This window comes from Myodes glareolus, chromosome 9 (genome assembly GCF_982192425.1).
Source record: "Myodes glareolus chromosome 9, mMyoGla1.1, whole genome shotgun sequence".
NCBI lineage: Eukaryota > Metazoa > Chordata > Mammalia > Rodentia > Cricetidae > Myodes > Myodes glareolus.
In genome coordinates, this window is record NC_142034.1 from 4,068,830 (window position 1) to 4,278,405 (window position 209,576).

The following is a 209,576-nucleotide window of genomic DNA, read 5'->3' on the forward strand; positions in this document are numbered from 1 at the left end:
CAATGTGAGTTTGGATGATAGTGAAGACTGTGGGGAGTGAAGGGCAGGGCTGTCACGTGGGTTTCCAGAGCCTGGGTTGGGTACTGACTGTGGCATGGAGCTAAGTCATTTGGGAACTCAGAAAACTGTGAGTTGTCTTGAGTCAGCTCCCAGTTTCAAATGGATTGGCTCTGTCCTGGGACTCCTTGACCTTGGCATTACGGTGAGGTGAACACCTAGGACTTACTGGATAGTGAGAGAGGCTGTGGTCAGCTTGCGTAGAGACCTCGCTGGAGCTCTATAGGAGAGACCAGAGACTAGAGGCCAGGTCCTGTCTCTTCCCGGACAGTGGATGGACCACGGATCTATGAGGTCCTGTGTCTTCCGGGGCAGTGGATGGACCACGGATCTATGAGGTCCTGTGTCTTCCAGGGCAGTGGATGGACCACGGATCTATCATATCACCTAAGTCTGAACATTTATATTAGTCAGAGCTTTTTCCAAAAGTGTTCTGGGCATTCACCTACCCTCACCCTGCCAGACAGTGGGGACTGCAGGAGAGAAGTCCCAAGTCCATGACAAAGGAGGAAGAGGAGAAGGAAAAAGAGGAGGTGAGGAAGAATGGGAATAGAGAGGTGAGAGGAGGGAGGGAGGGGGTGTAGCTCCCTTCCAGGAGAACAAGCAAGAAAAGTCGCCTTTTAACCTGATGTCGGATGTCACAGTCCTACCTCACTGCCTTCTGTTGGGCAAGGTGGTTACAGAAGCCAGCCTGATCCAATGGGTAGGGCTGCAGATCCCATGGTGGGCGGAAAGCCCAGGTCTCAGTGTTGGAAGAGCCCAGGGAAGGGGCATAGCCACCAGTGCCCAACGAACCAGTGTGCTGCTCTGGTCAGAAAGTAAACCAAAAACTAAGGCCAGCAGAGGAAACGGGGTCACTGCTGGAGCACAACTCAGCTCACCCTAAAGGGTCCGAGTTGGTAGATTCCAGAAAAGAACAGGAGCCATATATAGTGGTGTGTCTTTGTGATTCCAGCTATGTATAAGACTAAGGCAGGAGGACAGCTTGAACCCAAGAGTTCAAGGCCATTCTGGCGCAAGGCTATCCTGGGCAGCACAGACTGCTTCACCTGGGGCCCGGCAGAAGAGAGGCTCGGCTGCTGGGGGACCGTGATAGGGGGTTGGCCAGAGGAGGCCAGATAGACCCAGTGAAACAAGCTTGTCACCATCCATTGCCCAACACACACAGCCATCCTCCTTCATTTGTCAAAGTTAACCTTCAAAAATCCCCCCACCCCTCCATGGAGCACTGGCTCAGAGTGCTCCTCACCCCCACCCCTCCATGGAGCACTGATGCAGAGTGCTCCTCACCCCCACCCCTCCTTGGAACACTGGCACAGAGTGCTCCCCACCCCCACCCCTCTGTGGAGCACTGAGCACTCCTCACCCCCACCCCTCCATGGAGTACTGATGCAGAGCGCTCCTCACCCCCATCCCTCCTTAGAATACTGGCACAGAGTGCTCCCCACCCTCACCCCTCCTTGGAGCACTAGCACAGAGCGCTCCTCACCCCCACCCCACCCCTGTGGAGCACTGATGCAGAGTGCTCCTCACCCCCACCCCTCCATGGAGCAGTGGCGCATAGCACTTTACTGAGCAGGACTGAAGAAAACCTCAGAAAATATCAGCGCGTTCTAGAAATGCGCCAGTCTGCTCTCCAGACAGAGGCTGCCCTGGTCACAGCACATGCAGCCTGGGGTTCTGAGCACGAACACAGAAGCAGCTCTCAGACTCCAGCTGTTTCAGCATCTCACCTGTCTGTCGGCGTGGAATCCCAGATCCTCCTGCCTGGATCAGCCTCGTGCACCACGTTGCCCAGACTTCGTCTGCACTCTGGTTCTGTTCAGAGCTGGTTCCTCAGAATGGGCGACAGGGGTCTTCAAATCTGGTCTGCAAATTGCTCCAGATGTGAGCGGGCAAGCGGTTTAGACAGATGCGTAGTCAGCTTTTCCCTAGGCCATCTCCCCAGTCTAGACAAACACAGAGCCAGAGACTGTTTGTAAGAAATTGAGTTTAACCCTGCCTGGCAATGGCTTTTTTTCTACCTGGGTAAAAATTGCTATTAGGTTGGGCATGGTGGCTCAAACCTATAATCCTAGCACTCGGGAGGCAGAGGCAGAGGCAGAGGCAGGAAGGGCTCTATGAGTGTGAAGCCAGCCTGATTTTACATAGTGAGTTCCAGGACAACCAGGACGACACAGTGACCCTGTCTCCAAAAAAACAAAACAAAACAAAAAATAAAAACAAACAACAAACGTTTGTAAAAGTGACTTGACAGGTTTCTGGCCAATCAGGCTATGTGTTTGGAAGGGTCTTCTGTGACACAAATGAGTGTGCAAAATGAGTCCACAGTGCAAGCAGCAAGGCAGTCCTCTCTAAGCAGGGACATCGTTTGGGAGGGGCGTAAAGGAGATGATGCCCAGACCAACAATGTCTTCTCGTTCTCAGGGGCTGTCCCTGACACAATCACTGTCAAGACACACAATGCTGTTTGCCTAGAACCTAGGTGCTGTGTGCATATGTGTGCATGCATGACTGTGCATAGTTATATGTACTTGCAAATACACGCATGTCTGTAGGTGCACATATGTTCACGTGGTATGTGGGAGCCTGAAGCCCACATTATTTTTTGAGACATGATCTCTCACTGGCCTAGAAATCAACCAAGTTGGTTAGGCTGGCTGGCCAGGGAGCCCCAGGGACCCACGTGTGTCCACTCACCCTGTCCTGAGATTACAGGACACGCCACCACATCACCTTTTTCATATGGGCTCTAGGGACCATGCTTGTCCAGCTGGTATTTACTCACTGATCCACTTTCCTAGCCTGGGACTTGGGATCTTCTCTGTATGGAAGCTGGGCAGCCCTTGGTCTCTGGGAAGGACCGGGGTCCTGGAGGCTCACTTTGGGGGTCAGTTACTTCACCAAAAATCTGAAGCTAGCATTAAGGAATAACAGGAGGTCTGGAGGGGGGAATCATCTTCCAGGAGGGAGAGTGGGTCATAGATACCACATCTGTCACGACAGGTGGGCAGCTTGAGGCTCCTGACCCTGGGAAGACCAGCTGTCCGATGGCACAGCTGTCCAGTCTCACACAGTGAGAACAGCTCTGCCCTGGGCCCCTTCCAGGACTCGCCCTGGTGTTCGCTTGCCTTTGGAGGGCATGGCCTCTGCTAGGGACTTGCAGCAAACACTTGGTAGCAGTCAGGTGCCAGGCAGTGAAGAGTGGTTTCCTGAAGCCAGTGCAGATGGCAGCCAGCTGCTGGCCTGATGCCGTCCTCTGCACAGCTGCAGGGCTAAGATGGGGATGGACAGAGGTTGTGGGCTGCATTAGCAGGAGGAGAGGAGGCCCTGCCTTGGCCTTGAGGGCTGCCTGGCCCCCTTCACAGTTCTCCATTGCATCAGTGCCTGAGGAGGAAGGAAGAGCTAGCCCACAGCCCGTAGGAATCCTGAGGTGCCCCATGAGGGACTCCAGGCACTCCACTGGAGCAGGGGAGCGCCTGGCAGGAGCTGCTGAAGCTGGGGTGCTGCAGCTCCATCCAAGTGAGCATCATTCACCCTGTAGGGACACCAAAGGTGGGGGCAGATAGGTCTCACAAATGACATTTAGGGACAGTGACATCCTCTGAGAGACACTGACAAAGTGACTCCATGTCTTCAGAACCTGGCGGAGCCCTCAGAACAGCCTGGAGAGGACTGGGGGACTCTAACATGTCCATATGGGAACTGTTGTGCACAATATATTACTCCATAAGGAGAGGCAAACCATGCAAGGGACCCACGGGGGCAAGTTGGGAACTGGGTACCGCCAGCTCAATTTTCTGCAAACCTAAAACTGCTTTTAAAAATTAGTCTGCTTGTCAGAAAATAAATAATTTAAAATGCACTTTGATCTCGCCTTTGGGAGGCTGAGGCAGGAAGTTCAAGATTCCAAGACCACCATGGGCTACATAGTGAGAAGCCAGCCTGTTTCAAAACACCAAGATAAATTCTCTGCTAGTGAAGTCGGAGATTTGGTTCAATGGTTAAGAACATTGGCTGCTCTTGCAGAGGACCTGGGTTCACTTCCCAGCACTCACATGGTGGCTGACAATCATCTGTATCTACGGTTCCAGATGTCCCAGTGTCCTCTTTCGATCTCTGTGAATACCAGGCACACATGTGGTACAGATACATACATGCCTACAGGCAAAGACCAAAAAACCAGCCCTACATATACATAAAGTAAAATTTCTCATCTGGGTGTGGTGGTGACGGCACACATTATTAACTCAAGCCTTCGGGAAGTCGAGGCGGTCGGAGGATGCGGCGTTCCAAGCCTTCGGGAAGTCGAGGCGGACGGAGGATGTGGTGTTCCAAGCCTTTGGGAAGGAGAGGGGGAGGATGCGGAGTTCCAAGCCAGGCTGTGCCACCTGGGAGGCAAAAAGACAGAAAGATGATGTAACAAGCACCGAGTGAAGCCATTGCCTTCCGAACTCTGCAGAACTCTGCCTCTCCCTTCCTTTCCCTTCCTCTTCTTATCTCTCTTTGGAATCCACATTGCTCGCTTGCCCCAAGCCTTCACATCCTGCCCCGGTGACTCCCAAATCATCTCTCTCTGTCTTTTGACCACAGCCATTCCCCCTCCACCCTCCGGATACCTTAACTTCCCGTTTGTAGTCTTCCAGCAAAGCCCTGCCTGAGTGTGAGGAGCGGGAGGGTTCTGTGTTCTGTAGACTGGATGTTATGTAGCCCAGGCTGGCTATGTAGCCGAGGATGACCATGAACTCCTGGTCCTCCTGCCTATGCCTTCCAAGTGCTAGAATCATAAGCAGGCGACACCACATGACCCCAGACACGGTTCTTTTTTTTCCTTCTTTTTTATTGTTTTTATTGAGCTAAACATTTTTCTCTGCTCCCTCTCTTTCTCCCCCTCCCCTCTCACCCTCTCCCATGACCCCCATACTTCCAATTTACTCAGGTGATCTTGTCTTTTTCACCTTCCTGTGTAGATCCATGTATGTTTCTCTTGGGTCCCTCTTTGTTGCCTAGTTTCTCTGGAATCGTGGACTATAGGTTGATTTTTCTTTGCTTTATGTCTAAAAGCCACTTATGAGTGAGTACATATTATATTTGTCTTTCTGGGTCTGAGTTACCTCACTCAATATGGTTTTTTCTAGATCCACCCATTTGCCTGCAATTTTCCAGATGTCATTATTTTTTTACCGCTGAGTATTCTACTATGTAAATCTGCCTCATTTTCTTTATCCATTCTTTGGTCGAGGGGCATCTAGGCTGTTTCCAGGTTCTGGGTGTAATGAATACTACTGCTATGGACATAGTTGAACCCTTCAGACACTGTTCTTTCCCCCCTCCTGTGATACCTCCCTCCCCAGTGATCCAGAGAATGGCCCCCAAGCCCACTGCTCACTCTTCTGGGGGCGGGACTAGTGTAAGCCACAGTAAAGGCTCCTGTGTTTTCTTGTCCTGGGGAGCCGGTCGTGATGGTGTCTATCGGAAAGATTGTTGTTACTTTGCACAACTCTTTGACTCTTGGGTTCTGAGGAACCGGCTTAGGGGTGGGAAAGACAAGAGCTGGATACAAAAGTCCAGGTGCCTAGGAGAGGGCAGAGCTGAGCACATGGGACACTGTGATGCCACAGGCAGTTTCTGAAAGCCATTGCGTTGAAACTTTGTCTTGTCCCACATCCTGTACTTAGCGCCTGTGTTGTCCTCTTCCACCTCACCTCAAGCCCTGACAAGCACTGGGATTGCTCCTGGGATTCTCTGGCAGAGCTGGGAAAAGTGGGTATCTACCCTTGGGCACCAGCTCTCATGTCCCCTGCCGCCACCTCACCTCCCCATCAGCTTCTAAGAAGAGGTTTGTAGGAGCCGCTCCTACAAAGTCAGCTAGGGTTCCTGGATCGGGGGTCGTTAAGGCTAAGGAAATGACAGATGAAAGAAGCTGAGACAGAAAACACAGGATAGAATCGGGAGGTCTGTTTGGTCATGCCAAAACAACCGAACTGCCCAGAGTTTATTTCAGAATTTGCTTATATGCATAAGCAAAGGCAGGACAAAGCACAGCACAGTCAGTCAGTCAGTATCTAACCACAAGGACATTCCTGTCCCTGAGCGAGCAGCCTCCTCTCCAACACACGCTTGCTGCTCGGGAGCAGCCTCGCTTTCTATCTTGATGTTCCTGAGGTTTGGTGTCAGCAGTATTCTTTCTAGGAGATAAGGTGTTCTTTTTCACGGGCACAATGCTCTTTCCCATGGGCTAACTCAGAAGAAGTCTCTCACAGCCCTCAAGGTTATTGGAAGAAGCAGGGCAGGCAAGCTTGACCTCAAATGACTTTTAAGTCAGAATGAACTCCAGATGGAAACTGAGACACACGTGGGCTCCCACAGAGGGCTCTGCCCATCAGTCTCCCTATCCATGCCCATCAGCTCTCCGTTCACCAGGCCCCTCCACCATGCCCATCCACCATACCCATCAGCCTGTGCTTGCATCAATGCTCCCTCCTCCCTGCTTTAGGTGAGCTGTCTGTCATTCTTCCAGGGACAGCTTCCTGTCTCTGAATTTCAAACAACTCAACTTTCAAAACCCTAATCCACATTCCTTTCTTTCCTCACTATTATTATTATTATTATTATTATTATTATTATTATTATTATTATTTTCTTTTTTAATGTATACAATATTCTGTCTGCGTGTATGCCTGCAGGCCAGAAGAGGGCACCAGACCGCATTATAGATGGTTGTGAGCTACCATATGGTTGCTGGGAATTGAACTCAGGACCTTTGGAAGAGCAGGCAATGCTCTTAACCGCTGAGCCATCTCTCCAGCCCCCATTATTGGTTTTTTGAGATAGGGTTTCTCTGTAGCTTTGGAGTCTGTCCTGGAACTAGCTCTTGTAGACCAGGCTGGTCTCAAACTCACAGAGATCCGTCTGCCTCTGCCTCCAGAGTGCTGGGATTAAAGGCGTGCGCCATCACTGCTCAGCTTATTTCCTCTTTATTTTCCTTTGAACTTGCTGTGTAGCTAAGGATGACCTTGGATTTCTGATCTTCCCGCCTCTACCCCCAAGTGCCAGAATTACAAACCTGCACCACCGTGCCCTGCTTATGCAGTGCTGGGTATGGGATCCAGGACCGTGTACACTGGGCAAACACTCTGCCAAGAAGGTGGCATCCCTACCCCTTTTCTTTTTTATTTTTTATTTTTTAAATATTTATTTATTTATTATGTATACAATATTCTGTCTGTGTGTATGTCTGTAGGCCAGAAGAGAGCACCAGACCTCATTACAGATGGTTGTGAGCCACCATGTGGTTGCTGGGAATTGAACTCAGGACCTTTGGAAGAGCAGGCAATGCTCTTAACCACTGAGCCGTCTCTCCAGCCCCCCCTTTTCTTTTTTAATAGCGATACTAAGATACGGTTCACATATGCATAGTTCATCCATTTAAAGTATATGATTCTGTGGGTTTTTTGTGTTACTGGGAAGGTTAGATGTGTGTGTGTGTGTGTGTGTGTGTGTTGTCTGTCTGTCTGTATGTATGTGCACCACATGTGTGCAGTGCTGACAAAGGCCAGAAGACACTCGATTCCTTGGCCTTTTTTTTTTTAACAGATGGTTTTATGGCACCATGTTGGTGTCAGTAGCAGAACCCAAGTCCTCGGAGAAAACACCAGTGCCTAACCACTGAACCACCGCTCCAGCCCCTGGTTCTCACACACTGCCAATCAACATGAGGACACTTTTATCACCTATAAAGGACCTGTCCGTTCTTTAGCTCTCAACCCTGTGTCCCCATCCCTCCCAACCCCAGCTCTCAGCAACCGCTGTGAGGTTCCCTGTGTGGATTCTTTCGGTCGGCATCATGTTCTTTTCTTCTCTGCGTGCATGTTGTTAGGGATGAAATCCAGAGTCTTGCATGTGCACAAGCTATGTCCGTAGTCCTTGCTTATTTTGAGATAGGGTCTTGATAAGTAAGGAAAACTGGCCTCAAAGTTATAATTCTCCTTCCTCAGCCTCTGGAGTACTGGAAATAGGAGGTGAGACAACATACCTGGCTTGGCGTACTTTTCTGAGGTTCATTCATGGAGCGTATACATCAGTACTCATTCTCTCACGGCCGAAAAAACGTCCACTGGATAGATAAACCCATCCATTCTAAGTTGGAAGAACATTTTAAAAAGATTCATTTATTTTTATTTTTCTGCATATAAGTGTTTTGTCAGCATGCTTATCTATATACCATGTGAATACAATGCCAGAAGAGGGTGCATGCCCTGTAACCGAAGTTATATATAATTGTGCACCCCTGTGTGGTGCTGGGAACTGAAACCAGGTCCTTCGCAAGAGCAGCCAATGCTCTTACCCACTGACCCATCTCTGCAGCCCTGAGATGGACATCTTGATTGTCTGGTTTTTGTTTGTTTGTTTGTTTTAAGACTAAGTGTCATTATAGAGCCCTGGCTGGCCTGGAACTTGCTCTGTAGACCAGGCTGGCCTCAGACTCAAAGAGATCTACCAGCCTCTGCCTTGTGAGTGCTGGGATTGGAGGTCTGGCCATAAGGAACATTTTCGACAGGGAAACTCCAGGTAGCGATGATGCCCTGTCCGTGCTCCTACATCCCAGAACGGCACTCACAGCAGTGGCTGCCACGTTGAGGCTCCTCAGGGCAGCAGACTGAAGCCTTGCAGCCCTGAGGAGAGCGGGAGGCTTGGTGCTTCCACTGTGTGTCAGTTTTGAGGTTTCTAAGAGCACACATCGTTTCCTGTTAGCTCTGTCTGTCTTATAAGTGTATCTCCCAGCTACTGCTCCAGGGCCTGCCTGCCTGCCTGCTGCCATGGTTCCCTTCATGATGGTCATGGGCTTGACCCCTAAACTCTGCTTCTGTAAGTTGCCTCGGCCATGGTGATTATCACAGCAAGAGAAAAGTAACTAAGGCGGGCATGCGGGGTGGGGCGTGAAGGGTCGGTAGGAGTCTGACAGAGAGTAGATTAGAGATGGAGAAAGTTGGTCAATAAGCCTGGGCCCAGGAAGAAGGAATGGGATGTGGACAGGCTGGGCCTGTCTCACACACAGAGCTCTGTGTTTGTCCTCTGCCAACCAGGCCAAGGGTTACAGTTGTATCCCGGAGTCTCTGGGCCCTTGGGAAAAGCCAAGCCTCCGTTCCCCTCCCACAGGGTGTTGTTTTCCTTCTCAGCTCACAGAGAACCTGAAAGTGGTATTTTCTCTGGCAGCCCCTATGAGAGCAACAGCCCAGGCTGTTACACGTCTTCTGGGTGACACTCCAGCCTGGGGCAGCTGCTGGCTAGACTTGGATTCTTCCCCTCTCCACCAGGGCTGGGGAGATCAGAAGCCTTGGGGAGTGGGGCTGTGTAAGACCTTCAGGGAACAGACCTCTCTCAAGCTTCAGGCAAAGGGCTATCAGTTCAGAAAATATGGTGTGCCCTCTGGGGCCCAACTTTGAGAGCTTCTTCCATTCTGGGAGAGTCCAAGCGGGCTAGGGTCTCCTAGGCGGTCAGGCTGTCATGGCCGACTGTCTTCCTTTCCACCCAGGAGCTTCCTGACGGGGGGGTGGGGGTGGGACATGGCTATCTCTCTAGAATCCTCTTCCACTCCACTCATACAGATGTATTCCCCAGACCCCAGGACTCTGTACGCCTGGCAGAGATGTGGCCACAGCCATGCAGCCAGGTATGCGACAGTCAGCTGGCCCTACCAGATCCTCGGCTGCACTCAGGTGGAAAACAGGCCCTGCAGAGGAAACAACCGCAAGGAAGGATTTGAACTACGGGTGTTGCTGGAGTCCTGTGGCCCTGGAACGGGAGGAGGGACACGACAGGGGTACAGGGCCATGGATGTGCAGGAAAGCACTTAGGGAGAATGCAGGTGGGGAGGAGCCATGTTAGGTAGGCTGTAAGGGGAGCTCAGATTCACACACATACACAATTTTTTTAAATGAAACTATGATATCTGGTATTTGCCACAGAAGAACCTCCTTTGGGTGGATCCCAAGGATACAAGACTGGCCTCTGTGATCCTCTGTGGTGATCAACCGAGAGATATGTGGTCTAGTTGCGTGGTCCCTCAGGTGGGGATAGCGAGCTGGGCTTTGCCGCTGCCGGCTGCCAACTGCACCCCACCCCCTGCTGTTGACTCCCAGGTTCTATAGAAACCCCCAGCTCTGAGTAATGAAGGCGCCCGCCTCGCAGAGGGAACATGTGTTTCCAATCTTTCTGCTCCGCAGTGAGTCACCACCGACAGCTGCTGCCGGCTCCCTCCACCACCGCTCATCTCAGACCCTGCTGACCGCTGGCTCCACCCCCATCCCCTCCCCACAGCCAGCCTGGCTCCTGGGCCCTGATTTTCCATATCCAGTATGCTAGCCCTCCAAACGCGCCTACTCCACTATCTAGACCAGCACACTGGTTCTCCAAGTGTGCCTACCCCGCTATCTGGACCAGCATACTGGCCCCCCAAGGGTGCCTGGCCCCCCAAGGATGCCTACCCTGCTACCTGGAGGACTTTGACTCAATCCCAGGTCTCTTCTGACCCATTATTTCTCCCAGGCAACAGCTCTATGAGGCTCTTGGCACCACTAGTGCATGGTACCCATTGTACTCCTCTCTCTCTCTCTCTCTCTCTCTCTCTCTCTCTCTCTCTCTCTCTGTGTGTGTGTGTGTGTGTGTGTGTGTGTGTGTGTGTGTGTGTTCATACACAAGCACATGTAGGCCAGAGGTCAACATTGGGATGTCTTCCTCAACCCTCCCCACCTTATTTTTGGACGCATGGTCTCCCACTGAACCTGGAGCTGTTGATTCAGGTAGACTGGCTGACCAGAAAGCCTGAGATATACTTGTGTCTGCTTCCCCAGTGCAGGGGTTGCAGGTTCAAAGCCTGAGATAGACTTGTGTCTGCTTCCCCAGTGCAGGGGTTGCAGGTACGGCCACCAGGCTCTGCTTTTCCATGCGATCCAAATTCACCTACCAAACTCGTTACCCACTGAGCCATCTTCCAAGCCCATGTCTTTTTATTTCCTAATAAGCAGTGATGTGTGCTGCAAGAGAGGACAGATTCCTTTATCCCACCCACAGCCCCAGCTCCTGAACAGCATTGGCACATGACTTGTGCCCAAGACATACTTTTAATGAAGACTCTCTGATCCACAGCCTTAAAGGATTCGAGTCAGAAACGGCATGGTGGGCACATATTTGTGATCCCTGCCCTCTGGAGACAGGTGGATCTCAGTGAGTTCAAGGCCAGCCTGGTTTGCATGGTGAGTTCCAAGCTAGCCAGGAACCCTGACTCAACAAAACAAATAAAAGAAATATGCAGTCTGTAGGGAAGACAGATCCAAAACAGTTCACCGACGGATAAGTCACAAGCGGCCTGAAGTAGGGTCAACGTGGTGGGCCACGGAACACCTCAACAAGGCCACTTTCTGTCACCATGCAGTCCCGGACTGGCACCTCTCTGCAAGGGGATCAGTCTATATCACGTTCAGCTAGCCAGGATTCTGCGGGGAGAGGCGTGAGACCCGTGCAGGGTTCACAGAGAAATGATATCTAATGGGGCAGGGCACAGGCACTAAGAGTGACCAGGAGGCACGCTCCTACTTCTGCAGGGAACCAGCTGGAATCACATGGTAAGATTCCATGGCTTACTCGTGAGCATCCTCAGTGACATTAGCTCTGTAGCCAGCAGAGAAGGGATCGAGGACACAGGTGACTAGCTACCACTGGGAACACTAGCTTTGTTCCCAGGCCATAGTATACCAGAACAGAACCATATGGCAGGGTCATTTAGTACAGTCACTGGGCCCATTTCTATCCAGGAAGTTCCAGGCACCAATAAACAGCCACTGTCCTGAACTTGGTCCCTTGTGCCTTTGATGCTGAACAGCCCTTCGTAACTGAGGAAGAGTTGAGCAGGCCAAGGCAAAACCAAGGAGCCAGGAGCCAGACTTCAGACAGCAGAGGAAATAGCATAAGGGCACCATGCCTCCTTTTCCAAGAAACCCCACTCCGTCTTCCCTTCCCCATCTATTTACTAGGAGCCTGCTCCCCCAGAGGGAACAGGACTGACTTTGAATCTAGGGGTGATAGCCCTGTGCACACCTGGCTGAGGAGTGATGTCAGGGAGAAGCTAAAGTATCTCTAGAGAAGCAAGAAGAGAGGAGGGAGGGAGGGAAGACCAGTCAGGAGCCAGAGAGGAAAAAGAGGACCAGGGAGAAGGGAGGGGTGAGTTCTCTACACAGACCTAATCACCGCCTGGCCCTGGCGATTTACTGCAGCACTCAGCATTGGCCTGCAGCCTGCCATAGAGCCCAGCCTCCCTTCTGTTTGGATTAGGCAATGACATCATGGCCAAAGGCTGTCACTCCCCAACACCAAAGGAAGCAGGGGATGGTGGCGGGGAAACCTGAGCCTCTGAGCCTCCCATCCCTGACCAGCAGGCCAGGGAACCCGAAGCCACCATTCCCAAGCAACCCCTGCTGAGCTGGGCAGCAAGTTCTGGGTCTCTGACCCCTCCCTGCTAGCTGAGATTGCTTCCTGGGGAAAGGCAGCCGAGAGGGGCACAGGGTTTTCATCACAAACCGCTCATGAGTAAAAGCACATGACCACATGCCCAGGGCCAAGCGGAAATAGCCTGGGCATGAGGGAATGAGAGCAGCGAGTCCTGGGGCGTCCACTCCTCGCCTCATCTACATTCCTGAGTGCTTCGCTGAAGTGGTCTAGAGGGTCCCCCAGAGCCCAGGCAGAGGGGAGCCAGAAGAGAGGGGAGGGAAGCCAGACACTCTTAAGAATCCAAAGCTACAGGAGTCTGCTCTCTTTTCTGGGGAGAGGGCAGGGATCCCTGGCTTTGCCTTCGTTTTAGGCTGGAAGCCCTGAAAACCTGAGAGGAGAGACCTGACCCTGCAAGGTCCCTGTGAAGCCAGCCGGCACAGGCTGAAGCTGCCACACCAGCCTTCCTCTGTCTGGGATGCTGACCCAACCAGCACAGAGCTATGTGGCAATGCTTTGGGGCCAGTCATCAACAGGGCTTCCTGTTCCCCTCCAGGACACCCTCCCTCCCTCTCTCCATTCTGCCCTCCCTTCCTGTCTGGAGTCCTTGTACCCACATGGGTGGGGGCAGGACTGTTGCTGGGGGCTGGGAAGTTGTGCCTCACACAAGGCTGCCCACATGGGCACCAACATTCCCCGGGTTGGCTAACGTGGACACGGAATGCTGGGCTTATGGGTTCGTGAGATGCCTGCCTGGAAAAGGGAAGAAGAGTAGAGAGACAGGCAACCGGGTTGTGGGAGATGCCAAGTTGTCACTTTAAAGATGTATGGGACAGGGTACGAGGAAAGCTGAAGGTACCTGTGGCCCAGAGCAAACAACACCCAAAAGTAGGTGTTTGATGAGCTGTGTCCACGGTCTTTCCCAATGCCCTAGAGAGGAGAGCTCTATGGTTTGGGAAGGGGTGTCCTGTCACTGCTGGCTGGCATCTCCACCTGATTTCCAGAGATAGACAGAAAGCCCCTCCCACCCCCAGCTCCTGATAACCAGGACACCTCGGTGTGCATCTATTCAGATTAGCAACATTCAGGGTCACACAAATGAAACGTTAGAGAAACTATCTTATGGCGCCCAGCTTTGTATGTCAATCACTATATCTCTTACCTCCCCTCTGTCCCTGACCGGCGTGGATAGTGTAGAGCAGGACCCCCACCTGGGGCTCAGGGTCCCTAGATTGTTCCGAAGTGGTTATTTCTTCCACAAAACAGAAGCCTACTCTTCAGGATTCTGCTCCTCACTTTACGTGGGGCCAAAATTTGTAGCCATTTCTTTTTTTCAATCGATCAATCAATCATCAATCAATCAGTCGGTCCATCGGCCAATTGTGTGTGTGTGTGTGTGTGTGTGTGTGTGTGTGTGTGTTCCAGCATGCATGGGACAGTATTTATGTGAAGGCCAGAGGGTCTCAGCTTCTACCCTCTCGAGGCAGAGTCTCTCATTTACTAAGCCACTGTGTCCCTGGAGCCTCAACACGCCAATCATTAGGGGCCAGTCTCCAAATGGAGAGCATGAAGAAAGAAAGGAGACTTCCGTGGAAATGCCCTTGCGTGCATCCAGCACGCAACTGTTGGGTTGAGGCAGGGCTGCAGTCTGTCTGCAGGTCCAGGCGGTGTTAACTCACCATCTTGTCAGCCTTGGAATGTCCTGAGTAAACAGCCCCACCAAAAGGGTGGACCCCACCTGCCTGATGCGGCCAAGACTCTGATGCCCGGTTGGGTGGGGAGGAACATGGTGGAGCTGATGGGAATCCCAGGTCACATTAGTACAGCCTCCTCCCAGAGAACCAGACCCGTGAACCCATGCCCATCTCCCCAGCAGCCTCCCTCTTCCAGCTCACAGAAGTCCTGCCCAAGAAGACCCCTCCCCCACAACTGCTTCTACAGCTTCCTGTTGTTGGCTCAGGAACTACTTCCTTGGCATGTGTGGCCAGTTTGGATGCCCAGCGTCTGAGAAGAGCGTCTGGCTCTCCAGGAACCTGACGGAAAGAGGGGTGGGGGGACGCTTCCTCTCTGCTCAAGCTGTCACTGAGGAGAGAACACCACGTGCAGGGTGGATCCCGAGATGGAGTGTTTCCCATCCAGGGCAGGCTCATCCTGAGTACCAGGGTGCCTGTTCCACCCTGAGGCACGCTGATGCTGTTTACCTGGGAGAAATGAGGGAGGTGCCCTTGGCGCTTCCTCCTGGCCTGGACAGTGTTTCCTGGGTCCACCCAACACATGTTTGCTGGGTGTGCTCAGATGTGGGAGGGATGAGCAGACAGTTCCACATGGCTCCAGGCCCCAGCTCTGGGCTGGGAGTCTCTTTCAAGTGTGATTGTTCCTAGTGTGTGATCCACTGGCCTGGAAGACCTCGCCACAGATTTCCTGCTTGTTGGCCTGACTGGAACTGCCACCTCCCATCTGTCAGGAGAGAGCCCAGGACACTAAGGGTGGGGATAATTTGGAAAGTATCTGCCAAGCATTCACTGTGCTCCAGAACTGCATTAACGGGGTATGGCGGCATACACCTGAATCCTGACACTCGGGAAAGGATCGGAAGTTCAAGGCCACCCTCATCTATGTAGCAAGTTTGAGACCAGCCTGGGATACCAGAGAACTGAGACTCAATCTCTTCTCCCTACCTCCCCAAAAGAGAGAGATGGAGAAGGCTGGGGTTGATGGTGACAGTAGGGAGTGACAAGGCCCAGTGTGCTCTTACCTCACATTCTTGCCCCATCCCCGTAGAGGAGAGCTGGGGTGGGCTGGGGCAGCAATCCTTTCTCCATGGTTGCTCTGCATTGTTGAGCTCGCTAGCCAAGGAACATGAGCACACCAGAAGCCCCGTGCAAGGGCTAATCCTGCCTCCAGAAGGCTCCTGATCTAATCTAGGCCTCTTGACTGGGGCTAGGCGGGTTCTCATTGCAGAGGAGAAAGAAGGTGGGCAGGGTGTGAGGCTGGGCAGTCAGTGCTCTGTGGGTACCAGGCAGAATGAGGGCAGAAGCGGGAGGTAAGTTGGAATCTAGACCTGGTCATCAGGGCATCTGCTCTATGATGTAGGTCTCAGGTGCCTCCTGGTAATGTGGCTACTTAGAGTCAGCCACCCCAGCTTTACAGCCTTGAATTCGCAGTCATGCAATGCATGTTTTATTTGTTTCTTTGTTGGTTTTTGTTTTAACTTTTCTTTTTCTGTTTTGTTTTGTTTTGTTTTACTAGACAGGGTTTCTCTGTGTAACAGCCCTGACTGTCCTAGAACTCACTCTTGTAGACCAGGCTGGCCTCTAACTCACAGAGATCTGCCTGCCTCTGCCTCCTGAGTACTGGGATTAAAGGTGTGCGCCACTACCACCTGTCTTGTTTTAACTTTTTAAGATTGATTCGTTCTACTGTGTATGTACCAGTGTTTTTGCCTGCATATGTATGTGTGTGTGGATGTGTGTGGATGTGTGTGGATGTGTGTGTGTATGTGTGTGTTTGTGTGGATGTGGATGTGTGTGTGTGTGGATGTGTGTGGATGTGTGTGGATGTGTGTATGTGTGTGTATGTGTGTAAGTGTATATGTGTGGATGTGTGTGTATGTGTATGTATGTGTGTGTATGTGTGTGTATATGTGTGTGTATGTGTGTATGTGTGTGTATGTGCGTATGTGTGTATGTGTGTATGTGTGTGTGTGTATGTGTGTGTATATGTGTGTGTATGTGTGTGTATGTGTGTGTGTGCATCATGTGCATGCCTGAGGCCTTCAGAGGTCAGAAGAAGCAATGGGAGGCTCTGGGATTAAAGGTTTGGAGAGTTGTTTGTAAGCCTCACCATCTGGGTGCTGGGAACCAAACCCAAGTCCTTTGCAAGAGCAACAAAAAGCTCTTAACTACTCAGCTGTCTCTCCAGCCCCTGGTTTCCAGGATTTTGTTGTTGCTTTTCCAAAGATGGGGGCCTCGCTGTAACTGAGACTGGCACTTCTCCTGACCTGAATTCTGGGATTACATGTGTGTGCCGCCACGTCCCTCTAGGAGGGCAGAGGGTTTTACTTGTTTGTTTGGTGGGGATTGGTATCCTTAAACTCACTAAGTAATGAAGATAACTTGATATTCCGTTCCCCTGTCCCAGCCCATCCGGTTGACATCACAGTTGTGTATTGTGTACCCATACACCATGTTAGGGAGGTTTTCTATTATCATCAGTTTGTAGATAAGCCTAGGAAATCGGCGGAGAAGGCACATAATGTAGTTACCGTTATCAGTTCGCAGGCTCCTGCCCTGCCTGCCTGTCCTTCCAGAAGAAGCGTGCTGTCTTGTCCTGTTTCTCAGAACCCTCCCACGTCACCCAGGACATACTCATCCTCTTGCTCCCACCCTCCCTGTGCACATTCTCTCTCAGCCCTCTGACCCGGCTCCAGGCTCCACTCTCCTTTCTCAGCCTCTTCGGGTACTTCACTGGCTCCAGAGAGGCCAGCACAGTCCAGCCTCAGTGCCTGAGGAACTATCTAGCAGGCCAAAATAGGACCGGGGGACTCTGTTAGTCCACCTCCCCACATCAGAGGAGAGGCGAAGAAGTAGGGGTGTACTCATTTGATAAGTTTGCCTGGCATTCACCAAGCCCCACCACTGCACTAATGGGGTGCGGTGAGGCTTCCATCACCTGTAGGAACAGTGCTCAGAGAAATGAAAGAAGGAAGGGGGCAAGAGGAAAGCTAGATCCAGAGACAGGGAAAGGTTTGACTCATAGGGTCCTATTTGGAGAAGACAGCAACCGAGAGGAGTATGGACATGGGGTGTTTTCTTGCACCGGAAATAAATATATATACATATACTGTACCCATAGGTCGACTTGTGACTGAGAAAGCCAGTACCTGACTGGGGGTGGGACTCAAGTGGTAGAGCACTTGCCTAGCATGCATGAGGTCCAGCTTCTATGCCTAGCACAGCCAAAAATTAAAAAAAAATACAGATCTGGATATGGTGGTACATTCCTTTAGTTCCAGCATTTGAGGCAAAGACAGGTAGATCTCTGTGGGTTCAAGACCAGTCTGGTCTACATAGTGAATTCTAGGACACCCAGGGTTATAGAGAGAGATCCTGTCTCAAAAAAATAAAACTAAGAATATTTTCAAATGCTTATTTATTTATTTATTTTGTATAGGTAGTTTTATCTGCATGTATATCTTTAGCCCCATAAACAGAAGTTAAGAGAAAGTCAGCACCTTGCACATGGATGGAGATGGTGGTGCAGGAGAGTGGCTACAGATAGGAGACGTCACTGGATAGACCCCCAGTTGTAGCCTAGGTCCCTGTATCCTCCCCTGCCCGCCAAGCAATGGCCCTGGTCCTTTCTCATGACCCCTTCAATCTGTACATCTCAGGTATTTCCACACTTGATCACTGCTTATGCTGTGTCTGAAACTCTAAGAGACGGACTCCAAAGTTACCCAGCCCTTAAGTTCTCTTAGAAACTGTTGCAGACTTACAAAATCCACGGCGTTTTTTTTCCTCATTTGCAATAACAACGAAAGACTGAAAGAAAGAGGCTACAGGCAGCTGTCATGCAATAACTTTCTGAATCAACTGTATTCTGTCGTCCCTCCCCGTGTGTGTGTGTGTGTGCGTGCTCTCAGGAGTGGACAGATAGCAGAAGTCAACTTCAGGTGTTTTGCTCAGGGGCCATCTGCCTGTTGCTTAGTGTGTGTGTGTGTGTGTGTGAACGTCAAGTGAACGTCAAGTGAACGTCATGCGCTTGTGAGCGGGGCAGATGAGATTGGAAGAGGGCGTTGGACTCCCTGGAACTAGAGTTACAGGCAGTGTGAGTCACCTGATGTGGGTACTGGGAACTGACTCAGGGTCCAGAAGAACATCAAGCACCCTTCAGTGCTGTCCAGCCCTATTGGCCGTGTTTTCTTGTTTGTTTGTTTGTTTGTTTGTTTTTGAGATAGGGTCTCTCATGGAGACCTCAGATTGAGAGGTTAGGCTGGCTGCCAAGAGTCGCAAGAACTCTCCTGCTTCTACCTCCCCAGTGCTGGGATTGCAATCATATGCCACAAAGACGGGCTTTTACGTGGGCTCTGGGAGTTGAACTCAGGTCCTCACTCTTATACAGCAAGCACTTCACTGACTACTCCATCTCCCCGGTCCCTCAATCCTACTTTTAAAAAGTCAGCCCCAGGCATCTCCTGATGGATGACACCACTCTATTTTAGGTTAGCAACAGTCAAAAAATGGCTTTGGATTTGTCAAGGTGCTAAAAATAGCCACCCTGTCTGACATCTGTCTGAATTGTCTGTCTCTGAAGCAAAAACGACTTTTCCATTCTTTTCATGTTTCCCAGCATTCACATATTACAGTGGGAAATTATACTTTTTCTTTTTAACTATGTGTGCGTGAGTTCAGGTGCCCTTGGAGGCCGAAGCTGGAGTTGCAGGCGGTTGTGGTCTACCCAGGCTGGGTGCTGGGAATCGAACTCCAGTACTTTGGGAGCACAGCCAGCAGCTCAATTGCTGAGCTGCCTTTCCAGCCTCCTTTATTCCTGTCCCCCGCCCACCCCAGGTTTGAGACGGGGTCTTCTTATGTAGTACAGGCCGGCGCTGACCTCAGACTCAAGTCAAGTCTCCTTTCTCAGCCTCTCAAGCGTTGGCATGAGAGGTGTGTGTCGCTATGCCTGGCTGCCGTTGCTCTTTGATTGTGCCGTTTTCCTCCATTTTTGTCTACCTTGATGATGAACATCTGAAGGCAAAGGTGAGGATAGTCCCCGTGCAGCAGGTAGGGCCGGGCCACCCTTACCTGTTCTCTTTCAGCCTTGAGCTCTTGGTCTCTCCTAGAACAGGGACATGCTTTGGCATAACTCCTTACACGCGGCATCTCCAGGCAAAAGTAACTCCGCAACGCTTGCTGGCCCCTAGGCCCACTTCAAGCGTCCATTGCTGCTCTACAATCTGGCCAGTTATATCCTCTTTTGTCCATCATAACCGCACCCCAGACTCCCTTTAACAACTAGCCAAGGACGCTTGAAATCCTAAGGCCTCCAAGAGCTCCACTCTTTCCCATGGAAGGGGGCCAAGGGGAGTGACACTGGCCCCTTGTGGAAAGAGAAGTGAAGAACTTGGAGCCAGGCTGGAGGCAAAGGTTGGGTCGGAGGTCATGAGGAGTGGAGGGCGACCTGGTGGTCTTCAGGGACAAGGCCTGAGCTCCACCCAGAGTCAGGGCCCATCAGGCAAAACACACCTCACAGCCGGCCTTTTGGGGAACCGGGGCTACGTGGGTGCGGCCCCAGCAGGCAGTCAGGTACGCAGAGCGCGTGGCCCTGTGGCGCAGCGTGCCAGGTGGTGCGGGAAGCCCACAGCCGTGCCAGGCTGGGCACAACAAAAGCCGGGGTTCTGGGGAGGGCTGGGCGGCGCGGGAGGAGGGCTGTTGGGAGCGCCCGGCCTGCACTGGCCGCCAGCCACCGAGAGGAGGAGCAGAGGATCCTCGGAGCGCAATAAAACGGCGGCTCGGCCCGAGCCCGCAGCAAACACAGCCATAGAAGGCAGCGGAGGAGCCGAGCCGGGCTGCGCTCGCTCGCCGCCCCCCAGCCTCTTTCTTCTCCGCCGGGTGCACTGCCCCGCGCCCTCCCCTCGCCGCTTTCCCCCTAGACAAAGAGGACAGAAAGTTTGCGCGGGGGAGCGGACCAGGTGAGGAGGGGCGTGCCCGGCCCCCCAGCCCGCGCCACAGCAGCCGGACACAGGCCCCCAACGCGCCATGGGCGCCGCGGCCCGCAGCCTTCGGCTGGCGCTCGGCCTCCTGCTGCTGGCCACGCTGCTGCGCCGGGCCGACGCCTGCAGCTGCTCCCCGGTGCACCCGCAACAGGCGTTTTGCAATGCAGACGTAGGTAAGCGGCTGTACCCGGTTCGCGCGGCCCACCTCCCTGCCGGTGCAGCTGGCTGGGGCTCCCTCTGCCATCCCGCAACTGAACGCCCCAAGCGCACTTTCTCCCTCCTCCGTTCCCCCGTTTCTCTTTCTTTCTCTCTCTGAGCTGGGAGAGATGCTTGGCGACCTCAAAATTCCACCGAAATTCCGCAGCAGCTCCGGCCCCAGGAAAGGGAGCCAGGGAACGCTTGGGTGTTGGCAGGCGGCCTCCCTGGGATGCCAATGCTGGGGGCGGGGAGTAGGGGACACGCGGGGGTGCGGTGGCTAAAGGACTGGAAACCCCGGGAAGAAACTTCCACAGGTGAGGGGTTGGCTGTGTGAGGAGGGCTTCTCTGCAGCCATTGGGGAGTTTTTGCGTTTAGCAGGGCAGAATGGAATCCCCCTGCGCAGATCCCGTGAGCTCAGAGGGACTGAGGAAAGCTGCTGGAGTCCACTTCCCTGCTGCCTGTCCCCGGGAAGGCCCCACCAACAGGGCCAAGCAGGGTCCAGAGCCTGAGTATTTTTGCTGCTGTTGACTCTCCCCACCCCCGAGAATGTACACACACACACACACACACACACACACACACACACACACGGGGACTGGGGAGTGACTTATTATTATGATTATGAGAGTCATGGGATCGTATGGCTGCTTAGATTGCCCAGCATATATGTTACCCTCAGGACTCCTTGACCCAAAGAGTGGGTGCTAGTTGGCCAGGTAGGAGGTACATACATAGTTATGTGGTCCTGGAAAAACTGGTAACAGTGGGAGGCTCCACTTGGAGTTGACCCCCAAGGCCTCTCCAGCACTGGGCAAACTCCCGTATCCAGCAGGTGAGGTTCTGGTGCCTCTTCCACCTTCCCTGCAGGTTTGACTTTTATGTTCCAGTTGTCTGAGTATCCTGTACCCCTCTCCCACATAGACTGAAGCCAGTGCCTGTTTCTCCAGGTGTCAGAAATGCCCTCTTGATGCCCTTTTCTGTGGCTCCTTGCCCCACCCTGGTTAGCTCTTTGGAGGGTGTTGAGCTGATCCTATCTATGGGGCTACTTAACTCAGCCTACCTGGACGTAGGGCGTGAGGTGTATTTGTGGAGTGGTTTGCAAATACAATCTGATTTGAGGGAAATGGGATCTTTTGTCCACTTGAGCTTTGACGAGCAGCAACATTTTGTGTTGAGGGAGTCCTTTCCAATGAGAGAATCATTAGTGTGTTTCCTCAGGGCCATCCTTTGGGGGTACGGTTGTGTAAGGTCCCTTTGTAGAGAACTCACTTCTGATCAGCAAGTTGCAGGGAACTCAGAGAAAAGCAGCAGGCAGGACTCGGAGGCCTAGTTCACAGGGGCCTGGTAGGAAAGAACTGACCCGGGATGCCCACACTGCTAGCTGCAAGTCGAGGGACGCTTAGAAAGACTCTTCCATCTTAGCCCAGACAAGGTAGCACCAGGCTGGGAGCTGCGCTAGTCCCGTCTGGATCAGAGGTCTGAGGACTCCGTGCCTAGAGGCCCCTTCCTGCCTGCACATTGCTCTCCTCTGCCTAAATTTCCTAGCATTGCTGTCCAAAGTGTTGCATCTAAGTCACCGTGAAGGCAAGACTTTGAACTCATCCCAGCACAGTGGCTCAATCCCATAGCGGAGCTATGTCTCCTGCGGCTGTTGTGACAGATGACCACAAATGGGTACTCCCAAAGCAATGGAACTGACTGTCTCGTGATCCAGGAGTTCCAAAGCCTAAAATCCAGATGCTGGCAGGGCTGGTGGCCCAGGCCTCCCACCCAGTTTGGAGGGTGGCACTCCGATATTCCTTAGTGGTTTTGGGGGGATAATGGATGAGTCCCTTTCTCTTCTTGTCTACATACGGCTATGCCCCCTCTTACAAGGACACAAGCCAGGACACAAACCACTGGATTCAGTGTTTGTTTCAACCCATTTTGACTTGATTACATCAGCAGAGACATCCCAAGAGGGTTATATTCATGGGTCTGGTGGTTATGGACTTGTAGGAGGGACACTGTTAACTCAGCACAACCAGGATGTGTTAGCCCTACCCACCCCTCTCAGGATTGACCAGCATGAACCGAAAAGTGGCTGACACCGTAGGGTAGGGAACTGCAGTGAACCCACCCCGCCAGTATTGGCCTGCTGCATGGTTCTGTCCTCCTGGAAGTGATATAGATTTGTGACTTGCTCAGAGGGGCATCCAGGTCTGGCTGACGTCAGAACTGCCCATAGCTCTCTCTTGCGTTCCCAAGCTGATACGAAAGATCTGGCTCAGACTTGGGCTGCTGTTGTTTTGAAAGCATCTCAGATTTTGGACACCCAGAACCGTGACCCAGGACCCTGAAAAGGGTGCACATAGAGGGTTAATAAAAGCTAGCATTTCCAGTGGCTGCTGTGTGCACAGAGCCGAGCTGCCTGGCTCAGAGTCTGACCCAGAACGGATTCCTGGGAGGGATCTCTCTGTCAGTGGCAGGTCTGGAGCTATGGTGGACATAGAGAATTGTAACAATTCTTATGGAAGGAATAAGAGAAGGCTGGCCCACTCTTGGAAGGCCCCTATCTCTGCGCTTTTGGGTCAGGACGCATAGGAAACGTGTCTGCATCCTGGTGCTGCTCAGGAGCACTACTGGTCTGATTCTCTCACCTCCTACCGCAAGTCATGGAACCTGAACTGACGGAATCTGCTGAGCTACTTGGCAGACTCCGACTGCACTGACTGCTTTCTGGAATCAAGGGCATTCAGGAATGGGGGTGGGGAATCTACCCCCTCTGCTCAGGTAGTGAGGCCTGAAGCCATAGTCAAGACCTAAAGGGCCACCAGGTATGGTGGGCGATCAGGGTGAGGACATAGTGGCTTTCTGTGGGGCCTGTGTTTGTTTGTGTACATGGTGATGGAGACCAGAAAGGTAGGAGTGGCCACCCCAGAAAGCATGTAACACGCACACAGTAAGGACTCTGTCTTTGTTGACTCGTGTAAAAGCAAAGCAAGGCACCGCCAGGCACTGTGAGTTTCGCAGAACTTTGGCGGATGGTGGCTTTCTGCAGAAACTGCTGGTAGCAGGCTCTCTCTGGGCCCCCAGGCATATAGTTCTCATACTGGACTTGTCTGTCTCAATGAACAAGTCCAGAGTGGCTGTCTCTGCGCTATGGGAATGTAAGGGAGAAATGAGCCACTGGGAAGAGGAAGCTCTAACACCAGGGCAGGGGACAGTAGAGGTGGGTCTAAAGGTTAGCAGGCACACACAGACCCTTGCCAAATGCCAGCAGGTGGCCAGTGGAAGGTGTAGAGAAAGTCAGACTTTGTGCAGTTCATGAAAATGATTAACTTAAGTGATGAACTTGCCAAATTCAGGGGTAAGCACATAGCAACTTGAAATGTATTGCAAGTTACAAAGGGGAAGGATGCTGATGGCTGCTGAGGAGGGGGCTGTGGGAACACTTTGACTGGTATCCTGGATGGAGAGCTTCTGCTGGGGAGGGTCTGGGATCTGAGTCCTTGGCAACTCCCAGGCTTGAAGCTATAGAGGAATGACATGTCAATCAAGCAAGGAGGTGTAGACCCTCCCACACCACATAGCTGAGCTCTGTGAAAGCCTGGGACCTGCTCAGGCCTCTGAAATTCCAATCTCCTGGTGTGATGGTCAAGTGCTCCTGCACTGGCCTGCAGATGGACTGGGTCTCAGCCTTCCTCCTCCTCACCTTCCTTTGGCCTCCAGGTGGCTTTTAGCATGAACTCTAAATGGCTCTTTAGATAGGAGGAGCAGCTGCCTGGATCTGGTGGGGGACCTTAGCCTAAGGCCTAAGGCTGTGAACCTCTTGCATTGAAACACATTTGAGAGATGTGTTTCATGACTCCAGGAATCTCAAGGGGAGAGAGAGAGAGAGAGAGAGAGAGAGAGAGAGAGAGAGAGAGAGAGAGAGAGAGAGAGAGAAAGGCAAGGGGAGAAACAAAAGGAAGGAGAAAGGAGGTATGGGCAATCTGGCAGATGGAGGAGGAGGGATCATGCAGGAGTCCTTCCCCAGCCCCAAAGCTAGGCTCAAACGCTTGCAATACATCAATGCATGCTCCCCTGCCCCTGGTGCACGCTCACATGCTACTAGCATGCACACACACAACCCCAGGAGCAGGCAGCTCGCTCATGGCTAGGATGGTATTTCTCCAGAGGGAGGAAATGAGACGTGGGGCATAGGCAAGGCAATGTAGAGAACACAGACCAGGAAAGGATGCTCCAGGCACGGCTAAGTGCACCTTGGTGGTGTCAATTGGAGCATCCTTGGTGGATGGGCTGGGTTGAGATGAGAGAATGGTAGGTGCACAGTGGCTTAGGAAGCGGCAGGAAGTGGCTGGTGGAGATAGGGGTCATGTGCTGTCACTCTGACTGGTCACATGGTGCCTTCTATCCAACCTTGGACCCATAGCAAGTCCCTGAGGACACACAGGTTGTAGATTGGTGGCCAGAATCATGAACACCTGAAACCTTGAGGCCTGGCTGTGGTCACTGGGATTTTTAAGATTGTCCAGGAATTCTACTGGTGTTCTGCCCATGCTGGTGCCAAGTGGGGTCCCCAAGGCAATGTGACAACAGCAGAGGTTAGGGATGGAGTGGTTAGAGTCCTGTTAATTCTGATACAATGTCTAATGGCGACCTATCTGATACAATGTCTAATGGTGACCTATCCAATGCGAGTGCTTGGCCAGGGTCTTAGTTTGGTTGCCAGGTCTGAATAAGAACAGTGAAGCCTATGAGTGTCCCCAGGTGTGGTGGAGGGCAATTCAGCAGATGAGATGCCTAAGATGCCAGGAGGAGAGCTGGTCAAAGAATAGGGAAGATGGTAGATTTCTGGACCAAGCATGACCAATAGGCTCAGTGTGTCAGGAGAGGCTGTGATGTAGAGCCAGCAACTGCAGTCCTCAGCTGCTTGGAACACATTCAGCTGAACACCCCACCCCCCAGCCTCAGCTGGCTGGGATCCATACAACCTGCTGTCCCCGCCTGCTGGGGCTCTGTCATTGCTCAGATGTGCGGGAGTGGAAGGGGACTCTCACACAGTGAGCTGCTCCCTGATGGGCTGTGTCAGATGGGCATGTCAAAGCTTTGGGGTCCCTCAAAAAGCAGATTGGGAGCATATTCTATCATGCGAATTGAGGGGTAGCTTTTTTTGAGGCAGGGTTTCTACATGCAGCCCAGGCTGTCCTGGAACTCAACTCTGTAGACCAGGCTGGTCTCCAACTCAGAGATCCTCCTGCCTCTGCCTCCTGAGTGCTGGGACCAAAGGCGTGCACCACCACCGCCCTGTGAGGGGTAGCTTTATGAAGAGGGGTCTGTATATGTGGATGTCTTGGAGAAGAAGCCCTTCCTTGGTAATTACAATTCCTTTTCTGCTTAGATCTTGATCAGTGCTGGCCAATAAGTACTCCTGGGTTCCGAGGATGATCTCAATCCAGTGTGTGGAGAGAGTGGTGTGGCTATGTGACTTAGACATCAGTGGGCCCATGTGGCTGTGTGGATGTGTAGCTTAGAAACCCATGGGCTCAGTGTGATTGTGTGGCTTAGACACTTGAGCCTCCACACCCACGTGGCTATGTGACTTAGTGACTTAGAAACCCACCCCCTCCTCCTCGTGGCTATGTGGCTATGACTTAGACACCTGCTTCTCTTGTGGTTTATTCCTCTAAGCAGGTACAATTGAGTAGTCACATTGGGTTGCTGACCACACACAAATCTCTGGGCAGGTGCTCAGGGAATTTTCAAAGGGTTAGTCAGTCACAGGACTGTCTTGAGGAAAGTGGAGACTGGAATATAGCACCTCAGTGATCTTGCTCATTGCCTTATTCCTGATGGGAATCTGTTGAATGAAGGGATTAGAATGGAGCCCTGGGCAATCCTGAGGTGTGAATCTTATCAGCCAGATAACCCTCTAGGTCCAGGGACCAAACAGAGACGGAGTGGCCTGGGGCAGTTGAGGGAGCAGAAAGAGCTAGCGTGGTTGAGCTGGCTGAGAAAGTGGACACTAGGGGAAAGGTTACTGAGCCTGTGTGAAGCCGCAGAGCCTGGGGTCCAGTCAGTGGAACCTGGGGAGGCTTGGTTAGACACTAAGCGAGGCAGGAACCTGTGGGGACAGTCTAGTGAGCCAGGGGGCAGTGCCAACACCTGCGCTTGGGGTAACTCTATGGGTGAAAGGAACCTTGTGACTGAACACCCACCCCCTAGAGTGGGCAGGCAGGTGTTTCCTAGCATGGTCAGATGGTCAGGCGGACAGGGCTTTGAGAGTTCTGTTGGGCTGTGGGCCTGGATGAGGAAGTGCCCAGTCAGCTCTTTAGCAGACTGTGGAAAATGTAGGGGGAAGGGGGCTGTGGAGAGAACAGGAAATGGGGGAGGAGCCAGTAAGGGCGGGGCGCCTGCGTTTACAGCAAAATGTGGCCAGAGGCTGGTTCTGCCCAGAGTGAGGGCCAGGGACCAGCTCCATGACCTTGGACTTGAGTCCCCACCTCTAGTCCAGTCTCTGAAAAGGAGACAGTAACTCACTTGCGCCTCTCTTAGGTTGTGGGTGACGGAAAGGAAGACAGCGGCTAACGGGTTCCAGAGCAGAGTCTGCTGGTAGTGGCAGCCAGGCCGTTAACACTGAGCTGGACCTGCCTCTCAGTCCTCATTACCCCACAGGCAAAACTCAGGGCTGAGCTGCAGGTATCACACAGTAGAGAGAACAAAGAAGAAACCTGATGTCTAGTGGGGAACAGGTGGCGGCCAGGGTCCTGGGAGGGAAGACAGGTGACAGCAAGGATGGCAACATGTGCTGGAAGAACCATCCCCCACCCCTGCTTCCCGATATTCGTCCTCTTCATTGGCTTTGTCACCCCACTTTTGCATAGGATAAAATCCAAGGTCCAGGGCTGGCAAAATGGCTCGGTGATAAAGGACCTGCCACACAAACCTGGCAACCTGAGTTCAAGCCCTGGGATCCATGTAAAGGTAGAAGGAGTGAACTAACTCCATGAAGTTGTCCTCTGACCTCTATATGTGTACCACATGCAGTCACACACGCACACACACACGCATGCGCACAGCAAAATCCCCAAGACCCAGGCTGATAAAGGAGGGGGTTTATGGCCCTGTGGGTAGGAGACAACTGGATAGGAAACAGTTCAAGAGGAGTGTTTCTAGGTTGGCACCAGTCTGTACCTACATTGACTTGGGAGTGGGTGGAGTGCCGAGTGGCAGACGATTTCACGAGGCTTGCCTGTCTGTCGGCAGAGACGTGGATATGAGTTTGGTGGTTTGCTGTGGAGCAGATTCATATCTATGGTCCAGAAACAGGTCCAGAATGGGTCAGTTCTACAAGCCCAGGTGCAGCCTTTGTATGGAACATGGTCACTCAGTTCTCGCCCAGTGTGATGTATATGTACATGCCCGGGATCCATTTTAGCAATAGTATGGAGTGGACATCCAGGTCACAAAGTCAAAGAGTTTTGCCACCTGACCTGGACCAGCAGAACCTTCTTCAGCGATGGGGTCCTAAGTGGGAGGGACAGGAAATGAGAAGATAAAGAACTCAGAAAGCTGGGCTTGGGAGTTCTTATGCCAAGCAAGTTTCTTATGAAGTCCAGCATCTTAGATACTGTGTGGGGTGTGTGGGGGAATGGGACAGAGTCAGCAGAAAGCTCTTATACAATGAGCCGCAACAAGAAGCTAATCAAGCAATGTTGCACAGTGGAACACGTGACTTTATGGATGGCGTACACGGCGGCCTTGGGACTGATAAGTCCAGTCTCAGGATGGTTGAGTTCTCAGGATCCGATGGAGTTCCCCCAGGGCCCTGGCCCCGGGCTCTCACTAGTTCGACCAAGTGTATTCCTGGTTTTAGACAGGGAACCTTCTCAGTGCAGCAGGGCCTCAGGGCAAGTCTTGGGTCAGCCCAGGCCTCCACAGCCACCACCCAGGCTAAGGGTAGGGCCCCACCATCAGACAAGTGGGCAGCTGGCTTCTATCCTTGTTTTCAGAGGCAGCTACTGAATTGATGAATTTGCTGACAGTCCCCTGGCTTTTTTTTTCTTAAAAGTGTGTGTGTGTGTGTGTGTGTGTGTGTGTGTACACATATGTACTCTGTAGTCAGAGGACAACTCTCACGAGGTTGAGCACTCCTTCCACCATGGATTGTCTTCTAGGCATTGCCTTGAGACCTCTGCATTTCTCTGTCTCTGACAAGGGCTCTGTTTGTCAGCACCATTCATTATTAAGGTATGATTCAAGCAGTGTACAGATCACCCCATTAAAGTGTGTGGTTCATGGAAGCTGGAAAGGTGGCTCAGGGGTTAAGAGTGCATACTGCTCTTCCAGAGAACCTGAGTTTGGCTCCCAGCACCCATGGTGAGTGACTGAAAACTGCCTGTGACTCTGACTTGGGGGACCCTATACCGCCTTCTGGCCGCTGTGTGTCCCGCTCTCACACGCACATACGCACGTACACACACATCATGAGTGTTTAAAGCATGTGGTTGAGTGGATCCTAAGGCCCTTCCAAGATGACTTCTGTCGACTTCCCAGCACCCAGAGCAAAGGTCACCTCATCTGAGCCTTCCAGGGTAGCCTCAGGCTGTGTCTTTTCCCAGAGGAACTGGTCCTTCCCTGTGACAGTCACACTGCACCAGGACACCTGGTGCAGTCTCATTGGTGACACAGTCCCACAGAAGACAGCTGACATCCTGACTCTTTCCTGGCCTCTTTCTATGGTTGGCAAAATTACTCCCGTGCTGGACAGACCTCCCATTTTAAATAAAGTTTTATAGAGCATTGTCTATGACTATATTATACAGTGGAGGTTGGATGAGTAAGACGGAGATTATTTAGACCCTCAGAGCCTGAGTCCTCAACAGTCTGTCCTTTGTAGAAAATTCTTTTTTCTCCTTGGCCTCAGTGATACGGGTGCAGGTTTCTGGTTTGTGTGGTGTGGTATTCATCAGGTTACCTGCTCTGTAATTTCCAGAACAAGCAGGATGGCTTGAGAAAGGATGAGAAAGGATTCTCCAAGCTGACCCCGAAGCTGCAGTTGAGTTCCCCCAGCCTGCTCTGGACTCCTAGGAGAGGGGAGAGGTGGGAGGGTGGCTTCATAACAAAAGCCTGGTTCTCTGTGCAGATTTTCCTGTGGATATAGAGCCCCAGAGTGTGTGTTCGTCAGTGTGTCTTGAGGATCCGCATGTGACTTGAGACATCATTTGCCCCCTTCCTGACCTGCGGCTGCAGGTGGTTCTGACTTTCCTGACACCCTGCTGGGGTCTAACCACCTTCTGCAGAGATAGCGGAGCTTGTGTGGCAGAAGCAGCCTTCGCCAGGCTCCTCTCGTTATAACAGAGACCTGGCTGGGACGCTGACCAGCTGGTTCTTAACCAAGGAAGAGGGAGGTATCTGGAGAGGCCCTGACTTTAGAGCCGCTCGGCTGGTCGAGTACCTCCCTGTCTAACAAACCCTGAGAGTATAGTAGAGAAGGCCTTGACGGGTCACGTTCGGAAAGATGTCCTGATGGGCTCCCCAGATGTCAGCCCCACGGGCCCCTTCCAGGAGTCTCACCTCCCGGGAAACCTGTGGTCTCTGCTCAGGGGCTACGGGGACAAAGGTGCCAGAAGAGGCAGTCTCCCCTTCAAGCTGTGGATGGGAGCACACAGTGACTCCTTTTCCTTCGGGGACCCTTGAACCCAGCTTGGCTTCTCTCCACTCTACCCTTGGAAGATGGAGCAGGAATGTCTAAGAGTTTTCCAAGGTCACCAGGACTGTGGCAGGGCCAGCAGTCCCTAGAGACTCAAGCAGGAGCAGGCTCCCGGCTTTGGATACAAGGGTGCTGTTCCTTAGGGGAGGGGAGCAGGAGGCTGGGTGTCCTTGTGGAGGCTTGGTGACAAAGATGTTGTGTCTCAACGTACGCCTTCTGGAGTCTCCCATGGGCGTGCTGGCAGAGCAATCAGGATTATAAAAATAAGCCTGTATCCAGGAATTTTTTTTTTTTTTTGAGAATTGGTAACAGACACCAGTAAGCATTTGGTCACAAGTTTATTCAGTCTTGCTTGTCTGGGGAAAAGGTCAGCACCCGGATGTGTAGCACCTGGGGTCACTAGTCAGTGTAGCGCCAGGTGTCCTGCGGGTAGCAGATGATGCTAGTCCTTCACTTGCTGTGTGGTGCGAGGTGAACTCGGGACCTCCTCCGTGAGCCACTCTAACACTGAGTGTGCCTCCCCCAGCCTGGCATGGTAGATATTTTAAATTAAAATGTAAAAGTGAGGACATGTGAGGGAATCAGATTCCTGTTTGCAAGTGCATTTTTTCAATTTCCTAAAATGGACTTGATTATACACGGTTTTTTTTTTTTTCTTTTAAAGTTCGTACTTGCTATGATTGCCTAATAACAGGCAGTCAACCTGGCACTCTCTATACCTGACTGTCCTGGCCAGTGTGACCTGTGTTGTTTAGCAGAGTGGATATTTGGGGGTTTCTGTTGGTGATGTTTTTTGTAGGTGCTGGCCAGTTACCTTCATGGGGTCCACCTATTGTCTGGACCTCCTCAGCACAGGGATTGCCAGCATGTGTCTCCACCTCCACCTCACCCCTCCCCACCCTAAGCCTTTTCCATTCTGCTGGAGCTCAAACATAGGTCCTCCTACTGTCCCAGCAAGCGCTCTCTCCAACTCCCAGCCTGCCTACTGGGTTCATGCAGAGCCTGGGGCTTGTGTCAGGAGAGTACAGGTGCAGCAGGGCTGGATGTGGCAGCATCACTGTCATTCCCAGCCAGACCTAGAGAGAGTAGGAATGGGAACCGGAAGCCGAGAGCAGTTTGGGGCAAAAGAACCACCTATCAGGAACCACCAGCACATTCTATGTCCAGCCCCTTTTCTTTGGCTGAAGATGTGAGATGAGGGGCAAGGAGAAAGAGACATAAAAGCCAATCCCAGGGCTGTATCCATGAGTTCCCCAGAGAAACAGATTCAACCAGGAGAGAAGGCCCAGGGTTTGATACGGGAATGGGCTCCCACCGTGATAGACTGTGAGCCACCATTGCAGGCCAGAAAGCAGGGATGTGGTTTTTATCTGTGTTCAAAGACTGAAGAATGGAGGTGGATGGAGTGAGCCTGGAGTGCAAAGGGCAGGGAGCCAGGAGCCCTCGTGGCTGTAGACAGCAGATGAGTGTCCACGAGCAGAGAAAGAATGCTCCCTTCTTCTGGGTTCTCAAACTTGCTCGGGGTAGCCCAGGAAGCCTGGTTCAAAGCTAATAGTGTCCAGAAATGGCTCTAGATTCAAAGCTAATCGTGTCCAGAAATGGCTCTAGATCCAAAGCTAATCGTGTCCAGAAATGGCTCTAGATTAACCAGCTTGCTGAGTGTCCCTTAGCTCGGTCAAGTTGTCATAGAAAATAAACCATCACCAGGGTGTGAGAAAGGCTTTGGTGGTCAGTGGCCTCTCCCAGAGCTTGTCCAACCCAGTCAAAGCCCTGGGTTCCAGGATCAGCTGTCCTGATCCTATGCTCTCCGAGAGTCCCACACCTCAGCTCACTTTTCCTCGATGGAGGAAACGCTTGACTCTTTATCAAAGCCACATTCCGCAAACTTAACCGCAGTTTAGTGGTCCCGTTTTTAGAGAATGTTCCAGCTCTAGAAACATAGTCAAGCATGTCAGACTTTGAGTTCTGTAGGGTTATGAGTGACAGAGGGGGCCGAAGCTAAGATTCTTCCTTCACCTGCCTCAGTCAGAGTCCCCAGAGCTGTTAGGAAGTAACCCATATGCCCTCTGACCAAGTCCAGCCAGCTGCTATCTCTACAGAAGGTGGTGTAGGAAGAATTTGTCCTTGGGACCTAGAAGTCTGTCGCCTTAGTGTTCTGACAGCTAGGGTGGAGGGAGAGGTCTGATGTTGTCAGCCTGGGGGAGGGAGGGTGTCCTCCATGCTGCTGTGGCTGTGACCTGAGAGTTTCTGTATTGCTTGGCCTCTGTTTGTCAAAACCTCTTTAAACAGGCACCTTCAAAAAGCTCACGACCCCTGCCGCTTTAGACAAATCTGTGATTGCTTTTCTCCCATGAACCTTTGTCCTCTCACTGGTCTGTCTCTATCCCTGAGCTCACCCCCTGCGGATGATGTCACAGCACAACAGCTCTGCTGTCCCCATGGCAACAGCCTCCCATAGTTAACCAGCCAGGGCAGATACTAGGCTGCTGACAGAGGTGGGGAGAGGTGATTCCAGCTAACCTGGGCCAGCGACCCCTAAGACCCCACGTGGACCACCTTAGGACAAAATTGTAAGATTGTGACGTCTGCCCCTTCTCCTCTGGGAGGGGGTTTCTTGGCCCCATGCCCAGGCCAAGTTCTGATGTAGGTTTAAGGGTCCCCGTCTTAGAAGGATGACTAGGTGCTGAGAGTAGGGGCTGGAGCTTGGGGAGACTCTATAGCTGCCTTAAGGAGTGGGAGGGACGTCATGACGGAGCAAGAGTGGCAGCCAGTGTGGGCGCCCCTGACATGGCTAGGGACTTGGAAAGCAGGTAGTGAGCACCACCCCTATATTTAGTAAGGCACCAGCTGGATCAGCTGTAAGTGCCCCTGTTGGTTGGTGGATGCCCAAACTCTGAGGTCGGAGGTCAGCTTTGCGACAAGGTTTGTCTTTGGAAATATAAGCTTGTCCTTTATCCCCTTAGCTGGCTGTCCATCTTTCTTAGCCTGGTAGAGCCCTCCCGGTCCCGGTGGGGCTTGAGGAGACGGTAAAATGTTGGTATGTAGCCACGCCCCTAGGATTTGGAGAAAAACCTGCTATGATCTTAGGCAGGGCTTATGTTTCACCAGGCCCTCGCCTAGCAGAGTTGCTGGCTCTGCTACTCTACCCGACCCAGCAACTTTATGAATGACCCCTCTAGACCTTAGCTGGATGAGGAAGTGTCAGAAACAGGGTACAGGACAGCACGCTCTGAGGCATAGAAGTTGAACTCAAAGAAATGGAGTTAAACACATTTCTGATGTTTATTTCACTTGGGCTTGGCTTGGATGCTCCAGTGATGGGTGTCTCACTGCCTACCCAATGATTTCAAGACAGTCCTTTGGAAGGTGTTTCCTTTTGCCCGACCAACCCTTGCCTCCCTGTAATGTGTCCTCGGTGGTCTGGCTTGGTCATCTGGAGACACAGACGGTAAGTACCAACCTATCCCTACATGACTGGCTGTGCATCTAGGTGGTCCTCACAGTGATGGGAGAGGCTGCCATCACACACTTCACAGATGAGGGACTGAGGCAGCGGCATTCAGATCCTTTCCTGGGGCACATAGCATGCCACCCAGACTCCTCCATGCTCCTCAGGCCTACAAAGGCCTCTGGCTTTTCTCATTGTCCTTCTGAGTTCCTTGTTGGCGTGCCCTTTTTCCATCCTAATCCAGAACACTCTGGGAGAAAGTTTTCCACATCTGGTTCTTCCTTGCTCTTCCAACACTTCATCCAGCTGTTCTTTCTCAACTCCTGTTTCTCTGTGTAGCCCTGGCTGTCCTGGAGCTCACTGTAGACCAGGCTGGCCATCCTCCTGTGTCTGCCTCCCGAGTGCTGGGATTAAAGGCGTGTGCCACCAGACCCAACTCACACTTTTGATTTGTTGGTTGCTTTTGATTTGTTGTTGGGTTCTGTACGTGCCAGAGGCTCATACCAGGTGTCTTCCCTGCTGGCTCTCTACCATAGACTCTGAGACAGAGTCTCTCACTGAGCCTGGAGCTCACCAGTTTGGATACACTGGCTGATCTGTGAGCTCCAGGGGATCTACCTACCGGTTTCTGCCTCCCCTACACTGCTTGCAGGCATGAGCTGCCATGCCCAGCTACTTTACATGGGTGCCAGAGACCCACACTCAGGTCCTCATGTTGAGACAGCAAGAGCTTTACTGACTGAGCCATCTCCTCAGTCCCTCTTGTGCCTTTAATTAATTATCTTGTGACCTTGTCACTGTCCATTCACTGATACTCCCCATCCCTTTAAAGTCACAGACCCACGACTGCCCGTCAGTTTCCTGTACCTTGACCATTGTCTTCATCTTAGATGCTGGCTAAGCTCCCTTAGGTCCAGGTGCCATTCTCAATGACACAGACCATCTCTTCTGCTGCTGAGGCATCCTGGCTGTGCAGACAGAGTGCAACAGTACTATCACCACAATGTCCCTCTGTCCCTCTGTGTCCAAGGCTGTCCGGGGCTGTCTAGGCTGTCCAGAACAGGGTTAGATTCTCCTCTGGCTGCAGGTAGACATCATACTGGTGCTTTGGGTGTTTATGTGGCTCCAGCCACAGGCAATTCTTTGGTCTCCCAAGCCTCCCAACTGATTGCTGAATTTGGTGAGATTTGGATGTATTCCTGTTCCATTTTGTCATGTCATATTTGGCTAGGAATACACTGTTGAAAAATACTATCATCTGGGCCTGGTGGCACAAGGTCTATAATCTTGGCCTTGGAAAGGCTGAGGTAGGAGGGTCTCAAGTTACAGACTAGCCTATAGTGAGACCCAGTCTCAACAGAGCCACACAAGAACCATCTAAGATGGAGCCTGGCAACTGATTTTCTTACTTGTGGATCATTGCCACCCCTTGAGTGTTGTGTTTTAGGATGTGTGAGCTTAGAGTCAAAAGCTTGGGTCCCTGGCACCAGCTAGGGCCACTGGTCCCTGTACTCCTCACTGCTTTTATGTCAGACTCAATTGCTAGATTTTATTCCTGTGGTGCCAGGCTTCTGTAAAAGAGGTGGGGGTGGGGAGCACCTGGAGAGATGGCTCTGCAATTGGGAACACTGACTGCTCTTCTAGAGGACCCAGTTCAACTCCTAACACCCACATGATAGCTCACAACTGTCTGTAACTCAAGTTCCAGGGGATCTGACATCTTCATACAGACACGCTTGCAGGCAAAACACCAATGCACATAAAATAAAATTAAAATAAGAAAAAGAGGTAAGAGGAAAGTCATAGCTAGCACTGATAGTGCTACAGCCACACAATATTAACTTACTAAGCCCACTTTACACTTGTTGTCCCTTAATTTAAGATAACCGTGTTCTGCATATCTTAAGAGCCCTTGGGTGTCCGCCATGTTGTCCCAAAGAACCAAAGGAAACACAGAACGTTGCTTTGTCAAGAGGGAGCTGTGTGTGCTGTGTGCCAGTCACTCATGCGATACAGCAGTGTCAGACAGCATGCATGGGATTGCAGAGCTGAGCTGTGCAGAGCTGTTCCTGCTCGCTGATGACACTAATCTCTAACGGTCTCTATGTTTCCAGAAAATTCTGATGTCCGAATCCTGAGTGTGCAGATTGTTGAGAGCTATTGTTGTGGGGTGTCCCAGGCAGGGGAATTGCAGGAATCTCCAGATACAGATGGAGAATCTGGGGGCGGGCACGTCTATCTCATGAAGAACCCACATGGGCACAGTTAAGGTGCTGGGCAGCAGTGGGCACTGGGGTTGGAGCTGGCAGGATAGCATGAACGGATCCTGTTGCTGTCCTACAGGCTAGGGTAGAGCCTGTTGCTGTCCTACAGGCTAGGATAGAGCCTGTTGGCCATGGATGGTATTTGGAGACTTACTGGCCAGGACAACAGGGGGCCAGTGTAGGCTGCAGTAGGGTGCAGGCAGAGAGGTGGATGGGAGATAGGAAGGCTTGCAAGAAGTCCTAGGAGCTCACCTGCTGTTGGGCGAGGGAGAGAGCCAGCTGTTGAAAGGCAACAGGTGGAACATCTGGTGAACTCAGAGGCACTGCTGTGTCCCGTGGAAACACCCAGAAAACACACACGCTTGCCTCAGGCCTCAGCAGCAGCCAGGAAACAAACAAAACTCAGACAAGATTAAGTCCCAGCTCTGACTCCTGCTCCTGCAGGCTAGGAGTCTGGATCAGGGTCTGTCTGCTGAGATTTGAGACCTTGGTGCCTGCTGGGTAGAGGCTTGCTGGCCTTAGGCAAGCTACTCAACCTCTCTGAGCCTCAGCTACCCCATGCCCATGATGCATGTCCAGACAGATGAGGAGATATGTGTGAGGCCTGGGAGTGACAAAAAGTCGCCCTGCTCTACAACCAGCTGGCTTTGTGGTTACCGCTGCAACAACCCAGCTGACTCCACTTGACCCTGTCTCCCCAAGCATCACCTGGCCTGGCTAAGTTTCTCTAAAAGGGCACACGCTTCCAGGGTCACCCTGATATCACTAGATGTCAGTCTAGCCCTTGGCTGTTGTTGACCTGTGTCAACTACATTGGATGGGTTTATCCTATGGCCACTGTGTACCTGGCCGTAGAAGGGCACTGCAGCATTGTCAGGAAAAAAAACCCAGAAAGTAGAGGGCCCGGTGGCCACTATTTAGCTGTGTTACTCTTCTCGTGGATGTGGAGGCGGCAGACCTGGGCATCCACATGGTGTGGGCACTATGATAATTCTCCTTCATAGTGAGACAGAACCTACACAGGTCAGCTGCAGGACCCCATATCCTGCTACTGGGACCCCGTCTGGCTGTGTGAGCCCATCTTATGGTTCCTCATGTGGCTTCTGATTGTTACTTTGGTTCCTGGTTTCACTGGGGCAGGCATGGGGCATTTCTCTACCCAACTGCTCAAAGGCATTTGGGTTCTCTTCCAAGAAACCTGGTGCTGACCCCACTTGGCTCAGGTGTGTGCTGGTGGGGGCTGTGGATGACACGGGGGACTTGCTGATGAGAACTACAGGTGACCAGGTGCTTCCCCATGGCCCTCTCAGGCTCATCAAGGACCCTCCAGGAATCCAAAGGGAGCCCTATCCTCTGGTAACAATATAGGAGGGGCCCAGGAAAGATCACACAAAGACACTGGGGATGTGGTTGACAGTTGTTATGGGGACATGGATTCCTCAACTATAGAGCTAACTATAATTTTTCAAAGCTTATCCCAAAGATTTCTCCATGAGGATGAGGGTCACTGACTGGGTTGGACGCACCTCTGGTTGACAGAGACATGGCAGGTCTTGGTGGTTGTCTGTTAAAAAAGGACTAAGTAACTCCAGGCTCAGAAATAGACTTCATGCCTTCTGTGGGCTTGGTGCCATCAGAAAAATAGTTACAGCAACACAGACCCTCCCCACCCCTCCCAACACCCTTTTGGCTATGCCCCGGTGGGTGAAGCTTGGGTTTGGGTATGAGACGCCCATCTACACCCAGCTGCTCTGGGATCTGAGTCATTCAGCCTTTCTGAGCTTCCGTTTCTCCTAGTTAAAGACTTAGCTGTGGTAATTCCAGGTTACTCAACAGACCTAGAGAAATAGAGAAACTGCCAGACTGTTGACAATGTGCCTCGCCCCATTTTACACACCCACCACCAGGGTGCAGGCTTCCAGTTTCCCTGGCTCCTGATCATAGCCATCTTTGAGGGCAGGAAGCAGTAACAGCCTGCTTTTCTCTGGCGCCTGTGGCTCTTGGCCATCTTTTCATGCGCTGTCTTAGCCGAGCATCTGTCTTCTTGGGTGAAGTGCCTTTCTGCATCTTTCTCTTCCAGAAACATTGTTTTTAATTACATCGTGGCAGGGGGTGGGGGTGGGATGGGGAATGGGGGGGGATGGGAGAGAGGGGGTGAGGAGGAGGGGTAAGGTGGTGAGATTTACATGTGATCCATGGAGGCCATAGGCGTTAGATCCTTGGAGCTAGAGTTCCTGACTCTTGTGAGCCACCCCAGCATGAGCGCTGGGAGCTGAACCCAAACCATCTCTCCAGCTCTACTTGTATCTTTTAAAGACACCATTTTTGTGTGTTTATGATGGGCACACGCGCATGCCTGCGCGCATATGCAGAGGTGAGAGGACAACTTCCCGCGGTCGGCTCTCTCCCTCACGGGACCCTGGGGATTGAATACAAGTTGTCGGGCTTACGCAGCAAGCTCTTTTTCCTGCAGAGCCATCTTTCTGCAGTCACTTTTACAGTTAGGCTGTCTGCTTCCGGACTGGTCAAGTGTTGCGGACTGGAGTCTCCTAGTGGGTCTGTGCGTCTGGAAAACCTTGATCTGCAGAAGGTGTTTTGATCATGGCATCTCAAAGCCCGTTGCTTTCCTTCTCATGGCCTTCATCTATCAATTTCTTCTTTCGCTACTTTGTTTTTCCTGTTACATCTAAGAAATCTTTGTCTAAGCCCAGGGCCACCCAGGGCCACGAATATGTATACTTCTGTTCTTCTAAACATTTATAATTTTTGACCTGGCATTACATCTATACAGGATTGACTGTGAGTTAAATTTTGTATGTGATGTGAGGAAAAGGTCCCTGTCCTTTGAGTGTGGGCACCCAACTGTCAGAGAGCCATTTCCACATTGGCTCCTGAGCTGAGGGTCACGGCTTCTTTTCGTTTTCTCCTTTTGTCCACCATGGTGGTCAGCAGACTGGTGGGTGTGGTATCAGCTGCTGTTTTAAGAAAGCGCTTCTCATTGCCTGATCTGGAGCAAGGAGCTCTCACAAGGACATATATGTCCATGTCAGTGATCATGTGACCAGCCATGACTGGCCAAAGGCCCTGGGGTCTACCTGGTCAGAGTGATTCTGTTAGCCTCTTTCCTGCTGTCTATTCCGGCCTCAATGTTCCTCTTGCTCCCTGCCTCAGCTTCCCCATCTGTGAACCATGGATGATAATAGCTCTTTACCTCCCAGGGCTACTAGACCAAAAAAAAAATTGTGATCTATGCTATGTGTGGTGGTATATGCCTATAAGCTCAGTATGTGGGGGTGGGGTGAGACCAGAAGATTACAAGTTCTAGGCCAACCTGGACTATATAGGGAGATCCCTACCTCAAAAAATGAACCCTGCATGATAGCTGCCCAATGCTCAGAGGAGCTGTTTGCTGTGACTGACATCAGCTTACGTTGATCAAACTGCTTCTACGGGGACGAAAAGAAAGGGCAGTCAGGGGCTCTTCTCCATGCAGACCATAGTGTCCGAGAGGCCACAGGACTCTGTCTTCTTGGGAAGCACAGCTTCTCTAGAAAGGTCTGGCAAAGCATGGCCCTTCAGATGCCACAAGAACACACAATGGTCCTCAGATAACCTCACAGTAGCAAGCCCAGTATTGGGATACAATGTAACATACATTTCTCCTCTCTGTCTGGTTTGTATTAGATCCATGTAGCAAGCAAGCATTCACCCACACACATGCCTGCATAATGTACCCCTCTTCTCAATGACATGCACGTAGATAAATGTGACTGCATCTCTGGTTTGTACTGGATCCAAATAACAAGCATGCATGTATATACACGCCCCTTCTTGCACACCCCTGCTCTTGGGCATAGAGGTGGGTAACACAGATGTATGAGCACATGTCCTTAGACACAGGTCCCTGCACACATCCTGCCTGCAACTCCTCCCTCTCCTGCCCCTTCATTTTCACTTATAAGCAGCTCTCTCACGACAGGCTAGGCTCCATGGCCATAGCCCCCATCCATCCTTCTCAGGTCTGTCCTCACCTGCCCCTTTTTGCAAATCCGCCCCCCACCCCCAACACCTGAGTCCTAACTTTGCCTCCTGGGGTGGAGGGCTGTCAGACTCTGTGCTGCTGTTACTTTTTTTGTCAGGAGGCCACCCTGTGCCTTTTAGGATGTTTAGTGATGTCCCTGGCTTGTCCCCAGTCAGACTGGTTGTGCCTCCTTCCTCCAGTTGTGATGACCGAAACTCATCTCCGAACACTGCAGATGGCATCTGCAGCCATAGTCTTAGGAAACACAGATGCCCCCACAGGCTCTTATCCAGGCTGTTCAGGCTAGAACGGGTGCTAGTGGGCAGGGGCAGAGGAGAGATCTGCTGGGCGTGTTTTCGAGCGTATCTTGCATTGAGAATCCCTTGCGCACTTGTCTCCAGGGCCTTGCACACTTTTCTCCAGCTGTCCAGAGCGTCCTGTGCCCTCCTGGCCTTGTAGACTTGCTGTGACTCTCTCGTCGTTTCTGCGGGTGCCCAGGACCCCGCAGCCTCTTCTCCTTGGCTACAGCCACCTTTGCCTGCAAGTATGTCTGCAAAATTCACAGAAATGGAGAGAGACGTGGAGCAAGCCGCCGAGCTGAACCCCTCTTCTGATGAGGAAGCCTTAGTTCTGAGGCAGAAGCCTGAATTGATGCAAGTCCGAGACAAGGGTGACGTCACTCTGCAGCAGTGGAAAACGCGGCAGCTGCAGCGCCTGGCTGAGGAGTTGAAGGCAGAGTGGCAGGAGGCCCGGCTGCAGCAGGTTAGAGACATGGAACGCCTCTATTTAGCCCGTCTGTTGGATGAAGCAACAGGGCGGGCCTCGGGAAACAACTTCAGCTTGGACGAGCACAGCCAAAGAGGAGCAGCAAAACACATGAGGGCTAAGGAGAGAAACAGAGCAGCCTTCCGAGAGGAGAGGGGCCACCGGGAAGAGCACCCCAGGCAACACCCTAGGTCCCGGAAAAAAGCAGCATGCTCAGAGAGACGGGGTTCTACCAAAGCCCGGGTCCCAAACCCCTGTGAGAAGGGTAAAGGGAAACGGGTGTCTTCGAGTAAGAGCAGTGGTGGCTACCAGCCCTTGGGCCCTCGGGTGAGCAGAAGGGCAGACCTGGCAAAGCTCAACCCACTTTTGAGTGGGCCTGGGGAAACTGAGTGCGTGGAGGAAGTACCCCAGGAGGGGAGGCGGCCGATGAAAAGGGGGTCTTCACGCTTTACTCAGAACGTGAATCACAACTCTACAGATGAGAGTCTGCAGGACAAAACAGCTAACTTAGAAAAACCCTTGCCCCTCAGCTCCACCTTCAGACAGGAGGCCACAACCCAGGGGGCGAGCAGGTACAGCGATAAGAATCAGTGGCACAAAGAGCTTGAGTCTGCCTTCGAGGAATTGTTTAACACCAATCGGAAGCTGAAGAGACATCTGAATTTGCACCTGGGACAGAGGCTCAATATAGACCAGGATCCAGATGAGCAGCAGAGCTGCTCAGAAATTCAGGGTGAGAGCAGCGACATCCAGAGAGGGGAGAGTGCAGAGGAGGCAGAAACGACTGCTGAGGGGTGTGGAAGCCCATCAGACATGGAGGCCCCTGAAATGTGGTCCAAGACCAATTTGAAACAGTTGCTAAGTGAGGCCGAGTACCCCAGGTACCAGCCCATGGCAAAGCACGTATTAAAGCCTGAAAGCCTGACACCTGTTCCCGAGGCAGGAACATCTAGCGAACAAGATGACTCATTCTCAGAGAGCCCAGAGTCAGGATGGCTCAAGTCAGCCACAGCAGAGGAAGAAAGCCTTAAGCCTTACCTGCAGAAACAGGACAGCTCTATAGCAAGCTGGTTGGCTATGAGGCAAAAGCAGAAGGCAGAGTTGGAGCACAGAAGGCAAAAGACATTGTTGGAGCTGACAGAACACCCCAACATGAGCTTGGAAATCCATTACAAGGCTGAACTAGAGGAAGAACGCAGGGAACGCAGAAGGATGCGTTTGGCTCTCCTCAAGTCTTATTCCACTGGGATCCCGGCCCCAGTCTCTGACAAAAACACTTCCCTGGACAATGGCCTTCTCGACGAGGACAAACAGAGCCAGATGATCCGTGACCTCCAGCAGCAGATTTTAGAGCAAAACAAATTACACAAGCAGTTTTTGGAAAAAGCCAGGAAACGCTTGCAAGAGTTTCAAAAGACATTTTAAAGGCAGACCCACCCGAGATAAATACATCCCTGATGGCCGCTTTGCCTGCACCATGCCTGCATCTCTTAAGTCTGTTTATTCACCATCTTGGCAAACTCCTTCCTGCAGAAGCAGAATCCCTGTGGGGTCCAGAGAGGGAGTCTATCCCAAGTTCTGCAGATGGAGTCTGTTTTTATGGGCTGTGGGTACTTAATGGAAACCCCAGGTAGAATCAGCTCTTGAGATGTTTTAGCTAAACCCTGGGCTTTCAGGGGCATTCAGGGTCAGACGGGCGCAATTTCAAAAGATACATCATTGCTTTCTTGGCCTCTGGCTGAGACAATGTCAGAGCCATTAGCTAAACCTCTCTCCTGTAGAAGGCGGCTACACACAAAAAGACAAAGCCAACATTGTTTCACAATGTATGCATTCTTAGAAACTTTATGGGTGGGGGGAGCAGGCAAACCCCCTCCCAGCTGGGTGACACTGTCACCCAGTGATGATGGGGCCAGTGCTGATGGGTGGGGGTGGGAGGGAAGACCTGGGTGTGAAGTTTACTGTTCCTTAGCTTTTCAAAATGAACCAGCAGCCACCTGACTGTGAGGAGCACATGTTGGATAGATTGGGGGTCACTCTGAACCGGCAGCCACCTGGCTGTGGGGAGCTCATACCAGGTAGGCAGTAGCCAACATACTTTTCTCTGCAGAGCCTAGAGGATGAAAGCGCTTGCTCTGCCAACCAGCCTCTGGCCACTGCTCGGCTCTACTGCTGCACCCCCAAAGCTGCTGTGGAAGGGCTAGGCTTAGAGCAGCATAAAGTAGGATGCATGAGACCCTAGGTTCAATCCCCAATACTGTTGAGGCATTGGTGGTAGTGGGGTCTGCCTTAGAACTTGTAATCATGAGTGGGTGTGGCCAAGTACAATGAGACTTGTTTGGCTAAGACAGTGACTGCTGGCTGTGGCTCTTTGTTAGTTTCTGGGGCTTTTCTCATTTCTTCCCTTCCTCCTCCCATCTTTCTGTCACGGCCTTCTTCCAGATACCTTGATTGATCATATTTGATCACAACTCATTAGGAATATTGGTCCATAAATGGCCATATTTATCTCCTATGTGTTTGGCAGATGATATAATGAACAACATTAAGTATGTCAGCCAAACCCACAACATGGGTAGGAGGAGGAGCCAAAAGCAGGCCCTCTGCCATGTATTATCTTTCCTAATCTCTTGTGTCTTCCTCAGACATGTACCTGCTGAGCCCTTCAACATACACATGTGTGTTGAACACGGTCAGTCGTGGGTGCTTTTCCTTGGGGTTGAAGTTCCTCTTCCCTGCTGTGGTCTAGCTCTTGATGTTCAGCCACAAGTCCAGAACCTCTGCTTGCTCGCCCTCACGGTGGCAGGATCTTCTCGTGGGCTGCCCGAGCCTGTCTTCCAGGATCCCAGCTGTGTCTGTGCCCCTTTCTGGAAAGAGAGGCCGTGCCGCCAGCGCCTTTGGATCAGGTCTGGTGCTGAGACGCACTTTCAGAGTCTAACCCCAGCTTTGGCACCAGCTCTTGTTTAAAACGCTTTTGGAAGCTGCAAATGAAAACGTGCAGCTGGGGCGTAGGTGGGAGGGCTCCGCTCACCACCCCTCTGCTTCCCGTTGGCGCCATCTCTCCTGAAAGAGATTCATCTGCTCTCCTGATACTTTTTCACTTATACTGAGTACCAAACTCTGTCCCTGACCCTGTCCACAGCTCTGTCCCAGGAGGTAAGCCGTGGATGGCACAGGAGGGCCATGTAACTTGTGGCTTGTAGAAAACACAAGCAACGAGTAGCCTTGTGTGGTGAGTGTTGGCCAGGGGCTAGGCCTATAGCAAGATGCGAAACACTGGCCCTGTGTGTGGTTCTGAGCATCCTGAACCTGAGGCTTCCTCTGCCACACTGCTCATTTGGCTGGACTCTCTCTCCCAGGGTTTGAGATTTGCCTTTTGTTTCTCTGCCATTGTCCTTTGTTCCCACGCGATGCCTCGCTGCCAGTTGTTGCTCAGGGCTGTCTGGACACCCTGCAGCATCACCTCTGTCCCGAAGAGTAGTGTGTATGTTTGTGGCACTCCTTAGCTTAAAGCTGTGGTCACAACTGGCCCTTACATTGCGTAACTGAGCCTCCCGACTTAGTTGGAAGCCACAGCCCAATGAGCAGACACATCTTCCCGGAGCCCAGTGTTTTTGTTTCCATTTGCAAAGATGGTATTTGTGGCCCGTGTTCTGGGTAAGGAATCGCTCCTTCTTGGCTACACTGAGCTAAAAGTAGGTGTAGGGATGGGCGTTGAGACACGGCAGAGGGTGACTCATCTCAGCCCGGACAGTAACACCTACACTGTCCCTTGGCAGCAAGGACGAGAAGATACCCTGCCCTCTCCCCGTGTCTTATAGAAGGTTAAAGAGGGGTGAGCAAGCCTTGGCCCGGGTCAGTGGCGTGGGTAGTGAGTCCAATCCTGAGGGTCTCCTCACTAAAGACTATAACTTCCCAATGACTCCCTAAGGAGCTCTCATGGCTGCTTCCCACCTCACCCTCGGAGGCTCGGGAGTCTGCGTAGACCCTGTTTTCACTCTTTTACTCCCATCAGGACATCTGAGTGGCAACGGAAAAGAAGTCCTCAGGTGCAACCTGGAGTCTTCCAGCCCCCTCTTCTCTTCTAACTTGTGAGCTTCCACAGGGAACCTGTGCACCATAGATAGTGACAGGAACAAAAAGGGTCTGGCACCCTGGGTGCCAGGTAAGAGGTCAACGCTCTGACCTTTCCCAACCTTGACACTCTATCTCCTCCCCTCGTGCCCAGCTTGCAGCCATTTCTGTCACCAACTCCCTCATTCTTGTCACAAGTATTCAAAGCGGGAACAATTTTGGCTCCTGCTGGCACCACTCCAATCCTTCCTGAAACATTAGTTCACATATGGTCATTCTGACCGGGACGGGAAGGGCAGTAGTCATACTCCAGGTCTACAAGCTGCCTGGTCCATTCTCCAGCTGACTGTAATGCGGGGGGGGGGGGGGGCAGTACCACTGGAAGGTGTGTGTAGCTTCTGCCCGGAAGCAGGAGAACCCAGGCTCTCTCCCACGTACCTCTGCAGAGCACTGTGCACCGCTGAGCTGCTCCCTGACTTTGTGTGTCTGTACTCACACGGGAAGGCGGGTGCAGGATCTTTATTCTTGCTAGGGACTGCATTTATCAGAATCCTGGCCATCCAGCTACTTCCGTGTGTCTCACTCATGCATCTTCTCCAGTGTACGTGGATTCAAGACACACCTGGGGCTGACCAAGTGGTGGACAGGCACCGTGTTTGCCCAAGAGGTTTGAAGGACAGCATCAATATCACTGTCCACAGGGTGGGGCATGCCCAGAGTATCCAACAGGTGAGAGATGCAGGCACAGTGAATCGACTTCCCTTCCCTGCTCACTGCCACACTGGCTGAACCGTTCAGTCATGACCGTGATGATGCTGTTAAAGCAGGATTGGTTCAGTCACCTGTCTCCACTGAACCCTGTGCACAGGCAGCACCCAGGACTCCATACCTCTGAGAGGGTGGGTTTCAGATAGGGGTGTGAAATTGAGTGTGGGGCAGGGACCTTCTCTAACCTCTATTGTCCCTCCAACAAGTAGAAAATGACAAGAGGTCAGTGCAGACCTCTGAGACCAGACAGGGTCTGGCTTCCAGCCAGTCGTGAGAGGAGCCAGACCGGGGAAGCTGCAGGCCCCGGACTATCTGGTTGGAGACTTGAGAGCTGTCCTGAATGTCCTCCCATACACCATGGCGTGGTGGTGGTGGGGGGGGGCTGTACCAATGAGGGGATGGGGAGTAGGAACCCACGTCCTCCTGTCCTCCCTTCAGACATGGTTTGTTGACTCTGCTCACAGCCCTATGCCCTAGTGTTTCACTCATGGGCAGGGCTTGTCAGTGCTAAGCGCTGAAGCAGAGGTCACAGGTCGCCTTAGGTTTGCTCCTGGAAACGAATGAAGAAAGATGACCGCTGGCCCTTGGCAGCAGCAGCAGATGCTGAATGGAAAAGATCCTGATCCGCCCCTGCTGTCATGTCCCCCAGCCTCTTCCCCAGGGTTGTGTGGAGACGTCTTACAGAGGTTGGCAGAATACCCCAGGGACCTCTCTAGGCTCTCTCTGCCTCCAGCCCTGCCAGGCTACTGCCCAGCTTAGCCGGGTTTGGGATTTGCAGAGCTGAGCTTGGCTTCCTCGAGGCCCTTGGCTCTTTGGCGGAGAAACTGCCGAGCAGCAGCCTCCTCCACAAAGCCACACTGTTCTCAGCAAACCCTCCCAGGAGCGGGACACATTTTTTTCAAATGATTCAGCAGCACGTGAATGGGAAGGGCCGCACTTAAGGCCCTGGCATGAGATCTCGCTGGTCCGCAGCTGGAAAGGACGGGTGGCAGGGCGTGGCTTGGTCTCACCAGGCCTAGAGGGAAGGAGCCAGGGTCCTGGGGAGCACGAGGCAGCTGGAGGGCTGGGCCAAGAATCTTCTGCGCGCTCATATAGATGCGCCATCGCCCTCCCTGAGAAGAGCCAAAGCAATGGGCAGGAAATGGAGATGGGAAAGCTGGTCTCCATGGAGACGGGCATCTAGCGGACAGCCACCCTCCTGTGCGTGCTAGCATGCTAGAATCTGAGCGATGGGCAGGGAGCCTGCTGCTAGGCAGGCCTGGCATATTCCCAGGCAGCAGTCCATGGATGGTGTGGCCCAGAGCTGAATGCCCTACAGTCCCCTTGCCGGTCCCCTCTCTGCCTCACCCTCCGCCACACCCATCTGCCTGCCTTGGCCTGAGTTATTAGAGATGAGCGGGTCTTGACCTCATCCTGAGTAGGCTCAGCCCTACCCCAAGGCTGGGACCCTGTTTGGTTTTACACTCCCCACGAAAGCCCAGTTGCTGCCTGTGAGGGGATCGATCATCCGATTTGGGAGTGTCTGTGGGAGGGGCTGGCCTCAGCTGCTGATGCAGGAAAGCTGTGCCCAATCCTGGTCACCAGCACAGAACTGTTTTTAATTACTGAATGACAGCCCCTTTTTCCCTTTTAGGGAAAGGAGAGAGAAAGGATTTGGAGGTCTTTCTCACTAATGCAGAGTGGCTGGAGGGGACATGGAGAGGACAAGGCAGGGAAGAGCTCGGTGGATGACCTCAACCATCCACAGAGGGCACCTAGAGGTGGCAGCCATGGGAAGGGTGACATAAGACCAGAGACAGAAGGCAGTGCTGGAGCCCTTGTTACCCGAGGACTTGTGGGTACCAAACCATCTTTGATTCCTTGGGACACCTGGATGTTCACCCATGCCTGTACCCCCACATGCTGAGGTGCTAACCCATGCCTGTACCCCCACCCACATGCTGAGGTTTGGTCTCAAGCCTAGGAGGCAGAGGTTTTAGTGCCCCAGGGCTAAGCCCCCATGTTGCTCACCATCCACCATCCACAGCAATTCCTCAGCCAGTTCTAAGGAACAAGGGTCCCTCCAAGTCTTTCCCGTGCCCTCCACAGCCCCACTCAGATGTCATAGCTCTTCAAGGACAGCATCCTGGACAGTGTAACCATCTGATGGCAGCTGTTGTAGGACAAGCCCAGGAACCGTGTGGCTGATCTTCTGTCCCCAGCTGAGGGTGTTGAATTGGGGCAGTGGGGGCACACCTCATTCTCTGGACTGACTTTCCGGGTTAAAGATAAATTAATCCAGAATCAAAGAGCAAGCAGCCTTTGCTGGCCAGGCTGACCGCTGTGGGTGCCGTGCTTTCCACTATAAAGGGACAAAAAGACTGATCCCAAGTGGCAGCCACAGGTCTAGTTATGGATGGAATGGGAACTTTGCTAGCTGTGGTGTGAATGACAAGGTGGTGGCACACTGTTTTCTGGGGAGCTTAATAAAGAGACCTTGCAGCTCCCCCACCTCCTGACAGACTGAAAAAAGACATCAGAGCCTCACAGTTTGAGTTTATTCTGGGAGAGAATGATGTGTCTTTTATAATCCTCTAACTGACTGGTGTGTAATTCTACCATGAAAAAAAGAAACGGGGCAGATGACCTCGGGATGACATTTACATCTAGACCTGAAGTTACTGTACGCGCATCTCTGAGGTGAGGAAGGTCTTTCTGTGGGGGCTTCCCCCACCTTGATGCTGGTAGCCTTAAAGTGGTGTATCTCTGTCTTTGGTTGATCCCAATCTAGTTGCAGTATCAACGTGTTCCCAACCCTTGATTTGTGCTGGCAGAATCTTGGCAAAGGCTCCCGTTCCATCTCCTAGCTCCAGGAGGGAGGAACCACCCCCAAATTAAACTTCCATGTTTTCTGTAGGACTTTGCTGGCCCCAGGTCACAGCAGAACCCTGAAGGACAGGGTGGCCTGGTTGTAACCCTCTGGTGATCCCGAGTCAATCTTTTCAGCCTCAGAAGATAGGTGTTCATAGCTGTGGGTTCATTTCTGCTCACTGTGTGGAGCCCACAGCTCAAAGAGGACACTCAGTGAATCCATCCATAGTCTGTAAATATTCGCATGGTGTAGGGGATTGTCCCGAGGCAGCTGGGACCACAGCATGGTAGCAGAACCCAACAAGGAGGAATTTTGCAGGTGCTGGCAGCTCTCCTTCAGGTTAGGACCCTTCTGTGGACAATGGGCATGGTGTGTTTTTAGATTCTCAGGGAACATCCGTGTGTTATTATGGACACCATAGAATTCAAGACTTGTTGACAAGCTGGATGTGGTGGCACACACCTTTAATGAAGCAGGTGGATCTCTGAATTCAAGTTTACATAGTTAGTTCCAGGTCAGCCAAAGCTACATAGTGAGAACTCCTCTCTGTCTTTCTCTCCCCCCCTCCTCTCCTCTCCTCTCCTCTCCTCTCCTCTCCTCTCCTCTCCTCTCCTCTCTTCTCCTCTCTCCTCTCTTCTCTTCTTTCCCCTCCCTCTCTCCTTTCCTTTTCTCTCTTTGCCCCTCTTTCTCCCCCTCTCTCTTTTCTCTCCCTCCTTCCTTCCCTCCCTCCTCTCTCTTTTCTCCTCTCTCTTCTCTCTCCCTTTCCTCCCCTACCTCCCTCCTCTCTCTCCCTCCCTCTGTCTTCCCTCTCACTCTCCTTTCTTTTCCCTCCCCCTTTTCTCTTCTCTCTCTTCTCTCTCCTACTTCTCTTCTCTCTCTCTCTCTCTCTCTCTCTCTCTCTCTCTCTCTCTCTCCCCACATGCGTACACAATTGTTAGGTTTATGAACATGTCATTAGGTCTCAGTAGACCGTGTGCTGGTGGCCCAGGGGACAGACAGGAGCACCCTGGGAAGGAAAAGCATGGCTCTGCTTGCCATGGTTGGGATCTGTGGAGTGTATTGAATCCTCCAGCTTTCCTTAGCCATGGCCATAGCATCCAGGGTTTCTAGAAAGTTCCTTCCTAGGATACTAGCAGGACGGTCCAACTTCTGTTGGCGTCCCGGGGCAGTAGTGATTTTCAAGGTCCAAACACAAAAGATGAGCCCGTCATCTTTGGCTCATCATCAGTGCCCTTGACTTTCCACCCACCGAGCTCTTTTCCATCCCTTTCTGGCTGGCCAAGCTGGGATTGTTTTTGCAGGCTCCTCTAGGGGGAAGTGACGTCATGTGGTGTCCTCAGCCAGAGGGATGGGGGTAGGGGCTCTGCGGTTGTGTGCTTTGAATTAAGTCAACGCTTGTGCATTCCAGTAGCCAGCATCTGGTGGTGAATTCATCAGCCAGTGTCGCACTCTTGATGGCAAACCCAGATGTGGGGTTAGCAAAAGGAAAAGAGGAAAAAGCAAATTTTGAGCTGTGGGGGGTGAGGTGGGGTGGGGGACAGTGGTTGGGGCACAAAACAGTTGAACAGGAGTCAACTGCTGCCTTGCCCAGCTCCTTCGTTAGGTAGTGGGGCAGGGCTGGATGTGGCTGGCCCGGCGCTGGCATCGGCCCCCAGCGTAGCATGGAAGGGTCCAGTCAACAGACATTCATGCCTTGCTTCTAGTTCATTCCAAGTTCTCTGAGTCTGAATTTTCCTGTCCTTCAGATGGTCTGGGACTCAGGGAGGCTACCCATTCTGTGAGGTGGCCTCCTTTCCTCTATAGCCCTCGTGGTCACCCTGGAGGTCACAGTGATGACCACTGCCGTGTGTGGGTATTATACTTCTAGAGAATTCTTTATTTTCTCTGCTTTCCCGTCTTCCACCCAGGGTTTCCTGTCCATCTGTCTGTCTGTTGCCATCTGTCTGCCTGTCTGCCTTAGTCCCTCTAAGGCTGGGACTATAAAAGCTTTTACTGGCAAGACCTCCCCATTCCCCTTCCCCACCCAGTGATCTCACCAGGGGACAGCTACAGCTAAGACAGGTGTCAGCTGTAGCCAGCGGTGATAGCCTCCTGTAGTAGCGGGAACGCTTAATGGGAGAGGAAACCATCAGGCTTCCGCTCTAAAGGCTCTGTAGTTTAGGTCCCTGTGGCTAGTCAGAAGCAGCCTGGTTGTCGATGGCGATTCTACCACCTCTGCCCGTCTCCCACTGCCTACAAACATCCCTGGCCTCCCCTCCACCCCCACCCATTAAGGAAAACCAGCATCTCATTTCTCTTCTGAAAAGTTCAAAGGAGGAAACGTATGGCCCACAGCCCCAGGCGATGTGAGCTCACAACAGGATACTCCTGTGCCAGGACACCAGGGCCAGCTTTCCAGATCCTCGCCTTGTAGGAGCAGAGAAATCTGCCCTGTTCACTCCTCCACGATGTGTCCCTTGCACTCGATGTCCCTACGGGGGGGCTTGCTCACTCTCCCCATCACCTTTGGACACCGGATGGTGACATCTGTGATGGATGTGCAACCCAGCGATCTCCGATGAGCACCGTAGTTAGCGCTCCTCTGGGCAGCACCTTTCACACACATTCTCACACCTGGTGGCTTCTCCACCTTTTTTTTTTTTTTTGGCTTAGATCGTGTCAGGGACTCAGGTGTGTGTGGGAACTTGGGAGCTCCCATAAGACAGCAGTTATTGGGTCCTCAGTGCCATGGGAAAGAATGAGAAGTCACTGATCGACAGGTGGGCAGTGCATTCTCATAGTCCAGGGTAGCCTCAAACTCTATAATAGTTCAAGGGAATGCTGAGATTCCAAATACATGCCGTGTCCAGTCGTATGTGTTGGGTCTTGAACTGAGGGCTTTGTGGTTGCTATATAAGCCCGCCATCAACTGAGCTACAGTCCCGCCCTTAATATTCCAGTGAGCATTAAGCATTGTGCAGTGTGGTGGGCCGCTACTGAGAAGCAAAGCTAGCAAGTACTCTAGGCTGGTAGAGGAAGGTATACTGACCTCCTTTGGGACCCCTACCCCCTCTTGTTTCCGAGCTGATGACCGTGCTATACAAAGAACAAACACATGGCAGTGCTTACCTGTCCTGCTTACACATTTGCATAAGCATTACAATGACGGTTTTACAGGTTACACAGAGGGGACCGAGGACCAGCACGCCTATGCTGTCAGCCCAGTTCCATCTGGTGGTGGTTTTCTGAGCCTCAGCTATTCCATAGCACAGCCCCTACTTGTCAGGACCTCTCAGCGGACAGGTGCACAGACATCCACAGCAGAGTGTGTGAGAGATGAGCGAAAATGCCCATCGCTGCAGGAAGAAGACAGGGAGGGCAGGGGACTCTCTCTCAAGGCTGAATACAAGTTCTCCAGACAGGGACCTGGAGGTGACATTTTGGGTAGAAGAGCTTCCCTGTTCGAAGGTGGAACATATCTGGATATCCTACTATGTGGGGGGCAGGGAGCAGGATGGATTAGGAAAGAGCAAGGGACAAGTCTGGTTGCAGAAGGTGCAGCCCTGGCTGTTCTGGAACTTGCTCTGTAGACCAGACTGGCCTCAAACTCAGAGTTCCTCCTGCCTCTGCTGCCTCCCTGTGCTTGAATTAAAGGTGTGTACCATTACTCCTGGCTCAAATTTTCAGTGAAGGCATTTTGCAAGAAATGTTTATGGGGAAGGCACAGAACTAAGAGAGAACCCTCTGTTCTGGGGTGGCCTGCCAGGTAGCTTTTTTACCAGGTTGTAGCTGTTTGAAGTGAGGCCTGCTTTGGGCTGGGAAGCAGGAACCTGTGGCCAGGCCAGTGGTGACTCAGAGGTACAGAAGGACCAATGTAAATGGGCCTTGGAGCTGGGTGGGGCCTGGGCTGTGGTGTGAGATTTGGTGAGGAAGGATCCAGAGTGCATTGCTGGGGTCTAAGGAGCAGATGGCACTCCCACGTGCCCGGACCTCCCTGCCTCTGTGGGAAACAGTCCTGGCCAGAAGTTTCCAAGACTCAAGCTGACCGCTGGAGACTCTGAGCCGGCACTGTCTGCCCCCTTGTCTCCATCAAACTCGTGTGCACGGTGACAGCACGCTTGCCCAGAGTGACCCCGCACCACTGCCTTTTGAAGAGCAATGCTTTTAAAGCCATTAAAACAGACCCTGACCCAGCTAAAAACCTCCAAGTAAAGAAAAGGAGGGCTCTGCCTGTGGCAGGATCTGCTGAGCTTTAGTCATAGGGTGTCCAGGGAGGGACCAGGGGCTTAATTTCTAGTAGAAAAACCCATGTTAGGCGCAACCAGACTCCATTCTGTAACTTTCCTGGTCTATCCCTTCCCATGGCTTCTTTTGATCGTTGTCCTGGACGCACTTCCGATGGGACCGTCTGTGTCTAATGTTTGAGAGCCACACTAACATTACTGACCAGATCCATAGCCTGCATAACAGGCTTTCTAACTCCATGTCTGTCAACTTTGTCATAGAATGCGGGTTACTCTAAAGAGTGTCCCACAAAGCCATGTTTGCTGTAGCTCATAATCCCAACACTGGGAAGGAAGACACAGGAAGAACCCAGAGGCTTGCTGGCGAGCCAGCTGGTGAGCTCCAGGCCAGTGAGAGACCTGCAGACCAGTGAGAGACCCTCAGGCTGGTGAGAGACCCTCAGGCCGGTGAGAGAGGCCAGTGAGAGACCCTGTCTCCAAAAGCAAGGTGGAGAGCCAGCGACGTGACTCGGTGTGTAAAGGTGCTTGGCATTATGCCTGCTGACCTGAATTTGATCCCTGGAACCCACATGGTGGAGAGCAGTTGGCCCCATAAGTTGTCCTCTGGCTTTGACATGTTGGTTGCATCATGCAGTGTGTAAACCCCGCCCACCCCCATTAAATAAAAACGCAAAACCAAAATGAGGCAGATGGCACCTGAGAAATGATACATGAAGTTGTCCTCTGACCTTCACACGCATATCCCATGGGACATTTCACATGGAAGCTTCTCTCCTGTATCGCTAGGGAGGGAACTCGGGCCCTCTTGCATGCTAGGCAGGTACTCTGTTCTGAGTTGTACCCTAGTATCCCAGTGGTGTGGTGATATTTTGTGTGTGTTTTCACAAATAAAGCTTACCTGAAGATCAGAGTACAGAGCTAAGCCACTAGTTAGCCATAGAGTCCAGGCAGTGGTGGCACACACCTTTAATCCCAGCACTTGGGAGGCAGAGGCAGTCGGATCTCTGTGAGTTCAAGGCCACCCTGGGCTACACGAGATCAAATCTGTCTAAAAGAGAAAAAGAGCTCACACAAAGATGATTTTAGCACTTGGGGTCACAGGCCTTCAATCCCAGCACTTAGGGAGGTGGAGACAGGAGGGATATGGCTGGGTGGAGAGAGGAATGTAAGGCAGAAGGAGATGGGAGCTCGCAGCAGTCAGAGGAATCTGAGCAGTCTGAGCAGGCAGGCCCGGGATCCGTAGGAACAGGATGACCCCTTTGGTCTAAGCGTTGGTAGTAAGAACTCTCTAGCGACTGGCCGTTCTGCTGCTCTGATCCTTCCGCATTCACCACGATCACTGACTCTATTAAGACCAATTAGAATTTGTGCTACACAGTGGAGACCCCAAATTTGAATAAACCAGTCTCCTCTGGGGTGGATGACTGCCCATCTGCTCCAGCCCCCAAAGCCTGTTTGAGGGTGGGATGCTGGGACATCAGAGCCCTTGCACTGGCTCTCCGCCAGCCCTGCTTGCAGGAGCAGGACTGCACGCTAGGCCACCGCACGCTAGGCCACCGCACGCTAGGCCACTGCACGCTAGGCCACTGCACGTCTACTTTTCTCCAGTCCAGACCCATGGCCACAGCCTGCTCTACAGAGCCGCCTGGTGCCCTAGTCAACAAAGGGCTCATCTGGGGATCTGTTCCTTTGGGTTTTGGTTTGGGTTGTTTTCTTTGAGACAGGGTCTCACTTTGTAGCCCCAATTGTCTTGAAATTCACTAGGTTGACCAGGCTGGCCTTGAACTCACAGAAATCCGCCTACCTCTGCCCCAAGTGCTAGAGTTAAAGGTGTGTGCCATCACACCCAGCTTTTTGGTTTTTGATTTTGTCTTTTGAGTCAGGTTTGTGGTTGTCCTTTTGTTTTTTGTATTTTTTGAGACAGGGTTTCTCTGTGTAGCCTTGGCTGTCCTGGAACTCACTCTGTAGACCAGGCTGTACTCAAACTCAGAAATTCATCTGCCTCTGCTGGGATTAAAGGCATGTACCACCACACACACACACACCACCTGGTGAGATGGTTTTATCAGTCTAGGCTGGCCCTGAAGTTCTGCCCTTCCTGACTCTACCTCCTAAGGGCTGGGGCTAAAGGTGTGTATCACTGTGTCCATGTTCATATAGTGCTAGGTGTTAGAGACAGAACACAGGCTTCTGTACATGCTAGCCAAGCACTCTGCCAACTGAGCCACATCCCACACACAGCAAAGGACTCTTGCTGACCACTCCAGGATGACAGGCCGCAGAGCCTCCTCCCTTTACCTGTGCCAGGTCAGACTCCTGTGACCCCTCAGGTGGACAATAGGCCCACCGCCCTTAGTACCTCCTGTAGGGAGGCACACCTTCCTCCCCGGTGCAGAGCCTGAATCCCGGTCCCAGTGACCCCCTTATCTGTGTCTCTGTGTTTTGCAGTGATCAGGGCCAAAGCCGTGAGTGAGAAGGAGGTGGATTCCGGGAACGACATCTACGGCAACCCCATCAAGAGGATTCAGTATGAGATCAAGCAGATAAAGGTAGCCCCTGACTTTGTGGGGGAAGCAGGGGTGGAGCCCTGGAACGCCTCCCAGCCAGCGTAAGCCAGAAAACTGAGTCGTCAAAGCCACAGAGATGCTCAGTTCTCCTTAAGCCACGGGAACATGAAAAACTGGCAGAGATTTTAGGTTTTCAACTGTCTCAGTCACTGTCCTATGCTGGGAAGAGATGTTGGGACCAAGGCAACTCTTGAAAATAAAAGTATATTAAATGGGGGCTTGCTTACAGTTTCAGAGGCTGGGTCTGTGGTCATCATGGTGGGGAGCAGACAGACATGGCTCTGAGCAGTAGTTGAGAGCTTTTCATCCTGACCCAAACACAGCAGGTGGACTTCCAAAACCTCCAAGCCCATACCCCCCAGTGACAGACATCTTTCAACAAGGCCGTGCCTCCTAATCTTTCCCAGACTAGGGGACCAAGCATTTACATATTTGAACCAATGGGACCGTTCTTATTCAAACCACCACGCCACCCTAATCCTCGAGACCGGCTAGCTTGGTTTTACTGGGTGATAACCCCGTGAGTATCATGTCACAAGAGGATGAGTCTGGCAGGCAGGTGTGCCCAGGGCAGCTTCCTGACTGTGGTGTCCCATTGGGAAGGCAGGAGTGTGGTAGGCAGGCGTAGAGGGGACCGCAGATGGCAGCAGTGGTGGCTCTGTGGTGTCTGCTGATGTTTTCAGAGTACTGTCCATGTCAGGGGTGAGTGGGAAGAAAACAATGTTTGAGAGAGCAAGAGAGGTTAAGGGAGAGCCTGGGGATGTGGCTCAATTGGTAGCATGCTTGCCTAGCATGCAGAAAGTCCCAGGTTTGATTCCCGACACTGCAGAACTAAGTCGGGGGGTACCTGCCTGCTCTGAGAGTTGGCATTTACTAACTCGGGGTTCAAAGAAAGACAGCTGGCTCCTCCAGCGTTAGGGACAGCTTGTCACGCAGTAGTGGCCCTAGTTATCCTTATTTACCGAAACTGAAAATAAATATTATCAATGAGCCAGAGGAGCGAGCACGTCCTCATCACAGATGTCACCTCAAGGGGACGACTGACCTCTCAATACCAAGGTCCCTCTATGAGGCAGACGAGCAGCTGGGCTTCCATAAGCTCCTCGTGGCTTAATGCCAAGGAAGCAACACTGACCCCTTGGCGCCACTTGAGATGCAGAAGAAGACTGTTGCCCTGGCAACCTTCCTTTCTACAGGGTTAGAGTGAAGCTCCCCAAGCTGGTTTGTCCTTGAGAGGGACTGGAGCCCAAGGGCTCAGTGGGTAAGAGCACGTGCCAGTGCCCACATCAGGCAGCTCGCAACTGCCTGCATCTCCAGCTTGAGGGGATCTGGAGATGGGATTCTGAGGGCACACACATGGCAGCAGACACACGGGCACAAACACAACACAGAAATAGAAATAAACATATATCTTTAAAATTTGAAGAGATGGAGGAAGAAGGAAGAGGGGGAAGACAAATGAAAAATGTCTTCTGGAATGTTAGGAAGGGTATGAGCCAAAGGGGGAGCGGGGGAGCCTCTCCCACACACACACACCCTCACCTCCCCCCCCACACACACTCTCACCCCCCCCCACACACACACATCTAGTTACTGGGCAATGTCTTCCTCCATGGGGCAGCAGGTGCATTCCTGAAGAGCCGAAGCAAATCAGACCCGAGAAATCCAGCCCTCCCTTGACTGTGAGGTTAGGTCTCCTCCCAGAGGGCACCGTCCCCCCCTGAGGTTAGGTCTCCTCCCAGAGGGCACCGTCCCCCCCTTGGTTGTCTCTAGGTAACCAGTGCTTCACCAAAGTCCCTGGGAATAAACCGCGTGTTGTAGTGCAAGTCTATGAACCCAGCACCCTGGCTGAGGCGAGAGAATGGAGAGTTCGAGTTCAGACCTGGCTGCAAACTGAGACTTTTGTCTCAGGGAAAAAAAGTCTGGAAATAGGGCTGGGGTGTAAATTATTGGGTTCAGGACTGCAGGTTTAATTCAGAACAGGGGTGTAGGGGTAGGGACAAAGTGAAGATCAAAAGAAAAGAAAAAAATAAAAAACCTTTTTTTGGTTTTTTTGTGGGTTTTTTTTTTGTTTGTTTGTTTGTTTTGTTTTTCAGGACAGGGTTTCTCTGTGTAGCCCTGGTTTGTTTTGGTTTTAGTTAAGCAAGCAAATTAACCCAGTCCCTGGGAACAGACAGATGTGACCCTCTGTGGCAAGTGACAGTCTTTAGATTTCTACGGGGGTTCGGAAATGGTGACCTCGTGCTCAGTAATGTCCTTAGACAAAGCCCCCTCTGGTGACAGGCTGTGCTTGCCGGCTGGGGTCTACCTACAACCATAAGCGGATATGTGACTCTGAGCACCTTCGCAAAAACAGCAGGGCTTGTGAATCTCTGTGTTTACCTTCCGATGCCTTGTGGGGAAGGGGCACATGTGGGTACAGCCCTGGACTCTTCTTCGCATCATGTTCTGATTGGAAACCTGTCTGGGCTTACCCCCGCCCTACTGTGCTTACCCCCCACCCTACTGTGCTCACTCCTGCCCTACTGTGTTTACCCCTGTCCTACTGTGCTCCCCCGCCCTACTGTGCTTTACTCCCGCCCTACTGTGCTCACTCCTGCCCTACTGTGTTTACCCCTGTCCTACTGTGCTCACCCCTGCCCTACTGTGCTTACCCCCCCACTGTGCTTTACCCCCACCCTACTGTGCTTACTCCCACCCTACTGTGCTTACTCCCACCCTACTGTGCTTACTCCCGCCCTACTGTGTTTACTCTTGCCCTACTGTGCTCACTCCCGTCCTACTGTGCTCACTCCCGCCCTACTGTGTTTACCCCTGTCCTACTGTGCTCACTCCTGCCCTACTGTGTTTTTCAGATGTTCAAAGGACCTGACAAAGACATTGAGTTTATCTACACGGCCCCCTCCTCAGCAGTATGCGGGGTCTCGCTGGACGTTGGAGGGAAGAAGGAATATCTAATTGCAGGTGTGTAGAAGCTCAGCCTTGAGTACTGGGTCATGGTACCCTGACAGAATTAATTCTGCTTTCCTATGTCCTGGTCCCTAAGGAACAGCCTTCCCACACTGCCCTCTAGGGGCGAACCAGCCAATCTGCTTTGGCACAGGGACTGCTTATAGCCCAAGTCTAGGAGACTCTGGTGAAGCTGCCTTTGTCTTGCTAGCACCTACTCCCAGAGGCACCCCCCCCCCAGGTCCTTGCCTATGCAGAAGCTGTCTGTATTAGCAGCCTCTCCAGCGGGCGGCAGTCCTGGGAAGTCCAGCAGCATCTCCTCCTCTGGGCACTGGCTGGGAGGTTAAGGGATTTCCCATTTCTTTCTACAGAGATTGCATAAATCCTTTGCCTTCCTGTTAGAAGGTGTACCCGTGATTCCCCAATGCAGATGAAGGTTTGTCTCAGGCACAGGGATTAACGTGGAGTCCACTTGCAACACTTGGCAAGAGCCGGTGGTTCTGTTTCTTCTGAGCCGATTGGTGTCACGTTGGCACCCAGTGTGGGGGCATTTCTGGCACAGAAAGCGTCAGGAGGAGAGGCTTCTCCTCCTAGGAGAGCCAGTAGATAGAGGTTCCTCAGCAGAGCCCTGCAGCACCCCTGCTGGCTTTATGTGGTCTTTCTTTCTTTCTCTCTCTCTCTCTCTCTTTCTTTCTTTCTTTCTTTCTTTCTCTCTTTCTTTTTTTAAAGTGGATTTATTTGTATGTGTATGAGTGTTTTGCCTGCTTCACTGCCCACTGGGATTCCCCACAGCCTGTGACATGCCAGATGCCCAGGCTGTATCTAGTGCAAGTCAAGGAGAATGTAGGGCTGGAGTTTGTCCTTTGGTGAGTCCGTGTGTGATCAGGGCTAACATCCAGTTTCTAACCAGAACCTTCCCTGACAAAGGCCAGAAGTTGTCAATAGCTGGTTAGTGCCCACTGGGAGAGATGTACCTCAGTAGTCAAGCATGGCCATCTCCTGTGAGCACGAACTCCATTTTTGGCCTGGGGCCAGACCTGTTAGTTGGACCTGCTTACTGTTTGGATATCCCAAGCATGGGCACTGCTTTTTGTTCCATGTGATGAAAACCAGCCCACCAGACCAGTAAGGGGCTCCTGGGTAGGCAACTTACAAATCGGTGAGCCATGCCTTGCTATCAGGAGCCCTGACACACCGTGACCGCTACAACAGGCTCGAACTCCTGCTCCGTGCCCTGCTTAGTGCCCGGATAGCATGAGGAGGCTGCAGATGCCTGAGCAAAGGGGAAGGGTGGAGTCCTTCAGGGCAACAGTGTGATGAGCATGACTGGGGGCTGCTCTGTTTTGTGTACTTGGGGCATCTTGGGGCATCCTCTCTGGCTCTGCCCCTCTTCTGTGCAAACAAAGTCTGGGGGGTCAGTCCACACAGGAGGCCAGATTATTTCAGTGACTATGCATGTGGACATCAGTGTCTGCCATGCTGAACCCCCGTCTCCCACAGAGACAGGGCCATCAGAGGTTTCCCATCTGCCCTCTCTGTTCTGTGCTGCCCCACTACGCCCGTGTGCGTCCTCTCCTCCTCTGTCATAGGAAGAAGAAAAGCACACAAATAGCACAGCGCACGTTTCCTGGGCCTGCTAAGACCCGAACCCGCTGTAGCTCCAGGTACGATGCAGACCGTAAATCCCCAAAGCCACTCAGTCACCATGTACCTGTCATCTTAGACTATGTCACACTCACTGCCCCAAACACATGGGCGCAGTCCAGTCCCCTGACTGGCCCAGAACATAACATTAATAAAGGACACCTTTAGATATGCTTGCGGCATGTCGTTTTAAAAACTGCCCTAGTGTAGCTGGGCATGGTGGCACTTGGGAGGCAGAGGTGGCAGGTCTCTGTGAGCCTACACCGTGAGACCTTGTCTTAAAAAACAAACCCCCACAAAACCCCTGCAGTAACTAGACCAGCTGGACAGCTCGGTAGGTAAAGTCACGGGGCACGAAGTCTGACAGCTTGAGTTTGATCTCCAGGACCAGCATGGTAGAAGAGCTCAAGGTTTCTCTGTGTAGCTTTGGAGCCTGTCCTGGAACTCACTCTGTAGACCAGGCTGGCTTCAGACTCACAGAGATTCCCCCTGCCTCTGCCGTCTGAGTGCTGGGATTAAAGGCATGCACACCATTGCCCAGAAAGATAGATACCCTTTTGTGGCAGTTTATTTTACTTAGTATGATGTCAGGTTCTGTCCATGCAATAGCAGGTGTGAGACTTGCCTCACTTTTTATGTGTATGTGTACACACACCTATCTACCTACATACACAATACATAAATACATATACATACATATGCACATACACATGCACACACATACATACACACATATACATATGTGCATATACACGTACACATGCACAAACATACACACATGTATATGTGCACATACATATGTACATGCACATAGACATATGCACACATACACATGCACACACATGTGTGCATACACATATATACATCACACACACCCGTACATGCATTTGGTGGTGCTGGGGATGGAACTCAAGGCCTTAGACATGCTATGCCAGGGCTCTAGTACTATGTGTAAATTTTTTAACGTGATATTCTTTTCCATTGAATTTGACAGGTGATTTCCTATTTTCACACACACACACACACATGCACATGTATACATGTGCGCATATGATGACACATGAGTGGAGGTCAGAGGACAGTTTGAGGGAGTCAGCACTCTCCTACAGTGTGGGTCCCAGGGACGGAACTCAGATCGACAGGTTCGGCGGCAAGTGCCATCTAATTGGCCCAACAGAGGGCAATTAAAGATGTCAAGAAGTCACTGTGTTTTGTCCAAAGAGAACAAGCTGGCAGCAAAGGTGACAAGTGGCCCATGTGTGCCTAGGTGCTCCCTCTGCAAACACACCTGTTTGGGTTTGAACTGACGGCCAACCCCTGATCTGCCAGTGCCTCCCAGATGCTGTGGTGGGGCAGTTGTCACATGTAAGCGAGAGATGGCAGAAAGACTCCAGGCACCTTGACCTGGGCCTGCTCCACGTTCACAAATAACTGTGTTTCAAAAGTGTAAGGTGGCGGGCACCTGTGTGTCACACCGAATGAGGGCCAATGAGTGACGTGCACTCTGGGCTATGAGCAGGTTATCTAGGATACGTGAGAAGGGCCTGCAGAGGACCTCAGTAGGAAGCCACCCTCAGGGGACTGGGCACTGGGTAGGTGGGTCCATCAGTGAAGTGCCTAAGTTTAATCTCCAGACGCCCCATGAAAGCTGGGCATGGTAGCACATGCCTAGGACCCTAGAGATGGGACTCCCTAGAGCTCCCTGAATTGGCAAAATAAGTTCAGTGAGACCTTACCTCAAAAATAAGATGTGAGCAATTGGGAAACACACCCAACATGACCTCCAGCCCCCACATACCCCACATAAACAAACACGTATAAACATGTACACATGATTATACTATATACACACACATATACAAGCACATCTGAACATGTACACATGGTTATGCCACCACACACACACACACACACACACACCGTTAGAATACCGACGATGACCAGTGCGCTGCTTAGGACAGCCAGAGATGTCTTCTCTGTGCCTCTTTGGCCTCCCCATGAGAACTATTCTTTGGTACAACTCAGTGATAACTCACTGTGCCTGCCCATAAGTCAGCTGTTCTGCCAATTAGGACACACACCTCACTTACTCTTCTCTTGGGAGAGGAACCAGGCATGAGGCACACTGTCCGAAAAGCCTCTCTAATCTTTCTCTCTTTGGGCTTGGTCAGGTGACTTCAGATTGGACGAGTCCTGACTGCCCAAGGCACAACAGAACCTGTTTCCCGTTCTTTAGAGTCAGGACAGGCCCCTTAACCAGGGACTACCCAGAAATCACGTGGCCCAGCGCACAGCCCAGCCAGCTGGCTATGGAGACCTCTTCCTCCCAGACCGATGATTCAGCTTCACATGCGGACTTGTATAGATTTTTCCCTGTAATTTTCTTTTAAGTTTCTCTCTCCTGAAAGGAAAAGTAAACATATAACCCTTAGCTGCTCATTTTACTCAATTCCTGTTCTTCTTTAACCAAGCCTCATGTTTTGCCTTTTCCCAAGTTAAAATGTTGCAATAGTTGATTGTGCCATGTGAGCCCAGTGCGATGGTGCTAACGGGACTTCTTTTTTTTTTATATTAGTGTTTGCTAATTATACAAATAATTGCAGGCCTTCCAATGGCTCAGCCAGTAAGGATGCTTGCCAAAGAAGCTTGACTACATTTGTTCAACCACCGAACCCATGTAAAAGTAGAAGAAAAGAAAAGACAATATAAAGTTTTCCCCTGACTCCCACACACATGCTATGATGTGTAGGAGTGCTCACACACACATAAACACCATACAGGCAATCAATATTTAGATAAGAATCATTATGACATTGTCACACATCTGTATGCTGTGCTTTGGTCTGGGGCCAGAGAGATGTCTCAGTGGTTAAGGGCTTGCTGTGCAACCACAAGGACCTGAGTTCAGATCCTAGCACTCATATAAAAAGCCAGGTGTGGTCTCACACATGGAGGGGTGTGGCAGCTGCAGATAAGGGACTGGGGATCCCCCTTCTCCTTCACTGTTACTCCTAAATTCTCTATACTGAGCATTATTTTAGCTTCATTTCTGTTTCTGTGATAAAAATACCCAGATAAGAAGCGAGTTTGCGGAGAAAGGGTTTACTGAAACTCAGTGTTCAAGGTTATAGTCTCTCCATGTGGGAAAGCCAAGGCAGGAACACAAAGCAATTAGTCAGGAGCAGAGAGGGACTACATGCCTGCATGCTTACCTGCTTGGTTGCTTGCCTTCAGCTCAGCTTCTCCATTCACACATAGTTCAGGACCCCTGCCTAGGGAATGGTGCCACCCACAGTGGGTTTTCCACACGGATTAAGTAAGACAGTGCCCCACAGACCTTTCCTCTGCCAATCCAAGGCAGATAATCCTTCATTGAGACTGTCTTCCCAAGTGATTCTAGGTTATGTCAAGTTGCAATTAAAGCTATCCATCGCAAACATGCATTTCCCCTCTCCCTCCTTTTTTTCAGACCGGGATTTATATAGCCCAGGCTGGCTTCAAACTCACTATGTAGCCAACATCCTTCAATTCCTGATTCTCCTGCCTTTACCACTTTGTACCCAACCATACCAGACTCAAACATGCATTTTTTTTTATTGATGCACACCTTTAAACTCAGGAGGCAGAGGCAGGTGTATCTCAGTGAGTTTGAAGCCACTATGGTCTGCAAAGTGAGTTCCAGGACAGTCAGGGCTATTACACAGAGAAACCTTGTCTCAAATAACCAAAAATATTGGGGGTGTATTTTTGTTTTATTTTACATGAGGGGGGATATATGTCAGGGGGTACAGTGCCCACAGAGGCTTGAAGAGAGTGTCATATCCCCCTGGAGGCTGGAGTTATAGGCTGTTGTCATCTGCCTGACATAGGTGCTGGGATCTGAACTCTGGTCACCTGGAAGATCAGCAAACACTCTTAACCACTGACCCTCTCTCTAGCCCCAACATGAGTTAAAACTCAGTAGTCCAACCACGGTATTGTTAGAACTGACCCTCAACACCCAGAGCTGCACCCGGATGCAGGAGAAAGTCTGAAGGGGAAGACTTGACCCTCACCCTGAGTCTGGTGACTCTCCCTGCAGGAAAGGCAGAAGGAGATGGCAAGATGCACATTACCCTCTGTGACTTCATTGTGCCCTGGGACACGCTGAGCACCACCCAGAAGAAGAGCCTGAACCACAGGTACCAGATGGGCTGCGAGTGCAAGGTGAGCCAGATCTGTGTCCTGACCCCTCCCTGACTTTGCCATCACAGGGTCTCCAGGTGGACAGCTGGGGACAGGCTCCTTGGCTTCCCAGACCCCCAGGACGGGGAGTCCTGATTTTGAAACGAACTCTGGGAAGATAAGAAAGCAAGACTGTCCAGCTAGAGACAAAGCCTTTGGTCCCAGGCCTCAGAGAACCTTGAGCTGTGTCCTTGGCAAGGAATATTTGGAAACTAAGGGGATATGGGAGTGGGACAAAGCACATAAATCAGTCCACATGACTGGTAGCTTCTAAAAAGAAAAGCTCCAAGGGAAGGAGATTTTGTGGGGAGAATACGGTCCTGGAAATATTTTCCTATCCAGGTATACATGCAAGCATTGTATATCCAAGAGCCTAGGTATTGCTCCTAACGTTCTAGACTCCTGTGCATGGGTCTCTGTGAATCTGCCCAGAGGCGGCACTAAACAGATGCACACATGCTTAAACGTGATGGAAAAAGGGTGAGATCTATCCCCAGATTTGGGGATTATGTCACCTCCAAGGAGCAACAATGTTCATGGGCCCATGCCTTTCCCCTTACCAGTACCGGGTAGCCAGTATCCCTTCGTGTTACCAGGAGTGAGTCTAGGACTGAGAGGTGCCAGCAGTCTTGACCTATGGGTTGGTACTTTTTCATGGTACCTGCTTTCCTTCTGGCTGGTGCTTCCCATCACTTGGTTATCAAAGATGTCATTTCATCCTCAGGGGTCCAACCAAATCTGGGCCAAGCATGGCTCCTCTGTCCCTATCAAAGCAAACTCTGGTTGGGCATGCTTATACACCACACTTGGGAGGATGAGACAGGAGGATTGCCAAGTTTGAAATCAACCTGTGCTGTAGAGTGAGTTCCATGCCAGCCCAGGCTGCAGGGTGAGTCTCAGAAAAAAGCTGGCTGGGAAGTAGCTCAGTTGATAGAATGCTTGATAGCACACACGAAGCCCCCAGTTTAATCTCCAGCACCACATAAGCCAGGTGTGGAAGCACATTTCTGTAATCTCAGCATTCAGGAGGTGAGAGCAGGTGATCCTGAGTTCAAGGTTATCCCTTGCTACAGAGCAATTTCTCAGCCAGCCTAGGACACATGAGACTCTGTCTCAAGAACAAACAAATTAAGTTCAAACTCTCTTTCTTCATCTCTGTGTGGCCAGAGTTGGATACTCTCATAGCTCCATAATCTTTTGTCAAAAAGCTAGTGACCCATTGACCCAAGCAGATGCTTTAAAACAAGCATAGGAAATCTTATCTGGCTCTAATCTATCTCCAGTCTAAGCCTGTTGTCGTAGCTGTAGCTGAAGCTGCAAAAGGACCTAAGTAGAAACCATCAAAAAGGTAGACCAGATGGCTAAAAGCAGGGTTACATAAGTAGGTAAATGCAGAAGCCAGTGCACACACAGGTTTCCTACAGGCCTATCCTCAGTTACAGGCTTTCCAAAAATACCCTGACAGGAAGCAGCTGAGAGGAGAAAGGGTTTAGTGGAACTCAATGTTCAAGGTTGTAGTCTCTCCACATGGGAAAACCAAGGCAGGAACTCGAGGGCAGAAACCAGGGGACCCAGGAATCAGCAGGACTACTGTCCTTAAACACCTTCAACAGGTTGTGTCCTGGAGGTGCATCAAGTGCCCTTGACCCCAACTGTTCTTTGGTCCCAACTAAACCTACCTGCCTGTGTCCCCCAGATCACACGCTGCCCCATGATCCCGTGCTACATCTCCTCGCCGGATGAGTGCCTCTGGATGGACTGGGTCACGGAGAAGAGCATCAACGGGCACCAGGCCAAGTTCTTTGCCTGCATCAAGAGAAGCGATGGCTCTTGCGCGTGGTACCGCGGGGCGGCACCCCCCAAGCAGGAGTTCCTTGACATCGAGGACCCGTAAGCAGGCTGACAAGAGCCCCTGCGGCCAACCGAAAAGCCTCTGAGGGTTTAGACTGGTCCAGCTCTGACATCCCTTCCTGGAAACAGCATGAATAAAACATCAATCATCCAAGTGGGTTCACGCTAGTGTGATTCTGCACCCCCCCCCCAATTTTCCCTAAACGTGGTTGTGGGTCTGGAGGGGCAGGAGGGCCAGAGTCCCTGCCATACCCCCCTCCATCTGCCAGGCTGAGAACTGTGTGTCTCAGTCTTTGATCCTTGGGTACAGGCAGGAGTGGAAAAGAGACATTTTACCAGGCCTCCTTGGCACGGTCATATACATCTGACAGGCGACATTTAAGGTCCCCCTGGCCCTGTTGGGGCGGAGCCTAGAAATGTGTATTGTGCAGAAACTCTTGAAGGTTGTTGTAAGACTGTGTAGCCGGCCTACCAGGTCCTTTTCATCCTGAGAGGAATATGTCCCTCGTTTTCTGCAGCGGCCACTCCTCTGGCCCAAGGTCTCTCGCCCTTGCAAGTGCCCCCCCCCCACTGCACCTGGTGTAGACTCCGAGCACCAGGATCCCGCTCAAGTCCAAGAGTAGCCCTCCAACCAGTGGTTCATTTGTCTAGGAGTCCCAGTCAACCCCATGAATCCACAGACTTCAGTGGCACGCCCTCGGGCTCGTGGGAGCGGGAGCCCTCCCTGAGCCGTGTTTCTGGTTTCAGCCAAGTCATTTCTGTCCTACCCCTCCCCATCTCCACCCCCCCCCCGTGGGGATCTGTGAGATCTCCCACTGGGGGCGATCATCTGTGGTGAGGGATGCTTGGCTGTCCTCTAGTCACTGCTGAGCCTCCTGAGCTGTTCTTAACCCCTTCCCGAGTGGCTTCAGGCATCTGGGTTGAGCAGCAGGGCTCTGCTTTCTGTAGCATCATGCCCTGCCGCTGTTGGGATGCTGATAGCATTCCCTTTTTTGCACAAACCGAAGATGTAAGAGGCCAGTCCTGTAAGACCCCAAGAGAAAAATTCTAGTGAAAGCTCCCTGCCAGACTGGCTGCTGTTATTGTGTGTTACTAAGCAAGCACACGAATCCACATGGCGGCGAGGGAGCCTGAGAGGCGGGCAGCCATCTTACCAAGCTCCCGGGATGCTGCGAATTGTTCTTAAAGCCATCTCATTCTCCTAAAGGTGATTTCTCAGATACCGTATGAGGCTGAGAGGCAAGTGTACTCAGTTCTGCTTCTGTCTCTTCATGTCGCAGAGGCTGCCCACTTCAGGCCCTTATAGGGAACTGGGGCACCTACTTGCTCCCTAAAGAAAATTTGATTTTTCTGATGCCAATAGGATAGGGGTTAAGAGAGGCAGAATTTTGTCACTGACAATATAGATAGTTGCTCTTCCTCCTACCCAAGTCTTAAAAATAAGCTGTCCCAAGGACACACATGTATATTATCCAAACATGCACACATATGCTCACACAGAAACAGACTCTGAAGTCTGGTAGCCTGTGAGCAGTCCTTTTGTAAAATGTTTCCAAGGACCTCTATTCCCCAGCCCTGTCCTAACCATCAGAAACCCCAAAGCAACTGTTAAGATCCACCCTGCAGACACTCCCTAGCCATGCCCCCACACCAGGACCTGGCCAGCTCAGAACTCCCTTTTAAGACAGACAGGGAGAATGCCCGGGAATCAGCTTGCCCCGCCCGAGGGCATTTTCATGTTGTGCAGTGATGTTCTTCTTAGGATGCTGTCATGGACCAGCCCACGAGACCCTGCCCTGCTTGTTTGCTTCCTGTGCAGTGGTATCATGTGTAACAATGCCGTTTCTGCTGACTTCTTGACATGTTCTGGTTTGTTTCTGATGTTCGCTGTGAGCATTCTTGTGCTGTGTTTATGCCCTTGGTAGCATTAGACTTTGCACTTTTTAAAAACAAAAAAAAAAAGCAAAAGTGTTTCGGCATCGAGGAAGCATTTGACCCAGAGTGGAAAGCATGGCATGGTAGCCGGCCTGGGACCAGGAAACCCTTCTGATCTTTGAGTTCTTTGAATATCTGTTTTTCCGGTCTCCCTATCTTTTGTGCCTGGTTCAAATAATTACGAAGGAAGGAATCTCTGAGTAGATTGGTTCTGTAAGACGCCTTTATATTTCCTACTCACGATGGCTTTTCTAGCCACACCAGGCAAGTGAGAGACAAGCGAACAAGTGAACTATTGGGACAGCGTGTCAGACGGCCGCTGAGTAACAGCCACTCAGCTGCCGCCATATGTAGTTTAAGGAGTTAACTTCTGTTGTGTTCTAAGCACTGGGCTTTCCTCCCTCTGTCTCCATCATGCCAGCAACTCCAAGTATTTCAGATGACGTTTACATGGCAGTTACTTCCAAATCTCTGCTTGATACATATTATATCTGTGAGCTTGCCACATAATTTAAAGCTTTGTTGATTTTGTTTCTGTTTGAACTCTTGGTTGTTGGGGGGGAAGCACCGTGTTCATGCTGGAGTATGAAGTCTGAGAGGAGCCCCCCCACGCCTCATGCTGGCAACACCCGAGAGTTGTTGAAAGTCAGCAAGCCAATCGCGCGTGTCTCTGATGCTTTGTATCAGTTTTTATTTTTATTTTTTTGAATGACTGCTCTGTCAATGGACAATAAACCATATTATCAAAGAGAAGGTTGACCTGTGTGGCTGTTCCTGCTGTCTTCCAGCTGAGAGATGGGGGCAAGCCTCTGCCAGCTAGAGGGGTGGGGGTCCCAGAGGGAACTGGAGGATAGAAGAAAGCATCCAATGCCTTGGGACTGGGGTTAGAGGCAGGTGTGAGCCTCGTGAGTTCTGGGAACCAAACCTAGGTCCTCTGAAGAGCAGTCAGTGCTCTTAACTGCTGAGCTGTCTTTTCAGCCCCTACATGTCTGTTAATAAGCAAGAGGAATGTGCCTGCCCATAAAAATGGCTACAAAAGAAATGTTCCGCAGGATAGAAGAAATGACTCCACGGGTAAAGATATTTGCTGCCAAGCCTGGCGACCCAAGTCAGGATCCCTGAAACCCGCATGGTGGAAGGCAAAAACCTACCCCTACAAGTTGCCCTCTGATCTCCACATGCACACTCATGAGTACGCAAACACACAAATAAATAAGCATGACTTTAATCTTTAAAATGTGAAACAGGCATGGTGGCAAACCTAGACTCCTGCTCCTGAGAGGCTGAAGCAGGAGGATCGTGAATTGGAGGGTGGGTTGGACTACATAGCCAAATCTAAACCTGCAGAAAGATGGAGTGTGGATCGTGGGTACTGGAGTACTTCTACAGGCATTGCCTAGAAACAAAACTGACTGCGAAATTCTGTTTGTAGGTCGACCACTGTGTCTCATTTTGCCCCGTTTAAGGGAAGTCACAGGGAAGCCAGGCTCAATGTTCCAAAAGTCCCATCCAAGGGGAGTGTGTTGTGGGACTTCCTGGGTCGACGTGAACAGATGTGTATTTACTCTGGATAGAAAACAGTGACGAGCTAGAGAAACAGTCTACCCAAATCCACCACGACAGACGCTGGGGGCTGGCTTGCCCGCCCCACATGCATGAAGCTGGGGATTGAACATCCAGCATGGAATGCACTACCTGTGGTGGCACATGACTGAAGTCCCGGGATTCAGGAGGTAGAGGCATGAAGACCAGGAGCTCAAAGCCATACTCAGCTGCATAGTGAGTTCCAGGCTAGCCTGGGCTACACAAGACTTTTTCTCAACAACAAATGCCCATCAATCTCCCTTGATGACCCAATGGACTTTTGGGGTTATTTACAGGGGCATGGGTGACCAAAGGCATCTGCATCACCAGAGAGGGCGCCCAAGCATAGCTGATGCCGTACCCCTAGGAACCCCTGCTCAGCTTGAAGGCAGCACCACCCCGATGCTCCTCTCTCAGCTATTGCTTCTTACAGGAGCCGGGGAGAGAGGGGTCTTGTGAATCTTGTGACTGAGGCTTCTGAGCCTCCTTCTAGCTCCAAGATGAACATGTCAGCTCAGAGAAAATAGCTGGACAGAGTCAGTGGGATAGTCCTAATGTCCCAGCAATGAGCTCTTAAATACAGTCCTGCCCCCACCCCTGCAAAACCATGACAGGCGATCACTCTTCCAGGTAATACGGTGTCCAGTCTTTACAGTCTCCCTCTGCCCAGCAAGTATTTCTGACTTTCTAAATTCAGTTATAAGGTCATCTTAAAGTTAAATCATGAAAGTAGACCCACTGCGCCGTGGTGGCCATACTTTCATCCCAGCGCTCGGGAGGCAGCAGCCGGTGGAGTTTTGAGGTTGAGGCTAGCCTCATCTGAATAGTGAGTGCCAGGTGAGTCAAAAGTATACAGTGAGATCTTGTTTCAAAAACAGAAAACAAAAAAGCCCAGAACCAGAGATGACCCCGCAGTTGGAAGTGCTTACTGCATGACCGAAAGGACATGAAATCAAATCCCAGCACTCATTAACAAACCTGATGGGGTCGTGTGTGTGTGTGTGTGTGTGTGTGTGTGTGTGTGTGTGTGACCCCAATGCTGTGCAGGGAAAGGACATGATGCTTTCTGTGGCTTGCCAGCTGCCAGGCTAGCCAAAACACTCTAGCTCCAGATACAGGGGAGACCCTGCCTCAAAGACATATGGTGTGTGCTGTGACTGGAGAGATGGTTCAGTGGTTCAGCGCACTGGCTGCTCTTCCAGAGGACCTGGATTCAATTCCCAGCACCTACATGGTGGCTCATGACTATCTGCAACTCCAGTTCTAGGAGGTTGGCCACCTCTGGTCTCCATGGATACCTGCATGCAAAAGGCATACACTTAGACAGACACACACACATAAATAAATAATAAAAAATACTTTTTAAAGAAAGAAGGTGGAGAGCCAAAGAGGAGACCTGACTCTCCTCTGGCCTTGGCATGTATACAAGTATGAGTACCCCCCCGACACACGTGCACATACTCAACACATATATATGACATCCCAATCAGATTGAAAATCATGAATCATGAGCCATCTTGCATTCACATTTTTTTGTTCGGGGGGAGGGGGAGTTCAAGACAGGGTTTCTCTATGTAACAGCCCTGACTGTCCCTGTCCCGGAACTTTTTGGTAAACCAGGCTGGTCTTGAACTCACAGAGATACACCTGCCTCAGCCTCCCTAATGCTGGGATTAAAAGTGTGTGCCACCACTGCAAGGCATACACATTTGTGAAGGCCTCAAGAGAACCTCAGACAAGCTGTGGGAACACACACCTGCTTCACCTGCTCTGTGTCCTTACAGCCCCCTCTTAGAATTCAGGAAAGTGCTCACCCCTCCTTTCCTGGACCGGGGCCTCTGTTGGACCCTGCCTCTGGAACATTCTTCTTATGCTCACCTCCTGGCCCTTGCCCTTCTCATTCCTGGCTCAAGTACTCATGGTGTCACACTTGAAGAAGGTCAGGCTGAGGTGTGGATGTCACCTGTCAGACTTATTATAAACGATGAATCATTCCAATGAATCATTCCGTGTTACTGGAATGCAGTTCAGTCCTTTGGGGAGGATGTAGGAGTGACCAGTTATGGAATGTGGAAAACAAGAAATGAGCTTATTGCCATGGGCGAGGTCATTGGGAGGGGGTGTGGCTTAGTTTTGTGGGTGGGGTCATTTTGGGAAGGGGTGTGGCTTAGTGCTGTGGGTGGGACCATTGGGAAGAGTTGTGGTTTAGTGCCATGGGTCGGGACTACTGGGAAGGGGTGTGACCTCAGGACAGTGGGAAGGCAGTGTGTCAAAGGTCTGGGACCTTCTGAGGAAGGGAATAGTCTCCTAAGCTCAGGATTGGGGTCCTCTCAGGAAACTTCCCAAAGTCCTCCATCCTACTAGGGATAAATTTGGGAGTGCAGGGAAGAGGTATATAAGGGCAAAAGAGCATAGGGCTTGGCCAGGGCTGGAACCCTAGCTACTTGAGAGACTGAGACGGGAGGATAGAAAATTCAAAATTCGTCCGTGTAACTTAGAAGACTCTGTCTCAAAGAGAAAACAAAAAGACCGGGAGCAAGGTCACGGCCACGTGGGAGGTGGACATCAGTGATGGGAAGGGTTGTTGTGCGTGTGCGAGCCAAAATGTTGTGAAGGCGTGAGTGGTCATGAGCGTGATATAGGAACCACATGACTGTGTATGTGCTCAGAGTGAAAAGAAATGAATGCATGGAACATGAACATGTGGCTGTGGATACCGAGTGGGTGTGTGAAATATGTATTCCGGAAATATGGCAGGGAGTGTGCATGTGGAGGTCTGGGCAGCGGCGATCCCTGAGACCAACATGCACATGAAGAGAGTGAATCCTACTCAGCTTCCTTCAGGGAAAGGACACTGCAGCCTGGACATAAGCTGGCCAGGGCCCCAGGGCAGTCCCAAGGGACAGATGTAAGGACCTAGGAGCCCAGGGGTTTCCTGTTTCAAAAACCTGCTACTCAGAGTCTCGTTAAGTACTGGGGTGGACTGATGTACCCCAGAGAGAAAGGGCGCTCCAAAGGGCTGATGCTAGGATTCCTAACTATGCTGGGGGAAGTGCATTACACAAACAAACACTGCTGGCTCCAGACAACATAAAACCGTGAACAACTGTGTCCTGTCCCACAGCAGTCCCTGAGCTTGCTGAGGTCCTGGGGGACCCTGTCCTGGCCTCTGCCTGCCTTGCTGAGAAATACTGTCATTTAGGAAAGTCAGTTTCCTGCATTCTGTTGTTGTTACAAGATTGCCCAGTGCCTGAGAGGCATTCACTTCAGCCACCAGTAAGTGACAATGGCATAAGCAACATTTTCCCCAAGTGGTTTGGCCCAGCCACGCTTTCATTTGCATTAGTCAGGTTTCTGGAACAACACTGATAGGTAACAGCCACCTTGATCCCTGGTCCTGCTTACATGCGTAGGGAGGATGGCGTGTACCACCGCTGTCCTTAGGACCTGGGGCTCTGAGGACTGTGCAAACAAAGCAAGGCCTCCATGTCAGAGGTCAGTGGTCAAGTCTGTCAGTACATGTCATGCCAGGGTGCTAGAGGGGACAGGCTCTGGGCTGACATCTCTGTCTAAGTGGGCACGGGGCTTGAGCGGCACTCAGGGGTAGAACACAAATTCAACAGAGGTGAGTTCCACCCTCAGCACAGAGCAGCCTGTGCCTGGGTCACTTTGTCTATGAATGACAACCTCACGCCAACGGAAGATCAAGTGATGCTTCTGCTTACTAGAAAAGTCTGTTGCTATGGCAACTCAAGGACAAGGTGCCCCCTTAGCTTGCTGGAGCTGCAGGGGGGCTGCAACTAAGCTGGCAAAGTTAATGCAATTTGGGATAACTGCCTAACCCACACAGTAACCTAACACACAGTAACCTAACACAGTGCCTAACGCACCACCAGTAGGGTTCAGAATGGCGGAGGGGTGTGTGTGTGTGTGTGTGTGTGTGTGTGTGTGTGTGTGTGTGTGTGTGACTTAGTTACTTTGTTACTTTTCTACTGCCCTGAACAGACATCACAATGAAGACAGCTTACAAAAGTATCAAATTTGGGAACTGGTGTTCCAGAGGGTTAGAGTCCGTTACTATGTATCGCAGCAGTCAAGCAAGCCCAGCGCTGGGGATGTAGCTGAGAGCTTTATCTGATCCACAAACAGGAGGCCTAGAAAAGAACTCACTGGGAATGGCATGGGCAAGCACTCACCTGTGAAGGCCAGAGGTTGACACCTGACAGGGCTGACAGGATATCTTCCTCAGTGACTTCTCTACCTTGTACTTGAGACCAGGGTGTTCAAGAGGAAGCTCCACCTCATCTCCCCCACCCCCACCCCCATTTCTCTTTCTGAACCTGGAGCTTGCAGTTCCTTTAGATTGGCTGACAGCCAGGAGCCCCTGGGATCTGCCAGCTTCCCCTCCCGTGCTGGGGTATGGTCAACCATGCACCACCATGGTTTAGTGGGGGCTTGGAGAGCTGCAATCAGGTTCTCATGCTTACCCAGCAGGCACTTTACCCGCTGAGCCATCACCCCGTCACCCCAGCAAGCACCCAGCAATGAACCCCAGCAAGCACTCTATCCACTGGACCATGGCCCCAATTCTGGTCTTGGAGACTTCTTCCAACAACCGTGGGCCCTGAAGTCAGGGAGGAACTGAATCTAGTTTGCTGTGATCTTCAAGGCAGAAGCTGACCAAATAACTTTTTACTACCCCATCAACATTCCTTTTTACCAAAGCTGTTAAAGCAAACTTGTCCTTCTGGGTGAGGCAGGCAGATCTTTGTGAGTTCAAGGTCAGCGTGATCTACAGAGGGAGAAATGTATCAGCTTTCCTTCCTTTTTCAGTGTCTCTCTGGTCTTCTCTTTTAGGATTCCGAGACTCTTCAGTTGCCTCGCCTAAAGCATCTTGCTTTGAAAATTTTGTCTCTTCAAAAACATTTGTCCACAGTGAGCCTACAACACACTAGTTCCAGAGACCCCATGGTCTCTGGCTCTTGGGAATCACGGTAGATAGAGATAGAGAAATCCACAGAATACTGCAAAAGAATGGCAGGGAGGAGGGCATCTGTAGGCAGAGACTGCTCACTCATTTCCCAGTCACCCAGACCCAATAATTATACAGAAAAATTGATTACAACACTGTTTGGCCAACAGCTTAGGTGTATTTCTAGCTAGCTCTTATATCTTGAATTAACACATTTTTATTAATCTGTGTTTCACCATGAGGCTGTGGCTTACCGAGTAAGGTTCTGGCTGGCATCTTTCTCCTTTGGCAGCTACAAGGCTTCTTCCCGACTTTGCCTACTTTCTCTATATATCTCTGTGCGGATTTCCCACCTGACTTTATTCTGCATAGCCATTGATTGAAACATTTTATTTATTATCCAATAAAAGCAACACATATACAGAAGGACATCCCACATCAGGAATCCAGGGAGACTTCTGAAGTGGGCAGTGCCTCAGCAAGGGTTGAGGGGCAGGTGTGAAAGGGAATTCCTGGCCAAAGACTAGTGTGAGCCAGGAACAGAGACATCAGCCTGGGGCGGAGATGGAAAATTTGGATTTGCCTGTGAAGAATCCAGAGTTGGAAGTGTCTTGAGGCAGGAGACAGCTGAGAGGCTTGCTCAGCTCCTCAGTCAGTGCCAGAGTTCAGGAGCAACTTCAGTCAGGAGAGTTATGCACGCATTCAAGGGTGAGCTATGAATGCTATAATTATAGGTCGTGTACCAGGCTGGCTGTGGGTTAGGTACCTAGCGGAGGATGACCCTGAATTCCCAATCCTCCTGCCTCTTGGGCATTGGGATTAAGGAATCTGCTACTACCACACCCTGCTTAAATATGTGATTCTATTTGGCACCTAAGCAGTGTATTTGACTGTTTTCACTAATATTGATGCAGACGGTGAGGGACTTTTCTTTTGTAAAAGGTATTTATTTTTATTTCATGGGTATGGGTATTTTGCCTGTATGTATGCCTGTGTACCAGAAGGGGTCAGAAGAGGGCATCAGATGCCCTGGAACTGGAGTTACAGTTGCTAGCTGCGATGTGGTGGTGCTGGGAATTGAACCCAGGTCTTCTGCAAAAGTCACCTCTCCAGTCCCAGGCAAGGGCAACTGAATGGGAGGAATGTGTTTTGAGAAACATTTGAGTGGTAAAATGAACAAACTTGATAGGTTAGTTTTTGGAGACTAGTTTCTCACTACGTAGTTAAGTATGACCCTAAACGTCTGATCTACCTGGGATTAAAGGCATATACCCTCCCCCCAGTTTATGAGGTACAAGAGACCAAACCCAAGACTTCGTGCATGCTAGGCAAGCACTTACCAACTGACCTATACCACAACAGGCTGGAGAGTTATTATAGAGAGGGGAACCCAGGACATAGGCTAGCTGTAGGTATAGGGTTATAATTGTGTGGTCTCAACTAAAATAACCAGAATATATCTGTAATCAGAGATGCAGGTACCTGCAACTGGAGACTGTATTTTCATTTCCTGGCTACCCAGTCCTGAGTAATCACATAGAAACTTAAATTAATTACAAACTATTTGGCCCATTAGCTCAGGCTTATTATTAACTAGCTCTTACTAGTTAAATTAACCCATTTCTGTTATTCTATATTTTACCATGAGGCTCATGGCTTGTTACTTCACATCTTGCTTCTCCTGTGGCTGCTTGTGTTTCTCTCTCTTTCTATCTCTGCTTGGATTTCCTTCCTAACTATATTCTGCCCTGCCATAGGGCAAATAGCTTCTTTATTAACCAATGGTAATAAAACTTATTAACAGCATGCAGAGGGGAATCCCACATCAGGGACTGGTCATGTTCTCATCAAAGAACACCAGAGATGCCAACAGGGGAGCAGTGGCCAACCCAGAAACTATCAGTAGCAGGGAATTAGCACCACCACTTTGATTGGAAGAACAGGTGGGTGGTGTCAGAGTTGAAGAAGGAGACTCACAGGCAGATAGGCCCCTGCTAAATCCCAAAGGGGAGAGGAAGGACAAGAAAGATCCTGTCTTACCCACCTAAAGATGGTTGGAGGAGCCTGGCAAAGTCACCTATGACTGGAGTCTGCATGTTGCTCCACCAGTTTAAATGGACAACAGGGTAACAGAAGGGTCTCTTCAGAGGAGGTGGAGATGTGTCCATTTCTAGACATGAGAACTTTGAGGTGCTCAGGGGAGCATTCAAGGGCAGCTATCCAGCGGCTAGCAGGCACTGGCCCCAATTTCAAAGATGAGGTGGGGTGGGAAGGGGACAACTGCTTTCCAACCTCAGGCCATCAAGTCCGGTGTTTTTACCCCGTGAGCCATCTCACCAGCCCTGACTCTGGGATCTTGCATGCTCAGTGTACAGTATTTTTTTGTGGGCTGCTCTGGGTATTTAACTGTGGCCAGCTTGGTATTTGCTACTGAGTATAACTTCAGCAGTTGGTGTTTGTGTGTACGGGGTGAATGTGGAGGACAGAAGAAAAAAAAAAAAACCTCAGGAGTCATTCTTCAGAAATGTCACTTAAAAAAAAAAAGACAAGGTCTCCCACTGGCTTGAACCTGCCAAGTAGCTAAGCCAGCTGGCCAGTCCGCCACAGGGATCTACCTGTCTTTGCCATCAAACACTGGGGTTACTGTTGGGGTAGACAGGCCATCTGTTTTAACTTATTTTAATCCTGAATCAACAGTAAAGTAGCTCCCATTTGTATCCTTAGCTGTTTGTCCACACCATTCTTGAAGGTAGGACAAGAGCACAGAGAATGGAGGAAGTCCCTACGCACTCTCATTACAAGTGTACACTGCACAGATAGAATTGAGGACATGAAGGATTTACTAATGATTTGCCTGGGATACATTAAATCACACAAAGCAGAATTTAGCTAAGGGAGTGCTGCCTCCAAAATATCTAAAGGTAAGTAGTATGTTAACCGGGTCTATTGAGAAATAAGGTGCTGGAGAGATGGCTCAGTAGTTAAAGACCTCGGGCTGCTCTTCCAGAGGACCTGGGTTCAATTCCCAACACCGCATGGCTGTAACTTCAGTTCTAGATGAGCTGACACCCTCATACAGACATACATGCAGGCAAAATACCAATGCATATAAAATAAAAAATAATTAAAAAAATAAATAAGCAAATTTTACTGGGCAGTGGCAGTGTAGTCCTTTAATCCCAGCACTTGGGAGGCAGAGGCAGGAGGATTTCTGTGAGTTCGAGGCCAGCCTGGTTTACAGAGATCGTTCCAGAACAGCCAAGGTTACATAGAGAAACCTGTTTCTAACCTGCCCCCCCCCCACCAAAGAAAAAAGAAAGAAAGAAGCAGAACTTGCAATATTCACCAGGATTGACCATCCCCATCCCCAAAGAGCATGCCTTATGAGGAAGTTCAAGGAGTCTGTGCAGGGCCATAGCTACCACAGTCCTGGTCTGCCACTAAGTCCCCTGTGCTCTCATCAGGAAAAGCATAACTCTGCCAGGTGGACAAGATGACTCTGGGTACCAAGTCTTCAAGGACAGCACTGAGGTACTTAAGAAATAATTCTGACAACATCTTGGCCGTGCAATCTCCCATCTGCCCAGGTGCTCAGACTGGAGTTTCCCATCTTTACTTAGTAAGTTCAAGATGTAATCGGGGTCTGAACCTGAAAGAGATTTAAGGGCGACGGTGTATGCAAGATGCAGCAGCCTAACATGTATGTAAGTTAGTAAACTTCTATCCGAGGCTGGCTTTCCCCTGGGCAGTAGCCGTATCTGGTTGCATGTAAAGACCTTTTCCTTTATGGGTCTCAAAGTGCTCAGCGTGACTTCTCATGTCATATCTGTAACTCCCCTGTGCCAGGCCTTTTTTTTTTTTTTTTTTTTGTGGGTTCTGGGGATTGAATTCACTACCTGTCAACTGAGCTGTCAACTCTGCCTTTAGGTCAGTGGTCCTCAACCTGTGGGTCATGTTGGGGGGTCGAGTGACCCTTTCACAGTGGTTGTGTATTAGGTATCCTGCATATCAGATATTTACAACAGTAGCAAAATTACTGTTATGAAGTAGCAATAAAAATAATTTTACGGTCGAGGGTCACCACCATGAGGAACTGGGTTGCAGCACTAGGAAGATTGAGAACCACTTTTCTACATGTCATTCGCTCCCCCCGCCGCCCTGGCCACACACACACAGATGGGAAATCAAGCATTGAGTTAAGAGAAATATCTGAAGTAACATGCTAATTAGGGCAAAGTCAGGATAAAAACCTAGATCTCGTGCCAGGTGCCAGCTCCCACACAGGAAGCACGGGGAAGCAGCAATGTTACACCCAGGACTAGCATCAGGCTTGGGACAGGCAAAAGTAGCAACTTAATGTATCCAGCCTAGAACAGTGGGTTTAGAGTCACCTCAGTCAGGGAACAAAGAGTGGTCAGAGGACAAAAGAAATCAGTCTAAAGGAAGGGAGGATTCTGGAGCTGGAGAGATTGCTCAACAGTTAATAGCCCATACTTTTCTTACAGAGTGCCAGAGTTTGGTTCCCAGCCCTCACATTAGGCAGCTCACAACGTAAGAGCTGCCTGTAATTCCAGTGCTAAGAGGGGATGGGACCTCTGACCTCCATGGGCAACTACATTCACATAGAAATAGATATAATTTAAAACAATAAAAATAAACCTTTAAAATTTTAAGAAACCAGTGGTGACAAACACCTTTAATCCCAGCACTTAGGAGGCAGAGGCAGACGGATCTCACCCTGGGGTACAGTGTTTCAGGCCAGTCAGGGTGGTTACACAGAGAAACACTGTCTCGAAAAAAAAAAAATTAAAAGAACTTTTTTTCTTTACCTTAGAGGTCAAAAGATCCTGCGGAGGTTGTGAACCCCTGTGTGGGCGCTGGGAAGTCCTGGACAAGAACAAGCCCTCTTAACCTCTGAGCCATCTCTCTAGCTCTAAAGGGGGCATTTTTATAGCTAGGCATAGGCATAGGCTAACAAAACTTCTTTGTTTGTTTTTTGAGACAGGTATTTTTGGACCCTGTCCTGGAACTCACTCTGTAAACTAGGCTGGCCTTGAACTCACAGCCTCCCGAGTGCTGGTATTAAAGGCGTGCGCCACCACCGCCTGGCAAGATTTTTTTTTTTTTCATAGTGACAAGGTTCTCCTATGTGGTCCAGGATAACACATTCTCCATGAGCCTCCAATCTCGGCCACTTAAAAACGGATGGACTAATTCTGCTTTATTTATTTATCTATAGGCAGATATTCATCCTGTATCCCCCTGGGCGACCTATAAGTCCTCATCACACCTCCCGCCTCCACGCCTCGGAACTGCAGATAACTGCATTTTCGTGCCACCATTCCTGGTTCTTGCAGTACGGATGGAAACCCGCGGCCTCATCCCAAGCCCCTTGCTAGCTTTTTCACAACGACACCAGCAGCCCAGAAATCAAGCAATGGTGAAATCGCCAAAGACTCGGTCCCTGGATGGGCTCTCTCTACCGCGAGGGCAGCGACAGCGCCACTTCGCAGAGCCCGCAGCCCTCAGCGGACCCGGCATCCAGCTTCCGCCCTTACCCGGGTCCAGCCCACTGGGCCTGAGCACTCGCGGTGTCAGGCACGCAACCGGAAGTGACGCCACCGCATTTACTCCGCGGGAACCACGCCAGGCCGCGGCAGAGCCTCTAGGCTGCCGGGCGCTTCCGGAACTTTGAGCTGTACGCGCTTGCGTCATCGCGTAGACTGGCCGGGCTGCAGTACGGAGGGGTGACGTGTGAGTCGTGACGAGCCGAGGTGGGCGGGTCCAGGGAAGAGCGTTCGGTGTTAGTCCCGCCTCTTAAAGGTAGCCGGACCTCTCCTCGCGGCCTCAGCGCGCGCCCAGCGGTGCGGCTCCTTTAAAGGTCGTGGTGACACGTGTGTGAGGCTCCGGAGGCCCGGATGGTGCGCGTGCGGCAGGGCCCGGAGCGGACGCTCTCGCTGCGCCGGCCTTCCGCGGGCCCCTGAGAGGCCTGTGAGGTGGAGGTCGAGCCCGGCGGAGCGCAGGTTCGTCCGCGCGGCCTGGGACGAGGGCGGGCGGGAGGTGTGCGCCGTACCCGCGGGGCTTGGGGACTCCGGCGAAGGCTGACAGGTGCGTGGCCGGCGACGGTGCCCGGGACCGCGGGGAGGAGGACGGGTGATGCGAGCGGCGTAGGGAACACTGAGGAGGGATGGCGCGTGAGGAGCGTGGAGGAAGGAGGGATGCCGGAGACCGAGGACGGGACCGGTGATGGCGAGGGGCGCCTGCGATCCCCGGCGTGGCCAGGGAATTGCATCAGTCACTCTGCATCCCAGGGTTCTTCCGGAACTTGGGGTCGCAGGGTTCTGGGTGACTCCGGGGTTGCGCTCTCGGTGCGGGTGATTCCTCAGAAGCTTCCCGGGACTGCAGACCTCAGGGTGGCCAGGCAGAGCCGTAGCCGAGCTTATAGCCTAGGGCGGTGACAGATCTGTAGCGCGGATCCGTACCGAATTGTTATAATAGCAGGACAGCGTTTGAACCCAAATGCTCCTTGCTGCTTGTGAGTGTGTGTGCGCGCGCGCCTGCCTGCGTCCGTGGCGCATCCCTCAGGGATGGAGATGGAGGAATAGAATCCTAGAACAGCATCTGCATAGTCTGGCTTAGCGGTGAATGCTCAAGAGACGTGTAGTTCACCTGTGCCTGGTTCGGCATGCTCTGCCGCGAGGAACCAGGGCGGCCCCAGCCCTGTCTCTCTTCTTCCCCCTGCGTGTAATTGACACCGTAAGCCTTAAGCGAGGTTTTCTTGGAAAACGTTTTAAAGAGAAGAGGGAAAGGTTCTGTTTAAATGGTGTCTGTCTGAATGGAAGGGCCAGGCTTGAGCTCAGAACTGGGTATGCATATTGAGGGCACAGCGTAGCCTAGCCCTTAAGAGATCTGGGTAGGTGAGCGCATCCCTCAGCCTCAGCCACACTTGCTGCGCTTGCCTGGTGGAGGGCTTGGGGGGGGGGGGCGGGGGGGGATCACAAGAGCATTCTTCTTGGTTCCTACATCACGCGGCTTTCTGCCATAACTTCACATATTATCCTGACCGAGTGAACCAGAAGGTGCTTCTGACAAATGACTTTTTTAACGTTCTCATTTGGTCATCTTTGGACCATGGTAGGCCAGGACAAAGGTCTCACTTCCCCATGGGAAGGTCGGATTTTGGAAGCGATGTCGACGGAACTTTTAGAAGTCAGACTGCCCTCCTTCTGCAGCTTGAGGACGTTCTATGGGGGGGGGGGATTGGCTAGATGGAAGGGACATTCTGAGGCATGCTGCATGAGAACCTGGGCATGGGGAGAGGAACCAAGACTGAGCAGTCATTAAGTCCATCAGTGGTGCATTGTGCTGACTGTGCTGTCCTTTGGATTTGCGTGTGTTTGAATAGATGGAAAATGCCTTTATATGATCAAGTTGACTGTATGTGGAAATGGAAGAAAAGGTTTATAGTTAAAGTAAAATTTCATGACTATTTTCCTAAAAAGAAAATAACTGGCTAATGAAATCAAAAAAGTTTGAGATTTGCATCCATTATTCTTATTGTCTCATCATCTGTGGACATGATCTTCCGACTGGAGTTGCCCCGTGGGTTTGAGAAGTGTGACGATGGTGATATAGAGCAGAGGACAGGGCCATCAGGTTGTGGATTTAGTGGTGTGTTAGTACAGTTGTCCTCTGGACTCTGAATTCAGAGCTTCTTCTGTATTGGTCCATAGCCCAGGCTAGCCTTAAATGTCTGATTCTCTTGCCTCTGTTTCTTGAATATTGGGATTATGGGCATGCATCTCTGTGCCTGGCTTCCTTTAACCTTAGGGATGCTGCTTACCTGGTAGAAGGTCATACATAGTTCACACAAGAAAGCGATTTACGGGGCGCGCGGGAGAAGCCAGTCGCAGGTGACAGTCTCGCTGCTCATCCTCCAGGTGCTGGCACCTGTTCTGAACTCCACACTTGGCAGTGTTGGTGACTGAGCAGACTGAAGTCCAGGAAAGCTCCTGCTGGGTCAGCTCTGTCCGTCCCTGAGTACCTGATTCCCTACTGCAGAGAAAAGCAGCAGCCGGCACAGACACCCCAGGTAAGCCCTGGATGCTGGCAGTGGCTGTCCTGTGGGTAAAGGTCTTTGTGAGTCCCCCACCACAGAAGGCTTTAGGATGCTTGTCAGAGGACTGGTGCTTGCTTTGTTTTTGTTTTTATTTGTTTTGGGGTCTACCCGTGTAGCTGACTCCTGGATAGTCAGGGTAGTGGGTCTCATTTGTCAGATGTGAATGAGCAGTTTCAGGGCTGTATGTTTGTAAGTGTGGCTCTCGCAGCTAATGGTGGTTGGGTGTGTTGAGTTAGGAGGCGGGCAGCATGGAGTACGGGTGACAGTCTGGTGATGGAGGGGCTCATCTTTGTTGCAGTGTCTCTGCTGTTGTCCTGGCTGACTGTGCCTCTGTTAGAAGCTGCTGTGCAGCAGGCTTCCTGACTAATCCTTGTAGCCACCTCCCCAGTTAACCATCTGAGCCTGGGCCTGTGTGGAGATAGAGAACACACAGGTCTGCCCTTGTGGAGCCTGGGTCTCTGTTGCCCACTTAGCTTTACTTCTCAAGCTCTTCACTCGGCGACAGATAGATTGTGTGTGTGTGTGTGTGTGTGTGTGTGTGTGTGTGTGTGTGTGTCTGTCTGTCTGTCTGTCGGTCTGTCTCATCTGGTTGAGACATGGTCATAGTCTGTAGCCCATGCTGGGCTAGAAGTCACAGTAGTCCTCCTGCCTCAACCTCCCAAATGCTGGGAGTAAGGCAGCACTGAGCAGCATGCCCAACTGAGAGAGAAAATCTGTATGTACGCTGCACCATGGAAATAGAATGGCTAAAAAATGCAAGGTCAAAGTTCACAGCAGCTATCTGAGAAAAATAAGGAAGGTAAAATTGATTTTTGCAATATTTTTTATTTGAATCAGGCTATGTAAGATATTGACATTTCAACATGTGCCAGGTGAGAGATGAAGATGCCTTGTGTCGTTTTCTTAAAGTAAGCCATGGAAACCTGATGGTCACTCCCATAGCTCTCGGCCTGGACCAGGCTGTCCACATGCTCGGTATCGAATGTGGCCCCTGGCCTCTGTAGAAAAGCACAGAGAGGCCTGTGCAGACATGCCTGGCCATCTGTCTTATGCTGACTCTCGTGTGAGTGTGCACACATGCTTGGTTTTTGTTTTGAGAGGGTCTTTCTGGGGCTGGAGGAGATGTCTCTGGTTAGGAGCTTTAGCTGTTCTTCTAGAGAGAACCTGGGTTCAATTCCCAGCACCGACATGGCAGTTCATGACTATAACTCCAGTTCCAGGGGATCTGTTGTACCAGGCAGGCAAGATACCCATATATGTAAAATACAATAAATCTTGAGAGAGACAGACAGACACACTCTCACTATGTAATCCTGGCTGGCCTGGAACTCTGTGTAAAGCAGACTGATCTCCAATTCACTGAGATCCACAAGGATTTGCCTTCTAAGTTCTGGGATTAAAGGTTTGTGGACTACTCCCAGCCAATATTTCTTTTTAATAGTTACTCTTAATTATACATAGTTGTGTTGGTGTACGTGTGAATGCAGGTGCTTGTGAATTCTAGAAAAGGGTATTGGACGCCCTGGGTCCGGCTATACGTGGTTGTGAGCTGCTTGACATGAGTGCTAGGAACTGCACTTGGGTCCTCTTCAAGAGCAGTGCATGCACTAAGTCGTCTCCACAACCCCCCCTCCAATTCGTTTTTCACATTTGCTGCCTGAAACCAGAGCGTGTGAGAATATGCTGTCCACTGTTTTTTAAATAGTTTCAGGAAATAATGCCAGTGGTCACATGCAGCGCTACTTGCTCTGCCTTTAGCTGCCCCTGTGCCTTTTGGGTAGCTGTCCTGATGGCTGCTGAGTAGAATGAGCAGGCAGAAGTTGTGTACTTGCTCTGGGATACAGCTGTTTATGGGTCTGGGGTTCTTCCCATCCCCACAGGAATGCACCATGCCAATAGTCGATAAGCTGAAGGAGGCTCTTAAGCCTGGCCGCAAGGACTCAGCAGAGGATGGGGACCTGGGCAAGCTGCTGGCCGCCTCTGCCAAGAAGGTCCTTTTGCAGAGGATTGAGTTTGAACCTGCCAGCAAGAGCTTCTCCTACCAGCTAGAGTCCTTGAAGAGCAAGTATGTGCTGCTGAACTCCAGGGCCGAGGGAGCAAGTCGCCACAAGAGTGGAGATGAGCTACAGGCCAGGAAACCAGGTACTGGGGGCTGTGTTTTGACCCAAGTGAGTAGCCCTGAGTTGGCAGCTGGAGTAGCTTTGGGCTTCCAGGAGTCAGTGGTCTATCATAATAGCTGTCATGATACAGGGTGACCGGGAAGGATATCTGTGTACTTGAATATTCCTTGAATGTGACCTCCTTCTTTAATGAGGTCAGAAAGCAAGTCCAAGGGGCTAAGGAAATGGCTCAGCCAATGAAAGCATTAGCTGTGTGAATCTGCAACTCAAATTCACAGAAATGGCTGGATTTGAGTCTCTAGTATGCCTGTCACCCCAGCACACCTGCAGGGAGAGGGAGGAGGAGACCGAGGATCAGCAGGAAGCTCATGGATAGCTGGCTTGGAGTGTGCGCAAGGGGGAGAAACAGTTGGAGACACTCTGCCTCAGTGTGGGGGGAGGTGGAGAATCAAATTCTAAAAGTTGTCCTCTGATCCCGACACACATGCCATCTTACTCTCATGTAAACCTGCACACAGTTTCAGGGGGAGAGAACCTGGGGGATGAAAATACAGACGTAGGGTGGGTTCCTTGGCGCACAGTATGGCGCAGAGCTGGGACCCACTGCTTCTTCTCATCACAGGGGCCTTGAGCTCTGAACTGAGCATAGAAGGTCCCTGGGATGACTTGGTCTCATCTTTTTCTCTTCTAGGCACCGAGCGTGTGTCTGGAAGTGGAGGCGACGGAGTCCCTGCCCCACAGAAAGTGCTCTTCCCTGTGGAGAGACTGTCGCTAAGGTGGGAGCGCGTTTTCCGCGTCGGCGCAGGGCTACACAACCTGGGGAACACCTGCTTCTTGAACTCCACCATTCAGTGCTTAACCTACACGCCGCCTCTGGCCAACTACCTGCTCTCCAAAGAGCACGCACGAAGCTGTGAGTGGGGCTTACAGTGGGCTTTGGTGTGAGTCACCTGAACCAGGCAGTCCCCCACTTTAACACCAGCTAGATAGACCCCTGTGTGTGAGGGGCTGTCGTTCTGTCTGTCTGACAGTTAGAGTGAAACTAATGCGACCTGGTGGTTGACACAGTGAGGGGGATTTGGTCTGCAATAGTATGGGCCATATGTGGGTCTCACTCAGGCAGGGTCATGCTCTCTAGAGAGAAGGGTTTTTGAAAAATACCTCCTCACAGCGTCTGTTCAACTATCTTATGTGTGTGCTGAACCAATTTTGGGAACCAAACGTGCCCCAAAGTAGAAATTAAAATCGGGCGAAGAAGCTGGAGCGGTGAGATTCACCAGAGCTAGCTCATGTTACTCCTTTAGTAGCTCTTCTAGTGAACACTAGCTTCTGCTGAGGGGTTCTTAAACCTGGAGAAGCAAAACGCGTCCTGCCTTACTGATGAGCTGGGCTAAACTTGTTAGCTAAAACGAAAGCATCTTGGGCAGCTTGAAATCATCTGGAGAACTGGGGTTCCTCCTGATAGTACAGGCGTCCTGTAGAAAAGCCTCCCACAGATGCTCAGCATGCTGTGAGAGCCTCTGTCTATCTGTGCCCCAGTTCTGCCGCTAAACTTAGTTGGGTGTTTAGAATGTTCTATGGCTTTCTTCTGCACCCTGTCCCTGCTTTACAGAATAATACTGGCTTCCATACAGGATTGTAAGGATGAAATGAATTCTATCAAAGGCTTGGTCTTATATCACTTGGCACAGAGGGCGTGCTGTGGGTTTTTCTGTCTAGGTGGTCAGGTAGTCACTGTATTAGTGGAGTGAGAGAGGACGCTTGCCTGGAAAACTTGACGATGATAACAAGCCCTCTTAGAGTAGTAGAAGGGCCTTTCCAATCTGATAATGCACAGAAGGCAGCGGAACATTATTCCAGGTAGCGACCTTGTAAGTCTGTACTGTAACCTACAGTCAAGAGTGGTGGCTGCATCGCCGCTCTGTGAGACTGCTAGAAAAGGAAAGTGCTCTAAAAACAGCGTTCTAGTCAGACACAGCGCCTCACGCCTTTAGTCTCAGCTCTTGCTAGGCAGAGGCAAGGGTAACCTGGTCTACATAGTGAGTTCCAGGCCAGCCCGGGCTACATAGTAAAATTCTGTCTCAGTAAAGAAAAGAAAGAAAGGGGGCTGGAGAGATACAGCTTAGTGGTTAAGAGCACAGAGGACCTGGGTTCAAGTCTCAGCACCCACATGGCAGCTCACAACTGTCTGTAACTCCTAGGATCTGACACCTCACACAGACATACATGCAGGCAAAACACCAATACACATAAAATAAAAATAAGTAAATTATTTTTTAAAAAAATGGGAAAAAAAGTTTCTGCATAAGTCACTAAACCCACATATATGTATGTATTTTTTTGGAGAGAAAAACTTTTGTATCTAAAACCAATCCCAAGAACCCAACCTTAGCTGGAGCTGAATTATTCTCATATAAAGTGACTCAGTGGCTCTTGCAGAGGACCTGGGTTCAGTTCCCTGCACCTACATGGTGACTCACAACTATTTGTAACTCCAGTTATCTGACACCCTCTTCTGTCATCCAAAGGGAGCAGGCATACAGACGATACACAAACATACACACGGGCCAAATACTCATTACACATAAAATAAAAACAAATAAATCTAGTGTACATAAGTATATTTTATCTTCTGAACAAATCTTAGTAACATAATGACCAGTGGGCAGGAAAGTCACAGAAAACATACAAGGGGTGTGTGTGTTTGTGTGTTCACATGCGCAAGCAGATGCAGAGGAACAGAAGTACATTGAATGTTCATCACTTTCTACCTTGTTTTTTGAGGTAGGATTGCTCACTAAGCCAGGATCTCACTGGGCTAGGATGGGTTAGCAAACTCCCAGGATCAGTCTGCCTGTCTCAGTGCCTGCCTGCAAGGCTGGGATTTCAGGCCTAGGTGGCCATGCCCAGCATGAGTGTTGGAGCTTTGAAATCATGTCCTCTTGCTTTCAAAGGAAGCACTCTCCCTACTAAGCCTGTCCCCAGCCCATAGGTAATGCGACTTTAAAGAAAACAACATCCAGGCAGTGGTAGTGCATGTCTTTAATCCCAGCACTTGGGAGGCAGAGACAGGTGGATCTCTGTGTTCAAGGTTAGCCTGATCTACAGAGCGAGTTCCAGGATAGCCAGGGCTACACAGAGAACCCTATTTCACTCAGGGAGAGAGAGAGAGAGAACAAGAAGACAGTCATGGGTGGGAGGGTGGTGGCTAAAGTTAGGAGTCAGATCAGGCTGGATCCAGAGGCAGGTGGATGGGATAGGAGGAGTGGGGTCAACATGACGTTGAGCTGCACACTGAGTTCAAGAGCATTCTGTTACTTAAAGGAGTGAGTGTACGGGGTCAAGGTTTAATCTCCACTGCTGCCAGAGGATACTCACAGCTTGGAGAGGAAGGGCTAGGACTGCTGTCAGAGCGTTCAGACTGTCGTCTTGACCTCGCGGCCTTGGCAGTCAGATCCTCCTACCCAAGCCTTACATAAGTGCTTTTCTCTGTTCTTTTCTTGTCTGCTCTTTCCCTGTAGAGTCCTCCATTTTCTGCTCGCTCCACAGGGGTCTTTTGAGCCGTTTGTCAGCTTTGTGGGTTGATTCAGTTTAGGTGATATAACTGAGTCCTGGTTACCTGGCACGGGTGAGCTGTAGCGTGGAGTGCCACAGCTGTGGTCTGTATCCTCTGTGTGGGTCACCTGACCTGTGAGCAGCACCTACCCACCCAGGAGCAGCCAGTGCTGCTGGTGAGGGGACAGTACACTGGTCTCAGCTACTGAGAGTGGCACTAATTGGTTTGGGTTGGATTTTGTGTGACAAGATTGGCCTGAAGCATCATGTTCAGGGGTTGTCTCATAGAATTGAAGATGTACCTGCCAGGGCAGCAGGTAGCCAAGGTTCAGAGGTGTAAGTAACCTCAGTCCTCACAAAGCTGACAGCTTCTTTTGTTACAGGAATTTCTCTTCTAGGTGTATTCCTTAGTGCATAAGGAGAAAAATGGCAGGTCCATTCATTGCATTGGTGGTAGATGTGAAAAAGAGGAGTTTGTTGGAGTGGATAACATAAGTAGACCTGTCTGTCCATTCGTGGAATGTTCCAGCTGTAGAACCAAGGGGAAAAGCTGGGTGGGCAGCACGGATGTCAGAAAAGCATATTGCAGGTGTATGGCATAGCCAGCACGCCTCCGTGAGCCTGTTGACCTGTGGCTGTGATGGTACCATTCCGTTGTGTTACAGTGAGCTCGCAGATTGGGTCAGCTATGCCTGCTTCAAGGTCAAGGTACCTGTGGGGGAAGGATTGTGGGAAGTTGGACTATGATAATCGGCGGTTCACTTACAGCCCTCCAAGATAGTTGAAGCAGGGTGGGGTCATGTTCTTTCTACATCTCTTTTATTTGAAAAGTCAGCTTTAAGGCAGGAGTGTATCCTGTTCTAGTGCAGTGTTTAACGAGAAACTAGTCCGTTTATATAAGCAGGAGGCAGGCCATCAGGCATGCTAGTCAGTAAGCTTCCGTTGAACTTCTCTAGGCTATAATACGTAGCCTGTGTTGCTTTCACCCTGCACGTGAAGTGAGGATGTCACTATGGGTTGTCTGGAAATTACTCACCCTAAAGTTGCTTCTTACCCACTGTAGGTCACCAAGGAAGCTTCTGCATGCTGTGTGTCATGCAGAACCACATGGTCCAGGCCTTTGCCAACAGCGGCAATGCCATCAAGCCTGTTTCCTTCATCAGAGACCTGAAAAGTAAGAAAGGATTTTTGGTTGAGTATCTGTCTGCCAAGTACTAGCTCTATGGTTGGAGGAAGGAGGAGAAAAGCCATGGATGAAGTCTCAGGAATCCTTATATGTAGAAGGTCCCATATAATGGTGCAGACCCCAGCATGGTAGTTAGTATGGACACATGTGCTCAGTGTTTCACCGAAGGAGGGCTTTCTGCTGGGCACTACTTGGAAGAATAGTTAGGCTTTTAGCCAGGTGGGAGGGCTGTGTCCGAAATTAAGACACAGGTGAGCATGAAAGCTGGGAGGGGGCGAGGAGATGTGCTGACGACATCAGAGGCGCCAGCTGCTGTGCGCTGTAGAGACCCTGTCTTCTAGTCACATGGCACTCTGACATGATGCTGGTTCCTGGGAAAGTGACCTCCAGCAGTCAAGATCCTTTTGCATCTTTCTCTTCTTCCTCCAGAGATCGCCCGGCACTTCCGCTTCGGGAACCAAGAGGACGCACACGAATTCCTGCGGTACACCATCGATGCCATGCAGAAAGCCTGTTTGAACGGCTATGCTAAGTATGTGTCTCACTTCCCCACATGTGCTACTTGACTGAGTACACCTTCTTTATGTTGGGGGCAGCACAGCATCTTTGTGAACACAGCCAGCCTCCCTCTAGGCCATCCTCTGGGTGTTTGTGTTTTTGCCCAGGTCTCTGACTACCTGGTACTCTGAAGCCTGGGCCATTAAGCTCTGTTGTAGGGAACTGCTCTAAAAAAATTTTTGAAGCCAGGCGGTGGTGGTGCATGCCTTTAATCCCAGTACTTGGGATGCAGAGGCAGGCAGATCTCAGTGAGTTCGAATCCAGCCTGGTCTACAAAGCGAGCTCCAGGACAGACAGGACTGTTTCACAGAGACACCCTGTCTCAAAAAAAAAAAGCATGACCTGTAGCTGTGAACTTGGTCAGCCACTCTAAAACCTCATCTTTACTTTGAAATAGAGAAGGAAGTAGGGGCTCACACTTAGAGAAAGAAAGTAGGGAGATCACACTTAGAAATGAGGGAGCTCACACTTAGGGAAGGAAGCGGGTGGCTTCACACTTAGGGAAGGAAGGAGGGGCTTCATACTTGGGGAAGGAATGGGGGACTCACTTCCATGAAAATGCAAAAGCATGAAGGAAAACATAGCATGTGGAAAGCTATTATTCTTTCTGGGGGGCGGGGAGTGGGTTGAGACAGATTTTCTCTGTGCAGCTTTGGAGCCTGTCCTGGAACTCGCTCTGTAGGACAGTTGAAGGCTGTCCTTCATCTCAGAGATCCGCCTGGCTCTACCTCCTGAGTGCTAGGGTTAAAGCTCTGCACCACCACCACCCAGCTGAAAAGTTATAATTCTTAAAGATCTTATTCTGTTTGATACTAGACTGCTTTCTTTTGTTTTTAGTGTTTTAGTCAGGGTCTAACTGTGTCGCCTAAACTGACCTCATGCTCTTGATCCTGCTGCCTCATTTCCCAGAGCAGAAGTCCAGAAATGTAGCACCTCACTTCACTGTTTTCCACGTTTGAGAGTGTGGAGCGTGGCTGGTTACTCTGTGTAGTAGGTACTGTACTCCATGGCTGCCCTGTTGCTCATTCATAGAAGGTGGCCTTAGCCTAAGACCCGGCCTTGTAACCGCATCCTTCTGGAATATCTGTGGAAGGTGATCTGTCCTACAGAAGTGGCTCTCACCCTGTGACGTTCTGTTTGCTGTGGTCTCTCGTGCTGCAGTTCTGTGTTGCTGACTTTGTTTTGCAGGGTCTCTAGTTAGTTCTGTGACATTTACCACAGTCTGGTCTCTGGTGGTTTTCTGTCTGTAGGCCCAGGTCCGCTTTCACTTGGAGAGGTTCTCTCTGCAGTCTCCACTCAGAAAGGGCTCCTTTATTGTTTGTTTTCTTTCTTTCTTTCTTTTTTTAAATTTGATTTGGATTTTGGTTTTGGTTTTCATTTTTTGTAGACTAGGTTGCCCTTGAATTTAGAAATCTGCCTCTGTCTGCCTCCCAAGTGCTGGGATTGAAGGTGTGCACCACTACTGCCCAGTTCTTTTTTTTTCCTTTGAGATAGGGTGATGAGTAACCCTTGAACTCTTGATCCTTTTGCCTCTACCACTCAAGTGCTGGGATTATGATGTGCACCACCATGCCTTGGCACCTTATTTATTTTTATCATTTTTATGTGTGTGTCTGTAGATGTATGTCTCTGTGAGTGAGTATCGTGTGTAGGTTCCCATGGAGGCCGGAGGAGTATGTCAGATCCTCTGGAGTTACAGGCAGTTGTGAGCCACATGGCATGGGTGCTGGGAACTGAACCAGGGTCCTCTGCAAGAGCAGCCAATCTCTCTTAACCACTGAGCCTTTTCTCCAACCCCAAATGAGATCCATGTTCTATCTTGTTTTGTTTTTAGCATGTGTTTGTTCATTTGAAGTCTTCTCTTTAGGATGTTTCTTCTGTCTGAGTGTCTCAGGCTGTTTAGGTCACTTTAGACCCCATTGTCACTCTTCTCCTTTGGCCCAGAGACATTTTTCACTGACAAGAGTTGCCTGCAGAGCGCCTATGTATAGATTGAAACTGCCTATGATTCTTTACTCTAGAGACCATTTGTCTTTTGCCTGCACTGGGCAGTGTGAAGTGCACCTTCGTGCATTGATGATTTTTTTTGGAGTAGCGTATGTGTCCCTGCCCTCCAGTGTCAAGATGCCAGTCTGTCGCTTTGCCTTCTTGGAGTGGTTTTGGAGCCTGCTGCCTCCACATCCTTCAGTTCTCACAGCCCCTGCCCTGGGCCAGGGTGGAGCTGCATTTGACTCTCTTCTCCAGTCCCTGAGCCGTAGCTCTGTGCGCTCCAGCTGCTTCTGACTGAAGGGCTGTGGACCTGCTAATGTGGGCAGTTGATTATCCCTTCTTTTGATTAATGGTTGTAGTTCATATTTTTTTCATCGCCTATCATTGCATAAAAAAATAGTTCTCCAAATGTTTTGGTGATGAGTGTTTAAAAGTTCACAGGAAAGCCTTTCACATCATCCATTCAGAGGGCAGCGAGCTGTGCAGCAGGGGGTCTGGCCAGGTGATGTCGGCCACAGGAAATGGCCTTGGGAGATCGCCACACTTCGTGCCACTCAGTGGTAGTTTCTGAGGATGTAACCTCTGGCCAAGAATAGAACCTGGGGGAGTCAGCAAGCAGCTGAGAGCTGGCCACACTCTCCTTTTGTTGTCATCTTCTGGAGAATACTCCAGGCCTATCACTAGTGTGGGAGGGTGGTTGTGGCAGGTCAGTCAAGTAGAGTAACTGTGCCTGGCCAGGCAAGGAAGGTGCTAGTCAGTGTGGCTTAGTGCTGCCTAGGTGTCAGGGAAAAGAAAGGGTATGGTGGCCCTCCTCTGTTCAAGGCTCCTGCTGTCATGTCCCTTCATGTGACAGCTAGTCAAGAAATATTACTGAACCTGCAGCCTTAGCCTCCACAGCCCAGTGGAAGACATGGCAAGGGCCAATGCCATGGGTCCTAGGACTGGACCTGTCTCCCAGTCAAGGCTTGGGTCCTTCTACAGAGAGTGGAAAGCAAGGACACTATTGGATGAAGATGCTGGGGTGTTCTGTGGGGTGGTCAAGTGGTTGTGAAGGTTGAAGGTGCTGTTGTGGGGCGGGGGCCCAAGGAGACAGAGGTTTGATGAAGAGTTTAGGAACTCTGCTGGGGGCTGGAGTGGAGTAGGGTGTCATCTGTCAGCTGATCTGGTGCTGATGAGGGTGGGATGCTGTCTGTGAATAGCATGCCTTGCTGTACTGTGCTGTCCTTGTCATGGCTGCGACTTCCTTTTAGGTTGGATCGGCAGACACAAGCTACTACCCTGGTGCATCAGATCTTTGGAGGGTATCTCAGGTCCCGAGGTAAGCAGATGATCTGCACTTTGAGCCAGGAAGTCCTCAGCATCCCCAGACAGGTGGGGTGTGCCCCTAGCTGCAAGAGCGTGAGCACATGGTGGGGCTGGAGGTCCCAGGCCTTGTCGTTCTAACTGGCCACCCTTGCCCACTGTGGGACTGTCCCCTGAAGGTGTTGGAGAAGCAGCGTGTGACGTGATGATTGAGTTCTTTCATTGCTCTCAGTCCTTGGGGTGAGGCCTGTGTTCTGCTGCAGAGGGCTGTCCACTGGCCTGTGGGAGTAGCAAGGCCTGATAAAAGAACCTGGCATGATCTGTATCTGTGTCTCCAGTTAAGGTTAAGGGACAGTCTACTTTCGCGAGAGCTGAGTTGAGTGTTGTAGGCCTGTAGTTCTGGGTGTCTGGACCTGGGTGGTGCTCTGGTGGGTCCCAGCTGCCCACTGCCTCTGTGTTCTGTTGCAGTGAAGTGCTCTGTGTGCAAGAGTGTCTCAGACACATACGATCCCTACTTGGACATAGCCCTGGAAATTCGGGTATGCTTGGCAGTGATCTGTGTTCCTGGGGGTGACGAGGGTGAGCGGGAGGCCAGAAGGATCAACAGCAAGAAAGGTGTGGGTCAGAATAGATGGGGATAAGGGTGCTCAGCTCCCGTGTCCTCTGTTTGCTGCAGGGTGGTTGTCTATGCTGCACATAGCACAGAGAAGCCAACATTTGTGACCCAAAGTCCCTTCACTCCATTTTTCAGCTTTCTCTGGTCTCAGTACTGTTTTGTTTGGGGGGTAGGTCTAGCCTTTGCAAATGCAAATTCCTTCCTGCTGAAGAATAAAAAGTAAAACTTAGTTTTGTGCTCTGAGGCATCAATAGTGGCAGTGCCTCACACTAGGTCTTGAGGAGAGAACGCCTCTTTGCTGTCAGCCTATCCTTGCCTTTGCTGGGACCTTGAGTTTCTGAGCCACCCCAGCTGCAGTCACAGTGAAAGTGCCTGACTCATGTGAAAGATCTCACATGGCTGTCACCTGTCACCTCTAGAGAAGGGCACTGTCCACTCTTTGCTCATCTGCAGGGGGTGGGGATGAGTTAGCAAGGCCAATATTTATGCAAGTCAAGTTTTATCACTTGCTGCCTCGGCCTGAAAAGACCTTAAATCTGGGACTTCTCGAGTCAGGCTTTTTCTCTTGCTGCTCATTCTGTTCTGTTTTCGTCCTCCTCAGCAAGCTGCAAATATTGTGCGTGCTCTGGAACTTTTCGTGAAACCAGATGTGCTGAGTGGAGAGAACGCCTATATGTGTGCTAAGTAAGTGTCATCTGCTTATAAGAAAGTGACCGTCCAGAACACTATAAATAGTTGCCTGACCCTCCTCAGGGATGACTGCTGCTCACATTTCGTGAGTGGCCTTCATCTGGCTTATGGACGCGGCCCACCCCAGCCTGAGGCCCATAACCACTGCTCACCCAGCACCTGTCCTTGTGACAGAGGTTCCACATGTGTTAGCGTGCTGAAGAATGGTGCACTGCTTCCCCTGTCGTCTACCGTGGAAACTGCGTCACAGAGAGGCAAAGGGTCTGATCCGTAGCCCCCCTCAGAGGACGCAATGGAGAACCCTCCACCCTGCTGTCTTGATCTTAAATGAGACCTGTGTGCAGCTCCTGCTTTTAGGGGTTGGGTCATCCTTCTGTCTCAGCATGAGCAGTTGTCCTCGTGAGGCACACCCTGGGGAAGCTGGCACGGGGGTCATTTTAAAGCTGCAACCACCCAAAGTCCCTTCACTCCAGTTTTCAGGTCTCTCTGGTCACAGCACTCGTTTGTTGGGGGTAGGTTGGAATTTTGTTTTGTTTTTGACTTGGGCAGGATCTCACTATGTAGCCCGGACTGGCTTCACACAGATCCACCTGCCCCACCTCCTGAGTAGTGGGATTGAAGGCCAGGGGCACTACATTGGGCTTTATTTTGAGACCAGGTCTCACCATGCAGCTCTGGCTGTCCTGGAACTCAGCCTGGAATGACCAGGCTGGCTTCATTCACAGAGATCCACTTGTCTCTGCTTCCTGAGTACTGGGGATTAAAGTCATGAGCCACCATGTTCGGCTACATGGGCCTTTTAGGGTTTTTTGCTTTTATCCCTCTTTAAATTTGCTACCCCTGGCTTGGGATGAGATTGTCTTTCTTCTCAGTTTCCTGCCCGTTTCTCATCTGGCTGTACTGTGTGTGCTTCCCCATGTTTCACAAAGTCTCACTTAGGCTCCTGGTTGAGGGGTCTTCTTGCTTTAGGACTCGTGATCATCTATCTTAGAGTGTGTGGGTTTGGCTTCAGGTGCCTGTTGGCACAGGCCTTCCTGTTACTAAGGCAGCAGGACACCTGCCAAGCACACCAATAGCTTTTCCATTTACTCTTGTAGGTGTAAGAAGAAGGTTCCAGCCAGCAAGCGCTTCACCATCCATAGAACATCCAATGTCCTAACTTTGTCCCTCAAGCGCTTCGCCAATTTCAGTGGGGGGAAGATCACCAAGGTGAGTCACCCTGTTGATGTCCAGGCTGCTCTTGAGAAGAGCAGGCCTAGGGATCTGCATGTCTGTCTTTTAATTTTTTCATTATTTATTTTGGTTTTTCGAGACAGGATATCTCTGTAGCTTTGGAGCCTTTCCTGGCCCTTGCTCTTGTAGACTAGGCTGGCTTCAAACTCACAGAGATCTGCCTGCCTCTGCCTCCTGAATGCTGGGATTAAAGGCATGTGCCACCACTGCCCGGCTTAAATTTTATTTTAGTTTATTTTATGTGTCTGAGTGTTTTTTCCTCCTTGTTAATCTGTATATCACTTGTAAGCCTGGTCAGAGGCCAGAAGGAGGTGATAGGTTCCCTTGGAAATGTAGTTACAGACGTTTGTGAGCCTACTATGATGCAGGGAATTAAACCTGGGTCCTCTAAGAGCAGCCAGTGCCCTTAACTGCTGAGTCATCTCTCCAGTCCCCTGAGACTTTTTGAGACAAGGTTTCTCTGTAGCTCTGGCAGTCCTCAGACTCACAGGGATCCACCTACCTCTGCCTCCCCAGTGCTGGTTTTAAAGGCATGTGACATTACTTAGCTATAGAAATTGTATCTAGTCTTGAATCTCTAAGAGGATTTATTATAAAAATTTATCTAGGGTTGGTTCAACGTGTAAAGGCACCTACCACTAAGCCTGATGACCTGATTCCTGGGACCTATTTGTGTGTGTGTGTGTGTGTGTGTGTGTGTGTGTGTGTGTGTGTGTGTACATATACACCCATATAGATAAAATGTAATGGGAAGAACTAAACATATCCTCCTGAGCTGGGCAGTGCAGACATGGTTGGTGGGGAGAGTGCTGTGGCAGTGTCCTGAGGAACTTAGGCCTTCTTGGCCGTAGTTTGGAGGAGTGCAGTGTGTTTGACTCTGAAGACAAGGGCTATGAGCCCATTGTTTACAATGGCTTATGAAATTTTGTCATAGAAAGGCATAGAAAAAAACTGGGTCTGGTAACCCTTGCCTGTCATCCCAGCACCTGGGATGTAGAGATGGGAGGGCTGCGAGTTCACGGGCAGCCAGACATTGTGAGTTGGTGTCTCCTCAGGCACATAGTGAAGACTGGCCAAAGCAAACATTTCTGAGGTTATGGATATAAATAACCTGTATTCTCCTGTGTAAGTGTTACTTAGTTTCCTTTTTTTTTTAAACTAGGATGTTGGCTATCCTGAGTTCCTGAATATCCGCCCATACATGTCGCAGAGCAGTGGTGACCCTGTCATGTATGGGCTCTATGCTGTCCTGGTACATTCAGGCTACAGCTGCCACGCTGGGCACTACTACTGCTATGTGAAGGTGAGTGTTGATGGCTGAACTCAGCTGTGGGCAGGTGAGCTTGTGCCACCCTTTGGGGCAAGTGACCAATGCCCATAAAATCTAAATGAGGCCATTGTACTTTTGTTTTTTTCTGGGAAACAGCAGTGCTTTGCATCCGTGTTTTGTTCCTCCTTTTCACGAATGTATAGAAAAAATGAGTTTTACACCGTGGTCCTGGGGCCAGCAAAATGGCTCAGCAGGAAAATTGCTCACCACCAGGCCTCACCACCTGAGTTCCATCCCAGGGACCCCCAGAGTGGGAGAACAGATTGAACTCCTTCAGGTTGTCCTCTGACTTCCACACTTGCATGGCATGTGCACATGCCCTCCCCCAAATAAATAAGTAAATAAATGTGAGTTTTAGGAGTTTTTAAAGGTTCATTAGTGGGTATGGTAAACCATGCCTTTGTAATTCCAGTATTCTGGAAGATTGAGAGTTTGAGCTCCGCTGAAAACACTGTGAGCCTCTGTCTTAGAATTGAAGAGATGTGTTCTTGTGGCCCCTCTGATGACTGCTGTTTTCTATAACCATCCCTTCTCACTGCTGCTCAGGCTAGCAATGGACAGTGGTACCAGATGAATGACTCCTTGGTCCATTCTAGCAACGTCAAGGTGGTTCTGAACCAGCAGGCCTACGTGCTCTTCTACCTGCGGTGAGTAACCTCCACCCTCCCTGGATTGTCCTGCTCTAGAGCGTGTTCTGCCTGAGCCAGGGTTCTTGGCAGCGCTTTCCTGTCTGTAAGCTCCTGGGGATTGACTAGAGGGGGAATGCCTGAACAGACCATCTCTAGACACATGTAGGGAGCGTGTGTCCTGGGAAGGACCTTTCAACCAAGCCCTCCTAGTGGGTGGGTGAAAACTGGATGGCAGTGCGGGGAGGGTTCTGACTGCCTACAGCAGTGGGTAGATAATTGTTACTTATGCTGTTACCTTAATGAGGCCTTTGCCTTGGTATGGCAGTAGCCTGGGCAACTTCCTCCAGTGAAGTTACCCTTTTCACACTGAGGATAGGCATGCAGCAGATCTTAGGAAGGCACCAGCATAGGCTGGCTATCCCTGAGGTGTCTTGTCACTTGATGCCACCCTGCTGAGTCTGGCAGATTTGGGACTCTTTGGTTTTCTGGCTCCTTGAGAATCTGCTCTAGAAGGGCTTTGTGCACTCCCTTGCAGATGTCCGAGGCTTCTGTCAAGCCTTAGAATGCAGAGGGCACGGCAGGGGTTCTAGAAGACTGCTTGGGACACTAGGACCTCTGCTGCTCCTTGCATTGCTTTCTTGGCACAAGTAAGGAAATCTCAATCCCTTTCTTCCCCCTGCAGAATTCCAGGCTCTAAGAAAAGTCCTGAGGGCCCTGTCTCCAGGATGGGTTCCACTCTTCCCAGTCGTCCCAGTGTCATTCCAGATCACCCCAAGAAGAGCCCTGGCAATGGGGTCGTTTCTTCCCCACTGATGGCAAAGGTACTGTGTAAGTGGAAGAACTTGCCTGGCTGCTCTTCTGGTTCCTGCTTTGAACATTGCAGAACTCTAGGGGATTTCTCTCAGGGACCTTGCCATGGTGAGACGAACCTGTAGGCTGTGACACTTTACAACAATTTTATTTCTTAAGGTGGTTAGCAGCTGCCCTGGGAAGGGAAAGATAGGACTCTAGGGCTCAACTGCTGCTCAGGAGTGCTAGACAGACTCCCAGGGAAACACCCACTGTGTTTTCTGTTAATGCTGGTGTCCTGGTTGTAGTCATGGCCTTGTGCTTCTTTATAATTCTTTGGTGCTAGATACAGGCATACCTGTGGGTAAAAGGATGCGATGTCTGCATTTATTCAAATGGTTCAGAGTAGAAGCATAGATATGTCTATATACACACAAACATGTACCCACATATACACAGTAATAAAACTTAGTCAGCTGTGGTCTTCTGAATTTTAATCCACATGATTTAACTGCAGAGTTGGAAGTCACTGCAGCCATTTGGGAAGCTGGCAGCCTCACTTGCAGAGGTGCCCCTGGTTGAAGGAGGCAAACCTGAGCATGCAGAAGCAATGGCAGGTACAGCCACGAGGACAAGGCTGCTTTACTTGCATGATCCAGTTCAACACACACACTCCTATACTGCACATTTGTAAAGCCGCCTTTGGAGAAGAAGGCCAGGTCTTCCTCAGTGTCCCAGGCTGTCCTTGAATTTGGGGTGCTCCTTCCATCTGTGCCTTCTGGATGCTGGGATTGTAGTGATTGCAGATGCAAGCTCTCACACCTGGTATCTTTCACTTGAAGTGAGTCCCAGGCAGATGTAATATACAACAAATGACTTGATTTTTGCAGAGAGAGAGAGAGAGATGTCAGGAAATAGTCTTTGTATGAGTAAGTTATCATAAAATGTAGGCCAAAAACTCAGAAGACAGAAGTAATTAAACCTCTGAAAGAAGGCTTTGTAACTTTTTAATTGATAAGAAACATAGCTACTGGCTAAAGTAAAATGCAAAGTTTTGTATGTGAAATAAAATAAACATAAAAATTACCAGGTTATGTTGGCTCATGCATTTAATCCCAGCACTCAGGAGGCAGAGACAGGTGGATCTGAATTTGAGGCCAGCCTCTAGATAGTGAGTTCCAGGACAGCCAGGTCAGTTACACAGAGAAACCCTGTCTTGAAAAACTGAGGGGCTGGAGAGATGGTTCAATGGTTAAGAGAACTGGCTGCCTCTTCCAGAGGCTCTGAGTTCAATTTCCAGCACCCACACGATGGCTCACAACCATCTGCAATGAGATCTGGTGCCCCCTTCTGTCCTGCAGGCATACATGCAGACAGAACATTGTATACATAATAAACAAACAAAAAATCTTTAAAACACAGTAAAGTTTTAAAAATGTTTGCAATAGGGGGCTGGGAGAGGTATCTCTCAGTGGTCAGTGTGTACTTAGCTGAGTTCCAGCACCAGTATTTGCTCTCCCCCACCCCACTCCCCACATACACACAAAAGGAACTGTAGCAGATACTAGGAAGCTCACATTTGCTGTGATTGCTGTGAAGGATAGGGATGGCAGCCTGAAGAGAGCCCAGATGCCTTGGCAGTGTGTGGAAATATGCATACGTTGCCAGAAAAGAGGAAATTCAGTCCTACCACCTGTGTCGAAGTTCATGAGGTAATCCACAGCCCAGGAATCCCATTTCTGGTAAATTATTACATGACTACTAAGTACAGAAAAGGCTGACTATATGTGAGGCCGTGCATGAGCCACAAGGCCTGTGGTGACCAAGGAAAGAGATGCAGCAGACAGGAGTGTGCTCAAGCAGGAGGTGGCCATTATGAAAGGTTTAGGAATAGGGGATTGCTTTCATATGGCCTTGGTTTTAGGATGTCAGAGCAACCGGAATTTTTTTTTTTTTATTTCATTGAGTAAATGTGTATCAAAAAGCACGTTTGACTTGGAGACTGCTGCATAGGGCAGGACTGCATCCAGTGATGTGCTTGACTGTAGGGCGGTAGGGCCACTCTGTTTGGATCTTCAGCCAAGGACGGTGAAGGTAATCTCTGGAGGGCTGCCGTGGTGCAATGGGGGCCTCAGTTCTTTGAGACTAAAAGGTAGCAGAAGAAAATGGCTCCCTTTTTTAAAGATGTATTTTTATTTTCTGTGTATGGGTGCTTGTTCTGCTTGCATGTGTATCTGTGCACCATGTACATGCAGTGCTCACAGAATCCAGAAGCCACCTGTGTATGCTGGAAATTGAACCCAAGTCTTCTAGAAGTACAGCCAGTGTTCTCTTAACCACTGAGCCATCTCACCAGCCCCCAAAACTTGTTCCCATTGACTTCCAGGAATTTTAGATTGACCTCTTGGACTTCTAAAATGACATCTAAACTATCAAATGTTTTATTTGTTTGTTTTAGTCACGGCATAGGGAATAGTATAAGCCATGAAGAGATACACAGCTACCAGTGAGAAACTGAAGACTTTGAGGGCCTACCCTGTGAGGAGGCTTTAGCTTGTAGCACTATGATGAAACGGATACAGAGTACACTCAGTGGAGAACAGTGTTTACATGATGGGGCCTTGCTACATTCTTTCCCTGTGCATTCTCTCAGATTTTGGTGAAACCCTGTTGCTTTTATAGGAAGGGCAGTCCTAAAGTGCAGCCTGTTTTGTATATATGTCCTGGAGTATTTACCATTAGCCAGAACCCAGTTGGCTCCCAGAAGCTACCCCTGATTGGGATGCCTGCTTTGGTTTGGCTGTAATCCCCGGGTGGTGCTCCCTTGGACTCTGAAGGCTTCCTTTCTTGCTCTTCTTTAGCGACAAGACTCTGTGATGATGAAAAAGCCACAGGCCCCTGAGGAGGTTGGTGTGCCAGTATCCAGGAATGGTTCCCTCCCAGGCCTGAAATTACAAAATGGATGTGTTCCTGCAAAGACATCTGCCGGGTCTCCTTCCCCAAGACTCACCCCAACACCCACACACATGCCTACCATTCTGGATGAGCCTGGAAAGAAGGTGAAGAAGTCAGCTCCCCAACAGTCTCTTACCGCATCCCCCACTACTTCTCAGGGCTCTCCTGGGACCAGCGAATCCAGGAGTCAGCGACCTGGGTCCTGGGCAAGCAGGGACACCATCTTCTCTACCTCCCCAAAGCTTCTGGTCAAAGCCTTTGCTAACGGGCACAGGCTGAAGGGGGAAGGCAGTGGTGTGGACCTGGAGAAAGGGGCTTCGAGTGGCTCAAGCCCTGAACACTCTGCCAGCAGTGACCCTGCCAAGGCCCCACAGACCGCAGAGGGCAGAGCTACACATTTCTGTGATTCTCAGGGAACAGACTGTCCCACCACTGGCCATTCCAAAGCACTGCTGAATGGAACAGATCCCAAGATAGTGAAGCTGAAGTCCCCTGCCCTGAGCAGCACCGCCTCTGAGCCCACAAGCCTCATGTCTCCTCCACCAGCCAAAAAACTGGCCCTGTCGGCCAAGAAGGTGGGTCTGTGAGGGTCTCCTCTCTGGAAGTGACTTGTAAAATGTTACTTGGAACTCGATGTAAGCATAGGAAGATAGGGCATCACAAAGGACTATGGCCTCCTTTGCTCCTTTAATTCAGAGGAACAGTGTCTGTTGACGTTCCCAGCCATTTGCCAATTGAGAGCAGGTTGTCTAGGGTGGAGGTAGTGGTTTGAGGGGACACCAGTTACTTAGCACTGCGGGTGTCTGGTGGAGTCTGTGATAAGAGTACTAACCAGTTCTCTGTAAATGGAGTCTGCTAGTTGAGCCACAGAGGAAGGACTATGGGCTCTTGGGCTGCTCAGGGTGGGAAGAACAGCTGAGCCATAGCGGGAAGAGGGATGTATGGGACTGGGAAGGAGTTTCCCATTCAGAGCTTGCGTGGGCAGTGAGTGATAGGTGGGAATTGTGCTGGGATGCTTGTTTAAATTCCTCCCTTTTTCCTTTTTATTTCTAACCAACAACACTCTCTGGTTCTTCTTCTGCCATCCCCTTTCTCCACCTACCCCCTTCTTTTTTTTTCTTCTGTCCCTTTATTCATCTTTCTGGGCTCTTTTATTTTATTTTTATTTATTTTTCAATTTTATTTTCCCTCTTCACTCACGGAAACCTTTTTTAGACCACCAAGTTTTTATTTATGTCAATAACTGCAGGCCAGCACCCTGCGGAGGGCGACCGGCAATGACATCCGTTCACCTCCCCCCTCAGCATTCTCCGACCTCACCTACCCCATGAAAGCCACCCACCCCGTCGTTGCCTCCTCTGGGCCTGTCAGTAAAACCAGGTGAGCTTGGGCACAGGCCCCGGGGTGCCGACTCCTTCCTTCCTGTGGTTACGTGTACTTGGCTAGTGAAGAGCCATGGGTCACCGAGGACAGAGGCCCCTCTTACCATCCCTGTCTGGTAAAAGAACTTCAGTTGATCGTCTTCATAGTCCCAAGTCTTGAGTTTTCACCTGCCTGCCACAGCACGTTGTAACCTGGAGTGCTGTGCACTATCTTGACCTGTACCTCCTCAAGAAGTTAGATGCTGTGTGAGTCCAGAGGCCTGTTAACCCCTGCAGGGACATCTTTCCTGCCAGGGTCATGACTTGGTCTCCGATAGTGCTTCCATTCCTTAGCTCTGGAAAGCATCCAGGCTGCCAGCTGCATGCCAGGCCTGAACAGGGAGACCTTAAGTGCTTTAGGATTCTTCAGGGCCCTTTAATCTCATCTGTAGATGATCTTTGCGATCCAGTGCGATGCAGGAACACATGGTGCTGGTGTCCCTTAGGAGTACTGAATGGCATGATATGAAGATATATGGTTATTTGGGTTCACAGGGACCCAAATGCCTTGGCAGCTGGGAGATAGGAACAAAGAGAAGGCAAGAGTGAGGTCCTGGGTCACTGCTGGGCTCCTCCAATCCCAGGATGCCGTGAGGGTGACATCTGTTGCTGTCTCCACCCCCACCCTGAGTGTGCATACATCCTGTCTCTAGCATGACATTTTTGGTGTTTTCTTAAATATTAAGGTTCCCAAATGTTAAGGCACTGGGGGAAATTGTTCTTTCCTTGTCTTGTTTTTGTGTGAGATGGGGTCTTCCTATATAGACCAGGCTGGCCGCAGACTCAGAGATCCTCCTGCCTCTGCCTCCTGTGTGCTGGGATTAAAGCTGCACCACCACACTTGGCACAAGCTAACAAGCTATTTTGTTTTAATTGTTTTTTAGACTTCAGTGTATGAATGTTTTGCTTGCATGTATATCTGCACCATGTGTGCTTGGTGCCCACAGGTCAGAAGAGAGGAGCTGGAGTTACAGGTGAATGTGAGCCACCATTTGGGTGCTGGAAACTGAACCTACAAGAGGAACGAGTGCTCTTAAGTGTGCAGCTGTCTCTCCAGCCCAGTGTAAATGTTTTCTTAAAGCTCCAACAGACACTGAGAGTGACACTTGTTTGGATGGCACAGCTAGTCTCTTCCGTTTGGGTAATGACAAGTACAGTCTCCATGAATCCACTAAGCCTTTGAGGTGCCCACACAGGCATGCCTCACATACTCGGTCCCTACTTTATTCCTCTTACAGTAGTTGCCTCTATGAAATTGGGTCCCCAGTCCCCAGCCCAGATGCAAAGGAACATAACTGTGGATGATGCATGGCTTGTTTTGCTGCTCTTGGAATGCTCAGTCCCCAAGGGAACCATTGTGGCCTCTGGAGATTGGAAGATCAACCTGGATAGGATGTTTTGTTTATTTTAGCTCTTGACACATTTGAGTTGAAAACTTGAAACATAAGGATTTGGTTCCTTTGTTTTGCTTTTATTTTTTGTTGTTTGAAGGGAAGATTTGGGGGTTTGGTTTTGAGACAGGGTCTCACATAGCCCTGGCTGGCCAGGAGCCCACCTGTCTCTGCTTCCCACGAGCTGTGACTGAGGCTTATGTTGGGCTGCCCAGCTGATCTTGTTTGCTGTAGCCTTTGCATAACTCAGATTTTTTTTAATTAATTTATTATGTATACAATATTCTGTCTGTGTGTCTACCTGCAGGCCAGAAGAGGGCATCAGATCTCATTTCAGATGGTTGTGAGCCACCATGTGGTTGCTGGGAATTGAACTCAGGACCTTTGGAAGACCAGGCAATGCTCTTAACTGCTGAGCCATCTCTCCAGCCCGCATAACTCAGATTTGATGTGTGTTGGAGAATGGCCTTGAACTTACAACCCTCCAGCCTCTATTCCCTAAGTTCTGGGTCACAGTAAGAGTTGACACACTCACTTGTATCATTTATCAGTCTGTTTGAAGACAGGCTGTCAAATGGCACAGGCTGTTCTTCAACTCACTAAGTGGTAAAGGCTGCCCTTCTTGCCTCAACTTCTCAACCTCCTAAGTGCTATAATTGCAGGTATGTGCCACCATGCCTGGATTTAAAAAGAATAGAATGTTTGATGCTCAGATCTGTGCTCTGAGTGTAGCCCAGTGGTACAGTGCTTGCTTGGCATGCCCAAGGTTCTTGTTCAGTTTTCAACCTACAAAAAAACAAAAAACAAAAAACACCTTTGTAACAAGAAACTGCGACATGGACTAACTTTGATTTTACATAGATTGAATTTTGTTAGCCTGCCTTTAAAAGCTGTGGAATTTGCATGTGTATCTAAGAATCACAAAGACAGAATAACCTTTTAAAATTCCAGGATGAGCTGGGTAGGGTGACACTCACCTTTAACCCAGGCACTCAGGAGGCAGAGGCGAGCAGATCTCTGTGAGTTCGAGAACAGCCCGGTCTGTGTAGCCAGTTCTGGGCCAGCCCGAGCTACATAGAGAGATCTTGTCTCAAACCCTAACATGTGAAGGGAACTGGGGTGAGGGTTGGCAGAGGAATGACTTGTGCAGGTCTTCTACAGTGACTTTCCCTGTACCTACTGTCTACAGGGCTATTGCACCTGCTCCCCGACCATCTACCCTCCCGAAGCATTCCATCCACCCCCACTCTGCATCACTGTCCAGTAGTAGCGCCAAGCCCTTAGGGACATCAGAGCCACAGAGCTGCCGCTCCTCTGCCGGGATGCCCCTGCCTCAGGTCAACGGGCACTTCATGTCCCACTTACACCAGCTGCCAGAGGCCAGCGAGGCCCCGCACAGCCCCTCCAAAAAGAGGAAAAAGACCCCTAATGGAGATCCCCAGAGACTGGGTATAGATACACATCTCCCACAGTGCCTCGGGGGAGCACCTGCAGCAGTACGCAAGAAGAGGAAGAAGAAGAAGTACGTGGAGGATATGGCTGCCACGGCTCCCCAGCAGGAAGGCCAGTCTAAGGACCAGAAGGAAGAGGGTACACATCCCCAGGTAAATGACCATCAAGTGAGTCACATCCTGGACAGTCACCATGTGAGCAGCAGGAAAAGGAGGAAGAGGAAGAGATCAGAGAGACTTAGCCAGGAAGCCATCCTCTCCCAGAGTCTTCTACAGCATGGGTAAGAGCATGGCTGGGATATACCCATAGCCTTCCCGGGTGGTGTGTGCTAATCATACAGTGCTGGCCTTGACGTGGGGTCGAAAGTGTCCTGTGTGAGTTTGTGCCATAGGCTGAAAGAAGATAGCCACATCCAGGCCGTGGATATCACTGTGCATAAGAAAGACCAAGAATTACAGGGTCATATGGCCCCAGGCCAGGCTGTGTGTTTAGATGAGGTTGCAACAACATCCTGTGGATGCAGTGTACGTGCCCCGGATAAAGCAAGGACTGTGTGTTAGTTATCTTTAGCATCATGCTGACTGTCACTGTGGACAGGGTGGAGTGAGCTCAGTGTGGAGTAAACCCCCATCTGCACGGCACTGCCAGTGGTCTCAGGAATGTTGGGGTGGAGCTTTCGTGGGTTTTTTTTTTTAATTTATTTATTTGTTTGTTTTATGTGCATTGATATGGGGGTTTCAGATCCCCTAGAACTAGAGTTACAGGTGGTTATGATGTGCCATGTGGGTGCTGAGAGTAGAACCTTGGTCCTGTGGAAGAACAGCCAGTGTGCTTAAATTCTAAGCCATCTCTCCAGCCCTGCTTTGGTTTCTTTCTAAGTCCCCCTTCCCCTTGTAATTAAATAAATCTAATTTAATTTTAATTTGTGTGTGTTGTGTGTGTGTGTGTGTGTGTGTGTGTGTGTGTGCGTGCGCATGCATGTACATGGAGGTCAGAGGACAGCTTGCAGGTGTTAATTCTCGCCTTCTACCAGGTAGGTTCTGGGGATCAAACTCAAGTTGTCGGCCTTGATGACAAGCACATTTACTCACTGAGCCATCTCAACAACTTTTTTTAAGCATTATATTTATTTGTTTACACGTGTGTGTGCATGTGAGCATGCTTGCACACCATGGCACATGTGTAGTGGACAACTTGAGGGAATAGAAATCAAACTCAGGTCAGCAGGCTTGATTCCAAGTGCCATTAATAGCTGAGTTGTCTCACAGGCTCACGGGGTGGAGCTGTGGTGCCATCAAGGAGCTTCACTCTTGCCTGTGGTGTGCCTGCAGGGCTGACTGTACCCCTCCTTTGGCTCCCCACAGCTGCTGCCCTGCAGACCACTGTGAGCCTGAGGCCAGGACAGAGTTGCAGAGGAAGAAGAAGAAGAGAAAAAGGATACATGCCTCACAGCAGGAAGAGGAAGAAAGCCAGCACCCAGAAGTCCAGAGGAGCCCGAGGCCCAGTGTCACCCCAGTCCCTGAGTTGAGCATGACTGGTCATCTTTGTAGTGACCGCCTGGGTGAGGACTGCTGCTGATAGCCACAAAGGTGGCCTCTCACTATTCCTCATTGCAGGCAACTGGGAGCTCTCCACATGCCATCTTTCTGTCACCAGCTAATCCCTCAGTCATCTCAGAGTAAAGGCATGGCTAGCGTAGCCATGAGCATTTCATCCACGAGCTCTGGATGGGGGCAGGCAGCAGAGCTCTAGTCTAGGTTCCATGCACCTTGTAGTTCTGGGCCTGTGGTACAGCTCATCCCTGTGGCACACGGCAGAGCAGAGCTGCTCACTGACAGTCAGGAAACCAGAGAGAGCAAAAGGGCACTGTGGACCTACTCTTCCTGGGGAGAGCAAGCACCCAGTGATCTGAACACTTCCTGTGACAGGGCATAGTCTTGTGGGACACTTGAAGGTCCTACTTGCAGCAGGCCCTTTGTGGTTGAGTAGTTAGATTGCACTTGGAGGTGGTTCTGTCAGCTGAGGACAAAGATCTCAGTGCTGGCTTTTTGTTGTTTTCTCATGAATGGACTTGGACAGTGAGGTAGGATTATCACTAGGAAGTTATCTGTTGATGTGTGATTTGGTTTTAGTGTGTCCTCTGATTACAGGACTGGGACAAGCGCCTCTCGTTGGCTGGAACAGAGATCAAGAACCCGATGTGGTCCAGGCGTTGCTCCAGGACTCATCTGATAAGGCTTATGGGAAAAAAGGTACGGGTCTGAGGCAGGGCTTCCTAGAGTCTGACTGATTCGGGTTGTAGGAGAGGTGTGGGGAGGGGTCCTGGTGTTCTAGGAGGTGTGGAGACCACAGTGCTCGGATTTATAAAACTTCAACACTTGTTGAATATGCTTTAACCTGACCCTTGCTGTGGCAGAAAGGCAGATTCTGTCCCTGGATCCGAAAGATCTGAGACCCAAGAGCAGGGCAAAGTGGGGAGCATAAACCCTGGGCCACCTGAGCAGAATATCCTGGTCCCCAGTTCAGAAGAGCAAAGGGATGAAGCCCCCGGTCCTCGTGTTGGCAGTACTGACTTTGGTCCTGTTTTACAAAGCAGACTTGGAGCATGAACCCTTTTTCTGAAGTGAGAACCCACGTTAGAGAGAAGTTTGCAGTTGGAATTGGAGCTCACATTGATCACACCCACCTCCCCTTTCGTGTTTCTTCTGTTGAGAGGCAGTCAGAACCCTACAGTGGTTAGAGCAGATGGGCCTTGGTGGTAAATGAGTCCTGAGGAGAGTCTGCAGGGTGGCTGGGACCCATGGGTGCTGACAGAATGTGTCTTGTACAGTTTTGACCTGGGATGGTGAGCCTTCAGCAGTCAGTCAGGATGCCATCAAAGACAGCAGGTTGGCCCGGACTCAGACCGTGCTTGATGACTGGGATGAAGAGTTTGATCGAGGAAAGGTATGGTGTGCGGCTATGACCATAGGCTTGGGGCTGCAGGTGGGCACGGTTCAACGTGAGCGTTGAGAACAGTTTCTGGTGCAGTTGTGTGTGCACAGAGCAGCTGGGCGAGGCTGGAGTCAGCCTCCTGGGTTCCCTCCTGGTGAACTGTTTCTCCGTGCATCCAGTACTCTGGGCAGGTGTGGGTTTCTTCCTTCTGTCTCCTCCTCAGGAAGACGAGGGTGGCAGGAGCCTGCCTCAGAGGCCATCCATGTGCGGTAACTGCACATGTGTCTAGGAAGCATATGCTATGTATGCAGCAAGAAGCCTCTGAGACTTGGAGGAGCCCTCTCTGGGAACCATGTGACACTGTGATTCTTAATGTAGGAAAAGAAAATTAAAAAGTTCAAGAGAGAAAAGAAGAGAAACTTCAATGCCTTCCAGAAGCTCCAGAGCAGACGGAACTTTTGGTCTGTGACTCACCCTGCTAAGTTCGCCAGTCTCAGCTATCGCCGCTGAGCTCGCTGTGCTTGTTAGAGGTCAGCTTGGGTGTGTGCTGTCTGCTGTGCATGGTGCTCTGTGGTCGTGTCTGTCTGTGGTCTGTATGTCTCGTCATTGGTGTGTGTGCATGTTAGTGTGTACTTTGGTTTTGTATGTCTCTGGTAGCTGATTGTGTGTGTCTGGTGTGTGTAGCATGTGTAGTCTCTGATGTATGGTCTGTTGTGTATGTTTATCTGTGGTGTATGTGTACTGTGTGTCTGCGGCGTGTGTATGGTATTAAATATGTATGTATGTCTGGTATGTACATGGCATGTGTGACCTGTGGTATGTATGGTATCTGTGACCATTTGGTGTATGTAGTATGTCTGCCTGGTGTATGTGATAGATGTGTGTAGTGTGTTTTGTAAATGTCTTGCATGTCTGGTGCATGAGTTTGTGGTGTGTGTGTCTTGTGTCTATTTGTAGGTATGGCTGACTGTCTTTTGAAGGACCCAGGGATGTCATAAGATTGTCATGGTCTCTCTTCTCACCAGGAAGACCAGTGCACCTGTGCCACTTCATCCCAGAGCTGTCACATCACATCCTGGGAACTGTCCACTTGGTTCTGAGGAGGGGCCTTGTGCAGACTCCACTGCACTGTGAGCCTGCCATGGTGGAGGCTCCTGGTGCCTCTGTTCACAGATGATCTAACAATGAAGCCCTGGGGCTTCAGCTCAGGGCCTCTGGTGGCATTCATAATGAACCTCGCAAGAGAAAGACTTGCCTGTGGTGTCACGCCGACAGTAACCCAGGAGACATCTACAAAGGCTGAGCATCCTTATAGACCCTGGGGTCTAGGTAGGAAACACCTCTGTTCCTGGTCTGGGGTTGTCAGAGACAAGACTGGGGCCAGCATCTCCCAGCATGTCCTTCACTCAGGATGGTGGCGCATTAGTGCCTCTTCTGGTGAGCCCTCCTTTACTCTCCTGCTGGAGCTGTATTGTGGCCCTATCCTCAAAAGGGCCTCTGTATGACTGACTGTCAGCTGCAGAACCCCTGGTGACTGCACTGCCCCTATCCCCAAGTGCATCTCCTCGAAGGCCTCCATACCTTCTAGAAATCAGCAGCTTCTAGGCATGGGAGAGCCTTGAAATATGTGCCAGCGCCTCTGCTTCTAAGGCTGCTATCCCTGCTGAGGTGACTTTGACGAGCTTCTCCTGCATCTGCACTAACCTACGGGTCTCTGTCAAGGTGATGGTCTTTAGAGATGAATTCTCCGTTATTTTACTACTTATGATAAAGCATTTATTTTTGACCAGGCCTGTGGCTTCCTGTAGCAATATGTTCCCTGATATGCAAATATTGGCTTCATTTGCTCAATTTTGTGAGTGCTTTGACATTGAGAAGATTGTATGTCTCAAAAAGAGTCCTTTTCTGTCTTGCTCAAGCTGTCCCTGCAGACTTTGGTTTAACAAGACTCCCTAGTGAGGGCCATATTTCCAAGGGAAGGCAGCACTCAGGAGATGGGAGTTTCCAGAAGGTTCTTCCTCATAGGGCATGTCTCTTTCCCGAAGTTGTAGGCTGCTCTGGACTGGCTTCCTCAGTCTGGGCCTCTTGGGAGGGGTGGGGGCTGCCTTGTCAATTCCATGTGTAGCATTTTATCCAGCTGCCCAATCAGGGCCTTAGTGCTGCGTTGTGGAAAAAACTGTGTTCTCCGTGTGAGGAGGTAAGGTCTTGTTTCCATGTGGGTGTTTCCTTCCTGTTTGTGCCCCTCCCTTTGGAAATAAAGGGAGGGAGCAGCAGTTCCGTGGTGGGTCTGCTGGCTGAGTCTTCCAGCCGAATGTAATCAGTCTTGTGTGGGCCGGATTCTGGACACCGTGTCCAGGAAGGGTGAGGACTCCATGCGTTGTCTTGGAGAGAGGCAGGCACCTTCGTGGGCAGGGATTGTCATTTCATTTGTGGTATTGTCATTTGTTCCTGTATCAGTTGCTTCTAGGCCACATTTGTTTTTTCCTATGACATTCTCTAGTTGAGTGTCGTAGAAGCTGCCAGCACAGAATTGATCTGTCTCCTGTGTTTCCTCTACATTGGTTCCTTCCTTTGTCTGCTAGATTATCCGTTATAAAATCTCTTCCAAGGGAGTGTAACCCACTTGGGTAGTCATGATCCCCCAGCTGACATCCTGACCTCTGGCAGCATATGTTACCGTTAGTGAAGGCAAGTCCTTTCCTTCCTTAGAAGCCATTAGAAACAGGCTAGGGACACAGTTGTCCTGGAAAAATCATCAGAGTTCTAGGCGACATGTCCTGATATAAGTAACCGAGGCTTTTCTAAAAGTAGCCATTTTGTTGGATCAAATCATATCAGTTTGAACTTTGTGTTTGGCAGTAGATGTGGTTTGGGCCCATGTGCAGAGGGCTGCTTCCCTGGTGTTTCTGTTTTCACTCACCCGCCTGTTTGGGGGCTGTTCTTGTCCTACATCCTCGTGTGGCTGCATCTGTATGTGTACAGGGATCCCCACACTCTCCACTCTCCTCTCAAGAGCCCCCAGATATTGCCAAGATCTTGGTGCAATAAAGTAATGCATTTTTGTGAGTTCTCTCTGTGTCTGCCTTTTCCTTTCACTTTTAAAAAAAGCTAACCCCAGCAATGGCCAGGCTGCCTCTCCAGATCAGGTGGCTGTGTTTCCATGCTGTCCTCTCCGACGGCCATCCACAGCTGGGATCAGAGAGGATCGTCGTTTGAGCCTAGGAGTTACGAGCCATCTTGGACAATGTACTGGGATCCCCTTCTTAGGGAAAAATCTTTTAAATAAAAGATTTAAAGAAATGTATCTAAGTTTATCCCATAATTGTATTTGTTATTTAAGAATGAAGGCTGATGGGCAGTGGCGGCACACTCCTTTAGTACTAGCACTTGGGAACAGAGGCCAGCCTGGTCTCCAGAGTGAGTTCCAGAACAGCCGGAGCTGTTATACAGAAAAACTCTGTCTCAAAAATCAATAAAAGAAAATAAAAAAGACAACTTCTGGTTCTGTAAATGTTGGGGGTGGTTTTTAAAGAATACTGTAGAAAGGAAACTCAGAGAAGTGTTGTTCCCCCTAGGTGTATTGTCAAGTGGAGAATGTTGTCACTATCTGTTGTGGGGGACACTATCTGGAGAGACATAAACAAATGTCCACCACCTCATGGGCACCAGTGACAACCTGTAGACAGATTTCACCGGAGCCCAGCTCTGGGAACCAGAAAGGTTATTGGGTTTGCCTACAGAATCTGACTAGAAGGGAACCACACCCAGGCATGGATGGTGACTTCCCACCCTTCTGCCAACCCTGCACAGGGCATATACTATAGCAAGTCCTGAGACCACAGGTTCATGCACAATCGATGTGGAAAGTTCTTCTGTAGATGTGTTGCTCTTATTGGTTAATGAATAAAATTGCTTTAGCCTATAGCAGACAGAATATAGCCAGGCTCAGAGAGAGAGAGAGAGAGAGAGTACATGGGGGTCAGAGAGATGCCATGTTGCTGCTGAAGGAAATAGATGCCTGAGCCTTACCAGTAGGCCACAACCTCGTGGGGATATATAGATTAATAGAAATGAGAACTTAAAATGTAAAAGTCAATAAGAAGCCTGAGCTAATCGGCCAGTATTGTAATTAATATGGTTTGTTTTTGTGAGACTATTTGGGCCTGGGCGGCCAGGAAACGGACATGCCATCTCCATTTACATACAATTTTGGCAAAATTACCTATAGGTGTCTGGGAAGAGCAGAAGGGATGACTTGAAGCATGATTAATAAAAACAGAAATTGGGGCTCAGCCTGAAGATCTGAAAAGCAAAACAGCCAGCCACTGGCTCTTAATTTTGACCTGAGTCCAAAATGGCAATCCTGCCTCCAGGAATCTCAGAGTGAGACTGAGAGCTGTCTCCCATTTTACAATCCTCTCTAGTTCTGGGATTAAAGGCACACGCTGCCCAGTTTCTATGGCAGCTAGTGTGGCTTCCGGGATTAAAGGTGTGTTACTTCGGCCTGGTCTGTAAGGCTGGTCAGTGTGGCTCTTTTATTTTCTGCACTTCAGGCAAGCTTTATTAAAAATATAAATGAATTGCCTCTACCATGGCTGAGATAGATGAGAGTCTGGTGATGCTCCTCGGCCCATCTAGCGGGAATATCAGCTGTCAACTGCCTAATTCTGAGGGTCTTTTGAAAGTTGCCTCAGCAATGACTGGCTGTTACGTTCCAAGGATAGTGTTGTACAATACCATAATGCTAATATCAGCATAGTCCCTTCTGATCTAGTGGCACGATGTCCCAGCAGCTTCCCCAGCCACAGGTTGGAGGCGTGATGAGAAGACACTTGTGTTTTGTGTGGACTGGGTTTCTTCCTTGACACAGGACTTTGTTAGGTGTCTATGGAAATTGCTGGTCCCTCAATGGCCATCCCAACCCCACTGGTTTTGCTCAGCAGAGCATCTGTTCTGAAAGTTGGGATCAGACAGTTTTCTCCAAAGTTGCCTGTGAGCAGGAGGGTTCCAATTAGGAAAGCCAACCTTCTGAACCTGTGGCTCAGACCTGGAAGTTTCTGGTCTAATAGACACAGGGATTTGGTCTTTGGCATAGTGTTCTCAGCTGTTTATCCAGACAATATAAGAACAGAAAAGCAAGCATGGGTGAAGTGAGTGAGGTCACTGCTGTCCACAAACCAGAGAAGCGTGCAGTGACTTCTCAGTAACCAGACTGACACTTCTGGGGCACAGTGCTGGCCAGGGTACTAGATCACCCTCTTACTGACACTTTGCCAAAGCCTGGCTGGCTCTGGCATGAATGTGAAGTCAAGCCGATGACTTGTGGTTGATGAACTGGTGGTTCCAATGGAGGATGAGTACTTTCGGGAAAAGACCACAAGGATGGAGGAAGGTGTGGCCAGGTCTACAGGAAGTGCCTGAAGGAGGCACAGCGTGAGAGTGTTGACATGGGGGTCAGCTGGGTTCCTGGGATAACTTCAGGCAGTGATAAAGGTGACCTAGGCAGGTGATACTGGCTAACCTGGTCTGACTGGCCTCTTAGACACCTGAGCTGACAACTTCTGCACCTGGAGAGGGGTGGAGTACAGAGGACACAGTAAGGATGACCAGGCCTGTGGGAGGCCAAGAAGACTGGGAGCCCAGAGCTAAATACTTGCTTTTCTTGTGGCAAAGTACCAACAGAAGTTGATGTGGGATTCCCCTCTGTGTGCTGTGAATACCATTGGTGAATAAAGAAACTGCCTTGGCCTGTTGATAGGGCAGAACTTAGATAGGCGGAGGGGGGGGTGGACTAAACTGAATGCTGGGAGAAAGAAGGCTGAGTCAGGAAGAAGCCATGTAGCGCTGCCCCCACCTCTGCCACTGCAGACAGAACTTTACCTGGTAAGCCACAGCCACTTGGTGATACACAGATTAATAGAGATGGGTTAGTTTAGGATATAAGTTAGCCAGAAATATGCTTAAGCTATTGGCCAAACAGTATTGCAAATAATATGGTTTCTGTGTGATTATTTCGGGACTGAGCAGCCGGGAACCAACAGGTGAGCTCCTCCAACAAGAAGTAACTTGTGAAAGGAAGGTTTATTCTGGACCACCAAGCTACAGCCCTTCCTGATGGGGTGGTCATGAGCATGAGGCAGCTGTCGCGCTGTGTCTGCTCTCAGGAAGCAGACGGATGCTGGTGCTCAACTCGTCCTCAGCCTATAGAATGGTGCCACCACCCCCAGTTAGAGTGAGTCTTCCCATCTCAGTAAACCCAGACTAGAAACTTCATCACTGGCCTGCCCAGAGATGTGTCTCCTAGGTGATGTTTAGACCCTGTCAAGCTGGCAACATTAACCGCTGCGTGCATGAAACGAAGCTATGGACACCGCTGCCCTCCATCCTCTGTGGCCTGCAGCCTCAGGAAGAGGTACCTTTGGCTGAGCTGGGCCCTCCGCTTTGTTTTTCATCCAGGGGTGGTGGACCTTACTGCCTTCATACCCTGTCTGCCTGCTGTGTCTCACGCTCTTACCATGCTCACAAGTCCCGTCTTGAGCACTGTCATTCTTTGCCTTCACCCAGCTCCCTCGACCTTCCAGTGTGCTTCAGCTTCTTGTTCCCTGCTCTCCCTTTCCACTGCCCTCATCCCTCCATTCATGCCTCACTTCGGTTCCATAGGTGATGTGTGTTTGCCCCAGGCCTCTCAGGATCCCCTGTCATTGCCCTCCCCAATTGCTCTCATCCCCCATTCAGAGTGAGCCAGCAGGTGCTGGCAGGTTGTGATCTGCCTCTTTGATCTGTGCTTATTCCTGTAGTTAGTTGGTTAGAGTCCCTGACTTCAGCCTGGAGCTCCTCCCCTGTATGCACCTGTATACATGCACACATCTGTCTTGAACGCCTGATCTAACTGCCCGCTGTCTTGAAATGCCTGATGAAGCCTGGGACACTGTCCCTTCTCCAGGACTTGGTCTTCCCTCTAGTTCTCCAATCTCACTGTCTCCTAAAGCAGGAAATCCTGCTGAATGGTGGGATGGACAAGCTGCTTGTGAGAGGACACGGTCAGATGATGTCCCCTTGCTCTCAGCCAGGGCATCCCTGAGGCCCCAGTGACCTGTCTGAAAGGTGCCTCTACCAGGTGCCTTAGGTCAGGGACTGGCTCCTCCCCATTGACCAACGGGAGGCAGTTGCTTAGGCCCAGCGCTTCCTCAAGGACACCTCCTTTCGCCTGGTTCCAACTCTGCCAAGGTGGAGGTCAGGTTGGAGTGAGATTTTTTTCTTTCTTTTCCTTTTAGTTTTTCAAGACAGAGTTTGTCTATATAGCCCTGTAACTCACTCTTTGACCAGGCTAGCCTCAGACTCAGAGGTCCTCTGCCTGCCTCTGCCTCCCTCGAGCTGGGATTAAAGGCATGTGCCACCATTACCCAGCTGGACTGAGGTTACATATCATGACTTGCTATCAGAAGGACATGAATCTAGAGCAGGGTGTGATGGGGTCTTACATGGGTCAGCATTGCCAATGATGTCACCTGTGTTCTACTCTAAAGCAGGGGTGTCGCCACACCATTATGACTGGGCTATCTTTGTCATCCTGGGTCTGGTCTACTTATTTTCAATGCTTTTCTCTTTCATTTAGGACTGTCCCTGCTGCCAATAGAAGCATCGGAATCAGAGCAGCTTCTTGCTATGGTTGGGTATCCTCTAACAGCATCTAATGTACATAGCAAATACTTGGGAAGTGTGTGGGCTTTTACTCTCAGCAAGATTTTCTTAACTATACTTTTTTTGTTTTGTTTGTTTATTTGAGACAGGGTCTTACTGTGTACCCTGGCTAGCTTGGAACTCAGAGGATAGAAGAGGGTTATCAGATCCCTGGAACTGAAGTTACAGGCAGTTTTGAGCTTTGGTATGGGTGCTGGGGATTAAACCCAGGCCCTCTGCAAGAGTAGACAAAGCTCTTAGCTGCTGAGCCATCTCTCCAGCCTCGCATGGCTGTATTATCAAATGAATCTAAATCGTCATCACCTCATACTAAGAGTGGACATTCCTAAGATATATCTTAGATGATTTGGTTTTTATTTTTGAATTATATTTATTTTGTGGGCTGTGGGCACATACTACGGTTAGAAGACCGAGTGTGGGATCCGTTCTCTTCTACCGTATGGGTTCCAGGGATGGAGCTCAGAGCCGTCTCACCCCGCATGTGATCCTTCTGTTCTTGCGGTGTTAGAAGTGACCCCGTTAAGTGTATTTCCCCCACACTCTGATGTACTCTTCTGACATTTCTGTCGTACGCTGTTACAGTTAAATCATTCCCATTGTCTTCAGCCAGCGCCTAGCTACCTGGTCGGATTTGTTGAATGCGCGAACTGGAAAAGCTTGTGGAAGAAGCATGACTGGGACCATGATTTAGACTGCTCAGGAAACAGGCAGCCCCTCCCCCAGCACCAACACACACACACACACACACACACACACACACACACACACAAAGCTAGGTCTTTACCCACTTGGCTTTCCTGTGCCTTCCGAGGACCCCACCCCACCCCCTTTGCCTTTTTCATGCTTGGAAACATTTTGGTGAAGCCGAGCTGGAACCAGAGCAGTAATTCCTCTATTGGAAGTGAACGCCCCAATGTGGCCCGTGGCCAGCTGCCTTCTGGGTGGCACAGGAACAGTTGGTGACAGCTGGATACAATCAAGTTCCATTACAAACACGTTTTAAGTGCCATTCACACACGGAAGAAACTGCGCGCTTTAGCAAAACAAAATCTGGAGATTTTCAGAGCAAGACAGTGCCCCCATCTGAGCCTGTGCAGCCTTTTCCTGTGTAAGCACCCTCTTCTCCCATGGCCTCCAGGCTCTCCAAAGCTCAGAGCTGGCAAGTGCAGGCCACGATGCCTCCTGCCTGAGTGCTAAGGCCTCCAGTTCAGAATCAAAGGCATGCCCACACATTCCACCACATTCTTGGGGGGAGAGACCCAAGGCTGGCCCCTGGGAGAGCTTGTTCTGCCTCGGTTCGTTTGCATCCTTTCTTGGGGAGCATGGAGGACTCCGGACAGGGTCAGGTATAGCATTTGCTCACTGGATCATGAAGCAGGTGTCTTGATTTCTCAGGCTTTGTCATCCTTCTCCCCAAACTGTGTCAGTCCTCCTTGGGCTGCTGCCCAGTAGCCCGTGATGGTCACACTTGTGTGAATATAGCCATCTGGCTTCCATGTCTGGCCTCCACTGGCACCTGCATTTATGTGCACCTACCTCTGCATACACATAATTAAGAACGAAAATAAATATTTAAAATATTTGTTTATTCACAGATGTGTATACCTGCATGAGTTCATGTGTACCACGAGTGTGCAGGAACCTGTGTCAGATTTCCTGGATTACAGGCAGTTCTGAGCAGCCCGATGTGAGTCCTGGCAACTGAACTTGGTTCTTCTGGATGGAAGAGCAGCAAATGCTCTTAACCACTGACCCATCCTTCCAGCCCCCAAATACGTCGTAAAACCACAGAAACATGGGGAACGTGTCCAAAACTGGTTGGTTTAAAACAATAGGAATGTGTTTCAGGCTCTGGAGGGCAGGTGTGGGCCTGCGGGGCTGTGTTCCCTCCAGAGGTACTGAGCGAGGATCCTTCCTGCCTTTCAATTATTGTTCCAGGTGATCTTGGGCTGGCGTGACGCCAGCTGGTGCCACTTCACATGGCTTCTCTTGGCTTCTTCTGCGTCCAGATCGCCATCTTAAACATCTCACCGTCTACTCTAACATCCTCTTGATCACACCGCAAGAATATAGTCCCCAGATATAGTTGTGTTCGCAGGCAGCAGGGTTGGAACGTCAACATACCTTTTGCGGGACACAACTCAAGCCATGACTGTGTAGAAAGGCTCTGAGAGGGAGCTCAGAGTGCAGGGCTTCCCAGAAATTCTGCATGTGGGCTGACTGGATGTATGAGGGCAAATGTATGTTACTTGCATGTGTGGGTTTTTTTAAACTTTTATTTATTTATTTTTGTATGTGTATTGTAATGATAAATGTTTGCATGCTATTCTGTTTTTATTTTTTCCCACTTCCTGCAGCTTAGAAATCATCTTGTATCCGTAAACACAGAAATCTGTCTCAATCTTTTTTTTTCTAAAAAATATCAGCACAGTAAAACTATTTAATGCTCTTACTCTTTAAAAATATGTATTTATTTAATGTGCATGTGTGTGTGTCTGAGTGTATGCCTGTGCACCGTGTGCATACAGGTGTCAGAGGAGGCCAAAGGAGGGTATCTGATCCCTTGAATCTAGAGTGTGGTCTGTCTGATGTAGGTGCTGGGAACTGAACCAGGTCCTCTGTAAGAGCAGCAAGCTCTTGGCAGCTAAGCCATGTCTCCAACTCTCTTCTCTGCCAAACAAAAATAACAAAAAGCAAACACTAAAACTTTTATTTATTTCAGGGTGGTTGCCACAGTGTTCATGTGGAGGTCAGAGGACAACTCGCGGGAACTGACTCTTTCCTCTCATCCTCTGGGGCCCCTGGGACAGAGCTCAGGCTGGCAGAATGGCAGCAGGCACCTTGACCCACTGAGCCATCTCCCTGACTCTGTCTCAGTGTTTTCGAAGGCTCCCAGCACTCTGTATACAAAGCAATCCAAACATATTCAGTTTGTCCCCTATTGATGGTCTGAGGATGCTTTCTCACAAGGATATTTGGGGTTATTGTTGCTAAATAAATTTATTTCTCAACTCTAAATTTTGAAATTATAACAGAAGGCTGGGGTAGATGGTAGGAGGTCACCTGGGAGCTTCAACTCTTCAGGTGTGAGTGTATAACCTGGAGTAACTGTGGGAACCAGTACAGTAAAGGGGTGATTGTGGGGCAGGCGGGAAAGGAGCAATAGAGGGGGGATTGCAGGATGCATGTGGGGTGGGCAGGAAAGGAGCAATAGAGGGGGGATAGCAGGGTGCATGTGGGGTGGGCGGGAAAGGAGCAATAGAGTGGGGGATAGCAGGGTGCATGTGATATGAAAGGGGAATAGGGAAAAATGGGCTCTAATTGGGGATGGGGAGGGAAATAATTATGGGAGAAAGGGGGAGGAGGGTAAAATAGCAGTGAGGATGTCTGGAAAAGTCCTAAGGTCTATTCCTCCTCCTATCTACCTAAGGTACCTATAATGCTAGAAGTCAGTGTATAAACAGACAATTTCAGTGAAATTTTCCCATTTGGGCTGACAGTCCCCACCCCCAGGAGCCGTAGACTAACAAAAACCCAATACCAGGCATGAGCAGTTGTCTTCTGAGTTGTTTTGAAGGCTGTCCAAGAGACTCCCAAAACATTATCGGCTATTGCCCTCAGTTACACCCCCTCCCCCCAAAGATGGTAAATCCCTATTGCTGAAGAAACCATGTACTTCGGACACGGCCCAGAGGTCCAAGAGCTGGACCTGACCTGGAAGCCTCCTTGAGGACTATCTTCATACTATCAAAAGGTACCCTGCAAGCTTCCGAAGGAGGGGACCAACCAACCTACCTACCCACGACAACTACGAGCCACCATGATGACCAGCATGGCAGTGGTGGCACACAGACATTGGTGGTTACCAGCAGCTCTCTAATTAGACTTAAAATTCACCCAACACAAGGAGAATCATGCCTAGTGCTAGAGCCAAATCCGTTCCTAGTGCTTGTGAAGTCAGTCGTCTTAGAGAAGAGCCTACAACTGCCACTTTAGTGAACCAGCAAAATCCCTTACTATATTCTAGGTATTTGTCCTGTTACCTACAGATAAGAGTAATTCTCTGTTGTAACCAAGGAAAGTTTTTTTTGGCAACAGATAGAGACAATTAGAGAAAACCACAACTAATCAAAATGCAGAGCTGTGGAGCCCAGCCCCAGCTGATACATTGAAGGCACAAGTCCTACACCTAAGGCCCAGCAAAGAGCAGGTGGAAAGACTCTAAGCACTGGAGGATTGGGACGTCTGCCGCAAGACTGTGTCTCCTAGAAATCCATGAAGTCTCACCAGCATGAGTGTCTAAGCGTGACCCAATAAGGCTGACACCAATAGTCATGCTAACATGGGAAGGGAAAGCTCAACCCTACTCAGAGAATTGCGGAAAGCTAAGCAATGCTGAGAGTGGGGAAATAGCGTTGCCGGGAAAGAGCACAGCAAGTAACTGGTCACCCACAACCAAATGGTCAGCCCTGAAAACATACATATGAGGAACAGTGCACTGCCCGAGCAGGCTGTGTTTATACATTTAGGAACAGGAACACACCTACACATGTGTACCAACAAAAGGAGGTCATGAAATTGAAAGACAGTAATGAGGAAATACATGGGTGGGTTTGGAGGGAGGGAAGGAAGTGGGAAATGATGTAATAATATTATAATCTCAAAAAAATGTGTTTGAAGGAGCGGCATTTCTAAGAAGGGGCTCCTGTGACTGAGGATGTGTAGGGGACAATTAGGTGAGACAGGCAATCTGCTCTTTTATTTTTATTCTTTTGAGATAGGGTCTCTCTTCATAGTCCTGACTGTTCTGGAACTCACTCTGTAGACAAGGCTGACCTCAAACTCACAGAGATACACCTGCTTCTGCCTTGCAACTTCTGAGTGCTGGAATTAAAGGCATGCACCAACACATGCTGGTAAATTTCTCAAGAAAATGTTTTCGGCGTTTTTTTTTGTTGTTGTTGTTGTTTGTTTGTTTGTTTGTTTTGTTTTTGTTTCTTTTTTTGTTCTTCCTAATGTACCTAGCATAAGCCAATAACCAACTCCTTGGAGGCAACACCATGGGTATCCTTGTTGGGAGAATGAGGTAGCAGGAGCCAAACGTGTGATTCACAGGCCACTGAGGTAGTGAACAACAGATGTGAAGGCCCCAGAGGATTTGCAAAAAGGGGACCAGGGACCAAGGACCAGGACATGACGCTGGGGAAAGAGTGAGAAAGGCATGGGTGGGAGTTAGAATGGAACCGGCAGGGTGAGCCAGACTTCCAGCAAACTACAGCATTTTGTATAATCACAAGGTAAAGAGTGCAAAGTGCTAAACACTTCAGACAGACAGACACATAGACAGACAGACACATTAAAGAAAAGTTGTCAGTGGGATCAACTAGAAAAGGGAACATCCTAATGAGAGGCCTGAGGAGGCTAATTCTATTTTATTTTTTTAAAATTTAATTTTATTAGTATATGGGCATTTGCATGCATGTACGTGTAGGCTCCACATGTATGCAGTGCCCTGGAGTCCAGAAGATCTGGGATTGAAGTTATAGATTGTTGTGAATCACCATGTGAGTGCTGGGGATCAAACCTGGGTCTTCTACAAGAACAGGTGCCAGGTGCCATCTCTCCTGCCTCACCAAACCTATTTTAATGTTGTCAAAAGAGGAAGATGGAGAAGGAGGAGGAAGAGGAGGAAAAGATTTGTTTATTTTCATTTTATATGTGAGTGTATGTATGTATGTATGTATGTGCACCACATGCATGCGTGGTGGATGCTGGGTACTAAACCTGGGTCCACTGCAAGAGCAGCATGTGCTCTTAACTTCTGAGTCATCTCTCCACCTCCGGCCTTTTCTTCTTGTTGATATTAGTGTATGCAAGTGCACCTTTTTCTAGTGGCTCACAACCACCTGTATCTCCAGCTCCAAGGGATCTGTTGCCCTCTTCGGGCCTGTGTGGATACCTTCACACACATGTTCACACACACAGAGGTATTCTCACTAACACAGACACAGACTTAAGACATTTTTAAAAAAGTCTTTAAAGAAGAAATTTAGTCCTGGTTTCTCTACCTCCCATTTCATTTCTGATATTTTTCTCATAGATCCTTCCAGGAAAATATGCATATGCTTACTGCAGTGCATCCGCCACAGGGGCACGTATAAGGTGGTGCATTGGGGGATCTAAATGCATTGAAGTTGCACAGAGATTTTGAGTAATTACAGATGTGGGTGGCTGTCATCCCTTGGGGAGGAGGGATTGCTGCAGGCCACCCACCAGCCCCATGCTCTGCAGCCAAGGGCACGTACTGAGGAAAGGGGACCCACAAGGAAAGGCCTGAGTTTTCTTCCACTTTGATCTAAGCCCTTCGTGCCCCTACAGAAGCCCAGATAGTCCCACGAAGCTGTTCAGGTAGTGATGTCACAGAAGGGGAAGCTGTGGAGGGAGAAAGCTGGTTCTGGGACTGCCCTTGGGCAGCTCTGGGATTTCAGTTCTGTTTCAGTGAGGAAGGAGCTCCTGCCCGGTGTCCCCTTTGGTCCCTTTGTACATTCTTTTGCTGTATTTTAAGTTGTTTTTGTTTTTGAGATGGAGTTTCATTATGTTGTCTTTCTACTTCAGCTTCCAGGGAGGCTGGGCTAACAGGCATGCAACAGGCAGGCACCCCTACCCTAGGCCTTTCGGGAACTATTTTAAAGGGCCCTGTAGGACCTCAGTGGGGTTGGAATGCTTGCATGGTGTAGTGGTGGGGACATCTGGGACAGGGACCTATCACCTGATGATGATGTCCCAGCCTACGTGTGACTCTCTAACTCTTTGGGGATCAGTTTTCTTTTTCTCAGGTCTCTGGGATGCAGCCTAGGGCCTCTCACCTGCTAGGCAAGTGCTTGTTACTGAGCAGTAGTCCCTGCCCTAAGTGTCATTTGTCTGGGGTTCACACACAGGACAGGGTATTCCCTAAGGGCCTTTCCACATCATTAGTTGGTGCTTCCACGGATAGATTCCGCAGAAACCTCCTGGGGAACAAATGTTTGAACCTCCCCAGGGACAGCCCCTGACCAACACTGCTAAGGAGGATCAACGGGTCCTCCCCGCACAAGCCCAAGAAAGCAGCACAGTTGACGCTTAGACTAAGGTCGTGAAGCCTGCAGTTGACACGTCCTCCTATGGAACCGGACCCAGGTATAAGTAAAGAACTCAGATGAATTTAGGTAACTTCCTCTTGGCCAAGTTGGAGTCCAAGGTGGATTCAGCTTGGGCCACCTACCCTCCGGTGGCGCCCGTGACCTTGGGTCGGGTAATCAGCCCAGTGACCGGCTTGCCCGCCCGACCAGCAAGCCACGCCCTCGGCCTCCGCACTCTTAGGAAACTCGAAACCCGAAACTCTGCTCCGCCCCGCGGAGGGTAAGGGGCGGTGCTTAAAAGCAAAGGCGTGGTTTAGGGCGGGGTCACATAATAGGCTGAGCCGCCGGTGCCGCGCGTGCGTAAACGCAAGCTAAAGAGGCGTCCGTAAACACCTGGTTGCAGCTCGGGGGCGGGGGAAAGGGGGCGTCCACGCACGCGCGCTATCCTGGGGGGGGGGAAGGGGCGGGACCTCGTGCCGGGGGCGGGGCCTCGGGAGGCGCGTGCGCACGCGCGTGCGGGCAGTGCGGGCGCGGCGCGGGGGGCGGGGCTCCGGGGCTCGGAGCTGGCCTGAGGCGAGCTGGTGTCTGGCAGGACTCGGGCTGCGGGAGGTCAACGGCGGTCTCGGGGACCGGAGCCGGTCGCCGGCGCCATGGAGGACGACGACAGCTATGGTGAGTGGGGCCCGGCCGGTCCACCGCTCCTCCGTGCGCTTCCGCCGGCGCCCGGCGTCCCTGGGACGGGGCGGGGGGCGCGGAGCTACGGGCTGCCATAGTGCGAGGGCCCCCGGGATGACTGGCCAGGTGCTCGCTGGCCTCAGGATCTTCAGGGCTGAGGGTCACCTGGACTTTAGAGTCGCCGGGAACTGTGTCACCCGGGCCCGAGGATCGCCGGGAATCGAGGGTCACCCGGGGCTGAGGGTCACCCAGGCCTGGAGAGTCCGGGGCAGGGGTCGCCCGAGGCTGAGGGCGCCCGGAGCGGGTGGTGTTAAACCCGGTATGATGGTCTCCGGGGCCCGGGTTACTCAGGCCTGAGGGTCGCTGGGGCTGAGGGTTTCCGAGTCTGAGGGACCCCAGGAGGGGAGTCACCGGGGCTAGAGGGTCTCCGGGGCGGGGGTAACCCGGGCGCTGAGGGTCGCCAGAGTCATCAGGATGCCGCGGAGTCCCGGGGCGTCGAGGATCGCCAGGACCGGGTGGCTTGGGTCTGAGTCTCGGAGGCGAGTCTCCTGCTGCTTGTCACCAGCTTGGCTGGCGCCGCGAGCCGCTGCGGGAGCCACACGCCCGGCCTGCGTTCCCTAGTAGTTTCCGGCTCTCCGGGGTGTTAGAAGTTACGTACCCCATCCAGCTCTTTGTTCCGAGATGAACACGAGTGGCTTGACCAAGGCCTCTGAGACGGGACCTCGGCCAGGTTCGTACTCCTGGTCCCCACGTCTGTCAGTCACGGCCTGACCACACTTGGCAAGGAGATCAAGTTTGAGCTATTGCCTGCAGGTAGACGGGAGGGTAATGACACCAGTCCACACCCTCGGTCAGAACTGAAGCAATTCAGATTCTCTCGGCTCACCTTGCTGGTGGTCAGCCAGGGCCCTGGTAGCTTAGAGGCTTTGCAGTCTCAGGAGCTGCAGAAGGTTATTTGCAATGCTTTACGTGGTGTCAGCATTGTGTCCAAGAGGAAAGGAAGAAAGAATGGCAGGTAGAGCGTGGCAAACTTTTCTGGTTTGGCAGGGAAGTACTGATCGGGAACTTAACATGCTTCTTGGAGGCGGACTCTGGTTTATTGCCACACAGGCAGCATTGCTGCCTTCTACTCTGCCATCAGGTATGAAAATGCCAGAAGGGAAGCATGCTAGGTCTTTGCAGGTAAACCTGTAGAGAACTCTGACCTGGTGAAGCTAGGAGGGTTATGGCTAAGCGCCCGACCGTGAGCCTTGGATGTGTGAACACTGTTACATTGAGCGTTAGAGGTGGCGCCTGTGCAGTGGAATTCAGGCCAGCCTTTGCTGCCTTCCAGGTAAAAGCAATGTGGGCCCTTCCTTTATGGTTGAAAAGCTGCTGGCAGGCCCCAAGAGAGTGCTCATCCCTTTTGGACCCTCTGAGATTTGTCTTCTGCTGGAAACCTTCACAAGCTTTGCCCACTCCTCTCTCATTCCTGTCATTTGTTGCCCCTGCTCTGCCATGCTTTGTTCATGCCCTCCCCTGGTGTTACTGCCTGCTGGGTGAGGCGAGAGGCCGCTGCTCTGGTTGGTTTTAATAGTAACTGCCTTGATTCAGGCATGACTTCTACTTGGAAAGGAAAAATGGAAGCAGAGCGTTTTAGTTCCTGTTATTGACATGAACAGGGACTGAAACCCAAATTTACTATATAGTTCTGGAGGTCAGAAGTCCAAATTAGGTCCCACAGGGCTGGTACCAAGACATCATTAGGGCAGTATTCCTTCCAGAGACTGGAGGGAAAAGTTGGCTTCCTTGCCCTTCCAGCTCTGAGCATGTTTGCTTCCCTTGGTGCATGGCTCCCTCCGCTCTTTAAAGCCAGTGGGTAGCATCCCTCCTTTCTGTCTACCAGCTGTGCTTTCATGAGGACACTTTGTGTCACAGCCACCTGGATAACCCAGGATAAGCATTGTAGCCACCCAAGGCATCAGACTTTCTTATGTCCTGTGAGGAGACACTTTTTAAAGATTTTAGGATTAGCACATTGACATCTTTAAGTTTTTTGTTGAATGTTTTTGTTTGTTTAATCCATATGTAAGTCAGAGGGCATCTTACAGGAATTGGTTCTCTGCTTCTGCTCTGTCGGTCCCAGGATCGCATTCGGGTTGTCAGGCTTGTCACCGGGTACCTTAACCCACTAAAGTTTCTCACCATCCCAGATGTGGGCATGTTTGGAAGCCATTGTTAGAGGACCTGCACAGAGTGGTGAAAGCTTGTCTCCCCCTTTATACACCTTTACATCTTTTTATCTGGGAGGAACTAGAGGGACTAAGCTCAAGAAAACCCAAATATCATATGGTATACAATGATCATGGGAAGGTGGAGGTTAGCCTCGCTCGCTTTTTCCCTCCCTCCTTTCCTTCCCTCCTCTCTCCTCTTCTTCCCCTCTCCTCCCTCCTTCCCCCTTATTTCCTCTATCCTTCCCCATCTTCTCTCCTCCTTTCCTCTCCTCCTCTTTCCCCTCTTCCCCCCATTTCTCCCCTCTTCTCTCCTTCCCCCTCTTCCTTCTCTTCTCCTCTCCTCTTCTCCCCTCTTCACTCCTCTCTTACCCTCCTCTCTCCTTTTCTTCTCTCTTTTCCCCTTCTCCTGTCCTTCTCTTTCCTTTTTGAGTTGGGGGAGCACCTCCCTATGGTGCTGAGGCTGGCCTCAAACTCCTAGGTTTAAGTGATCCTCCTGCCTTCTGAGTAGCTGGTGCTACAGGTGTGTTGCCTTTGTGTCTGGCTGACCTGCCAGCTCGTTTTACTTTAGTGTCAGAACTACCCGTTCCCCTTAGAGGCTATGTAGAGAACTCACTTGGACCGGTTTCCACATGTTAAGAGGAACCGCATGCTGGGGGTTCATGAAACACACAGGCACACTCAGGGCCTCCATTGTCGTCTTCCAGATGAACTTCTTGCGCCATAATACTTTGTTTTTTAAATAATAAGAAACTGTTTCATGTGGCTTTGACATTTTTACATGCAAATGTTTAAACCATCTTTGCCCTTTCTGCCTTTGTGTCGGCCTTGGGCCTTTACTGCCGTTCTGTGGGAAATACGTTTGGATTACAGAGCCATCAGTTTGGTATTGAAATGAAACCTTTGGAGCACAACTCACGTATGGTGTGCTGAAGACAGAGCACATATCTTCGAGGTTTGCTGCCCAGTTAAAGAAACTTACAAAAGCATGTAGTGAGGCCTGTCTTGATGCAGCCTCTTTAGTATTCACCAGGCAGAGATCATTCGATAACTGCACCTGTGCAGGCTGTACCTTTCCTGGTTCTAGAAAAAACTCTGGTGGCACCATGGAGTCCTGCCAGACAGTATTGTTGGCTTTATGTTCAACTGTGTGTGTTCAGGGAAAAAAAAGTGTAAGCTTAGATTTTGCGTCCATCCCGTTTAGGACAGACACTGGGTCTGAAGTCAGATAGTGCTCTGTGTAGTACTGTGCAGGACTGTGACCACAGAGCCACGGGAGGGCCTCTTCACTCTGCTGCACAGTAATTGTCATCAGGTTGGGGCTAATTCCTGGATTCTATTATTAACTTTTTTGAACTTTGAGACTAGGTCTTATGTAGGCTAAGCTTGCCACAAACTCATGTGTCTCTCAGAATAACCTTGAACTCTGGTCTTCCTGCCTAAGTGCTGGATCACAGATGTGCACCACTCCCAGGTTAACGTCTTTCCTAAGCATCATGTCCTTTTAAGTTAATTCTGTGTTTTCTTTATGTGTATGAGTCTTTTGTCTGCTATGTGTGTGAGTCTTTTGTCTGCTATGTGTGTGTGTGTATGTATATATGTATGTGCGTACATATATACACACTATATGTGTTCCTGATTTCCTTGAAGGTCAGAGGAGGGGTCACATCCCCAGGACTGTAGTTGCAGAGAGTTGTGGGCATCATGTGGGGGTTAGGAATCAAAGCTGGGTTCTCTGCAAGAGTAGTCAGCGCTCTCAACCACAGAGACAACCCCAGCTGCCATATAATACCTTTTTTTTTTTTTTTTTTGAGACAGAGTCTCGTTGTATAGCCCTGGCTAGCCGAGAACTTACTATGTAAACCAGGCTGGCCTTGTATTTACAGAGATCTATCTGTCTCTGACTTTCTATACTGGGGTTAAAGGTGTGTGCACCATGCCTGTCTTCCCCATATAGAAATTTAAAAGGAAAACCCTTGAACTCTTCCCTTTATCGTAGCAGACACACGTTGAACACCTTGTTTCTACTCCTTTCAGGTCGGATTGCCTAGGCAAGCTGTCGACAGGTAACTGGCCTTTATGTTTAAGAAAGCTTTCACATGAGCTGTGTGGTTATTCCTTACAAAAGAGGTCTGCCAGATACCCTGCACCATCCAGCTCCTGAAGAGCCTGTGATGTAATCTCCCCTCTGAGCTCCTGGGCCCAGTGCAAGCAAACTTTTAATTAGATTATCAACATTTAAGAAGAGTGAGAAAATCTAGGTTTCAGTTTCTTGGTAGAGGGCAAGCAGCGAGGTAGGACATGCAGGAAGATAGCTGATTTGCATAGCATGTGGGGATTACTGAAGTGCAGCTGCACACTTGGTGTCTCTGGCTCATGAGGGAAGTGTGCAGAGTGTACTCAGGGCTAGGATGGGGAGATAAAAACAGACACAGCACCCAGAGCTTTCAGGATCACCTCTCATTTGTTCCTTCTGTCCATCCATCTCCTGTCGCCGTGTTCACTTGAAGACTGCCAGGATCTGACCTGGTTTAGGTGTGGTCTAAAGCACGGGGGTGCCCCAGGAGAAGTAGAGCTTTCCTGAACTGTGCTCATTGTAGGAGCCTCGCTATGGAGAAGTGTGGCTATGAAGGGCAGGTGTGGAAGATGTAGGCTGTAGAGAGTCTGTTGGTGGGAGTAGGGCCTCTGGGCAGCTGTAGCCTAATTTTATGTGCCCAGGACTCTGGAAGGTACTTCAGGGAAAGGGTTGTAGAGTGGAAATAATAACTGTCCACAACAGGAAATCCATGTGTTGTACTATAGCCAAAAGGAGAATTTATATCTGTATCTGATATGGGAAGAGATGCTCTAGGGTGAGCTGTGGAGATCATGGAGTTACAGAGGTTGTGAGCCACCGTAGGGATGCTGGAAATCAAACCCAGGTCCTCTGCAAAAACAACAAGTGCTCCTAGCCACTGAACCATCTCTCTAGCCCCAAGAATAATTTTAAAGCTGATTTTTCTTTAAAGAAAAAAGGTAGGATTAGTGATTTCCCTCCCTCCCTCCCCACTTCCCTCCCTCCCGCCCACCCTCCCTTCCTCCCTCCCTCCTTTCTTTTTTTGTTTGTTGTTTGAGACAAGTTTTCTTGGCAGTCCTAGAACTCACTCTGTAGATCAGGCTGGCCTCAGACTCAGAGAGATCCACCTGTTTCTGCCTCCCAAGTGCTGGGATTAAAGATGTGTGCCAACACCTGGAGGGTTTTTTTTTTTGTTTTTGTTTTTGTTTTTATGTGTCCGGGTATTTTGCCTGTATGTCTGTGTACCATGTGTATGACTGGTGCCTGGTATATAGAGTTACTGATGGCTCTGAGCCACCATGTGGGTGCTGAGAATTGAACCTAAATTCTCTGGAAGAGCAGGAAGTGCTCTTAACCACATTTTCTAAAATGCTGATGTCTTAAGAAAGGTATTCATATTTCTCACTATTGGTCGATATCCTAGTCTCTCTGAACACTCAGATAATTGGCCCTTTTCCCCTTATGGGTCTTACTACTTCCTCACTCATCACTGTGCATCCTGACTCCCCGGTCCTCAGGTTTGAAAACAAGACTTGTTTTTAACCTTCATAGAGTACCCTGCCCAAGAGAAGACGGGCTTGGGGATTTTGTTTCTTCTTCCTGGCTTCTGACCTCAAGCCTTGTAACCTGATTTCCTGTGCCCAGGATTGTTCCCAAGGGTTGGTCTCCTGCCAGACTTCTGGGAACTCTCAGAGACTGTGTAATAACTTCTGAATGTGTATTTTGCCAAGATCTTGGCTAACTCCAGATAGGCTTAAATGTAGTGACATGGCCGTCCAGGGTGGCTTCCCGGTAGTGATCATTTTGCATCAGAACCCTGGCAGGATGACCACCTTCCCATGACTGGTCCTTAGGAAGACCATGGTGTTCCCTCCGCTCTCACTTGGAGCAGCTTCTGCTGGACTTTTCTTTGTCCCCATGTGAGGGAAGAAACGGACTTTGGGAAGTCAGTGTGTAGTGAGAGAGTGGAGATGGGCCTCCACTCGCCTTGGCTCTCTGCAGACAGTGTTCTGGACAGGACCGGAGCATGTCGCATTTTGAAGAGACTGCTTTTTTTAAAAAAAATTTGTGCCTCTAAGGCAGGCTGTGGGGCCTAAGGTCCCATTGTAGGCAGCCTAGCAACCACGGAGGACTAAAAGATTGAACCAAGTCCCTTCTGGTGTAACGTGCAGAGTTCAGGGTTTGCTTTCATTCTCCATCCCAAACAGGACTACTGACCCTCCTGGGTCTGTTTCACCATATGTAAACACTTTTCTTTGTTCTTCTGTGATCTGGATAGCATTTCATTGTTTTTAAATTTGTTTGCACACTTAATGATTTTGCTTTAAAAAGGGCACCATTATGTGAATTGAGAGCTTCCTTAGAAACATAAGACTACTATAATTACACATTCCTGGATGGATGTCAACATGTCAGGGAGTGTAAGTATATTTAGAGTTCTTGGTGCATGGTGCCAGTTTGCTTTTCAAAAGGACTGTACCTGTGTGCCCCATTCATAGCCATGTGGGCAGTTACATGTACACATAGTGCAAATAAGCCTGGGGGAGGGTTGGCATCTAGGAGCTGTTCAGCTGGAACTGATAAGGAGGTCATCAAATGATGTCTCACTAAATCTGTTGACTCCTAGCTAAGTTAGAAGTATTCATTTTGATCTTTGTGTGTCATGAGCTGGCTATAGGATGATAATGTCTTAACCAAGATGAACCCTTTTAATGACCTCTGTCAAATCACCTGATTTACATATTTGCTCACTCTGCTATTTTAGGCATGGGGGAAGTAGATGTCAGTTCTGATGGGGGCTTGAGGCAGATTTTGGTCAATTTTAGTTGCTTTGAACCTGTCACTGATATTGTTCCTAAAATTAAAATCTTTCTGTCTTATAGTGTTATACCTCTGATAAAGTTCAGAATCTTTCCTTTAGAGCAGTGGTTCTCAACCTGTGGGCTTGGGGGTTAAATGACCCTTTCAGAGTGTCATTCCGTTTTTTTTGGAAAACACAGCTTTTTATATTACGATTCCTAACAGTAGAAGATTACAGTTATGAAGTAGCAATGAAAATAATTTTACGGTTGAGGTCACCACAACACGAGGAACTGTGTTGAAGGTCTGCAGCATTAGAAAGGCTGAGAACATTATGCTAGAGGAAAATTGCAAGTTAAATGGATGGTTAGTCTTTCTTTTGATGGTGGACAGCTCTGTCTTTGGGTTTGTAGGCACCATACTCTCTCCTCTCTGAATATGCCATGTGTCAAAGGAGATCCTTTTTTTCAGGTAGAGTTTTGTCTTATCTGTTTGGAGCACCCGTGACTAGGAGACTATTACTCTCCAGTACAAACAGGTGATGGCCTTTTTTCCATCACCTGTTTAGATTAGAGGTCACTTAAGGGCAGGGCAGCCCTGACCAGCAAGCTTCAGAGGTTGGAGAACCTGAGCTGAAGATCCTTGCTGGTAGATCTCTCCTTCGTGCCCCTGACCAGCCTCCTGCCACACCTAGGCCCCAAGATGAAAGTCCTGCAGAGTGGGCTTCCAAAGGAAAGCTCTTGCCTGAACCTGTCTGCACTGCATCCCCAGCCACAGCCTGGTTGTCTGTCTAATTATTGTTGCTTAGTTTCAGTTGCAATAATAGAGGCCTGGAGGAGGCGGAGAAGCGTTTAGAAATGTTCAAGAAGTGAATCCCACATCCTCTCAAACTGCTGGTGATGGGGTTTTGCTTCTCTTTGCCCCGGCAAACGGGGGCAGTGGGGATTTTAGCAGGTTGTTGTTCAGGGAGGATGATGCCAGTGTTCCTGCGGTGGTTGATTGGGACTTACAGCATGGGTCAGGACAGCACCTTCCTGCCTGCCATGTGCCCATGTGCACTGTTTTTGCTTAGGGGTGGCTTTTAAGGTGCCATTACTGTGGAGGGTGCACTGGTGAGAACCTTTCCAGTAGCTGGTTTTAACTGCTTATTCAGTCAGCAGGTAGTGGTCACTGCTCTGGTCCACACAGCCTAGGTGTCAGGAGGCTTTGGGCCTCAGAGAAGGACATGAGCATGAGGGTAAGCCATGAAGGACCATGTGATAATGGATGTGACAGGCACTGCACTGGGGAGGGGAACTGTCATGGAGGAGCTGGTGGTGCTTGGACTTGTTTAGAAAGGTCAGGTGATCTAAGTAGGCAGAACGTGGCAGATACACTGCAGGCAGAGAGAGGGAGAGGTAGGCCAGGAGGCCTGAGCTACAGGTATAGTGTGTGCCTGGCAAAAGGTGGAGCGAGGAAGACTGAGGGCTGAGACGCAGCAGGAGGTCTCTCTCTCTCTCTCTCTCTCTCTCTCTCTCTCTCTCTCTGTGTGTGTGTGTGTGTGTATGTGTGTGAATATATGAGAGTGTGTGTGCATTTTTTAAAGATCTATGAATTAATCTGGCACTGAGTGCACAACCTTCCATGTGTAACTTGCTGAGGGCCTAACTTGGGGCAATGGAAGCAGAGGAGAGAATAAATACAGTGATGGGCAGGAAGTAGACAAAATTTGGTTACCAGTGCTTGGGAGGGCACAACACAGAAGATGTGAAGGAAGAGCCAAAAGGAAGTATCAAAGTCAGGTACTCTGGTTTCTGACTTTGACTGCTGAAGAACACTGGATTCTAACTGCAGCAGTGGGCATGCTGCAGGAGTCTAACCCGCTGCAGCAGTGTACATACTGCAGGAGTCTAACCCGCTGCAGCAGTGCGCATACTGCAGGAGTCTAACCCGCTGCAGCAGTGCGCATACTGCAGGAGTCTAACCCGCTGCAGCAGTGCGCATACTGCAGGAGTCTAACCCGCTGCAGCAGTGCGCATACTGCAGGAGTCTAACCCGCTGCAGCAGTGTGCATACTGCAGGAGTCTTTGGAACTTTACACAGCTGGATTTGGATAAAAACCGAGACTATGAGAATCTGAGTGGGAGGCGATGCCCAGAGCTGACTGTGAAGATGCCAGCAGTGGCACCTCAAGTACAGTCCCACTGGTGGGCAGGAGAGAGGAGACCAAAGACACAGGCATGCCATGCTTCAAGCAGCTAGATTGTTAAATGGAGAGAGTAACAGGGTGGCGAAGAAGGCACACCAGGAGCACACTCAGTAGCTGGAGGTGATGCAGAATAGAGAATGCTTTTTGCTTTTAATTTATAGTCCGGGTGGCATTGAACCCCTGTGTAGCCAAGGGTGATCTTGAACTTCAGCCTGTACCTCCTGAGTGCTAAGATGATGGGTGTGTACTGCTACACCTGGTTTGTGTGGTGCTGGGGAGGAACCTAGGGATTTGTGCGCACTAGGCGTGCACTCTACCAACCAAGCCATTGCCCCTGCTCATAATAGAATTAAAAAACCCTTTTCGGGAGTTATTCCAGGCCAGTATTGAGTTAAACAGTGTTCTTTTGTGTTGGGCAGTGACCAGCAGGAGTGGGCTCAGGTTTCATCTCCCTCCTGCCCTGTGTGTAGCAGCTGCAGACTGCATGTGCTTTTGGAATCTCTTCAGCATGTAACTTTTTCTTGCCTTCTGAGTCCCCGAAACATAATCTCCAACAACCATAATGACCAAAAGTAGGAGCATATGTTGAGTTTTAGCAAATTCTGATGGTTCAGCACTGACCAGACTCCCTTGTCATCTGAAAGCATCCTGGCAGCTCATGCCCTCTCCATTCTGGAGTTCTTCCACATACCATTAATATCATTGCCTTGTTGACATTCATGTACCACTACACACACACACACACACACACACACACACACACATCATCCTCAGGAATGCCCTCCATCTACCACCTTTGGGATAGGGGGTCTCTCATTGGCCTGGAACTCCCCAGTTTGGCTAGGCTGACTAGCCAATGAGCCCCAGGGAGTCCCCTGCCTCTGCCTCCCAGCCCTGGGATTACATGTGCACACCACTATTTCCAGCATTCTTACATGAGTTCTGGGGAATCAAACTCAGGCTTTCATGCTTCAAGACAAGCATGTACCAACAGAGCTGTCTCCTCAACCCCCTTTTTCTTTCTCCCTCTCTCTTTCCCTCTCTTTCCTCTCTCTCTCTCCCTCATACTTTCTCCCTCTTTCTCCGTCTCTCTCTCTTTCCCTCTCTTCTCTCTCCGTCTCTCTCCCTCACACTCTCTCCCTCTTTCCCCCCTCTCCCTCTCTCTCCCTCACACTCTCTCCCTCTTTCCCTCCTCTCTCTCTTTCTCTCTCTTTCCTCTCTCTGTCTCTCCTTCTCTTCCCCCACTCCCTCTCTCTCCCTCACACTCTCTCCCTCTCTCTCTCTTTCCTCTCTGTCTCTCCCTCCCCCCCCATCCTCCACTGTGGTCTAAACTGTTCTATTTGTCTTGTTAACTTAGAACAGACCAACCTCTCTCTGCTAAGAACTTGCTTTGAGAATCTAAGAGAGCACAGGTCCTGCTTTCACAAAGCTCGTGGCATGGGGCTCACAGACCTGTGGTGGGGACAGGGACCTAGTTTCCATCATGCTCTGTGTCGAGGGGGGAGCATTCCTGGTCAGGGTGACCCTGTGAACTGCCTCTACCATGTGAGCTGCTGGCATTGTGTACTTGCTGTTTATCCCCACCAAGGGATGGAGGGTTGCAGGATTGCTGTCAATGAAGTGACAGGGCCCCCTCCTTCTCCCCATGCTCCTCACTCCTGCTCTCCTTGCTCTTCTCCTGCCACCTCCCCTTCCCTCCTGGCATCGCTAGATCTTTTCTCAAGCCCAAAGCTGTTCTTCCAGTGGATGTGCCCTGTCCTTGGGTCGCTCTTGCTGCCCACATCTGTTATTGCACATTTTATGTGTTCTGTGCTGTGTATACTCTGTTTAAAAATCACTTTTAAAACTTTTTTTTTTGCCTCCACTCGTAACTGGGCATAAATAGCTCTGTGTCCCAATGTTGTCTGTGGTGCAGGTCACTGAATCATTTACGCTAAAAGAATTGAGACTCTTAGGGTTGACGTGTTTGTGGGGTCACGGGTAAAGGTAGTTTCTGTTTCCTAAGCCTTCTGGGTAGTAGTAATTTGGATGAACCCATGTCCTTTTAGAGCCTCTGCCCAGTGAGTTGGTGTGATGGCATCAGGGTCATGCAGCCGGTCTTTGATTCCCTGGAGCCCAAATACTCCAGGTTGGTAGTGGTCAGCCAGACATTACAGTCTGAGCTGACTGACTGCCTCATGGGCACCTAGAGCCTCGTGTGGTAGAAACAAAGACCGTCTGTGGGAAGCACACATTCAGTGGAGGAGTAGAGCAGAGCCAGGTAGGTATAAACTCTAGAATCTGTGTATCTGAGCTGACTGTGCAGCTTCCAGAGGAAAAGCAGGGTTTGGTCAGGGTTATCAATAGGCCAGAGAGCTCAGGCAGTATAGGTTAAGAATGAGCTTTGGGCTTACGTCCAGAACTGTGAAGTAAGAACACTAACTGTCTTTGAGGGACTTCTGCAAAATCAGTCTTGTGTCACCTGGTGCCGGAGGCTCAGCTGTGGTCTGTGGGTCTCAGGAGCACATCCAGGTGCCCTGGAAGCACTGATGCCATCTTGTTCTGATGTCTCTTGGTGGACTGTTACTCTTGTGAGGATGACTACCTGGTAATTGGACTGAGAGGTTGGAGCTTCAGAAGACCCTGCTGGTACTCTGACAGCCACCTCCTGCTACTCCGGTTTTGACTGGAGAGTTAAAGAGCAATTTCTTTTTTACCTATCACTGAGATATCTTATGGATGCTCTCTATTCAGACTGCCGTGGCAAAGCATGCAGGAGGCAAGATTCTGCAGGAGTTTCTAGGGTTAGACCTGGAAAGTTGTCTTATACCTTGTAATGGTTCTCTGATCTCCCAGCCTAGACTCTGCCTCAAGAGGAAGCAGCACTTTGGGAGTGTACCACAGGGCAGCAGGAAGGCTCCTCTGTGTCTGGGATGTCTCAGACGCCCAGGGGTTCCTGCTGCAGTGACCTCTGACCCTGCTTGTCTGTGTCACTTAGTTGACAGGACTTCCTCTTGTTATCTGACCAGCCTACAAGCTTAGCAGGGCTTGGCACATTGGCTCTAAGTTTGTTGACTAAATCCTAAAATCTCTGCCCTAGACAGTTTCAGCATAGGAGCTGAAGTCACAGGCTTGTTCATGGCAGGTAAGTCCTACTTGGAACCAGAGCCCTTGTAGCTCATGCACGTGATCTGCTTTCCTCCTCTGTGGGTCTGTGGTCTGTTTGGAGGTCTGGTTCCTGATGCAGCTGGATGTGGGCTAAAGCAGTTAAGTCCCGCTCTTGGCTTGTTGGGACAGTGATGCAACACTTTGTGCCTTTGATTTGTTTTGTTTAGTTTTTATGTTTTTTGAGACAGGGTTTCTCTATGTAGCCCTGGCTGTCCTGGAACTCGGGCCCTGTAGATCAGGCTGGACTCGAACTCACAGAGATTCGTCTGCTTCTATCTCCTGAGTGCTGGGATTAAAGGCATGTACCACCACTGCCTTGCTTTGTTTGTTTGTTTTAGACAGGGTCTAACTATGTAGCCTGTGACTGACTTGGAACTTGCTATGTAGACAAGGGATAGTCTGGAACTCACAGAGATTTGCCTCCCTCTGCCTCCTGAGTGCTGAGATTAAAGGTGTAAGTCCCCACATCACTTTGTGCCTTTGAGATTTCAGTATAATTTTTTAAAAAATGCACATTTTATTGAAAAATATAATTATTATATACTTGAAAGATGAGTGTAGCTAGCCAGGAGGTGGTAGCACATGCCTTTAATCCCAGCACTCAGAATGCAGAAGCAGGCAGATCTCTGTGAGTTCAAGGCCCCTTGGTCTACAGAGCTCAGTTCCAGGACAGCCTGGGCTTCACAGAGAAACCCTGTCTCAAAAACCAAAAAACAAAAAGCACACCCCTCCCCAAAGAAAAGAAAAGAAAAAGAAAGAAGGAAGGATGTGTTTTCCCAATTCAAGGGGAAGGGCAGACATAAATAATCCTTTCAGCCTCCACTCTGGCTCACCAGAGTCCTGGGTCAGAAGACTCTGTTGTTGCTGCCCGGCCCTGAAGGTGTTTCTGTGCTCTCTTCCAGAATACAGCTAGTTCTCTTCTGTTTTCAGGCAGTGGAAATATGTCTGAACAATGGGTTGGGAAGGAAAAGGAGTTCCTTATTCTGAAAGGACCTTGTTTGATGATTGTTTCCTCAGATGTCTGTCCTTTTCCTACATCACGTGGACACTGGAGGACGAAGGGGAGCACAAATGTATTGAAGGCGAACTCAATTTAATTTCTACGCTGAGTAGATCTCAAGTCAAGTTTCTGGCTAAATGCTGGTGTCCTTTCCCTTCCTGGCCATTGTTAGCTTCCATTTTCTTAAACATAGAAACTTGTGTGCACAGCATTGTAATAAGGGGAACTTACATATCCTCAAAAATCAGCACAGAAAAATGTGGTTTACAGTGCATGCGGCTCTGGAAGGGCTTTAGTCAGCTTGAGGGCGTCACAGTGATTTTATTTTCTTTTGTTATCATATCCCTAGGCCAGCTCATTTCCACACCAAAACAGGTCAGGTTTCACCACATTGCAGCCAAGGGCTGTTTTGGAATGCGACTTTAACTACATAAAGATGTGTATGATATGTTTGCTTATGCTGCATTTGTGTAATGATGTAAAGATGTGTTGCTTTGCCTGCCTAAGACACCTGATTGGTCCAATAAAAAGCTGAACGGCCAAGCTAGGCAGAGGAGGGATAGGCAGGGCTGGCGGAGAGAGAAAAAGAAGGAGGAAGAATCTAGACTCCAGAGAAGAGAGAGCAAGGGAGGCAAAGGGAAGCGGGAGACTGTCAGGGCCAGCCAGTCAGGCAGCTGACAGCAGACAGGGGAGGAGCAGGAAAAGGAGGACATACAGTACATACAGAAACAAAGGTAAATAAAAGTCCCGAGGCAAAACATAGATGAAGAGAAACAGGTTAAATTAAGTCATAAGAGTTAGTGGGGCAAGCATAAGATGAGGCCAAACATTAATAGCTAATAATAAGTTCTCTGTGTCATGATTTGTGAGCTGGTTGGTGGCCCAAAAGAAAGCCTGCTACAGAAGGCAGAAAGAAAAGGTGCAGATCCTAGGAGGACTTGTCTTCCTTGGAGAAAACAAGGACCTCAGTAGATTGGATTTAAAGGCAGGAAGTGCTCAGTCATGCTGGGATGAGGACCTGCAGGAGCCATCCAAGGTGCTAGCCCAGGTTCATGCTTGAGAGTGTTAGGTGAGCCTGCCCTGCATTCCGGAAGCTGAGCATGTGTTGCTGAGTGGGGAAACAATCCATAATGCCCACCTGGTGAGAAAGCAACCGTTTCCACTCATATTTGTCTTCACTGAAACGTTTTTCTTCTTAAAAATATAGCAGAGTATATATCACTCTTAAAAAAAAAAAAATAAAAGCCAGGCATGGTGGCATACACCTTTAATCCCAGCATTTGGGAGGCATAGGCAGGTGGATCTCTGAGCTCCAGGACAGTCTACTATAAATAGTGTGCACAAGGATAACCAGAGCTATACAGAGAGACCCTGTCTCAAAATACAAACATTCTGAGGAGGAAAAGCAGTGTAGGTTCTAGAGAGACAGCTCAATGGTTAAGAGCACACATTGCCTTTGCAGAGGACCCAAGTTTGGTTCCTAGCACCCTCACCCATATCTGGAAGGTTACAACTGCCTGTAACTCCAGCTTTAGGGAATCTTATAGCTTCTTCTGGCCTCCTCAGGCACCCATGCTCATGTCCATATAACCATACACAAATACCCTCATAAACACATAATTTTATTTATTTTATTAAAATAAAATTACAGCCGAACAGTGGTAGTAGCATATGCCTTTAATCTCCAACACTTGGGAGGCAGAAGCAGGCAGATCTCTGTGAGTTCAAGGCCAGCCTGGTTTACAGAGTGAGTTCTAGGATAGCCAGAATTGTTTCACAGAGAAACCCTGTCTCAAAAAAACCAAAACCAATGAAACAAATAAAAATTTAAAGCAATTTATTCTGACTTTCCAATCTATCTATATCTAGTGAACCAAGTTACTTCCGGCTGGGAGCTAGAAATGGCTGAACACGCACACACACACACGGATATAAACACACACACACACACACACACGGATATAAACACACACACACACACACGGATATAAACACACACACACACACACACGGATATAAACACACACACACACACACACACGGATATAAACACACACACACACGCACACACACACACACACGGATATAAACACACACACACACACAGTTATGTATTTTTAAGGCTTGAAATTTTGGAGACCCTAGATGTAGACCATCAACCCCAGGAGCCTCAGAGTACCCTTCACAAGGTTTTGTGGCAGACTGCACAGGCTGGTGACGGCGTGGGCTGGCTAGAGAGTGGTTGCCTTTGTTCCCTATATAGATGGTGTTGATGAGGGCAGGCAGGCTTTTGTGCCATCACTGCTGCACAGGGTGGGTGTGCTGGCTGGTTACACTTCCCCAACTGTGACTCTCTAGTTTGATTTCTGCGATTTTGCCCTGGGCCATTCAGAATTCCCCTTAGAGAGCTGTACATTTTCAGAAGTTCTTAAGAAGAGATTCAGCAGATCAAAGAAGCAAAAAATACCCGAACCTGGCTGCCTTTGCTCCTTTATTCTAATTACTGAGTTTAACTACCAACCTACTTTAGCTTCCTGAGTGCCTTTGTGTGGTTTTCTGTTTTGTTTCTTTGAAGAGGTATCCTCCCTACATACGACTGCCATTGCTAGGCAGCCCCTGGCCTGGTGCCAGCTGTGCTAGGCACGGGCCCTGGTCTCTACAGCAGAGAGGAAGTGTCCCACAGAACCCCTCCACCTTCCCTGCCTGGGTGCCAGACACAGGAGACCTTCAGAAGAGCGAGGCCAAGCTGTCTGCCCCAAAGGTTTTCAGGGTGGCAGTTTGTCTTTCCGTGGGGTCAGGCAGGCCGTATGCTTTACTTGGCATCGATTGTGCCTTCTTACTTTACTTTAGCTCTTGTGCATATTTTGAAAAAATTATTATGGAAATATTCAAACATAAGCAAAAGTAGAGGAGTGTGTGACCCTCCACTCTCTCCATTAGCATTGGGTGTGATCACCTTTCAGTTTTTCTCTTGTACCTATTCTCCTACCTGTTCTTTCTCCTAAGTCTTTTTTGGAAATATGGAATGTTTTGTGATGTGCTCTTTTAAAAAATATTTTTAATGTGTGTGTGTGTGTGTGTGTGTGTATTGAACTTGTGTCCTTTGGAAGAATAGTACTTTTTAACCTCTGAGCCCTTTTAAAATATATTTATTTATTTATTGTGAGAGCTACCTTGATGCAGTTCCTAAAAATATTTTTAAGTCTGTCTCAGTGTTGGTGGGAATGAAATTTGTCAGTAAATCTTACTCGTGTCTATCAGTCGAAATTATAGCTGTTTTTTTTCCCCAAGTTGTGGGTCTGATGTGTCCGTGGGGCATGAGTGTGAAGGCCAGAAGTGGTGTTGGATGTCCTTCCCTGTTTTCTCTGCCTCGTTTGCTGTTGTGTTTTCAGACAGGGTCTCCCTGTGTGGCCTTGGCTAGCCTTGGAACTTGTTATATTAAGTCAGGTTGGCATCAGAAGAGCTCCACCTGCCTCTGGCTTCCAAATGCTGAAGTTAAAGGCATGTGCCATCACGCTCAGCTTCACCTCATATTTTGGGACAGGATTTCTCACTGAACTTGGAGCTCATTGGCCAGCCAGTCTAACCTAAACAATGAACTCCGAGAATCTGTCTCCACCTCTCCAGTGCTGAGATCCACAGCCTCATGCTGCTGTGCTGGCTGCCATGGATACTCACTCAGGTCCTCATCCTTGAGTGGTGAGCACTTTCCCGACTGAGCCATCTCCCTAGCCCTACCAGGTCATTTTTCAGTTCACTTACTCAGCAGGTATGTCTTAGACACCTTGCTATGGAGCCTTTTCCCTGGAGTGACTTAAGCAGAGGTCTGCCCCCTCCTTAGTACAGGTGATAACCCAAAACACAAATCCACCAACATCCAACCTAGAGAACCTGTGAGTTTGTCAGGCATACTTACAGAGCATGGGTGAGGGATTACTTACAGAAACATGCATGACCCCAAAGTGACCACACACTCAGAAAGTCTTATCCAGCATGGACAACTTCCCCGTGGCTGCATACAAAGTGTCCTCCCTTCAGTTAACCTTCCTCTTTTTGCTTGGCTTAGCACCTACCAAGACTGTGAGGCCATGTCAGTTAGAGTCAAGTTACATACAGATCTCCAGGATATGCAGGGGGAGCAACCAGAGTCTCAGGTGAAGTCCAGTGGCCTTTCCTACTTCCCTCAGTGAGGGAACATCAGTGGTCAGCAAGCCAGTCCTGGTCCCCTGCAAGGAGTCACAATGCTGAGATGAAGATGGAGGCTGCTGTGCTCAGAGGATAGCCTATTGAGATGGGTGTACCTCAGCCTATTGTGATGGGTGTACCTGACAGCCTACTGTGATGGGTGTGTGTGCTGCAGCCTATTGTGATGGGTGTGCCTCAGCCTGTTGTGATGGGTGTGCCTCAGCCTGTTGTGATGGGTGTGTCTCAGCCTGTTGTGAGGGTGTGCCTCAGCCTGTTGTGATGGGCGTGCCTCAGCCTGTTGTGTCGGGTATGCCTGACAGCCTATTGTGATGGGTGGGGTGCCACAGCCTCTTGTGTGATGGGTGTGCCTCAACCTGTTGTGAGGGTGTGCCTCAGCCTGTTGTGATGGGTGTGCCTCACCCTGTTGTGACGGGTGTGCCTCAGCCTGTTGTGACGGGTGTGTCTCAGCCTATTGTGATGGGTGTGCCTGACAACCTATTGTGACGGGTGTGCCTCAGTCTGCTGTGTGACGGGTGTGCCTCAGCCAGTTGTGACAGGTGTTCCTCAGCCTGTTGTGATGGGCGTGTCTCAGTCTGTTGGGTGTGCCTCAGCCTACTGTGGTGGGTGTGCCACACAGGTCTCAGACTGGACAGCTTCCAGAGAGGCTGCATCCTTGCTAGAGAAAAGAACAGGTGCTGAGTCCTTCCACAGCATCAGGGATTTGAATAACTGTAGTGGCAGGGGAATGAAGAAAAGACAAACATAGAGAAGCACAGAGAAATTGGGGTTGGGTGGGCTGGGCTCCCTAATGGAGACGCCTAGCTCCGAGGCTCAGTATATCTGTTATGTACAGTTGAACAAGGAGTCAGGTTTAGCTATGTAGGAGCAGTTTCTGGGCTGTAAACATCTGGTGGGGAGAAAGCTACAGTGGACATTTTGTGCACTTTGTCAACATTTACACTTGGACTGGGAGGGAAGGCTTTGCCATTTTCCCATGGGTCTGTGGCATGGTCCTTCATGTGGCTATCTCATACCAACTACACATACCACTCAGGACTTTGCACACTCAGGTCTTTTTGTACTGCCCATGACTGAGAATATTTAGCCAAGGAAACTTGGTGATTTCCATATAGAGGGGATGTTTTATCAGCAGTATCTGGAGTTGTTGAGCTCAGATGAGGGTTTCTTAGTGGTTAAAACCATGGTGACATGATGTCTGCTTTTCTACCTCCGTGACTAATCCTCATTTAGTTTCCTGGGTTTGTTGAACACAGGCTTGTGGTTGAACTTTTTCTACCTTCTCAGCATTCTTGAGCCCCATAGTGACTGACAGGGCATCTTTCATAAGGCCTGTGTGCTCTCAAATGTGTTAGACTTTAGAAAATGAGTCCACTAAAATCACTGTTTTATGTTTAATAGGGAAAACATTGCCTGCCCAGGAACAGCCAGTTAGAGACGCCCAGATAAGTGGGGTTGTAGCCGAGTGGCAGAGCACTTACCTGATAAATGTGAAGACCTGGGTGCCATCTTCAGCCCCATGAAAATAGACTGATACCTTGGTATTTGTCCATGACATTTGGGCACAACACAGCACAGCTTCTGATGGTTACTTGGCCTTCACCCATACCTAAGGAAAATAGGATTCCCTCTTGTCATCAGGAGGCCTTGGCAAACTATAGATCACACACAGTCACTACTCAGTTGTTAATCTCTAAAAGTGTATGTGTGCGGAGGGTCTCTGAAGAGATGGCTCAGCGGTTAAGAACATTAACTACTTCCAGAGGACCTGAGTTCAGTTCCCAGCAACCATAATCATCTATAGTGGAATCTGAGCCATCTTCTGGCAATAAATTTGATAGAGCACTCATATACATTAAATAAATAATTTTTTTTAAAAAAAAGTGTGCATGTGTCCGTGTGTGTGCACCCACTCACATGCCTATGTATTTTTATAATTCTGGGAGTAGAACCTGGGGTCTCAAGCTTGCTAGACAATTGCTGTAACATAGCTCTACCCCAGCCCTAAAGGATTCTTTCTAAAACTTACTTGAGAATAACTCTGTTGTTTAGGGAGATTATTTAGTATTTGAACTGCCAGGTAGATGGATAATCTTCTGCTTTGGAACTAAGCTTTTAATTATAGGTTATTCTGAGAGTTAGTGATTTGTGTCCCTGATGAATTAGATGGCAATAATTATATTTAAGTAATTATACTAATTTAAATTTGGAGAAATTGGTCCTTTCATAACTGCAATATGACAGATCATCATTATATACTGTTTTCTGTTCTAATTTTTATTACCGCTTAATTAATGTTGTGATCTGATAGATTTTCTAAGGTCAGTTTGTAAGCCCTGTGGTTAACTAGCGGTGCCTGCAGCCATCCGACCCCTCATTTTGAGTCCACCAGCTTCATTCTCATGTTGTTATTGGCTTCCAGTGTCCTCTATTTCAGACATACTTTAGGGCTCAGAAAAGCAGAATGTAGTGACATGTATCTCCAGTCTAAGCCCTGGAGAGGTTGGAGCAGGAGAATCTTGAGTGTGAGGCCAGCCTGAGCTATATAATACCCAGTTTTAAACAAAGAGGGCTTGGGGTGTGGCTTAGTGGCTAGATAAGAATATTTATTTAGGGTGCATAAGGCCCTGGGTTCTTTCTGCAGCACTACAACACTGAAACACTTTCCTTGACAGCAAGAGAGAGCAATAGTTTTCTTCCTTCCCTTCCACGTTCTGAACTGACTAGAGACGTATAACAAGGAATCAGACAGTGGCAATCAAACCATCAGCCTATGACTAGTGACCACTAGTGTCAGACATCCGGGAAATAAGCTGCACGTTTGTAAATTTCTCCGTTTCTTTCCAAAAGGTATAATCTCTGAACCAGAATCTTTAGAATTAAATAACTGATGGGCTGGGCTGGTAAGAAGGCTTTCTGGGTAAAGGCGCTAGCTGCTGAGAGTGACAACCTGAGTTCAGTCCCTGGTGGAATGGGAAGACAGCTTCCCCCAAGTTGTCTACTGACCTCCACAAGGGCATCATGGTGTGTGCTTAATCCCACTTGTTACATACATACACGCACATGCATGCGCACACATGGAGACAGACACATTCTCTAAATTTTTAATGTAAAAATAGAATGAAATAACTGATGTCCACAAGTACTACCTGTGCTCTTTGTCTCCCAGAGTTCTTGTTATCAGGGACCGTTCTGGGTGGACACGGAACAGAAGAGTTCAGGTTGCCCAGGGAGCCCATTTTGAGCCACTGTGAAACAAGGTGACAGATTCCAGCTGTCAGCCCTACACAGATGTCTTTATGTAGCCTGATAGAGTCACATTGTTTGACATTTTAGTTGATGTCTAAATGGCTTGCCAACAAGTGCTGCATACTGGACCATGGCCCTGCTGGGGCAGTACCTGCGACAGTACTTGTTTCTTTGGCTAACGTTAGCTTCTCTGATTTGCTTCTAAACCTGATGGAGTATTTTTGGACTCAGGTTTTTTTCCTGTTGCTATTACTTGTTTTAAACAAGCATTTAGACAATGACCTAAGTAACATTTAAACAATAGATTTAAAGGTGTTTTCATTTTTTATTCTTGAACCAACCTCTGCTTTCTAAAGCAAAGGTTAGACCAAGCATAGTTCTCACCTTTGTTTAACATCTGTGGCCAGTGTCAAAGAGCTGTTGACCTAGTTGACCTCAGTGGAACGGCTGGAGCTCCTGGGTCCGTGTGGTAGGAGCAGCTCCTGGTCTGGCGGCTTGTCAGCTGACTAGGAGGATGGGTGGAGTGCTTCATTTTGTAACATTGGTCTGTGGTTTTACAAAGAAGGGGCTGTGTAATTTAGACTGAAGAAGAGAGACAAAACAAGAAGGGAACATGTTTGACAGCAGCAGAGACCACACCCACCTGTTATAGCTTGAATTCTAATTGGTTTTAATAAATAAAACCTGGAGTCAGATATTGTGGGTGAAAGCTGAAGGATCAGAGAAGCGGTGCAGCCACCAGAGACCTTTTCCCTCTACCAGTGCTGACTGTCTCCTCAGACTTCATCTTCTGACTTCAGGGGCAGTCTTCAGACTGCATCTGTCTCAACAAACCTCAGACTGCAGTGAACTCCTATCTCCTTCTACCTTATATTTCTCTTTCCAGACCCAGCCATATCACTTCTGTCTCCACATCCCTAGTGCTGGGATTGAAGGTGTGTACCACCACTCCCTGGCCTCTGCTGGCTTAGGTCTGCACTGTGATCTTCAGGCAAGTTTATTTTTTTTAAAACATAAACAAAATATCATTACATACCTGTCTGTACTGCTCTGCTCTGCCAGCGAGCTCCTTCATAAGTGAGCTTAAATTTTGCACCACAATCAATTTTTTTGGTGAAGGCTAAAATTTTTGTCTTAAATCTCCTAACTGAATTTGCATTAGAATGCAGAGAAAAATATGAAGCAATTTAATAATCCCCCTCCTCCCCTTTTTATGTCCTGTATCTCCAACTACTAAAAGTAATCAGGGACTGTAGTTTTAAAATACACTGCAAGTGCTTGTACTGTATTACCTTAATCCAGATACAGAACAGATTTCCCTGTGTCCTGACCAGAAGTGTTTCTATAGCAATGCCATATTGAAATCATTTGGTTGTTTTCTGATGGGATGGTCAGTACTTACACCATACCATGGGATGGGACACTTGACATGACTGCTGGGTGGTACCTAAGACACTGGCATGTTCAGCAGACGTGTTCAGTGGAGAACAGTGCTTGTAGGCCATAAAATCAAAATGCGTAGAAGTGAGGCTCAGAAATCTGAGCCAGCATTCTGTTTCCTTTTCTGTGGCCACAGTAGACAGGCAGCTGAAAGAGGGGCTCTGGAGTGGACTGTGAAGGCTGTTAGATCTAGAAAAGCAGAAACCACTGATCAAAATGCTACATGCAAAAGTGTAAGGTCATGAACCATATAGAGACATCGAGGAGTAAACAGAGCAGCACCAATCAGAAGAGCCAAAGAGTGCACATAGCCTAGGTGCCTGTCAGCGGGGAGACGCAGGGCTGTGGATGATCTAATAAGGATTATTGAGGCTTTGAAGAGCTGGAAGGTGTAGAATGGCTGAAGCTTGAAGACAGATTAGTGCCAGAACCAGTCACTAAAGGCCACGTGTACGTAAAAGACCTTACCAGACGGAAAGGCTCACGGAAAGGCTAGCTGGTAGTTTCCAGAACTGGAGGTGGCAGGAGTGTAGATGGGACTTTCTTTTTGGGGAATTTGGTGCTAGGACCAAACCCTTTTCTCTAGAAGAGCAGCTCGTGCACTAAGGACTGAAGCATCCCTCAGTCCCTTAAGCGTTGCTGTAAGGATGTTCAAACACTGATACAATCCTCAGGTTATAGTAATTTTCAGAATGTTAAGTCTTTGCATAGTGTGCCCCACAGTACTCATTTCAGGATCCCCCTCCCCAATACTATAGGAGGGGACAGAACCGCGTGGTCTCTGTCCTCTGCAGCCTTTCCTGGAGCTACCGATTGCATCAGTTTGTCTTTTGTTTGCTTTTCTTTGAAACTCTCAGGTTCTTTGTTTTGTTTTTCTGTTTTTTTATTTTAACTCACCCTTCTCTACCTCCTGCCCAACCACAGTGTCTTCTGCCTGCTCCCACCTCCAGGTAGCCATTCTTCCCATGAAGGACCCTGGAGCCTTCTCAAGACAGGCTCTGCTGGGGACTTTTGGGTTTTGACTTCCCTCCTGAAGTGTCCTGCAACCACCGTGCCACGTTCTATGTGGAATCACATTGAGTAACTGAGGACCCCTTGTCCTATTTTAGGTGTCAGTAACATTCTCAGAAGTCCTCTAGAAATTTCTTAGCAAAGGGTGCATGGGAGACTTGTGTTCGAGTTTCCATGCTAGAAGCTGCCTTCATGAATCTGCAGTTGTTTTGTATTTAGTAAAAATTCTTCTGTTTTGAAGTGTGTGTGTGTGTGTGTGTGTGTGTGTGTGTGTGTGTGTGTGTGTGAGAGAGAGAGAGAGAGAGAGAGAGAGAGAGAGAGAGATGTTCAGGTTTGCTATGCTGTGTTTTGTTTGCCAGCATGTAGTAACACTCCACAATTTAGGAACATTGGCTGTACTTTTGATGGACTCTTAAGTGGTTTCCAGTGTTGCTATGGATGTTACATGAACATTTACACCCCTGTCTGTAGTATGAGTATGAGGGCTACATCCATGTGCCAGCCCCATCATTTGTTAGAAGTTTTTCTCTGGAGAGAGATTTCTGAGCTCTGTGTCTTGTACAGCACCATGACACCCCCAAATCCCTAAAATGACTTGAGTAACACTTTCTGGAGGTCACTGGGAGAAACTGACCCCTTTAGTGTGCTGAAGCCTTCTGTGTGAGAGCACGCTCCTCTCTGCTTCTTTAGAAAGTCTATAACATTTAGATTTTTTTTTAAAGTTTTGCACATTGTGATAAATTCCTGACTGGGCGCTTGAGCTGCTGACGTGAGAATTTGTGGTCAGCAGCCTTACTAAACTCTGTGATGGGTCTGACACTTTCCCCTGTGTGTGGACAGTCAAAACAACTGAGAGATAACGTTTTCATTTCCCCTTCCCAGTCCTTCCTCTGGCCTTTCTGCCCTGTGTAATTGGCTGCTGCGTGAGTTTAATCCTTTCAGGGATTCCTGCTAGAGGGAAACTAGTATAGAAAATTAAGCCATTGATGGTGGGCAGCTTTCATTTTCTCAGATTGTAGAGGGAAAGCCTGTACCAGTGTTCCACAGAACATGTGTGCATGTATCATATAAAATAATATATGTTGTAATAGATAACTTTATTATACTAAGAAATTCTTGTTTTGGCTTTCCAAGAGATTTTTCTCAATCTTAAGCAGACTTCAACTTTTTAAGTACTTTTCCACCTGTGCAGATATGATATTTCAAAAAATTACACAACTAAATCAATGAGGTGTAGGCAGATTTTTCTGTCCTCCTGCCAAATAACCACACAGACACTTCTTATTAGTTATGAAAGCTTGGTCGATAGCTTAGGCTTGTTTCTAACCACGCTTACTACCTAAATTAACTGACTTTTATTCATCTCCGTGCTGCCATGGGACTCATGGCATCTCCTTGAGACTCTACTCTTCTTCTTTCCAGCATTCTCTGCCCTGAAAATTCTACCTAAATATTGGCTGTTCATTTTTTATTAAATCAGTCTGAGTGACACATATTCACAGTATACAAAAAGATTATTCCACAAGGTCTGGTGTGCTTTTCTTGGGTGACAGATATTATTAAACACTTAAAATATACAACACACACACACACATACACAACACATACTCACACAAAAATACCTTAACTTTCATATTGCTTACATGTTGAAATACTGTTTCAGCTATATTTGTGTCTGAGGATTTTTATTGCTGTTAAGGAACATCATGGTCATGGCAATTCTTACAAAGAAAACGTTTCATTGGGTGGCTTTACAGTTTCAGAGGTTCAGTGCATTATCATCATTGTGGGTCAGGGAAGACATAGTGCTGGAGAAATAGCTGAGAGTCATACATCTTGCAGGCAACAGGAAGTGATCTGAAACACTAGGTGGTATCTTGAGCATATATGAGACCTTAAAACCCTCCCCTATTGTAATACTCTTCCTCCAACAAGACCATACCTACTCCAACAAAGCCACACCTGCTAATGCCAATCTCAGTGAGATTCTGGGAGCCAATTACATTCAAACTACCACAGTTTTGCTAAGTAAAATATAGTCTTTTTTTTTTTTTTGGTCTATATTCTCATCAACTCTTTTTTTTTTATTGATTTTTATTGAGCTTTACATTTTTCTCTGCTCTCTTCCCTGCCTCTCCCCTCTCCCAAGGTCCCCATGCTCCCAATTTACTCAGGAGATCTTGTCTTCTTCTACTTTCTACTTTGTAAGATATAGTCTCAAGATTAATTTATTTTCTGTTTTCTCTTCCTCTCATCTTCTCTTCCTCTTCTTTCTTTCCTCTATCTAGTCCAGGCTGACCTTGAATTCAAGCTCCTTGAACCTTCGCTAGAATTACAGACATAGACTTACACCTGGCTCTGAAGTGTAAAAAATATATTTCCTAGATGAGAAAATCCTATACATGCAGAGAGCAGGCAGCTTCTGCACAAAGAGAATATATGGTGGCCCAGGACCCCAACCCAGGCAGTTGATTGCTGGGTTTTTGCTGATCCCAGTGAAATTTTGACAGATGTTGATGACAGCTAATTATCCATTTAGAAAGAAATTTAAATTTGTTTATTATTTTATACCTTAATCAATTGCAGATGAGTTTAGGTCTCATACGTGTGTGTGTGCGCGCGCGCGCGCGTGCGTATAAATTTTGAATAGTTTTAGTATTATTGGGAACACAGTCCCCTGAGTTACTCTCCTGCAGACCCAGAAGTCATAAAGAATAGTGTGACTGTAGATAAATGGACTTTTGTACAAAAGTCCTCCAAAGAAAGCTACGAGAGGTGGTGGATTTGGAAGTGTTTGTAGCACACAGACACAAAGGATCAGTATCCAAGCTACATGCAGAACACCTACAACCAGCAATAAAAATCCCAGCCAGTAGAACAGGGTCCACGTGTGGTTGGCATCCCAGCACAGGCTCTGGTCACACCGTGGGAAGGAGAGTGGCTGGTGCCCTCCTGAAGTCATCTGAGCGGCACTTCATAGCCACGGCCACTCACTCAGTGCACTCAAGAACCCGGATGCTGTTTCCAAACACATTTCCTTTCAAGACCCACAGTCCTTGGAAGATAGCGACAGATGACACAGTGAGCTAGCCTGGGGTTCAGAAGTGACAGCCACCTTGAGGACACTGGCAGTGAAATTACCAGGCAGAAAAAGATGCTGAGGAGTGAAAGTCTCCCCCCCAGTGAGAGACTACTCTGGTGACCATCTCACAGGAGCATGACATTCTCACCTCTCCCAGCATTTGAGGTCATCAGTGCTGACAGAAAGATTGATTGGCATCACATACCCTGACCCAGGTGCAGCCTCCTTCTTAGTGTTGTTCTTGTCCATGTGGCCTGACCTCAGTGTAATCCAAAGAAAGCAGCTGACAGAGCCAAAGCTGGGGGGCTGTTTAGGGTCTGCTCACGCGGCAAGCCCTGAAACATGGGGGACTGAGGCGATGTCCCATACTGAAAGCGACTGAAGGGCTTGGTGGTTAAATGCGGTGGTGTGCACTGGGAGGTGGAGGGGTAGGAGTTCAGGCCATCTCAGTTACAGAGTGACTTGAGGCAGGCCTGTTACATGAGGCCCTGTCTTAGCAAAACAAGACAAATAATAATATTTAAATGTTAAAAATTGAAACTAGGATGGGGTGTTCTGGGCTTGAACAAAAAAGACATTCGTGTGGAAGGTGGTAAGGTGTGTGTAAGCTCACTGGAACCACAGTCCAGGCATCGTCACTGTGCTGTGGTCACATAGGATGTGACCTCAGGGGAAGGTGGGGCAAGGGTTCATGGACACACCAGTCTCTGCTGCCCATCCAAAAGTTTTCAGATAACAGGGTGAAGAGATGACTCAGCTCTCTGAATTTCTGCCTCAGAATTCCCACAGGTGCAGGCAGCTGACTGGGAGAATGCTCTCTAGTGTGGCTTGGGGAGACATTCAGACAGATTTTCTGTGGAGTGCATCCCTGGATACAACCTGAAGTGAAGTCACATGCTGTGACAGAAAAACCTGGCACCTCATAGGAAGTTGTATTGTTTAGTCTTTGTTGTTTACACACACACACACACACACACACACACACACACACACACACACACAGTGCGACCCTGTGGATGTTTGCTGAATTTCAGAGAAAATGGTCTGGAGACCATTCGCAAGGGAATGGATGGACGCTTCCTGCTGGGCTGTGAGTGTGCTCAGGACTTTTACTCCTGTGTTTTATGTACCCCGCATGCCTGGCTCCATAGAAGGACAGTCACCATGTATTTATTCCTTATGCAGCTTTTACATAGGAGGAAGTGTGGGAAAGTATGCCTTTGATGAAATGTTTTAAAAACTCTCATTGTGTTTTTTGTAAAACAACTTAGGCTACTCATTTAATGCCTATGTTTTATTTAATAAGCAGTTTATTTTGATAAAAAATAAAACAAAAAGATTGGCATTTAGCTGCTCAGAAAACTTCCTTGCTGTTTTTTTGATAGAGAGGAGCTGCCATTTAGGAGCTTTAGAATTTAGGCAAACCGTGCCTTTATGGTACCATGGGGTGAGATGCAGGGGAGAATGAAGTGGAAGGGGGTGAGGAACAGTGGAGAGTACGGTGGGAGGGGGTGTGGTGCAGGGGAGAGTACGGTGGGAAGGGGTGGGGTGCCGGGGAGAGTGCGGTGGGAGGGGGTGAGGTGCAGGGGAGAGTGAAGTGGAAGGGGGTGAGGAACAGTGGAGAGTGCGGTGGGAGGGGTGAGGTGCAGGGGAGAGTGAAGTGGTAGGGAGTGGGATGCAGGGGAGAGCCAATGGGAGGGCTCCCAAAGCAGTCTTGAGATGGAGATGATGGTGATGGTGAGGATGAGGTGTCTGGAGAGTGCCTGTTCTGTTTCAGTCACGTCTCTCAGAGTGATCATGTAGACCTGCAGAAGTATTTCTGTATTTCTTTGCAAACTGATACATGCATTTAAAATTTAATCAATGGCCAGGTGGTGATGGCCTTTAATCCCAGCACTTGGGAGGCAGAGCCAGGTGGATCTCTGTGAGTTCAAGGCCAGCCTGGTTTACAAAGCAAGTTCCAGGATGCGCAGGGCTACACAGAGAAACCCTGTCGCAAAACAAAACAACAATAACATCAACAAACAAACTTATCCAGTGGATTCTCAGACTGCAGCCTCTGGTCTTTTAGCTGGTGTAACAGGTCTTGCCAGCCCACCTGGCAGTGTGATGACCTGGTTTCCTGACAACTCCTCTGTCTCTGAGTTAGCCTTTCCTCCATCCCTGTTTCTCTTTCTTGTAGCCTGCTTTCTGGAGTAGGTGCCTCACCCGAGAAGAGGCTGAGGTTGGTTCTGATTGGTCATACAGTTGTTTTCAAAGAGAACATCAAGGAAAGCTAGAGTGGAGGGTTAGGAGCCAGGCATGCTGATGGGAGGAGCCAGCATGCTGATGGGAGGAGCCAGCATGCTGATGGGAGGAGCCAGCATGCTGATGGTGTCCTCCTCACCCCACAGGTTATATAGACCCCCTGAGATGATGACCTCTGCTTCATTTGGTAGCCTCTTAGATCACCTCCAGAGGAAATGCCAGATAATGCCTCCAAGTTCATGGGTTTTTTTTGAAAAGTGTTTCTTTTTGTTTTCCTTCTCCAGGTGCTCCACCATTCCCATGGGGAAATTTTCTTTGTATTCTTCCTCTGAGCTTGGAGCTCCTCGAGCCTCAGACCCAGCCTTAGCTGCTTTATGGTCATTGATTTGAGTGCTGCCACCTGTGTCCTTCAGTAAACCCCACACTTTAGTACTTGGGAACGAAGTGCCAGACAGAGTGGCACTTGATGACACAGCAGTGTTTTCTGAACCAGCGCAGAGCATTCGGTGCACGCGTTACCCTGGGGAACCCTAAAGATTCAGGGAAGGCTGGGATGGTGGTGGAAGGCAGAGGGAGCAGTGACTTCAAGGCTGGCCTGGTGTCCATAGTGAGATCCTGTCTCAAAACATCAAGGGGAAGAAAAACCCCAAGGAGGAGTGAAGCTGGAAGTTGCTACATAGTCACAAAGTACATTTCCTGCATTATGGTTGCACTGAACACATTCCAAGGTAGCATAAGAGTTATGACTAGTAATAGTCTGTTCATTTAGCCAGCAGAGGGCAGCATAGATCAAGTCTCTAAATACAATGGTTTTTCTTTTTTAATTTATTTTTTAAACATTTTTATTTTTAATTAATTTGTTTAACTTAAAAGATATTTAAAGGTATTGCAGCAACAATGTCGAAGTGTAGTGTGGATATTATTTCAGCCTTAGCTTTACCATTCCTCCTGTGAATCAAACTGTGTGTTCTCTGTCATGGAGGAAAGTGACTCCCTCAAATCAGGAACATGTCAATCAAGTCTTCAGGATGCATCTTCCAGCATCTATGGACTGTGGTCAGTTAGTGAGTTGTCTGCCAAGTGGCCAAGAAGGAACTTATTTCCATCATGATGCTCTGGATATCACTCCTCCTTAGGAGGACTCTCTGAGGTCTTTCCCTTGGCAGGGCTGTCTGTTCTTGTTACAGAAAGGGAACCCAAGCTATACAGTGCTCATTCTGGGACACTTTATGGTAGTAGTAGGGATTTCCTTCACAAAAGGAATGATAAGATCAGTCTTTATTTTACAATGTCACACCTGTGTCTTATTTTTTTTCTTACAAATATCAGTCGTTCTTCTTAGAAAAAAAATAAGAGATGTTCATGGTGGCACACTCTTGTGATCTGGGTTTCCTGGGTTGCAGGTTCAAACCCAGCCTAGATCAGTGAGAACCTGAAGAAGGGGGAGGGGCAGACAACATAAAACATAGATAAGGTCTGCATAAGTAAGGTTTGTTTGTTTTAACTCCTTGTTAACTTTGACTCTTGGTTTTGATGAGAAAAGGGCCACAATTCTGCCTCATAAAGGCTCCTTCTCATCAGCCATGAGAACCCTATGAGTGCCAAGGACCAGAGAGACTTGTTAGGGAATGGGAACAGGCTTTGTGGGTGGGTCTCAGTAATATGCATCCCTTTGTCTTCTTTGGAAGACACAGTGCTTGGCGCACTTGACCCTACTGATACTGTTTATGCTGTGGTAGAGTTTGACATTTAATTAGTGACAGACATAAGACAGGAAAAAGTGACCCTTCATGCTGCTGTGGTAATTCCATCCATAGTGTATTTTGTAAGCAATATTTATTTATTTTTAGATGCTAAGTAGTGGTTTCACCAAAATGTATCTGTAATTACACTCAGTGAGTAGGCATGTAGAGAAGCTGAGCCGGCCTCTGAGCCAGGCAGGGTGTGTTCTAGAGTCAGTCAGAATTAAGAGTGGTAGTGGAGCTGGGCGGTACTTGGGAGGCAGAGACAGGTTTGAGTCTAACCTGGTCTACAGATTGAGTTTCAAGATATCCAGGGCTTCACAAAGAAACCGTGTATTTTTTTTTTAAAAAAAGGTAATGGAAGCACAGAATATCATAGAAATATTCATGACATCTAGTGTTGTGGCAAGTTGATCCATGTTTGTATATTCTCACCTATCCATTGCAGGTGGGTGGGGGTAAAGGGTTAAATATGTTTATGGTCTTAATTGTTTGGAAACATGAAACATCTTGAGTCTAGACGCTGCATTAGTGTTTGAGATATAGGTCAGAAGAACTACAGCTTGGTGTGAAAACACTGCTCATCTGTGTGCTGGGCTGGCATGCATGGAGGGTGAGTAAAGTCAGTCTTGCTGCTCCCTGCCATGGAAACAGAAGAGTAAATATGTAAGATGGCAGGTGTGTTAACTTGCAGCCTTCTCATTATCTACATATCTTCCAGAACATCGTATTGCATACCTTAAATATGCATAGTAAAATTTATTTTAAAAGCAAACTTGTGTAGGAACGCTCTGACACATGATATGAGTATGCGTTGTTTTCAGTGTCTTCTTCCCCTTGGCCAGATTCCTACTCACTGTAGGGCCTGCCCCGATCCTGCGCGTCTACATCACTGTTCTGAGGCCTCATAATATGGTCTGCTTTTGTAATGTGCCTAGTTATTTCAGAATGTACATGGGGCTTTCTAACAGTTCTCATCCAGGCACAGCACAGTGACTTCTCTACAAGGCTCATTCGGCACTGGCGGACATGTGTCTAGTATATGTGATATATGCTTATATATTCCAGTGTTATGGATAGTTCCCGCTTGCGTTATTGTTTATTTTATGTATATGAGTGCTCTATCTGTATGTATGCCTTTATGTCAGAGTGATTTCACTGTAGATGGTTGTGAGCTACCATATGGTTGCCGGGACTGAGGACTTCTGGAAGAGCAGCTAGTGGTTTCAACTGCTGAACTATCTCTCCAGTCTGTTCCTGCTTGTATTGTAACTGGTTTTGTTATACATTTGAGACAGTGTCTCTGTATGCAGTCTTGGCTCTCCGGAACCCACTAGATAGACCAGGCTCGCCTTGAATTCATACAGATCCACTTGACTCTGCCTTTCGAATATTGGGATTGAAGATGTGTGCCACCATGCCCAGGTAGGGTGCTGTAACTTTTTTTAATTAATCAATTAATTAATTTTTATTATATGTGCATATATGTCTATATGAGGGTGCCAGAGCCCTTGGAACAGGAAATTGAACCCAGGTCCCTCTAGAAGAGCAGCTCATGCATGTTTTTTTTTTTAAACCTCTGAGCTGTCTCTCCAACCCTATGAGTAGATGCTGTAACTCTTAACATTGCCAGCTTTCAAGTTCTGTATCACAATTTGGAAGATAAATTCTCATGGTGTTTGTTTTGGTCATTGCTAGGGTTAAAGCCTGGCATAAGCTAGATGAATGTTCTTTCGCGGATCTGCCTTCTTGTCTATGTAGAGTCTCAATAAGTTATGTAGTCCAGCCTTGCGTGTACTTTGTAGCACGGGCTTTAGACTTGTAGTTCTCTTGCCTCAGCCTTTTCAGTAGTTGCCATTACAGCCTGTACTGCCAGGACTGTGGGTCTTCTTGTTACTTGTTTAGACTTTGAGACAGATGGTCTTGCTGTGTGGCTCATGCAGGCCACTAGCTTATGATCCCCCTGCCTCAGGCTCCTGAGTGCTGGAATTACAGGGGTATACCACATGCCTTGCCTAGTAAGGATGATAAATTATGTAGTCACTTTCCTTTGAGCCAGACATGGGCCTTTGAGAGCTAATGTCTGTTTTAAGAATTTGAGAAGAGTTTCTTTATTTCCTTTTTTAGTTTGCAGAGTTGATACTGTACTAGCTTTAGCAAAACAAGTCAGCAGAGGGCATCATGGTGGGCACTGTGGGCTGGCCAGGGTTTCTGTTGCACTCCAATGTGTAGGGCAGCTTTTGTCAGGCTCCCGGAGGCTGGGACTCAGACTCAGGACTGCCGGGAAGTCATGTGAGCCCAAGTAGGGATAGTAGCTGCTGTTTGAGTTACTCTGAGTCACTTTTTGGAAATTATACTAAGAATGGATCATCGACTAATAGAAGTGAAAGTTGTGAAGGCCAAAAACAAGGGGCTAAGAGATGGGGCTGTGAGGAGCTGTGGGCAGGGGCAGTGAACAGGGCTGTGAAGTCCTGACTTGTAGAGGATATGGAGTCACAGGAACTGAAGGGATGAGGCTGAGAACCTGAGAAACGGGGGTCTAGGTTCCTGGGCTGAGGGAGAGGACTGGGCAGGAGCTGCAGAGACCCAGCCTATGGCCTGCTACTCAAGCCTGACTCTTGTTCATACCTCCATGCCTCGGATGGAGTCCATCTGTAGGCCCTGACATGACCTAGACATAAATAGAACAGGAATTTGACCCTTTTATTGCTCAGCTTCCACCTCTCATAGCAGCTTCTCAGGCCACCCTGCTTCTGCCCTGGCTGTCTGCAGTCTGTTCTTATAAGCCAGCACCCAGGGTGCTCTGGTCACAAAGCAAATCAGATGTCTGCTCTGCCTAGGACAGAAACTGAGGTCCCCGAAACAGCCCAGGCTTCCCACAGTGCTCCAGAGGCCTTGACCCCCTGACCTCACCTTGCTGCTCCCGTGGAACTTGACACTGTCCTGAGCCCCTGCACATGTCCGAGAGTGGTGCCCACTCTGCTCTTGTATATTTCCCTGCTGTTGTCATCCACACAGCGGAAATGCTGTGTCCATTTAGTCCTTGATGTCTCTACAGTCCACACCCACTGTGCTCAGGGACCCTTATTGGGTGAAACACTAGAAAGATTATAGATTTGATTGATTTCTTTTTAAATGTGTGAAACTGAAGATAGAACTGGAGTTAAAAACAAGTGACAGATTGCATTATATGTTGTAAATATTCTATTCAGTCCTTCAAACCAGTAGGAGGGATGACAGTTAGAAAAAAGAACATAAGGTGTGACATCATTGCACAGAACAGAAAGAAGTGTTCTCACACTTAGGGAAAGGCAACCTTGATGGCAGTGAGGGCTGCTCAGAGGTCAGCACTGGGAATGTCCCCACCTGTCAGTGCCGTTCAATGTACATGTGATGTCCTACTACTGAAACATAGGAAGCAGAAATGACCTGTCCCACCCAAGTCAGGGTTACCTGGGAATCAGGTCTAATGCCAGAAGGTAGAAATATGGGTAAGGAACTGCCAAACAGGTTTTAAATGGTGCAGAGTGCAGTGAAAACAGGATTCATCAGGGCAGAGGTCGGAGAGAACACTCAACCTACAGGGTTTTCAGGGTTAGACAAGGCAAGCTATATCAGTGAAGCCGAGAGAGGAGAACTTGGTGACAGTACTGCTTAGTTTTAACTTCCACTTGACACTACCCAGACTCTCCCAAGAAGGGAGTGAATTGAGATTAGAGGGCTTGCTTAGATCAGGCTGGCCTCTGGGCATGTCTGTTGGGGATGTCTTGTTTGTTCGTTTATTGATATGAGAGTTCCCAGTCCACTGTGGGTGGCACCATTTTATGGTTGTAAAGCTAACTGAGAAAAAAGCAAGCAAGCAGACAGCTTGGGTATATTCATTTCTCTCAGCTCTTGGTGGTGGGTGTGATCTGACTAGCTGTTTGAGTTCCTGCCTTGGCTTCCCTGAATTGATGGACTGTGTCCTAGAATTGTAAGCCAAATAAACTTTGTTTTCCCAGAGTTGCTTTTAATCAGGATATTTATCACATTAACAGAAATGAAACTAGGACACCACCCAGTGATGTCATGGCGGTGCTTTGTGGTTGTTCCCTTTTAAGTTGATGCTACTGCAGATAGCTGGCTCAGGACTTCACAGCCCATCCTGGGAACACAGGGGAGCTTTGGATCAAGGAACTCTACTTCTAAGAAAGACTTCTGGAGAGAACTAGAGCTTTGTACAGAGCATGGGCCTAGGACCCTGAGTTTGACCCTACTTCAAAGTCTTCCAGACTGTGAATAGTGGAAACATGATATCCCTTTATAATCCTGGAAGGAAATAGGGCTAGGGAGACGGCATAATTGGTAATCATGAGAGTCTGAATTCCATCCCAACTCCCTGTAAAAGTCAGGGGTGGCAACGTATTGCGTAATTATCTCAGGAGGGTTCTGGCCAGGCTGTCTGACTGAATCAATGAGGGCCAGTGAGGACTCAGTGAGAGACCCAGTCTCAAAACTAAAGTGAAGAGCTGGGTGTGTTGGCGCACATCTTTAATCCCATATTAGGGAGGTGAATGCAGGCAGGCCTATCTCTGTGAGTTTGAGGCCAGCCCAGTCTACACAGTGTGTTCTGGCTAGAGCTTTCTAGAGCTCTTGTCTCAAAAAAAAAAAAAGAAAAAAAAAAGCAACTGAGGAAATACCTGTTATATTTGATGGACACCCCATGAACCCACATGTGCACACACAAAAGTAAAAATGAGGTGTTTATAAACAGCATGCAAAAATAGTTGCTAACTTTCTGGTGTGTGTATACATAGATGTGTGTGACATGAAAGACACAGTATAACATAATATATATTGCATGCAGAAGAATCAGGCCAAACCCTACAGTGTCGTCTGTGGTTCACACTGGGGGAAGGATCAGACTGCCTGCTACTGCTTTCTGCATATGTTTCATGAATATGGTGAAAAGTGCACAGGAAAGAACATCCTGGTGTGATGCATTAGGATTCAGGAAAGAAGTACTACCCAGTGTTATGGTTTAAGTAAAATGGTGTTGTTCCCCGAGTGGCCCCTGGGCCACGAGGGGCAGCGGATCCCAGGCTGGGAGCCGCATGGTGGGTGAGAGACAGAGATGGAGCAGCCAGTCTGACGAGGAGCTGCAACTGCTGTGGGTGAGAGACAGACGGATAGGCACACCATGCAGAGTGAGGTTGGAGGAGAAGAGCAGAGAGAAAGAGAGAGAGAGGAGGGGAGGGGAAGAGAGGGGAGAGGGGAAGAGAGGGGAGAGGGAGAGAGAGAGAGAAGGAAGAGGGGAGAGGAGCGGGGAGGGGAGGGGAGGGAAGGGGGAGCCATGGCAGGGAATGGGCGGGGCTTGTCTCTTAAAGAGACAGGCCAGGCCATTACACCTGGGGCTGATGTGCCCCAGAGTCCTTTAGCAAGGTCAAGCAACCTGGCCCAGTCTGCAGGGCCGCAGAGGACAGTCTATAAACTCAGGCAAGAGACCACTTTCAGTTCATCTTCCTTAGGAGGTAACTTTCTAATTCTAGATTAGTGTTACTTGTCAGAATACATTAAACAAAGGTGCCCTTCACAGATAGGAAAAAACAGTAGTAAAATTCACAAAAAGTCCCTAATGACTATTGCAATCTGAGGAAAATGGACACAGCTGGAGGCTGATTCAAACACAGTGTAAAGCAGAGCAGCCCAAATAGTATGATGTTGTCACACAGACATGAAACTGAAGTGAGAACCCAGAAGTCACATGTCTGCAGCCAACTGACTCTCAACAGAGGCTCTAACAGTGGTGCCAGCAAAAGTGGTTATTCACATATAGAAGAATGAAACCTGACCCTGCCTCACCATCATAAAAAACCAACTCCAGACGATCAAAGACCTGAATTAACTAGGAACTACAAAACCAATAGAAAAGCAGGGTGGTGCTGTAAGATGTTATAGCAGTGGAACTATGGTAAGATCCCCAGACAAAGGCCAAAACAGATCACGAGATTTTACCAAGCTAAATAGGTTTTGAGAAAAAAATATCTGTGAACTGTGTGGAATATAATATCTGAAATATACAAGGAACCAAATAGAAGAAGAAACATAGTTAAAAAGAAGCCAGCGACTGGGCATGGTGGTACATGCCTGCACCTTAGTTAGCACTTGGGAGGTAGAGCAGAAAGGTCAGAGTTGAGGTCATTGTCAGCTGCTAAGAAATTTGAGGCCAACCCAGACTACATAAGGCTGTCTAAAGCAGATGGAAAGACAGCAGAAAACAAAGCAGGAGATCAAAGTAGACTTTTTAAGTTTTTCAAGACAGGGTTTCTCGGTGTAGCCACCTGGCTCTCCTGGAACTCACTCTGTAGACCAGGCTGGTCTTGAACACACAGAGATCTGCCTGCCTCTGCCTTCTGAGAGCTGGAATTAAAGACATGTGCTACACTGCCCAGTGACCTATTTTGAAAGAAGCAATACAAATGGCCATAGATGAGCCAGGCATGGTGAAATAGGCCTGTGTGTAATTCTAGCACTCCCAAAGTTTAGGCGTGTAGGTGGGTGAGTTCAAGGTCAGTCTGGGCTATATGATGAAGCCGTGTCTCAAGCAAACAAATAAAACCCCCGAAACCCAGCAACAAAAATGACCAAAATATTTAAAATGCTCAGTATCACCCAATCGTCAGGGATGATGTCAGCAAAAAGTAGCAACTGTTGTCTAGGCCACAGAGGTGATGAGTACAGCCTTGCAGCAGATGCTGTGTGGAGCCGTTTGGCCTGAGTTATTGTTGTTGTTGTTGTTAATATTATTTTTAACTTACTTACTTTGGGGTTTTTTTTTGAGATAAGGTTTCTTTGTATAACCCTAGCTGTCCTGGAACTTGCTCTGTGTAGGCTAGGCTAGCCACTAACTCAGATATCTGCCTGCCACTGCCTTCTGAGTGCTGAAACTAAAGGTGCATGCCACCACACCTGGCCTCCTGATTTACTGTTATTATTATTATTACTATTACTTACATTTATTTGTTGTGCTGGGGTAGGAGGGTTGTGCATGCTATCTTGAGAATGTTGAGGTCAGAAGACAGCTTGTGGAAGTTGGGTATCTCCTCTCACCTTTATGCATTCTGGGGTTCAACTTGATCATCAGACTATGTGGAAAGCTCTTTACCCATTGGGCCATCTTGCCAGCCCCATGTTTACAATGAAAAGAGTTGGAAGTCCCCAGTACAAGAAATGACATTTAAGGACAAGGAGATCCATTACTCACCTTAATTTAGGAGCTAAACTTTGTGTATATGGAATTTTCGATTTGAATACCATAAGCGTGCAATTGTTACATGTAGGTTAAAATTGCAGAAATGAGAATGGAGTTGAAATTGACCTCATATTGATTGGGAGTGTGGCCCTTGATTGTCTCATCCCTGGGCCCTGCCTTCTGCTTTTAGCTGGGATGTGATGGCAAGCTCTTGTGGATGTTAGTGTGCTGTTTCCTCACCGGAAGGTGACGGGTTTAGGGGATTCTGTCACTGGGAAGACTTAGGAGCTGAAGCCAAAAGCAGCAGCTGCTGTGTCCTTGTTTGGGTGAGTGAGGACAGGGTGGGCCCTCTACTGAGCTGTTGTGATGACTCAGTGCTCTTTAGCATGCTAGAAGGTGCTTGAGCTTGACTTGAGGAACTGGGCGGTGACAGAGACTGCAGTGACGCCTGCACAGCCTGCAGGCTAATTGGTCCCCTTGTCACTGGCTGTTCCTCTGGTAGTCTAGCAGCAGCCCCAGCTGTCCTAGTGACTGGACAGCTCCCTGTAGGTGTTCCTAGCCCCACCCAACCACTGCCCAGGAAACTTTGCTCAGGGTACTGTGCTGAGTGAGTTAGCAGCAGCTCGTCCTTCGTGGCAGAGCCCAGCCTGTGCTGCCCCAAGAAGCCAACAATGGTTCTTAAAGAAGGAGAAGGGGAGGATGGTGAGTCCCAGCCCCAGACTAGATCCAGGTGGCCTGAGGTGGGTGGGTTGGGCTTCTGAGGGTCTCTGCCGGACTCATCTGTGAGCTCCTATGGGGACAGCTTTACTGGGCCTTTGTGGCAGGGTGCGGTTAGAGTCTGGTTTTTATCCTGTTCCTTTCAGAAGATATACAATATGCTGAGTAAGACTAAGGTAGGTGTGTGTGTGTGTGTGTGTGTGTGTGTGTGTGTGTGTGTGTCAGTCAGAGAGAGAGAGGCAGAAAGAGTGAATAAATATGAGATTCTAAATGAGGTGGCAAGAGTCATCCAGGCTTCTGCCAGCTGCCGCCTCCTGCTTGCTGGCCATTTACTGTATCTACTGAGCAGTGGGACTATAGCTCTGGGAACTCCCTGACACAGTCGAGCTGGGCTGGGAAGTAAAGACATCCCCTGAGTTATGCCAGCAAAATTCAGCTTCAATGGTTCTTCCTTTTCCTAAATGAAATGTAGCCAGAGGAGAGGCTTCCTCGTTGTTGGCCAGGTGAAGACTGAAGTCTTGTGGTGTCTGTTGCGCTTCCCTCATCTTCCCCAACCCATGCTGTAAACCGAGGAGCTCTGCAGCTCAAGGAGCTGTGATGCTGGGAGCCTCCTTGCTGTGCCTGCCTTGACTCAGCTGCAGTGCTTTTTTTTTGCCTCAGCCCTGAGGCAAAAGGGGGCAAGTGTGACCAGCTGCAGCCAATCTGGGTACTAGAGTAAACCTAACATGGGGCTGGTTCCTGGAAATCTGGCTGTCTCTTTCACTTCCCTCTCCTGGTTTACTGAGCACACACTTGAAGTCTCGCCTTTAAAGAGAGCTCACCCTGGGCAGTTTTGTGGGTACTCTTCTGAGAATGTTATGCTGTTTTTATTGCAGTCCTTTTGATTTCAAAGAGGGGTTGGTAATGAGAGCTGATGCCAGGCCAGGGTAAGCTGCCCATTGCGAACTTTTTTTCTTTTTCAGAGTTGAATCCACTTTAGTCCTGGTACTATTTCTCCAAGGGAAATAATTTTGAGAGAAGAAGACATGGAGTAAAATGCTAGAAATATCAGAGTGAGGCTGCCTAACCAGTGATCACTGGTTTCCATGTCACATCTCCATGGCTACTGGCTGCTAGAACTTCACCCAGCTTCACCAGTTTCACACCCAGCTAGGAAGTGTGGTATAGTCACTTTGAGCCAGAGGGGTCCTATGTGGTTGGCTCTCTCATTGCCTTACAGGCTCTAAAGTGTATCATTAGGTGCCCTGAGTATGGGTGCAGGCTTAAATCCAGAGCTGAGGTGATGGACCTGGAGCAGGCCTTAGGGCAGAGCTTTAGGGGCAGGGCCTGAGGGGTCAGATCAGCTCTGCTTTTAATGAACAACAAGCCAGTGCCCCATTTCCCAACCCCCTCCTAATGTTTCCCGTTTGGAACAAAGGGGAAGAGCATTGCCCTTTTAACCATTGCTAAGGTAGATTCCCGAGGTGTAGCCACAGACACAGGACGGCATTTATGTGGGTGTAAAATGGAAGAGAAGCAGTGGAGTTTCCTGTGGCAAGTCCCTAAGGTCCCCGAGGAGGAGAGCGAGGGCTTTGGACAGACGTTCAGAAGGCAGGTCCTTCCGCTGTGCACGTCAGCTGTGCTGCTTTCACATCCTTCTTTTTAAAATTATTTCTTACATTTATTTACTTATTTATGTGCATGAATGTTTTGCCTGCATGTATGTACATGCAACACATGTGCCCCTGATATCCTAGGACATCAGAAGAGGTTATTGGATCCCCTGAAACGGGAGTTATAGATGGTTGATAGTCACCATGTGGGTGCTGGGGTCAAATCTGGGTGCTCTGAAAGAGCAGCAAGTGCTCTAACTGCTGAGCCATCTCTCCAGCCTGGTATCTTCCTTTCTTATCTGTACTTAAATAATCGGTTGCTCCCCAGCATCATGTGTTTATTTGCCTAAGTGAGAGTTACCAATATAATTAAGTGGGCACTGTTTCCTTAACTACCATAGATTTGTTTCTAGTAGATTAGCTATTTGAGCTTATGTGCTTATGTGTAGTCCCTCTTGATGTGTACCCATGGCCCTCCACAGCAGTCGCTAAGCCCTCTTCCAGGGCTCTCTGGGCCCAGTGTTCCTCAGGCCCTGAGAAATGATGTGCCCACCATCCTTAAGGCTTCTTCTGTCACTTAGGAGTCACCATTCCCTTAAGTCCTGGATCCAGCTGGCCCCTCTGCAGCATCTTGGCATGTCCTTAGCATGCACAGATGCTGTGTCAGGTTGCTGCTGCCACAGGCTTGCCTGCCTCTCCCCACTGGCAAGGCTGAGTCTAGAGCTATTTAAGTCCCAACTCTAAGCACAGGCTGCGCCTATGGCAGATGCTCAGCAAATGTTAGCTAGATGAATCTGTAGGCTTCAGTAGGAGAATAAATTGCTGAGGACCAGTCAGGGACCAGAGTGTGAAGCGAGCTGTTGGTGTTGGATCTGTGCCTCATTGAGGAGCTGTCAGGAGCAGTTCATCTCAGGGAGCAGTTCAGACCTGAGCTAAAAAGACTCAAAAACGTCTGAAGCTGAGGTACTACAAGGGTACCACACCAAATAGAGTTGCATATAGCACCTCTTGGCTAGAACACTGGGTTTTCAGTGACAGATAAACAGTTCACCTTGATGTTAACTTGGCATAGCAGCATCCCTGGTGACCTGTGTCCTGGGTCGGGACAAGTTGTTTGGTAGGTGTTAGAAGGAAGACCCACGGTGCTGTGGATGAACACCTCAGGTGCTTCTCCAGGTGACACTGGCTTCCATCTTGTTTTTAAGCAGGAGCATATCTGACTTTGTACAAAGCGCACAAGGCAGAAAGACTGTGCCACCATCTGCAGTGACAGTGTTGAGGGCTTCCCTCTGGTTTGAGCTTTACAGGCCTCACTGGAGCACAGCAGCCACGATTGCACCCTTTCTCCTTAATGAGGAGGTGGGGCAGAAGCAGGGGCCTAGATGCCTCTGAAGACCGCCTGAGGCTCTCTGCCACCTGCCACGTTTACTTGTGTGGAATATGAAAGCTAGGCTAGCTGTGGGCACCCAGGACCAGTTAGAAAGGAGGTCTAGGGAGGCAGAAGATGGAGTCAGAGTTTAAGAGTCCAGTATCGGTGGGAAGAAAAGCAGGCTTAGGTCTGGGGTATCAGGAGTCCTGTTGACCTGCTGTAGTCAGTGGGGATGAAGCTGGGCACTGCAGAGGAGTGAACAGAGCAGCTTGAGGCAGCATGCTCCTGTTCTCAGCCATCATCCTAGGGCCGCAGAAACTGCTGAAATGGGGTAGAGGTTGCATAGTTTGCTGTTGGCTGCATCGAGGATGGAGAGCTAGACCTGGAAATATCTGGAAATTCCCACCTCTCATTTTCCCTTTGGACCTTGACACCCTTCCAGAAGCAGCTTCACTGAACATAGTGTGCTTGTGTCTGCTCGTCTGTCTGTCTCCCACTCAGCTGTACTTTCTTCTTAGGAAGAATGCCAGGGAACGCTGCTTCTCCTGCGCACCCTCCCAGGGTCTTCAGCCTCGCTTAAGCATTTTGTATGGCTCCAGCACAGCACCAGGGGGCACTAGCAGCTGTGCAGTCAGACTTCCAGAGCAAGAAGTACCTTTGCAGTTATCCAGTCAATCCCTGCTCAGTTCTAAAATAACAGCCATTGCCTTGGCTCCCAGGAGAGCAGGCCTCTAAACACAGACAGCCAGGAAGAAGTGTGCTGCCCCTGCCAATGCCACCCTCTTGTCCGTGGAGGTTATCAGCTACCATTTTGTTTCTTCTGCCTTCGTATGGCAGGGAGCTATGGGGGCAGGAAGTCAAGGCCTGCTCCCTGCGGATGGACTGTTGTGGAAGGACCCACCCAGCATGTCCCTTCCTTTCTTGAGAAAATAAGGAAGTCATATTTTGCCTTAACCCAGTGTTTTACACTTTACAGAGGACTGACTCATAGAACTCAACTTCTGACCTCCGAGACGTGAGTCTCTTTTGAGGGTCAGTGTCTGCTCTGACCCCATTCTTAGTGCTCAATATTCCTTCCCTGTCTTACTTTGATTTAGGATTCTGAGCAGCAAGCCCATATGAAAGGCCACGGTGCTACCACATCAGCGTCAGGGTGCCGAGCAGGCGTTTCACTGACCATGGACCAGAGCACAAGAATGTTCCTAACACAGAGAAGGGCTCGGCTCTGTCTGGCATAGGAGCCAGTGGCTTTTCTGCATTTCCCCCGAGGAGAAGCCTTAACAGCAAAGATTGCATTTCCTGTGGATGCAGCTCATAGAACCATAGCAAAGGAAGAGTTAAAGCATGCTGCTTCTCTGTGAACCTCATTTACGTGGTGCCCACTGATGGTGCGGGGTTCACGTGTCCTCCAGGCACATATCATACATAAGGAGGAATCACGTGTTACTGCTGGCCCCTTTAGAACTCCTCATTCTTGTCACTGTGTACAGTACTGAAACTTCTCAACTTTTATCATTTTGATGTTGTTGTCATTGGGAAAATTCTTATACACTAAGAATCCAAATTTAGGGACTGGAGAGATGGCTCAGAGGTTAAGAGCTCTGACTGTTTTTCCAGAGGTCGTGAATTCAATTCCCAGCAATCACATGGGGGCTCACAACTGTCTGTAATGAGATCTGGTGCTCTCTTCTGGCCTGCAGGAAAATATGCAGCCAGAACACTACTTTAAAAAAAAAAAAAGAATCCAAATCTAGCATAAGAAGCAGACTCACATTTTCAGTGGAAAGACCTGTGTGTTTAAGGTGGCACAGAAAGCTGCACTGCGCCCGCTGTCTGTACTGCTGGTAGCCGGGCTCTGGCCGTCAGTCTGTGCCTTTGTTTGCACTTCCTGGGGTAGGTGAGCTTCAGCATCTTTTCATGTCGCAGTTCTTGTGCTTCCTCCTCAGTCTGTCTTTTACATCCTACCTTGGGTCTCAGAGACACAGGTCTTGCTTCTTCCTGTCCCTCCTCTCCACAGCTTTCTTGGGCCTCCTTTGCTGCAGGTTCTCCTGCCCAGCTGCTTCCTCTGCACAGGGCCCATCTCAGAGCAGCCCCTGAGAACACCTGTGGATAGGGCAGAGATGAAATCTGCTCCCACCCCCCACATTGCTCTGGTACCTGCAGCAGAGGCCTGGGCCTCTGTGGCTACTCCCTGCCTTGGCCTCCTGCTAAGCTACAGTGACTGTAATGGGCCAGCAGTTGGAATTGCTCTAGGCTCTGGGAGTTGGGGCTCCACCCAGTGTCACCATTTATTCCCGAGCTCCTTTCACTTAGACGTCAACACTGCTACCAGGACTGAGGACAACTCCAAAGAGTGAATGTCTGACATTCTATTGTGATGTTCTAGTTAGGTTTTTGGCACCTCAACACAAGTTAAGTCATCTGGGAAGAGCAAGCCTCAACTGAGAAATTGCCTTTATCGTATTTACTAGTAGGCAATCTGGACATTTTCTTGATTAATGATGTGGGAGGATCCACTGTGGTTGGTGCCATCCCTACACACATGGTCCTCTGGTATATAAGAAAGTAAACTTAGTCTCCTGTGGGAGCAAGCCAGTGAGCAGTGTTTCCTCTAGGCCTCTGTGTGACTTCTTGCCTTGGGTCTCCCGGGCCTCACTCTCTTATAGACTATAGCTGTAAGCTAAAGGAACCCATTTCTTCCCAAGCTGCTTTTGGTCATAGTGATTGTCTCAGCAATAGAAACCCAACTAATGCATGTGAGGTTAGGTTAGAAATACCCTCTCAGCTTTCAGGCCCTTGTTGAGTGAAAGTCGATGGCAGTGTATGGCCTCGTTGGAGAAACTTATAATTGTGTCTGTTCTTACTAAGGAGTCTCAAAGCATTTTTAAGTATAAAGGATTTCAGATCCTCCAGGATTGGGAGGTTGGAGTTGTGCCTGGGCAGGGACTTTGTGTTCATTGTGTTCTTTAGTGTCTTATGTATAGAGAGCCTGCAGGCAGCACTGAGCATCCTCAGTGAGCTGAGGAGCCATCGGGATACTTTGGTCTGTGCCTGTCTCATCAGAAGTTGCCGAAGAAACCAGCAACGGTGGTGCACATTGACTCTTGTCAGAGGCCATCTTTGCTCCAGCAGACCCTGTGCCTGAGACAGGCGTAGGAGGGCTAGTGGGTGTGTTTGGAGTGTTAGTGTCAGGTAAGAGTGTCAGTCGAAGCCACCAGCACCAGTAGGCAAGGAAGCACTTTCTCTTTATGACATTTGGAGTTTTAGCCATCCGTCCCTATTCTCCTCTCTGGAGCTGGAAGACCTCCAGGTCCTTTTCTCCTTGGCGCCTCCTTGCTGCTTTTGCTTTTCAGCTCAGCTCAGCAACAGTGGAACCCACTGTCTCAGCTGGAGTCAAAGTCACCAGCCCATTCCAGCTTGCCTTCCAGACTTTTCCCACTTGGGCCACCCTTCCGCCTCTGTTCCACCCCCCACCTCACCCCTGAGTCTGGGCACTCTTTCCTTCCTGGTGAACTCTGGCTCAGTGTCAATCTTGGCTCTTGTATAGAGTCAGTTTAATGTGTGCCACTGTTGTCCGACATCTAGCCTGTAGCACTTTTATGGTGCACTACCTGCTGTCTGATTCTTTTTGTAAGAAACTCAGTGGAACCCTCTTATCAACTTTGTATTTTCCACAGTCACTAATAAGTCCCTGATTGGTGTGTTGAATTATTAGTCTAAGAAAATAATTTCTTAAAAACTTCTGTTTCTGTTTTCTGTGTCAGGATTCCTGTGCTGCAAGCTGGTTTCCCCCCTGGTTTTGTGTTTTTTTTTTCCCCTTGGTCACTATGCTTTCATGAATTTGGTTGTACATGGATTCATTTTAGCATCTTTTTTCTTTAGGTAGGGGAGGGGCTCAGTTTGCAGCCTTTCCCCCTCCTTCTGGTCTGCTGGCTCCCTATACCTTCTAGTTTGTGCCTAGAGCTGTGAGTTGTGTTCATACAGGCTTTTGCTATCACATTCATTTAGCATGGGTTCCAGCTGAAGGTGACAGTTCGTGTGCTGTGAGTAAAGCCAGCAGAAGGTCCACTTAGTATGCATGTGGGAAGCGGCCAAGTAAAGGAGAGCCATGGAGAGCCTTGCACATTATGGGTGAGCACATGGGGAGGGGATAGGACAGGATTCACCTGCTGGGGTCTTTCGGTTCCCAGAGTGTACGCATACCTGTATAAGAACAGCACTGCCACCTCAACAAGGCAATTGTAACACTCAGGACTGTGAGAAGTGCGGGCATATTTAGTGTAAGGTATCACCTGAAGGAGAGCTTGTGAGCGGGCCATGGCTGGTGTGATACAGACAAACCTGCTAATCCTGTGAGCTGAAGGTTGTCAGGCAATGGCGTAAGGAGATACACAGGTAATCAGGGAGTCTCCCTGAAAGAAGTGGGTCTGCGGAGTGTGGGGATGATCCTGCAAACGGGAGGACGCTTGACTCCTCAGACCTGACAGAGCAGGGAGAGTGGACTTTCCACACACAAGAGGCCGAGAGACAGGAGCCTATGACTCTAGCAGGATTCCCTGTCCACATTTCATTGAAGACTTGTAGGCTTTTGCAGCTTAAGGCAGACACATCATGAGTGATTTAGGATTTGTGGCTGATTTTAGAAGACATGGATTGGAATGGAGAATACAGTGTTTGAGTCCAGTCTGGAGACACTGCCATGGTGATGAGGATGTCAGTCCACAGTCTCTGTCCACAGTCTCTGTCCAGCAGGGATGAGCCCCGAAATTGAAGATCATGGCACAGGGACAGGTGCCTGTGGAAAGAGAGGCAACCTTAGACAGTGATTCCATAGAGCAGAAGGCCATAAAGAAGAGAGGCCTGGGGTGGGGATCCCCTTTTGTTATATGTCTAGAGTCGTGGTTCTTAATCAGAGTTGTCCAGGGACTCTCAGCAATATCTGAAAACATTTTGGTAGTCACCCCTGGCTGAGAGAGGGTTGCTATAGCAATGGAAAGGGGCCTGGTACTCTAGCTCCTTCTGGCTTCTCAGCTTTTGTTTCCTTTGGTAGCCTCAGCTGGTCCCAGAAGCACACAGGGATGAGTTCCCAGCACTGAGTGATGTGCTCTAGATGGCCTTGGGGCCCAGACTGAAGAACTGGCCTAGGGCAGTGAGGTGTTTTCAGGTTTTTCTCATTGCTTATTTGGCTACTTGTTTAAATGGCCACCTCCTCCCTTCATAGTCTCAAGCGATGCCTCCTGGTGTGTCCACAGTCACGACACGCCCTGTTGCCCTTTCAACGTTAGGCCTGGACCTGTGAAGTTTTTGTCCTGGGCTCTGGGTCCCACTTACCTTGCCTAATAGGTGTTCTTGTGACCCTTGCACTCCTTGAAGACTCAGAGACACTGCTTGTACCTAGGCTGTATGTAGCTGTGTTTCTTGTCACCAGCCATCTTATAGAATCATCCCAGAATCAGTCTGCCTAGCCCTGCTACTCAGGGCACTTAGCACATGTGGTTCACCTCTGGTGAAGAACGCATGGGTGCCAGCATACACGAACAGCAGAAGAAAGAAGGCTGCAGCATCCCACGTGGAGGTGGAGGGAGGAGATCCTCCAGGGGTGGATCTTGTAGAACGCTGCCTCCCAAGACCCTCCCAGACGGTATGTAGGGAGTGCAGACTGGTCTGCCATAGGACTGGCACACAGGCTGAGGTTATGCCACATGGGTGACAGATGTTTGACACCCAGACCCGTGTCTTGTGTGAGAAGGCGGAAGGGTTACCCTCCTCCTGGAGAGAGCAGCCATCAAGCTTTGCTTCTAAGAGGAAAGAAGGCAAGCGCAGCCTATGAGCAAATGCGAGCTGTGCCTCCCCTCCCCCAGGAGGCCAGGAAGAGGGTAGCAGGAGGGGCGGTGTGATTACATTCATGGAAATGAGCCTGCTAGAGAGGAGCCGCGCAGGAGTGTCAGCTGCTGCTGCATCCCCGGGGCTGCGCCAGCCTTCCCCACCAGGCTCCGCTCACTCCCGCCCGCTGTTTGGCCATTCGGCTTTTGTCTCCTCTGGACGCCTCCTCCCCTGCCCTTGTGTGCTGGCACTCAAATGCTGTCCTTGCTCCAGCTCTCCCTGCACCCAGTGCTGGGAGAGCTCCGGGGAGCCTGGGCCTGTGGGGTTGCTGTACAGATCCACCATGGCCTCTGACATGAAGAACTGCAGACCAGCTGAGGTTTTGATGTTGCTGCCCAGGGCTTGACAGGACACTGGGGCCACAGAAGAGGGGACACGCTGCTGGTAAGATTCTAGTGGATGTGCATGAAACCGGTCTGCAGCTCCCCCGTTTTGCCTAGATGCAGCCTCTCCCACCCTGCACCCCATACCCTGCAGCAGGCAGCAGGAGCTGACGTGTGCCGCTGACTCTGCATGTCTGTCCTTGGATTCCCATCCCCTGATCTCTCCTCTCAGGGATTTTCCAGGGTGCTTCTGGATAGGTATCCAGTGATTTGCTGTTGTTTCTTCTTGGGCTGAGACTTAAGAGCAACCCAATAACCAGTTCCCAGTTCTGGCTTTGATGAGGTTAAAAATAGGATAGCAGAAAACCAAGGGGCAAATTCATGACCAGACTGTCTAGATCTGCCCACCACTTGGGGTTTCTGCTGACTCGGAGGCCTTTGGACCTTCCTGGTTGGAGCAGCTGAGGTTCTAGCAGAACACACCATGAAGAGCAAAATTTGACCCTAGGCCCTTTCCAGCTGCTCGACGGGAGAAGGCTGGAGTATGCAGGAAAATCCAAGGTTGTATAAAGGACTGGTGTGCAAACAGTCTTTAGAGAGGAGGAAAAGTGACAGAGAAGAAACTTCTGAAAGCCCCCAGTCTGCTTCTGTTTGGGATGCACAGGGGGTGTGGTGGCCCAGCTGTGCAGTGTGATGGTGGCTTCAGCTGGCAGGCACCAGAATGACAGTGCTTAACCTAAAAGACATAGTGTCCTCTGACCCCCAGAGAAGGGAGAGCTGACTGATCTGGGTTCTTGGAGGAGTAGGGAACTCTCCGACTGTCCAAAAGCTAAGAACCCAGTGCTGTCCGGGAAGGGTCCAGAAGACTCTTCCTCCCCTAGGGGTCCCAGCTTTGTCCTGTGTAGAGAAAGCTGGGAGCCTGGTGCTGAAGAGAAGCCGCTGCAAACCCTGGCCGTGTCACTGCTCCTGCCTGGGGTCTCTCATCTATGAGGATAGCTACTTGTTTGTTTTAATAAAATCACATTTTTATAATAAAATTTGATGGCTTAGTTCTTGTTACTGCTTTGAAATTTGACCTCATTTCCCTCTAGTGAGTTGCTTAAATTATAGCACTCAAAATCAGTTTTGAGTTCTAGGATTTATTGGATAAATTGCATTGATTCTCTTCTCTAAATGATAGTAAAATATCTTCCTTTTATAAGAATGTTCTTGGAGCATTTAAAATACACATTCCTATTCCATGTCACACATGAGGAAACTGGGGAAGAGTGGTCATGTTTTGCCCAAGGTCACAAAGAAGTCAGTGAAGTCCTGGCTGGTGCTGGGCCTTCTCCCTCCTCCTCTCCCTGGACAGTGTCCCCTCTGAGCTCAACAGGCAATGAGGCAGAGGCAGTTGTTAAGGTTTTCATCCCTGAGCCTTAAACACAGAACAAAAGTCTTCCCTCAAAATGTAAAATGTAGCAATAAAATCTTTAATGCTCTTACTTCTGAGCAGAGGCCTGGGTGTATTTGCCTGGAAAGAATGTAAACTAGAGTGTATAAATGTTCACATTGGCAGTTTGCCCACCACATCTGTCTCGGAGGCCATTCGTGCTTGCTGCATGTGGATTGAACAGTCCTGTGATTGCATGAATTTCTTTAAAACTCATATAGTGCAGGAGGGTAGTGGATAAAGGGTGCTCTTTTCAAGAACCAAATCATAGTAAAAAGGATCTAAACTGGAATCAAAAGTTAGAATATGATCATTAAAATTTTTGTTTATTTTTAATTATGACAAAATTCATATAACATAAAACTTAACCATCTTAACCATTTGAAGCATACAGTTAATGGTGCTGAATAGTAGTATATCCATCCCCAGAAATGTCCCCAGTAAAGGTTACCACTCTGTCCCCTAATCTTCTCAGCCCACCCTCGCCTCCCCAATTCATCACTACTCTGTCTCTGGGGGTGCGAACCAAGAACCCTTGAGTAAGGGAAATTTCACAATGTCCATCTTGTGATTGGGCATTTTACTGAGTGTCTTCAGGTTCATCTGGGTTATAGTGATGTCAGAACTTCCTTCCTTTTAAACCCCTAATGGTGTATTCAATTTTAGGAAGATTGCGAAGGTTTGACTCAGTAGGAAGGAATGGAATTGGTTCTCTAAAGCTGGCAGACTCCACAGAGGTGTGATGGGAATTTAGCACACTTCTGGCAGCACGTGTGTGACTAGGTCTCTGACTACGATCACACGCCTTTCCTGTGTCCACCTTCATTCTTCAATCCTGATCACGGTCCCAAGGACTGGAAACAATTCTGGCTTTGCTATGTGGCCTGGAGCATCAAAGCTGTGGGTTTTCATCTTTTGCTGTTACCTAAAAGATTCTTGGAAAGTAGGTTGCATTCTCAGTCCTTCTGAGTGACTCAGCCCCATCACTTGTGAGTGGAGTGAGGGAAAACAGACTCTCAAGACAGTGTAGCAGTGATCAATAAGAAACTTGGTCCTGTCTTTGAATCTGCAGCTGCTGGCTTCTATGCCAGCCCCTCCTGCCTTGCCCACCGTTCCCTGCAGTTTCTGACTCACCACTATGTATAGGGCTTAGGGATGTCACTTTTCTCTGTGCTCTACTTCAGAGGGTTCCTTCAAGAAGCAGCCTGCCAGTTTACTGTTTGCTGAGGGGCATACACTGATGAGATAGCTTGTTTTAGCCGGTTGGGTGATATGACCAAGTGACTTTATTCAGTTCCACAGGTGGGTGCAGTGCCCAAAAGATTTGGCCCACATTAACATGCATTTCTAAATTGTCCATGGCCTCTAGATCTTCTCTGGACTGATGTTCCTCCAGGAAGGGAGAGTCTGCCGTCCAGCTGTGAGCCAGCAGTAGTTGTAGGATGGATCAGCATCAGTGGTATGTAGGCAAAAGAGGAGGAGAGTGAGCTGAATCTGTAGGTGAAGGGACCTGGCTCAGGTCAGGGTACCCACTGAACCAGCTGTTCCATCTCTTTTCCTGAGCTGACCATTACAGCAGTGGATGGGTAGTTCCATCTTACAGAGAGGTGAGCAGCTGCTTAGCATTGGTGTGGCCCCAGAACCTGAATTCTTTCTAGTGCTTGCAAATTTTTGAAAGTGTAAGTCCCTGGGGTTTCCTGGGTGAAAAAGTGATAAAGGCCTCTGGAGAGGACAGACCCTGGCCTCGTTGCTGAGGTTATACTGGCCAGGTTCACTCTGGGACAGACATTTGATGGGCTGGTGCCTTGCTGTGGCTGGTGCTGCTGGCCTTCAGGGCTCCTCACACTGTGGGCCCTGTGGGCCTCACAGGACATTTCAACAGCAACTTCCTGTGTTTGTGCTCTTGGAACTCGGAGAGCCACTGTCCTCTGAGAGTGAGTGGGTGCCCGCTCTGTGGGGCGTGGGAAAACTTGGGCATGGTTTTACGACCTCTGTAGTTCTGAGCTGTGCTTAGGTTTGCCAGAGGTGAGCAAGAGACAGGGAAGGGGTGGGAAGAAGGAGAGAAAGGAAGAACCCATATACATGTTCATTCTAGGTCTAGATAGGAAAGGTAGCTTAGCAGGAAAGTTGCATGGAAATATGGGGGAGCCCTGCGGCCTGGGTTTGGGGCTATTACCATGGCAGTCATGCTTTGTATATTTATCTTTTTCACAGTGAGGAAAAGGTGAGCCCTCCAAGAAGACCCATTTCTTAGACACTCTTAAATGTCTCCCTGTAGTACTGCATTAAATGTAGACCCTTTTTTGGGGGGGCTCTGTGGATGCCGGTTACTGACTTTGGTAATAATAATTCTAATAATAATTAAAAACAAGGCAGGTAGTGCATTTTCAAGCCAGGCAGAGGGGTCTGAGGAGAGCAAGATGACCTCAAAAAGCAGGAAGAAGGAAATCTGAGTTCCAAAGCACGCCTGCACCCGTGTGGCTGCTGAACAGAACCTGACGTGTCACAGGAGCTACATCCTCAGTGGGACCTCAGGTCACACCACTGGGCAGCTGCCATGGAACCCGTGCCTGCCATCCTGTGCACATTTTCTCTTCCTTGGCTTGGAAAGAAGGCACCGTCTCTTTAAGACAGTTCTCCTTTGTATGTACTGGCTGGACCATATTTTAGCTCTGGGTTTCTGCCTACAGTTAAAATCTGCAAAGCAACATTTAAATAAATAAATGAAAGCTTCCCTTGTATGGCTTTTGCCTTTACAACTGGACACAATGGCTCCTTGTTGTTCGGCCACTTTAATCCCCTTCATTAAATTGGAACCTGGGAAAGGATTGGTGTGGAGATCAGTGCCGGACTGTTCCCTCTGCCTGCCGGCTGGACACCTTACAAATTAACCTCAGAGCATGGGTTCCTGGCCCTCAGGCTCAGGCAAGGGTGAGTCCTGGTGTGGCAGGAGGGCTCCTCTGATCTGTCTCCATTGTGCTCTGACTGTGGCAAGGACAACCTGCTGCCCTGCCCAGTGGCCATTCTTTTAGAGAAAAGGGTTTATCCGCCTCCTGGCACAGAAGTGTGGCTGTAGCACGTGGCAGTGGGGGAGGGGAAGTTGTTTGTTGTTCTGCCATCTGGCCTGTCGGAGAGCTCTTGTGCAGTTTAACCCCGGCGGACCATGGGGTTAGATAGATAGCCTTTCCTCCTGGTTCCCCCTGGTTCTGTCGACTGGGTGGCCCTGTGTCCCTTGTCCTTCTCTCCCTTCTTCCCAGCATGGTTCCACTGTTCATAGTGTCTGTGTTATCAGCCCAAGTCCCCGGAACCTTCACATCCCCAGCGCCCCAGCAATCATTTAGATCCTTTGTATAAAATGAAGCAGTCATTGGGATTTGTTTTTTCCTCTGGCACAGAGGCTTGAAACTAAAGATTTGCATTGGTAAGATTGATGTTGTGTTGGTATGGTTTGGTGTTATGTTGGTACAGTTTGGTGCTGCGTTGGTAAGGTTTGGTGTTGTGTTGGTAAGGTTTGGAGTTGTGTTGGTAAGGTTTGGTGTTGTGTTGGTAAGATTTGGTGTTATGTTGGTGAGTTTCTGCAGAGGGAAGTACTTGTTAAAGTATTATATTTGTCTCATCTTAGAACAAAATTCCAGGAGGATAAGATGAGATCTAGATTGTTTTTTTTTTTCTTCTCCTAATTTCTTTATTCTTCTTTGAACCAAGATGGAAGGAAGCATTGGTTTCAGGTTATTACATATTACAGAAGAAGTAACTTAGAGATCACATGGTTAGTGTCAGGAGACTGGATCAAAATGACAACAAATGCCATGGCTTTTTTGTTTTATTTTTGATGTCTTTATTATAACTGCAAACTGACTAGAAGCCATTTGTGTGGCTGAAAGGACACAGAGACCTTTTCCCTGGAAACCCTGGGTTAGTGTGTCAGGCATGTGACATGTGAATACTCATGGTAGCCTCATCAGTTCATTCTGAGGCCTCCCCAAACAAGTCATGGGCTCCTTGGTGTTAGTCTACCTGGGTCTTCAGTGGCTTGTTACTGTGTCAGAGCCAGGAATGCACTCCCATTCCTCCGTGGTGGACAGAGGCTCCAACGTGTCTTTTCTTCTTTTGAGTAATTGCTGTGTTGGTTTTTTTTTTCTTCTATTTTACCTTCGCAAGTCTCGTAAGGGCTTTTGCACTGTGCTCCTCTCACCTGGTCTTTACTCAGGCTCTCTCTTCCTTTGTCCCTCTTCTCTGCAGGGGGGACCCTGACTCTCTCCGGTCACACCTGTCTTGTCCTTCGTGGTTGTCTCGTCCATTGTTGCCATGATAAGAACTATTCTTCCCTGGTGACCATTTTATGCTTTGCAAACAGACTGATTCTGAAAACCAACAAACAGCAAATAGTACAAGAGTAGAGATTCTGAGCGAGCTGCTCTAGCATCCCTGGCTGCCCATACTTCTCACTGACTTCCTCCCAGTATTCTTTTTTCTATTTTGTTAGGAGAAGGTGAAACATGCCCATTTCACAAGCATTTCCCAGTATCCCCAAGACAGTATTGCTCTACAGCCCTTGCTGGCTTCAAAGTCGGGCTGCCCCTACTTCAGCGTCAGGAGTGTTGGGGTCACAGACATGTGTTGCAGAAGAAGTAACTTAGAAATCTCATGGTTAGTGTCAGGAGACTGGATCAAAACAAATGACAAAAATGCTGTGACTTTTTTGTTTTATTTTTAATGTCTTTTTAATACACCCTGTTGTTTATTTGCAGTCAATTTTGTCCGTTGCAGTACCTTCCTGCAGTCCACGGCTTGCATGCCATCCTGTTCTGCTCCCAGTCGTTTGCCATCTTCAGGCTCCTGAGTTGGCCCTGGCCCCTTGTCCTACATTGTGCTCCTCTTGACATCACTTTAGAACACGTGGCCAGGAGCCTGGCTCTTGGCTACTCAGACATCTGATGACTCTGACTTGTCCCCATCTTGGCTAAGAGTTGGGGTCCAGGCATTTTCACTTAGAATTTTGAAGACCTTCACACTCCTCACTGGACTGTGTGGATTTCTTCAACTATAGTCTGATGAACCCCACTCCCTGCCCTGGAAAGGTCTTGGGGCCTATTTGCATCTATTTATTTCTCTAAAGGACTTTAGTTTTTACTGCACAGTGGGCTGATTAGCTGCTCACGTTCAGGTCTTTTCTTGTTGCTCTTCTTGTAGGCTCAGGTTTGTCCTTTACACCTTTCTTGACATCTTTTTATTAGATAGGAGGATTGAAAAAGGGAAAAGGGTTTAATTTAATTCGTAAGAGTATGTTCTTTTTTCCACTTTAATTGTCCCTTTTTCAAGGGTCTGGGTTTTGTTTTGTTTTGTTTTAAAGAGCAGAGTTTTCTATTTGCTACAGGGTTTGTTTGTGGTCTTCCTCTTTCCCAACTATAGGTGTAACTGTAAAAGGGAAGGCTGTGGGGAGGTTGGGTCTTAGGACTTGGGGCCTTTGCTTAGGTGGAGCAGGCAGGAGCCTTTGTCTCAGGGCACTGTGGGTCTCCAGGCATCAGAACCAAAGGCTCCCATCCCACCTGGGGCAACTACCCACTAGATAGCTTGCTCACCATTGCTAGTCCATTCTTGTTTGCTTGTGATAAATGTGTATTCCAGACGTTGGCACACAGAGCCCTGTGACTAGGTACCAGAGAGATGATGGCATCCTCACGTGATTGCCTTCTGAGTCCCAGGTTCTCTGTCAGGAAGACTTGCTGAAATCTTGTCTCCTGATGCCCTACAAGAGTGTAGGTTTGTTGACTTGTTAGACTGTCTTCCTTATTTCTAAAGTAGCGCCTTGGAAGGAAGGCAGTGAAAAGCACAACTTGAATATGAAATGCAGACGATGGGACCTGACTGTCACAGTGATGAAGGAAGGATGAGGTCTCTGATTCTCAAAGCAATCCCAGAGTTTCTGACTCAAGTGATAATGGTCAGCAGTCTGGGGATAAGGTTTTTTATTTATTTTGTATTTTTTTAAATCAGCTTTATAGTAAGGACCTGGGATTTATTAGTCTTGCTTCTGCTCAAATGGATGCTTGTAGGAGGAGGGTCCTCTTGCTTGTCCCGGCTAGCTTAGGCCCAAAATAATCACACAGAGACTCTATTAATTAAATCATTTCTTGGCCCATTAGCCTGACTTCTTATTGACTAACTCTTACATCTTAATTTAACCTATTTCTATTAATCTGTGTATCATCACAAGGTCATGGCCTACCAGCAAAGTTCCAGCACGTCTATCTCTGGCAGATCCATGGCATCTCTCTGACTCTGCCTTCTGCCTCCCAGAATCCAGTTCCATCTTCCCCACCTACCTAAGTTCTGCCCTATCAACAGGCCAAGGCAGTTTCTTTATTAACCAATGAAAGCAACACACAGACAGAAGAACCTCCTACACCAGAGGCTCATTGATGATCTAATTAACCAGCTCTGTAAGCATCAAATCAGATCCTAGGTATTAATGTCCTCATAGAATAGAATTTTTTTAAAAAAATAATTTATTTAATTTTATTTTATGTACATTGGTGTGAGGATGTCAGATTCTCTGGAACTGAGTTACAGACAGGTGTGAGCTGCCATGTTGGTGCTGGGAATTGAACTCAGGCCCTCTGGGAAGGCAGCCAGTGTTCTTAACCACTGAGCCACTTCTGCAGCCCCAGAATAGATTTTTTTGTTTGTTTTTGTTTTTTGTTTGTTTTTGTTTTATTTTGTTTTTTGAGACAGGGTTTCTCTGTAGCTTTGGAGCCTGTCCTGGAACTAGCTCTTATAGACTCGGTTGGCCTCTAACTCACAGAGATCCTCCTGCCTCTGCCTCCCAAGTGCTGGGATTAAAGGCATGTGCCACCACTGCCCGGCTCAGAATAGATATTTTTAAAGTGAACTTCTTCCAAAGCATGCTATGTCAGGATGAGCGTGTGTCCATTTGTGCTGTAAACCGAGACGTCATTAGACCTCTGAGGGGTCAGCTAAACACTTACTGTGTCACACTTACTCAGTGTGAGGCGTTACTCCGTCACTCCAGTGTGTCGTCAGTGTGAGGCGTTACTCCGTCACTCCAGTGTGTCGTCAGTGTGAGGCATTACTCTGTCACTCCAGTGTGTCACCATACCATGCAGAACAGAAGCCAACACTTTGCCCATTAAACACCAGGCAGGGTTGAGGCCCTTTAGTTAAAATCATTGCCCATTGTCATCTGCAGCCTGGGGTATTAAATAGAAAACCCCAAAAACAAATAATTAATTTAAGCCTTCATTTGCATTCTGAGTAGCCGATGACTTTTCCACTCTCCTGCTCTGCCTTGCTCTGTCTGTGACCCTCTTAATAGTGAGAAACTGTTAACTCATTTTAATGCTGTACCTCAGGCTGTCAAAGGTTTGGCCACAGTGTAGGGTGGTGCCTGGGCCAGACAGAAAAAGCATCCAATGCGGATGTACATGGAGACAAAACCAGTCTATCTGTCGGTCCAGAAGTCTGCTGGGGTCCTTGGAATGTATCCTCTGAGAGTAAGAGAATACATCTGTATTCCACTTCCTCCTCAGATCACCCATGAAGTCAGACAGCGTGTGACTGAGTGGCTTATGTGGTCTGTCTGAAGTGGCGGAGACTGGGGGTGGGGTGCGTGGGGATGGCGGACAGGCGACATGGTGGCTGGAGATGTGGGAACAGGGACACTTTGCTATTTCCAGTGCTTGCTGTCCATGTAGCCACCACTTCCAACAGGGGGTGTTCAGACAAGGAGCTGGTCACTGGGGCCTATGTTCATGATGAGTGTGTACTGATGGTAGGAGCTCACGATGGACCTTCACACCAGGTTGAAAAGAGTCTCATGATCCCAGCTCCCAGAGTAAATGCTCTTTCCATTTTGCTCTTGGTTTTCTAGATTTTCTTCTCTGTTTGTCAAGAATCCTCACCCTACTTTTTTCCAAAATGGCACAGAACATTCGTGTTGCTTTCTTAGTTAGCACTTGGCCTGGTTCCACTTCAGGTGCCAGGGACAGCTCCTGGGAGATGTAGTTCCACTTTTGACCACCAGGGAGCTGAGGCCTGTCCTCTCCTAGCTGGAAGGCAGGAGAATGGCTGGGCAGGTGATTAAGGCCTCTCTCCCCCTCCCCACTGGCAAATTCACCTGGCAGCAGCATCTCCCTCCTGTCCTTCCTTTGGAGCTGTCCTTGCTCAGCTGGTCTAAGAACTGAAGGGTCCTGCCTCTCTTTGTGAGCCTGCCAGAGTGATTCCCAGTCATGGCCAAAACTGGCTTCTGGCTTCTTTGGTCACATTTTTACCTATGAGTCTTTGAAATTTTGGTGATGGTGGTGGTGGTGGTGGTGGTGGGGGTTTTTGTTGTTGTTGTTGTTTTTGTTTTGTTTTGTTTTGTTTTTGAGACAGGGTTTCTCTGTGTAGCTTTTGAGCCTGTCCTGGAACTCGCTCTGTAAACCAGGCTGGCCTTGAACTTACAGAGATCCGCCTGTCTCTGCCTCCCAAGTGCTGGAATTAAAGATGTACGCCACCACTGCTTGGCAAATTTTTGTCTTTTTGTGTGTGTGTGGGGGGGGGGAAGATGCTTTCTTGGTGACATTCCTCTCTTTGCAGTTCCCAGTGACCTCACTGCAGAAGAGCGTCAGGAACTGGAGAACATCCGGCGGAGGAAGCAGGAGCTGCTGGCTGACATTCAGGTTGGAGGGTACTGGGAGGCTGGCCAGTGTAGGAACACTTGGTTTGTGGCTGTAGGTGTCACAAGGTGCCCTTAAAAGCTGGTTCTTGCCACAGCTATGGCCGAAGCACAAATATTAGTGGTTACCTTTGATTTACCAGAAAGCGGAGTCTCAGAAGCCTTGCCATTTGTCAGAAATAGAGTGACTCTGAGCTAAGTTTTCTCAGCTGACACACCACAGAACACAGGCCTCAGGTTTACAGCTCCTTCTCTAGGTCCTGATTCTGCTGCTCACCAGCTGAGGGCATGGGATGCAGCTCCAGCTGTCACGGCTGAGAACAGCAGCACCTTCACAACTTCCTGCGAGGGCCTGCTGCGCTGGGGCTTACAGGGGTCGTCCCTAGAGATGGTTGGTGACTGCAGACAGCAGTGCTGCTGTTTCCCCGAGTTCCTTTCATAGCCAAAGACTGGTGGGAAGGAGGTCCAGGAGCTATGGACTCTTTTGGAGTCCATATGAACTATTTTCTCTCTGGGCAGCTGGATGCCGCTCTTCTCAAACCCTTTGTAAGACTTCAGGGGTGAGAAAAGGAGGGCCTGGAACCTCACAGGGCGGTGGGAGGACAGGCCTTCTTGCCATTGGCGATTGAGGACTATTTGGGTGGTTTTTCCCGATTCTCTGGTTCTTGTTTCTCTGGTAAGTGCTAGGAACATGGAGGAGTTCACCCTACCCTCTACATGGAGGCAGTCCCTCCCTTCCAAGACTGAGTGCAGTGGAAGGCACTGGCTGGTAGTGAGTTTGGGGCTGGGGGTGAATGGTCAGCAGATTTAGTGGGACACTCTCATGTCCAGCTATGGCAGCACGAGGCAGAAGTGTAAGCCCAGCACAACTTTTGCTGGTCCAGCCAACCGTGTGTGGGCGCCTGTGTGCTATGAGCTCCGTCACGGCTGTGTTTGGAAACTGTAGATTTTTCTGAAACACTATGCCGAAGTGGCTGTTCTTCAGTGAGTGTTCCTAGCCCAGGAACCACGGGCCAGCCTTCCCATCTTCGCAGTCCAAAAGTGCTCTCTGGTGGGAGCCCAGTAGATGTTATTGAGTAATGCATTCTGCTAGTTGACCTCTTAGAGTTCCTGCATGTGTCTTGGTTGTTGTTGCTCTGTTCTGCTGTGTTGTGGTGTTGGGATGGAGGGAGTCTTTGGAAGTGCCACTGTGGTCTGCAGCTCTCATCCTGGTGACTCCTGTTTACAGAGGCTGAAAGACGAGATAGCAGAAGTCGCTAATGAAATTGAAAGCCTGGGATCCACAGAGGAAAGGTGAGTCTGCCTTGCTGCTGGCTGGGCCTCCCGGGTCTAGCTCCCAGTGCACCCATCCTTCCCCATGTGTCCTGGCACATTCGAGGAGAAAGTAGGTTTTCTGTTGTGTAGCCCTAGCAAGTACACAGAAGTCTTCATGGCCTTCCTCTGAGTCCTCACTGAACACAGGAAACTTTTTTTTTTTTTGAGACAGTCTTTCTACATAACTTTGACTGTTCTGAAATTCACTCTGTGGACCAGGCTGACCTGGTCACAGATATCTGCCTGCCTCTGCCCCCCAAGTGCTGGGATTAAAGGTATGTGCCACCACCTGGCCTCAGGATACCTTTTACATGTACAAAACTGAGCTAGAAAATTCAAAGGCACCCATCTTGACTCCTTTGAGGAACAACCCTTTCACAGGGGTCACATATCAGATGTCCTGCATATCAGATATTTACATTGTGATTCATAACAGTAACAAAATTACAGTTATGAAGTAGTAACAAAATGACTTTGTGATTGGGGGGGTCACTACACCATGAGAAACTGTGTTAAAGGTCAGAGCATTAGAAAGGGCGAGAACACTACTCTGACTGCTCATAGATTGTTGTATAGATTATTTATTTCCCCTTATTTTGTCCACTCTGTGTGAATTTTTAAAATTTCTGTTTTACTCGGAAAAGCTTAACATTTCTGATATCATTTCCAAAGGCTGGTGTACACCTGTGTCTGGTGTAATGTCAGGTGCACTTGCACCTCCTTATGCTTCAGGGAGAAGAGTGTGGAAATGACACAGTGTAAAATGACAAGATGTCAGGGACTTTGAGCAGAATTCCCAGGCTGTTTCTAACGGTCTCACTCGATAAATGATCTGCTTCCAGCTCCCTCTATGTCTCTGTTTTTCTAAGTCTAAGCTTTTCTGTCTGACTTTGTAAGGCCCTTTGATTTGTTATTTTAAACTTCATGTGCACTGCCATGGGGATGAAGGGGCTGCATCCTCCACAGAGAGTGGCCATCGGGACATTGCTAGCCTCTAGGTTGTCTTTTAGGGTTACAGTTTTCTTGCTTTCTATTAAAGTTTTTATTTTAGATTTTTAAAAATTTATGTATATAAGTGCTTTGCCTACAAGTATGTCTGTTCACTACATGTGCGCCTAGTGCCCAAGGAAGTCAGAAGAGAGCATCAGATCCCCTTGAACAAAAGTTATGAATGGTTGTGAGTCATCATGTGGGTGTTGGGAAATGATCCCTGGTCCTCTGCAAGAGGAACAGGTGCTCTTAACCACTGAGCCATCTCTGCAGCCCCTTATTTTCTGTTAAAAAAAATCATAGAAATTGGTAGATTAAGAGTTATTCTAGAGAGCTAGGTCTCTAGCCGCATCTCAGGAGGCAGAGGCGGGCAGAACTCTGTGAGTTTGAAACCAGCCTAGTCTACACAGAGAAACCCTGTCCTGGAAAGCAAAAACAAAACAAACAAAAGAGTTCATCTAGATTTAAAGCTTCTTCTCATAGAAAAGATAATAGGCCGGATGCGGTGCCACACACCTGTAATCCCAGCACTTGGAAGGCAGAAGCAGATGGACCTTTGTGAGGTTGAAGCCAGCCTGGTCTACATAATGAGTTCCAGGACAGCCAAAGCTACATAGTGAGACCCCCATCTCCAAAACCAAAAACCAAACCAACCAACCAAACAGGCAAAGGCTGTGATTCAGTGGTAGGATCCTTGCCTGGCATGGGAGGGCCTAGATTCAGTGCTACTGTCAGCAGCTCTTCCTCCACAACAAGCAAGGAACTGCTGACTGGATAAGCAAGCCACAGAGTAGGAGCGAATAGCTGCAGCGCGTGTCTGAGACCTTGTCCAGACCATGTCGATGGTTCAGGCAGATGGACACAAATCCTGAGCAGATCTACGCAAGACATTGTAAATAATAGATGTCTGCATGGAAGAGGCTCAGTACCATCAGCTGTGCAGGTGAGCGCTGTAAAACTACCTGAAATGCAGCCTAACACATCTTGCGATGGCTAGAATCAAAAGGTATTAAATACGTGCCCAGCGCTGATCCCCAGCAACACAGGTGTTTACTCAAGAGAATGAAAATATGTCTTTAAACACTTTTACCAAGGATATTTACAGTACTCTTATTAAAAATGGACCAAGGTAGAAATTGCCCAGCCATCCACCAATAGGTGAATGCATAGGTAGGCTGGGACAGTGGGCCATTACTCGGTAGTATCAGAGGAGCATGCTGATCCAATGCAATAGCATGTGCGGGCCCCACAAACACAGAACAGAGAAGCCGTAGTGCCACATGGACACAATACGTACTTCTGTCATAAGGCTGAGACAGAAGATAGGGGTGTACCATCAAAAATAGCAGTGGATGCCGACAGGTGTCAGGGGAGACTTGACCAGAACTCAGTGGGATGGTCACCAGGTCATACATACCTGTCAGACTGAATGGGGTCCTTAGGATGCGAGCCTCACACTGAATGAGAATTATCCCTGACTTAAAAAGCAAATTATTGGCCTTTTCTTGGTTATAAGTGAAATTTTTAATTTCAAAAATTATATGTATTAATTTATTTAGTGGAAATGGGCACATGTGCCTCAGGACACACGTAGAAGTCAGAGGACACCTTTCTGGAGCTGGTTCCATTCTGCTGTGTGGGTTCAGGGGGTTGAATTGAGGTTGTCAGCTTAGCTGTAAGTCCCTGTACCTGCTGAGTCATTGCACTGTCCAGGAATAGATGGTATTGCAGTAAATTGGTAAAAGATGGGAAAGTATGAAGAAAGCAGATTTCCCCAAATCAGCAACCGAGAGAGAAGGATTAATATCATAGTATACTTTCTTTCTGTGTCTTTTTGTGCCAGCACATATACATGGAATTTGGGGTGCAGTTTGCTTAATGTCCTGCGAGTTATCACAGTTCCAGTGGACGAAAGACCCCAGCGGTATCTCAGCTCTCTACTCACAAGTGCTTAGCTCCTTCCATGGAGCCCTGACCTGCCCGTCCTGAGCTAGAGAACCAGGGCTGTCTGAGTGGACAACAGGGCACCATGGTTTTGAGTAAACAAGTAACACTAGCATCTGATGAGGCTCGAAACATAAAGAATGCCTTAAAGGTAACATATAAGGGCTGACAAGATGGCTCAGCATATAAAAGTGCTTGTCTTGCAAACCTGGTGACCTGTGTTCAATCCCTGGAAACTATGTAGAGGTGGAAGGAGAGAGCAGACTCCACAAAGCTGTCTTTTGACCGCCACACCCATGCATTCACATTGTGTAGGTGTACACAAACAATATTAATAAATAAAATATGTAAAAGATAACATAAAGAAAAAACACCAACTTTCATCAGTGCATCTGGTGCCTGTGAGCTCAAGAACCATACTTCAGTGATTTATGCTTTAAACTCTGGAGTTTAAGCTAGTTTTCCAGAATTGAAGATCCTGAATGGGGAGCTGTTCTGCAGATTCTGAGCATCTGTATAGTTGGGATTTGTTATTAGTTCTGGTTTTCTATAGGTAGTTGTCATACTTATAATCAAAGGCCTGATAAGCATTTTGTAGCAATAATCCAAATGCTGTGTAAGAAATAGAGACAACGTAAAACTATGAGAAGCTTTCTCAGTTGACCTAGTTGATACAGCTGGTGTCCAAGGGAGACTGTGCTGAAGTAAGTACAGCTGACCCATATGCATTGAAGATGTTAGCCAGCCACCGACAGTGACTGTCCCATCAGTCATAAACAGCAATGCTGGACAGGTCGGGACAAGAACTGACTCATGGATTACTGGGAACTTTAGCCAGCCGCTTCCTGTGATATGTCAGGCAGTCATTAGCGGCCACTCTGAATGGGTAGGGCCGGGAGCTGATTCATGGGAAACTAGTGACGTTAGCCAGCCAGTGCTGTAAGCACCCAGAGTGGTCAGAAGCAGTGATTGTAGCTGGCAGAGATCTGGAAGTGTACTACTGTGGTCTCTGGGTTCTGGGCTTGTCAGAGGCCCAAGAAGCCTTCAGCAAGGAACCAAACCAGGGCAAAGGATGCTGAGGGCCCTTGTGAGTGGTTATGTGCCTTGCCATTGTAGGACCCCCAAATATTGCACACTCTTATAGGAAATCACCCAGCAGCTTTTTTCTTGTATTTCTTTTTAAAAATATGGATCAAAGTAGTAGTATTAGATTTAGGGAAAATATAATTAGATAACCTCATACCTGTTCATTCCAAACCTCAAGTCAGGCTGGCCAAACATGGTGGGCTCACACGTGTAATCCCAGCATTTAGGAGACAGAGACAGGAGGATTGTTGTGAGTTTCAGCCCAGCCTGAGCTACAGTCATCCCCTGTCTCAACCAGGAAAGAAGAAAAAAAAAAAAGAGGGAGTTTCTACGTTTCTACCTTTGGGGATTTGGCCAGTGCTGATGTGCTCTTTAAAACAATGCATACGCTATTTCTGCGTAGCTCATTGGCTCAGAAACTGTAAAATTACTGTTGGTTCCCAAGTGTAGCCAGGCTTACAGGAGGTTTTAGAAATGTCACCTGGCCTCTACCCCTAAAACTCTGAGTCACTCAGCGGCCCAGAACCTGAAACTCAGTTCATAAAATGGGCAGACACAGTAGGTGAGAGTTTGCTCTGCAGGGCTCAGGGGCATGTGTGTGAGTGAGAGCTGGCATTCTGCATGTCTGACGCGCTCCCTCGTCTGTTTGTGGACCACACCCTGGGAAGCATGGTCTGTGAACCTGCATTTGTTTAGTCTGATGCACAGTTAAGAAAACTGCAGCTTGTGTGTGCAGCATCTTAATGGCTGACTGTGAAAGCACTACATGGCCATCTCCATACAGCCTTGACCTTCCGCCCGAAAGGAAGGAAAGCATGGCCACCACAGGAAGACACATGCTGATAGCAGCCCTGGGCATAATGACCCCAGACTTGACTCTACATCTGCCATCTGAAAAGCAGAGGGAGGTAGACATGTAGAGGACTGTCACTTAGCAATAGGCAGGAGGGCTGTGCTGACAGACCTTGAAGACAACAGGCCAAGCCAAAGAAGTCCAGATGCTCCATGATTCTGCTCACATGAAAGGTCCAGAGTCGGGCAAATCAGTGCATAAACGGTAGACTGAGAGTTCCTGGGGTTGAAGCAGGAATGTAGGCAAACTGGAAATGGGTGTGGGGAACTTTGTTGGACTGATGAAAATATTCTAAAACTGGTTATGGCAATGGTTGCACAACTTAACTTATTAAAAGCATTCAGGTGTACACTTCAAAAACCCTTTTTAAAATTTTACATACCAATTCCAGTTCCCCATTCTTCTCTTCCCCTGTTACCCCACCTTACCCCTACCCTACTCCCCATCTACTCCTCAGAGAGGGTGAGGCCTCCTATAGGGAGTCAACAATGTCTCTCACATCACTTGAGGCAGGACCAAGGCCCTCCCCCTGTGTCTAGGTTGAGCAAGGTATCCCTCCAAAGGGAATGGGCTCCAAAAAGCCAGTTCATGAACTAGGGATAAATACTGGTTCCACTGCTAGTGACCTCACAAACTGTCTAAGCCACACAACTGTCACCCATATTTAGAGGGCCTAGTCTGGCCCTATACAGGTTCATCAACTGTCAGTCCAGAGTCATTGAGCTCCCACTAGCTCAGGTCAGCTGTTTCTGTGGGTTTCTCCATCGTGGTCTTGACCACTTTTCTCATAATATTGCTCCTCCCTATGACTGGACTCCAGGAGCTCAGCCCAGTGCTTAGCTATGGATCTCTGCGTCTGCTTCCACCAGTTACTGGATGAAGGTTCTATGATGACAATTAAGGTAGTCATCAATCTGATTTCAGGGGAAGGGCAGGTAAGGCACCCTCTCCACTATTGCTTAGATTCTTAGCTGGGATCATCCTTGTGGTTTCCTGGGAATTTTCCTACTGCCAGGTTTCTCACTAACCCCCAGGTCTATACACTTAAAATGGGCAGATTCTATAATATGTAGACAACAAAGTTTAAGAAAATAAAAATTTTAAGAGAAGCCATGAATCTAAAGGGAAAGAGGTCAGTGAGCCTGAGCATTGACCGGGGCTTTAGCTGACCAAACCTAGCTGGTCCAGTCTTCCAAAACTGTCAGCACTGCACGTGAAGACTGCTGCAGGCCCCAGAGCTCCCGTGGCCGAGCACTAATGGCTGCACTTCTCTTCCAGGAAGAACATGCAGAGGAACAAACAGGTAGCCATGGGCAGGAAGAAATTTAACATGGATCCTAAAAAGGTACGCAAAAAGAAGTGACAAAACCCCGAGTCTTAAGGTACAGCCTCCTTAGTGATTGAGGGGAACCAGCAGCGTTTGTTCTAAGCTGCTATTTGCTGGTGTACATGCTGGGTGGTTACCTCACTGTCCTGAGTCTGGCGCCCTGCAGTGCCCCATCCCTGTGTCCACTGGAGGATGTTTACTGTACACGTGCCAGGGCCCACACTCATTGTTGCCTTTGCCCTCACTCACTGTCACTGACTCTTTCTGGTCTTTCTGCAGGGGATCCAGTTCTTAATAGAAAATGACCTGCTGAAGAACACTTGTGAAGATATTGCCCAATTTTTATACAAAGGGGAAGGGCTTAACAAGACAGCCATTGGTGACTACCTTGGGGAGAGGTGAGGCATTTAGAGAGGATGGTCAGACTCATGGGAAGAGACAAGTTCCTTAGTTCATGGGGTGACTGTGGTCCTAGGGCAGCAGTAGCCATGGTATTGAGTGGAAGTGTCCTGAGGAGCTGTAACTTACCTGTCTGGGGTATGCAGGTTCCTTGCTTGTCTAGTTAGTAAACAGAGCCAGTCCGACGTCATCCCGTGGATGGCCAGGCTTGAGAGGCCTCGTGGCCTGAGACTCTGGGGATACCATCTGTTTGGGGTCAGGGGTCTGACTTGTGCTCCATCCCATCTCTTATTTGTTTCCTGACAGAGATGAGTTCAGCATCCAGGTCCTGCATGCGTTTGTTGAGCTGCACGAGTTCACCGACTTAAACCTCGTCCAGGCCTTGCGGTGGGTGTTGTCAGCGGGGCCTGTGTGCTGTTTGACTAACCTCGCGGGGATCGTGGTGACTGTGCTGAAGTATTTAAGGGACCAGTGTACATGCCTATGAGTGGGAAAGCATGTTAAGACTGCTTATTGGTTTAGGGGGTGGAAGAACTATCCAGTGTTCAAATACTGAAATTGTTTCTACTATTCAGAATATAGAGCCCTTTAGTATCTTGCCCTAAACTAGGTATCTCATTTCATTTTAAAAAGAAAAAATAAATTAACTTTTTTTGTTTGTTTTTTGAGACAGGGTTTCTCTATATAACCCTGCCTATCATGGAATTCACTTTGTAGACCAGGCTGGCCTCGAATTCACAGAGATCCTCCTGCCTCTGCCTCCAGAGTTCTGGAATTAAAGGCCTGCACCCCCACTGCCCAGCAACTTTAATTTTTTAACCAAATGTATTTTGTGTCTCTGCTACAGGTATAAATTTTGAGGTTATTTTTTGAGCTATGATTTTAATACATGCGATAATTGCAGATGCATTTAAAACCATGACGTGGGCCCATGTGACTTCCATGGTTTCAGTATGAATGCTCTGAATGAATCCTTACCTTAGAGTTTATTTTAAATGATTAACTTCTGTGCTTCAATTTTGTGTGTTATTCTGAGGAGGGGGGCCATTCTTTGGAATAGGAAAATCTCAGTGTCTTGGTTTACCTAAGCACTTTACCTTCAGTTAAAACCACAGTAATGGGCAGTGGCTAAATTCGCTTCTGTTCCGTTTCAGTAAAAGTGAACGGAAGCCCCCTCACCTCTCTTTGCCCTCTGATATTAAAGCCACCAGCAGCAGCAAGACAGGTCAAAGCAGTGCTTCTGTCTCCACCCTTAGGCAGTTCCTGTGGAGCTTCCGGCTCCCTGGAGAGGCCCAGAAGATCGACCGGATGATGGAGGCCTTTGCCCAGCGGTACTGTCAGTGTAATAATGGGGTGTTCCAGTCTACAGGTGCGTGAGGAGGCTTCTTTGTGAGTGGGGAGAAGAGCGTTCTCCAAGGGTTCTCTTCTTGGCAGTGGAGGGTTTCTAAGACATGAGGAACAGGTTGCTAATGGTGTGTATAACTGTGAAAGATTGGAAGCATCCAGAAGAACACAACAGAGATGCAGTAAAGACCTGGGTGTGACTTAGTGTAGAGTGCTTGCCTTGTGTGCATGAGGCCCTGGTTTCAGAATTACCAAGCATGTAACTGTTAAAGCTGTCTCCAGAAGCTGACTGCGGTGCTTTTGTCTGTCTTCCTAGCTACTCAGGAGGCAGAAGCAGAATTATGACTGTAGTTGACTAGTTAAGCACAGCCTTGTCTTAGGAAAAAAAAAAAAAGAAAAAGAAAGAAAATCATGTTCTTAAAAAGATATTGGCATGGGAAAATGATAAGATCAACAAAAAGCATGTGTATATGTATATATGTGTGTGTATGTATATGTGTATCTATCACCTGTGTATGTGTGTATATGTGTATATCTATCACCTGTGTATATGTGTATGTATATGTGTGTATATGTGTGTACCTATCACCTATGTACATGTGTGTATGTATACATGTGTATATATGTGTGTATATCTATCACCTGTGTATGTGTGTGTATGTGTGTGTTATCTGTCACCTATGTATTGTGTATGCTTATGTACCTATCCCCTATGTAAGTATCCATATATATGTGTTGGAGGGACAGTGTGTTACCGTGTCTGTAAAGTGATTTTTCTACATAGTCACATTTATATAAAAGAAATAAAGCAGACCAAATATTACTAAATAGAATTGTGGGTAGTTTTTATCTTTTCTATGCATTGTATTGGCTTGGGGTTTTGTTGTGTGGCCCTAGATGGCCTGGAACTCTTTTTAGAGATCAGGCTGTACTGGAACTCACAAGAAATCTGTCTCCTGAGTGCTGGGTCCAAAGGTGTGCTCCACCATGTCCAGCTGGCCATTTTATTGTTTTCTGTCTGAATCTTTAGTATACTCATGTGCCTTGCTCCTTTCATGAGCATAAGCCTGGGAACGTGTGCACTTGGCTCATCCACTCCCACTGCCCATGGTTTTGTATTCCAGATCTTACCTGGGTTGGTGTCTCCTGTCCTGAGTGGGTGTTTCCCTTGCTCTCACATTCTCTTCTTCTCTTCCCTAGACACTTGCTACGTCCTCTCCTTTGCCATCATAATGCTGAACACCAGCCTACACAACCCCAATGTCAAGGACAAGCCTACAGTGGAGAGGTTCATTGCCATGAATCGAGGCATCAATGATGGAGGAGACCTGCCCGAGGAGTTGCTCCGGGTGAGCAGGGCCAGAGTGGCTTCATTTCAGTTGGCCAAGGATCGTCCTTATAGGAGAGGAGACAAGGATAACTTGCCAATGCCTGCTCTCTCAATTCATTTAAATATGTGAATTTCACAAAGGCCAGCGAGAAACAGGAAGGGGAAGAGGCTTCTAAATCTGAAACTAAAGGCTTGAGTAGACTCCAAGCTGCTATTTTTTTCCTTCCTTAATTATCCACCAGGCAGCTTATTTTTGTCCCTGTGAGCTGATGTAGAGCAGAAAAATGGTTGTGTTCTTCTCTAGTCCTTACTACAGGCTCCCAGTGAGTGCCTGTGGGTGAGTAGACAGAGGGGAGGAAGAAAAACCGCTTCTAGAGTGAAACATGCAATGTCGTCTTCTGTCCCAGAATCTCTATGAGAGCATAAAAAATGAACCCTTTAAAATCCCGGAAGATGACGGGAATGACCTCACCCACACTTTCTTCAACCCAGACCGAGAAGGCTGGCTGCTGAAACTTGGTGAGTCCCCTCTCCCAGTGTCCCAGTGTGGGGTCCCTGCAATAGAGCTCAGGAAGAAGGGCTATGTGCACACAGACCTAGGGTGTGGGGCAGGGGCAGGTCACAGGCATCCTACCCACAGACTGCCCTGAGTTATGCTCTTATTAAAAGTCCCACCTCCAGAAAAAAAGCTGCTGACAGCCATTCACCATAGAATGGGGACTCCTGGGCTCCCTCGTAAACATTACCCATGTGTATCTGGGCCCTGTGTGTTCATTCCTGAATAGATGGCCATGTTCTTTGAGGCACTTTCTAGGGACCTGATCCATCCCCCCCTTTCTGCCCTCTTACCCTTGGGAGGGTAACCAGCCATATCCATCTCTCTACTTCCCATCCCAGATTTATCCCTGGCACTCCTGCCCCACCCAATGCATCATCACTTCCCTCTGCATCTGGCTCCCACAGGCAGTGTGCATGGCAAACCTAGAGCCCTTGGCTGCAGCGCAAACCACAGCACTCTTCCTCATGCTCTGGCATTGACCCCCTTTCCAGTCCCAATCAGCCACATTAATGATTGTGTCATCAAAAAACTGCAGGTGCATTTCTCTTCCCTCTGCCAGAAGTAAGCCTGTATTGTTAAGATTTATGGTCATGCCTTGCCAGGAAGGTGACAGAGTAACAAAACAGAAGAAATTTAGTGGGTTCTCATGCACATCCATGTCCACCTGTGATTGCTTTATTAATTATCAGACATAAGAGAGGTCTCTGAACTCTCTGGACATGATAATATTCAAGTTTTTTTGACCACTAGAGAGCACATTCATTTCCTTCTGCCTTGGCCTTTGATGAGCTAATCCCATATTAGAAGGACATATCCCATTAGAGACACGCTCCTCTTCCATCTTGGTTACTTGTCCTGATAAGCAGCATCCCACTCTTGGCCATTACTGACACATGCAGAAAAGTAAGATAACATACCCTCTGCTACTAATTCATCCAGCTAGGCTAGGGTTGACATTCCTTTATAAGGCCCAAAGCCTGTGTTCCCACATGACAATTCATAAATTCCCTTCAAGTACCGCTTCACTGATTAGAGCCTTGCCGTGTCTGTCTGTACGTGGCCAACAGTCAGTGATCTCTAAGCAGAGGGTTTGAAGTAGAGGCTCTGAAATGTTTAACCCATGGGTGACCTACAAGTGTGCTGGGAATTTCAAAAATATCTCCAAGTTTAGATTTATTTTCCCCTCCAGGGGAATTTGTTTCCATGAGAATGCTAAGTGTTAGCTTTGACAGCTGAGACACTAAAATTAGAACAGAGATGATCTTGGCTCTTGTACCAGGATGACATGCAAATTCATGAGGCATCCTATATTTTTAAAAATCAAAAATTTAAACGGAGTGCAATGGTGCACACCTGTGTCCCAGACAAGCAGGGGACAGCAGGAGAATCCCTGGTCATCGAGCTGGCCTGGTGGTAGAGCAAGACTTCATCCTAAAGAGTAAAGCTCTAACGATATGGGACTTGTTCATCGTGGGGCCATTGCTTCACGTTTTCCAACTGCCTAGACTCCCGATAGGGTGTGTCCACTGTGGCACACTGAGACTCAGTCCACTGCACAGGGTAGGACTTTGTGCCATCTGTAGTTGTCTGTATATGTCCCTGTATGCAGAGAGCCATACGCACGTGTGTCCTTGTGTACACACATATGTACATGCATATCTGTGGGTTACGTGTGTGCATCCTTGCACACATTTAAAAAGTAATGGGTGTCTTAAGGAAGATACTGACTTTCTCAGAAGTGTACATCCCCCTCTTTGCTCTGGATTGTGAGGAGTCTGGCAAATGCTGGCCTTGCAACAATTGATTTATGGCACTGTTAGGCCAGGTGTGGGTAAGGCCTCCAACCTTGCTGTCCAGCATGGTGGTCAGCTGCCCACCAGTGTTTTCAGGTCTACCTCCCTCTCCAGGCATACATAAATGTGACCAGTGCGCTGCACTTTTAGATTAAGGAATCGGGTTTGATTTCTTTGTTTTAATTTTCTTTTCTCCCTCATTTATATGTTTCCATGATTTTGGCTCTCCTTTTCCTTGCCCCAAACTCCAGGAGGTATGTAACCCTGCAACCTGCTCGCTCACTCTGCCCAGGCCACTGTCATTGCTGCAGCGTTTTGGTTTTTTTTTTTTTTAATTTTGTTACTTTTGGTTATTTTGTTTTTTAATTGCTGGTAGTAGTGTTAATGCTGCTTCTAACTTACTGTACAGTCCCTAGGGAACCAGCCAGGATCAGGGGTTTGGGGCAGTGCTCACATTTCCTCTTGGAGCAGAGAGTGGTACGGCAGCTGCCAGGTCGGAGGCCCCAAACTGCAAATAGTTTCGCAGTCCTAGCCTGAAGCGAGCTGAGAAAGGCTGAGGAGCACTGGCTTCGTGTTCCTGGAATTGCTGGATTCAAATTGACTCCCGATGTTGAGCTGATCAAAAGTAATTTCTGATGTGAGGAATCAGAGAGCAGGGTGCTGCCGTGTAATTTCCAAAGCCATGTGGTTCTGACCCATGGTGGACAAAGACGTTGAGGAAAGGTTAAATTAGAAGATACCTGAGGCATTTGCCTTTCCATGAAAAAGAGAAATGGTGTCTTCCAAACCCACAAGTGGAAATTTTAAAACCTCGAAACCAGAAACCCCTACCTGTAGTCCTTGATTCCATTCGTTGAGTATCAGGGAGGCCTCATAGCCTGGATCCTCTGTCTGTGTTTCTTCTGGTACAAATCCCCATCTGTTTCAAAGTCATCCTCAAAACCCAGATTGGCCTTGTAGTTCTCTGGTTGCTGATATGGGGAAACATTCAGAGGAACCAGAATACTCCTCGGATCTGTGCCTAAGCTTGACTAGAACAGAGCCGCCCTTAGGAGAGCAAACACAGGCATTCCTTCCAGTGCTCGGAACTGCACCATTAGGACAGTGCAGCCCTTCTGTCTAAGGGAGGCCCGCGAAGCCCTGCATGGGGGTGGGGGGGGTCCTGTGAGTTCCACAGGGACTGTCATAGGCTCACATCGATCTGTCTGCTTGTCCCATGTCTGTTTTTCTTTCCACGTGGAAGTGTTCCCCGTGGTCCCGCAGCGATGCTTTGTGGTAGAGGGCTCTGTGGTGCAGCAAACTGTCCGGGGGGCGTAATGAAGCTTTATAACCAGACAGAACTTCCCAGCTTTGCTTCTTCTTCTTGATTTCCTGCCATCTGGTTTCTTTTGGCATCTAACTCACTTTTCCCACCCTTTCCTGAGCCCCATTGTCACCTGGGGTAATGTCCTGCGACAGAGCGCATGGGAGGTCAGCATGGGTTGGCCATCCTTGTGTACCAAGCCCTGTATGGGAAACGATCTCCTCAAGAGGCTGGAAGACAGAAGCATTCAAACTCAGAAATGGGAAGGGATCCACTTTTAGGCCAGCTGCCTTCAGTTTTGAGCACATTCTTTGTCTTCCTTCTCATTTGTTCTAATTCTGCCTAGCCTCCCTGTTGCCAACATGCATGTCATATTACTCATGTCTTTTCTCATTCATGCCACCTACCTTTGGGGTGCTTCCATGAAACTTACAGACAATCACTATGAGGGAGAGTGCCTCACTGTGGCTGGCACACTCCATCTGGAAACCTAGGTCTCAGTCGTCTAGAATCTTGTAGTTAATGATGCCTACATGTCCTTCTCCATCCCTCCAGCTCAGGCACCCAGGCAGAGCTGTAAAATAGCTCAGAAAGGTCTAGGTCCTACCTGTTCCACTGGACCTCTTCTCTCAGATTTCAGGGATAAACCTGCAGGCAGATGCTGGCATTTGGAAACAGTCTTTGTAAAATGTCCCTGCTCTGCATGGCTGTTAGCAAGAGGTCAGGGGAGCAGGGGAGTAGGCATGGCAGGTGTCCCACTCCCCTGCCCTCCATGGAGACTGTAGAGAAGTAATTTTCTCCATAGTGCTAAGGGTCAGGGACCGAGTGTGCTTATGCAATGTCATGTATGTGTCAGCATGGGAATCCCCTGGGTAATTCCAAATGGTTCGTGTCAAGATGGTCTCCCCTTGACCAAAGGTAAGTCGGGGAAAGTGGGCGTCCTGAGCATGATTCAAGTGAGGATGTAGCTTCCTTCAGAGTGGGCACAGTTCCCCTTTGCCAACGCAGAGTAACTTCACAAGGCCCACACTTTGCTGCTTAAATCTTGCTAGCATTGAAGAGGACTGAGCCTTGATCAGCTGCTAGTCACCACCTCCTAGCTGTCAGGGCTGCCTCCTGTACTTAGTCACATGAGCCATAGTGGAAAGGCTCCTGAACTGACCTCTTGGATAAGCTAGCCTTGCCTGGTAAAGGAGCCTACTTCAGTTCACACCCATAGCTCGAGGACGTGACTCTCAGGACACTAACCAAGGGGGCTGACGCCAGTGAGAACTTGCACAGGCAGGTGGGAGGGGAAAGCCATGTTTGGCTGCAAGGGCTCATATTGCCTCACTTTCTGTATCTTTTCTCCTGTCACTTCCACGGAACTCCCTGCCCATGCCACCTGCATCAGGGTGCTGACACCGCCCTTCTTCCTTTCTTTGCCTGTATCTACCACACAGGGTACGGCTGGCTTCTCCAGCCTCAGGTACACCTGCATTGCACCGTCATTGCCCTGGGTTTCCTCCCTAGCCCATGCTCATCTTGCTGTCTGGGACATCTCAGGGTGTCACCCAGGCACGCTTGCTCTGCTCATACCATAGACTTTCACTCTGTGAAAGATGCTTCTGTCTTGGCTGTGTCTTGTCACTGATGTAAATTTTGCCATGATCTAAATGTTCTCCCGCCCAACCCATGCCCTCCCTGGGAAGAGAGATGTGTGTGTGTGTGTGTGTGTGTGTGTGTGTGTGTGTGTGCGTGTGTGTGTAGCATGCACCTCTTTGGTGTCTGTTGTCAAGAGCATCCTCTCTTTTGCTGTCAGGTGGCAGGGTGAAGACCTGGAAGAGGCGCTGGTTCATTCTGACAGACAACTGCCTTTACTACTTTGAGTACACCACAGTGAGTATCTGCTGGTCCACCTGGGGCAAGATAGGCCAGTCCTCCACTTCCAAACCACTCTAACCAAACAAAGCCAGTCAGATCTGTCCCTCTACTTCCCTGGGGGGTCAAGGAAAAGCTAAGGTAGATCTCAGAATGGGTGTGGAGGGGCTGGCCTGGAGACTGTGGTTCAGAACCAGCACCTGACTTTAGACACAACGGAGGAACAAGTCCCAGAACTGAGAAGGAGCAGTGAACACAGTGTTGGGGGCTTATTTTTAACTGGGCTGGAAACAAGGAACTGGGGCCAGCTGCCAGGAAAGACTTGTGAACCTAGTGAAAGGGATAATAATTGTGAGTTGGAGAATTTAGATTTTCTGTGGCCTCAGAAATGCCAAAGGATCTGACTCAGAAGGAACAGCCCTAGTGAGAAGAGGGACAATAGAGAAAAAGGGCGGGATGGAATGGGAGGAAGTTTCCTTACACGTGGAAACTCGTGGGTGTCTGCTCAGTGGGATAAGATGTCACTGCAGGACGGTCTTCCTGCAGGTGCCTTTTGGAGCTGGAGGAATAAGAAATACCCAGTACAATTTCTCCAGACCTCCTGTACAGGGGCAGAGCACGCAGGAAGCCATAGGGTGTTGGCGCTCAGACCATGACTCCCACACTGTTGACATAGCACTCTGGTGTTCCCGCCACACTGTTGACATAGCACTCTGGTGTTCCCGCCACCCTGGTGACGAGGCACTCTGGTGTTCCCGCCACCCTGGTGACATAGCACTCTGGTGTTCCCTCCACACTGGTGACGAGGCACTCTGGTGTTCCCGCCACCCTGGTGACATAGCACTCTGGTGTTCCCTCCACACTGGTGACGTGGCACTCTGGTGTTCTGCCATCTTCCTGGGCACCGGCAAGAGGTGGTTCTTCTTGTATATATATTGGACTTAAGTCTTGAATTAGGTCAGTGTAGCTAACTTGGCTGAATTTTCTGAGAAAGCAGGACTGAAGCCTTATTTGTGGTCAAGGTGGTGCAAAATGGTTTTAAGTAAGTTTTTTTTTTTTTAGAAAAAAAAGCAACAGGAGCATTACACAAGTTTGAGGCTAGCCTGGGCTACAGAGTATGTTCCAGGCTAACTGCATAGAGTTAACAGGTTTAGTTCAGTCATTCATGCTAAGGATGGCTGTGGGCCTGACAGGAAATTGTTTTCAAAGTATGTCTCACCAGGACCCCACACATGCCACCCAAGTGCTACAGCTGGCTTGGTTTTGTTATGTTTAACTTCTTTTCAAACATTAGAACAATACGTTAAATATATAAAAATGGTAAGAAAGAGTCTCCCTGTTCCTTTCCCAGGGTACTGTGCATAAAAGGCTAAGTAGGTTTCCTTCCAAGGCCCCCACCTTCCCAAACCCTTCCTTCCTTTGACTTTACAGGGTCTAGGCAGCAAGGAGAGGTTTCCCAGCAAGGGCAACAAGACATTGACAGAGTAACTGAGTGCGTGGGATGAGACAACCAGACCAGAAAGGGCACAGCTGCTCTCTGGCAGTGGGAAAGAAATAATAGCTGGGGCTTTGCTGCAGCCCGGGCATGAATGAGATCAGCCCACTCCACCCTTTGGCCTGGAGGGAGACGCAGGCCGGTGAGAGTGGAGCAGAGCAGTGAGGGAGGAAAGCCCACCGCGGATAGAGAGTAGGGAAGTGAGCGAGCAGGGCTTGTCTCTGTAATGGAATGGTGTGTTCACCCAGGAAGCTGCCTTTGGGGCTTCTGGGAGCCAACAGGTGGAGCCAGCTCTTCCCTGGACGTGCTCCCCATGTCCTCCTCCAGTTCTCTTGGCACACTGCAAAAAAGTATAGAATGACAAACACTTGGTCCCCAGAGATTCCAGGAAAATCGTCTGGAGTCTCTTAACTAGTGACCAGAATGATCTAGAAGGCAGAAAAGGACTTTAGCTCATTTTTGACATATTGTGCATGTGTAACTCTGACTAATACGTTTGAGAAACAACACGTCTTGACCTAGGTTAGCTGGCTGGCACTGGTAGAAGTATGTCTATGGTGGGGGCCTTGGCTGACACAATGGGCAGTGCCTCAGAGGGCCAGCTGAGGTGAAGGAGGGGGTCCTATGTCAGCATGAGCAGGAGGGCCTAGACCTAGGCCTGAAAAGGCTTCCAGGAGTTAGCGGCTCAGAACCACGGCTAGGAAAAGGAAAACTAGGTAATGACATGGAGGAGGGGGAAGACACTTTCTTAGGGAAAGTAGCTGACATGCCCCCTGCTTGATGCCCCATGGCTCATTTTCAGGGATACTTTGATGGCACCTGCTGAGCTCCCTGACCTTGTGATCTGCAGAGGGCTTTGGATTTTTCCCAGTTGTGCCACACGCTGCTGACCCTGATCCTGTTGTAGAACCCAAGGGTGGCTGAAGCCAACCTGGGAGGAGTCAGGATGGGCTAAGGGGGAAGCAGGTATTTCCTCAGCCACGAGTGACATCCTTCTGCACTCCTGCAGGATAAAGAGCCCCGTGGGATCATCCCCTTAGAGAATCTAAGCATCAGAGAGGTAGAAGACTCCAAAAAGCCGGTAAGTGTTCTTGTGACGATACCCAGGGCCAGAAGGGCTGGTCATAACCTCGCTCTGAAGAAGAGTGACATTCAAAGGCATTTTAAGACAGACATGAGAACCTGGAAAACAAAGCCATGCCTTTGCCTCCCCCTGTTCTGAGTACCCTTAGTGTTCAAGGGAAAGGTGAAACAAATAGCCTTATTGTCTTTAGTCGGCCTGCCTCCATCACCTACTGACTGAGCCGTCCCCCTGCAGGTCAACTGTGAGCACCCGTAGCTCAGTGCTGACTTTATAACTGATGCACTATGTGGCGTGGGAGCAGCTTCCCCTGCAGCTCTGTACGTGCTCCTGTCTGTTAGGAGTGGAGCCAGCAGATGTCTAACCAGCATCTCAGTCAACAGAGAGGCCCGAAACGCAGTTGACATCCTGCAGTGTTCTAGTCTGAGTGTCTTTTTACGTATTTATGTATGTGTGCAAGTGCATGTGTATGTGGAATGTGTTTACACATATGCACGTGAAGCCAACCTCAAGTATTGTTCCTCAGGAACTGTTCATCTTGTTTTCTAGACAAGGTCTCAGGCTGGGGGAGGGCTGGTGGGGGAAGTGTGAGTGAAACAAGCTTTGGCAAGAGCCAGAACCTGAGCTGGGATCCTCAGAGAAGCTGGGTGTGGTGACGTGTATCACTAGCACTTCTGTAGTGAAGCAGGGGATGGAGAAGCCCATGGGCTTACTAAGCTCGCATGTGCAGTGGGAAACAGCAGTGAGACCCTGTCTCAATCAAGGTAGGAGACAAGGACTGGTGCTCGAGGTTGTCCTCTGCCTTCCATGCCCATTCTGCGTACCTGATGTGTGCACCCACACACAACTTTATACTTTTATTATTTTTTTTTTCAAGACTGCATAGCCCTAGCTGTCCTAGAGCTTGCTTTTTAGACAAGGCTGGCCTTGAACTCATAAATCCACCTGCCTCTGCCTCCCAAGAGCAGGGGGGGGTGGTAAAGGTGTGCACCACCACACTGGCCCACACTTGGCTTTTTAAATTTTTTTGTTGTTGTTTTTTGTCCGTTGTTTTTCAAGACAGGATTTCTCTAGCCCTCTAGCTTTGGGGCCTGTCCTGGAACTAGCTCTTGTAGACAAGGCTGGCCTCGAACTCACAGAGATCCGCCTGTCTCTGCCTCCCCGAGAGCTGGGATTAAATGCATGCGCCACCACTGCCTGGCTTAACACACACTTGGCTTTTTAAATGCAGGAGCAAACTCAGGTCCTCATGCTTCTGTGGCCAGCACTTTATCATCTGGCTTTGTCCTCTGCCCTCATTTTCTGGAGGTATTCCCTAATACATCGTTCTTGAGAGTAAGAATAAAGAGTCTGTGGGGAAATAACATTTTCCTTGGTCAGCAGCTTCCTAAAATCTGACTGCACTTTCTCATTTTCTTCTCAGAACTGCTTTGAACTTTATATCCCTGACAATAAGGACCAGGTGATCAAGGCCTGTAAGACCGAGGCCGACGGGCGAGTGGTGGAAGGGAACCACACTGTGTACCGCATCTCAGCCCCCACTCCCGAAGAGAAGGAAGAGTGGATCAAGTGCATCAAGTAGGTGGCCCCCATTCTCCTCTGCAGTTCCTGTCCTTCCAGCTCCGGTTCCCAGCTTGCTTCCCAGCAGGCCTTTGGTTTTCTTCCTGTTAGAGCCTTTCTAAGTCATGTCTGCAGCCTAGGCACTAAGAGAATTCAAAGGCGCAGAGTGGGGACAGAGGCCACCTACCTCCATATGTCTGTGGCGAGGGGACACCTCTCTCCCTGGCGCCTCCTCAGTGAATAGCACTTGACTTTATTGTACTTTTTTATCCAGTGAGACTATTCTCTCAGTCACAGATATGGAGCTCAGGCCCGCAGGTCGTGAGAGTTGTAGAAAGGGGCAGAGCAGAGATGCGCGGTCATGAAGCCGAGCCCAGCCCTTCACCATGTGCTGTGAGAACACAGCAACCTTTGTGGAGGAGCTTCTCCAAGTCCCACAGTGTGAGGCTTACTGCAGAGACAGGCACTTCCCAGTGTGGCACGTGACTGGACACAAGCTTTGCAAAGCTCATTGACAATCTTCCACCAACATTGCCCCTGCGACTCACATGAAACCTGAACGATGGGCATCTTTCTCCTTGCCCCAGGAAGATGGCCATTGTGCGGTCTGACTTCCCCACCCTCTCTGCAATTATTCCTCCCAGTAATACATTCTTACTCACAGTTCTGAGGGCTTCCATCTTCAGTCATGTAGGCATTTTCCTTAGCTGTCCTTGTTATCTGGGCCCTGGTGACCTGAGGAGTGACGAAGATATGCCCTCAGGTCATAGCTGCCTCTGTGTCGTCAGACATGGCACGCCTTCTACTCAGCTACAGCCTTTCCTCGGGACATAACTGTTACCTAGTCTAAACACTCACCCAGTGCAGTGCTTGCCCAAGATCAGACAGTGTAGGAGTGCCAGTACAGAGGGCTGATGCTTTGCTCTGGAAAGAGAAAGGGAGTAGATGGCTGGGACTTGGACTCAGGTCACCAGTGCAGTCCTTGATGTTTTGGGGGGCGTGTTACCCATCATTCTCTGGAATTCCCAACTTAGAGGGGTGCTTGAGGACTAAGGTAGAGTGCTGAGGTTGGGAGCACACTGCCCTGATTTAGGCATTGTCCTCAAGTGATGGCCATTGTGACAGTTATGGTCTACAGATGGGGCCAGGTAGGCAACCCATCCTCTGAGTCGTGGGAAGACCTGAGACCAGGGAACAGATAGCACCCAACATCTCCTATGCCCTTTTGTTGGAAGTTAATTTCTTGCCTGTGGTTTAGTGTGAAGGTTGGAAGTATTCTCTCAATCCAGTAAGTTTCTGTTTGACACGTGGTTATACCACAGTCTGCATAGCCTCTCACTGGCCTGTGTGGACCACGGTCTTCCCATGTGAACACACATTGCCTCTGACAGTAGAATATGCTTTGGTAAAGGCTTCTTCCCCTCAATTCTTTCAAAATAATTTTGGCTATTTTTATCCATTTTGGCTGTCATATAGGTTTTTGCTGCTCTAATCAGAAAAATGGAGTGTTCTTTAAAATGTTCCCAGATTCCTGTGAACACTGGGCCTCTGGTGGGTGCTAGGCCTCCTCATGGTACTGCTCAGCTCCTCTGACAACTCCCCAGCTAGTCGTAATGTTTCCCGGGGTGATCTGGCTCTGCCCCTGGAGGATATGCAGATGCTGGGACTCTGTGTTGTGGTCTCTACATCCCCATCCCCATGGGGAAGGCCCAGAAAATGGTAAACACCACTCCACAGATGAGGAACTGTGACACTGCATGGCTTAGAACCTGTGTGGATGGGAGAGGCGAGAGAGCACTGAGGTGATGGGCTTCGTGGAGTTGTAGAAGAGCCAAGATAGTGTCCCTCAGCAGCTGCCCTGCCTAGGGGTTCCCAGCAGCCCGAGCAGGCTCCTGCTGCACATGTCCTTCTCAGTACTGAGTTCAGCAGAGTCCAGGCTACAAGCAGACACGCAGTAAACCAGAGATGTCCACTGGCAGCCACGGGGAGCCTGTACCTGATGGAGCAGAGTGGTACAGTTTCCAATGCCAAGAATTAACAGGGCAAGATCTCAGAACCAGGGATAAAGAGGGAGCTAAACACAGCCCATAGCTGAGGGGTGTCTGATGCCGACCCAGTTCTCGGCACCGTTTCCAAGCATAGATTCATCTGGACATCGTGAGCACTGCTGTACAAGGACAAGCAGCCTACCAGAAGGTTAGCCATCCCCCAGAAGCCAAAGTAGAGTCACCTGCACCCTGAAAATGAAAGACTTCTGACGGCCCATGTTCCTTTGGGTGTTGAGTCCCTGTGGTGAGACCCAGCTAGCTACCAGCATTGTGGTAGGGAGAGCAAGCACTGGGATGTGCGTGCTGTGGACTCCGGGTCGCTGGTGACCACTATAGCTAAGCATCACACAGACTCTGCTTCCCTAGGAGGCCAAGCACCAGCTCTGTGGCCTTAGCCACCTCCACTGTCTAGTGCAGGGCTGGGCAGGCAATACGGCTGTTCCCTTTCACACTGGGCCCCCAGCAGCAGCACTTGTCTGTGTGGAGCCGGTGCTCACAGGCCCCCAGAAGTTCCTCTGCCGTCCATGCCAGCCTCTCGAACAGCACGAGTGAAGTAACTTATTACAGCATGGCGCTCAGGGCTACAGAGGAGAGTCACTTGGATGAGAAAACCACATCCCCATACTTGGAGCTCAGCTACGGAATGTATGAGTCTACTCACAAATGTTAAGTGATGTTAATTTAAAATAGGCAGAGACCTCCACAGTTACTTTGTTACGTGTCCCTGTGTGTCACCTTAAGCTTGGACAGAGTGAGGGTGGGCGTTGCTGGTGACAGCTGGTAGCCTAAGTCAGTCTGCCCCTCATGCCTCTTCTCTCCCTTTTCTGCCCTCCAGAGCTGCCATCAGCAGAGACCCTTTCTACGAGATGCTTGCAGCACGGAAAAAGAAGGTCTCCTCCACAAAGAGACACTGAGAGCCCACCAGGGCACAGCCAGCCCAGGACGCTGTGGCCCTTTCTCCTGCCTCCCCTTGAGGGGCGCTGCGGAGCCCAGCAGAGGAGAGCAGAGGGCTCCCCTGCCAGCCCCTGCCAGCCCCTGCCAGCTCCCAGAGACTAAGCTTCAGCTTTCGCAGTTTTCTAAGTGGGAGAAGGGTGGCGGTGAGGGCTGGGGCTGGAGACTGCTGCTGCCACTCCTGGGCGCTGGAGCCGCTCCCAGCACCAACCGCTGCCAGCAGCAGAGCAGCACTGCGATCCCCACGCCTCGGCTCGGCGAGCTGACAGCAGCGTCCAGAGCTCTCTCTTTACCTCGCAGTGTTCCTGGCCAAGGGCCTTCACCTCTGCTCCACAGATGCCTGTGAGGACGTACTCTTGTGTACTAAGGAGAAAGGAGGAAAGGAAAAGAAGCCACGCACTATAAAGATTTATTTTTGTTTTTTTAAGCAAAAGTGAACATAGCACTGTATCCTGCTCTCCTGTGCCCTGCTTGGAAAGCCTCCCCTAGAAAGGGGCTCTGGAGCTGCTGGCACCTCAGGAGGGGCAAAAGCAGGGCTGCTGGCAGTGCCCAGCAGGCAACAGGGAGGCCTCCAGGGCCCCAGTAGGGCAGCAGGCAGGCAGTATGGGCAGCTCCTGCCCAGTGCCTGTGGGATGGGGTGAAGTGGATAGCTCCTTGCCTGGCCCTCAGTACCCAGGCCCACTGCGCTTTAAAGCGGAAAGTCTGCATTTTCCTATTAACCAAAACTGTGAGGAGGTCACCCCATGGTCCCGGGTGGCTGACTGTTTCATAACTGGTTTTTCTTTCTCCTCCCCGAGAACTCCATTCCTCGTTCTAGAGGAAAGAGTAGGTTTTATCTGATCCCCTTGGGGCTTCAGCCTTTTCTGCCTCAAATGTATCCCCAACTGGACTATTCTGGTGCACTCTGTGGTAGCCTCCAGGAGCAGGGGCTTTGCTCAGCAGGGTGCAGTGTAGTCAAGCAAGGGTGAGGTGGCCTTTCTGTCCCCTTGCCCTCTGTGACATGGCATGCCACGGCACATGTGTGAGTTGGCCCTGGTCTCCTAACTCAGTGTGAAGGGAGCCATGAAATGCAGCATCTCCTGCCGTTCTCTCAGGGACTCTCAAGGGCAGCTCCTGCTCCTCAGCCAGGGCCAGCATGCCAGTCCAGGCAGAGCAGGTGGCAGGTGGTGTCTTGGCACACTCCTCCATGTGGCCAAGGCCTCAGTGGCAGAATGCTGCCTCCAGGCAGGTTGGAGGAGCCATGGGCCCCCGCTGGGCTGCGTGAGCTCAGTTCCTCCAATCTCAGAAGGGGGTCAGCACCTCTGGAAATAGCTTTGCAAAGAGGGGTGAGTTTGGGGGCAGCACTCTGGCCCCCTTCCTGTGGATCCGGCCTCGAGTGGCTTCAGGTGCTTGATGCTGGAGTGTGTGAAGGCACAGTGACGGAAGAGGGTCCAGGCTGGAAACTGAGCCTCCTGGTAGAGAACCAGGCAGTGCCGGTCCCTGTTGTCAGGGAGTCGGGCCAGGGCCAGAGCCCCTCCCGCACACCAGTTCTCATGGGTGTGTCCTGGGCAGACCAGCATCTGGCTCAGTCCCAGTCTATTTATCAGAGGTGTAAATAATCCATACATAGTTTTTCTCCTTTTAGATTATTTTGTATTTGTTTTAAAAAAAGATTTGTCAAAATACAGAGAAATGACTGAAAGTTGTTGACAGGGTTTTTTAAAAAATATTATTATTCCAGTTGTTTTGTTTGTTTTTGCCTTGTAAACTAGCTCCAAGGAACTGCAGCAAATAAACTCCAAATCTGCCTAAACCACTCTCATTGTCTGCCTGGCTGTGGGTGTCATCTCTTGTCAAGCCTGGGGTTGGGCTGGTGTGTGCCTGTGGACTGGATACGGGCCCATCCTGAGTGGGGTTGAGATTAAAAGCAGAAGTTGGGTAGGCAGTGTTTCTGCAAAGGATGGCATAGCAAGAGGAGAATGGACTTAACCTTTGCCCCCTCTTTTTGGGAAAGAAACTCAGCTTCAAGGTGGAGCAGAAGTGTCCACATTAGCTACCTGCAGCATGGCGTTGCATCTCCTTGTCAGGCAATTGAGCAGGGTCAGGAAACAAAAAGCTAGAAGTACATGATCAATGTATCAGAAGTTGGTGTCTCTCTTTGCTTCTTTCTTTTTTCCTTCCTTTCTTTTTTCTTTCTTCCTCCCTCCCTTCCTTTCTTTCTTCCTTTTCAGCATTTCTTGTAGCTCAAACTGGACTTAAATTCCCTGTCCAGCTGAGGATGACCCTAATTTCTGATCTTCCTACATCTACCTCTGTCTAGTACTGGGATTACAGGTAAGTACTGTGCCCAGTTTGTGCAATGCTAGGGATTGCCCCAAAGCTTCCTGTGTGTGAGGTAAGCAACTTAACTTCATCCCAAGCCTGGGGGGCAGGCCAGGGCCAGAGCCCCTCCCACACACCTGTTCTCACTGTGTATCCTGGGCAGACCAGCGCCTGGGTCAGTACCAGTCTATTTATCAGAGGTGTAAATGATCTATATGTAGATTTCCCTCCTTTTAGATTATCTTATATTTGGTTTTTTTTTTAAAGATTTTTCAGAATACAAGGAGATGACTGAAAGTTGTAGACAGGGTTTTTTGAAAATATCACTCCAGCTGTTTTTTGTGCCTGCCTCGTAAACTAGCCCCAAGGGAGTAGGTCGGTCTCTTCTCTCTCTCTCTCTCTCTCTCTCTCTCTCTCTCTCTCTCTCTCTCTCTCTCTCTCTGCTTCCTGTGAGGTAAGCAGCCTCTGCCACACGGTCCAGCTGTCACGATGCTCTACTTCACCAATCCCAGTATCACCAGATCCCTGAAACGGCTGAAGCCGCGAGTCAAACAAACATTATCCCTTTTGGTTCCAGGTATTCGGTTCACATCTGGGGAGGGCTAACAACCTGATGAGCTCTATGCTCAGCAAACAGACCACTGCCCTGACTTCCAAGACAAGAAGCAGGCCTGGGCAAGAACAGCCCCAGCAGGGCTACTATTCTTGTCTCCTTTAATCCAGGTCTCTGCATCTCATTCCTTGACATTTGATGACATTTACTTATCTCCTCTTGGCTTGATTTTTTGTACATATTTGATCAACATGAATCTGCCAATGTGTTCCGCGTGGCCCTTGCTGTTTACACTGCATCTTGTTCATAACATGAAGTCAGCACTAGGCACAGAGCCCCTGTCTCCATGAACATCTCACATTTAACTCTCTCAGGCCCTGTAGATGAGCTGGTTGTACCACTTCGTTCTGTGCGGCTCTGGGTCCTTGAGAGTCGCTTCCTGGTTAGTTCAGTCAAAAACGCTCCATCCCGAGCTCTGCCCGAGTGGTTGTGCCAGTCTCTCTGCTCTCCTTCAACAAACGTGGCCTGGGGTCTCTAGACTTGGAAGCCAAGGACCGTGTCCATGACCTGACTCCAAAAAGGCCTGACTGGGGCGCCCCCAGCCGAAATAGAGCAGCAGAACAGCGTGGCAGCTGTGCTGGAGACAGGACAGTCGGGTCGGGCGTGTGTGTGCTGCTCCTGACTCATCTCTTCCTGAGCACTAGACTGACCGCCAGCGCCTGCTAGAGAGCAGCAGAGCGGTAGACTGTGGGCAGCAAGACCATACCAAACCTTCCCTGTGTGTGTTACTCACAGACTGTCAGAGTGGCTTAAACAGAAGCAACGCTTTGGAAAGGTAGATGGCATGGATGGCTAGCTTGCTGCCCCTTGTGCTGTGCTGGCCACAGGAGGTGACCTCATCACTGTTGGGCAGGGTTGTGCCCTGTCTCTGGAGTTCCTCCTAGGCTCTAGCCTTGCCACTGGGCTGACCTGTGTAGCCCTGTGTGGCTTGTTTGCCAGCTTGGAGGCTCACTCTACTGTGAATGTGACCCTGAGCATGACAGCTAGATTCAGTGTCGAGGTTCTCTGGACCAGTAGAAGGTGAAAGCAGAAAGTTTACTCACTGGGGTCCAGCTTTCTCTGAAACTAGTCAGTGTTGGGAAGTGCCCAGGGGAGGGCCAGACTTGGGTCCATCTGTCTGTCCCATCCACGGTTCTGATCCTTCCGGTTAGAGACTGTCTTGGTGAAGAAGGAGTACCAGTCCTTGGGAAATGAAGTTGATCATCCCAGTATCCACTGCTTAGCAGCCAGAGCAAACTCAGGGAGATGGGGTGACGGGGGCAGGGAAGCACTGTCCCCCATCTCCATCCCAAGTTGCTTCATCACATCAGAATGTGACACAGACCTCTCAGGCATGTGTATGGGAACTTAGCAGAACCCAGGCTAACAGGGCCAGTCATGGATATGCTGTTTATTGTATAGGTCTCTGTGTCCTTGACGTGTGCGTGTCTGAGTGTGTCTGCTCATACCAACACTTGCTTTGTTTTGCTTTTGTGTATGGACCTGGTTTTTGTTTTGTTTTTGTTCTTTTGGTAGCTCACTGTGTAGTCCTTACAGCCCGGAACTCCCTGTGCAAACCAGGCTGGCTAGGACTTGGGTAGAGCAGTCCACTGCCTCTAACTCCCAAGTGCCGGGACAACAAGCCTGTGCCTCTGCACTCAGCCTCGGCTCCTGTTTCACGGGCCTTTTACTAATTAAGAATCTCACTGTGAGGATCCAGAAGGGGACCATCTCTGGGGTGAGCTATCAGATGGGAAGGAAGCCATTGCTAAAGCACCTGAGCTATGATACCCATACCT

At 49.3% G+C, this 209,576-nt stretch overlaps 4 protein-coding genes and 1 pseudogene across 11 annotated transcripts; all 5 read left to right on the forward strand.

Moving 5' to 3' along the window:
- Nucleotides 1-20,063: 20,063 nt before the first annotated feature.
- Timp2 (TIMP metallopeptidase inhibitor 2) lies at nt 20,064-65,949 on the forward strand. The gene is made up of 5 exons (XM_087909706.1): nt 20,064-20,427; nt 55,009-55,109; nt 57,983-58,091; nt 63,802-63,926; nt 65,641-65,949. Exons 1-5 carry the CDS (start codon nt 20,298-20,300, stop codon nt 65,836-65,838), a joined length of 663 nt encoding a protein of 220 aa, XP_087765832.1. The 5' UTR covers nt 20,064-20,297; the 3' UTR covers nt 65,839-65,949.
- Nucleotides 32,532-42,124, forward strand: Cep295nl (CEP295 N-terminal like). Of its 4 annotated transcripts, none has more exons than XM_048451849.3 (3): nt 32,532-32,716; nt 33,462-33,594; nt 40,281-42,124. In XM_048451849.3, the coding sequence occupies exon 3, from the start codon at nt 40,426-40,428 to the stop codon at nt 42,067-42,069; it is 1,644 nt and encodes a 547-aa protein (XP_048307806.1). In that variant the 5' UTR covers nt 32,532-32,716; nt 33,462-33,594; nt 40,281-40,425; the 3' UTR covers nt 42,070-42,124. The 4 variants fall into 4 exon arrangements, with proteins under 4 accessions (XP_048307806.1, XP_087765830.1, XP_087765831.1 ...); XM_087909704.1 differs by having other exon boundaries at nt 33,498-33,594; XM_087909705.1 differs by having other exon boundaries at nt 33,502-33,594.
- Nucleotides 65,950-80,159: 14,210 nt separating the features above from the next.
- On the forward strand, nt 80,160-111,621 carry Usp36 (ubiquitin specific peptidase 36). 3 transcript variants are annotated; one of them, XM_085696119.2, is made up of 21 exons: nt 80,177-80,309; nt 82,227-82,378; nt 84,286-84,547; nt 85,217-85,438; nt 89,144-89,254; nt 89,696-89,798; nt 93,064-93,131; nt 93,584-93,654; nt 94,333-94,415; nt 95,519-95,630; nt 96,817-96,957; nt 97,531-97,631; nt 98,296-98,434; nt 101,264-101,932; nt 102,607-102,737; nt 105,359-105,901; nt 106,986-107,182; nt 107,772-107,873; nt 108,452-108,567; nt 108,934-109,085; nt 109,581-111,621. In XM_085696119.2, the coding sequence occupies exons 3-20, from the start codon at nt 84,295-84,297 to the stop codon at nt 109,063-109,065; spliced, it is 3,294 nt and encodes a 1,097-aa protein (XP_085552245.1). In that variant the 5' UTR covers nt 80,177-80,309; nt 82,227-82,378; nt 84,286-84,294; the 3' UTR covers nt 109,066-109,085; nt 109,581-111,621. The 3 variants fall into 3 exon arrangements, with proteins under 3 accessions (XP_085552246.1, XP_085552245.1, XP_048307812.2); XM_048451855.3 differs by lacking the exon at nt 80,177-80,309 and adding an exon at nt 80,376-80,394; XM_085696120.2 differs by lacking the exon at nt 82,227-82,378 and having other exon boundaries at nt 80,160-80,309.
- Nucleotides 111,622-123,912: 12,291 nt separating this feature from the next.
- Nucleotides 123,913-206,679, forward strand: Cyth1 (cytohesin 1). Of its 3 annotated transcripts, none has more exons than XM_085696117.2 (13): nt 123,913-124,046; nt 181,569-181,651; nt 182,876-182,940; nt 189,113-189,179; nt 189,441-189,559; nt 189,867-189,947; nt 190,817-190,929; nt 192,105-192,253; nt 192,642-192,754; nt 197,689-197,767; nt 200,254-200,325; nt 201,749-201,903; nt 204,769-206,679. In XM_085696117.2, the coding sequence occupies exons 1-13, from the start codon at nt 124,025-124,027 to the stop codon at nt 204,845-204,847; spliced, it is 1,197 nt and encodes a 398-aa protein (XP_085552243.1). In that variant the 5' UTR covers nt 123,913-124,024; the 3' UTR covers nt 204,848-206,679. The 3 variants fall into 3 exon arrangements, with proteins under 3 accessions (XP_085552243.1, XP_085552242.1, XP_048307817.1); XM_085696116.2 differs by lacking the exon at nt 123,913-124,046 and adding an exon at nt 162,197-162,356 and having other exon boundaries at nt 192,642-192,753; nt 197,691-197,767; XM_048451860.3 differs by lacking the exon at nt 123,913-124,046 and adding an exon at nt 171,329-171,599.
- On the forward strand, nt 194,014-194,108 carry LOC125411764 (U6 spliceosomal RNA; annotated as a pseudogene).
- Nucleotides 206,680-209,576: the final 2,897 nt, after the last annotated feature.

Excerpts from the sequence above, each read along its gene's own strand:
- Timp2 (XM_087909706.1), top strand. The coding sequence starts at position 20,298 with ATGGGCGCCGCGGCCCGCAGCCTTCGGCTGGCGCTCGGCCTCCTGCTG. Across the intron at positions 20,428-55,008 it reads GTTTTGCAATGCAGACGTAG|TGATCAGGGCCAAAGCCGTG; the intron begins GTAAGCGGCTGT and ends TGTGTTTTGCAG. Across the intron at positions 63,927-65,640 it reads AGATGGGCTGCGAGTGCAAG|ATCACACGCTGCCCCATGAT; the intron begins GTGAGCCAGATC and ends TGTGTCCCCCAG.
- Cep295nl (XM_048451849.3), top strand. The coding sequence starts at position 40,426 with ATGTCTGCAAAATTCACAGAAATGGAGAGAGACGTGGAGCAAGCCGCC.
- Usp36 (XM_085696120.2), top strand. The coding sequence starts at position 84,295 with ATGCCAATAGTCGATAAGCTGAAGGAGGCTCTTAAGCCTGGCCGCAAG. Across the intron at positions 97,632-98,295 it reads TACGTGCTCTTCTACCTGCG|AATTCCAGGCTCTAAGAAAA; the intron begins GTGAGTAACCTC and ends TTCCCCCTGCAG. Across the intron at positions 98,435-101,263 it reads CTTCCCCACTGATGGCAAAG|CGACAAGACTCTGTGATGAT; the intron begins GTACTGTGTAAG and ends GCTCTTCTTTAG.
- Cyth1 (XM_085696116.2), top strand. The coding sequence starts at position 162,326 with ATGGTTCTTAAAGAAGGAGAAGGGGAGGATG. Across the intron at positions 189,180-189,440 it reads TTAACATGGATCCTAAAAAG|GGGATCCAGTTCTTAATAGA; the intron begins GTACGCAAAAAG and ends GTCTTTCTGCAG. Across the intron at positions 189,948-190,816 it reads AACCTCGTCCAGGCCTTGCG|GCAGTTCCTGTGGAGCTTCC; the intron begins GTGGGTGTTGTC and ends CTCCACCCTTAG.